Below are 288358 nucleotides of genomic sequence, written 5' to 3'. Positions count from 1 at the left end.
CATTAACTGAGCACTAAATGCCCCCTTCCTCACTTCTCAGCTACGCTCAGGTACAGTCTTGTCACCAGCCACCACAATCTAAACTAACCAAACGGGCAAGACAGAAGCCAAGATATGAACCAGCTCTCTACTTTCCCAGAGAAATCAAAAGGTTTAAGGCAGAGCTGTTGTTTTATTTAGGGAAACAATGCTATGTACAAAAATAGTACAAACTGTTACAAAGAATAAATAACAAACTCCAGCGTACTCGACATTAGTATGTGTTAACATTTCATCTTATCTGTGAACTGAGGAGCTTGGAAAAGTAAAAGTGGCCACTCTCACTCTCGTTAGGTAAATGAATTAAAGTTATTTCAGCTTATTTCCATTTTATAGAAAAATTGACATAAATTTCTAAAAATATGTATTTAGAAGCTCCATTTAAATTTCAAAAAATTAAAACTGCTTCTACTGCATGGGATTTCAAACTATCTTATAAACAAGTAGATGTAGATTTATGTTGTTGAGGATAAATAGAAGAAACTGATTTTAAAGAAAAGTCAGTTATCAAAAAAAGAAAGAAAAAAGAAAAAGAAAAGGGAAGGGAAGAAAAGAAAATGTAGTAAACAGCTTCCCCACTGCTAGTGTTTTCTAATATTTAGGAGGCATTTTGAGATGCCAAAATTTGCATCCAGTATCTGGAACCCTTTGAGGAAACATTGGTCAACTTTAGGTAAGATAGAAAAGGAATTTAAAACAAGTAAATTCTATTAAAGTAAAGAAACCAGAAAGTTAAATAGGGATATGGCCTCAATGTGCCAAAAGAATCATGTCATAGCTTTAAAAAGTTACTATGATTAACTGGAGTCTAAATGAAGTTTGGGAAGTAAAGAAAGAGAAGATACTAAGAGTTCATGCATTTAGTAGCAAATGACTTAGGAGAAGAAGGCTGAAAAAATTGAAGGCTAGAATTCTTTTTTCAAAGAGTAAAACTGGCATAGCACTGCGAAATCATTAGGATTATTTTTATATCAATCAGGGACAGATATCATATGCCACTTCCATCACATTCTGGTGTCCTGTTGGGGACAGAGGGGTTCTGGAATATCCCAGTCTATTACCACTGTCTATATGCCAGAGAAACAACTGGATAAAAAACAGCCTCCATCTAGGTCTTTTGAACTCCCAAAGCTGTAAAGTTTCCCTAAAAGCTTGCTGAGTTCCCTGGGGTATTTCACAAGTAGGGTAAAATCTGGGGAGATGTTCTGTAATTATTGGATCTTTCTGTATGCTGTGTTTGTGTAAAGAGAGTATTTCTCTAACCAGCTTTCCTTACATTTCCAAACTGAACTCTTGTCTGCATTGTAACAGTGAATTTGCTCCCTATTACAATACAGCATGACTGCCAGAAAGCTGTGGGAAGTTTCGCCATGTATTGGTGGAAAACTGATTACTTCTTTGTCCTGTGACCAACATAAAAGGTAATTAACTGTGACTGCTATTTATTGAGATTCTATTATTCCAGGCTCTGTGCTAGTTGTTTCTCTTCTTTTATGCTGTTTAAAGGAAGGAGAAATCTTTTATTACAATGTCTGAAATTTCTATAATTCTTTTCTATACTTAGTTTACATAGGATATTATTCACATTACTAAACAAACAAAAAAATACCAAATATTTTTTGTCTAGAAAAGATGGCCAAACACTGATTCAGGTTACATTTGGTCCAAAGGACTAGCAATTTCTGAGCATCTAACCTGCGAAAATAGCTGCACAAGGCTCCGTATTTCATGCTAACCTATAATATTAAAGCAGGTTTTCAGTTACACAACAAAGAAGGCCAAGGGTGGTCCAAGAGTCAACCCATATTTCTGCGCGCCTCTGGTTTAAGGATGATTCAAAGTTATTTACACTGACCTGAGTTCAGACCATTATTTAAGTTGGTTTTTTTTTCTTTTTTGGAAGATATCAAAATATTTACTTACCCTTTGCCATACTACATTCAAATCAATATTAGGTGACCAAATAAGAAAACTATTAGAAAGTAAATGTAGGCATTAGAATGCATGTGAGTAAAGATAAAATAAAGAAAGCCTCATGGTAACTGTAAGAAAGAACAATAAAATCTAGTAGATACAGGTAGAAAGATCTTAAAACTGTGTTCATAAGGCTGAAATAAGATAAACCCAGTATTCATAATCAAGTCCATTTAAAATTGAAACTCACCTTCAGCCATATCATAGTAAAGAGACCTAAAAGTAAATGCAATGACCAGAATTTCAGGTCACAATAAAATACACATTTTATTTTAATATAGGACATATGAACTTCTATGACATTATCAAAAATCTCTGTGACTGTCTCAGCATGCTTTTTCTAATTGTCCCCAAAAGTTACTCTTCTACTTTATTTTTCCTTTTAGTAATAAAACCCCACCCCCACCACAGTTTTGAAAGGACTCGTGGATACCCAGAGAGAAAATATAATCCCCAGCCTCCATTGCAGTTAAGTGTGGTTTTGTGACTATATCCTGACGAAAGAGATGTGGGCAGAAGTGACACATTGAACTTCCCGGTCACATTCTTCAGAGGAAGTTGCTTGTCTTCCACTTATTTTGTCTTTTTTGTGAGCAGAAATAACAGTGTGAGCAGCTTTGACATCATGGACAGGAACACATCCCGGGAATAAAGTAACAAGACAAAAGACACCCGTGACCTTGGCCAGAGCCACCAACTTACCCTGGACTGCCCACCGACCTCTGCACCGTCAGATGACAGAGAAAGAAACTTTTTTTTTGGAGCCATTGTGTTTTTGTGCGATTTTGTTATAGCAGCTTATCCTCTTACTATCTATGGACTGGTTTGGTATTAATTACAAAACACTTATATTTGGGTTGTTTACTTATTTAAAAAAGGGATTGAAAAACACCAGTACATCCCATCAACCTATGGCTTTAATTAGTCTGACACTCTTCCTTTCCCTTCCCTGGAGCAGCTGCTTGTCTCGTAGCTGCCCCTTTCCAACCACCCGCCACCACTGCAAAAACCCACTGTCAGACCTCACTTCCCTTGTCTCCTCTGCCCTGCGCCCTGCCCGTCAGATGAAACCCATGACAGTCTACAGCTGTGACCATGACAATGAAGCCTTAATCATTAAAGGGGAAGAAAGACAGAAGGAAAGGCGATTGGCAGAAAGAGTTGGTCAGAAAGAGAAAAAGACCAATGTGTAAGGCCTCAGTGTCTACATTTACCTTGTAAACATTTTCTGAAAAGATGGTGCCTTTTGTTTTTTGCACACTTATTTCTTCTCTATTGTTGGTGTTAATTATCATTTTTGTCCCAGCTGACTAGCTCAGTTGGTTAGAGCATCATCCTCATACACTAAGGTTGCAGGTTCAGTCCTTGGTCAGGGCACATACAAGAATCAACCAATGAATGTATAAATAACTGGAGCAACAAGTCAGTGTTTCCCTCTCTCTCTCTCTTTCCTCTCTCTCCCCTCAATAAATAAAAAAACAATTAGTTTAAAAAATACAAATAATAAAACAATTATTATCACTATTTAAAGAATAATTCTGCTACTCCTTAGTACCATTTCCTTCCTCTCTCCCTGTTCCTACATTGACTCATGGCATAGAAAACCTCTGCTCCTCTCTCCTGGAGGCAACAGTCTGGAAAGGTAACTCCAGTCCTCCTTTCTGCCCCCTCCCAGCTTCTCAATGAAGAAGGAGTGACTTGAGTGGCCCTGCCCCTTCTTTTCTCTGTCTCTCTGGATCTGCCTGCCTACAAAAAAGTTTTCAGACTCCTCTGCTTCGGTTCTGCTCTGCAAAAAGGGTCAGCCCTGGCCAGTGTGGCTCAGTTGGTTGGAATGTCATTCCATACACTGAAAGGTCCTGGGTTTGATTCCTGGTCAGGGCACATACCTAGGTTGTGGGTTTGGTCCCCAGTTGGGGCGTGACCCAGAGGCAGCAGATCAATGTTTCTCTCTCTCTCCCCCACTCTCTCTCTAAAAGTCAGTGACCATGTCCTCAGGTGGGGATTGAAAAAAGAAAAAGAAAGCATTGGGTCAGCCTTGACGTGTACAGTCTATCATCTAGAAACAGGTCTGGAGACCAGTCTTTCTCTGAACTCATTATGGGGGTTCGTAACAGACGTCATCAGTGCCTCACGGATACCCTTTTCATCCTGCCTTGCCAGTGTGCTCTCCCTGGCATCCAGCTGCCAGTATCTCCATCTCTGAACCTGAGGGGTTTTTGTCCAAACCACAGAAGGCCCCTCTGTCCAGGCACTCACAGAAAAGCCTGGGAATGACCACTCCCTTGGCTCCCTTACCCTGTGGGAGGGGCAGTGATGAGGCACGTGTTTTACATCTTTTCCCAGATTTTCCTTGTGGGATAAGACCGTCTCCCAACAGAAGACCTGGTTTATCAACACACTGTGTGCCCTCTCCCCTTCCCTATATCCATTCCCCACTCATCTCCTATATTCTCTCCCAAATAAACTACTTATACTAGAACCTTTATCTTCCATGGAAACTCAGACCGAGACAGGGTTGAAGATGAAAGGCAGGGGTTCTGGGTAAAGGTGGGTGCTCTCCAGATTCAAACTGTGCCTTGAGTGATTATTGTAATTTCCAGATGTGGGGGAAGTATTTAGGGAGACTAATTCATGTCCACAGGTCAAATTTCATTCCCTAAAACAACCTTATTAGTAATAAAACTAATATTCCTATTATTTCCATCTTTCTAACTCATGCAGTCATATTTCTTAATTAAATCACTCGAAAGTAGTGAGGAAAGAAGAGGCAGAATTAATTGTCGCGTCTTAAGACCCCAAATACTGGAAAATAATGTAAGAAAAAAAAACCTCTTTGTTCCTATTATGTCCAGCAAGTATAGTAATAAAACAGAGAGGAACCTGCCAAGAGAGACAGGCAAAAATAGGTGAATTCCCTTGAGGCCTCAGAAATATGAGCTTCTCTTGACAAAGTGCCACAAGCCTTCCTTTCACACCTAAAGGAACTTTATCTCAGCCTATATAGATATGCCTGACAGTAAAGCCCCAGCTCCCTGTACAGCTCCAGTAAGAGTCCAGAGGACCTTAATTTGCATCCTCTCAGGCAGGCGTGAGTTAACCTTAAACACGTAGAATTGGCTGTAAACAATTTGAGGACTTAATGCCATGTGACCCATTTTATCGATGTTTCTAGACCTTGGTAATGCATGTCTCCTATTAATAAACATTTTAAACCTTCTTTAATGTGACTTAAATTTTAATGTGAATTAAATATATTGGCTAAAACCAAATCAAAGCAACAGTAACTTTTAATGGATGACTTCAAACCACACTCTCCTTTCTCCCTACTCACTGAAGATTTTGTTATGCTAATTCTAGGGAAGTATGTCCCCAGTTGAAAGACACTGTTGTCCATGATTTGAAGTGAATAGAATTCTGTTCCTTAGTCTCTCTTGGACAGCTTTGGATTTTTAAACTCATCACCCTAATTTACAGTGGGGAAATTTGTCCATTGAACTTTTTCAATATGGGGAGAGGTTCATATATTCCAAAATTTAGAATTTTATTTACCCTGGACAACTTCACTTTCTAAAATTTGGATAACCGAAGAATAAGAATAACATTATTGAATATGTGCCTAAATAGAGGAGGCACATCCCTCTGCAAAATAAAGTGAGTCAAATCAGCACCACCAATACCCTGCTCCAAGCTGCCTGAAGAAGCCAGGAATACGTGTCCCCAGGTACCCTTTCTATGTGGTCCCAGGTTAGCGCTCCCCAATGAGAGGCCCTCAAATAGATCTGGAATGAGAAGAGGTGAAAAGGTCCATTCTCTGAAGGCAACTGCATGTCCCTTTGAGATTCACAGTGGACTCCCGGTGCATCTTTGAGAACCGTAGCTCTCCTAAAAATCACAGCAGCATTCCCGTTTGCTCTTGAGAGCACCCACTCTCAGTGCTTCAGGCTGAGCTCATGGAGAGCAGATGACCTGACTTTCATTCCCACCTTTTCAAACAGTTCTAAGTCCCCAATTCCCATATTAAAACGTTTTGAAACCAGAATACATCCAATGGCTTCAGTATTCCTGACTTTTCCCACATAAATACACTGTATTTTCTCTGCCTAGGTTCCAAGCCACTACAGGTTACCTGGTGCCTCATTGATAAACATTTCTCTCTGAGTTTGATACCTAAACATCTGCCATGACGATGAAGCCTGCAATCCAGTATCCACAGGTTTTATCACACACTATTAAATGTATAAACAGAGATTATTTCCTCCTTATAAGTATTTCCTGATTATCCTACCCAACGTCGTCTCCTAACAGGCCTCTTTTTAGAGAAACTCAAATTGAATCTGCAGTGCTTTTCACTTTGAATTGAATGAAAATGACTTGGCTGAGCTATTTCTTATGTTTCCTCAAAAAAGAGGTTTATAAAACCAAATTCAATTCTCACATAAGAAAATGTATGCAATTATTTTCCTTGCAAACCAAAGTTCCTGTCATTAAGTTAAAATGTGTCACTCATAAAGCAATTTATCAAAATTAATATAAAAATTACAATAAAAGTGCACCTTATTTCTAACATTTAAGTTACAAAGTAAATAAAGAAAAATGCCAACTCAGAGAGAATTTACATTCCAAAAATTAATGGCACAAGTCTGTTGGACCATAAATTTCTAGAGGTCAAAAATTAAAGCTATGTAACTTGCTTAATACATCACCCTAATAATCTCAGATGTGTACATGTTGAATTATTTAGTCTTGAATTGTAATTTCCACATAAATTGAGATTCTGAAGATTACATTGTGAGGGGGGAAAATCCCATTTATTTGCTCAGGTCAACAAACATCCCCATGAGCATTTATAATATTGTAGATTTAAGTGCACATAATTGAATTGCTGTCCATGCAGGTGTAAAAAATGTCTAAAATGTTGTGTTTGAACATTGATTTGGTGTAATGTATTATTGGCATGTGGACAATAATGCACTTTCACTTTATTACTTGCCTGAATGAGGTAAACAATAGAATACACACATATGTATGGCTCAAGATAATTATTACTTAGCATTAATTTTTGTTTTTTAAAAGTAAACATGCCAATAAATGCATAATTAGTCAAGCACATCCAGGCCAATATTTTGAGTTATTTTTAAGAACTTCATAATTTGGGTATAATTAAAATAAAAATATACAAAAAAATTATATTTTAACTTCCAGATCAACCACTTTCCTTTGATCAAAAGCCATTATTCAAAGTCTGATACACATTAGGATATATTTTTTATTTATTTTTACTTAAACTTTTTAAATAAGCACATGCTTTATATAGGTATTCCCAAGTTTGGGGATGTGTTCATTTTAAAGCTCCATCAGTAAACTGAGTCAGATGTTATTCCATTAAGGAATATATTAAAGTGATATTTTCAAAGATGTTCAGGTGGTGGAAGGCGGGAAGTCATGGTGTTCATGGTACACAGCCACATGAAATATTCTTATAGTAAACTTAAAGTTATAAACATACTTTTCTGATAATACTTCTACCATCTTCATTAGATTACAAGATGAACATTAGCAGCAGGCACCAAAATCTCAAGTCAATTTTGGGAGAAAAACTAAAATTGAAAAAACACACATATCAATGTCTCAATTTCCTACAATATGGAGAAGAAAGGACCACTATTTTGCACCAAAACACGATCATTTAATTCCTGAACACTGAAACTTCAAATGCAGCTAACCAATGGGGTCTGAGTCAGGACAAAAATACAAGCTGTGTTCCATTAAGCCAGTGCACTAGGCCTTAGCCTAGACTAGGAAGGGCATCTTCTTCTAAATGGTTCACCCTGAAACTGCCTTTTTCTCACTGGTTGTTCAGAGGTATTGCCTTTTTCTGCTTGTTCAGCCCAGAGAAGACATTGTTTTCTGATCTGAATACAGCACTGGGTGCATGGTCTTCCTGCATATGTGCCTCGGACCGAGGAGACCCATGCGAAATACCCGTGAGACCAAGGAGGTTTGTCTCAAGAAAAGACAGTGTTCAGGCACATAAGATTGATCAAAGAATATAGCCTCAAGTTCAGAAGGAATAGTAAATGTTGAATACAATACAAAGTTTGAAATTTAGACTGTGGCTCATTTTCAATCTTTTTCTAATTGGTCAGCCCAGAGAATAATGTGCCTGATGATATTCGAAATAAATTATTTGTCATTCCTTCCCGGAGTGCTAATCACAGAACAAATTAAAATTATTTGTACCATAGTCTATTCTCAAGCACCACATCTCTCCAACCTACTGTTTTCTGCACATGAAGAATATTTATCTCAAACATACAAAAGTCAGCAATGAATAGCATTCAACCAAAAGCAAAATGGACTGCTGGTCTGTATCTAATGTATTTGAGGATTAATAGCTCTATTTATTTTATAAATATTTGCAAATCTGTATCATGTATGCCTGCTGATTTTATCTCCATCATTTAGGCAGCCAGTTCATTAGAAATTTGGCCAGCCTTTAGGATTGTTATAATAGTTGTTAGAGTCTCTAGGTTTCAGCTCTTTCTATGTGAGACCAACCAATGAAAGTTTAAAAATTCAGGTCATCTTTGTTAATTCTCTCTCTCCCCTTCTCTCTACCCTAATTCCTCTCATCCTCTCTCTCTCTCTCTAACATGTAACTTGCATGGACACACACATACACACAGCTATTTGAACTTAATTTTTCTTAAATTAACCACTGATTTTTGTCACATTTAAAAAAGAACTGAGAGACATGGTGCTGCCTGCAGAAAGGGCTTTTGTGGGTGTTTCTTTTAAAGCTCTCGCTTTAGGGACAAAGGGATGTGGCACGTGTTTGAACCATTTTCATGAAACAACTGGGTAAAATCTTAAAAGGTTCTCTTTTTAAAAGTTTTTCCAAGGCCAAGGCATCATTTCTGTTACCTCCTCTCCACCACCTCCATCCACGCTGGAATTACTGGAAATGAGCAAGTTAACCAACAAGTCATGAGCAAAATGCCTCATTAATACTTTGCACTTTCCAATGTTATATTTGTATATCTAAAATTAGACTAATTTGTAGAAAACATCATAAAGTGTATTTTCCTTTTAAGCTGGTCTTCACAATAAATTAGAAGCTTTATCTTTTAATTATCTACCTACTATGATTTCTATCTTTTTATTATCTTTCTTTGATTCCTATATTATTTCCTTTTTATTATTGTTCTCAATTGAAATTGTTGTGCTCTGAGAACATGGTGTGTTCCAGCAGGCCTGGAACATGGTTAATTTCTACTTCCTGGTAACTCTTAAGACTTTTCTCTTTCTCTTTGATGATCTGCAATTTCTCAATGATGTGCTTATTGATGGATTTATCTTGTATACTCTCCTTCAATTCCAGAATTTTCAGTTATTATCTTTCAAGATATTTATTCTTTGCCATTCTCTCCATTCTCTCTTCCTGGAAATTCTAATACAGAAATATCGATCCCTTCTTACTTTCTGTCTTCAGTTCATGATTTCTTGATCATACTTGATGTAAGTTGTGTTTTTATTTCTCTATTGAAGCATCTTAAATAATATTCACTTTAAAGTCTCTGTCATATTGTTCTTTGAAGTAAATGTAACATGGATTGAATTCACATTCTGATTGTTGACCCTGTTAGTGGTCTTTCTTAGCATACAATTCAAAAGCTTGTTGGAATTTTGGCTTTTTAGAAGGTGGGCAGGAAGATTTTTGTTTAGATTTTTCTTTTTCTCTCCTCCCTATTCTCCCTCGCTCTGCCTAATGGTTGCCTCCATCCAGCACTTCCTAGCCCCAGCCAGACAGAACTGATGGCATTGCTGGGACTCACAAGCTTCAGTGATACTCAGGACATTACATTTAAATCCCCAAGACAGTACTTGACCATGAGTACTTGTCTTTACCCTTCCTCACTCCTGAGCTCATAACTGCCCAAGTCTCAGTTAATAGCAATAACAATTGTGTTTCAGAGCCCACTGAAAAGACAGGGAGTCCTGTCCCGGCCCCTGGCCTCCAGATCCCAATACCCCTCAAGAACCAAACTCCCAGCTACTTCTGCCCCATCTGAGGCTCAATGTGGCGTCAGCCTCCACCTCTGCTGGGAGTTTCTATTTAATTGCTGGTAAATGAAAATACCAATCTTGCCCCGGCTGGTATGGCTCAGTTGGTTGGGCGTCATCCCATGCATCAAAGGTTACTGGTTTTGTTCCCAGTCAGGGCACATGCCAGGGTTGCAGACTCAATTCCAGGTAGGGACAGTATGCAGGAGGCACCAATTGATGTCTAGCTTTCACATTGATGGTTCTCTCTCTCTCACCCTAAAAAAAAAAAAAAAAAAAATCAATTAAAAAATATTTTTTTATAAAAATATTTTTTTTAGACATCCCAGATGGCAGCAGACTGAGTGGAAGCTACACTGACACTCTCCCAGGACCAATCTGGATTTACAGCTAAAACATAGAAAAAAATCCTGAAAACCAACTGAAGAAGAACTGGAGAGAACCTTCATAACCAAGGACAAAAGTGGAGACCACATAGACACTGGTAGGAAGCGCAGACAAGAGAGCACTGGCTGGGCTCCCACAGGCAGCAGCTAAAGGCCCAGAGGGATGTCTCAGCTGTGGGGGGTTCCCACTGAGGACTCTGGGGCCTAAACCCCAGGCTGGGCTCCCAAGCCCAAAGCACCAGAACTGAGAAAGGTGCCCACATATAACATCTGGCTGTTAAAAGCAGCCGGGTTTCTGTCTGCCAGGGAGAGGCAGCTGGAACTGCAGGCACCCTCTTAACGAGCCAAGGCACAAAATTTCATGAGCAGCCACTCACCTTGGGCTCCAGCGGAGGGAGAGTGGAGTGGAATGAGCTGTGTGGAGAGAGTCTGGGGTTGTGGGCCCTGGAGAGTGACATCAGGGGACTCCTGTCTGGATGCCTGTGCCGAGTCATCCCCCCAGACTGGGGGGGGGACATCTTTTTCGAGAGGCAAATTTTTGACTTTTGCCTGAGGGGGGAAGCAATTGCCCCACCCTGCTGGAAAGCCTCTCACCCTGCCCAGAGGAGTTTCTACAGCCTGAGACTTGTTAAGAGATGATAACAACCAGCCGCCCCACCCTGTGGAGCTTCTACAGCCTGAGGCTCCTTAAGAGAATCAGATCAATCAGTCTGCAGGCAGAGGCAGACCTCAGGGTGCTTTGAGTCTTTGCCTGATCTGCTTTAGGAACCAGGCCTTAGAAAAGCAGACTTTGGTGTGCATCTTGGTCCTGTCCAAATGCATCCAGCCCCAGCAGTGGAGGCCTCAAGCCTAGGGTTGTTGATAGCTCCAAACAGGGTACTCAGGGCCAGTCACAAACTGCGTCTGATATTGGTCTGTACAAGAGACCCTCCAAAAAGACTGAGAGTCCTAACAGATCTACCTAATACTTAAAAACAAATCCAAAATGTAGCCAAAATAGGGAGACCAAAAAACAACCCCCAAATGAAAGAACAAGAGAAGTCTCCAGAAAAAGAGCTAAATAAAATGGAGATAAGCAGTCTCTCAGATATAGAGTTCAAAATACTGATTGTAAGGATGCTCAACAGCATGAAAAAACATATGAAAACTATGAAAAGTGACCAGTCAGAAATGAAGAATGACATGGCAGAAATAAAAAATACATTGGAAGGAATAAACAGCATATTAGAGAAAGTTGAGGATCAGATCAGTGAATTAGAAGAAAAAACACTCAATCAGAGACCCAAACACAAAAAAACAATTAAAAAACAGGAGGACAGTCTAAGGGAGCTGTGGAACAGCATGAAATGTAACAATACTCGTATTATAGGCATGCCAGAGGAGGTTGAAAATAAGTAGGGGTTAGAGAACCTGTTTGATGAAATAATGGCAGAAAACTTCCCTAACCTGGTGAAGGAAAAAGTCACACAAGTTCAGGAGACACAGAGAGTCCCAAGCAAGAAGAACCCAAAGAGGCCCACTCCCAGACACATCATAATTAAAATGCCAAGAATTCAACACAAAGAGAGAATCTTAAAGGAAAGTAGAGAAAAGCAAGCTGTTACCTACAAAGGAGCCCCCATAAGGCTATCATCTGACTTCTCATCAGAAACTCTACAGGCCAGAAGGGAATGGCATGAAGTATTGAAGGTAATGCAAAACAAGGATCTGAAACCATGAATACTCTATCCAGCAAGATTATCAATCAAGATTGATGGTGAAATAAACAGCTTCCCAGACAAAAAGAAGGCTAAAAGACTTTATCACTGTAAAACTAGGATTACAGGAAATGTTAAAGGAACTGTTATAATTAGAAGTAGAAATAAAGAGAATGAGAAACATAGGCATAAGGAGACAAAATGGCAGTAGATAAGTATCTTTCAATAATAACCTTAAATGTAAATGGATTTAATGCCCCAATAAAAAGATATAGGGTGGCTGAATGGATAAGAAAACATGAGTCAAATATATGCTGTCTACAAGAAACCCACCTCAGAACAAAAGACTCACACAGGATGAGAGTGAAGGGATGGAAAAAAATTTCCATGCAAATGGAAATGAAAAAAAAATCTGAGGCAGCAATACTCATATCAGACAAAATAGACTTCAAAATGAAGACTGTAAGGAGAAACAAGAAAGGTCATTACATAATACTAAAAGGATCAATACAACAAGAGGATATAACCCTGATAAACATATATGCACCAAATATAGAAGCACCTAAATTTATAAAAAAAATTTCTAGAGGAATTTAAGGGAGAGATAGACAGCAATACAGTCATACTAGGGAACTTTAACACCCCACTGACTTTACTGGTTAGGACTTCCAGACAAAAAATCAACAAGGAAACAGTGACCCTAAATGACACACTAGATCAGATGGATTTAATTGACATTTACAGAACATTCTACTCCAAAGCTGCAGAATATACATTCTCCTCAAGTGCACACGGGACATTCTCAAAGATAGACCACAGGTTAGGACACAAAACAAGTCTCTACAAGTTCAAGAAGATTGAAATCATATCAAGCGTCTTCTCAGACCACAGTGGCATGAAATTAAAAATCAACTATAATAAAAACACTAAGAAACATTTAAACACATGGAGAAAGAAAAGCATGTTTTTAAATAATGAATGGGTTACCAAAGAAATCAAGAAAGAAATAACTTCCTGGAAACAAATGAAAATGAACACACAACAATTCCAAATCTATGGGACACAATGAAAGCAGTCCTGAGAGGGAAGTTCATAGCACTACAAGCTTACCTCAAAAAATAAGAAAAACATCTAATAGACTCTCTAACCCTACAACTTAAAAACTTAGAAAGAGAACAACAAGAAAATCCCAGAGTAAACAGGAGGAAAGAAATAATAAAGATCAAAGCAGAAATAAATGACATAGAGACTAAAAAAAAATACAAAAGATCAATGAAACCAAGAGTTGGTTCTTTGAAAAGATAAACAAGATTGATGAACCTTTAGTCAGACTCATCAAGAAACAAAGAGAGAGGACCCAAATAAACAAAATCAGAAATGAAAGAGGTGAAATAACAACTGACATACAAATAACAGAAATACAAAGGATTGTAAGAAAATACTATGAACAACTATATGCCACCAAGCTGGACAACCTGGATGAAATGGATAAATTCCTAGAAAAATACAACCTTTCAAAACTCAACCAGGAAGAGTCAGAAAGCCTAAATAGGCCGATAACTGCTGATGAAGTTGAAGCGGTAATCCAAAGGCTCCCAGCACACAAAAGCCCTGGCCCGGATGGCTTCACAGGGGAGTTTTACCAAACATTCAAAGAAGAATTAGCACCTATCCTCCTCAAACTATTTCAAAAAATCCAAGAGGAAGGAACACTTTCAAACTCTTTTTACGAGGCCAGCACTAGCCTAATTCCAAAACCAGATAAAGACACTACAAAGAAAGAGAATTACAAGCCAATATCCCTGATGAACACAGGTGCTAAAATCCTCAACAAAATATTAGCAAATCATATCCAGCAATATATTAAAAAGATCATACACCATGACCAAGTGGGATTTATTCCAGGGATGCAAGGCTGGTACAATATTCACAAATCAACAAATGTGATACATCACATAAACAAATGGAAAGACAAAAATCACATGATCATATCTGTAGATGCAGAAAAAGCATTTGATAAAACCCAACACCCATTTTTGATAAAAGCTCTCAGCAAAGTGGGAATAGAAGGATCATACCTCAACATAATAAAGGCCATATATGACGAACCTATAGCCAACATCATGCTCGATGAGCAAAAACTAAAACCATTTCCCCTAAGAACAGGAACAAGACAGGAGTGTCCACTTTCACCACTCTTATTCAACATAGTACTGGAAGTCCTAGCCACAGTGATCAGACAAGAAGAAAACATAAAAGACATCCAAATTGGAAAGGAGGAAGCAAAACTGTCATTATTTGCAGATGACATGATATTGTATATAGAGAATCCTAAAGACTCCACCAAAAAACTACTAGATTTAATAAATGAATTCAGCAAGGTAGCAGGATACAAAATTAACACCCAGAAATTGATGGCCTTTTTATACATCAATAATGAACTCTCAGAAAGAGAAGCTAAAAAAAATCCCATTTACCATTGCAACTAAAAAAATAAGATACCTAGGCATAAACTTAACCAAAGATGTAAAAGACCTTTACTTGGAAAACTATAGGACACTGAAAAAAGAAATAGAGGGAGATATAAACAAATGGAAAAATATACCATGTTCATGGATTGGAAGAATTAACATCATTAAAATGTCCATGCTACCCAAAGCAATCTATAAATTCAATGCAATCCCTATTAAAATACCAACAGCATACTTCACAGATCTAGAACACTTCAAAAATTTATATGGAACCAAAAAATACCCCGAATAGCCACTGCAATCCTGAGAAAGGAGAACAAAGTTGGAGGGATCACAATACAAGATATCAAGTTATACAACAAAGCCACTGTAATCAAAACAGCCTGGTACTGGCACAAGAACAGAGGAAGATCAATGGAACAGAACAGAGAGCCCAGAAATTGACCCACACCATTATGGTCAATTAATATTTGACAAAGGAGGCAAGAGCATACAATGGAGTAAAGACAGTCTCTTCAATAAATGGTGTTGGGAAAATTGGACAGGTACATGCAAAAAAATGAAACTAGACCACCAACTTACACCATACACAAAAGTAAATTCAAAATGGATGAAAGACTTAAATGTAAGACATGAAACCATAAAAATTCTAGAGGAAAACACAGTCAGCAAAATCTCAGACATCTCTCATAGCAATATGTTTGCTGATACATCTCCTAGGGCAAGAGAAACTAAGGAGAAAATAAACAAATGGGACTGCATCAAAATAAAAAGCTTCTGCACAGCAAAAGAAATCGTCAAGAAAACAAAAAGGGAGCCCACTGTATGGGAGAACATATTTGCCAACAACACATTGGATAAAGGTTAATATCCAAAATATATAAGGCACTCATACAACTTAACAAAAGGAAGACAAACAACCCAATTAAAAAATGGGCAAAGGACCTAAATAGACACTTCTCCAAAGAGGACATACAAATGGCTAAGAGACATATGAAAAAATGCTCAAAGTCACTAATCATCAGAGAGATGAAAATTAAAACCACAATGAAGCATCACTTCACACCTGTCAGAATGGCTGCCATCAACAAATCAACAAATGACAAGTGCTGGCGAGGGTGTGGAGAAAGGGACACCCTAGTACACTGCTGGTGGGAATGCAGACTGGTGCAGCCACTATAGAAAGCAGTATGGAGTTTCCTCAAAAGATTAAAAATTGACCTGCCATTTGACCCAGTGATCCCACTTCTAGGAATATATCTTAAGGAACCCAAACACCAATCACAAAGAACTTATGCTCCCTATGTTCATAGCAGCACAATTTACAATAGCCAAGATCTGGAAACAGCCCAAGTGCCCATCAGTAGATGAGTGGATAAAAAGGCTGTGGCACATTTATACCATGGAATACTATGCGGCTGTAAAAAAGAAGGATCTTTTATCCTTTGGCACAGCGTGGAGGGAACTAGAAAGTATTATGCTAAGTGAAATAAGACAGTTAGAGAAAGACAAATACCACATGATCTCACTTATATGTAGAATATAATAAACAAAATAAACTGGTGAACAAAATGGATCCAGAGGCATAGAAGCATGGAACAGACTGAGGATCTCAGAGGGAAGGTGAGGAGGGGGGAGTGGGAGGGGAGAGATTAACCAAAGAACTTATATATTTATAAGCATAACCCATGGACACAGACATTGGTATGGGGAAAGCTGGGGGTGGGATAGATGCGGGGTGGGAGTGTATATATATATATATACATATATATATATATATATATATATATATTTTAAATGCCAATCTTGATTTTTTACCTTAGCTGTATAATTTTAGTTTCTGGTTTTTACATTATATCCATTGCTGCCATGTGACTGGAGTAGAACAGGCAACTTAAGATGTAAATTTAATGTGCCATGCATATTAACTGTCTAAATATCACCAGCTTTAATCATGTTGTTTATTAACAAAGATTAAATGGAAGGATCAGCAAGGGATGTGCATCTACTTTTTTTCTGATTAATATGGGAGATATCAGACCTTACTTTTCTACCGCCCACTTCTTTTAGTAACCTCTCTGACTTTACGAACTTCTTTTCCTAAGGCCATCTGTACGGCCAACTGCAGACTGGCGATTGCCAGGGAGTGGTTTCACTTGGTCAGAAATATTTTTTTAGTATTCAAGATTTTCTTGGTTGCAAGTGACAGAAACACAACTCTAACTATTCACTCTACTAAGTATGAGAAAAGCAAAACTTTTATTGATCCTCAAGGCTGAAAGGAAAACAGGCTTTCTGTCTAGTGTCTCTATTCCTCTCAGTGTGTCAGCTTTATTCTACCAGAGCAGCTTGCCCCTAAAGTTTGGAGAAAATTACTCCTGGAAGCACCTTGGTCTTACATCTCTCAACTTCAGCACCAGAGAAGGTTTGAGACTTGTTCTTCAGACCCAAGTTTAGAAATTCCAGGGAAATGTTCTGATTGATTCCGCTTAGGTCAGTTTACCATCTGCGCACCAATTAAAGTGGTCATGAGTGTAGAGTATATAACCACATAGATAAAATGGGAGGGTACTGATCTTGTCAGGCAAGAGGAAGGATTTCCATTGTGGCTTTTATTTACTTTTTAAATTAATTTTTATTAAATTTATTGGGATGACATTGGTTAATAAGATTATATAGGTAAAGGGGGCCAAATATATGGTGATGGAAGATAATTTGACTTTGGGTGGTGGGCACACAATGCAATATAATGATAATTTATCATAGAAATGTACACTTGAAATCATCATGGCTTTTAAATAGGCATAAAAGTAAAGATTATATTCGAACTCAGAGGAAACAAAGATTGTATCAGTCAGTGTTTGATTCAGGAAAGAAAAATCACTCAGTCATTCAAATCACCCAAAGCTCAATCTGATCAATGTGCTTAAGCTTCAAATTTGAATTACATTAAGAATGTAATGTAGGCAATTAACTGCTTAAAAAGTCATTGGAACCAATGGAGGAACTGACATCAACGGGACTGGTACTGAATTATTGACTCAGGGACAAAATAGGACAATGAATTATAGAAAGTGTCAGGCTATCTAGACTAAAATGTCGGCAATAATTATATAGCCAGTGAGTCATTTTTTTACTTTATGGGAAGATTAATAAAGTATATCAGGAACTCCCTTATATTGCTTTATATTTCAAAAAGTTAAGAAGAAATACAGATAGGGAATTATTCAGATAATTCCATTGAGTAAGGTCTGGAATGTGATTAGTGACCTAAGAAATTTTCAGAGCTATATTCTACACACTCAACTAATTTGTGTGATTTAGAATCTTGCTCCTTCATGATAAAAGACATGTTTTTGTGTGTGCTTTGTGTTTTATGTGAATTATTTGTGCCTGTCTCTTTCCACATTGTATGTAACAAAATTAGCCTATTAAAAGATACTTGCAAGAATATAGCGTAATGAATTAAGTAGAAAATCAACACAGGCTCAATCTAATCTTGTGTTGAAGCTTCAAATTTGAATTCTCGGGCAGTCAGGACAAAAAGAAAAACATGATGTATTAGAAATGTTTCATTATAGTAAATAATGAAGCATATCAAATTATCAAGGAGACAAAATGTAGTCAGTACCTGAAAAACACAGTGAGTGCCTCCATGAGAACCTGGAAATACAGGGAATAAAAATTTACTATAGCTAATGGTAATGAAAGACTATTCATTCTAAAACTCCAGCTTAAGATATATTCTTCTTTGAAATAATATAACATATATACTGTAACATCATATTATATCATATCATTGATATGGAATTGCTATGCCAAGATCTTGGATGAAAAAAGAATTAAGAGACTTTAGCTCTGTCTATAGCACTGCTTCTATCCCAGGGGCATTTATCAATTAGGAACTAACTACTAAAAGACTGAATTATACTTAGGACAATATTCCAGAGCTATGGGAGCAGCAGACAGAGAGTCTAGAACCAACCATGGGCTGGATCCTAATGGTCTCTACCTCAGGGAAAAAGGTGACTTCAAGGAGACTTTATGACAGAAGTTCAGCTTTAGGTCAACTGGGGAGACAGATAATCTCAAATTTTGGAACTGTATTAAAGAAATTCTTATTGTTAGTGCCCCAGAAGGAAAAAAAAAAAAAAAATAGATATATTCTCTATAGAGGAGGATAACATTACCCTATCTTTCAAAATATTTTTACAAATAATTTCATCACTGTGTCTTCACTCAGAAGCCTTGTATGACAAGGTAGCTGCTGTCTGGACTATTCCCAGTAACTGTGGCAGTGCAAGAGAAAGTGTGAAAAGGCATGCACTCACTTTAGAACCTTCTTTGAAGAGACACACCTCAGTTCTGCTCATATTTCAGCACTTATTGCAATTCATATGACTTCACTTGGGTTTGATAGAGTTGGGAATTATCAAATAGGATGAGAGACCAGAAATTGGTAATTAGGCTACAAAATTATTAGGTATATAATTTGCCTTCTAAGTTACCACAGGTGACAGTTTTACTAAGCAATTTGCCACTGCATAACATGGTTAGCATTCTTCTAGGCTCCGTTATCAATTTCCTTGAAAACTATTGCCTAGCCCATAAACCAAAGCCACATATTTTAGGTTGTTTGTTACAATAGCACTCCAATCCTGATTTCAATATCTATTTCAATCAGATAGATCTAATTATACTGCAGTAATAAACAACCCAAGAATTTCAATGGCTTAAAACAACGAATGTTGTGGGGGGTTTTTCTCATGTTTTGTGGCCATCACAAGTAGAATGCTGGCACTCTGAGCTGCAGGCTACAGAAGAGTCACTCTCTAAAACATTACCAATAACCACAGCAAAAGGAAAGAAGAGCATGGTGAAGCATGTACTGACTCTAAAACTTCTAAGGATGACACATCTTGCTTCTGCTCACACACACTTGAGTTCAACATAGTAGGTATGTAAAATCCTAAGGCAAGAAGCAAAGCTAGATATTGGTGGAAGATGTTAGAATCTATCATTAAAATATGTGAGGTAGAAAGGATATGCTTGTTATTACTAAAAGAGAGAAAACCCAAGCTTGAAAAATTTATTAGCAAATGGGAAAATATGAAAAGTCACACAGGAAATACAAATAGAAGTAGATGTGCAGGATTCCAAGGATTAAAAGTGCAAATGAAATTAAGAATTAGAGGGATGGGTCTACGAGCACATCAAGCCAGGTTTAAGACAGAATATATGTGAACTGAAAAAAAATCTATGCAACATGCTATGTAGAAAGACAAAGCTATGGCTAAGAATTATAGAGGATGTTGTGAAGTCTCCATTCACAAAACTATATCAAAGGAAGCAGTAAATAGTATTCGCCAGGAAGAAATAAAATTATTCCATAATGGAAGATTGGAGATGCAGGAAGAAATGAAGAGCAAATGAAGTAAAAAGTAAAAAAGTTAATCTAAAAAAATGTTGACTCTGAAACAGTAACAATAATGTCTTGTGGGTTTTATTTTCTATAAAAAGAGAAATAAAATACATAGTAGCCACAGTATTTGAGCGAGTAAGAGATAAATGGAGACATCTTTTTAGATCCTTACATTTCCTGGGAGGAGAGGAAACATCTCAATTAACATTAGACTTTGATAAGTTAAGAACGCATGTTCCAGAGTAACAAATAATAAAAATAGTATATAACTTCCAAAATAATGGGAAAGTATGACCATAAAAATTATCAATCCAAAAGAAGGTAAGAAAGAAGAAAATGAACAAAAAAAGAAAAGAAAATAGGTTCAAAGAATAGAATACAAATCAAGATAGAGATTTTTTAACCCAAATATATTGCTTATTATATAAGTTGGGGCAAAAGTGGATTTACAGTTGTTCTCATGGAAGATAATAAAATAATTAATAAATAATAATACAAGAATAAGCTCTGTGTTTCACATACTCACAACTATAAACTTACTTTTGCCCCTCCCTGTGTTAAGTGTAAGTGTATAAAAATTCAGATAAGAACAAATACTTTCAGATCCGGTAAAAAACAATAACAATTACATGTTGTTTATGAGACACACTTACAACATAAGGAATCATGAGTAAAGTTTTATTTCATGATAATAAACAATACAGTTTATCAAAAACATAGAGCAAATTTTACATTTGTGTATACATACTAATGTGGTTCCAAAAAGTATTAAAAATATACAGGTATTCAAGTAAAAGTAGAGAAATGGGCAATTATAATGAAAGATGTCAATATTCTCAATAAAACAAGCAGACAAAAAGATCAATAAGCATAGAAAATATTTAAACAGCATAATTAACATTAACTAATAGATATATAACTATATAACCCTGAATCCAGAAATGGAAAATACATCTTCTTTTCAAGCAAGTAGGAAACATTTATAAAATTTGGCTTTATGTTGGGGCACAAAGAAAGCCTTAGTATATTTCAAATATACAAAATACTACAAAGTATGTTCTCTAATCACACTGTAGTCAATCTAGTCATCAATTAAAAAACATGAGTATTATCTCCATATATTAGAATTAATAAATACACATTTAAATGACCCATAATAAAAGAAGAAATCACAGTGGAAATAAAATATATTCAACAAATGATAATAAAACAAACTATACATTAAAATATATGGGATAGAGCTAAAGCAGTAGATACACGGAAATTTTCAATCAAAATGTTTATATTGGAAACGAAGGGAGCCTAAAATTTTAATGAGCTGAGTCAATCACCAAAAAAATGAGTAAAAGAATAGCAAATTGCCCAAATAATTTGGGAGGGAAGAAAAGAGAATAATTCAATAAAACTGAATAGACAAATAAACTAAAGAAGATCGACAAGCTTTGAAAAACTAACAGAACAAACTAACTCTACCTCCCCACAAAAATAAATAAGTAAATGGAGGAAGCTCACACTCACACACACACACACACATTTACGCTCGCACACAGTAGTAGGAATGAAGAAGGGGCTATCGTCACAGATCCTGCAGATATTAAGCAGATAAAAAGAAAAAATGATTATCCACCTCGTATGAATAAGTCTTTGAAGCCATTTGCTTGCTTGCCATAGCTTTGTGGGTTGTTGCTGAATGCACACTCCTGTACCCACTCCCAGGCCAAGGAAAGGACCCTATCGCCCCCCCCCCCAAAAGGCCCCAGCGTGTCCACTACCAAGCACAGCTCTGTCTCTCCAAGGAGCCGCGCCCCGGGCTTACAGCCCTCACTCCTTGCAGGGGGTCTCAGGAAAGGAGCCCGAGGAAGACCTTCCAGTAAGGGAGGGGGAAGTGATGGAGCGGAAGGGACAGCCGCAGGACGGGTAGAGTGACCCAAGGCCCGTCAGACGGAGGCTGCCAGAGGTCGCTAATGCTTGCGCGGGAGCGGTCCACTTGAAGGAGAAACAGGTAGAGCTAGAGGTGCGGGACCCTCAGAGAGCCCGAGGAGGCCGAAGGGGGGGGGGTGCAGAGCTCAGATGAAGGACACGGAGGGTCTGAAAGGCAGAACATTGAACCAAAGAGGATTCTGCTTGAGCTTTAAGATCTGATGATGTTTACTTCCTTGGGACCCGTCACCTTTTCCTGCTTTCTTATTTCTCCCTGATGGATTGGAATATCTATCCCATGTCTGCCCTACCATTGTATTTTTGGAGGTATTTGACTTATCTGGTTTTACATGTTCACAACTGGAGATGAATTTTGCTTCAGGATGAATCATACCTTGAGTCTTATCCTTTCTCATTCAGATAATCTTTAGACTTTGGACTTTAAGCTTTAGGGTTGATGCTGAAAAGAGTTAAGACTTTGGGGGCTATTGGGAAAATTAATGTATTTTCCTGGGAGGATATGATTTGGGGGACCCAGGAACAAAATGTATGGGCTGGGGTGGGAGGGGTCACTGGGGAGAAAAGGGGAAAACTGTAATATTTTGAATAAAAAAAATAATAATAAATTTTTACAAATGTATGGGCTAAATGTTTGAATCACCCCCAAATTCATGTTGAAGTCCTAATGCCCCATCTGATGGTATCTGGAGGTGCAGCCTTTGGGAGGTAATTAGGTTTAGGTGAGGCTTGGAAGGTGGAGGCCCATGATGGGATTAGTGTTCTTATAAGAGGAGGCGACTGGAGCTCATTCTCTCTTCTATGTGAGGACACAGTGAGAAGGCAGCTGTCCACAGTCAGGAACAGAATCTTCCAGAACCTTGATCTTGGACTTTCCTGTGTCCAGAACTGTAAGAAATAAATGTTTGTTATTTATGCCACGCAGTGTATGATGTCTTGTTGTAACATCCTGCGCTGACTATGACAGAGGAGAGGTGGCCAGTCACAGAGCAGGAATTCCAGAGGGCAGTGACATGAACAGAGGAGAAGGGTGCAGATGGGGACTGATTAGTGGTCCACAGAGAAGAACATAAAGGAGATTTCAGGAGGCAGAAAATGTTTGCAACAGTTTGGATTTCTGGGAGTAACTGAAGCAAACAGGGAACCAAGACGCATAAGTTTAGAAACAAATGGGTTTGGGGTTCTAGCATTGCATTAGGGCCCCAGATATTTCAATTGTTGATACTGCAATTGGCCACCAAGGTCATAAGCAGTTTTACTGGCAGGAAAGCTTATTCTTGTAAGCTTTGGTCAGTGGTCCAGCATCAGATGAAGGACACTATTCTCAGAATGCAAAGATTTGACAAGTTGATAGCTTTTTTAAGATGGAAGAAACTGTAATGTGTTTAAAAACTGATGAAACAGAGATCAAGACAAAGCAAGGGGCTGAAGACCCAGAAGAGAGAGGGTTATAAATGAAAAGAAGTCTCGGAAGCCACTGGATCCTGAGAGTGGGTGTTGGGACTGGTACCTTTCATTCTGACAGGAAGGAGTTATTTTGCAGAAATGCCACGAAGACCTGTTGAGAATGGCATGTAATTTACCATGCATACTAATTACTCACAATGAATTAATAATGACACACTCAAGTAACAAGCGTGTATCCTTTGTGTATTACTTGTTCCCAGTTTGACCTGTCCTGGGATGTCTGCTTCTTTCTTTTTATGAACATTACCATTTGTTCTTACCTGTGAGCAGAGCTGTGCAAGGTTGCATGTCTTTCATGGACATAAACACTCAAGGTGAAAAATAAGGCTCAACATTTTTTTGGCTGAAAGAGGAAAAAGATGGATAGAACTGTCTCTACCAGATCCCCCCCACCACATGTCTCCACTCAAGGAACTGCATTACCAATGAGTAGAGTTGAACCTAGATCATTAATATGCGTGGGCCAAGAGTCTGTGAGCTATGTTTGCACACCTGAGGCAGGTAATTCAAGTGCCTGTGTGTCATGTATGTATGGATAATGAATGACGGTGACTCAGCTCATGGGAAAGAAATGTCTGAGCGGAGGAGCAAAACCAGACAGCAGCCAGGATCACACCAGACTTCTAGGTAAGCAGGTTGTTCAGGGAGGAGATGGCGAGGTTGGGAAGCTCAAGCCCAGTTTTGGAAACAAAGGAGACAGCATTGGGCAGCTGGGCAGCCTGTGTTTCAACAGTGACACCAAGTGGCAGCAACAGCTACAGGGCCAGCGGAAGACCATTAGACTCCAGGTTTTCTCTCTGACACTATTTAGTATTGACTAAGACAACTGACACTTCAACTGAGAAAGCCCCTCATATTCTCACGCCTATCACATGTGTGTGTTCCCATGCAAGCGCTGGGCAGGGGAGCTGGTAGGAGTAAAATGCCAGGGGCAAGGAAGGAATAAATTTATTCCTCATTTAATTTGAGGAATAAAAGAGACATAATTGGTTTTAACACTGGTGAAACAGGTTACTGTGGCTGTAAGAGAGGTCTTATTTTGTAATATCCATGAGACTCAGGAGCCCCTCTGGAGTTACACAGTAAAATCACATTAAGTCAGAACAAGTACAGACACCATAGAGAAAAAAGTGTGGATTTTGGTGAGGCCGACTTGGGTTCAAATCACAGTTCTTCCTTTGATTAGCGGTGTGACCTTGGACATGATTCTTAGACCATCTGCACTTCAGTTTCCATATCTACCCGACGCAGGTGAGGCACAGGGTCAGTGTGACGGCTTATTCCCCATACTGTAAATTTCACGTCCTTTCTCTCCTTCTCAGGACATCTTGATTCGATGCTTTGGTTGCCAGCATAAGAATAAAAACCCAAGATTAAAATTGGCCACAGCTCTGAATTATCTGTAACAATGACAAGTTTGGATTAAACCGGGTGAGAGGAAAATGATTAAGTAAATACAAATTCATATTAGGAAATATTAGGCAGTCATTAAAAATGAAGCCTTCAGTGAATTTCAGTGACATTAGAGATCGATGACAGAATAACATCAAGTGAAAAAGAGAGTACATAAAGCCTCATGTTATATGTAATTTAACCAGGATTATATTTTATATATTGTATTCACATATGCACATATGCATCAACACAGAATGCATGTAGGCATTGAAAAGATGCAAAAATCTTAAAAATACATCCTGCATGTTTTTTTTAAGTTGTTTTTTAGGGGGCATATTTGATTTTATCTTCATTAAATATGAAATTGCCTGGCCGGGCGTGGCTCAGCCGTTGAGCATCGACCTAGGATCCAGGCGATGAGGGTTCGATTCCCGGTCAGGGCACATGCCCGGGTTGCGGGCTCGATCCCCAGTCGGGGGCTTGCAGGAGGCAGCCGATCAATGACTCTCATCATTGATGTTCCTATCTCTCTCTCTCCCTCTCCTTTCCTCTTTCTGAAATCAATAAAGATACATTTTTTAAAAAACCAGTAAAAAATAACCATGAAATTAAGTAATGGCACTACTCTATGGCTTTCTCAGTGTAAGTTCAGTCACCACCCTATGAGGTTAGGACTTCATCTTCTCTTTCGTACGCCCTTATTTTAGATAAATGTATGGAGGAGGAGAGTGAACCTATGAAACAAAGAAGGAAGGCAGGAGGCGGAGGCGGCAGGCCTTTCAGTCCTCCTGGCCACATTTTGGCTTTTCTTGGCTTATTTTGGGGTGGCATATTCTGCTCCCCTTCAATGTAAAAAATACTCTCCTACAACTGTACGTTTTTGCTTGGATAAGCCTGAACAGCTGCTGGAGAAAAAAAAAAGAAAAGAAAAAATATTCTGAGAAACCATAATCTTTTATAAAGATATGGTAATAAGTGCTTTCAATGTAAACAATTTATGCTAAATATAAAGAGACACTGTATTAATACTGACATATCCATAATAACAGGAAAGACTATAAGTGAAATAAAGCATTTACTATACCATAAAATATTTCAAGGTCAAAATAGGAGTCTGCAAGCTATGGTCCAAGAACCAAATTTGGCGACAGTCTGTTTTGTAGAGCCTGCAAGCTAAGAATTATCTTCTACATTTTTAACAGGTTTTAAGAAAAGGAGAAGAAGACTATGAGACCATGTGAATCCCTCAAAGCCTAAAATATTCACTACATGACCCTCTAAACAAAAAGTTTGCTGACCACTCATGTAAAGGGAATGTTACTGAGCAGCAATTATCTACTAACGCAAATGTTACATATTTCAGAAACGTGGCGTGAAAGCTTAAATTCAGCTTGTTCAGAGTGGTTGCACTGGTAATGATCTTGCATCTGGATGCTTAAATTTTTATTTCATGCTGTGAAAATCAAATAGTGAAACTATTATATTAGTTCTTAAGGGATAAGACATGATTTCTGAGAGAGACATATGTACTCTAATTAAAAGAAATGTTAGCTCAAGTCAGGAAAATATCTACAGTAATATCTAAAATTAAGGTAACATATTATGCTCTGGTGGATTGTCTGAACAGTTTGGTGGGTTAATACTCAGATATTTGGAACTTAACTATCTCCCAAAATATGTTGATATATGGCAACAACTTGCACAGCTCGGCTTGCATGCTGACATCAGCAAGCCTGTGTCCCGCAAGCTGCTCAGACGTTGCTGTCTCCCCAAACAGCTCTTCTCACCACCTCACTTGACCTCTCTGCAGTAGTCCACAGTGCTGATCCCTTCCTCCTTCCCAAAATACTCTCTTGCCCTGTCATCACGACTCCACACAACGCTAGCTCTCCTGCTACTTGTCAGTCTCCTCAGACCCTGTAGCCGTGTTCCGTTCCTGTCCTTAGCCTGCAGGCATTGGACTCTGTCCTCTGCTCTCTGCTGCTCTTCTTCCTTGGCCTGGTGAACCTTACCCAGCATGTGCGGATGCCTCCCAGCTCTGTCCTGGTCCAATCCACTCTGCAGCTTGTGAATCTACTAACTCTGCTAACTCTCATATCTAGGTCAAATATGAGTCCGTTTGGTGTTTATTTTTCTTTTTCTTAACAAGAAAAACAATCTTTTGCTTTTGTTTAATCTCATATAATCCTGTCTTTCTTCATACCTAGTATTTTTTTTTATTATATGTCCAACATTGTGTATAAATAAGTTCAGCGTCTCCGGATGGTGTTATATTCTACCAGAGAAGGTCTTCCTTTCCTATGTTAGGTATATGATAGGGTAAAACATTTATCACCTCAGTCCCATCAAGAACTGGGGTGGATTGGAGCTGAATTGCAGTTTTGGTAAGAATCAACCTAGATTTGGCTTCACCCCAATTTTAGATTGTGGTCCTCCTGACTATGTTGAGAGCCAGTTCTGCACTTTGGAAGTTTTTAGCTCAGCTCTGTAGTCTCCCATTCCACAGACTTCAAAAGCTGGTAAATACATTTAATAGGATAGCAGCTCTCTGTTGCCTCTAAAAAGCCTCTCACATGGCCCAGACTCAAGAAATGTCCTATAATGCATATGTTTGAGGCTCCCTACCATGTTTCTAATTTGTCAGTCCCAACTGGTATTACTCCTAAAAGCTTTACTGAGTTTCTTCTCCCAGCAGAGGTCTCTACCTGTACCAAACCCAATCCTCAGCCCATATCCCGAAGCAACAAATATCTCCAGAGAGAAAAAATCTCTGGCATGTATTGGCTAAAGTTGCAATGGTTCTCCATATCTGATGCATTTAACAAGTCATACTCTTGAAAACTTGGTTAAAAAACTAGTTGGCATTAAAAAAAACCTGTCATTTCATGTTATTTTAGGAAAACCATATTCCATATTTTGTGGAAAAATATAAAAATCATAGAAATATACATAAATAAATCAACAAACAACATGTTAGTGGGGATGTGCACTGTTGGTGAAGATGCAGATTGGTGCAGCCACTCTGGAAAACAATATGGAGGGTCTTCAAAAAATTAAAAATAGAATTGCCTTATGACCCAGCAATTCCATTTCTGGCTATATATTTGAGGAAACCCCAAATGCTAATTTGAAATGATATATGTGCCCCTATGTTCATTGCAGCATTTACAATAATAGCCAACCTATGGAAACAGCCCAAGTGCCAGTAGACGAGTGGATAAAAAGGTTGTGGTACATAGATACAATGGAATATTACTCAGTCATAAAAAGAAAGAAATCTTAGCATTTGCAACACCATGGATGGACTCAAGAGTATTATGCCAAGTGAAATAATACAGAAAAGTACAATATGATTTCAATTCTATGTGGAATCTAAGAAACAAAATAAATGAACAAACAAAATTGAAACAGACTCATAGATGCAGACAACAGACTGATGGTTGCCAGAGAGGAGTGGGGAGAGGGTGTTGGGTGACAAAGATGAAGGGATTAAGAGGTACAAAATGGCAGTTACAAAATAGTCATAGGGATGTAAAGCAAAGCATAGGGAATATAATTAATAATATTGTAATAGCTGTGTATGGTGCCAGGTCGGCACTTGAAATATTGGGGGGAATCACTTTGTAAAATAAGTGATTGTCTAATCACTATGCTATACATCTGAAACTAATACAAATTAAGAGTGAATATAAACTTTAATTGAAAGATAAAATTTTAAAATATAATAGAGATATATACATTTCTATGCATCAACTCAAGATTAAACATGGGAAAGAAATATCAGGAAAGATTAGAATTATTGTTTATCTTTTTATAGTAAAAGACAAATGTTTTGAGTAATACAGTCTGCCTTCACTATCATTCCATAAAATATTATTTAAAAATAAGAATTTCAAGCCTTGACCAGTGTGGCTTAGTGGGTTGGGCATCGCCCAGTGCACCAAAAGGTTGCCAGTTCAATTATTGATCAGGGCACATGCTCGGGTTGCTGGCTCAATATGGGGGCATGCAGGAGGTGGCCAATGCATGTTCACATAGATGGTTCTCTCTCTTTCTCTCTCTCTCTCTCTCTCTCTCTCATCCCCTCTCTCTAAAAATCAATTTAAAATATTTTTTAAATAAATAAATAATTTCAAGGCAAGTAAAGAAAAAGCCACATGTGTCTAAGTGTCCACTTGAGATGTGATCAATGCAAACTGAGATGTGCTATAAGTGTGACATACCCACTAGGCTTCAAAAATGCTGTCTGAAAAGAGAATATAAAATATCTCAGTAATCATATTTTATATTGATTATAAGTTGAAAAATATCTTTTAATATATGGGGTTAAATAAAATATGTTAAAATTATTTTCACCTATTCATTTCATTTCTGTTAATGTGGCTGCTAGATCATTTAAAGTAATTTATTGGTTTGCATTATATTTGTTGGATAGTACTGCTTGAAGAATGCCAAGAGAAACATTTTAAACATTATTAAAAATAGGAGACTGCTGGCCCACGTGGGCACAGCTGGTGGGCACGGTCGGTGGGCTGCATGGAGGAGGCAGCAGGCGCAGCCCAGGCACGGTGGAACGGCAGCACCCATGGGCCCTTTCTGCCTCTGTTGCTCATGGAGAGGGCCTGTCTGCCAGATTATATCTGCCCAAACTGGAGATCTGGCTTTATACAAGACCTTACAGAAGGGACCAGGAGCGCACTGATTCCACAGCTGCCCAGCCCCCTGGGACCAGAGCAGGCAACCCCTTGAGAACATGGGTCAGCCCCTGCTCAGGCTGCTTTTGGATCTTTGGTGATGCCTCAAGATGCCCACATCCACGCCTGAAGTGCAGCCCCAAGATGACAGGGACCCCAAGGACCCAGAGAACCGGTCTGAGAGGGAGCCCCAGTCCCAACTTCTACCACCTCCTCCAAACTCAGGCTCTGCAATAGCTTTCAAAGGATTTCTGTGTCCACAGCTGTCCTTTTATTTCTTTTCTATCCTCTATACCTTCAATAGGATTATTTTCTTAATCTTAACAAGTCTGCCCCAAAATCTTTATTACGTCTCCCTTGGAGTACATGATATATGACGCACAATAACACAGAAGCCCTATACTAAATATTGCTTGTTGAGACATTTTCTGTATGGGTAGAAAGGCTAAGACTTCAGACTTTGAATAGGAAATGCTGAAGAAAGGACAGACTCTACGGTAGTTTAAAGTTGATGTTAGCCATGATCACCCGGAAACAGTAAATTGTAGTTTGGGTCATCACCAGAAGATTTACCAACGTTCCCCTTCTGTCTATTGTGATAAAATCTGTGGGTGGGGGTAAATTAGTTATCTTTTGTCTGCCCTGTACACTGTGACATTTCAGAGAGTTGTAGCCCATATTTTATCTATCTTTGTACCTCCAGAGTTTAGCATGTCGGTGCCAAAGTACTTAAAAAATGTCCCTAAAGCAAACTGATGTGTGAGTGAATAAATGAATGAATTGATTAATGTTGTTCTCTTAGTATTTACTTAGGTATCACTTGGAAGAGAGGCAGTAAACTATAATGGAGCAGGGCTCCTAGGAAAGCATCAATTGCCACCTGCAAGTATGGTTATTATTGGCAGAGTGATAGATGGGAATGGCCAAAGGACAAAACCCAGAAACCCATTTCATTTTGCAGGCCAGAGCTGGCCTGAGTTTAATAATAATTCAGTTTAACCTTATCTCACTAAGTGCATCCTCATAATCCACTAGAAAAATCCTGCTTAAATTTTCACCAACTGTATCAGAAAGATGCATTCTTGTAAGGTTAAAATTTTCCCTTTTTTCCACCAGTAGTTTACTCTTGAAAAATTGGATCTAGGCACCTGTGAAGGTCAGCAGTTCACAACTATTTCCAGTTCTTCCCCTTTTCTGGGCACCGAACTTGATCGTGTGTCTTGTTTTAGACAATGATGGTGTTGCTTGCAGTCAGAACCTTTAAGTGCTACTGTGCCATTGCCACAACTCACTTCCCCACAGTAATGTTCCATATAGTGACCAGGACCTGGAATGGGGACCATGAAGAGCAGAGCTCTCAACCAGCCTATGGTGGACATATAAGTGAGAAATAATTTTTTTTTTTTTTTTTTTGAGCTGTTGAGATTTTGCAGTTGTTTGATGGTGGCATAGCTTAGACTCTCTTGATTAATGCCATACTAAAGAAATAGATTTTTTAAAAAAAAAAAAAGGAAAAAAATAGATTTTCTTCTAGATAGATCAACACTATTGAGTCCAAAAGCCCTTACTAGAATCAAATCCAAGTTTCACTATTTACTAGCTGGCTGACCTAGGATAAGTTACTTAAACACTCTGCTTCTTTCCACAATAATAGCAGCTAACTTCAAGAATTATCATGAAAATTAAATGAGTTCAATATCTAGAAGTCTTAGAGCAATGCCTTATGCAGCATGTGTGATATATGTGAAAGCAATTCTTATCATTTTTAGAATTATTAGACTCAATAAGTATTCACTTCAAGTTCCATCATCTCAATTCACTTCACAGCCACCTAGTCGAAGACCACACCTCAGAATATAGCCCTGTGAATGACTTGACAGTTAGGAGCTACAGAACACGGAGGTATAAAATTAAACTAACAAACAAGCAACAATAACAACAGAACAAAAACAAAAACTTTTCGGAGTCACAGGGAGATGGCATGAGAATTCAAGAAGTAACTAAGCATACGGCTTATGGTATATTAGAATCACACAACTTCAACACTGAACAAAATATCTTAAGGACTCTTTATATACTGAATCTACCACTTTCTACCCACTTGGCAGCCTGGCCTTTATAGCTAAGGCATTAATTAATACCCCTTTGGAGGGGAAGAGATTGACTTTCTCATAAACGGTCCTATGATAGCTCCCGGGTGAGCCTGAAAGTTACAGAACCATGTGTCCAAACTGGGATATTGCGGGGAGCTCCAGGCTTTTCCACAGCACTAGAGCCTGTACAAGAAATTCCCAAACTCCTGAATTTCATATTCGTTTTATGTGGGGGATACCCTAACAATAAGGAAGCTGGAGGGACAGGAAGGGAAAGAGTACACTCAACTTAACTCTTGAAGATGGACGATTAAGCTCATAGGTGGAAAAGAATTAATAAACTCATAATTATTTCTTTTAAGCATCCTTTTATTACTTGGAAATAAAAGTACACTTAGGAAATGAAGTAGCCTTATAAGTTTAGTCTGCCAACAGCTAGTATAGGAAAAAATTATTGTCAAATTGTTATCGCCAACAACTGTAATTGGGATTATCAATTCTTTTCAGTATTCCAGAAATCCTAATGTCATCATGCATATGCCAGGACAGGATTCCTGTCTGAGCAAGACAAGTCACTCCTTTGCTCTGAGATGGGCTTGTATACTGATATGTATGTGGTAATAGAGTAGCCCAAGACTTTGGTACAAGAAAGATCTGGGTCCAGGACTCAGTTTCACAATTTCTGTGTGATCTTAGACAAGTTATATCATTTTTTTCAACTGTAAAATGGGTACATTTGTATTCACATAACAAAATGTTTGCAAAGATTAAAGGAGATAACATGTAGAGTGTCTAGTATAGGTAATTCACATTTGATCACATAGTAGGAAATTTTAGAATCTGTGGAGAAAATAATAATAATAAAGAATTCTGAGTGGCAAAAGTACTGGGAACCATTCAGTTAGTTAAGTGCAGCCCTGGAGTACTTGGAACTGCCTCAGGAGCTTCTAGAGTCTTGACGTTGAGAATGTAGGCCACACAAAGCCAGAGCAATGCAACTAGGGAAGCTCTGCTTTCATCTATTTTATATACTCATACAGTGCATGTGGTTATAGGATTTTACTGAATATCAACGAAAGGGTTCCGCTGCTATTGAAAAAAAGGTTTGATGGCCATTGATTTGGAGGGTAAAATATGTACTTGATGTTACCCAAAACTAGTTTTTTCATTTAATGATGTCACCTTGCCTGGCATCATTTCACCCCTTTCTTAACCTCCGGGTGGAACTATTTCTTTGGCGATTTTGGAATCTTGCATTAAAAAGTGAAAAAACAAATGTTTGTACCATCAGAAAAAGGCACTTTTGTTAATTCAGTATTGCATTTGCATTTTCTCAAGGTTTTGTTACCATGAATTACTGAGCTCCCAATGTATTCCACCAAAGATAATCTAATAACAATTATTGCAAGGGAATCCTGACAGAACATGGTGATGGGAAAGCAAAGAGAAAACCTTGTCACTGGCTGACCATGCTGTAACAAAGAAGAATTATCACCACGCATATGAGGAACTTGATTTACTCTCAGCAAATTATTTTATAGATCAATATTGAGGTGAGCAGAAACCACATACTGTTTATTCTCGTTGCTCACCCTCCCAAGCCACACATCGGTCTTCACCGAGGATGAGACCAGATATGCCCTAAGAGGGTAGCAAAGAGCTACATACATTGGCCGTGGTTTCTAGGACTGGGGTTTTACCAAGGGCTCTACACAAGACTACCCAAGAATCAGTATTTATTCTCTATCATTCTTTATGTTCTGCTTTGTTTTTTGCTGCTCTGGCTTACATTCAAGTGAGAAGTTCCCAAGCTCAATAATAATTATAATACCTAACAACACTTGTTGTTTTAAATGACAGAATTCAAACCCAAGCAGTCTTGGCTTCAGCATCCATAAACCTAACCATTCCTCCTCACTGACTCAAGTGTCACTTTATAGAGAAAAGGGGGAAAAATAAGAAATTCAGTTATAATTCACAGGACCATAACTGGCCTAAACAAAAGGGATTGTCATACATAGGGACTTTGGGTCCAATCTCAGAGTAACAGAAATGCCCCTTTCCTGGGCAAGTTTCTCTGCATGTATCTCATTCAGGAACCTCAAAGGAAAGAGTAACTCATCTAGGACAGACATGTATTCCTTTTCCTCCCAGCCTAATGCCATCTTGAACTCATTCTCTAAATAGACCCTGAGATACAGAATATGAAAGGGTTTAGGCCAGGATCTGTCCACCTCGCTGCCTAGTCCGGGAGACAGCAGCGTGGAAGCAAAAGAAACACAGGCAAAGCAGAGCCGGCTTAAAAACAATAGGACACAAAGACTGGGACTTGTTTCTGAAGTCTGAGAGGAAGACCCTTTCTGTGGGAGGAGTTTCAGAAAACAGGACAGAACGTGCATGAGTCCAGTCACCAACATATTGAAATCCGGTCTCCAAAACTAACAGATGGCCTCAGCCAAAAGGCCTCAAGTGTGTGTCTGAAGCGCACATTGTGAGGAGTTCTGGCAAATAAAATGTTTCCTCAGCACTGACGACTTTATATGTGGCAACCTGCACTTTGAACATGACTTGCTAAAAAGAAAGTTAAGGAAAGTAGCGAAACACTGCCTAACCATCTGAGAGTTTCATGATGGAAAGTGGAAGACAAGCTAAAGGAACTGGCTAGATCCAAATAAAGGAGGTGCTCAAGTTGTGGAAAACAAATAATCAGATACATATTGATACATACAAATACCCAAATTTTAAAGGTAGGTCCCAAAGAAACTTTATGTTTCTAACTATTCTCTTACTTCCAGGAAAGAATGGTGTTTCTGATTTTGTTTTATTTAGGCTTGAAACGTTTCAAAGAAGACTCTTCTGGTTTCTTTGTAAATGTGTCATAGCTCCTCTCAATCTCTAACAGCCACCTGAGGGCTCAGAGGTTTTATCCCTGTTTGAATATGTGGTTTCACAAATTGCTACATTAAGAGATATTTTTGGTTTTGCCCAAAGTAAAACTCAGCTACCGAAGTACACTCAGAGATCACTGTATATGTAAATCAGAATTGTTGATAATATAAACAATAATTCAAGCTTTAAAAAATCTTAGTTGAAATAGCACAGTTTTGAAAATATGTTTTTATTGATTTCAGAGAGAGGAACGGAGACGGAGAGGGGAGAGGGAGAGATAGAAACATCAATGATGAGAGTCATTGATTGGCTGCCTCCTGCACGCCGCCTGCTGGGGATCGAGCCCGCAACCCGGGCATGTGCCCTGACCCGGAATCGAACCTCCACCTCCTGGATCTTAGGTTGATGCTCAACCGCTGAGCCACATCAGCTGGGCAAAATAGCACACGTTTGATACAAACTTCTTCCCCGTGAACTAGACACAGAATTCCTTCACTCTAAAAGGTGGAAAGGCATTGAGCTAACACATCTTCCGCCCCATCCCTTATGCAGTTTACATGTCCGTGGAGGTCACCGGGCTCTTTGAGGTTTTGATTACTCCCTGCCCCAGAGGCGCCCGGGAGCCCATTCTCACAACCACCTTTGCTATTACTGAAGTTCATCCTACCTGAACTTGCCTCTTGCGGCTATTCTCTTAGCCCTGTGTTGACCCACGTATAAAACACAATCTCTTTACTTTTACTTTCCAGCGAACAATCTACGCCATGCTTTGTGGATGGAGTAGTTTGCTAAAGATGGGAGGGCAAAAGGACTTAGGGTGCAGGAGTGCAGTCAACTGGAAAATGGAAATTAAACATTCCTGTTGTCAAAGTTACCTTCCTGTTCCTCACATTAGGCATGGACTGTTTCTGGGCAGGCCAGGCCTCCGGCCCCCGCGCTCCCTGCCCTTCTCTGACACTTCCATCCCTGTGCCTCTCCCCCCCTCTTTCTGTCTCCTGCGCTCCCTGACTTTTGGACTCTCTGCTTCTCTTCCCTGGAAATGTAAATGAAGTCACTCTTCACCTACTGTGAAACTCTGGGTCTGCTTTTGCATATCCTAAATCTTAATATTTCTACTGAGGGAAAAAAAAAAAGGCTTTCTAACCTGGATCTCACCCAACAGCAATATAGATGGCTACTATCAAAAACACAGGAAGGAAAAGTATTGGAGAGGATGGCAAGAAATCAGAACTCTTGTGCGCTGTGTGTAGGGATGTAAAACGATGCAAACACTGGAAAACAAGATGGTCCAGCAATCTCACTTCTCGGTATACACCCAAAAAAGTGTTAGAACTAATAAATAACTTCAGTAAACTTGCAGGCTACAAAATGAACATACAGAAACCTGTTGCATTTCTGTACACTCACAACGACCTGTGTGAAAAAAATAGTAAAGAAAACAATCTCACTTACAATAAAATAAAAAACAATAAAATACTTTGGAATAAATTTCACCAAAGAGGTAAGTCGATTAAAGGGAGGGGGAACACAAGTGACAGGGAAACTGTTAAAAAGCCAATGAGTGCCCAGCCGGCCGGCTCAGCGGCTGGGCGTCAACCTGTGACACAGGAGGTCGCAGGCCAATCCCCCGTCAGGGCACACGCCCGGGCTGCGGGCTCCATCCCCAGCGACTCTCCCTCATCGATGATATTTCTCTCTCCCTCTCCCTTCCTTGCTCTCTGAAAATCAATTAAAAAAAATTTTTTTCAAAAAGCCAATAAAATAAGGAAAACATTAGAAAAGGATGAACTTAAACAAGGACATGAGAAAAATAGAAGGAAAGACAGATTTAGAGATAATTACAAAGTAGAATCAATGGTGTTAACTGGCAAATCGACATGAAAAAGAAAAAGAAATAAACTGCTGTAAGTGGATTCTCCTCTGGTGGTTTTTTTTTTTATTTCTTAAGTTGGACCTTATTAATTTTCACTCCTTCTTCATTATATAAGAATTTAAGGGTATAAATTTCCTATTAAGTAGTGTTCTAGCTGCATCACATAAATTTTTATGTGTGGTATATTTATTATCAGTTTTAAGTGATTTCTAATTTCCATTAAAATGTCATTTTTGAATGTGTTATTTAAAACCGCACATTTATATTTTCAAATGCTGAGAAAACTGCACAGGTTCTCTAGTACAAAAAGTAATATAATGTACCTCATTAATATGCCTATGCTGATTACATATTAAACAATAACATTTTTATGTGTTCATTAAATAAATTATTAAAATTAAATTCATCTGTTTCTTTTTACTTTTTTAATGTGGCTATTAGAAATATTAAAATAATAAATGTGTACTACATTTGTAACTCATACTATTTTTCTGTTGGGTGGCATTTGTTCCAGACATTCCTGACAGCCAGCTGCATTCTTGCCCTTGACTTCTAGAGGATAACTTTGTTATTATTGTAATAAATTACTTCTTTTTTCTTTAATATAGCTGAAGTTGATTTTTGATAATTGCCATCAAGAGTCTTAACTAATATGATCACTAAAGACTTTCAGCACATTGCTTGCTAGAGACTGAATCAAGTTTTCCTAAAAGTCATATGTTGAAGCCCTAAAGCCCAATCTGATGGTATTTGGAGGTGGGAGCTTTAGGAGGCAACATGGTCATGATAGTGGAGCCCTTAAGAGAGGATTAGCGCTGTTATAAGGAGAAACATAAGAGAGTGAAAAAAAGGAACAGAGAGAGAAATCTCCACCATGTGGGAACTCAGCAAGACAGCCAACCAACCATTACAAACCAGGACCAGGGCTTGCACCAGGAAAGAAATCAGCCAGCACCTTGGTCTTGGACTTCCAAGCCTGTTAGAACTCTGAGAAATGAGTTTCTGTTGTTTAAGCCACCAGTCTGTGGTATTTGCTATAGCATTCCAGCTGAGCTAATACATCACTTCACCCTGTACTAATGTCAGATTTCTTACTATACTGATCCTGAAATAGGAGTTTTCAAGAAACAATTGTATCAAATCAAAATAGCTGAACAACATTTTTGCCAGAACATGGGGACAACTGTTTTTTAAGTAGAATCATTTGTGAATGATTACTAACTTAAATTCCTCCCCTCATAAGTGGTCCAAAGAAAGGGGGTTGAGAAATATACTCTGTGATTCTGGGAACTGATACTTAACAAATTCTAACCCAAAATCACTTTCCTGGAGATTCACAATGGGCATTATCACAATACAGATTTTGAAGTAAAGAAATCAGACTACCTTTCCTTAAATGGGGCACAGAAAACATTGCCAAAATGGAAAAGACCGATCATCTGGACTTCATTAAAATAAAGAAAATGTCAATCAAAAGATAATATTAAAACAGTGCAAATACAAGGAACAAAGAGGGAAAAGATATATGGTACACAAGACTAATAAAGGTTTCATTTCCAGAATCTATAAAGAACTCCTTCAAATTAATTAAAAAAAAAATCCAACAGAAAACTCATGAAGAATCTTGAACAGGCATTTCACCAAAGAGGATATTCTAACTGTCAATAAACATATGAAAAGGTATTCAACCTCAATAATAATTATGGGAATGCAAATTAAAATCATAATAACATAGCATACCGTGCTAAAAATAAAAGATCTGACAATCCCATGTGTAGGCAAGGTTGTGGAAATATTCAATAGGTGTGAGGAGTGTAACTTGATACAAGAAAGCTCTTTGGAAAACTTACAAAGTCTACTACTAAAGCTGCCATATACATACCCTTATGATTCAGCAATGGCACGCCTAGGTGTATATCCAACAGGAACACAAGCAAATGTACTATACACAATGTTTACTGTAGCATCATTGGTATTAGTCTCCAGACTGGAAGCAATCCAAATATCCAACAGTAGGAAGTATAGGTAAGTACCTGTAAATTCACATGATGGAAATTTTTGCATCAGTGAAAAATAATGGAATCCTGCTAAATGCAACAACAGGATAGGTACTAAAATCATAATGTTGAATGAAATAAGCCAGACATAAAAGAACACATCCTGTGTGTTTCCACTTATATACATTTCAACACCAGGCAAATATGGGACTAGTGGGCAGGAGGAAATTGGTAATGAAAGGGGTGGCAGGGTGGTGATACGCGGGGTGCTCCCCAAGTGTTGGTAATGTTCTATTGTCTGACCTTGCTCATGGTTATATGGGTGTGGCAACTCCTTAAAGTATATTTTATGATCCCTGTATCCTCTGTGTGTGTAATATTTCAATTAAAAGGTTAAAAAAGTGAGTTTTAAAAGACAAAATAAAACTCTGTGCATGAATGCTAACCATGGCGCTGTGTATAAATTCCTTCCCTCTTCCTGATAAGTTGCTCACGTCCCATCACATTCCAGCATTCGCCAGCTCTTACTCTTTCATTTAACCTCCCGTCCTGAGATCTGCTCTCACCCTTTGATTGCAGTCATTTTCACTCAACCTATAGCCTTTCTCCTGTCCACTTCCAGCAGCCTCAACAGGCTCAGATCCCCTCAAAAGTGTGAGACACCGTGGCTGGCCCCTTCTTCTAGGTGGAAGCAGACACACTTCTGAGGTCTGTCTTACACACCTTGTACATGTCTGTCCCCTTCAGGAGATCATAAACTCCCCATCAAGATTATTTTACTCATGTTTGTATTCAGTAGAATGCCTGGCACAGGGCCTAACAAGCAGTAGACATGCAATAAATGAGGGATGATGTTGCCTTGACAATGATTTGGCAGAAGGTATGCCAGTGTGAAACCAGACCAGGCTGGGGGAGAAAGGGATACTTTTATGCTTCTCCTTCTAAACAAACAGATTATGTTACATACATGTATCTGGGAGGTTTAATGTTTTATTTTGCTTCATTTGATTTTGCCCTATATTTGAATTCAAACATCCCTCTGCTCATTTCTAACTAAGGAACACTTTGCTATAATTACCTGATTATCAGAGAGACTAATAAACCTTTTCAGCTTGGCTCATAAATCATAAATTTCTACAAATGGGAGATTTTCAAATAAGAGGCAAAATCCATTGCTTGGTCACCCTATTGTCTACTTGAATCAGTTTTACAATCTAACAGCACTTCATGTTCACAGGCATATAAGAGTATTGACTTTCTTTGAGATAAACATTATGTTCTAATGACCAAAAGTGATAAATATTGTATTGAATGAAAGTAAGACAAGTCCAGTATTTCAAAAGACTATAAATCTTTATGTTCTTCCAAAAGAAAATTCATTCCTGTTTTATTACAAGAGGACGATTTGAAAGATTTAAACTACAAAAGAGACTAAATAATATTATGTCTGGTAAAAGAACTTCGATATTATTGTACCCACCAGGGTTTATGGCTTGGAGAAGTTGGTATTAAAGAACCACTGGGTGGATGCCAGATTCGGGTCATGAACCAAAAGCAGAAACTATCCGGGTACACCAGTGAAGCACCAGGTTGGGAAATTCTAGGAAGTCTTCTAAGGACAGTAAACAAGGAACTTTCACTGAAAAAGGAGGAGTGTTGGAAACACTGGAAGCAGTGGCTGTTATTATTCAATTTTCCATTGTGTGGATTTTTTTTCAACCATCCAAGATGAATGACATCCTATTACCTCCTACCTGACCACTTAGAAAGTTAAATTTAGCTAGTTCATCCCACGGTTTCCTTCCCTACTCTTATACACCTTTGGCATTATTAAAGAAAATTCCGTAAGAATATGCATTGGGGCCTTTTGAACCAATTATTTCTCATTTCAGTTGGCGTCAATACAGGGCCAGTAGAGTGCTTAGTGATCTCCCTCTATCATTTCCTTCAGAGGCCTTTTCAAAGCACATCACTAACTTTGCAGAAAGATGGCCATATCGCTAACTTAAACTTTTGTGAAAAAGAGGTAAAATATAAACTAGATCAGAATGACAGCAGAGAAGAGAAGGCTGGTGTCACTGGGACTTTCCTTAGTCCCAATTTAAAAAAAAAAATCTGTGGGAAGAACTCTGGCTTGGCTCACACATCCATCTTTGAGGACAGAAAGACTAAATACTATATGACTAGCAGATTCCACTAGAGCAAAAATTTTCCAGTAGAGATGAGAAATAGTTTCTCTCCCCCAAAAAGCATTTTATTCTCAGAAAAGACCAAAAATAGACTTGTTCCATAAGCGCATGCTGCAGGGTATGGGGGATATAATTAATATACCTCTTAAACTGTCTTTGAGTTTGGAACTGATTGAGAGATAAATGCAAGCATCTCATGAAAAGGAATTAGATTACCTGTGTTATTGGCAAAGCCAAATTGGAGGGAACAGTGCAGATCTACAGCCAGTATCTCGACACCTTATACTTGACCCTATGTCTCTAAATCTTGTGATTGCACACCCGATGGAGAGCAGCTATTACCAAAATAGCTGCTTCCCACCAACAAACCCCACAGTAAGGACAGAGATAAATGTTTTATGTAATGATGTAATTATTGTGTGAGCAATGTGCAGATGTAAAGAGGCATATTTACGAAGAAATATAATTCATTCAATAAACATCTAATGAGTATCTCCTATGTGCCAGGTACTGTACTTGGCGCTTGGCAAGCATCAGTGAACCGATCGAAGACCCTTGCTCCTGTGGAACTTACATTCTAGAAGTAAAACAGGAACTGATGGATGTGAGAGAGAGAGAGAGAGAGAGAGAGAATATTAGAGCCAAGGATTACTAGGTAGCAAAGAATAAAGAAATAGAGTAAAATGAACTTGTTAAAAATCAAGTCATGAATTTATGAGTTAACAGGATAGAATAACTAATAAATCCTGGGTAAAGAAAAGAAAAAGAGAATTTGACATCTATCAAACCACTAGGAAAGAGAAAATTTCAATAAAGGGAACCAATAACAAAAAGAAGTATACGAATCTTTGTGCTGGATATTGTATTAGTCAGAGTTCAACCAGAGAGGCAGAATCAATAGGAGATAAATATTTATTGAAAGCTGCCCTAGCTGGTTTGGCTCAGTGGTTAGAGCATCGTCCTGTGGACTGAAGGGTCCGGGTTCGATTCCGGCCAAGGGCATGTACCGCCTTTCAGGCTCAATCCCGGCCCGGGTTGGAGCTCCCGGGAGGCAACCAATCCATGTGTCTCTCTCACATCGATGTTTCTCTCTCTCTGCCTTCCAGTCTCTCTGAAAAGCAATGGAAAAATATCCTCAAGTGAGGATAAAAAACATATATATATTTATTGAAAGGGATTGGCTTCTGCACCTGTGGGAGCTGGGTAGGCAAGTCCAAAACCCATGGGCCCGGCTGCCATGAGGGCACAGGCTGAACCTCCTAGGGAAGCCTCAGCCCACCCAGATTACTATCTAGGATAATGTCCCTGACTCACAGTCAACTAGTTATGCACTTTCCATCTAGAACAAGCCTTCACAGCGACACCTAGAATCATCTTTGAGTGAGTAACTGGGATGATGGCCTAGCCAAGAAGACATGGAAAACTGACTGTGACAGGTGTGAGGATCAGGAAAGAGGGCCCTGCTCCATCAGTGACTGTGAGAGTGAGATGGCTTTATGGATGAAACGGATAAAGCCCACTCCGCAGCAAAGTGAAATGGCTGCCTTTAGTGTCTGTCTGCTGGGTCATGCAGAAGTTTATCTGACACCTGCAATGAATTTGATGTTATTATGGAACAGGAACCATAAAGCCCACAAACCTATCATTCACTTTACATAAACCACAGTGATTAACGGCCAACAGCAGTCAATTTTCTTCATGAGTAGCCTCCACTCGCTGTTCACACCACACCTTGGGTCCTTGCCTTCTTTCTTTTGCCGTGCTCTCCCTTCCCCTAGGAATGAACTTACCCTCTCTGTCCCCAGAACACGTGCTAGACCACCACTTCACCTGTCTTAACACTTGCTGGACTTAGCACTTGCTCATATTTTATAGTATTCCTCATGTGCATCTTACTTCCTCTACTAGACTGTAACCTCTCTGAAGACAAGCACCAATTCTTGATCGCCAAGGAATATATTGCACATAGCAGAGACCCAAATAAGTGTGATGAATAAATGAGTGACTGTAAGAATTATTATAAGTGATACACTTTAAACAATGATGAAGACTTCAATTCAAAAGCTCAAAAAGCCTCCAAATAATCAATGGTAAGTATCCTGCCAGCTCAAGAGTTACATTTAAACTATCTTTAGGTTTGCAAAATGCCTTGCCTTCTTATGCAATATGAATGTTAAAATTGAATGATACAATTAAAGTTTGACCAACTTAAAGAGAAAGAAGACTATGAAATAAAAGTGATGTGAAATTAATTCAAAATAGTGACCCGTTTATATATTTAGAAACAAATACAACATACCTTGTGAAGAAAATTGGGTAGCTTTTCACTACATTATTGATACAGTAACAATATCTATAATAAATAACATAATTTCTCATTAAAGTTATCATTAAATCTAAATTGAATTTACTTTGTCATTGTCAATCATGCTCTTAATATTGAAATTATTGTTCATGGAATAAGTTAGATTAATTTTTCAAAAGCAAAAAAATGCTTGTATATCTAGTATACTTAGAGAAGATAGAAAATTTTGAAAAAAGAGTGGCAGGTGCCCTTTCAGAATTGCTTCTCTGTGGGACTCCATATGACTTGATCACTATTTCATTCATTATTGGGACATATATCTATCCAGTCGCTGTATATTTTTATTATTATGTTCTCGACTATAAAAGTAATACATACACATTGCAAAATATTTAGAAAACATAACAAAGGATCAGTTTACCTCTATGACCAACTTTCCTTTCTGTTTCACCCCTAATTTTGCCCTCCATCAAGGTTAAAAAGCTCTTTTTGCCCAAACACAGTTCCATCCCTTAACTAATCAAAATGAGTCTAAATTCTAACCATGAAGTTTAAAGCAACTCTTTTCTGAAGGCTTGAGTGATGACAGGAATAACATACTTCTATTGGCAGCTACACTTGACAGAACCAGGGCCCTGTGGCCAACCTAGTGTTTCTCCGTCTTTCTTCTGCAGGCTGTCTCACCAGGTAGGAAGCCTCTCAATCCCACACTAGAGTTATTTCTAGATTTAAATCTAGTTTACTTCATTCAGTTTATATTAAACTCAATTTCTCTTCCCAGGCAAGTCTTTTTTTGTATATATGCTTTTATTGATTTTAGAGAGAGAGGAAGGGAGAGGGAGAGAGATACAAACATCTGTGAGAGAGAAGCACCAATTGGCTGCCTCCTGCACACGCCCTCCTGGGGATCGAGCCACAACCCAGTGCCTCCATCCGGAACTGAACCAACAGCCTCCTGGTGCACGAGACAACACTCAGCCTACTGAGGCACACTGGCCGGGCCTCATGGGCAAGTCTTGATTAAGAAAAGAAACCCAGAGGATTCAAAAAAATACAATCAGTGGCAAGCACTGGCTGCTAATGAGGGTGGGCTGCCCGAGTTGGGCCCTTGGCTGGGAGAAGTGGCAGCCAGGGAAGCCTCGCAGGAGGGAGGGGGGTAGGAAAATGCCAAAATTGTGTTGTTGGAAAAGGGAAGGAAGCTGCATGACACGATGGAGACTCCCCATTATTTCGCCTGCCTGGAAATGGTCCGAAATGCCCTCATTCCCACACCTGACATCCCTATATTTTAGAACACAGAAATGGAAACCTTTATGAAAAGAGAAAAAAAAGGAGCAACCTGGCAGATGGCCTTTTATAACATGTCCCTGGGGGGGACTCTTACTCACTGGGTCAGCAACCTGAATCAGCCCTGAAGAAAACATGGCCATCTGAAGTGAACACCAGATTGAGAATAATTGCTCCCCTGGGGCCTCACAGAATTTCAAAATGACTAGACGTCTACAGACCTCTAATTTGGGGAAACAAGAAGAGCAGACAAAAAACTGAACGCTGGAATTTCCCATTAAGAACACTGAGAAGGATTGGCTTCATTAAAAAAGCAAACAAACTGGTTTTAATTTTATAACAATCTCACACTTAAAGAAAAATTCCAAGTGCAATCTTTTCCCCTGCAGTATTTGAGAGTCTATTGCTGACCTTACTGCCATCGTATATTTAAGGTATATTTTTTTATAAATAAGGATGTTTTCTTACAAATCCACAATGCAATTGGGAAATTAACATTGATACATTACTGCTTTGTTTTTTAGGCAGTTTCAGGTTCACAGCAAAAGTGGAAGAAGGTACAGAGTTCTCATATACCCTGCTCCCACACACAGACGACATCGCCCTCCAAAGTGGCACATTTGTGACAATCCACAAACCTACACTGACACATCATTATCCCTTTGAGTCCATAGTTTATATTAGGTTTTGCTTTTAGTGTTGTACATCCTACGGGTTTTGACAAATGTATAATGACATGTTCCCACCATTACAGTGTTGCACAAGATAGTTTCACTGCACTGAAAATCCTTGGTGCTTGGCCTATTTATCTTTCCTCTCTAACCCTTAAAGACAACTGATTTTTCACTGTTTTCACTGTTTTGCCTTTTCTGAAACTATCATATAGTTGGAATCACTCAGTATGTATTCTTTTCAAATTGGTTCCTTTCACTTATGCATCTAGGTTTCCTTCATGTCTTTTTATAACTTGATAGCTCATTCCTTTTTAGGGCTGAATAATATTCCCTTGTCTGGATATACCACAGTTTATTTATCCACTCACCTACTGAAGGACATCTTGGTTGCTTCCAAGTTTGGGCAATTATAAATAAAACTGCTGTAAACATCTGTGTACCGGTGTTTGTATAGACAAGCTTTCAACTTACTAGGGGGTGTGACTGCCAGATCATATGGGAAGAGTATGTGTAGTTTTGTTAAGAAACCGCCAAGCTGTCTTCCAAAGTGGCTGCACCACTTTGTATTCCACCAGCGATGAATGACAGTTCCTGCTGCTCCCCATTCTCGCCAGTGTTTGGTTTATATATTTTCAAACATACATAAAAGTAGACAGAACAGTATAGTGAACCTTCATTTCCCCACCACTCAGTTAAAAATTTATCGATATTTTTTTATCATGCTTAATATAAGCTTTTTGGAGTTTTGTTTGTTTTCTGTTGTTTGAAATGGGATTTTTTTAAGCTAAAGAATTTTAAAGAAAAGCATAGATGTGATGTCATTCAATAATAAATATTTCAGTATCTATTACTAATAATAAGGACATTATCATATACATATACAGAGAGATAGAGACTGATCGCTTTGGATAATCTCTTATTGTTCTTTTTAAATGTTACCCTTCATTTTGTTAAACATTTTATATATTGGTATTTTACATTCTGTATCTGATGATGCCAATATCTGAAATACTGGAGTCCTAATTCATTTTTTGTTGTTTCTGTTGAATTTCATTCATGGTGATTTACTTCCTTGTGTGTTTGATGATCTTTTTATTATGAGCTCACATTTGGTTGATCTTAATCTGTAGGGAAATTAGAGGCCATAATTGAAGATTATTTCCCTCAGGAAGCATTTGCCTTTGTTTCTTCTAGGAGCCAGGGGTACTGCCTGCCTGGGGCTCTTTTAGCTCCTTCTAGTGTCCCTAAAATAATTTTGGACTCAATTCAGTTTCCCCAAATAGTACTTATTTTACATCTTGGTCTCCTAATTAGAAGAAGATTATCTATAGGAAGAACAGCTGGAGTAGCTCAGTGGTTGGGCATTGACTCATGAACCAGGAGATCAAGGTTCCATCCCTGGTGGGGGGCATGTGGGAGGCGGCCCATCAATGACTCATCATTGATGTTCCTATTTCTCTCCCTCTCCCTTCTTCTCTCTGAAATCAATTAAAAAAAAAAAAAAAGAAGGAAGAAGATATCAGTTGGGTAAAGGTAAGCAGGAGGAATGAAACAGCAAGAGTGGAACAAAGTCCTGAGTGGCTTGGGACTGTGGTATGGCACTGACAAAAGAGGCCCAGATGGGGTCCCCCAAAATGAGCACTGAACTCTGCGTAGCAGAGGCCGAATAAGGAAATAAGTATGAGGGTTGACCATGGAAAGCGTTGTGTAAGACCCAGCTTGGGGATGCAAGAAAAGTTCCAGAGGCAAACTAAATACCTTCTTTTAAATTTTACCTGGAAAAAGTCCTTTCTGTCAGCTTCCAGACATTTCAAAGACTCAGTTCCAACCTTGTTAATATTGAAAATATATCAATAACAAGATCTTGCTTTGCTAGAATCCCAGCCAGTCTACACTGAGTCATGTCAGCTAAAGAGTGACTGGGCTACTTTAAGCAAGAGAAGGTTTAAGTAATATTCCCTAAGACTAACAGGAACTAGAACATTCTCCATTTATGACGTTTGTAGCCCAACTTTCCCATGAGGTCACAGCTGCTGATACTGATCTATGAGATCTCCATGTGCATCTAGTTAGCCAAACCTGGGTACTATAATAGGTGGCCTATTTCCACGTCTATAACAATCCTTTTTGTTACATAAGTTATACTGAAGCATAGGTGTAGAATGTAAATGCTTGGTGATATGTCCCTCAGCCAGGACAAGAGGCAGGTTGGTAATTCTTAGATTCTACCAATGTTTAAATATTTATATTTTGAATATTTTCAAGCATAAGTAAAAGTAGAGAGAACAGTATAGTAAACCCCGATATACCCACCACTCAGTTAAGAATTTATACATATCTTTATCATATTTAATTTAACATTTTTGAGGTTTTCTTGTTTGTTTTCTGTTGTTGTTTGAAATGGGATGTTGTTTTTTTTAAGGCTAAGCTAAAGAATTTTAAAGAAAACATAGATGTGATATCATTCAACAATAAATACTTCAATATCTATTACTAATAGTAAGGACATTATCTCACATAAGCACAATATCATTATCACACCTAAAAAATTTAACACAAGTCAGGCTGCCCAGTAAGGATTTTTCAGTTTTTTTCAACCAGTCTTCCACTGAGGATCGTTTGGGTTATTTCCAGTCTTTTGCTTTTATAAGGAATTATCAGGCCTTCCAAAACTAAATAATTTCTAAAAGAATATAAATTTTTTTAAAATTTTGTTGAATTTATTGGGGTGATATTAATAAGATTATACAACGGTCAATGTACAATTACATAATACATCGTCTGTATATCGCATCGTGCGTTCATCACCCAGAATCGAGTCTCCTTCTGTCACCATATATTTGACTTTTACCTACTTCTACAGCGCCCACCCCCCTTCCCCTCTGGTAACCACCATACTGTTTTCGGTATCTACAATATTCTTTGTTTGTTCATTTGTTGCTTTCTAGAAGTTTGATTTTGGTTTTGGGTGTCCCCTGCCAATATATGCATGTTTTAGATATGCAAGTCCCCCTGTACATAAGCTGCTATGGGTGTTGGCAGGAGGAGTAGAGAATATGTTTACTGAGAGTGTTTCATGAAATGTGCTAATGCATTTTGGTTTCATTAGGTGTAGATGACTGAAGTCAATGGCAAACAGACATATGTGGCATAAAACATGCAATTTATAAATAGAAAGCAAAGCCAGCCTCTGGTCACCCTAAAAGAAAATGTAATTTGAATTGCTTCCTGTTGATTTTAAAAAGAACAAATCTTGGAATTTTTCTCAATTTTCTTATAATCTAACAGTTATTGGCCTCTACTTCCATGAGTTCTTTTTAATCAAGTGAGGCTTTTGAATATATGAGTCAGTGTTAGGTCAAGTGGCAGATTTTTATATTCACCATTTGTTCGGTGAAATGGAACTTTTAAAGACAGTCAATAAATCACTCTGTCATTTGAAAAGTGAGCTAGAAAAAAGATAATGGGAGTGGTAAGAAAAATCATACAATGCCAAATATATTCACTGCAATCCATTCATAAAACAGAAGAGAACTGATTTCAATCTTTGAAGCATAATTCTGATATAACCTTTCTTTTCTTTCAGTCAAGGAGCTCAGAGAACCAACCTCAGCTCCAATGTCTCTAAATATAGAAAATCAGTTTAACTGAGGAATATGGGCCAGTAAATTGTTAGTAGAATTTTGTTTAGCTGCTGCAGTCCCAGTTTTCAAATGTACACTCTGTTTCTAATATAAAAGATGAAAAACAAAGCTGTATCATCAACTCCCATTTACCGAGGGCAAGGTCTCCTTCCTCTCCCTGCCCTGCTCTCCAACAGATTCCATCAGAGCAGCAAATTAGCTCGTGGAAAAGCACAGGCCCGGAGTCAGGCACAGAAGCATCTCAGTCCTTGCTCTGACACTTATTGGTTGCATGACTTTGGATAATTGATTTAACTTCTGAATCTTACTTGTGCCACTATTAAAACATGGACTATTAATTACGCCTACTCTGTAAGGTCATGGGGAGAATTAAATTGAGGGGGTCTCAAACTTTACTGCACATTACCATCACCTGGGAAGCTCTTTAAAATCCAGATACTCAAGCCAGTGATTTTCAATATTTTTCATCTCATGGCACACATAAACTAATTATTAAAATTCTGCAGCACACGAAAATATATATTTTTTGCTGATCTGACACACACACAAAAGAGTATAATTTGGTTCATTCACACTAGACAGCCATTGTTATGTTGGCTGTTGTCATTTTTTTTATTTGACAATCTGAGGGAAAAGAGGTCAGTGCCCCTGACTAAACAGTTAGTATTGCATGTTTTCAAAATTCTCATGGCACTGGTTGAAAATCACTGCCCTAAACAGATAAAACCAGTCTCTGGGAAAGGACCCAGGTATCAGGATTCTTGGTAAGCTCTCCGGGTGATGCACAGCAGAGTTTAACCCTATTGTGTTAGTCCATATAAACATCTAGCACCCTGCCTGTCTCTCAGCAGACTTTCAGTCAGTAGTAGCTGAAACTATTATCTCCTTTAGAATTCTTTGCTCCGTTTCATTCTTTGCTTAGAGTGTCTCCAGGCTGTGAAAGTAAGATGTGCACTTAGAGCCTCCCTGCCCTCACCATCGCCCTTTTTTTTTTTTTTTGAGCTCCACCTTTCCTTTCTTATCTCCCCATCTACCCTCTTAATAAAATAGCAATCTAATACCCTCAAATTAAAAATACTAGGAGAAGGCAGAAAGTTACTCTTTCTAAGTAGAATTTCATACCTCATGGGTTCAAAGAGTAAGACACACAGGAGATGAAGGGTCCTCCGGGTATCTCTCAATAATAAGCTTTACTACCATTACTGTACTAGGATAGCAATGGGTTAAAAAGTATGATTCACCATTTCCAACTCTGTTCAGTGGTATGATATGGCTGTTTTGGTTACTTTTTTATACAATCACATAATGATATATTTTTATTCCATTGTCTCTTGGCCCAATTAAATGAAATTGTCCTGATTAACTTCAGATCACCGTTCTCATGGATGCCATGGCACATGGCCAAACAAACACGCAAGCACCTGATTCAAGGAGCATCCATCTTCAGGGTTGCCAGACTATGGTTTGTTTCACATTTCTCTCTCTCTCTCTCAACCTCTCTCTCTCTCTCCCTCCCTCCTCCTCTCTCTGTAAAAATCAATAAAAAATCTTTTTAAAAAAGATTATATAAGTAATGACTCTGTCGTTAGGGAATTATTGCTTCAGAAAGACAAGTGGTAGTATTGCTACATGCATGAGCCACCTCGTTTTTATACTGAAATGCATAATAGGTGTGTGTCAGCCCTTCTTAGTAGATTTCTCACTGGAAGATGAATAATTTTCTGCAAGGCTTGTTAAATCAAGGTTAGGATTGAAAACTGACAGGTGAAAAATTGAACCTCCCAAGTAAGTCAAACATTTGAACAAAAAGAAATTTCAATTTTTAAAGAGGCACGCCTCTTTAAAGTCTCTAAATTCTTCTCGAATTTAATAAAACTAATTGACAAAAAAAGTTTTATTATTTTGGAGCCATTTCTGAGTTCATGAAAATAAGGTTTTGAGAAACGATGTACAGCAACATTAAGTTTTCATCATTTTATGCTTGGTGCTCAATGGCTTCAAAGAGTGGTCTATATTCATATCAACCATTTCTGAATTCCCGTTCACTTCTCAACTCCCTGCAACAGTGGATATAATAAGAAACTGAAGTTTAACCCAATGCCTAAAGCATTTTTGTTGTGATATCGTCCTCCAAACTTCACCGGAGGCAGGAATTCTCACCCCAGTCTCACCCCAAACACACAACACTCAACCCTGGACAGATGCGATTGACAGCAGTTTATTAGTCACATAAACTCGAAGCCAGGAAGAAAGAACACAGTGCCACATAGGGCCACATGAGGGTTGTGCTCGGGAACAGAGTAAACAACCAGAGGCTGTGGGAGGCAGGCTTTGTAGTTACAAGGGAGTGAGATGACCCCTGGCTCCTGGGGAACAATGCCATTAGCTGGTTTGGATAATTCAGTGGGGTGCCCGGGAACCAAAGCCCACTACTCAGGGATTAACAGGCACTGTACTCAGTCCCCATGATAGGAAAGCTGTTTGGCTCGGGGACTGACCCTATCCTTGGGAGCAGAGTTAGGAGAGCTTGCAGGGAGGCCACTCAAGGCTCTCCCAGTCTTCACCAAATGTCAATGCACATATTATTTTGGCTCTTAATTTTAGGCCTTAAACCACAACACTATACATTGAGAGTTGTCTGGCCACTGGGTGGGGTATGAGAAGGTTGGATGGCCATGGGTAAGGCACGCTAAACAGGCACTTTCTTGTTTAACTGTGCGTCTTTCCCGTTCAGTTGTAACCTTCATGTGGAAAAACGCCGTGCCTCTCTTGTTTTCCACACCAAGCAAGGTACATTTATTGGTTAATTAAGTAATTAATTACCTTCATCAGCTCTCTAAGATCCATGCCATTTAAATCTTTAAATCTGTGATTCTAGGGTGTTAGTTCAGCTTCATGTTGACAGAGAAAAAACATGGTACTCACTTCACCACTTCGTCATCTTCAATTCTGTGATCCAGTCTAATCCTACCCTACTTTCTAGAGCCTTCAGGAAAACAAATACCAACAATGAATCTCTGAATATTGTTCCCTGCATGATTATTGCGTGTTCGTGGGCTACAAAAGTATAACCTTGGCAGAAATTAAGAGCAAAGAGAGCCAATCTCTAGCCAGTGAAAAAATGAAAGTGATCATCGTGGCCAATTGCACCATAATTCCTTTCCTTCAGCGTTCACTGGAAATGTCAGGAGCACCACACTCGACTGTGCTACTCTCGTCAACATGTATAATTCTGAAAAATGAGTCAGCCTTTTCTCCTCCCTTTTACTCCTCAAAGCCATAGTCCACTCTCCAATCGTGTTTTTAAATGTTGACTCAAGAACAAAATATACTGAGAGACAATTGTTTAAAGTCAATTTAGCAGTATCCGCCCAAGGAAGAAATAAAATAATGAGCACTAATGTCCAGATGGCTTTTATGATTAATAAATTAGACTAAATCATGTCTAAAAATCTATGAGCTTCCTTCTTACATACTGCAGCTTTTAATTACTTTGGCTGGTTATAATTTTAATTAATAAAGTAAACATGACACAGCAGCCACTTAAAAGTGATTTCAGTGAGAAGAAAACTATCTGCAACTAACTCTTTCAACTGAGATTAGACAATATTTCAATCTTCACAGTTTTCTAATAATCCTTAGTAGAAAGAAGTCAGAAGACTAGAATCCCCATTTCATAAGCTATTTGGCGTTGGAGATCACTTAATGTCTCCCAAGCTTCAATTTCCTCGTCTGTGTAAAATAGGGGTAATAATACTTGTCCTGCCAAGTCATTTTGCAAAATAAATGCAATGATACTCATGAAAACACTTTGAAAGATACAAAACGTTATGTACAAATATAAGTTACTGTTAGATGAAAAGTTCTCTGATATTTTCATTCCACGCTTTCCCCCTGGATCCTCCAGCTATTTTCCCGTCAATAAGTGACATAAGAGCTAAAATGCTCCGCTTATTTACTAACTGCTCTCTGTCATTTCACCACTCACACAAAAGGAGCTCAGAATTTAACGCGAAACTGCAACCCCAGATTCCAAGCACATTCACCTATGGAGTAATGACTAGGAGCATGGCCACTAGGCCGCTGCCTCGACTGGAGTCCTGGCCAGCCCCTCCTCACTGTGTCGCCTCGGGGACATCGTTTCACCTCCCTGAGCCCCAGCTTCCTCTACCATGAAATCAGAAGAATAAAAATAATAATGATGACACGGCCCTCACAGGGTTCCTTTGAGCGTTAAATGGCTTCATGCATGTGATGTATCTAGTGCCGGGCACGTACTAAGCCCTCAGTGATCCGGTTGTTAGTGGTCCTGTTACCTTCCAGCCTGCTTCTCCAGGGGCGCCCTCCCAGCCAGCAGGTTACCTGCTTCTGCGGGGACCTGAGGGCTAGAAGCTCCAGTTCTGCCATCTTGCTGACATCATTTCTTCATTCCTCAATTTCCAATAGCTTTGTACTTCCTTCTCTGTCTTTTCCTTTGTCTCCTCGTTCCTAATTAAGGTCACATGGTCCCATGTATTTTTCAATTTAACAATGCTTTGTAAAGATATCAGATACTCTGGGCTCACAAAAATATTGCTAGTCAAGGTCAAGGAGTACTTACAATTGATATGAAGTGAAAGCAGTCAAACTTAAAAAGAATTTCTCAACTCTTCCAGTGTAGTCTCTTAATATTAGGAATTAATATCTAGCCAAAGAGCATGTTACTCAATGCTTAGCGAGACATTAAGTATTTATTGGAACCATAATTGTTAATACTCTTAGTTTCTTAATGGTTTAATGTCTCTGTGTAACCAGAATATTCAGTAAATATTACATTAATAATGACACTAAAACCAGGGCTAGCTATATCCTTGGCCAGGTCCAGTGCACAATGAAAACTCAGAGTCCCAACTGGTTTGGGGAATTAATCTCCCCTTCCCACCAGAATATTTGGCCCGACCCATAGTGGATCACCTAGTCTCAGGGAGTGCAACCTCCTCCCAGGACCTGTATTGGGGATGGGAAGAGATGGGCCAGAGCACCGGGTGCTGCTGGATGCACCCTGTAACCCCCAGCATGTGCCTGATATCACCCATCCAGGCCCCCACCCAGGCAGAGGGTGATGGCAGAATGGGGGCTTCCTTCCAACCATAAAACCCAGTCAGCTGTTACCTAGACTAAGAGTGGCAGGCCAGGGAGCCTTGGGCACCAGATAGGCAAAAACTCATCCCAGAAAGAGGGAAGGAGGTGAGGGGAGGCAGAACCACATGGGAGCCAGGATAGCCCCTGGCACATGCTCCTTTGTCCCATTGCACTTCACTTATAAAACACAAATTCAAAGATAAAATTATCAAGAATTCCAAGGCAGCAATTACAGAGCATTATACCCCAAGCACAGGGCTTTTCTGAGTGCAAGGTCTAGTGCACTGGCCACTTACCTGTGAGGTCGACCCTCAGACTTATTCCTGTGTTAGCTCAGCTGAGGCAGTGTACTTAAATGTCAATTGAAAAGGGAAATAGACATATTTTCAACCAAGATTAAGGTTCTATCTTTTTATTCTTATCAGTCATCAACTAGTGTTTACTCAGTACCCACTGGGCATTGTATTAGAACCAACTAAGGTTGCTGCATTTTAAAAAGATGGAATCTAGTACACATTTAATTGCATGAAATAGCCTGTCTTGAATAGGATACTAATGATGAAGAGAAGGCGGAACAGAAGAAGGCAGGGAAGAGGGGATAGGACAGAGGGAGAAACAGGAGGGGAAGTGGGGTGAAGAGGGGTGAAAACAGGGAAAGGAGAGGAAGAAGAGGAGCATGGCCGAATAACAAAACAGAGCTCGCATTTTTAGTAAATCCCAACAATTCCGACTTATTTTGTTTCACCGATAAAAACAACACCCATGAGTTTTTTTAGAAAAACTGATTTAAAACAGCAAGAAAATATGAGTTAGACATGATTAGACAAAATTCAGACAGAATAAGGTCAATTATTTATTATCAGTCACATAACTAGTTTAACTTGTTTGTTAGAAAACAAACATAACACAATTTAGTAAATGCTGACCGACAGCATTTTACTACGTTTTAGGGCACCGGAAGCTACCACCTTTGTTTTCCAGACATACGTTTATGCCATTTGCTTTCATAGTGTGTCTACGTGTGTTTTTTTAAAATATATCTACAGTGATATTTGCTGCAAACATTTTCATTTATTGGCTCATTTTGTTAACATCTCATTTTGTATAAAAGGTTCATTTTGTTTACATCTCACTAAATTTCAAAAGTTGTACAATGACATTTATATTCATTACCCCCGAAAAACATGATGAGTTTTTTGCCGCTATTATTATTTTTTAGTTCCAAGCAAGACAGAAAATCTAGGTTAACCTAAATAAGCTAGAAAGATATATTTTTTAACGATGTCCAGTCTATGATCTTCTTAAATATCACTAAAGTGTCAGTCTAGTACTTTGCTTTGCCTTTCCAGTTTTGATTCTGATTTATGACATAGAAGTGAGTTTTAAAGAAGCTTTTCATTATCCTGGGAAACACGGTGACCATCCGGATGTATGCAATGAGCTGTCATGACTATCCATTGGATGCCCACCATGAGCTATCCTACTTCTAAGTATCATGTAATAATTTGATACTCACAGGAGGCATTTGATATACGTACGACTCATCCACACAATTTCTTGTTTAACAAATGAACAATCTAAGGTTCAGGTAGGTTAAGCCATTTGAAAAAGAATAAACCAACCACTAACTAGACTAACTCCTCCTCTGAACAACTCCAAAGTTATTACCTTTTCCTACCTGAGAGGCTGCCTTCCTTCTCTGGGGGGTAACCCCACAGTCTATCTTACGAGACAGCTGTCTTAAGTTTTCAGTTTCAAAGGAGGTAGGTACAAATTTAATAAACCTAAATGTTCTCCAAAATAAGATTCCTAACATCTTTAACTGCATGTGCATGTGGAGCATAAATTTAGGGACTCTAATAATCAGTTCTCTCAACCCAGACAATGTTTTAAGGCTTTGAAATATCCTACTTCGGTTTTATTTGAGTCACAGTTGGGTGAGGTAGAGGGAGGTGTGGATCTTGGCCCAGCATAGCCATACTGTGGTGAAGGGCCCTAAAAAGGGGAAAACGAGAGTGCCCTGCTTTTACGACAAAGGACTAGAAAATATAGGATTGCGTAGGCAGTGCCACTTCCACTGTTATCCACCACACGGCACATTTGGATCTTGTTTTCCTTATTATATAAGTGCCTGGGCATGAGTCTTCCCATCTACTGGAGCATGAAAGTGGATTAAAGAAAACCAGAATAGGTTGTCTCTGATTCTTTAGGCTACTTAGGAGCCGTCTAGAATAGTCTCAGTTTCTTCATGTATAAAATGAGTAATTTGTACTATGGTACCTCAAAGTTTCACTAGTTTAGTATACAGTGCGCAGCTTACACTAAGAGCATGAATTTTGAACAACTAAATGTCTGAGTCTCTCAATATTTTGAAATGGAGAAATTTTACTTCCTTATGACCATTTTTAAATGTCACAATTGATCAGTCTCTTCTATAAATGTCTATTCTACTAAAAACAAAACAAAAACTACTACCTGGGAAAAAATGTTTTCATAAAAATAACTTACATAGCTTATATAAGGACAAAAATTTTTTGAGGGAAAAAATGGCCCCTCTTACATTCTTGGTAATATTAATGACAGAATCAGATAAATTGCATATACATCCTGACAAATTTTTCAGCAATCTATCACTAATATAGTTAAATAACAAGTAATCTACCAGGAAATTGTGGATTCAAAATTATGAAATGTATGGATGTAAACCCAGCCTGTTTTATATTAATAATTGAGCCATAAAACAAGTTCTGATCTTCAAAATGTCAGCACCCATCAGGAATACACAGAGGTATTAGAACTACAAGAAGACAAAGGATAAAAATATCCAACAGCCCGGCCGGGCATGGCTCAGCGGTTGAGCATCAACCTAGGATCCAGGCGATCGGGGTTCGATTCCCGGTCAGGGCACATGCCCCGGTTGTGGGTTCGATCAATGACTCTCTCATCATTGATCTCTCTCTCTCTCTCCCTCCCTCTCCTTTCCTCTCTCTGAAATCAATAAAGATATATTTAAAAATATATATATATCCAACAATATTTTTAATTGTATAAATTCATTACAACATAGGCTTTGGAGAAAGACACTTTTGTTTTATTAACAGGAAAACATGTTTCTTAATTAAGATAATTCCTGTAAGCATCATTTAGTAGCTCTCAAGGTATTTAAATACTATTTGCCAATACATAAACTGTATAAGTTATTGACTTAATATAGTGATTCACAATCTTTTCTGAATCACAGATCCTTTGAGGGAGATGATAAAAATTCTGGATCCAATTTTCAGAAAAATACATACACAGAATTGTGCAGATGGCTCAAGTTAACAATCTAGGAGTTTCGCCCAGCCTGGCGTGGCTCAGCAGTTGACCATTGACCTAGGATCCAAGAGACGGTGGTTCAATTCCCAGTCAGGGAACACACCAGGGCTGTGGGCTCCATCGCAGTCAGGGGTGTGCAGGAGGCAGCTGATCAATGACTCTCTAATCATTGATGTTTCTGTCTCTCTTGCCCTCTCCCTTCCCCTCTCTGAATCCAATAAAGATATATTTAAAATAAAATAAAAAACAATCTAGGAGTTTCTAGGAGCTACTCAGATCTTTAAATATATGTATGTTTATTATATATCATGTAATATATATCTTCTACAACAGCTTAAGACTAGTTAAGAAATCACATTCATGTGCTATTATTTATTATAAAATTAAACTTATACAAAATAAAATCTACTTAAATTTTATCATCCAACTAGTAGGGTTTCACTGATTTCTGCTGGATAATGCAATAATATAATTTAAAAACACTAAACGAAGAAAAGAACACTTCAGTAATCAGCAACTTCATTATATATATTAAGATTTGAGGAAAATTTTTCATTTAGCATAATACATCAAATAACTAAGAAACAAGAGAATATAAAAACTTAAAAGAAAAACTGTTTGCTTATTTAGCAACAATAATTTCAGGATACAAACTAGTTTTCAACCTTTTGCTTGACTGTGACATTTGAACCTGTCTAATCAGAGGGGCAAGGAACCATCTTTTTCATTCCATTCTTTCCCTCTGTCAGTAACATCCTCTTATCTCCCAGGAAAACACGGACTGTGCAGGCTCAAAAGCTCTCTTCAAAGCCCTACCTTGATGTTAGTGCCATGTGCTGCTGCAGAGTAGGGTGGATTCCTTCCAAGAAGGAAAAGCTTTGAGAAAGGAGAATCATCATAACGGGCATATTTGTGGGTGGAAATACAGGTTCTTAAAGGAGTTGGTTTATCTGATTCACTTTTCCATCTTTTCCCCATGACAACTCCACGGGTGAGTCATTCAGCAAGGAGGCCAACTGGAGAAACACACACACACACACACACACACACACAATAAATCAGAACTTCAGCCTTGAGTATGATGCACACCGCATACAATGGTCTACAGAAGTCAATGCTCTTAGGCGAGGAGCAGCTGCTCCATGTTTATGCAGGGAAATGAAATTCTTTTCCTGTTGCTTTTTCCTCCCTGTCAGTTAAAAGCAAACACTTGCCACCTGGACTCTTTCTGCTCTCCGGCTTCTGTTTGAATGCTAAAACGAGCCTGGTAGGATGAAAAGGATGCTTTTGAGATTAGACATAAAAGTGAGCTGTGGGCATGTTTTACTCGTGTTGCTGAAGCAGGGCCTTGACCAGGTCACGGCTTTACGATTTCAGTCCACACTGCGAACCGTCCTAATCAGTGAGGCCAGCCAAGCAAACTGCCTAATTCTACATGCGTATTTCCTTCTTCTGATTCCTCCACTAATATACATGTAGCACTATTAAGGTGCCCTGCACTATTTGTGTGTTTGTATTTGTGCGACTTAATTAACTGCATTGTAAAACACCTTTATGCTCACAAAATTATACACATCCTTCTTTCCTACCTCATACTAGGTCCTTAGGAATGTGCTGATGCCCTTGTTGAGATGTGTGACTTTCTTTTAAATGCGTTTACAAATAGAGTGCAGATCATAAACTGTTTAATTTCTCAAGCTAATTAAAAATATATAACTCTTTTCCGAAGGATAAATGAAAGTGCATGTAAAACACTTAGCACAGGGCGTGCAGGTACCTAGCAAGGCCTCGATCAATTTTCCTTGTTGTTTTCATCTCTGTATTGTCCTCAAGCTCAGTTCTTTGTAAACTGTAAGAATTCAATACATATTTGCACAGGCGACCCAATGGTTGAAAAGAGGGCTGTCTCAGCCTCGCAAATGGATTTTTTTAAAAAATAACTGCCTGCCATAAATTAATTAATTAATGGCAGTAAAGTTTGCCTGAGAGTTTTCTATACGAGTTAATATTACAACAGAAAAAGATTTCACGGGCTATATGCTTCACCTTAGCAAGGTTGAAATGTCCACTCTACTCCTGATGGCTACATATCTGCTGTAATACAAACACCTACCCTTTACAATCATTGATTAATATTAATAGGAGGCTCAGTAGGAAATATGATCAATGGAAACTTCACATAGTTCGGGGATTCTCAGGGCATCACAAAAAGTTCATTTAATAAAGGTAGAGTGGGCCCAAGATTCCAGCTTGCTATTTCCTTCAGCTGACAAAAACCTAATATTTAACATAAAAATACATAGTATGCCTATGTTTATATTCATTTAAATGCAAGAAAAAAGAAACATAGAACATGTTAAATATTCAAAGTAGGGAAATTTAAGTTTAAGATTATAATAAGGAATATATGAAGCCTGGGTTAATGTAGGCCATGACTAGAGACCAAGTAGTTGATTGGAAGGACATTCAATAGTTAATTGCTATTGCAAATAAATATTATTAGTTTTATACTTCATTTGAGAAAGGCAAACCTTTTACCTCAACTAAGACATTAAAACAATATTGAGTGGGCCATGCTGCCTGGAGTAAATTATGTTTGCTTTTCATTGCTGTGCAGAACTATAGGGTTTCCTTCATTCCCTGATGAGTTTATTCAACTCATATTTACTTAGTACCTACTTGTTGGTGGGAGTGTAGATTGTAACCAGCCCCTATATGTGTGGTTCTTGCTCTGGGCTGTGGTTACTGAATTGGCAAGATCTTGTTATAGTATGGGGGCTGTAATGTGGGCAGAAAGGTGACCTGTACATAAAAGGCAGGATTTCACAGAAAACAGAAAGTCATTCATTTTGTCATTGACATGAGAAAGGGATCTTTCTGAGCCCAGAAAACAAAACTAAACAGGTTTTGGTTGGACAGAATTCTGTATAAAATACTGTGCCCAGAGGACTGAAGGGTCGCATGGCTAAATTACACTACATGTCAATACAAAGGGAGAATCTACTTTCCTTGGGTACATCTGACGGTCCTGGTTCTAGATAAGAAAGATTTAAAGTAAGTGAGGGTCCAGTATTGCTTATATATCTGTGTGCTTTGAGGTCTGAACTTATCGTTAGCAGTTATTATCAGTCGGCTATGAGGGGAGACAGTATCTCTCATACAATTTGGTAATGTTTCAGAAACTCAGAGGAAAGGGTAAGTAATGAGTTTGGTTAGGGATTTGAAGACTGAATGGAAGAAAGGAAGGACATCCTAGGAAGCAGGAACAACATTAGCAAAGGTACAGATGTGTGAGAATACGTGTTTCATTCAGGGACTAGTAGTGAGCAGTCTGATGTGGCTAGAAGACAAGGAGTGGAGGTAACAGATTAGCGAAACAATTGTCAATGCCTTTAATGACCAAAAAAAGCCTTCCTTAAACGTGTGTAACTAGGCACTAATAAACAAAACCGCCAAAGGTTCTGCTCTGTGTTCAATCTGTGAAATGACAGGGAAATGCTGAGGAACATAGAAATGTCTGGGATTTAATTCCATCTCTGTCATTAATTAGATGTGGGGCCTGAGCAAGCACCCCAACCATTCTGTACCTCAGGTCCTCAACTACAACAAAAACAAGGAGAGGTAAATAATCTTCAATTCTTTTTGGTGTAAAACTAGTGATTTGAAGAGACATAGGTATAAAAATTGTACCTTAAAATATAGCAGATATTTGTTCAGCAAATGTGTGTTATGTCATCATCTACAGCAAGGGTGGGGAACATCTGGCCCTCCGGCCGTATCTGGCCTGCGAAGTCATTTGGTCTGACCCTGTCAAGACAACCACAGGCAGGACTCAAAATTCAATAAATCTAGGAGCCTTTTTCATAGCTAATTTTTAAGCTGATAATGTTGTATGGCTCGCGAATGATGTTATAATTATCTAAATAGCCCTTGGCCGAAAAAAAGATTCCCTACTCCTGATCTACACAGTATAGTGGAAACCCAAGACAGAAATCAACACAGAGGGGTTTTGAAGGCAGTGAAAATATTCTCTATGATACAGTAATAATGGATACATGGCATACATTTGTCCAAACCCGTAGAAGGTAAACACCAACAGTGGGCCCTAATGTACACATGGAACTTGGGGGATAATGTTGTGTTGATGCAGGTTCACTTGGAGGGAAGGTGATAGAAACTTCTATGCTGCTGTTTTGCTGTCACTCTGTCTGGAGCCCTGAAGGGCAGGTTCTCAGGGTCCCTCTAAAGCAACCAATATTGGAGCATCTTCACTTCTGGAGTGGGGCCTAGGAAACTTCATTTTAAGGAAATATCCTTATTTACTATGAGGCAAATAGTCCATAAGCCACACTGTGAAACACATTTCAAATACAAAGGCTTTAGGTCACACCTGTCTCTTCATTTTCATGTTTTTTTGCTTTTGAGATTGCACATTCATTCCTGGGTTAACAACAAACACTGGATAACAAAACTATTCTTTATCTAAAATACATTAGCACATCCCGTCTTTGTCTAGACCAAGTGTGCCTCCTCTATTATTAACTACAATTGCTAAAGTTGAGTGCCCTCAATTAACCAAGAACAAGCCAAAGCCATTATCAATATTAAATTGCTAAAATTGTTAACATCACTGAGAATAGGAAAGAGAAATAAATGGGCCTCTTCGGGCAAGGAATTAATAAGTGAAATGGTTTTACTTGCCAGGAAAATGAAAACTATTCCTTATGTCAAGAGTCTTGGCAAACAACCACTGCAGCCAAAGCTTGCCAGAGACAATTAGAAATGATCAGCTTGCAGCTCAGCGGTTGAGCATCTGCCTATGAGCCAGGAGATCACAGTTCGATTCCCGGTCAGGGCACATGCCCCGGTCAAGGGCTTGACCCCCAGTAGGGGACGTGCAGGAGGCAGCTGATCAATAACTCTCTCATCATTGATGTTTCTATCTCTCTCTCTCCCTCTCTCTGAAATCAATAAAGAGATATTTAAAAAAAAAGAAATGATCAGCTGTAACCACTCACTATCTTCTGTCCTTCAGTTAGTGATAGGATGTAGAGTAGTTCTTAAAAATGTGGTCCTCAGACCAACAGCATCAGCATCACCTGGGGCCTTGTTAGAAAAAAAACTTCTTGAACCCTTCCCAGGCCTATTTATTGAATGAGAAATTCTAGGTGATGGAGCCCAGCAATCTGCGCTTTAACAAGAATTTCCTGGTGAGCACAGGGAGTGTTGGTGGCATGTGGAGAAACTGGAACCCTCGGACACCGATGGTGGGGATGTAAATGACACAGCTGTTACCCAGCAAGGGGTCACTGCCTGACCCGGACAGAGGCCAATACTATAGCATCGGCTTTTGAGAAAAGGCTTTATAGCTAAGTCAACCAGCAAGGTTATGGGGGGCAAGGCTCAAAGCTGTCTCCCCCGGTGAGGGTTTGGGGTGGGATTTAAGGGCTTAGGGAAGGACATGTTGGTATATGGAAGCACTAGCCAGGCAGGTTTCCATTGGAGGGCTTTGGAATTTGACCACTTATGGCAAGATCTGGTCAGGGCCTTCAACACCAGATCTTCCTGGACAACGGACCCTTCACTTCTGAAAAGATTCTGGTGTTCAAGCTCTGGTCAAGTCCCTGATCCTTTGGTTCCATGGGTGTGTGTGTGGCAGGGGGGAGACCTTGGTTTCAGGCACAACTGAAGGTCAAAATCCTCTCCTCTCCCCTGCTTCAGCTATGCGACTTGCGGTTGTGGTCTGTTGTCTTTGAAAACCAACTCAGTATCTTGTTTGAAATAGTATAAGGCCACTTAGAAAAGGGACCGCTATGGGAAATAGTCTGGAGATCACTCAAACAACTAAAAGTACAACTACCATCTGATCCAGTAATCCCACTTCTGGGTATTTATGAGGAAAAAAAATTGAAATCAGCATCGAAAAAACATATCTGCTCTGCCATGTACATGGCAGTATTTTTCATAATAGCCATGATGTGGAAACAACCTAAATCTCCATGGACAGATTAATGGATAAAGACAATGTGGTATGTACATACGATGGAATACTATTTAGTCTTTTAAATGATGGCTGGGTCCCACTCCAGAGTTTCTGATTCAATACGTCTGGCTTCGTGGCGACCTGGGGGGTGGGGGTGGGTTTCTAAAGTCCTGGTTATGAACTTTTTTATAGATACTATTATTCAGAAGATAAATCCATTTCTGGGGTTAAAATATTCTATTTTATTGCTTTCTGGATTTTAAGGAACTATTAATATGTACAAGTTTATTTTTAAAGTGGATCTTTTAAATAGTTTTATAGCTCTGAGATTAATTTGTAGAATTTTGAAATTTAAAGTAAGGTTTTTTTAAAGGAAGATTGTTTTTCTTTGAAAGAATAAGTTGGCTTTTATTCAAAGATTTCAAAGTTTCTAGTGATAAGGGAACTGGCCACAGTAAATACCTTTAAAGCAGTAGGAAGGCCAGACAAGGGGAATTATGCCCTATAATGTGTATTTCATGGCGAGTCTACACAGGCCAACCTCAACTCTGCCCAGCAAGTTGGTTTTCAAGAAGTGCTGAGATTCCTGCAAATTTTAAAAGAAAACACTTCTCTGAGTGCTTGGTGCTGGTCCTGGGATCAGCAACACTGGCATTGCCTGGGAACTTGTTAGGACTACCAGTCTCAGGTCCCACCCAGACCTACTAGATGAGAATCTGCATCTTAACAAGATCCCTGGGGGTTCACATACACTAAAATCTGAGCATTGCCTAGATAAAGCTGGCAAATCTTCAAAACAGAGTTACTAAATAGAAGAAAGAAACTTGAAGAACAGAAAAGGTCATAATACCTCTTATAAACTGAAGAAAACAAAATCTATTTCAGAAACTGGGAAATGTTCAACTGTAAGTTGTATTAGAACGGGTTCATTGAAGATACATTGTATACACAAACTTTACGGAATTTTTATAAACTAAATAATTGATATAGAGGTGGGTGTCTGTAAATGAAAGAATATTACATTTTCTTTTCATATGTACTCTTTTAAAAAAAATCATCTTTATTGTTTAATGTATTACAATGTCCCTCTTCCCCCCATCGACTTTTTAAATAAAAAATATAAAGGTTATAGCTAAGATTCAAAGTAGAGAATATACTTTGTATATCATAAGTTAACAGAATTCTTATGATCTGATCTTATTTAGAACATTTGCTTTAGAATCTGAGTCTAGATGATTTTCTGGTTCAATTTTGTCTGAACAGAATAGTTAGCTGATTGATTAGATTCATTCAAATAGGCAAATTGGCAATCTAATTTTTATTTCCCTGTTAAAATATAGTTCCACAGGTTTTTTTGGTCCTCTATACTTTATTTTTTAAATGAAATTCAGTAGGTCAACCCCCTGTACATACATTTGGAAACATTTTGAAGTTTTTATGACGATAATTGATGAAGAATGTTGCATATTTCTTCCATGTTAATAGAGGGAAAGAGTGATGTGTGTATAATGTAACTAGATATTATTTTACTTTGATGGTGCTAATTGAAATACAACAAATACATTTCTTTTGTATAGATTCCTTTCTGGATCTATTTTAACATTTTAAAAACTAAGCATTTACATTTTACCAGTCAATAATCATGTAATTATAGTCTGTATATTTTTAAATGACTGAATGGCTAATGGCACAGGATAAATGTCTTATAATTAATTGAATGTTTAATATAGAAAAACAGCAAAGTGACTCAAGGCTAAAGGAAAATTAACAATTTTTTTTTCTTTTACATAAACTCACTGTACATTTCAGTTAACTAGGATATAAATGTGAAATGGGTAAATTCAATCAAGTGCTCTACGGCTCATTCACATGAGGAGAAGAGCTATATTTGCCATTCTAGGTAAAGAGCAGATTGTTCCCCAGGATTAAAACAAAACAAAACCAAAAAAAACCACATTTTCAGGCAAAATTTATTTTCAACACATATTTCACCCATTTTTCTTCTCATTCAGAGTGTCCATCTTTACATGCCCAGTAATTCCAAGTGGCCACATCAACCCTACCATCAACTACATGGCTCACCAGAGAGATCTGGTACCCTGATATGCACTGGAGGCTAGCTTTCCAAAGTAAGAAGCACTTTTTCACTGCAGTCTTTAATGGTCTGCACTAACAGAAGATCTTCAAGCCCCAGCTACCCGGGCTTTTCCATTGAGTAGTCCTTGTGCCATTGTGGATGCAGACCAGGGCCTCAAAGCACTTCGGAGGGCCAAAGAGACTCCTGAACTCCTGCTATTAGAGGCTTCCAATAGCATCATGAAGACCAGACCAGTCTCACAGTCGTTATTTCCACATAGATAGTCCTACTGCTTCTTTTTCTCCTGAAATGTGTCCTGTAGGGTTCTCCACTCATCCTCTCACCAACTGACCAGTTGGTTTGTTAACATTTAGTGAAAGAACGTGAATCTAATCCCCTGAAATTTATCAATCAGGAAAGGGAAACTGAAGACAATTTTCTGGCTGAAACAATTGCTTCAGTTGTGTCTGCCTAAGAGAAAAGAAACCAGACTTGGAGATTATTTGATAAGAAAATAAAGTAAGAAACCTGGGCATTTATTATATTACCCAACGTGGATTTTATTTTGAATTAGTCATTTGTGCTCTCTATTCAACCTAAACAAATAATGTTTTGTTTTGAATATGTTTTATTGATTTCAGAGAGAGGAAGGGAGAGGGAGAGATAGAAACATTAATGATGAGAGAGTGTTATTGATCAGCTGCCTCCTTCATGCCCCCTACTGGGGACTGAGCCCACAACCGGGGCGTGTGCACTGACTCAGAATCGAACCATGACATCCTAGTTCATAGGTCGACACTCAACCACTGACCCATGCTGGCTGGGCCTAAACAAATAATGTTTATTCTACGTCTCCCACAACAGCTTGAATATACTCAGACTCCACTGTCTCAATATCTGAGAAAAAATTTTTTCTGTCTTAAACCATCTACACAATTCCCTTGCTTGTCTGTTTCCCGCTGGGATTGCAGACTGCCTGAGAGAGGCCTTTTATCCCATCAGCCTCCTTTCCAACAGAGGAATTCAATGAGAAGAAGGAGCTAGTCACATCATTAGCCCTTCCTAAAGTGACATGGGAATCCTAGTACTACTTATGTAAACATTTCAAAGACAATCATGGACATTTTTAAAAGGAAAACTGAACTGGAAAAGGTAAGTTATGCCTTCCTTTATTTTGTTTCCTCGGTACACGTATTGAACGCCACGTGCACCCACTGTGCTCATGATGACGGACACAGATGTGAGTAGGGTACAGCCTTTGCCTTTAAGTACTTCATGCTCCAGTAAAAAAGACATACAAGCAAAACATCAGTCCTTGTTGATGTTGATTATGACTATACACAAAAATGCCCATAGCTATAAGAGCAGAGTTGGAGTTCCCTAAGGTGCTCTGGGCAGGGGATGGTTGAAGGGAGTTAGGTTTGAGTAGAAAAGAGGGGAAAAGATCTCAGAAGATCAATGGCATGCTACAGAAGCTGTGCAATTAGCCTTGAGGCTTTCATGGTTGTGATTATAGAGGGTTTTCCAGTTACGTATCAACATGGCTAATTCATATTTTAAGAAGTGAAAGAACTTAAAGACAGTCTTGAACCTGAGGGGTGTTTAAAAACGTTAATTTTACCCTTTTAATATTTAAAGCCCCAGTCAGCCTTGTAAAGTGTCAAGCTCCTGTGTTTATGAATCTCCCAAGGGTGTTTATATTAAACACCTTATTTTTGAAACAGCTGATATTCTCCTATGTCTAAGTTTCTCAGTCTCTAAAGAGCTTTTCCCCTTTATCAGTTTTCTACATTTCTTTGCTCCCTGAGGTTAATAATAATGAGTCAATGTGAAGCCTTCACAAAACACATTAAATTGCCCTAGAAATGAAAATCTCAATTACTGTGATTAAATAATCCCTCTACAGAAAAATGGAGGCTAATTTGGGCCTGCTAACAAATTTAAGCAAAACAGTATCCCAAAATACGGTTTTCTTTTACATCTCTTCAATTCCCATTAATATTTCTTGGCATTTTAACATTACTTTTCTGAGTGAAATATAGCCAGATCCTTTGTCTCTTTTTGTAATAAATAAACAAGAACCACATCAGCATTGAAATGTAGTCCAAAAGGAGCAAGCCATGGGATAGAGACAAATAGGATAAAAAAACAATAGGAGGGACAATTCCAGAAAAATCCACAAAGTGGAAACTGTATTGCCCATCATAGGAGAACTTTGTGAGAGAATAAATACTATTTTATCAACATGAGAACATAGAATTCTATGAACGTTCTGATGGGACTATAGTGATATACATACATATACCAATACATAACTCTATTTATATATAATTATATATGCATAAATATATACACGTATGTACATTTTGTGTGTATATACACATACACATATATGTAATGTGTATATAGATGTCTATATGTATAAAACATATATATGTTATACATTTTATATTACTTATCTATTATATATTCATATACACACATACATATATAATATACAATAACATGTGTACATATAATATGTATATACATATTGCTATTGTGTGTATGTGAATATATATGTATATAGTATTATATGTGTGTGTATATATATATGTATATCAGTATCATTCCACTTATTAGTTAGTTGTACAGAAAAAATTTTACAGATTTTTTAATTCAACAGTGGAGCTCCATTATGCAATGGCTACCAAAGCTTGGTGACTGTAGTAATAAAACATTGCCTCAATAAGCTTTTAGATATTTTTAAATCACTTCCTTTCATAAACCTTTCTATAGTATATCTCAGCCCAAAGAATTTATTTAAAATTTTGGGAAATATGGTTATCTTTTTTTCACTTAAAAGAAACCTTGAAGATTAAAATTTTGGCTTCAAAGGTTGTATGCTTAGCCATTTGTAAATATATACATAGAAATATTTCCTCTTTGACACATGGATGATGTCCTGAGAGAAACTTAAAGCAGTCTCCAGAAGCATTCAGTTTGGCCTGGGGGCGGGGGGTCAGCCCTGTAATGCTCCCTGTGCCTAGCCAGCCGTCAGCTCCCCCATTCTTCCTGCCTAACAGACGCCCACATAATTCCCCAGGCAGCCGGGGCCACAGGGCAGCTGACTCCACCCCATGCCAGTATGATCTCATTCTTCTTGCTGTGATTGGCCATCAGTCTGGCTAACACCAAGGATTCAAGAGCCACTCTGCCAAATCCTGAAAGCCACCATGTGGCTGGGCCCTCTGTTATGCTCAGATCATACATTTCCATGTGGTTTGAGGTAGGATTTCTGTTATTTGAAGCTGAAAGAGTCCTGAAAGAAAAAGAAATTATTATGATTTCATTTAAACTATGTCCACACTATTCTATTCTATTAAAGGCAGGGGTTTTTTTGTAAGTAAAACTACTATCTTAAGCCATTAATAAAGACATATTAAGGAGATGCCAAAGACTGAATGTGTCATCCCAAAATTCATATGTTGAGACCTAATCCCAATGTGGTGGTATTAGGAGGTGGAGCCTGTGGGAGGTGATTTGGTCATGGTGGTGGCGTCTTTATGAAAGAGACCTTAGAGAGATCCCTTCCTTGTCCCTTCTGCCATGTGAGGATACAGTGAAAAAAGATACCCATCTATGAATCAGGAAGAGAATCCTCACCAGACATCAAATCTGCTGGTGCCTTGACCTTGGACTTTCCAGGCTCCAGAAGTGTGAGAAAATAAATCTTTACTGTGTATAAGTTGTCCAGTCTACAGTATTTTGTTATAGCAGCCAAAACAGAGTGAGATAGGAAGATATAACTTCCCCAAAATAATTTGTAACTTTTCTATTGACCAAGAACTTAATATGTTTCATTTCCACAATTACTAGAAAGAGAATAAAAGAAAAGAGGAAGTGACAGTTAGAAAACATACCACAGCTACAGGTTATTTGAGTTCCTGAAAAGATAGATCTAAATGGAATGTTAATAAATTACACCCTATTTTGAATCATGGCAGGCAGGATGACTACTTAATATACTAAGTGGTGACTCCTCCAGTGCTTGTATTTGAACATTAATTGAAGGTCTACTCCTCACCAGACATCGGATTAAGTGCTTTTATTTTTACTTATTTCTTTTTTTTTAATCCTCACTGAGGATATTTTTTCCATAGCTTTTCAGAGAGAGTGGAAGGGAGAGAGAGAAACACCAATATGAAACAGATACATAAATTGGTTGCCTCCCACACGCACCCAGACAGGGGCTAGGGATCGAGCCTGCAACCGAGGTAGGCGCCCTGGACTGGAATTGAACCCAAGACCCTTCAGTCTGTGGGCGGACGCTCTAACCACCGAGCCAAATCGGCCAGGGCAGGTTAAGTGCTTTTACATGTGTCCTTGCAAAATCTTTACAAAACATCTGTAAGGCAAGAATAAATATGGCTATTTTGTAGGTGAGGACATGAAGCTTGGTGGGCTTTAACAACTTGGATAAGTCTACGCAGAGAGTAAATAATAGAGCCAGGAGCCTGACCCTCAAGCCCATGCTCTTGATCACCAGACTATACCTCCTGAGATGGATAATAAAATGTTCTAATCCTTATAGCTTCCTGTTGCTACTATAACAAATTAGCACAAGTGGAGGCTTAAAATAACACATTTTTTATCTAACATTCTAGAGGCCAGGAGCCTGAAGTCAGTTTCGCTAAGCTAAAGTCAAGGTGTTAGAAGGGCTGGGTCCTTCTGGAGACTTCCTGGATCCATTTCCTTGCCTTTTCTAGCTCCTAGAGGCTGCCTGCATTCCTTGGCTTGTGGCCCCTTCCCCACCAAAGTTCATCACTCCAACCTCTGCTTCCATGGTCACATCACCTTCTGTCTGACTCTTACTTTTCCTTCACCCAAAGCATAAATTACACTGCCCCATAGAGATCATCCAGGATAATCCCCCATCTCAAGATTCTTAATCACATGTGCAAGATCCCTTTTTTTGGGTAAAGCAGCATTCCCAGGTTCCAGGGATTAGGTGACTATCTTTGGGAGGCCATTATTCAGCATACCACAAAAAAAGACAATCAAAATAAAGGTAAAAGAGAGATCACAAACCATAGGGAATGAAAGAAGATAAATGTAAAGGGAACCTGGGTCAGAAGCTTATTACAAATAAACATGCATATATTGGTAAATTAGTGACAGTTCAGGGCTGAAGAAAAGACGAAATGCTGTATTATGTTAGCTGCAAAAACATGCCCAAAAGCCAAGCAATTACAGGAGCAGAATTAATTTGCTCATTTCTAGTTGCTACAGTCAACTGGGCCACCTAAATTAAAGACTAGGATAGGAACTGTGGACACACATCAAACGCCACACCCCATTCCTCCCAAAACCATGTGAGCCTCTTCCCTGACTGGCCCCAAACCAGCCACCCCTGGTGCTTCCGAGGCCTGTGCAACTGAAGGATAGAAGGGAGGAGACGCAGGCGGAGCATGAGAAGTTGAGCCTGTGGGCATCCCTATTTCCTGGAAAGCCTCAGTTTCCCCCAGGGTCACAGCCTGGCAGATCACGTGGGCCATTCTAACCAAATAGGTTTTCACTCAGAAAGCACTGGGAGGCCCTGGAGGGGGCTGAGCAGTGCTGTGATCTGCCTCATGGTTCCTCCTGGACCGGAGAGGGAGCTAGAACAGAGCGTGCAGAGCTAGAAGCCTCCGCAACCTGGATTCTGCCTTGTGTCCCTCCTTGGTGCTCCACCCTGTTCCTCCAACATCTCTCTCTGAACCACAGGAACGGTCTTCTAGTCCAGGCCACAAATCCCTCCCAACTCTGGTCAGCCTCCCATGTGCCCCAGCTGTGTCTCACACACAGGCCAAACGCTATCCTGTCCCTGCTCTCCTGCTAATAAACCGTTATTTGCTCCATGTGCTTTATACCATAAAATCCTAACCTTTTTCATTGTCATAGAAGTCTGTTCCCGTCTATGCTCCGGCCTCATTGCTCACCACTCTATGAGCCCCATACCTCTGCCACAGTGAATCTGAGTGTACAAGGCTTTTCCATGACTCTTTATGTTTCTTAATGTTTTCATTTGTTGCAAAGAAAGATAATCATAATCTCTTACATTGTTGATGGGACTCCAAAATGACATGGCTCCTAAGGGGGGGGGGGGATTTTGCAATATTTCCAAATTTACAAAGGTGTTTTCACTTTAACCCAGCAATCCCGTAGCTAGGAATTTAAATCCTGCACACATACAAAATAACACATGGGGCTCATAGACAGAGTGGTGAGCAATGAGGCCAGAGCATAGACTGGGAACAGACTTCTGTGACAACGAAGAAGGTTAGGATTTTGTGATGTAAAACATAGGGAGCAAGTACAAGGTTACTCATTACTTCATGCTTTGTGATTATCAAAGATTGAAAGCAACCCTAGTGGTTCTCATTAGAGAATTGTTTAGACCAGGGGTGCTCTACCAGGGTGATTTATTTTTGGTTGTCACACTGGGGAGGGGTGCTCTTGGCCAGGAATGCTGCTAAGCATTCTGCATTGCAAAGGACAACCTTAGTAACAACAAATTATCCAGCCCCCCCTGGCTGGTGTCTCAGTGGTTAGAGCGTCAGCATGTACATGGAAGGGTCACAGGTTCAATTCCCAGTCAAGAGCACACACCGGGGTTGTGGGTTCACTCCCTCTCACTGGTCAGGGCGCATGGGGGAGGCACCCAATTGATGTGTCTCTCTCACATTGATGTTTCTCTCTCTTCCTCTCTCTCTCTCTTCCTCTCTCTCTCTCTCTCTCTCTCGCTCCCTCCCTTCCACTCTCTCTCTGAAAAGCAATGGAAAAAATATCCTCAGGTGAGGATTAACAATAAAAAATTTAAAAAATATATCAGCCCAAACTTTCCATAGTGCCAATGGTGAAAAATCCTAGGTTAAACAATTATATAATGAATATTATGCATCCATTTTAAAAATGAGATAAAAACTATATACAGATATAAAAAGCTCTTTGGAGTACATTTAGTGTTTGGGTCAGAATGGTTTATATGCTAACTTTTGTATGGGAAAAGAAAGAAAATAAAATACGCGTATGTGTATATTTGCTTGTGTCTGTATGAGGAAACACTGAAAGGACACATGGAATTAATAAAGATGATCACTAACTGGGATGGATTGGACTTGGAGGGGAATGGGCAGAGATGGAAGTAGGAGCTACACTTCTCAATGTAAATATCAATAGGTTGTTTTAATTTGGAAATGTGTCTCCATTACCTATTCAAAACAATACTTAAAGACTTTGAATTCAAAGGTTTTTTTAAAAAGCACGTGAGATTATTGAGAATGAAGGGATTACATGTTATTTACCTTTGTATCCTAGTTATCTGGCATTATGCTTTCTCTAAAATAAACACTTAAATATTAATTATAAGAATTTAATTCAATTCAAGTCAATAGCTTTCACATTATTAAGTAGTTACATAAATACATCCATCAGTGCTGGACTAGTTAAAAAATAAATGAAAAGTGTAACTCATAGCCTTTGATCTTGTGGAGGTTACAGTCAGGTATGGAAATAAACCCATAAAACAGTTAAAGAACAACCCAATTCTTTGAGTAATGTAAAGATTTCCAGAAAAATGAAAGTGAACTAAATTAAGCTGTGAGTCAATTTATCAGCTGCTTCTTTCATTGAACATGCAAATTTGTCTTCTGTTAATTTCCAAAGACATCTGACTTTTATTCAATAGGTTTACTATTTTAGTTAATGGAATGACGCATAGAATTAAAATAGTGACATAATATACTCTAATAGAGAAGAAGAAACAACTAAGCCATTGCGGATTCACTTAAAATAATTGAACATGCCGTCTGGAACAATGTCATTGAGTACTGAGGGATTGCTGCCCCCAAGAGGTAAATCAATAAACTCCAATATAGAAAAAGATGGCAGTTCATTTCAAGAGCCAAGCAATTGAGAGGAGAAGCCGGGAGGAGCCTTGTTTCGTAAGGGAGTGAGACCCACACCCACTAGTTCTGGAAGAAAAAAGGAAAAGAAGATTGTCTGGAACTCTAGGAGTAGAGAGGGATTTGTCGGGAAGGAAAGATAAGAGAGAGTGAAGCCAACATACCGAGTAAAGCAGAATCAAGAACTGAAGAGGAAGAAAGGAAAAGGCCCCTGGTGGCACTGTGTCCCTGTTCCAGTTGGTCCCCAGGCTCTGCCGCATCTCTTCTCTTCCAGGGTCCTGTATGGCTGACACCTCCCTAGGCTCCTTTGGGCCTGCGGCTCTCGACTAACCAATAGAAAGCCAGCCGTTGCATCTTTAATCTAATAGATTCCTAAGGAACACAAAGTCCCGTTGTGCGCACCTCAGTAAATAGAGGCATGTCCACGGTGTCTCCCCATCAAAGTGACACCCCAGGGGAGCTGGGGAAATCAGGAGCGGTCCGAGGCACCACAGACTGCAAAGGCCCTCGGTGCTCTGACGCCTCTGCACCAGGCAGGTTAACGGTTTGTCCCCACAGACTCCGGCCCCGGCTCTCCTCCCTCGGCACACTCTCTCTGCCCTACAGATCACGTTCTGGCTCTGGCCCCGCACCCTTCTCTTACCGCTGCAAATGATCCCCTCACCTCAACTCTACCAAGGGCTGAGGGAACATAGCTGCCCAACGGCGAAAAATCATAACTGTCCCTAATCTGGCAGAAACCCCAAACATGAGTGAAATCGCCTATCACATTATGAAATGAAAGTCTGCCAGTATTTCCTCACGATAGCAAACAAACAAAACAGAGGACTACCATGCCGTCTTGGAGAGAGACCTTCCACTAGGAAGACACCATGATTCCCACACCGTGATTTCAGCCGCCACTTACACCTGTGACGTCACAGTGACTAGGTCGCACCCACCCACCTTGTCTGTCACCTAGAATAGCTCTCGCCTAGCACTAAACTTAGCATTACTCTTGCAGATACCAGTCAGGAGCAAACGCTCTCATATCCCCACAGCACTGCAAAGTGAGCTGGTAACGCTCCCCTATCTTAGCAGTGTTACAGATTCAAACTAAACAGGTGAATTAGCTACTTTATGAAGACATGAAGAGCTTGAATCATTTCCCATGGTTTAGAAGTAAATGTTCAGCTTATTGTCAAAGCCAGCTACGAAAATCCTCCTTTGGGGGTAAACTTTGTTAGATGGCATATTTTTGTCTTGGGATGGGAAGGGATTTTTCTGTTAAACTAATATATCCCTATATACTTGTGCTTTTTATCTCAGAAGCAAATTTTTTTAAATGTTGAGTTAAGAAAACTCTCCTCTCCGGTCACTTTACATTAGAATTAAAACAATTACTATATTTATCTAGCAAAACCATGTGCTCACCTTCACATTTAAGTTAAATGCAATGTGTAAATTTCCCTGGTTCCCCCAGAAGCAGATTATAAATCTGAAATACTCTCCTCAAGAAGAAAAGTAAGAAACGCCCCGTTTGGAGTGTACACTCCTCCCATAAGCTGATTCAGTGCCAAAGCGAAGACATTTTTAGCATGCTTTCCCAACTGAGACCAAGCAGATGCCTTCCATCTGAGGGGGTGTCACAGGGAGTCGTCTGAGCAGTCGTCACATATGTATGCTCAACCAAATTCAGCATAAACAATTGGAAAACTGCAGTCTGGTAGGGAATGCATGATCTCCGACTGTTTCCTTAGGTATATTCGTACTTAGAAATACAGGGCTGGCTTGCTGTCTCCCGCCAGGATGGTGGGCTGCAAGGATGGCATCTACACTGCAAGTCCTGGAAGCCATTAGTCAGAAATATTTATGAAGCACCTAGTGTGCTCAAGGCACTTAGCTCAAAAAAACCTGAGTCTGTTGCATCAACGACTTCTTTCAACACACCTTAGCTTTTACGCAGTACTCTGCTTTGCCTAACAGCAAAGGAGAGTCTTTACAGCGCAGGACATCTGCTGGGAAAGGCAAGCCTCCCAGTGTGGGCACCTTCCTCAGTTCTCAATAAGGGGGCTGTACATCCTGGGGAATTCGGCGAAATGGTCACATTTGAAGGACACAATGGATGACAGTCCACGAAAGAGCATGTGCAAAAGCTAGACCTGCAAATCTCACTGATGGGTGTCCTGTGGTCCAAGGACTGCTCGTGCCAGCTGTTCCGGACGCCGCCCGCCGCCCCCTCTCGGTGTGAGGGACAGCAAGGCCGCACTCTGCTGACGGCCTCGCGGCCAGGGCAACCCCTCCCCAGGCAGCATCATACTTGTTAAATACTGAAATGGAAAAAATAGAGTCGCTCTACATCCTGCTTCCATTACTTCTCCATCTGAGCCCCCAACTCCCACCTGTGTACCTGCTTTACAAGCGCCTGGGTGTCTTATTTTTAAAAAGAAAAGAATGTTCCTGAAAATAACACATTTTGGGCCTATTTACTGTATCAGAAGAAAGTATCTCCCCCACCCCCCACCCTCCACCCTGACACACTCAAAATTGAGCCTTGGAGCTAATTTCTTCAGAAATATTATCCATTCATTTTTCCCTGACAGTCTGCAAAAGAATCACTAAACACATACAATATATATTTTTTTCAATCAAAAGATATTGAAGTCTTCACAGTAGAGAACTCCCTAGAGACTGCACGGATGCCTCAGTTCCATGAGACCCTACCACTGGGTCTCGGGAGATAGTGTACTGAAAGCCCTTGCTGAAATTAAATTGCATTTGCAGGAGGCTTTGAGATGCCAGATTTGTGGAGTATCTGCTGATTGGCAGAATGAATGCAACTATAAGTAGTGACTTTTGAGAACATTCAAGCAGGTTAATATAGAAATTAAATTAAGGCAAAATCCATGGCTGGCTGCAAAGAGGAATTAGAGAGCAGGCATAGGTATGAACGTTGATATTCCTCTGTCTTTGGCTGGAGACAGACTTGGGGAAAGTCTGGGAGAAGACAAGGCGGCATTGCAATTGCAACCGCCAGAGCCAGAGACCAGAATCCAATTGCAGAGTGGAGGTGTAAACCAACCGACAGAAGCCACGATGCCCTGGGGGTCTGGGAGGACCTGGCAAAGAACCACAGGTGGGATGGTTCATTTAACTGGTCAAAAAATTGTGGATTAGCCCAGCCGGCATGGTTCAGCGGTTGAGCATTGACCTTGATCCCCAGTCGGGGGCGTGCAGGAGGCAGCCACTCAATGACTCTCTCATCATTGATGTTTCTATCTCTCCCTCTCCCTTCCTCTCTCTGAAATCAATAAAGTTTTTTCTAAAAAAACAAACAAACTGTGGATCATATGAACTGGCACCATTTGTTGGTGGGAAATAGTGAAGAAAATATTGACAGAGGTAATATTTGAGGATAATAATGCCAGGTGGGGAAATCAGATTTGCAGTGACAGAGAAGAAATCCAATTCAGTGGTGTGGGGCACTTGGAACAAGCCACAGTCACATGGAAGCCCAGAGTTAGCTTAATAATTGATTTTTAAGATAAAATGTATAGAAAGATTTCATTTCAAGGAGAAACACAATTATATTAAATATGGCTCTTTGTTTCATGGTAAATTAGAGTTTAGCACAAAATCTTTCCTTCTGTATAAATGATTATTTAGCTGAATGAATTAAATTTTAGTTCTGTTTAAAAATGTAGAGTTTCTGGATTTTCAAAAGGCCCAGGGAAGCCATATGAGTTTAAAAGCCTAAACCTGTTAGCACTTGCCCCTCACTCTTATTTTATTGGGCTATGCTAAGCTGTAGAAGCTCCAAGACACTTCCAAAGAAAATCTCTTTAGGCCTCTCTATTATTTATTTATTTATTAATATATTTTTTTTATTGATTTCAGAGAGAGGAAGAGAGAGAGAGAAAGAGATAGAAACATCATTGATGAGACAGTCACTGATCAGCTGCCTCCTGCACGCCCCCCACTGGGGACTGAGCCCGCAACCCGGGCATGTGCCCCGACCAGGAATTGAACTGAGATCTCCTGGATTATAGGTCGGGCTCTGTTATTTATTTTTAATAGTCATGTGAATTCATGTCATTGAAAATGGTTGAAGGAGGGCAAATAAGGAACTTGATTTTCTCTTTTTTTTTAATTGACACATAACACTGTGTAAGCCGAAGTTGTACAATATGTTGATTTGAAACACTTATATTTTGCAAAATGATTCCCACCCTAGGGTTGGTTAACACTTGCATCACGTCACATAATTTTTCATATTGAGATCATTCAAGTTCTACTCTCTTAGCAACCCTCAAGTATAAAATACAGTGTTATTAACTATAATCAAGGAGCTCATTCGTCTTAAAAGCAGTTTTCGCCAACTCAAGCATCTGGGAAGCTATAAACTGAGAGTAATAAAGATTGATCAAGCAGGAGGAAACTCCCACAGCCCTTAAAATACTTTTGTGTAGGAGATGAATAATGCAGCTGACTAATGATCTCACTAGTCCAAATACAGCAGGTGAATCTATAGGTGCTATAGGCATCTATAGGTGCTTCCTTGCTTGGAACACTGCTCAGGTCCTTTGTTCTTTGAGGAAAATCTGTATTTATGAGCCACCGTATCTGGTCTGTCGAGTCTACTTTCAATTTTGGTGAATGACTGATGTCCAGGCAACATGAACAGTTTTTGCAAGTAAACTTATAAATATATGTGTGTGATTTAAGAGCTTTGCTTGCCATCAGATTTAGAGAAGGGATGAAAGGAAACAATCATATCACTTTCTCAATATTCACATGAATCTATTCAGGACTACATTTTGGCTTGTGTGCCTCAAATGAGAACAGGCCCTTTAAGTCTGCTTTATTGTCTGTTGAGAAGTTTGACAACTTCAGAAACCAAATAACAACAACAATAATATTAATAATGCCAGTTAACTTTTAGGTGCCCATTTTTATCTTGGAAAATATCCCTGTATTAATTTCCATGACTGAGAATTAGTAGATATATTTTCGCTTGAAAGTGTCACAGTACAGCAAAGGATTTCATGCATCCATACATTACAGAGCTGTTAGTGACCTCAGCTTAGGAAGGTTTTACTTTACATACATTTTGAAAGGTTGAATAAGTGAGAATAAACACTGCACCTACAGTCACTGAATTTGGGGCATTTAGATGGGGAATTCTCAACCTGAGAGTCTCAATGTAGGTTGTGTTGATCATTTGTGAGGTTTATTTCAAGTAAGTTGTTGCTACTAATAAATGCCACTTTTTTGTTGTTAAGGAGAATTGAGAGGTGGGGATTTTCTTACTCTTATCATGAGACTGGATCCGAGAAGTGGTGTAACGGGAAGTCCTTGAGCTTTATACATCAAGGGGAATTTAAGGGTTTTCCTATAGCAAAGAGACTCTCATGCTTACAAGCTTCTCTGAGTGAGAAGGTTTACAGTGGAGATGGGGAATTGTACACAGTATGTACTCTAGGAGTACATAATTTTTACTATTGAATCTGAATAGTTCTGTTGAATACACATTGCTATAATGCATTATTCTTACCAAAATAAAAGTGGGAGGAGCTTTTATTAAAATCTGGGTGTGCTAAGGCAGTTGTCTCAAATTTTAACTTCATACTTAAAAGATAAAAAGGTGAGAGGGGCTGAGGTTTAAGGAGTATAGTTTTATATTAACTCAATTTTAATTTGGCAACATTCAAATGCTTATATGAAAGCTAAGCAGGTGTCTAGTGGACAAACAAAACCCATCTGGATGGTTCCCGTCTTACTTACACCCCAGCTTTTGAAGAGAGAGTGTCTCTTGGACACAATCATTTCATTTGACCTTTTATGTAACTCTTTCAGTTCAATTGTATCTTTCTAGAGGAGAATTGGTTAATCAGGAACAAAGAAGCATTCTGAGTTTTGACACATTGTTAGTTTGTTTATATGCTTGGCATAAGTTCTTGGTTCTCTTTTCCCTATGTTTCCTGCATTCTGTATGCTTTTTTGACCTCTAGCACCTATCTGGCCAGCATCTTTAGCAGGTAGTCTGCTGGGATTGATTTACCGCGGCTCACTCACAAAATATCCCTGGAACAAAATCACGATTTACCAAGCAGGGTGGGATGGGTCTGCACAGGCTGGCTTGTAAAGGCAAGCTCCAACCAGAAGGTGGCACTGCTGCAAAACCAATGCTGAGAGAAAATCCTAAAGTGCTTTTCATACACCAACATTTTCTAGGATTTACTCATGCACACACATATATATTCAATCAAAGTTTACATAGATAAAAGAATTTAGAAAGTTTCCCACCTGTTAAAGATAACTATAATGGGACTATAATTTAAAAACTGAACATTTTAAATTTGTGACCACACTGTTACAGGCAGTCATACAGACAAGAGCAGAGCAAAAATGGTGCACCAGGTGCAGAAACTCACCAGGGAAGAAAGCCCCAAATGCCTAGTAAGGGGGAAAACTGGGAAAACAAAGATGTCACCTCCAGGGTAACCTTTCCTCCCCTAGCATATGGCTGGTCATGAGGTATAGCCCCCCCCCCCTCCTGCAACCTTTTCTCTCTATAGATAATATCTAGGCCTCAGTTGTATTTCAGCTCCAGGCCCAAAAAAGCAGCAAAACCAGTCAAGTGAAGCTGTGGCTGCCTCAGGACCAGTGGCATTGACTAATGACCCCTTGCCTTGGCTCCAATCCATCAGTGGAGACCACAACCCTGGAAGAGCACAGCTGGAAAGCTGATGAATATTCTATTGAGACACTTTCCTGAGACCCTGCCTAAAATTTCCACCTTCAGGAGAGAGATAAATATGCTCAGGATGAAGGACCCATTACGCACTCTACCCCAAGGGAACATGCCCTGTGCCATTCCCCTCCTGCTTCTTTCCTCCAAGGGACCCCATGAGACGTGCAACCAGGGGAGCAATGGGCGGCAGCAGCTCATCCTGGCCTAACCTTCTAAACCTGTCTCCAAGACCCCCTTTTCTCTGACTTCTCAGTAAGCCAAAGCAGCCCAACTTAAGCTCTCCTGTTACTTCTGTGCCCTTTCTTGTTTCACTGTCCTAAGTATATTTTTCCTGCAACCAATAAATTCTTTCTTACTTTGCTACAATTCGTCTCTTGATTGAAATCTTCAAGAAAAGAACTGAGGTTTCCTCGTCTCAGTAACTACACCACCATGCTTTTTCCTGCAACACGTAGATTTGCACTTTACTTCCCACTGTAGCCAATTTTCATTTGCAAATATTACAACCATTTAAGCAAAACAGCAAACACTTTCCTGTCCCCCATCCTGTGTCAAGAATAGTTCTAAGTATTTTACACAAAGTCAATTCATTAGGATGGGCCACAGTTGAGAACACTTCTCTCAGAGGCCTTGAGAGAGAATCCTCTCTGGCTGTTTGCTACCAAGTGCTCCACTCTATATCTGCTGAGCTATATTCCATTATCTGAAAATGCCTTTGGTCCATTTGCCTTGAAATTCTCTCAAAAAAGCTGGCCAACAAGGTTCTTTTGAGAAAGTCACCTAATTAGAATCTGTTTGCTTACATATTTATTTCTTGTAGGTTCATGAACATTTATTTTCCACAAATTCAGATTTTCTAAGTTCAAATCTGAAATTTTTTTATACATTATAACTGAAAACCTTAAAAATGTTCATGTACTTTGAGAAATTCCAAAATCCTGGGAATTTTCCTAAGGTAATAAACAGATGCAATCAAGATTTTGGTTGAGTAAGGATGTTTGTTACAGCATTACTTATAAAAGCAAAACCTTAGCAACTATTTATTTATTTATTTAAATATGCCTTTATTGATTTCAGAGGGAGGAAGGGAGAGGGGGAGAGAGAGACAGAAACATCAATGATGAGAGGGTCATTGGTTGGCTGCCTCCTGCACACCCCCCACTGGTGATTGAGGCCACAACCCAGGGCATGTGCCCTGACTGGGAATCAAACCTGCAACCTCCATCTCCTGGATCACAGGTCGATGCTCAACCACTGAGCCACACCAGCCAGACAGAAAATTTAAATATTCAAAGATTGCAAATGGTTAAAACATTTTTTACATATCCACTAAACTATGTATAAATCATGTTTATAAATAAAATTTTAAATACTGAAAATGTGAACGATATAATGTTAAATGAAAAGTTTATATATGAAGTTGGTCATTGTTTTCTATTTCAGAGCAGTGGAATTAGGATGTTTTTCATTGTAATCAAGGTATCACCTTACACCTATTAGGATGGCTTTTTTTTTTTTTTTTTTTTAAGCGTTGCCAAGGATGTAGAGAAATAGGAATTCTTGTGTACTCTTGATGGGAATGTTAAATGGTGTAGCTGCTATGGAAAACAGTATGGGGAGGTCATTCAAAAAATTAAAAATAGAACTACTATATGCTCCAGCAATCCCACTTCTGGGTATATATCTAGAAGAAATGAAATCAGGATCTCTAAGAGATATCTGCACTCCCATGTACATTGCAGCATTATTCATAATTGCCAAGATATGGAAATGACCCAAATGTCCATCAACAGATAAATGAATAAGGAAATTTTCATATATACATACAATGGAATATTATTCAGCCTTAAAAAATAAGGAAATTCTACATTTTTGACAACACAGATGGACCTGGAAGATACTATGCTAAATAAGTCAGTCACAGAAGGACAAATACTACACAGAGGCTGGGGGGGAGAGGGAGACATGAGGAGTCGTTCAATGGGTATAAAGTTGCAATTATAAGAAATGAGTAAGTTCCAGAGATCCACTGTACAACACAGTGCCTATAGTTAACAATAAGTTTTTGTCTACTTGTAAATTTGTTAAGAGGGTCAATCTCATGTTAGTGTTCTTAACACCCACCCACACACAAAGGACACAAGGCAACTTTTTGAGGTAATAGGTATGTTTACTACCTGGATTGTGGTGATGGTAACATAAATGTATACATATTTCCAAACTCCCCAAATTGTATACGTTAATTATATGCAGTTTTTTGTACACCAATACTATATTTCCATATAGCTGGGGAGAAGATAGTTTAAGGTATTAGATACTTAATATAACTCATAAACTGGTGTGGTACCAGCCAAAGAGGAAATACAAAAATCTTCTCTGCTTTTTAAATTGAGGTATCATTGACATATAACATTTTATTAGTTTCAGGTGTACAATATAATGATGCAATATTTATATATGTTGCAAAATGATCACCACAGTAAGTCTAGTTAATATCTGTCACTATACGTGGTTACAAAATATTTTCCTTGTGATGAGAATTTTTAAGATCTACTCTCTTAGCAACTTTCAAATCTGTAGTACAGTATTATCAACTATAGTCACCATGCTGTAACATTGCATCCCCATGACTTAATTTATTTTATAATTGGAAGTTTATGCCACAAAAATCTACTCTTAATTGTTTGCTTAAGAGAATGTTGTTATTCTATAAGTATTTTTTATTGTGAGGATATCATTTCTATGCCTAGTAAAGTCCATTGAAAATGGAATAAAATATATTTTATTGAGGACTGGAACAAGGAAGAAATATATTTTACAACTTTTTCATTTGGTCATCTATCCCCAAATAACCAATTTTTGGAGGAATTTGTGTAATTTGTTAATGCTTAGTTTTTGGTAGGGATAATGGACATTCTAAAATAGTTGTCAAAAGGTCTGACCCTGTGAACAGCTCTAAATGGGAATGTTCAGGGTCCCCCACAAGGAAGTGATCATAGAGAAAACTAGGAGTCTAGGTTTCAATTCCAACTTTGTTGTTAGTAATAACTACCATTTGCTGAGCACTTACTACATACCAAGTATGCACTGTGCCCTATCTTTATGATCAGCACCTTAGTTAGGGTAAAGTATTTTCTGTGGGTGGCAGACTGCCCTGTTAGAGGAGAGTAACACTGGCTATAGTGACACAGTCTCTTCTCTATGAGCTCTAAGCATCAAATAAGTATGATACCTGCCCTAGCTTTGAAACCATTGCCATTACACAAGTCATCCCTTTGCCACGCAGTCTATGGTATTTTGGTATTTTGGTATAGCATTCTGAACAGAGTGAGATGGAAGGTCACTTTGATGACAACATCATCTAGCCTATCCTGATAGAGGAAACTACTGTGTAATCCACACAAAACATCCTGTTGGCTTGGGTGACTTAGCAGTGCAGATTACGAGAACTGATCGATTCTGGGTGTATTTTGAAGACAGAGCCAATAGGCTTTGCTAATCAATTGGATTCATGATAAAAGAGTGAGGAGACAGGAAGATTCCAAGATTTTTGGCTTAAGCAACTAGAAACAGGAAGTTTCTAGTAACTAAGAAGAGGATCACTGGAAGAACAGGTTTGGGGAAGATCGGCAATTAAGTTTTGGAGCATGTAAATTTGATATTCCTATTAGATAATCAAGTAGATATCAGATATTAGATATCAAACAGGCAGATAGAATTCAGGAAAGAGAGACAAGCTGGAGATTCAAATTTTGGAATCTTTAGGATGTGGACGATGCTAAAGGCCATGCACCAAGATTTCATCAACAAGGGAGTTAAGTGCAGATAGAAAAGAGAAGTCCAAGAACTGAGTCATAGGGCATGCCCCATTCACACGTCAGGAGAAGAGGGACCAGGGAAGGAGGCTGAAGCAGTGAAGCAGGAAGACAGGGAGGAGAAAACCAAAGGTTTTGGTTTGAAATTCAAAGAAAGCCTGCCAAGGAGGAAGCAGCATTCAGCTGTGTAAATACTGCCGATAATGGTCTAGTAAAAAGATGAGAATCAGCCTTCCAGGTTACCAGTGTGGAGGTCCTCGAACAAACAGTTTCAAACGAGGGAGAGAAAGACTAATCCTAGTGGATTCTTAAGAAAATGGGAGGAGTTAAATTGCAGACAACTGCAGAAAACTGGCAGCCTGGCCGGCATGGCCCAGTGGTGGAGTGTCGACCTGTGAACCAGAAGGTCACGGTTCAAGTCAGGGCACGTGCAGGGGTTTCGGGCTGGATATCCAGTGGGGGGCGTGCAGGAGGCAGCTGATCAGCGACCCTCATCATTGATGTTTCTCTTTCTCTCTCCCTCTCCCTCTCCCTCCCTTACTCTTTTTGAAATCAATAAAAACATATTTTTAAAAACACTGGCGGGGAGGAAACAAGATGGCGGCGTAGGTAACAACTGTACCCGCCGCCTCCCACAACTACATCAAAATTACAACTAAAATACAGAACCACCTGAGATCTGGCTGCACAGAAGCCCTACAACCAGGGAACTGAAGCAGCACCGAGACCAGTAGGAGGGGCGGAGACACAAGTGGATGGGGCTGATTCGGGAGACACGGCCGCGGGCCCACACCCGGTGCCGTGGGTTAAACCCGGGAGGGAATCTCAGCGAAGGAGGTTTCCCAGAGTAGTGAGGGGTCCCAGCCCCACAGCAGGCCCCCTGCCCAGGGCTCCAGGGCTGGGAAGAGACGTCCCCACAACTCCGGGCTGTGAAACCAGCGGGGACTGTCCCTGAGGGTCGCGGAGGCTGCGGGAGCCCCAGCAGCTCCTCTTACAGGGCCCTCGCTCAGACTCACTCGGACGCTCCCTCTGAGCCCAGCGCCGGGCAGCAGCCTGAACGGACCTGGGACACTCGGGGAGGAACTAACCTGCCTGAAATTGGAGAGAGAGCTGGAGGAGCAGCTTCCTCCCAGGCAGAAGGGCTGGCAGAGGCTATTGCTCCTTTGGCGAGTCCTCCCCACACACAGCCGGCAGGCAGGCGCCATGTTTGAGTCACCAGCACCTGACTCACCTTTGGCCCCGCCCCGTGATTCCCGGAGGCCCTGCCCCTCCCCACCTGCAGCTCATCCAGGCCATTTCCAGGGGCTTTTCTATGCAAGTGGCCTCTTGAGCCTCATGCTTAGGACTTTCCTGAAATCTCTCCAACAAGCAGCAGTGGGCCCCATACAGCTTGATAAGCGGCCCCAGGCCTGGCACTAGCAGCAGCTGCATTGGCTCATAGCTTGGCCTCTCCTGGACACCTCCAAGCCCAGCACAAGTAGCAGCCAACTACGGTTTGCTGTGTAGCTCCTGCTGGGTGGCCCTGGGCAAGGCACTGGCAGAGGCTGACTTTGCACCTCCTGGGAGGCCTCAGAGACACTGCACCCGGTGGTCAAACTCAACCACGCTAGATTACAACCCTACCACATCCACGAGTGACACACTTAAGGGGTGCACTTTGGTAAACACCAAAGCTCCACTGAAGTAAATCCTGCTCCATAGGGGTATCTCCAGCACAGCAGCTCTTTGGCTGTAGTTGCAGCTGGTCCTCACAGCTGATTGGCTGGTGAGTCAATTCCTCCCAGTGATGCAACAGCAACCAAGGCTCAACAACAACAGGACAGTGCACACAGCCCACACAGGGGAGCACCTAGAAGGCCCAGCTCAGGTGACTGAGGAGGCTGAGCCACTGGGCCCTACAGGACACCTACTACACAAAGCCACTTTACAAATTCCAGGAGACATAGCAGTTGGAAACAAACACCTGGAAGCAGCCAAAATGTGGAGGCAAAGAAACATGTCACAAAGGAAAGAACAGAAGAAATCGCTAGAAGAGGAACCAAATGAAATAGATCCAAGCAAGCTAACAGATACAGAGTTCAGAATTTTGTTTATAAGGATGCTCGACCATATTATTACAAAAATAACTGAGAAAGTCAATAACATAATAAAGTACCAATTTGAAATGAAGGCTACACGAGCTGAAACAAAGAATAATTTACAGGGAATCAACAGTAGAGTAGAAGACGCTGAGAACCAAATCAGCAATTTGGAACATGAGGAAACAAAAGACACCCAACCAGAAGAGCAAAAAGAAAAAAGAATCCAGAAATATGAAGATAGTATAAGGAGACTCTGGGACAACTTCAAGAGGCCCAACATTCGTATTATTGGGGTACCAGAAGGGGAAGAAAGAGACCAAGAAGTTGAAAACCTACTTGAAAAAATAATAACAGAAAACTTCCCCTACCTGGGGAAAGAAATAGACTTACAAGTCCAGGAAGCACAGAGGGTCCCAAACAACGGGAACCCAAAGAGACACAGAGCAAGACACATCATAATTGAAATGCCAAAGGTTAAAGACAAAGATAGAATCTTAAAAGCAGCAAGAGAAAAGCAGTTAATTACCTACTAGGGAGCCCCCATATGACTGTCAGCTGATTTCTCAACAGAAACTTTGCAGGCCAGAAGGGAGTGGCAAGAAATATTCAAAGTGATGAAAAACATGGAACACAACCAAGATTGCTCTACCCAGCAAAGCTATCATTTAGAATTGAAGGTCAGATAAAGAGCTTCACAGATAAGAAAAAGCTAAAGGAGTTCATCACCACCAGACCAGCACTACAGGAAATGTTGAAGGGTCTTCTTTAAGAAGAAGCTAATGAACAAAAGAATCTGATGAACTAAATAGATCCAGAGACATTGACACATGCAACAGACAATCATATTTCAGAGGAAAGAGGGAAGGGGGTGGAGGGTAGGAATATATTAGCCAAAGGAGTTATATGCATATAAGCATAACCCATGGACACAGTCAATAACGGGGTGAAGGCCCGGGGAGGGGGTGGGAGCGGAGTGGAGGGGGTCAATTGGAGGGGGGGGAATGGGACACCTGTAATACTCTCAACAATAAAGATAAATTTAAAAATTAATATTAAAAAACTGGCAAAGCTTAAATGTGCCATCTGGCAAGGTAGACATATTTACAAGGTCTAGCTCCAGTATCAAAGCAGGGCAGAGAGGAGGATTTGAACCTGGGGGGGCAATACATTGGTAACTGTCACCCTACCCAGTGGAATAAAAAATCTTGAAGAAATCTTTCAATTTTAATTCTCTGCACTGCAGAGCTATCTTAGAATGAGGTACAGAAAATCCGTTCAGTTGAGTAGTTTTCCAAATTTCCTGATAAGAATCACCTGAATCTTTGTTTAAAATACAGATTCTCGTGAATGTCCCCTGAAGATTCGGATTCAGTAGGTCAGAAGTAGATTCCCAGATAATCTTTATTTTCAACAAGAACACTGAGTGATTCAGATCACTGGGCTAGTTTGGAAACACTGGTTGGGGAAATATTTTCCTCAGTATTCAAGTGATAACTACTTCTTAATTCTCAATGTAGCGTGTGTGTTTGCTCGCACATGCATGTGTGTATTGTATACACACACACATAATTTTTGTTCAGCTGTTTTAAATTGACAAATATGTATTCAAAAGCTCAGCTAGTTAATAAACAAAGACTTTATTTTAATGAAGTCTTTTCTCTTTCCTCCCCACCTTCTCCTTAATGCAGTCTACATTCCTGAACCCACCCCAGAACACCCCAGAACAACTTTCTGAATTTATGGAATTTGGTTCTTTCTAAGCAAATGCTTAAAGTCAGTTTCAGAAGACTTCAGAATTCTGAGTTTGTCAGCCCAAATGCTACCACCGCAGTATGTGTGTTCACACGCACGCGCGCACACACACAGGTGATTTTTATAACCTGTCCGCCATTTGTCATTCTTTCATTCAAGGAAAAAAGAATAGTTCTGTGAGATTGGAGATGTATTTTATTTTTAAAAATCAAGTTCTACAAATAGTAAAAATTATCTGTCTATATTGTTTCACAAATTATGGAGTAAATTGTTTGATCTACTAACCTCAAGGAAACAGACTTATAAAATATCATTACAATATACCTAAACTGATTTTTAAAAATAATTTCTGGCAAACTAAGAGGATTGTGTTAAAAAATTTAATTGGTTTGCCTACTTTATCTAGGTCTGAACTTTAGGTAGCCCACTACCTTGAACCAAGCAATATTACCAGCCTCAGTGCATTGAATTCCTAGTACCTACCAGATGCCTTGTAGTAATACCAATTATTTATTGCCACTGTGAAAGGTACTGTTTCCCACTTAACTCTGATAAAACCCTCAGATTTGTAGTTGAGGACACTGAGGTCTTGTTAAAAGTCACAAAGCTAATTAGTGGCAGAACTAGCCCTGGAAGACAAGATCCCTTAACTTCTAAGTGCTTTTATTAGCATGTTCTCGGCTTCTTTGTTCAAGTCAAGGTATTCAGGATCGTCATTAGGATTAGCCTTTAATTGGAATCCTAAGCCTAACATGCTTTTCTGGCACTCCAAGTTCAGGCAGATGGATGGGACTTAGGAAATCCCAAGCAGGTGCTACAGATAACACCAGCCAGGCCCATCCAGGCCTGAACCTGTCCACAGACCCACGGCTCTAGTGCAGTGAATAGCATCAGGAACTACTGCCAGAACAATTTAATTCATGCTGTTGACCTAAGCGTGATTTACTGTCCTAGAATTCAGTGGGAGTTTGTTTTTGCCAGCTAATGTATGTAAGGAATTGGGGTGAAACAAAATAGTACGGTATGTGTGTTACATCCTTCCTGCCCACTTGGCAGGGACTGAGGGCTGAATTCCTCCAAAGACGGAAGGGAGGCTGATATAAGCTCTATACGGAAAGCTTTGTCAGAACTAAAGTAAACGAGGTGTTTACAGCCGGAAAGCTTCCCGATCAGGGCACATACCTGGTTGGGCGGTTCGGTCCCAGTTGGGGCACATATGAGAGGCAGCCGATCAATGTTTCTCTCTTTCTCTCTCTCTCCCTCCCTCTTTCTAAAATCAATAGCATATCCTTGGGTGACAATTAAAGAACAACAAGAGATTTTAAAACAAACTCACATGGTTAAGTAAATGACGACATCCCCAAACAAATAAATAGTATGCTGGTGTTAAAAGAAAGGGGAATAATTCTATGTACTAATAGTCATCAGGAAATACTGTAAAGTAAAACAAACAAATAAACTAGGTGCAGGACAGTGCAGTATGTTATCATTGCGTAAAAAGGGAGAGAGGAATTTTATATATGCAGGGTGTTCCCAAAAATGTATATATATACTTTGAATAATTATAAAGTCAGTGTTTATTAAAATACATTTCCTTTTCAAAACTGAGCTATCGGCTGTTAAAGTATGTATACCTTTTTTGGGACACCCTATATGTACATACAGAGCAGGACAGTGTATGTACACATATATACATATATGTCCTTTTTATGCATACATTTCTAGAAGGATGGACAATTCAAAGAAGTCTAGAGAATTTTACACTCTTCAAGTTGAGAGATGTTTCTTGGGCATTCCTATTTACCTATGGTACTAGAAAGCATAACATTACTCTACTTTTCTATTTTTTCCCTGGGTCCTAACACCAAAGAAATGGAGCTGGTGATACTATGCAATTGGTAATAACCAAATGGTGTGCAAACTTGAATGTTAACAAGTTAGTCCAATGCACAAATATTTCAGAATTTATTCTATTGCAAGGAGTGTGAGAAACAATTGGCAATTTTCAGAACACAGTTCTTTGCTCGGGAGGACATGTGTAGTTCAACTATTTATTGAGCACTTGTGTACTAAGTGGCATATAGTTGAGAAGACGGAACTGTCAGTTTAGCAGTCATAATCTACCCCTTCTATTCTAAACTACAAAGTGTATTTCTTGCTCCTCTCAGGCAACCTGGAGTATTTACCATACCATCTCTCCTCCCAGGTGGTCATCCAGGAGTAGATGCCCCTCACTGTTTGTCTGGCAGTCTATACAAGGATACTGACCACCAAGAGGGGAACACTTCTATTCTGGATATCACATTACTAATCTTTCACAAGAGTGAAAACATACTGAACATCAGTGAGGTGGTGGTAGTAATTAAGACTATTCAAATATCCTGGTTATTGTTTCTTCTGCACATGATAGAGCTGTTTCTCTGCCCCCTTGAGTGTTGGACTTGCTGTAGCTGATGAAGTGTGAGCAAAAGCAATGGAAGCTTTAAGAGCCAATGCATGCCTCCCTATGTTCTCATTTCCTGCCCTGGTGACCAGCAGCATTCCAGTCAGCGCTTGCTCCTTCAACCTGGATCCAAGAATGAGAAGAACTTGGAGCAGAGCCAAGCATAAGTTAAAAATCTCTTTTATATCACTGAAATTTGGGCTTACACGTTGCCACATAGCCTCGACTATGCCTGGACTATGCATAGCCTGGACTGTGCTGATTGACAATCAGCTTCTAATCAGTTCTTCACTGAAGATTCCAGTGAATGTTGCTGGAGAATGCTACAGAGATGGGCACAGAATTGGGCCTTGTGCTCAGGGCTGAACTCTCATCTGTTTTTGCTGTACATGGAGGGAGGCCTCTCTGCCCAAGCACTCCCCGTGTTTTTCCAAGGATATACCTACCATTCCACCCTACACACATAACCAAGCCCAGTCCACCAGGCACTTCTCATTTGTCTGTAAGTCTATAGGCTCCAATGTCCTCTGGAAGTCAATGCATTTACTGTTCTGCCCAGTTTTTACTGGTTCTGCAGAGGGAAGGGGTGGGACTCTGGTCCCAATGACAGCTGGTCAGAGCTGTCAGAAAGGGAGAAAGGGCAGCTCTGGTCCCACAGGTGAGAGGAAATTGGTAAGAGAATTTCACTGAGGTTTGTGGTTTGTTTACCTCCAAATTAAACACATTTAACCACTCCAAATATTAATTTCCTTCCAATGGCAGCTGTCTTTCTTGTGTAAAAAATTCACATTTCCAGTACTGATATAACATAAACTCTATTTTTTGTGAACTGACACCACTAGCCTTATTAAAATAGGAGCACGTGGCCCTTCTCTGCCCTGAGGGACATTTTAAAAACTTACAATAAAGTGTATTGTTTTGAAATTGATTCAAATCCCCCCCCCTTTCTAAATACAAAGAAAGGGGGCTCCATTAACTCTTTCCCCTGCAAATGAGGAAACTGAGAACCCAGGGAGATTCACTGTGTTCTGATCAGAAGCCAAGACAGAGCTAGGACAATACCTCAGGTCTCTTGATTCCTAAAGCCAGCTCTCATCACTTCCAATGTCAACCTCTACACAGAGTTAGACATGGATGGCCACCTCACATTGCGTCACCATTGGCCCATGGCCCCCACCATTCTAATTTTTCAGGAGTTTCTTCCTATTTCCCTTGTAATTTTGTATAGCTGTCTAGCCTCTCAGTAGGAAACTCTCTCATCACAAAGAATGCACCAGCGATGTTATAGCTAAACTCACATATACTAGCTTACAGATATTCTCAAGAGCATGGATTGGCTCAGATCCCACGGGGTTGATAAGTGAAAACTTCATCTGTGAAGAGAAAATAGACACACCCTAGAAGAAATATTTATGAGGCTAATGAGCTGAAAAAGAGATAGATTCTAGATAAATTTCTTAATGACAAAATTATATCTAGCCCAGCCGACATGGCTCAGTGGTTGAGTATTGACCTATGATCAGGAGATCAATGTTCAGCAGTTCGATTCCCAGGCAGTGCAAAAGCCCAGGTTTCAGGCTCTTTCGGAAGCAGGGGGCCTGCAGCAAGCAGCTGATCAATGACTCATCCTTTACTTTTTTTTTCTTTTTTTCTCTCCCTCTCCCTTCCTCTCTCTGAAATCAATAATTTTTTTTAAACTGTAATTATTTTTTCTATCTAAAGTGATTGTCACATAGGGAGGGGATGATAAAATATCATCCCCTGAACCATACTAAAGTACCAGTTTTCTTTTGTGTTCCCGAGAAGATAGATGCTATCAGGCTTATTATTTTTATCCCTTATATCAGAGTTTTGCAACTTTTAGACACCTATTGCACTAATAGAAAATGTGATTATTTGTATGACACATTGAAGTAAATGGGAGAGGCTGTTAACAGTCTGTGGCAACCAACCCTGAGGCTCCACAGCCAAATCCTGCCTATCTGCTCTGAGGCCTCAGAGAATCAATATGGTTGGGAAGCTTTATTCTGAGGTGTCTAGTGATTTCTTAAATATAATTTCAGATATATATACACACATATACATACATACATACACACAATTATCTTAGGTATCACGTATAGTATCATATCATATATATGATACCTAAGTAATAACATATGTGTATATATACATACAAAATATACATATACACATATTCATGTAGACTACTCATATACAATACATACTTACATTAGATATATGTGTATATATATATATACATGGGAATGGAAAAAAGTAAGTTTGCAGTTGTGTGTTTGGAAAATACTATAATAATTAATAAATAATACACGAATAAACTGTTTTCACCACTGTAAACATGTACTCACAACTGTAAAGCTACTTTTGCCCACCTCTGTTTGTAGTTTCACAGTATTAGGTATATGTATTCCTATGTAACATATATATCTCACATATATAGGTAGTATACATAATACTTAAGAATTATATATGTGTGTGTATATATATATTTGTTGTAATTAACAAATCTTTGAGTTAGCAGGCATCTTTGGAGAAGCCTTCCTGTGTTTACAGAATTTCCCACATTATCAGTCCTGCTTGTCCATTCAGGAAGTCGGAAGTCAGTCTCCCAGCCCCCTTTACACTTAAGCACAGGCATATATGTGACTTGCGCTTTGCTAAATCCTGCCTCCCGCCTGGCTCTGCCCGGGGGAAGCGGCTAGGAAACGGGCGCGTTCGGTAGCAGTGGTAATGACGGCTTTGGCCTTCAGGGGGCAGCAGGACGCATCGAACCTCAGTTTCTTCGGGGCGAGCTATTTCAGCCCGCGCCCTTTGAGCGCCAGATGTCAAGAGCAGCAAGGACTCCACTGGGGGCAACGTCTTCGCAAGGAAAAATAGTCACGGACCCACAAGAGGTGGGGAGAGCGGTGAGACCGCTACGCAAGCCTGACCCCAAGTGAAGAAGGCAGAGGCGGAGGTTGGGCGGAAGCGCCCTAGCCTAGCACGGGGCGCCCAGAAAGGCTTAGCGGCGCGGGCGGGGAGCCCTCCAGCGCGAATCGGCTGCCACGGGAGCTCCGCACCCACCGCGAACGGATCCGCCCCGGAGCTCCCGCCTCGCCCGGTCGCTGCTGGGAGCCGCCCACGCGGGAGGAGTGGCCTTGCTGCAAATGCTGCTCAGGATTTCACAGCCCAGCTGCTAGGGCATGGTGGAGGCTTTCACAGCCTTTACAAGGTTTGGGAGCTTGATTTAAAAATATTCTCTCAAAAATATGGTGCAGTCATAGTTAACAAAGAAGGGGAAAGCTTTTGCTCCCCGTAGCTGCATTGGCTTGCAGCCTGGAGCCCGGCAGGTGATGGATAGATGGGCGTCAGGAACCCTCGGCCCGCATTTCCTGCTTTGCGCAATACAACGCGGGAGGCTTCCGTGCGTCCCGCCTATTACTTTACCCCAGACAGGGTGACTGACCCTGTTGTGTCCTGTCCTGCCCCTCCTCCTCTCCTCCTCCCATCCCTAAACCCTTGCTTTATTTACCTATGTCTTCATTGTTTACTCCAAGTATCCTCTGCTTGTTTCCTTTCAATATCCGATGAACTGTCAGGCTGTTTGCCAATTTGCACAAACTGACAGCAGTGAAAGATTTCTCTTAGCTGAGCGTGTCATTACATCAAAGACGTAAGAGGTGTAAACTCTTAATGGGGAGAATACTGGGGCTTGAAGACAAAACATAGAGGACCGAGTATATAGATAAAGTGATTTCAGGGGTTATATAAAATGTGTCACGTGCCCTTGAGTCAGCTCAACTCCTGGCAACCCCGTGAATGACCGATGCCCACAATGTCCAGTCCTCAACAGCCCTGCTCAGCTCCAGTGGGCTCATGCCTAACACTTCTTTTATGGAGTCAGTGCAGAACTTGTCTAAAACATTTTTATGGGATCCATAAGCAAAAAAAAAAAAAAAAAAAAATCTTTTTGAGCAACACTGTTACAAGACTCTAATGAAAAAAGTCTGCCGCTTTGGTTTCATAATGAACAGTTCCTCATCAGCACAACTGGTGTAGTAGAAAACACTGGGGACAGATGTGAGAACAGAAATACAGCTTTTACATTAACTCATTTTGTAACCCATGGCAGTCACGTAACCTGTCTAGCTTTGTTTCCTTATCTGTAAAATGAAGTGATTGGATATGGTTATTTGAAATTGGGAGCTACTCTGTTCTGTCGCTGTAAGCTCTCTTTGGGTATCGTCCAAGTTTGTCTCTTTTCTTGCCTGTTAGTTTGAAGTTCTTTTCTAAAGGTAATACACACAGTTGGGAATAGGAAGGAAAACATTCGCTACTAAATTTCCCTTTTCCTCTCCACTAAAGAGAACATGCTTCTCTAAGACTTATGGAATGAATAAATGGTCAAGTAATAAATTTAAACTGTTGCACAGCCATTACAGTAATTTTTGAGACTTTATGGAGGATCTCCTAAATCCTGTGGATTGGAAGCAGGCGCACATAGGGCCGCCCTTTAAACCTAGGATCCGTGATAGAGTTCAAGGAGTTCAAAAACTTGTGTAGGGAAAACAAATTATTTTCACTAACCTCTTAATTAGTTTCCTTCAACTAGGAGTGTAGGCAATATTCCACGGTAGTATTAACACTTACTATTTGTTACTCTGTCACCAATAAAAATTGGCTTCTTATAGCACAGTTGTTACAGATGTCTCAAAATACAATTTATGCTCTTCACCATTTTCAAGTTATGGGAGTAAGGTTTGGTTCTAGGTCCTGTTATTTGAAGCATACATGTAACTATTTACACACATATAAAACAATTGCTATTTAACAAAGTTGGTTTTAATATTTTTGTTAACTATATTTCAACATAACTTCCTTTGTAATCATGTGTTTCATTTTATGTGTTTAAAAACAATGTTCTGAAAAGGAACCCATAAACCCCATTGGTTTCCAAAGAAGTCTTTGGCGCGCGCGCGCGCGCACACACACACACACACACACACACACACACACACACACACACACACACACACACAAACTAAGATTATCCTGGCATAAAGACAGACATAAGGATCACTAAAGGGAGCAATTGATACCTGCCACCGAAAATCTGAAAAACTGCAAAATTCTAGCTCTATAATTGAGCGGAGAATCTTAAGGAGCAATCAAGAACTGCAATTTAAAGAGGAAAACCCCCCACATTTTTCAGAAATCCCGGAAGCCAAGGGTAAACAATGATAGGAGGGGCCCACTTCAGTTTCATATTTCGCTGCTGGCGACGAGGACCGCACGGCCGGCGACTGACTTCCTGTTGACTGCCGCTGGCACCGATCCACCCGACTCCTCCCGCCCTGACCCAAGGGGCACGCGGCGGACGGGCAGGGGGATGCACACACCGCAGAATCAAAGAGCTTTCAAATACTTATGCCCGAAATTCTGCTGATACCGCACGACTACTAGTGGGCTAACGTGCGCGGGTTGGCTCCCTTTCCTCGGTGGGCTTGCGATTCTACAGCAGTTGACGGAAAAGTTTCGGCAGCAATTTCCAGTTCAGAGAGCTTCGCTTGCCAGCGGGGGGTTTCCCCTACTCCTGGACGTTGGCCCTTCCCCTAGCCGAGCACTAGAGGAGTGCTGCGGCCCGGGACATCGGAACCCTTGGCTTGGAGGCCGGCCCTCTCCCGAAAATTCCACGTGCGAACCCCTTTAAGGCCCAGGTTCCAGAACCGAATCCTCCAGCAAAGTCACAAACCCCGCCTCCTTCTGTGCGGCCCGGGCGACACTCCGCACCGCTCCAGAGAGCGTGCCGTTAGCTTACGTACGAGCTCGTGATTGGCCGCCTCACCCTGGCGGGCCGGGATTGGCGGCCGGCTGGCCCCGCCCCCGCCCCGCCCCCGCCGAGGCCCGCTGCCGCCCGGGTGTCCCCGCGCCGCTCGTCCACGCGCAGTCTGGCAGTTTGCCTCTTCCTCGTCCTCTAGCCTGCGCCCATGGCCGCCGCCGCCACCGAGGAGCCCTTCCCCTTCCACGGCCTCCTGCCCAAGAAAGAGACCGGGGCCGCCTCCTTCCTCTGTCGCTACCCGGAGTATGACGGGCGGGGTGTGCTCATCGCCGTCCTGGACACGGGGGTTGACCCCGGGGCTCCGGGCATGCAGGTGCGGTAGCCACCGAGGGCCCAGGCGTGGGGGCCCGGGGGCGCGGCCGGCCGGCGGGCAGGGGGCACGGAGGGGCGCAGCCTCCTCGGAGCCCGGAGGCCGAGCGGGAGCCGGGCATTGGAGGGAGGCAGAGGGCAGGGGGAGCGCGGCCGGGCGGGGGCCAGGGGCCCGGAGCCGGGGCGCCCCGGCTGGTCAGTGATCCCTGCCCAGACAAAAGCGGCGTGCCCGGCGTGGCTGGGGGGTGCCTGGGTCCGCCTTTCACCCCGGAGGCCCCTTCCTGCCCAGGTGCTGCCAGGCCCGGGCCCGCGGGCTCTTCCCATCACACTGCCTCTCTCCGCAGAGCCCTCGTGCCCGGGCACCGGCTAGTGCCTATTTTCAAACGAGGATTTTACATTTTTATTATATGTTGGGTGGTGTGGAGGAAGAAGAAAAGGGGCAAATGACCTATCAGAACTCATTTTTATGGCCGAGTTTGGGAGACTGGTTTCGGGAAGAATTGTTTATCTTAAACTTGAAAGCCGGGCTTCATGAAGATAACTCGGTCAACTTCCGGAATTGTTTCCTCTGGTAGTTTTATGTATCTATTTTTAAACCGACTTCTGCAATGTACCGGTTTAGAGTCTTTGAGACGAATGGCTTACTTAGTCTTTATTTGACATAAGAACCTAATTTAGTTTGGTTTTGGCGAACCTCAGACTTTATTAAAATGTACTTTTGTATATTTTTAGCCTCCAAATGTAAGACAACATATTTTAATTACAATTTAAAAAATTACTTAGTTTTGCCTTGGGCATCTTTTAATCACTAAATCAAGGTACCATAGTGAAAGGTAATTTAAAAGGATGTGTCTCTGGAATAAACGTATTCTGTTTAAAGTCTTCAAAGTTTGATTTCTGTAAATTTAGCCTTAGCCTGTTACTGAAATCCAGTAATAAACGGAATTCCACTGATCTTGTTCAAGATCCATCTCCCAAACATCTAACCTGGCTAATCCTACTGTGTGCTGATCTCTCCTTTTTTTCAGTCCTTGTGTTGAATCTCTAGATCACTTTGGGTAGTATGGACATTTTAATCATGTTAATAATTCTAATCCATGAGCACAGTATATGCTTCCACTATCTGTATCTTCCTCTGTTTCTTTTTTTAAAGTACTATAGTTTTCTGAGTACAGGTCCTTTATCTCCTTGGTTAAGTTTATTCCTAGGTATTTTATTTTTGTTGTTGTAGTGATAAATGGGATTGTTTCTTTAGTTTCTCTTTCTGAGAGTTCATTGTTGCTGATAAAAATGCCATTGATTTCTAGATGTTAATTTTGTATCCTGCTACTTTGCCTAATTCATTTATTAAATCTAGCAGTTTTTTGGTGGAGTCTTTAGGACTTTCTATGTACAATATCATGTCATCTGCGAATAATGACAGTTTTACTTCTGCCTTTCCAATTTGGATGCCTTTTATGTTTTCCTTCTTTTCTGATTTCTGTGGCTATGACTTCCAACACTATGTTGAATAAGAGTGGTGAGAGCGGACATCCCTGTCTTGTTCCTGATCTTAAGGGAAACACTTAGTTTTTCCCCATTGAGTATGATGTTGGCTGTAGGTTTGTCATATATGGCCTTTATTATGTTGAGGTATGATCCTTCTATTCCCACTTTGCAAGAGTCTTTATATTAAATGGGTGCTGGATTTTGTCGAATGGCTTTTCTATGTCTGTTGATACGATCATGTGATTTTTGTCCTTCATTTTGTTTATGTGATATATCACATGTATTAATTTGTGAATATTGTACCAGCCTTGCATCCCTGGAATAAATCCCACTTGGTCATGGGGTCTGATTTTTTTAATATATTGCTGGATTCAATTTGCTAATATTTTGTTGAGGATTTTAGCATCTATGTTCATCAAGGATATTGGCCTGTAATTTTCTTTGTGGTGTCTTTACCTGGTTTTGTAATTAGGATAATGCTGCCTCCAAAAGTGAGCTTGGAAGTCTTCCCTCCTCTTGAATTTTTTTAAATTGTTTGAGGATGATAGTTGTTAGTTCTTTGAATGTTTGGTAAAACTAACCTGTGAAGCCATCTGGTCCAGGACTTTGTTTGCTGGGAGTTTTTTGAGTCCTGCTTCCATTTCATTAGTTGTTGTTATCAGCCTATTCAGGTTTTCTGATTGATTCTTCCTGGTTGAATTTTGGAAGATTGTATGTTTCTAGGAATTTGTTCATTTAACCAAGGTTGTCTAATTTGTTGGCATATAGTTGTTTATGGTATATTCTTACAATCCTTTATATTTATGTGATGTCAGTTGTTCTCTTTCTGATTTTACTTATTTGGGTCCTCTTTCTTTTTTCTTTTTTAAATTTTTTGTTTAAAATATTACAAATGTCCCTTTTTCTCCCCAGTGACCCATTCCACCCCATCCCATCCCCCTCCCCAGTCCCTCTCCCCACCATTGTCCATGTCCTTGGGTTGTGCATATATGCATAGAAATTCTTTGGTTACTCTCTCCCCCTCTCCCCACCTGCCCTCCTCCATCCCTCTGACATTCTTCAGTCTCATCTATGCTTCCACGTCATTGAATCTATTCTGTTCATCAGTTTAAGTTCTTTAGATTCCACATATAAGCGAGATCATGTGATGTTTATCTTTCTCTGCCAGACTTATTTCACTTAGCATAATTTTCTCCAGGTCCATTCATACTGTCCCAAAGGGTACACGATCTTTCTTCTTTACAGCTGCGTAGTATTCCATGGTGTAAATGTCCCACAGCTTTTTTATCCACTCATCTACTGATGGGCACTTGGGCTGTTTCCAGATCTTAGCTATTGTAAATTGTGCTGCTATGAACATAGGGGTACATATATTCTTTCTGATTAGTGTTTCAGGATTCTTAGGATATATTCCTAGAAGTGGCATCACTGGGTCAAAAGGCAGTTCCATTTCTGATTTTTTGAGGAACCTCCATACAGTTTTCCATAGTGATTGCACCAGTCTGCATTCCCACCAGCAGTGCGCCAGGATCCCCTTTCTCCACACCCTTGCCAGCACAAGCCATTTGTTGATTTGTTGATGGTGGCCGTTCTGACAGGTGTGAAGTGATACCTCATTGTGGCTTTAATTTGCATCTCTCTGATGATTAGCGATGTTGAGCATTTTCTCATATGTCTCTTGGCCATCTGTATGTCCTCTTTGGAGAAGTGTCTATTCAGGTCCTTTGCCCATTTCTTAATTGGGTTGTTTGCCTTCCTCTTGCTGAGTAGTTCTCTTTGTTTCTTGATGAGCCTGGCAAAAGGTTCATCAGTCTCTTTTATCTTTTCAAAGAATCAGACTCTTGGTTTCATGGATCTTTTGTATTGTTTCTTTAGTCTCTATCTCATTTATTTCTGCTCTGATCTTTATTTATTTCCTTCTACTTACTCTGGGCTTTTCTTGTTCTCTTTCTAATTCTTACAGTTGTGGGGTTAGATTTTTTATTTGAGCTTTTTCTTGTTTCTTGAGGTAGGCTTATAATGCTATGAACTTCCCTCTCAAAACTGCTTTTACTGTTTCCCATAGATTTTGGGTTGTTGTGTATTCATTTCCATTTGTTTCCAGGCAGTTTCTGATTTCTTCCTTGATCTCCTTGGTAACCCATTTATTTTATTATTATTTTTTAAAAATTATTTATTTTTTAAAATTATTTTTATTGACTTTAGAGAGAGGACAGGAGAGAGAGAGAGATAGGAACATCAATGATGAGTCATTGATCGAGCCTGCAACCTGGATCGCCGGGATCCTAGGTAGATGCTCAACCGCTGAGCCACGCCCGGCTGGGCCCATTTATTGTTTAATAACATGCTATTTAGCCTCAATGTGTTGGAATGTGTTTGAGTTTTTTTATTGTAGTTGATTTCTAGTTTCATGCTATTGTGATTCGAGAAGATGCTAGATGTGATTTCAGTCTTTTTAAATTTGTTAATAGTTTTGTGTCCTAACACGTGGTCTGTCTTTGAGAATATTCCATGTGCACTTGAGAAGAATGTATATTCTGCAGCTTTGGGAGGAAATGTTCTGTAAGTATCAATTAAATTAATTTGATCTAGTGTATCCTTTAAGGCCACTGTTTCCTTGTTGATTTTTTTGTCTGGAAGGTCTGTCCAGTGATATCAGTGGAGTATTAAAGTCCCCTACTATCACTGGATTGCTATCAATCTGTCCCTTAAAGTCCTCCAATAGATTTAAAAAATATATATACTTAGGTACTCCTATATTGGGTGCATATATGTTTACAAGGGTTATATTTTCTTTTTGGATTGATCCCTTTAATACTACGCAGTGACCTTTTTTGTCTCTTGTTATAGCCTTTGTTTTGAAGTCTGTTTTGTCAGATAGGAGTATTGCTACCCCAGCTTTTTTTTTCCATTTTCATTTGCATGGAATATTTTCCATTCTTTCATTTTCAGCCTATGTGAATCTTTTGCTCTGAAGTGAGTCTCTTATAGACAGCATCTATATTGGTTATATTTTCTTATCCATTCAGCTACCCTATGTCTTTTGATTGAAGCATTTAATCCATTTACATTTAAGATCAGTACTTATATATTGCCATTTTTCCCTTTATACCTGTGTTCCTCACTCTTTCAATTTCTTTTTCTTAAAGCAGTCCTTTTAACATTTCTAGCAATGCTGGTTTGGTGGTAATATACTCCTTTAGCCTCTTTTTGTCTGGTAAGCTCCTTATTTCACCTTCAATTTTTAAATGATAGCCTTGTTGGATAGAGTAGTGTTGGGTTCAGGTTCTTGGCTTTTCATTACTTTGAATACTTCATGCCTGAAATGTTCCTGATGAGAATTCAGTTGGCAGTCTAATGGGAACTCCCTTGTAGGTAATTTTCTGTCTCTCTCGCTGTTATAAGATTCCTTCTTTGTCTTTAACGTTTGTCATTTTAATTAGGATATGTTTTTACATGAGTGTCTTTGTGTTCATCTTGATTGGATTCTGTGTTTTCTGAACTTGTGTGACTTTTTCCTTCACCAGGATAGGGAAGTTTTCTGTCATTATTTCTTTAAACTGTTTCTCTATTCCTTGCTCACTTTCTTCTCCTTCTGCCACCTTTATGATGTGGATATGGCATTACATGTCCCCGAGTTCCCTTAAACTACCCTCCTGCTTTTTAATTATTTTTTCTTGTTCTTGCTCTAATTGGGTGTTTTTTTCTACCTTGTCTTGAATTCCCTGATTCTATCCTCTGCTTCATTCAATCTACTTTTAATTTCTTCCTGTGTGTTTTTTTTTTTTAAATATATCTTTATTGATTTCAGAGAGAGGAAGAGAGAGAGAGAGAGAGAGATAGAAACATCAGTGATGAGCGAGTCATTGATCGGCTGCAGCCCACAACCCGGGCATGCGCCCTGACCGAGAATCGAACCCCGATCTCCTGGATCCTAGGTCGACGCTTAACCGCTGAGCCACGCCCGGCTGGGCCTTCCTGTGTATTCTTGATGTCAAATATGGTATTCTTCGTTTCCGACAGGTTCTTGTTAGTGCTTTCTATTCCTTTTTCATGCTGTTGTAGTTCTATTAAGTTTCTTGAGCATCCTTATAACCATTACTTTGAACTCTATATCTGATCAGTTGTTTGCCTCCATTTTACTTATCTCTTTTCCTGGAGATCATTCCTTTTCTTTCATTTGGGGTTGTCTCCCCATTTTAGCTCTCTCATTGTGTTTGTTTATGTATTAGGTAGAGCTGCTATGCCTCCCAGTCTTCGTGGGGTGGCTTTATGTAGTAAGTGTCATGTGGGACCCAGTGGTGCAGTCTCCTTCATCTTCTGAGTTGGATGCTGTATGAATGTCCCTTGTGTGGATTATGTGTGTGTTCCCTCCTGTTGTAATTGGGTCTTGATTGCTATTGGCCTCATGCTGGCTCACTGAGGCACAACTCCAATCACGTCATGCAGTTGTACAGGTGCTGTTTTCCACATCCCGACTGTGAATCTGGCCCTGGCCTGGCTTCAGGCCCTGGTGAGAGTCAGCTGCTTGTCCTGAACTTGGAGAGAGGGTCACAGGAGAGGGCAACAGGGAGGTTAACTACAGGGCTTTAAGGACACTGCTGTTGGTATTGGGGTGGTAGGCAGGTTACTCATAGAAACGGACACTAAACTTTTATCTAAAAGAGAGTGAATTCTCCAGGTGGAAAGGGAGTCCCAAGGCCTTGTGCTCTTGACACACTTCACATTATTTTATGTTCTGATTTCTTTCTTGAGGGTAGGGTTCTTCTTTTTTCAGTCCTCTTTGTGTCTGCACATGATTCCTACTGTAAACACAGTACATATATGCTGAGTGCTAGATTCCCTAGGCCGGTAAGATCTCAGAAATGATTTTTCACACAAAAGCAACATGAAAATACAGTACTACTTTTGCCTGTTGCAGTCAGCATGGCCCAAATGAAAGTTTGTGGGCTGGCAAGAAATCAGACCTTACGGAAATCAGTCCTAATGCTGAGTCATTATTTTCAGATCATTCAGTAGTTAAATATGAATTGAATACCTGAGAGGCATTGCTAGGTTTGGTAAATAAAATAGACATAGTCCTAGCCCTATGGAGCTTATCTTCGTATGGTGAAAATAGTGAGGGTGTCACCTAATTGTATAATTACATATTGAGTTAAGTTCTGTGAAGGAAACAAGGTACAGTGAGAAAGAGTAATCAGGTTTAGGATGGCAGCCACTTATAGCAAGTTACAGGGAGACCTTTCTGAAGCGGTGATATTTTAGTGGAAAACTAAGATAAGATTGAAATTCCTGTGGAAAGACTGAAAGGACAGAGAATTCTAGGCAGAAGGACCCTGTGCAAATAGTTGTGAGGCAGGATAAAGTTTGGAACATTCCAGGAATTGAAAGGAGGCCAGTGTGTTGAGCGTCATGAGTAATGGAGTGGCAGGGGTCAGATCTGGCAAAGACTTTTTATATTGAGTACTCAGTAAATCCATAGCAGGGTGTTAAGTGGAATATTGGCATAATATAGTTTGTTTTGTTACTGGTTTTTGTGGGAACTAAGAATGGACACTGGGAGATGCTGGCATTATAGCATGAAGGCAAGAGAGGATGGTTGATGGAGGGTACTGGTAGTGAAAATCAAGAGAAGAAGATGGATTTGAATTATATTTTAGAAGTAGAATTAAGAGGACTTCCTGACAGATTTGATGTGGGGATAAACTAGCATCAGAGAAGTAATGACTTGAGCAACTGTCTATGTATGTTGATTTCCTGCAATGGTAAAGCCTCGTGAGAAACAAGTTTCAGTGTTAAGTTTGAGTGCTTATTATGGCATCTAATGAGGAAATATTATTAAACATTTTTCCCCTGAAGTTTTGTACTTGTTCAGCTCCACGCTCACCTTCTTCAGATCTTAAGTATTACCTCTTGAGTGAGACCTTTTTTTGACCATCTTGATTAAAATCAAAAGCCTCATACCTCCTGTCTCCTTACCCTATTTAATTCTTCTCCATAGTAATTATTACCATCTGACACGTTATATTTTTTACTTATTTTCTTATTGACTATAATGTAAGATCTGTGAGGTCAGGGATTTTTGTGTATTGATCATTACTATATTACCATCACCTAAAACAGATTATGGATTATAGTAAATGATCAGTATATATTTATTAAATGAATATATAAAGCCACTTGAAGGATTCCATGGTGTTTTCCATGAGTAAATTTTCTTTTTAGGATTGTCAGGCTTTTGGCTTAAAACAATTCAGTTCTCTTTATAACAAATGCAGGTTTTATAGGATGTTACATGTATGTGTACATATGCACATACACACAGGGATTGGCATTGCTTTCTTTTAAGGATAAAAAATTAAGTCTATAACTCATATTTTAATTCTCTTTAATTTTTAGGTTACATCTGACGGAAAACCAAAAATTGTTGATATCATTGACACAACAGGAAGTGGTGATGTGAATACTTGTACGGTAGTAGAGCCAAAAGATGGTGAAATTATTGGCCTTTCGGGAAGAGTGCTTAAGGTTGGAGCTTTTATCTTTTCATTGAATTTTTTCCTTTTTCTCTTTCTTTTTTTGTATTGTCACCTCAAACTATCTAATTTTTAGCTTACATTTAATAGTATGGTGAGCATTAGCTGTTGCTGTATAACAAATTAAAACTTCATGGTTTAAAACAACAAACATTTGTTATCTCACAGTTTCTGTGAGTCAGGAATCTGGGTGTGACTTAGCTGGGTGCCTCTCATTCAGGATCTCTTCTGAGCTTGCTGTTGGCCAGGGCTGTGGTTTCATCTGAAGGCTCAACTTGGTTGGGGGAGGGGCATCTATTTCCAAGCTCACTCAAGTGGTTATTGGCAGATTTTAGTTCCTTGCTGCTAGCACCTCTCCACAGGGCTGCTTAACAACATGCAGTTGTCTTCACTCTGGGAAAGGAATCCAAGAGAGAGTTCCCAAGATAGAGGCCATGCTCTTTTTATAAATTAATCTTGGAAGTGACATCCTATCACTTTACCATGTTCTTTTAATTAGAAGTGAGTCATTAAATTTAGCACACACTTTAGGCGAGGACATTTTACAAAGGCATGAATACCAGGAGGTGGGAGTTGTTAGGGGTTATCTTAGAGGAAGTCATTGTTTTGTTGTTTGATAGCAGGCTTAGAATTGTGTGTGTCCCCCCCCCCCCCCCCAATGTGGTTGCCAAATGCTAAAACTTTTAAGTTTTGAATAGAAAAGTGGGAAAAGTGACCAGATAGATGATAGCTTGCCTTCGTCTTTTCCTGTCCCTTCTGGGAACTTGAACATGAAATATTTAGGCTTTAATAATTATAGACTTAAGAGATTAGCTTTGTCTTATTGCTTGTACTTGGTAGAAAGACTGGAGTAAGCTAACATGAAAAATAATTAGAAAACAAACATAGGCCAGTTCATGAGATATTAGCTAATGGGTTTGTTAGGTGGCAAGAATTTGATTGTGATTCAGTACTCATCTTTTAAACCAATAAGCAGAATTCGTTTGGGAAACAAATTTGTGGTTATTTGTGTAAAGAGCTGTATCTAACTCTTTCCTTCTTTTACTGTCTGTTTGAGTTATGTTTAGGCATTATCTCCTGGAAGGGATTGTGACAGTGAATTAGTTTTCTGTGCTACCTAACAAAGTAACAAAAACTTAGCAGCTTAAAGTCAAAACATTCCTGCATTTATTATCTTACTGTTTCTGTAGATCAGAAGTCCAGACATGGCTCTTGGCAGCTTTCTGCTTAGGGTCTGACAAGACTACAGTCAGGTGTTGTGGGACTGTGGTCTCATCTGAGGCTCCTCTTCTAAGTTCACATGATTGTTAGCACAATTTATTTTGTCCTGGCAGCTTGCTTATTGAAGGTCAGCAGAAGAAGCTCTCTGACCTCAGGAATGGCCTCAGTCTCTCTTTTAAAGAGCTTATTAGGTCACCTTATTAGGTCACATCCACAAGGCTAATCTCCCTTTTGATTAACACAGTCACCTGATTAGGGACTGAAATTGTTCCTGCAGCATCCTTCACCTTTGCCGTATTACTTACCATAACATAATCACAGGAGTGATATTCACAGATCCTGCCTTCACTAAACGGAGAAGAGAGGACTATACAACGGCATGGGTCATCTTAGTATCTGCCTATCACAGACGGACAGTAGGAATTAATATTTAGTTTCCGTTTTCATGTGTTATGGACTGAATGTTTGTGTGCCCCCCAAATTCATATGTTGAAGCCCTAATACCCAATCTGAGGATGTTTGGATGCAAAAAGACCTCTTTAACAGGATTTTACCACATGGAACATTAACACTAAGGATGACACTTGGCTTATTAAGAAAATGTTCAATTTGTTAGGCATCTTTAAAAGACTCAGGGAAAAGAGGTGTAATGAGTAATGAAAGAGATTCTGTTTCTCCTGTGACAATCATTCTTATTATGTTGTAGTGACCATGTAATTAAAGCCATTTTAAACATATCAGCTTAAAGGGTCAAAATATAAAGTTTTGGTTCTTAAAGTGACTGAAAACATCCTTATTTGTAAAGAATGCTAAATAGATAAAATGACATTTTCCGTAATTACCTCATAGAGAAAAGTTAGCTTTATTCTAACTTGGTTAACGTTAGCTAGAACCATGATTCAATTTGATGTTTTTGTTTGTTTAATTTTTGTAGCTAGTATTCTAGGAGGAAAATATATAGTAGTGATTTGAAAAGAAAAGTATTTGGTTGCTACCCTAGCCTAGTGGCTCAGTTGGTTGGAGCTTTGTCCCTTATACCAAAAGGTCGTGGGTTCAATTCCCGGTCAGGGCACCTACCTAGGTTGTGGGTTCAGTCCCAGTCGGGGTGTGTACCGGAGGCACTGATCAGTGTTTCTCTCTCTCTTCACCCCTTCCTTTCTCTAAAAATCAGTAAACATATGTTTTGATGAGGATTAAAAAAAAGAAACTTAAAAAAAAAAGTATCCGATTGCATGGTCCCTAGATTTTTATCTTATATATAATTAAATTAAGTTATGTTTATCAGATTACTTTTCTTGTATTACGTATGTTTTATTTTCTTAATTAAATTTTCTTAACCCTCATCCAAGGATGTGTTTACTGATTTTAGAGAGAGAGAGTCTGATGTCTGAGAGAAACATTGGTTAGTAGCCTCCCCTGTGCACCCCACTGGGGATCAAACCCGCGACCTAATTCTATGCCCTGACCAGGAATCAAACCTGCAGCCTTTCAGTGCACAGGATGAAGCTCCAACTAACTGAGCCACACTGGCTAGGGCTATATTACATATATTTTAAGTAATTGTGATAAAATATGTCTTATCAGCTGTTTATTTCGCAGTTCTCTTAATTAGTTATTCCATTAAATCCTTTGAGAGTTCACGGCTTTTTGTAATCTCTTAGTAAAAGAAGTTGCCACTAATCTAGGGTTAGTAAGCCACCTGTGTAGTGGCATGCCTGTGATGAAATATTCTTTGAATTTGCCAACCAGTGACTACTCAACTTTTGTTGTTGCACCACTTTATTACTTTATTTATTTATTATGTCATGTGCTATTGCAAGAATATTAGAGTTTAGAATCCCTACTGTCTAAAGTTTTGAATGAAAAGCACTAGTTTATATACCAACATAGTTGAAATTCCCCATACTCTAGATATCCAGTTCATTCAGAAAGAATTACTGATATTCAGGCTTTTTAAAAGTCAGTAGATCTTTGAACTTCTGTGAATGATTGTTTTCCTCTATTTTGTGAGAAAATTTCATCCCAAAGTTTCCTACCTGGGGATAATTTGATGAGGGACATGAGGGTGATTTGGTTAAAGATGTTACACAGATGAGACTTGATGAGTGAACCAACTGTGTGGTTGAGAGTTGGACCTCAAAACTTATGTACATTCAAAGCTGTTTTTAATGATCATTGGTCATATGATTACAAAGATTCTGAATCCTCTGCATTTTCCTTATTGACATTTCAAGTTGGTTGATGCTCAGTGCATTTTGTTATTAATGAGAATCATAAGGTAGGGTTTATTTCCTTTTTTCACATGAGGAGCTAGAAGCTGTGGGTCCCATGTAGTTAATAGTAGAGTTTGAATTCATATCGAGGTTATCTGACTTTAAATCACATACCTTTTACACTGAATTTTTGGTCTCCATGATAGAACCAAACTACAGTTTTCTTTTCCACCTTCCTGTTGTTTGGGCAAGCAATTTAATTTCTTTTTGCTTCTTTGCTTTTTCCATTTGTAAACTGGGCATACTGTTTGCATCATTTTGTTAATTAAAAGCTTTAAGTGTTATTTTTAGATACTCTGAGATAGTTGAAAAGTATTATAAAATTTCATATATAATTTAAATGATTTTATAGAACTTTTTTCTTACGAACTCAAAAAGCTCTTATTTAGCTTCTAGACATTATCCCTGTTGTATCTTAGAGCCCAGTGAAGCTCTTCTTATTAACAAGAAATCTAAGAGTAAGAGGTTCTGTAAATTGCTTCCCCTCCCAATTAGTTGATGGGCAATAGGGTAGTGAAGAGAGAAGTGAGGTGTCATTGATGCATGAGAACTAAAGATCTTAGTGGTTTAATAAGGTTTTGTATGTTGAAAGCACTTTATGAACTATGAAGCATTGTGTAAATGAAAGGTATTCTAGTTGAATCATCTTATTTATGGTTGAGATAAAAGGAGCCAGAGAGATATTAACTGGCACCTTAAAATATTAAAAATAGTGCTCTAATACATGAGCCTGATCATCCAAGTTGAGTCAGTAGGATAGAAGTGAAATACCTTTTCCTCCGGTAGTAAGCCATTGGAATTGGGAAGCATTTAGTGAATCAATAATTTACTTTTTTTCCTATAGATTCCTGCGAGCTGGACAAATCCCTCAGGCACATATCATATTGGCATAAAAAATGGATACGACTTCTATCCGAAGGCTCTCAAGGAAAGGATACAGGTGATGTTCAATCTAGTATCACTGACTTATCTTCTTTCTCAAATTTTATTCCTACTGAAAAAAATTATAAAATCTCACTAATTCTTAATTATTTTGGGTGATGGGAGTCTTTCAAGCAATGACTACTTAAAAGATTCTGTTCAATGGACTGTTACCTATTTAAAGTCATGGTTCTCAGTCTTGAATACATGCATAAGCTTAGGGAATCTGATTACAGTGAAATTATATTCAAATCTTTGGGTGTTTATTTTTTCCTGAGAAATGGCATGTAGCTTTTTTCATCAGATTTTTGAAGGACTTTTTTTTTTTAACCTCAAAACTGCTAGCGATAGTTGATTTAAAGTCCAGACTTTATAGCTTTTATGATAATTTGTCCCATTTTTCTATAGTTTAACTAGCCTTGACCCCAGTTCTCACTCAGTATTAAGGAAAGGGTTACTCAAACCCAAAGCAGCTGAAGTATGGGAAGCACAAATCTTCATTAGAGAAGTAGAGCTGTAAATTGAGGGACAAGGAGCCTGCTTTAAAGCAGCACTATTCAATAGACCTTTCAGAGATGATGAAAATGTTCAGAACGTTCGATATCTGTCCATTAAGCTAGTTACTAGCCACAGGTAGCTATTGCAAACTTGAAATGTGACTAGTATGACTAAGGACTTGAAATTTTAATTGATGTAATATTTTAGAATTTTGGTTTAAATGGCAACATGTGACTAGTGGCTCCTGTATTTGACAGTGCCATTTTAGAAGGTTGCTGTGACACTAGTTGCTGATGTAGACAGATTCAGGGCTTCAACTGTAAAATGAGATGTAAACCTTGAAAATGAACCTAAGGGGTAAGACCTGTGGGTCCTTTTATCTAATCATAATATTATTTTCTGCTTTTCTAGGGGTCTGTTAACCATAAGAAATTATATTACATATATAATATTCATTACTTTTTAGATCACAATCATTATTACAAGAAAATGTACATGAGTTTTATTGGGTACTATTTTAAAATTTCAGGCTGAAATACACACATGTAGCACAGTATTTTTATGCACTATTTAAATTTAATCATCTGTGCTGATAAGGTACAAATTAACATGGAAATATAGAGTGATAAAGTTAAAGCTGACTCTCTCCCCAACCTTAACTCAGTCAAGTTAATTATTTTACTGGAAAGGATTTTTCCATTGGGAGGCACTCTGGGTTAAAGACAGTGGAGATGAAGGTCAGACCAATTTCAGTAAAAAAGAGACCTATCAAGTCAAAGAGGATTAGAAAAAAATAAGCTAGAGAGGGGAGAAATTGAGGAAGCCTGCATGTCCATCATAATGTACCTGCAGTCTTATTTGTGTCCTCTGCTTGCACTTAATTTGAGACATTTCTCAGTTCTGTAAGGTCCCAGAATACAGTATTTTTTTTAAAATTTTTTTTTTTACTTTAAATGACTGGGAATTCAGGTGTCCAACATAGTGTAATATTTACTCTTCCAAGGATTTAAATTGGGACATACGATGTATAAAAATACATTTGGGTGTGTCTTGGTAAACTTGTTCATTTTTTAATAATTCATTGCTTTATCAATTTGATTATAAATGATTTGTTTTAGCCTCTGTATGAGAATCATGTAGCATCATAGCTTATAACAACTAGGTCCACATATGAATGACTGTCTAGGTTTACCTGAATATTTGTCAACCTCATTGTGAGGTAATTTTTCTGTCTTTGCAGAAAGAACGGAAGGAAAAAATTTGGGACCCTGTTCACAGAGTGGCTCTGGCAGAAGCTTGTAGAAAACAGGAAGAATTTGATGTTGCCAACAATTGCCCTTCTCAAGTTGGTGCTCGTCATTTTTATTTAAGCATTACCATAGGATCATGTGCCATAGAGTTCTTAGAGAATTATTAATAGATTGTTTTTCCCCCCACAAGTTTTGAGTTTAGTTTTACTCATTTTTCCTTTATTATCTGAAATCAATTTACACATGTACTAATTTTTTAAAACTTATTATTGAACATACAATAACATGTAAAAGTTAAATCATAAGTGTGTAGTCACGAATTATCACGAAGTGAACACTCTCATTTTAGCATCATCATCTCATGCCTCTTCCTAGCTCTTTCTCTCTGTTCCTCCCTAAAGGTGACCACCATCCTAACTTCTAAAACTATTGAATGATTTTGCCTATTTTGAATTTTGTAAAATGGAATCATGCAGTGTGCGTTCTTTTACGTGTGGCTGCTCTAACTCAGTGTTTGTGAGAGTCATCCATAGCTGGAGTATTGAAAGTTTGTTCATTTTCCATGCTATTTGATGGATGCACCACAATTTATATATATCCATTTTGCCCTTTGATATTTTCAGTTTTTGGCTATTATGTAAAATACTATTTTGAACATTGTTGTGCATGTTTTTTGTGGGAGGGGGGATCATAATGGTCACACCAATTCACATTCCCACAAGAAATTATGAGAGTTCCAATTGTTCTGTATCCTTAAATAGCTAGTAATTTTTTTGAATCAATTTATAAAATAAAAATAATGTCTTGATTTATTATTTAGAAAAGATTTGCTAGTTGCAGAAACTTTTGGACAACACAGGTCTATAAAGTAGCAAGTGAAAGCCTTCAAAATGCCACCCTCTGGGGATGGTAACAACTCCGTTTATCCTTCTGAATTTTTCTTTTAATGCATGTATGTACCTTTTCTTAATCAAAAATGGAATTGTGTTAGTGATTCTCAACCCTGGCTACATATTAGAATCATATGAAGAGCTTTAAAATTGCCAGTGCTAGTGCCCTAGAGAGGAATTAAAACCTTGCAGGGTGACAAACTTTTTAAAATTTTATTTCACATATATTAGAGAACTCAGCATTTATTAAAACATACAGCAAATCAACTTATTACAAGTAAGACAACACTATAAGTAATAGAGTCTCCATATCCTGAATCTAAGTCCTAGAAATGTTGTAGTTTCTTCATCTCCTCTTCGTTCTCTAGATACATCTAAGAATGGTGCTAATTACTCAGGGAGGGAGGTAAACATTTTTAAAAGCTCCCCATAAGCTTTAATTAATGTGCAGCTAGGGTTGAGGACCACTGGCCTCTATAGATCTATATACACATTTAATTTATATTTACTTACTCTCTATATAGCATCCTTTTCTTAATAGCTGTATAATTTTCTGTTACATCACTGTTTGTCCTAATTCAGCCTCTTTTTTTTTTTTTTAATATATTTTTAGTGATTTCAGAGAGAGGAAGGGAAAGGGAGAGAGAGAGAGAGAGAGAGAAAGAGAAACATCAATGATGAGTCATTAATAGGCTGCTTCCTGGGGATCAAGCCCACAACCTGGGCATGTGCCCTGACCGAGATTGAACCACGATCTCCTAGATCCTAGGTCGATGCTCAACCTTTCAGCCTCGCCCAGCCGAGCTAATTCAGCCTCTTATTAGACACATTAAATGTAGTATTTCAAGCACTACTTATATATGGCTAACTTTATAAAAGAGGAAACTGGATTTAACTTTCCATTTATTTTATTGTAAACCAAACATGTCTATATAATTGTCCTTTTCCTTTAAGGAGGAGTAAATGTTCCATGTTGAATAATTAAAATGTTGAATTATTAAAAGCAAAGCATAGCTTAAGATTTTTTGAACACGTAGAAATTAAATTTTTATTCACTAGGACCATTCAGATAAATGTAGAGCAGTTTAATGTAGCATGTTGTTAAAAAATACTTAGGTTGAAGCATATGAAATTCTCATTTTTGTATGTAGATCAAAATGGTTAAATAGCAGCTTATATGTATGTGGTGATGTATTTAGTATGTATTTAACTTAGCATATTCTAAAAGAGAGAAGGCAGTTCATGGTTTCTATTATTTATTTGGGTTCTTAAGAAACAGATTTTAAATGGAAATGGTACCGATATAAAAATCATATAAAAAACCTAAAAGTTGATAGATAACCTATTTTATAGTAATTTTAGAATTACTTTTGGAAATAAGTTACAGATTACAGATATGTGACCAACACATACTTGGCTGAATGATTTCACCGACATATAACATAATGTCTTTCTTAAAGCAGGTGGAGTGAGTGACTGAGTGAAAGAGGCATTATTTTTTAAATGTTTAATATATTAATTGATACCTGCATCATTAAATTTAACTACAAGTTGCATTTTTTCCAGGGTAAAATGACTTTACTGTTGGGTCACAGTGTGTCTTTGGTTAAAATGTTAATATAAGTTTTCAAGAGTACAAAATGTTCTAATATTAATGTATGTTCTAATTGATTAGGTAAATAAACTGATCAAGGAGGAGCTTCAGAGTCAAGTGGAATTGCTAAATTCTTTTGAGAAAAAGTATAGTGATCCTGGCCCTGTATATGACTGTTTGGTATGGCATGATGGTGAAGTCTGGAGGTAAACTTTATGTATTTTATAGCTTGTCACTGCAAAATATTTTTATTTACTCAGAAGGACATTAAACCCTCAGAACTGTCAGAAATTTGGTTTATTATGACAATATCACTAAGCAAAATGATTTGAAAGCCAAATTGGCTTTTCAGTAGTTTTGGACAAGCCTTTTGAACTTCTTAGTACTTTGGATACTAAACCTGACTCTTGTGTTTTAAAGAAGCATATTTCACTAACCAAATAGTTATCAGTAACCAGATTTTATTTGGTTAATCATTGATATATGTAGAAATGTTCTTGATTGAACCTGGGCAATTTGGAAAGTAACTGCAAGAGAATGGTGCAAAGCAAGGGAGAAACACTGAATGAAGATACCGCAATAGAGACAAGGTAGCTAAGTTGAAGTGAGGCGGCATAATATGGGCGGTATGGAACAGAACTCAGTCTCTCGGATGGAGTCCTCGCTGTGATCTTCAGCACTTTGTACCTCTCTAAGCCTGTTTCCTCATCTGTTAATTGAGAGAATACTATCTTCCTAGAGGATTTTGTAAAAATTAATTTTGGTGTTTCTAGACACAGTATGCACTCAATAATGTTAGCTCTTGCTGCTGCTAACTAGTAATAATAGTAATATTGGTGATTTATACCAAGTTACCAATCCTGTACATTATCTGTTTCTTTCTTAGTGAATTGTACACTGCAAATGTGTTTTTTGGAGTTGGGTAGTATGACTTCTTGAAAACTATCTGCATGGAAATAGGAATGTGTTCTTAATACAGATATTTGGGCATATGTGTGTTTTAGGGTATCTGTAGTAAACCAAGGACCTTTCCTCAAAACTTCTTTCTTTTGCTTTCGATATAATTATATTTCACTTTATTTTTTTTAAATCCCTAAAACTTGAAATTAAGTATAAGTTTAGTTTTTTTAGTTTGAGTCCCTGTTCATGTGCAGAGGATAGTTATCAGTAACTAGATTTTACTGATACAGAACAAGATATGATGGCTTGATTACTTTTCTCAGATTGTTTACGTTACAATGCACCCTTCATAAAGAATGGTTACCTGGCCAGGCGTGGCTCAGCAGTTGAGCATCGACCTAGGATCCAGGAGATCGAGGTTCGATTCCCACTCAGGGCACATGCCTGGGTTGTGGGCTCGATCCTCAGCATGGGGCGTGCAGGAGGCAGCCAATCAATGATTCTCTCTCATCACTGACATTTCTATCTCTCTCTCTTCCTCTCCGTGAAATCAATAAAGATATATTAAAAAAAAAAAGTGGCTTTTCTCCCATGGAGGTGGGTACTAACTCATCTCTGACAATGGGTATAAATTTTTAATTGAATGAGAATCCCTTTGGGACTGAAAGTGTTAAATAAGATATTTGCGTTTTTCATTCAGATGGTATTAAATATTAATGCAGTTTTTGCATGTATTCAGGTACATTGTATGGGTGTGTGTACATGTAATTGTACACAGATTTGTGAACAATTTTTTTCTAAAAGCTATGAAGAAAGCTTTGATCACAGTGATTGTAACATAAAAACTTCAAAGGTATGGTTTAGCAAATTTTGATACATCCACCACATGTAACATGATAAGTCATTCCTAGTGGTAAGGCTTAGGTGAATTTTAGTGTGGGAGAAGAGGCAAGGTTAACTATAAGGAAAATACTAGATACAAAGCTGAGTATCTATGGGGAAAATGTACCTCAAAAGGACTGAAAGAAATATTATTAGCAGCAGAAATTTGGTAGTGGGGCAATAGGTGGTTTCAATTACAGTGTTTTCCACACATCACTGAGAACTGCAGTCTACTTTTTCCTCAGGGAAAGGAATTTAGGATCAAGATGTCCTGGGTGCCAGTATATGTTTCCAGGAGGTTTACTTGGTTGTTAAGGCAGTTGACAGAGTAAGTGATACACTGTAACAGGTTGTCCACAGTATTATGAGACACCTTTAGAATTTTTCTTTTGGAAATGAAGTTTAATCAAACATGAAATGAAATATCTGAAATCACTAGAGTAACATTTCAGAATGCTATAATGGGTGAAAAGTACAGCAGAATTATGCTTCAGGTGCTACTAGAAATAACTTTTTTTAAAGCATCATAATATATCATGTATGGCTTTAATTTTCTCACCTCATCGCAGCGTTAGATCCAGAATATTTTTAGGAGAATCTTAAAAACTCCACATTAACTAAGGTGAATCTAGGTGCTGTCATTTCAGAAATACCAACCATTTCTGAGGGAGAGTAAAGTGACCTTAAGTATCATGTGTTTCTTTTGTTTTTGTTTCACAAAGAATGTCAAGTCTGTCCTCCCCCTGCCACATTTCCAGTAATTGTTAAACCCACATTTCCGTACTTAGTTGGTATCCTAATCTAACTATAAAGTATTTTTCAGGATGTGTGGTGTCCAACTCACTATCACTCCTTATGGAGCAAAAACTGTTTGAGATAAACAGTACGTATTTATAGATGATTACATAAAGGAAGGGGCATTAATTTGTTTCTTTTCAGTGTTTTTTGATTTTGTTGGGGTTTTTTTTTTTGGTTTTTTATTTTTTTTAGATTTGATGAAAGCTATGGATTTTTTTCATAGAAAATTGGAGGAAGAAATGTATTAAAAATGTTCAGAACTTTATAACCCCAAAACCCCTCTTCCTCTGTCCTGTCACACATGTACCTTCATTTTTTCCCATGAACCTCATTTTCATATTCCCTTTCTCTGTATTCTAACAGCTGTTCTTTGAATTAAGCCAACCAGAACTTCAGAAAGTTATAACCTCGTACCACATTCATGTTTGCCTTGTGTGGAGTTATTTAATAAAGTCAGTAAATTTTTTTTTTTTTAATCCTCACCTGAGGATATTTTTTCCATTGCTTTTCTGAAAGTGGAAAGGAGAGAGAAACACCAATATGAGAGAGAGACATGGATTTGTTGCCTCCCGCATTCGTCCCAGCCAGGGCTGGGGATCGAGCCTGCAACCCAGCTACCTACCCTTGGCAGGAATCAAACCCAAGACCCTTCAGTCAATGGGCGGACGCTCTAACCACTGAGCAAAACTGGGTAGTGTGTCACTAAATTTTATATTTATTTTTATAGCATGCTTGAATTGTTGAGTCACTTTATATCTATGGTAGTTATAGGAAACTGATCTGTGAAATCCATCACTGTATTTGCTGTGGACTTTTTAAAATCATTTTTTATTTTTCAATTACAGTTGACATACACTATTATATTAGTTTCAGGTGTATAACCCAGTCAAGATTGGACATTATATAACTTACTATGTGATCATCCTGGTAAATTTCATACCCATCTGACATTATACATAGTTATTAGAATATTATTGACTATATTCAGTATGCTATACTTTACATTCTTGTGACTGTTCTGTAACTACCAATTTGTACTTCTCAATCCCTTCACCTTTTTTACCCATCCCCACTGGCAACTGTCAAAATGGTCTCTGTATCTATGAGTCTATTTCTATTTTGTTTATTTTGTTTTTTTAGATTCAATTGTTGATAAATATGTATTTACTGCTATTTAATTGTTGATATTTTTTATCTTTTCTTTTTCTTCTTCTTAAAGAAGACCTAACATTTCATGTATTACTGGTTTGGTAGTGATGAGCTTCTCCTTTACCTTTTTCTTATCTGGGAAACTTTTACCTGCCCTTCGATTCTAAATGGTAGGTTTGCTGGGTAGAGTAATCTTGGTTATAGGCCCTGGCTTTTCATCACTCTGAATATTTCTTACCAATCCCTTCTGGTCTGCAAAGTTTCTGTTGAGAAATCAGCTGACAGTCTTATGGGAGCTCCCTTGTAGGTAACTAATTGCTTTTCTCTTGCTGCTTTTAAGATTCTCTCTTTGTCTTTAACCCTTTGCATTTTAATTATGATATGTCTTGGTGTGGGCCTCTTTGGGTTCCTCTTGTTTGGGACTCTGCACTTCCTGGACTTGTATGACTGTTTCCTTTACCAGGGTAGGGAAGTTTTCTGTCATTATTTTTTCAAATAGGTTTCTAGATTTCTTGCTTAATATCTCTCTTCTCCTTCTGGTACCCCCATGATTCAAAGTTGGTACAGTTGAAATCCCAGAGGCTCCTTATATTTTCATCATTTTTTTGGATGTTTAAAATTTTTGTTGTTTTGATTGGATGTTTTATACTTCATTATATTTCAAGTCACTGATTTGATTCTTGGCTTCATCTAGTCCACTCTTGATTCCCTGTAAATTATTCTTCATTTCAGTTAGTATATCCTTCATTTCTGACTGGTTCTTTTTATGGTTTCCATGTCCTTTTTTATGCTGTTGAAGTTCTCACTAAGTTCACCTCCTCTTTCCCTGAGTTCATTGAGCATCCTTATAACCAATGTTTTGAACTCTGCATCTAGTAAATTGCTTGTCTCCACTTTGTTTAGGGCTTTTTTTTTATGGAGTTTTGTTCCGTTCTTTCATTTGGGACATATTTCTGTGTCTCCTTATTTTGGCAGTCTCCCTGTGTTTGCTTCTATGTATTAGGTAGAGCTGCTGCATCTCCTAGGCTTGGTAAAGTTACCCAATGTGTAGTAGGTGTCCTGTAGGGTTCAGTGGCACATCCTTCCCATTCACCTGAGTTGGGCACTCCAGGTGCCCTCCCCCCCTTTGTGGGCTGTGTACATCCTCTGTTGTAGTTGAGTCTTGATTGCATTTGGCATGTCAGTGGGAGGGATTTACTCCCTGGTCAGTCAGCTGCAGGAACTGGCTTTGACCAGCATGGTGGATCAGCTGTGCTGTGCTCACCCAAGGCTCTGGTGTCCACTGAGTCCGTCCCTTCGGTGTGTTGCTTGTGGGGGGTGGTTGGGTGGTGCTTCTATGTGGTCTGAAGCTGTCTACTGGGTGCCCTGGCTCTGGGGCCTGCCAGGAGGCGAGGCCAAGGTCAGCCACCATCTGTGGTCTACCTGGGCCACCCAATATGAACTACAAAGCGATCTGCAGATGGATGCTACTTGTGTTGGGCTTGGAGGTGCCCAGGAGAGGCCAAGCTGCAAACCAAAGCCAGCTGCCACTAGTGCTGGGCCTGGGCCCATTTAATGAGCAGTATGTGGCACGCTGAGGCCAGATTCTGCTTGATTGAAAGATTTTAGGAAAGTCCGAAACATGAGCTAAGACAGGCCATTCTTGTGGAAAAGGCACTGGAAATAGCTTGGGTGGGCCTGCTAGTTGGGTGGGGCGGGGTCTCAGGGAATACCTAGGGTTGGGTGAATGGTTGCCATGTTGATGGAGACCCAGATACGGCACCCACCTGCCAGCTCTGTTGGAGGAGGGCTCATCAAAGGAACCATGGCCTCTACCAGAACTTCTGTCTGGGAGAAAGCTGCCCTCCCTGATGCCAGACAATTTAGTTCCTCCATGTATGTCCTTGGTGCCTTTTGAGTTGCTTCCCCAGTGCTGAAGCTCAGAATGAGTGAGTCTGAGTAAGTCTGTGTGGTGGCCCTTTAAAGGAACACCTGCGACTCCAGCCACCTGCCATCTCACTCAGCAACAATCCCCACTGGATTTTACAGCCAGAAGTAATGGGGACTTCTCTTCCTGGCACTGGAACCCTGGGCTGGGGGGCCTGGTGGAGGGTTGGGATCCCTTGCTCCTTAGGACATTCTCTGAAGCTTGTTTCATGTTTCTGCCCCTCCTACCAGTCTTGATATGGCTTCTTTATGTCTTTAGTTGTAGGACTTCAGATAGATTTTAGGTGGTTCTGAATGATGGTTGTTTTGTAGTTTAGTTGTAATTTTGATGTGATTGTGGGAGGATGCCAGTACCACATTTACCTACACTACCACCTTGACCACCCTTGTTGTTAAAAGGGTTGATTCATTCATTCTTTTAATCATTTGGCAAATATTTTAGTAGATTCTTTGTACCAGATAGACTTCGTGGAAGCTACTCCATGGCCTCTAGACCCTGTGGAAGCAAGTATTGGAGACATCTGAACCCATTTAGGAAGTATCAAGAAAGGTTTCATTGAAGGATCAGCAAAAGTAAACTAACAAAAGGGAGTAAAAGGGGGTTGAAGGTTAGAGGGGAAAGGTCCAGAGGACAACAGAGGAGCTGTTAGAAATTTAGAATGCATTATGGTCTGGGTGAAAGAAAGGGAGGGCTTCAGAAATGATTGCCAGGATGAATACTGGCCATCTGTTTTGGAACCAAATGTGCTGCTCTTTCTTGCAAATATGGAGGATTTGATGGCATACATTTTACCTTTTAACCTCAGTCCTACCCCCATTTGATATGTTACTTGTTTTCTTTTTGACTAATTTTTCTCATAAGTGGTATCTTCTATATCTGTATTGTATTTCTTTTTTTTTGTATGTTGTAAATCATTTTTGCTACACATTGATTGGGGTACATACATAAAAACAAACTGACAATTTTAGAGATCCTTCTTTCCAAATTACTGTAGTTCTGTTCATGGAATGTATGCCTTAGTATTTATAGTAAATGCCTTCTATACCATTAAAAAACTAAGATAGGGAAAGAGCAGACAGGAGGACAACCATAAAACTTTGTAGAAATGCTTTTTGTAAAAAATAAATGCTTTTTGTAAAAAAAAAATAAGGCTGTTAACACTGTGGGATAGAGGCTCAATAATAGTTTTTGCTTCAAGGAGCCTGCATACGCGGTTCTAGGAGAAGCAGGAAGTAAGACCTAGGTTATGTGTCAGAATCATCCTAACTATTCTAAAGCTCAAGGCTAAGCTTGGGTCTAATTTCTTAAGTGACTGCAAGGCTTTCTGCCTGGAATTTTGTGAAGCTATCTTAACTAATCTTTGCTGATGACTGTGAAACAGAGAAATCTAAACCAGGCAGTTAGTGTGTTTGCTATGGTGGAAATAGGTAGGGTGGTAAGAAGATACCTGAGAAACAATATAATGTGATTTTTAGGAAGGTAAGAAAATAGATTTCATTATCTATTCTGTTTTCTGAATTTACAGAGCCTGCATTGATTCTAATGAAGACGGGGACTTGAGTAAATCTACTGTATTGAGAAACTACAAAGAAGCCCAAGAATATAGCTCTTTTGGCACAGCTGAGATGTTGAATTACTCCGTTAATATATATGATGATGGAAACCTGCTCTCTATTGTGACCAGTGGAGGTATTCTGTTTCAGATTTGTAATTAGAGTTAAGTTTACTAAGTGCAAGATGATAAATTCCTATAGCCAAAAGCAGCCTCATAGAGAATTTAATCTAGAGATTCCAACTGAAGAATCTCTAGCTCTGGAATAATGAATGAGATTTGATTCCCTGGTGAGGTGTTGCTTTTCAAAGTCATAGTCATGTAGGATCTGCTCCAAGAGTAAAAGCATGGTCCGACCACAAAAAAATCCATCAGCATAATTCATCTAATGGACAATATTCCCTTCTAAATATTAACTCTTGAGAAATTACAACTTTTTAAAAATGGCACAGAATGCTGTAGTGAAGATATTTTTATGTGACTCTTTGTACTCTCAGGTGAAAATCTAAATACCCATCAAGAAAGTAATAGGTTTTTAAAAAATTGTGTTATTCATACTGTGGAATATTATACAACAGTCAAAACACAAATTTATATATACCTGTATTTATAAATCTCAAATGCATAAATTTTAATTTAAAATATATTGATGGTAAAACATTTGTGTAGTATTGTAAACCATGCCAGATAATAATACAGTGCTTTTGGGTAGGTGTGTTTGTGTTGTAACAATATGGATGGGAAGAGTATACACACCAGCTTCTGGGTTGTGGTTATTCCCAGTGAGGGAGCTCGGAGAATGAAGTAGGAAGGCCTTAACTCTTTATCACCCCCTCCCCAGCTTTACTAAGACATAGCTGAATGGCTGAAGTGCAATAATACCTACTGTGTGTGTATGTGTAATGCGATTTGATATGCTTTGATAGATGAGTACTCCCAGGAAACAATCCCCACAGTCACGATAATGAACATTTTATCACCCCCACAAGTTTGCTTGTCTTTCTTTGTAATCCAGCCCTGTCTCTACCCACACTCCCAGGTAGCCACAGAACTGCTTTCTGTCATACTAGATTAGTCTGCATTTTCTAGGATTTTATGTAAGTGGAATAAAAATACATTTTTTGCCTGCATTGTTTCAGAGTAATGGTTTGAAATTCGTTTATATTATGATTATAAAAAGCTTGTTCCTTATTGATGAGTAGTATTTCATGATGTGAATACATCATGGTTTGTTTATCCGTTCACCTGTTGATGGACATTTTGATTGTTCCAACACTTGTGTACGAGTCTCTTTGGAAATATGTTTTTGTGTAATTTGGAATGATATCTAGGAGAACTGTTTAGTTACAGTAGGCACATATTTAACTTGTTAAAAAACTCCTAGGCTATTTTCCATAGTGGCTGCACACTCCACATTCCACCAGCAGAGTCTGAGTGCTCCAGAAGTTCCACATTCTTGTCCATACACGGTGTGGTCAGTCTGCTTAATTTAGCCACTCTAACTGGAAAAAAATAAGAAAGGAAGAATTGGTAATACTGGGTCCATATTCTCACGTGACAACAGTTGTCTGGAGTGGAAGGAGTCTCAGCGTTGCTGCAGACCCAGTTGGAAGAGTCATACATGCTCTCATTTTTCCTAGAGCTCCAACTATTCCAGTGTCACCCAAACATTAAGGCCCAATGCCAGTTGTCATTTATCATGTTTGTGTTATTGTTTATCTGACAGTGGCGGGATATTTCTCTCTACATATCTTTTAAGAAACTTTTTCCCTTAAAATAGAAAAAGGCCTAATTTTTTGTTTGTTTACTTCATTGGTACATAACATATATAGAGAAAAGCACCCAAATCACAAATTGCACATGCATTGAATTATCATAAATCGACACTTCTGTGTAGCCATCACCCAAGTCAAGAAAGAAAACATTGGCAAAACCCCCATTATGTCTCTTCCTAACCAACTCACCCTCCCTCCTCCCAGAGTTAACTACTGTCCTTATTTCTGTTAGCACATTAGTTTGAACCATCTGGTATTGCTGTTTTTATGGGTCAGATATGATTAAATAGCGGTAATTGCACATGGTTCAACTTTATGGTGATATTTCCATTTATATAAATACATAATTAAATCTATATCCTTTTGTGTGACTTCTTTAAATCAGCCTTATTTTTGTGTGCTTCATCTCATAGTGTATAAAAGTAGTTCACATTTATTGCTGTATAATACTCAATTCTGTGAATACACTATGTATCCATGCAAGTTTTTGAATTTTATAAGCAATGCTGCCGTGAACATTTTTGCATTTGTCTTTTAATAATGTACATGTGCACACATTTCTGTTGGGTGCATAGCTAGAGGTGGAATTGCTAAATCATAGAGTATGCCTGTGTTCAGTGTTTCAAAATGCTAGTCTACTCTCCTACCAGCAGCGTGTGCGTGCACATCCCTACCATGGCTGCTGTTGTCAACCTTAAAGTTTCAGCCATTCTGAAAGGTACGCAGCTTTGATTTGCATTTTCCAGACAGACTAATGAAGTTGAACATCTTTTCATATATTTATGTACTATTTGGTTTTCCTCTTTTGTGAAATACTTTTCAAGTGTTTTTCCCATTTTTTTCTTTTGCATTCTTTTCCTTTGGATTTGAAAGGTTATATTCTGGATATAAGCTATTTGCCAACTGTATATATTGCAAATACATTCTCATCCTTGTGACTTGCATTTTTGCTTTCAGTGAACAGGTTAGAATCCAGGGTAGCAGAATAGTGTATGGAATTCAAAGAGTTTCATTTTTGTGAATTATTGATAAGAGAATTAAGGTAATAATATTAAATATTAAGATGAGAGTATATTTTTATTCAATTATTTTTATCATGATTAATGCTCGAATTGAATGGTTAAAACTTTGAATCTGTGAGTATTTTGTCATATTCCCCTCTTTTTGCCTCTAGGAGCTCATGGAACACATGTAGCTAGTATAGCTGCTGGGCATTTTCCAGAAGAACCTGAACGGAATGGTGTAGCTCCTGGTGCCCAAATTCTTTCAATCAAGATTGGTGATACAAGATTGAGCACAATGGAAACAGGCACAGGCCTTATAAGAGCTGTGAGTATTTGTGAGGTGTTGATTTAAAAGATTAGTGATTGATGATCTTGGATATTTTTACGTTTATAAAGTACTCTGGGCCTACCGAGAATAATTTTCAGTTTTATTAAAATTACTAGAATAAAATTTCTTGGAAAATAGAAAAATATTATTTATATTATACTTCTCATTTCTAGTAAATCTAGCAAGGTGTTGTGAGATACTTTAAAACAACAAGAAAGGTCTCTTAGCCAGCATGCTCCATCAGCCTAAGTAGAACTTAACTAATATTCTACATTTCATTTTAACATGAATTACATTTTACTGTAACTTTTGTGATTTTAGAATTAGGTAAGAACCATTCCATTTTCTCTTCCTGTCCCCTACTCCATTCTGCAAATGCCAGTTTTGTGTTTTATAGATTACTTACTGTACTCTGTCTCCCTCTACCTTTTAAAAAGTTTATTAACCATATACCAAGAAGTAACATATATTTGGATTTGAATTAGAATATGATTGGTTAAGAAACTGAGATTCTATGCCTTTATTTTACTGGTCAGTCTGTTTCTGTACATTGCTGCCTAAATTAGACTCTTCATCTTTTTAATAGATGATAGAAGTTATAAATCATAAGTGTGATCTTGTCAACTACAGCTATGGAGAAGCAACTCACTGGCCAAATTCTGGGTGAGTGTTCTTTGACACTTGTTAGCCATAGAAACTTAGCTGATGAAGAGCATGAAAAGCTTTTCATAACTGGGTTGCAAATCATAATTGAAAAAAAGCAGCCGCTGTGGTTAGATGATAACTATGTCTCCTAGATCTTTGGCCCTCATTCCTGTGGTCATATCCTTGATGTCCTTATTTCCTCCTACCCAGGGAGACCCCATGCCCCTTCTGTCACTAGAATTCCTCATCCACAAGCAGCCTGAACTCTTCCAGGTGTCATTACCTGACCAGACTCCACCTTGTGGAAACCTTGTCATCATTCCTTTCAGTGATCCCACACCTGATCTGCCAGCCTTTGCTGGAGACACACTGACTTCGCACTTCAAGTTTGAGACCACAGATGTCAGATCATTGTCTGAGCACACTGCATTTACTCTTTTCCTCCTGTGTGACCATTTTGCACCTCCTCTTCTCCTAAAAGACCTTCAGTGACCCCTCTTTTCTCAGTAAAATCCTCCCTCACCTCTTTTTCCCCAAAGAGAATAAAAGCACTCAGCAGGAGACTTAGTGCCCTTCCTGTGACCTCTGACCCTACCTTCTCTGCCTTCCCTGCTGTGTAATGGAAAAAGTGCCAGGATCAAAAGTCACTCAAGCCCTTGGCATCTGGTCCTTCTTTCCTCTCTCCTGGATTATTATTGCCACAAATAATTTTAAAGAGTCGTCAGCTTTAAAACACAAAACCTCTTCATTTCATACTGCTTCCACTGACTTTTCCAGGAACACTTAGTTTTATATATTTACTTTTTGAGTCTCCTCCTGACTACTCCCTGTGTCATCAGTGTCTTCCTGCTGCCAAATCCAGTGGCTTAGTCTTGACCTCATATTACCTCACCTTTTTTTCTTCATAGTAGTAACTTTAAAATTACCTTATTTAGAATATTTTCCTATTGACCAGTTCCCCCCTCCCACCACCAAGCCATTCATACATAGCTATCCAGTGTCTGAAACTCTTTAATAAAATCCTTCCGAAGTGCAAATTTTACCAAGCCCAGACCCTGTAGTTTCTTTTATCAGATAACTTAATTTTTTCAGATCACTAGAACTCCTGGGTTTCTAGTTGCACGTCCTTGCCTGCCCTTGTAGCGTGCACCCTGTCATCCTTGGTGGTTTTTCTCGTGAATGCAGTCTTAACCCTGCTTTGCTCCAGATGCTCCTCCTTTGATTTTCATCCATTTGAAGTCATTTCCCCTGATATCTCTTCTTTCTCATTTTGGAGTGTCGTTGGCCCTTTACCTTTGTTATATTGGCTCCATTTTCTTCATGGTCTAACTACGTCTCCTTTAATTAATACGAGTACATATTTCTTGTTTGTTATCAAGATCTAACCAGATTTCTCATATTTTAAATCTTACTCTTAAGTTCTCCCTAGTGCCTTCTTTCCCCTTCACCTCTGTCACTAATCACAAATATATATAGGAATCCCCAGAGGAGTCCTTTCTGAATATATTATTTTAGGTGGGGGATGGAAGTGAAACCACCTATTGCCCCCTCACTACCCAATCACTGCTCTTCATTCCGTATTTGCTCTCAGTCTTTTGTAGTTTCCCCATGTATATTCAATTTTGTATCTGGAATTTTCCCACATTTAACCTGGCCTCACAACTGCTTCCCAACACTAAAACCCAACTAGGCTATATTACCTGGAGTGGCTGTATCATGTTCCACCAATGGTGGGTGGTGCCAAAAGTTACTTAACCATACATTTGAACAATATTTTGGTATTATAAATACTTTTGGAATAGAGGCTAAGCATTTATAGTTTGAGAATGTCCCCTGAGTGATTCTAATGCATACTTCCTTATTTATACCCACTGTTTTATTTCTACTACTTGGAACCATATTTTAGTCTAGCTTTTTATATAAACCATATCTGTAGATATTTTCACATAGTAATAGAGATTTTGAAAAGTGGGACAGTTTTTTATGTTCAATGGAATTCTCTCTCTTTCAGGAGAATTTGTGAAGTAATTAATGAAGCAGTGTGGAAGCATAATATAATTTATGTTTCAAGTGCTGGAAATAATGGTCCATGCCTTTCTACAGTTGGTTGTCCAGGTGGAACTACATCAAGTGTAATAGGTTAGTTTCCTCTTTTAGAAATGGACTTGTTTAAAAATAAACAAAACAAAATAAACCCTCAGTTAACCCAGTGTTAATTGGATCTCTTGTATGCAAGACACCATAAACCTTAAACACACCCTCAGGAAACTGAAATCTAGTAGGGGCCTGCTGATCTGGAATTTACTCTGAAGTAGACTGGAATAAGTGGTTGAATGGAAGTACAGATACAGTGCTGTGGGACACAGAAGTGCAGCCACTTCTGATTTGAGAATTTAGGTAAGGCTATTTGGAAGAATTGTGGGAATGAGGATTTCAGTTGGTAGAAATGATCGAAGAAGGAGCTTTCCAGACTAAGTAAACAATGTAAATAAAGGCACTTGCTTTACTTTTTATTTATAGTGTGAGACTAGTTATTTATAGTATAGTTTTCTCCTTTAATTTCTCTTGGGACATGCAGAAATATCCAGATGTAGAGGAAGGGAGCTCTATTAATGAGAAATGCTGCTGAAACACATTTGTTCCATGAATGTGGCTTTTCTGCCACTCTTTGTTTTTTAGATATGCTTGTAGTGTTGTCTGTTTCACTGTAATCTAAGGGGAAAAATGCCCATCAACAAGAGTTATGGGAAATCAAAATTAGTTGCAGTCATTGTATGAAAATAATACAGTTAGCTTACATTATAGTTCAGTAGCTGCCAACTTATGTAGGAAAAACCCACAAAATATAAAACCCATCCCCTGTTTTAAAATGTGCAGCATGAATGAGAAGAATGAATTGAGAGAAACAAGTATGTAGTAAGATGCCTAAAATTTTTTGCTTATTTTTATTTGAGATCAAAATAAGGTTTCTACCTTTTGCTATTTGCGATTGGATACATAACTATAAAAACTATGGATCTCAAATAATTTTTCTGGCGTATATATCAATAATTGCATAGATACATGTACGTATTATAGATGTTGTTGGTATGTAGATACTAACATTTGGGTATTAAAGTTTCATATTTGGTCCCTTAAAGATTTTTTTGTTTTAAAATAAGTGATCTTACAAATATAAGATAAATATAAACGTAAGACATACTTTTATTCATAGCTTCTACATTTTAAGGTATAGCTTACTTTATGTAACTTAAAACCTCTTGCTTAAGTGGTTTGTTAAATCATGTGTTAAGACCACAGTGCCTACCAGTGGTACATTCATTGTGTATTTCAGTTATCTAGATATTGTAAGTACACGCGAAAATGAAACAAAAAATAGATCTGAAAGGTATCTAAAGATCAAGTTTACTGCTCTGCTCTAATACTCATTGTTTTGTTGTTTTCTTATCCTCAGTCACTGAAAATTTTAAACTAAATTTTACAGAATAATTGTAGTTTTATGTGGCAGCATTGTTAACCTAAGTCCTCTTAACTCACACATGTTTTATCCAGTCTTCTACTCTGAATATGTGTATGTTGTAAATTAGATGCTGTTAGACCTGAATTCTAAATCTTTTCTCTGCCAGCCATACATGTGTATTTTGTACATTTTTTCAACCTTTGTAGGCCATGTTTCCAAATTTCTAAAATGAAAGAGCCAAGTTTGATCCCTGTATTGTGTTTCAGACTCTAGTGAGACTTTATTTGCGTGTTTATCTAGAAGCCTGGCATGTTATGTCCTTGTGTTTTACTCATTATTATAGCCATTTTTGAGGAGAGGGATACTGCCAACTTTATCGGTAGAGTTTTGAATAGAATGGTCATTTAAAAATGACCAGTCAACTAATTCCTTTACTTTTCTAATGCTGTATTTTATAGTTTAAAACACATTCCTCTTTTCCTTTTACACCTGTATATACTTGCAGGTACATTATTATTTTTAATCAACATAATCATGCTGATAGATATTTTATATTAAAAAACAAGGCACCTAGTATGATGTCTGGTACACGGCAAACTTTCCTAGGTTGAGTTTTTTCTTTTCATTTCCCAGTGAGCGGTGGATTAGAATTAAGATTCGTGCTTTGTGTCCTTTCATTAATGATGGTGTTTGCCCACAGGTGTCGGTGCTTATGTTTCACCCGATATGATGGTTGCCGAGTATTCTCTGAGAGAAAAATTACCCGCCAATCAATATACGTGGTCTTCTAGAGGCCCCAGGTAGGTTGGGGGTTGGACATGGGTTATTACAAATCCGTGGTTGGGCTTTACATGGTGGGATGATTTTACCAATCCTATTAGTTGTTACTTGAGCACTTACATGCAGCACATCTCATTTCACACCAACTTCACAGGACCAGTCTAGTGGCTGCCGTCTTGGACAGCTAAAGTCAACAGGGCTGCCTCGTGTAGGGCTTTGGTAAGTGGGTATAATGAGTTGAAGTTGGTAGAGTTCACTGTATACACATATATACACAGATTTTGTCCATTCGGGAGGGAAAAATTGCTGCTTAATGGGGAAATAGTTGTGCTGGGTATTTTTCCCCACTGATTCCAGTGACTTCAAGTAGTCCATGGTATTGTACTGTAATTTATTAGATCAGTGGCCTTTTTAAGAACTCCCATGTTTATCCATTTTTCATCATTGTAAGCAAACTAATGGCTTTCCATTCAGTGCTGATGGGGCCCTTGGAGTAAGTATCAGTGCACCAGGAGGAGCCATTGCTTCTGTTCCTAACTGGACACTGAGAGGAACGCAGCTAATGAATGGGACATCCATGTCTTCTCCCAATGCATGTGGAGGCATTGCCCTGATACTATCAGGTAAGGATATTTCTTAGTGTACTATGTGGTACTATTTTTGAATTTCTAATAAAGTGATGGTGAATATTTGGCTATTGCAAATATATTTCAATCACAACTTAATTTTCTTAATGAGATAGAAATGGCTTTATAAAATGTATTATAAATGTATCATCTTATAATTTACCTTAGTCCTGATTCTAAAGTCTATAATTTATTGGTAATGTTAGATGTAGTTATTAAGTAGACAAATTTCTGTGTATAGCATAAAATAAAATTAGCAGCCTTAAAAATAATTGAATAAGTTTATTTTCTGAAGTTCTTACAGTGAGAAAATGTGGTAGAATTGGTAATGTTCTGGCTCAAAGTAAAGTTTGAGGTGGAGAATAATTTATGTGATAACAATGATTTAGATATGCTTTCCTTCATTCAACAAATACATTTACTTATTGGCTGTTAATGACTGTCAAGCATTATTTTAGCTCTGAGGCTAAATTAGGGAACAAAATTGCAAAAATACCTGGAGTTTATATTATAGTTGGGGGAGACAGACTATGAACAAAATAAGAAATAGTTCATATCACTTGTTAGAAGGTAATGAATGTTGCTCTGGGGCAAAATGAAGTGGAAAGGGAAGTAGGAATTCCACTGTGCAGGAGGCTTACAGTGTTGTGTAGGGTGGCATTGACATTGACTAGGACTTGAAGTTAGGGTGGCCAGGCTGTGGTGACGGTTCCACCTCAGAAGTGCCCCTCTAATCTAAGTCCCTGGACTTATTACCCTTATCAGTAGTCCTGTTCAACCTCACCAAATATTTCAAGGTTGCTCATGCCTCCTGTCTTTGGTTATACTGTTTTCTTTGCCTAGAATTCCTTTCTGCCATTTTTTGGCCTTGCAAACTCCTGTGCATTTTAAAGACCTGACTCATGTATCTGTTCCTCTGATAGAGCTTCACCTTATTTGCTCTTAAAGCAACGTGATATTTCCATGTTTATTTTGCTCATTTCTTACAGTATCACAAGTGCTTACAGGTTTGTTGAGCTCTGGAGCAAGCAGGAGCACTACCTTACTCATCTTTGATCTTTAACAACAGGCATTAATGCAGGGTTTACAGATTGGTGGCCTCCATGCCCTTCCCATAGAATAGTCATTCCCAGCCTGAGTGCTCCTTAGCCTTACCTGGGAAGCTTTTATTCTCTATCAGTGCCTGGAATCTAGTTCCAAAGATGCTAATTTGATTCGCCTGTGGTGAGGCCTCAGCATTTCTTTTGCTTAAGTTCTGTTGGTCTGGTGTTTATAAAACATGAAACCAGGATGAAAACTACTGCCTTGACTCTACAGGGTGGGGCAAAAGTAGGTTTACAGTTGTTCATAAGGAAAATAATATGATAATTAATAAATGATAATACAAGAATAAACTATGTTTCATGCAGTCACAAGTGAAAGCCTACTTTTGCACAGTCCTGTATTGTTTGACCAGCAGCTTTAAAGCAAATGTCTTTGGAATGCCTTTAGGTATCTGCTTCATACAACCACATTATCTCTGCCTAGCCTGCGTTCACACCCTTGCGTAATGGGCCCACAGTCATTTTCTTAAATTAGTCTTTGTGTGATGCCAGCAGTTTTGGTCAGACTATTTAGTTCAATTTTTGTTTGTGTGTGTGTGTTTCAAGATTTAAAAATGGATATTGTAGCATCAGACATGAAAGCCAGGGAATGTACATGTTATCTGTACTGGTGAGGGGGTAAAGGCTTCAAGTAGTGAGCTCACTAACATTTTCTTCTGGTTTTTGTTTTTAAATTTTAGGTCTGAAAGCTAATAATGTTAACTACACAGTTCATTCAGTGAGAAGAGCTCTAGAGAACACTGCAGTGAAGGCTGATAATATAGAAGTATTTGCGCAAGGGCATGGTATTATTCAGGTATTGTTTGTGTGAAAAATGAGTTGTAAGTCATTAAGATAATATCTTAGCTATTGCTGGATAATATTTCCTGTTATAATGATGACTGGGTATATATAATTCTAGATTATATCATAATAGTGGTCTCTGAACTATAAGCAAAGAGGATATGAACATAGATTTCTTAGTTAAGACAACTTTGTTGCAGTAAGAGAAATATAATTCACGTAGGACACACAGAGGGTAGAAATTCGAAGCAAAGAGGTAAAGGGCAAAAACTGGTACATCATACTGGCATATGAAAGAGTTCTTAACTTTGGTCACGTGGGAATAATAGTGTGAATGAAGAGATTGGAGGGGAAGGTGAGTCCAGTAGTTAGAATTGCCCTCTTAATTTTAGAGAGCTGAATATAGAAACTAACTTTTTGCTTGTACTTTGCCACAAGTGAAATCAAATTGGTAACTTGTAACAAAATATTTTCTTGACCTAACCATTTGTCTTACTCTCTGTGTTCGTATAATTAGGTTGATAAAGCGTATGACTACCTCGTTCAGAATACATCATTTGCTAATAAATTAGGTTTCACTGTTACCGTTGGAAATAACCGTGGCATCTACCTCCGAGATCCTGTTCAGGTGGCAGCACCTTCAGATCATGGTGTTGGTATTGAACCTGTATTTCCAGAAAATACTGGTAAGTAATAAGTGGATGGTAAGCTGAAGTGCTCACATTTATGGTTTGAGTGAATAGTATCATAATAGAGAAATGCTGTTTGGGCTAATATTCTAAAGAAAAAAACATGAATTTACAATATTATTATTTTAAAGCTTACAGATTTTAGGGAAAAGGTGGCACTTAGGGATTCTAATACTATGGCAATTCAGTTAGCATTCTGACTACTGAGGAAAATAACAGAATGGGCCTTCAGTGACCTATATTTTTATTCAATTGTGGATAATAAGACATCAAATTTCTTTTCTTTCCCACTTTCACTACTTGGGTATAAGATAGAGCTTTTGGTTGGAGAGTGGGAAGTAGAAGCAGCCAAGAGAACCTCCCTCAGCTCAATGGAGGTATAAATAAAACACTAATCACTCTGTATTTGTCAGTCTTCATGTTGGCCAAATGCTGTTTCCACATGCAGTAATGAAAAATATCCACAAAAACTCCTTATATTAATTTAAGGCTGTAGCAGTGTTGGGTGAAAGTGTGAATGTATCACAAGTGTACAAAAGCATAAGGAAGATTCTGTGATTTTTATTTAAGCTGTGTTTTAGAAGCTCATGCCTAGTGCTTTTTATAAATTTGCTGAATTTTCTTGAGAGAAGATAGAACTTTTTTAAATGAAAGGGAAAGTACTAATCTTTAATTTTTAATTTTTTTTTTTAATTCCAGAAAACGCCGAAAAAATATCCCTTCAGCTTCATTTAGCTTTAACTTCAAACTCATCTTGGGTGCAGTGTCCTAGCCATTTGGAACTCATGAATCAATGTAGACACATAAACATACGTGTGGACCCCAGGGGCTTAAGAGAAGGATTACATTACACAGAGGTATTGGTGTATCTTCATATTTTTACTTTCTTTACCTTTAAAATGCTTAAAAGTACTTTGTGTTGCAGTCCTTTTCCCCATTAGTCTGAATTAGTCAAGGGTTGTCCTACATGTATTCGTTTAGGCTATTTGCCATTAATTATGTGACCTGACATCAGAAAATTGATCAACTTGTGCTTAGGGCCTTTAAATTTTCATATCAGATTAATTTATTCTGTGAGTAGATCATACTTTTTTTTTTTCTTTTTTCTCTGTTTAAAGTTTATTTATAGATACTGAAACTTAATATTCTGTTTTTAAGGTATGTGGCTATGATACAGCATCCCCTAATGCAGGCCCTTTGTTCAGAGTTCCAGTCACCGCAGTTATAGCAGCAAAGTAAGTAACAAGTTACCAGCAAACAGCTCACTGTTACCTGTACAGTTTATAGCTGACCCTTGAACAGCATAGTTTTGAACTGTGCACATCCATTGACATGCAATTTTTTCAATAAATACCTGTACTGTTTTCGATCCACAGTTGGGAGTCCACAGATGCGGAGGGCCGACTGTGCCCTGATCTATACCATTTTATACAGGGGGCTTAAGCGTCTGTAGATTTTGGTATCCATGGGTGGTCTTAGAGCCAATCCCCTGTGGATACTGAGGGACAACTAAGTTTTGGGGGAGTAAAAAGTTATATATGGATTTTTTTACTGCTTGTAGGGTCAGTTCCCCTAAACCCAATGTTGTTCAAGGGTCAACTCATTTTTTAATGGCTTTTTATGAAAATAATGTGAACTTTTAAAGGATTAATGGGCAGGAACCAGATACTAGGCTTTGGTTCCCCTCCTTGCTCAAAGTCCAAGGTGGCACAGAGTCAGTCCTGTTATTCCTTGTTCGCTGTGGGGATGTGATGGTTCCTGTCCTCTGCCCTGACCCTGCACTGAACCTGCTTCCCCCAGATGCTGACGCACTTCTGACTGCCCGATTCAGAGGACCTCCTAGCCTTTCGTCTTGCCCGCTCTCTCTGCAACATGTGACATGCGACTTCTCCCTCTTCTGCCCCCACTCCATTTTAACCCCCTTGTCTCTGGGATTACTATTTTTCCTGGGTCTCCCACTTTTCCAGTCACCTGCTGTTTTCCACACTCTTCGCCTTCTATCTTGTTTTCCACCTGGAACCAAGGAACTCAAGGCTGATCATATTACTTCCTATTTAAATACATCAGTGGCCTGTTCAAGGACCAAGTTATGCTCCTTAAAATAGCAAATAAGGATCCGTTACAAGCCAGTGTTTCCTGTCATTTGTACACCAGATTACACATTTCCACAGGTCACAGACGCTGACACTCTGGGTTTCCTCAGGACTGCATGCATTTGCACAGCTCTTTGTATTGCTCTGGTTTCCTGTCTCTTACCAACCAGGTGTGTCCCTGGTCTTCCCCAGGTGAAGGGCGTCCTTTCTTGCTCCTTTCTAATGCATTTTGCATGCCTGCAGTACAGACTTGGAATATATTGTCACTTTTTATTTAATTTACCACATTTGACTGTGAGCCTACTGAAGAAGACACAGAGACTGTATCTTATATGTTTGTATATGGAGCCCATTATACAGTATTTACTAAACAATATGTTTAGTAGATGAAGGGTAAGATTGAGATTATGTGAGTATTGGAAATAACAGAATGTTCTAATTTAACAGTTTCTGTAGAGTTAGTTACACTGGTAAATATTAAATACCCAATAGTCTTAGCCCATAAGAAACACAGGATTAAATTGCGGAGGTAAAAAGTGACATACACATGAAAAATTGCATGACAGTTCTCACCTTATGTTTCCTAGAAGTCCAGTAGGAGCTTAGACAAGGTAAAGTATAAAGTTCAGGAATCAACTGAGACATTATCTCCTTCAGGAAGCTTTCCCTGGTCCGTTTGCATGAACCAAATCTCTTTTCTCCTAACACTTCCTGTCTAGCTAGAGCATGTCACGTTAAATGTCTCAGGTGGTTTTTTGTCCCCTCTGGATTGTCTGTGGCAAAGGAAAATATTTTATTCATTGTTGTATTTGTAACTCCTAATAACAGTGCCTTATGTATAGTAGGCTCTCATTAAATTTTTGTCACACTGACTAGAATTTGTTCTTAGCCTGCACTTTAGGTTTTCATAGTAGGTAATTATACATTAGACCTTTATGTTTCATTGGCTTCTTACAAAAATGCTATGAAAGTGGTTCCTTTCTTTACTGTTCCTTTCTTTATGGTCTGAAAATATTTTGAGCTACAAAAGAGGATTTATTTAATACCAGTCTCCAAGCTATAATCAGTACTAATGACATAAAACATTACCTTTGATGTTAATATTTAGAACTCACTATAGCCCAGATTCTGGTAATTGGAAAATCCTGTGAATGTAGCACAGTTTCCTTAAAAAAAAAGTGAGCTTTCTTATTTTGTGTGTGTGTGTGTGCGTGCGTGTGTGTGTGTGTGTGTGTGTCTGTGTCTTACAGGTTATAAAGCAGACAAGTAAAAGGTAGAAAAATCATCTTTACTGGGCTAGCCAGGGTTTATCTCTGCTAACATTGCAAAAATGAGATTGTAGTATGCGTACTGTTTTGTAAACAGCTTTTAAGTGTTTATTTCTAATGAACTATTAAAATCTAGAGTACCAGTGGGCTTATAATTAATTAAGGCCTTTTTTACGAGATTATCACATTTAATCATTAATTTGTATTACTTTTCAGAGTAAATGAATCATCACATTATGATCTAGCCTTTACAGATGTACATTTTAAACCTGGTCAAATTCGAAGGCATTTTATTGAAGTTCCTGAGGGTGCAACATGGGCTGGTAAGTAAAATTAAAGCCTGTATTGAGCACTTTATGTACATCATCCTACCTCTTTTATGATTATGCCTATGTAAAGTTCCTACATCTGTAATACATATTTTTCTAATAACAATACTATATCTGGCACTCTAGATTTGCTATTAGGTTCAGAACGTTTTGAAGATCTAGTAATATTTTGCATTTGCTTTTATATCCAATCATCTAAGCCATCTTAAGGTGTTTTAATATTCAAGATTTTAACTTAGTTTAGAATAGTGCCTTATCTGTTAGTGATTAGAATCAGAATTGCATTGTTGTACAACTCTGGGCTGCTGTGCATGCATATAGAGCCCCTTGTAGATATCTCACGTTAGGCTCTGATAAAATATACATTAATCATGTTAAAGAATAAAAATCTATGGTTAATATTGAATCTGGAATCATTTTAATGGTAAATATTAGTATTATAGTGCTGTAATTATGATTTGCTTAGACTGGTGTTGAAAATAGTTTTTTGTGTTTTTTTAAAAATAAGAATTTATCAGATGATCCAGAAGGGAAGGAGATTGGAGCACTTAACAGTCTCAGGTTAGAAATGCACTGCAGGGGGTGGAGGAAATGGGAAGATGTTGGTCAAAGAGTACAAACTCAGTATGAGTCAGTTCGAAGGAGTTAACATCCAGCATGGGGACTGTGGTTAACAGTACTGTACTGTACACTTGAAATTTGTTGAGAGAGAAGATTTTAAATGTTCTCACTACAGAAAGAATTGGTAACTGTGATATATGTGCTAACCCACCTTATTGTGTTAAACATTTCACAGTGCATGGGCATATCAAGTCATCACATTGTACACTTTAAACATATGCAATGTTCCTTGTCAATTTGATCTCAGTCAGGTGGAAGAAGTAGTCAAAGCAAAACAAACAAAAGTACAACAGATGATACCTATTTCAAATAATAAGAAATACTGTTATAACACCAGGTCTTGTATTATTAGCAATTGATCAGATTCACAGAGCTCTGTCCCAACTTGACCTTGTGAACCGGAGAATTAGGCCTTGCTTCGCTCCCTCTGTTAGAGTGGGAGGGTACTCAGTGGCTGAGCTGCTGACCTTGCTCAGGCGATTTGGGCCTGCCTCCACCTCTGCCTCGGGATAAAGCTCAGCGTACATAGTTCTGACGTCATCCCTTCTAGAGCCAGACTGGGCACAAGTGAACCAAGAGGGAGGGACTCAGAAGAGTTATCAGTGAAGTTGAATAGAAACTAATGGAATTTAAGTATGATGACAAGTAGAGGTTTCTAGAATTAAAATCCTCTATCAGGAATTGCTTGGCTTTCAACTAAAACAAGAGGAAAGGTTGAGCTTAGCAGAGGAGAGAGGGATTTTAAAAGGTACCTGATTTAGGATAATTGTGTGTCCACCTATGGAAAGCTTTCTGTTTCATGGTGTTTGCAGCACAGTGTTTATTTTAACACTGGTTTATTTATTTTCCATAGCTGAATCTTCTATACTTTCAGCTTTATGAATACTCTATTGATTCTTTGTTTTTAAGGAAATATGCATATTTATTTTGAATATATCATTTCATTATTGATATATTATTTCCTAATAAGTGGGCATTCTTAAAACCATTTTATGTCCATTTTAAATCTTACCAGTTTAAAATTTTGCTTCTTTTTTATTTTAGAAGTTACAGTGTGTTCTTGTTCTTCTGAGGTGTCTGCCAAGTTTGTTCTTCATGCAGTACAGCTTGTGAAGCAGAGAGCATACCGAAGCCATGAATTCTATAAGTTTTGTTCCCTTCCAGAAAAAGGAACACTGACTGAGGCTTTTCCTGTCTTAGTAAGTTTTAATAATTTGAAATTCTGAAATGATTTCTTTTCGTTTTTGGTGTGGACTAAGTATTTGAATTTGATTTTTATATTCAGAATTTCTGGGGGCTGCATATTTTGTTAATGCCAAATAAATGAAGTAGAAAGATAGGTAGTCTAGTTAGGATACTTAAGACCTAGTCCGAGGTAAATATTAATCTCTTTTTAACTCTTAAATATTTAGTCAAAGGAGAGTGTGGTCTGATAGACACTGGCCCCTTGCATTGGGGACCCTGATCGATACGGGCTCCTCATCCCACAGTAGATTATTTCCTTATTGAAGATGGTTCTACGGTCACTTAAGTTATTTTATTACTGCCCTGTTGTAAAGAATCTATGAGGTTAATTTGCTTTCTAGGTGAAACTACTACTGCTTCCTACAGAAATTACTTCAAATATGGCAGATCTCCATTCTTACCAGTAGTGTTAGAAATAATGACTAGACCTTTCTTCATAGAAGGTGAATGTACTGATACTTTCTTAAACTTGTAACATTGTGTTTTCGGTTGGTTATATGGCTTTTCCTGTATCTTTCTGATCACTTTCACTAGTGTTCATGTATGTATCAGTGTTGTGATTCATCTTTAAACTTTCTAATATACTGATTTCTAGAAAACTTAATTTAAAACTGAGCACTGGGAACAGTTTTTGTTTTTCATTATTTTAATAGGGAGAAAGATGTTAGTGACGATAATGTCATTTTGCTTTGGTTGCCATGCAGCTCTGAGCCTGAAACTCAGCTGTGGCTATTGAATATGCCTTATAAAGCTGTAATACCCTTTCTCCTGTCATATTTCCTTTGGTTCTAGATTTTTATTCCAGTTTGTTTTCACCATTATTTTATTGTATATGTTTTCAAAATCTGCCAAGATCTTTTATGACAAGCACTGTAGGATTATGTGTATTTAAATGTCTGCACTACATCCCTACAAGTGTAATTTGCATAACTCCAAGCTTAGTTAATAAAAGTTGTGTTTTCTTGCTTTGCTATAAAAATAGGAAAAGTTTGAAAGCATACACTTGCTTTGAAACACCTGTTGTTTATATTGTATAATATGAAAGAATTTGAGAACAAAGATTATTTACACATTTGTAATTTTCTTTCTCTTTGCAGAGTGGGAAAGCAATTGAATTTTGCATTGCTCGTTGGTGGGCAAGTCTTAGTGACGTCAATATTGATTACACCATTTCTTTCCATGGGATTGTGTGTACTGCTCCTCAGTTAAACATTGTGAGTTCTGCATTTTCATTATTTTTAATGTCAGTTATTTATGTTATTGAAAAATAATATCACTGGTTGGATTTAAACTTCAGTTGGGAAATTACCTGTAGTTCTGAAAATAACCACAGATAATTTAAAAGTATTGATGTTCTTGGATGCTTATAAACTTTGCATTAGATGTTTATTTTATGTCCAAATATTGCTTTAAAATACAGTTTATTTTCAATGAAGTTTTGAGAAACTAATTTGATAAATATTCTTCATAGCATGCATCAGAAGGAATCAACCGTTTTGATGTTCAGTCCTCCTTGAAATATGAAGATCTGGCTCCCTGCATAACTTTGAAGAGCTGGGTGCAAACACTACGGTATCATTAAATGTTTTAGGCTTACAGATGTTGAGTATTGATATGGGGGTGGGAGGATCTCTTACACTCTTTGAAGAGAGTCGTTTTCTTAAATCCATCTGAATGCTGGAGATAAAAATTCAGATTATGACACTCTAGCCTCAGAATTTTGGCAGGTCTCTTGAGAGGCAACCCCATCAGTGGCTTCCAGCATTAATGTGGATGTAAAATTTTCAATGCACCTGGCAGGACCTGTCCTGTGAGGACGATCACCATCTGCAGTCAAAACCTGTCCTTCAACACTGTTAGTGATTGTCACCCTAGCATTGGGATCTGATTATATTAAGGACTGTTTGTTGACATTTGAGAATGTTTTTAGCATGAAAAGATTACCTTTGTAATATTACAAATTTTAAACTATATTATCTTTTGCTGTGGTTCAGTCAGTAAAGAATTAGGTAAGGTAATGATTAAAATTTTATAAAATATACTGAAAATGACAGTGTTTAGGAATACTTGTCACTTGTGATATGTTATAGATTTTGTTAATTATAGTTTTGTCTCATTAAATGAATTTTTGAATCAAATCATATATGAATCACTTAATTATAGGCCACTCAGTGCGAAAACAAAACCTTTAGGATCAAGAGATGTTTTGCCAAATAATCGTCAACTTTATGAGATGATTCTTACCTATAACTTCCATCAAGTAAGTGTCTTTATAATAAAGTGTGCTTTTACAGTGAACTTTAGTGTTTTGTTTATGAATCATAAAATTTAAAAATGGAAGAGTGGTATATTCAGTGTGTGTGTGTGTGTATATATATATATACACATATATATATATATATATATATATGAAACAGAATCAGGTAATTAACAGTAGTTAATTTGGAATTCTTCTCTGAGAAATTATGATTTGTAGAGATCTAAGTACCATTCGAGTCTGAAGTCACAAATTCTAATTTGTGGTGGCCTGGCCTTTGAACCTTAGTTTTTGTAATCACTGAATCTGTTCAATGGTACCTGACCAGTATTACCTACCCAGTGGTTAGGTGTCTCATCTAACCCAGATGCCTTCTGAGTGTGGTGGTAGTTGGCCTGCTTGCTTTCTGTGAAACAGGCTTTGGAGCAGTGAGACATTAGAATAATTCTTTGGTTGAATGAATGGTAAAAGTAGTTGAGGCCAGTGTAAATGTTGGATCAAAGAGATTATATAGGATCCATAAGATTTCAATAAAACTCTTATTGAAACATAATATTTGGGAGATGATTTCTTTCAATGAATTATAAAATTTCAGTTTTATAAAGAAAATATATACTGCTTTATTAATGAATACAAATGGCTAGGTTTGTATTTTTAAATCTTTGTACAAGAGAAGTACCTTTTATTAGTGCCAAAATACTGGATGTTCTACATTTTTGAAATTGGCTACCATAAGAAAATATTTTAATACTTTTAATGTAAAAGTCTCATCAGTAACAATACTACAAATGTATATTAGAAATCATGTAAACCAGGTCAATTAATAATTCTGTGTGGTTTTTTTTATAGCCCAAGAGTGGGGAAGTAACTCCTAGCTGCCCACTACTTTGTGAATTATTATATGAATCAGAATTTGACAGCCAACTCTGGATCATATTTGACCAGAATAAAAGACAGATGGGTTCAGGAGATGCCTATCCACATCAGGTATGAAATTGGCAGTGATTTTTAGAGTTAACAGAGCTGTTTTTTGAACGAATGAATTACTGGTTTCTTGTTATGGAAATGTTTGTTTTTGTTTTTTAATGTCATAGTTATGCATCTAGTACTTTGAGACATCACTAGAAGCTCAGTTTCCGTTGTAGAACAGACTGGGACAACTTTTCAGCCATGTAGTTCAGCTGAATTAAGTTTCGAGGTAGACGGGGGCAAGGATGACATAGGCACTGGCAGCATAGCTTTTTATTTTTAGTATTTTTCCTTTCCACCCACTGCTTCCACCCATCTGAAGGTTGAAGGCAAATCATTTGATATATGTGAGCACCTAGAAATGATCCTAGGTCTTAACTGGATGAAGAGCACTACAGCAGTGCCTAGTGTTTTCAATTTATTAGAATTTTCAAATTTATTTTTTCATTGGACAACTGTGTATTGAGCACTTTCTGTATGCTAAGCACTGTGTTTGGCACTATTGTATTAAAGAAAAAGCATAGCCTTTTAATCATAATTTATGGAAATTTTATCCCATTGAAATATTGTTGTAAGGAAATAAGGTAAATCCTATAAAATTTATAATTTTATACTAAATAATGAAAATGATGTATGCAAAGTTTCTTTTTTAGTTAGTCATTCAAGGAATGATTTTCTTTTGTTCTCAAAGCAAGTACCAGTCACATCTTCCCAGTACAGACTGATTATTGCAGAGCCATTACTTTAGTCGGTTGCTTTTAAAATCTCGTCAGAAGAAACTGCTGATGCAGAATACAGCATCCCATCCTCTCAGGCAGGTTAACTAGGTGGAGCATAGTAGATCTGTATTCCTTCATCTCTTGGCTCCGATCAGCAATAAAGCGATGTGGCATTTTGATTATAATAGATTACCAGTAATGTGTATATGCACATGTGTGTATGTCTGTTTTAGATATTATACAGCACCTCAGTTTTGCTAATTTTGGATGTTTTATACATTCTTGAGTAACCATGAACTAGAAAATCATAGCTTTTCTCACCCTGGAACAGACTGATTTAGCCGAAAGTATGGGAATAGCCTGTAGTGGAAAGAATGAGGGCTTGAGAATAAGACCTGCTTCCAGCTCCCTTGTCCTTTCCTCTGTATGTGACCTTGGGTAGTTCACTGATGTCCTGGGTCTTGCTCGCTCACCTGCAAGGTTGGGATCTTGTGTGCATGTAAGTGTGTGGGGTAACTTGCACTGTACCTCATGTACTGTAAGCACGCGAGGTTGTAACTGTTTCTGCTTATCATCTTTCTGTAATTTTTGTTTACTTGGCTAAACTTGACTTTTCTAAATGTTTTCTTTTTTTAGTATTCTTTGAAACTGGAGAAAGGAGATTATACAATTCGACTACAGATTCGTCATGAGCAAATCAGTGATTTGGAACGTCTTAAAGATCTTCCATTTATTGTTTCTCATAGGTTGTCTAATACCTTGAGCTTAGATATTCATGAAAATCATAGCCTTGCACTTCTAGGAAAGAAGAAATCGAGTAATTTGACACTGCCACCCAAATATAACCAGCCATTCTTTGTTACTTCCCTACCTGATGACAAGTAAGTGATGACGTTGCTTACACTTAATGCCCATCTTACACACTGTAGTTTATTAATGCCAGTTCATTACATTAGGCTACATTTTTTTAAAAATACATCTTTATTGATTTCAGAGAGAGGAAGGGAGAGGGAGAGGGAGATAGAGACATCAATGATGAGAGAGTCATTGATCAGCTGCCTCCTGCACACCCCCTACTGGGGATTGAGGCCGAAACCTGGGCATGTGCCCTGACCAGGAATCAGATTGCCACCTCCTGGATCATAGGTCGATGCTCAACTCCTGAGCCATGCCTGGCCAAGCCCAGTAGGCAAAATTTATAGTATGCTGTCATACTATACATTTTATACTAAGGTTATTTCTCCCTTTGATTTTGAAATCTTAGCTCTGGAAATTGTTTCAGAATGCAATTGTTTTGTTTTTTCCCTCCCCCCTAATTACCTTTGTGAAATTCTCTCTCTCTCTCCCCCTCTCTCTCTTTCTCTCTTTTTTTTCTTTTTTGAATCTTTTTGTTAGAATACCTAAAGGGGCAGGACCTGGATGTTATCTTGCAGGATCCTTAACATTGTCAAAGACTGAACTTGGAAAGAAAGCTGTAAGTATTAGTTTTGTTCATGTTTTTAGCACCGAAATTACCTATTCTAAAATTTCCCTTTCTGTAAAGATGAGGATTAATTCCACATTTCAGAATGAGTAAAACAGAATATCTCTCTGCCAAGAAAATAAAAAAATTATAGTTTTTACTAATAGAGGTCAATTACTATTTGGTTGTATTTTAAAATATTTAGTATTCTTGTTCCCAAGCGTAAGTTACCCTGGCCCTGAACCTGTCCTCCCTTGCATGGCTAATATACTTGACTTTCCCGTGAAACATACATCTGAGTTAAATTTGGCTTAAATGAATGGGATGTTTAAAATGAGAGCATTTTTTAGAATTTTAACATAATAGTGGATCATTTGGGGTTACCTCAAAAACTAGTCAGGACAATTATTACTAATGAACAATATTTTTCACACTGTACAGACCTTTCTCTTGTTGGAATATTATGTAATTATGTTGATAATTACAAGGTATTTCTTTTGGCATTGCCTTTTATTTTGGAGTTTCAAAATTATGGTTTTTTTTGTTAAAAACATTTTTCTGGTGGTTATATTTTAGAGATAAGTACCTGTTTTTGCTTTTCTGTCTTTTCATTACAAATTTATTATGAGAATAGTGTTTATATAGCTCTGTCACCTTTTGTCATTATCACTTTAGCTCAGTGCTAGTAAAAGTTGTCATTCTTACAATTTTGTATTTCTCTTTAGCATTAGTTCCTACAAATTAAGCCTATCACCTAATGCTGGAATCTATAAATGCTGCTATCAAATGAATAGATCTCAAACATTTTAACAAGCCCACTTATTTCTTGTCATTGTTGAAACAGATATTTATTATGTCATAGAGGCATAATTTAGGAATTTTGTGCTTAGAAAAAGTTGTTTGCCCTGACATTTCCTGTCTCATTTCAGTCTATACTATTTATATATTCGTTAGTATGATTTGAAGTGAATGAGTAGTTAATTGTATTGGAATTCATGGATGCACTGATTTAAGGACTAGTAGTCTTTTCTTGTAGACTTCATTTCCTGGGTAGCATGGTTGCTTCCTCCATGAGCTTCATCAGGGGAGGCTTCTGTGATGAGGTTCATACCCATATGACTCTTCTAAAGTGTCCACTTCCTTGTGATGAGTATGACAGAAGAGCACTGGTATTAAAAGTATGGTTTTAGCAATTCCAAAAGAGTTACTACTTCTTGGCGACATTCTTTCAGAGGCACTTGTGACATTATAAACGTGGAATTAACTAGTTATTACTTACCAGGGTAGATTTTCTTGAGAGAGAGCAAGAACTTAAAACTATAGAGTTAATTTTAATTCCCAACACATTATTTACTCTTCCCTCAGTAGTTTTGCATTTCTTATGATTTTTGGTAGTTGCGAAGGTTCATTTTACCTTCTCTATGACTTGAATATTGCTTTTTGTAAGAGAGCATGGATATGTGTGATTGTTGTGATGTCCTTAAAAGTCAGACTCTGTAGACTCTTGTCAATTAAATTTCATATTTCCAAAACTGTTTTGATAACTAATGGATTTAACTCTAACAAGTTATTAAAATAGGAAGCTGAAAACCATTTGCCCTTAGGAATAACATTTCAGTGCATTTTTATTTAAAAAAAATGAAAGTGGCAATGTTGCTTTCTTTAAAGCCTGCCATCTTGGTCACAGACCTGACCCTTCTGAGTACTGTGACACATACAGGTGGAACATAAACTGGGAGAAAAGCAAACAGAGGTGGTGTCTCCATCCTGTGTAGATGATGCATGTTTTCTTACAGAATGTCGTTCTAACTCCCAGGGGCAGTCTGCAGCAAAACGACAAGGAAAATTTAAAAAGGTACTGATTGTCAGTTCTTTAAAAAGATGTCTTAAAGCCTTATTTGCATATTAGTTAAACTTTTTTCTGTCACTATTATAAATCTTTAAAAAAAATAATCTCTCCCTTAGTTTCCTTGCTTTAAGTTCTGCAGTATAGTGCTTTTAGCTTACCAGTGTTGACATACTGCTTTCCTAAAGTTACTTTTTCTGTCCTAAATTGCTGGAGGGCCCCTGTTTTATATGTATATAGAAAAAAATTAATGCTATTTATTTCTTACTATAGATAAATAATAATATTTGAAATTTTGCATATCTAAAATCCTATATAGAGAGAAATATGATTTTTTTTCAGCTATATAGACCAAACAATTATTTTTAAAGTCTGAAAACATTCTTAAATTGGATGATTTGATTAAAAAATATTATTAAGGTATTTCAAGTGAATCTTATTCCTTGCTCTTGCATCTTCTTAGTTCTTAAAGGGCAGAGACAAACAGAGCAATGGACAAAGCAGGAACAGAAATAAGGACTGTGACCCAAAATTAAAACTTACACTAAGAGCATAAGCAGATTTTCAGGCCATAACTAGTAAGTAATCTGATCAACTTTTCTGCAACTTATTTGACAGTCTCTTGATTGACTTCTAGAGCCAAAGTTAACTCAAACAAGAAAAATTCTACCTCAGGTTTACTTTAGAGAAAGGGATACATATTCGATGAGCTCTCTGGTGAAAACCTGCTGACATTACGTATCATTTAGTGATTTTTCACATTCAAGCAGGAAGCATTGCAGTGGGAGAATTAGTACTTTAAGGTATAAACAAAAGATACCTCTTTGTTTCTTAATTCATAGTGATATGAAATGGGCTCACCATTTTATAATAGGTGAAATTCCTTTATTAAAAAAGAGCTCTGAAATGTCCATATTATTATGTAATGATAAATACTTGGCTCAAACAGAATACACCACTGGTAATCACCTTTCCAGATAAAAAAAAAAAAATCTGCTTCTCTATAGGCCAGTATTTTTCAGCTGAGCTTCTTAACCCATTTGTTCACCATGTACATTCATTTAATGAAACGTAACCAGCATTAAAACAAAAACAATAAAGTAGGAGATATTAGTTCAGCAGACTCATAAAACTGTAATTTCATTTTATCTATAGATTGTTTGTGTTTGGGTCAGTGTGAAAATAGCTTGCAAGCCACTGCTTTAGAGAATGAGGAAAAGGTATTCTATGAGACCATTAAAAATAGAAGATGCATATCACAAAGATGCATATCATAGATTTTTTTTCTTCCTATTGTATATTTTGGTTGATCTTTGGGGAGTTTTGGTGGATTTTGTTTGGATTAGGTTGTATGAGATAGAAAACTATCAAATGAATAGAAGGATTATTATTACTTGATGGGTAGTAAAGCTTTGTATAAAGAACTTGGCAGCTAGACTTACCTCTTCCCATTTCTCTCTTAAGTGCAAGTGCACATGAAGCTCCTATTTTAAAAATAACTATTATAGGTTTTTGGTTTTTTTTAAGTATATCTTCATTGATTTCAGAGAGAGGTAGGGAGAGGGGGAGAGAGAGAAACATCAGTGATGAGAGAGGCATCATTGATTGGCTGCCTCCCGCACAGCCCCCACTGGGGATCGAGCCCGTAACCCAGGCATGAGCCATGACGGGGAATTCAGCTGTGATCTCCTGGATCATAGGTTGATGCTCAACCTCTGAGCCATGCTGTCTGGGCTATTATTGTAGTTTTATAGTCACATTACCAAAATATATTATTAATTTATTGCCTGAACAAAATACCAACTAGGTTTTTCTGTGGACTTGTTCTCTGGGTTTCAGTGACTTTTAATTTAAAAACGCATTACACTTTTTTAAGCTCATTGTGATATGAAAGAAATTATTTTTAACAGATCATAAATAGCATTCAAGTATGTTAATCTTTAAAATAGCTATTTTAGTTTGTGTGAAGGTATTACAATTTTGAATTTTGTTGTTAGTAATTTAAGAACTAAGGAAATTGTTTTTTTTTACCCCAAATTTCAATGATGGTATGTTATATAGCCCAAAGAATAGTTAGTTACTGATTATGTGGGTAAGTTTGATTTTCTAAATAATACCATTCAATTCAAACATTGTTGAAATACTTTGTGAGTAGTGAGAATAATATGTTAAAAAAAACCCAAAACTTACTGTTAAGTATTCACTATAGAGAACTTTAGCATTTCTGCTCTGAAGATTTTTCTTGACTATGTTTAATATCATAATCAATATTTCTTAAGATTTACTGGTACAAAATAATTTTTATTAAATTGACACTATGCTAGGTCCTTAGAAATGAGTTGAAAAAAAACTGTCAAAAAGAACAGATGACCATGATAAAGCAAATGAAAAATAACTTTATTTTTCTTTTGATTAGGAATTAAAAATATCATGTTCATAATTCTTAGTAATAAAAAATTCTTGTCCTGATAAACTTTATAGGATTATACTGACATAATTTCTAATTTGATATATTTAAAAATATAAAAGACTGATTACAAAACCTTGATCCCTGCCCCCTGCTAAGGTCATTCATCATAAACTTTCCCTTTTTTGTCCTCTTAGTGATGGTTTATGGTTGCTGTGATACAGGGTTTCTTCCTATGTATAGATCTTTGTTAAGAGTTTATTGTTAATCATAAAATAATTTTAATGGATTGCTCATTTTAAATTCAGTTCTATTTTCTCTCTTCTGTACTAAAACATAATAGCAAATAGCTTACCTCTGAGCTTCAGAGAAGGAATTGGCTTACAACAGAGGCTTCCCATCTGGAAGTTTGTGTCTCTCCCTAATCAGGCAAGGAGGAGGGAAAACTAAAGGAGCTCATGTTAGGTTAGAGTGAATGTGGACTGCCGAGTTTCCTCCTCCAGGCAAGTGTTATTCACATGTTAGCATCCTGGATAATAAAGAAGCGTGATCCCAAAGAGAGTAGGAGAATAATGGTTGGAGGCCATTTAATTCTTAGAATTCTTAGGTCTGTTGTCTGTGCCGTACAGATGACACTGGAGCAGTCCGTTTAGTTAAGAACTTGGTGGTAAATTATCAACTCAGATTTTGCAGACACTTTAACTTGGCTTTGCTTAGGGCAGTCCCCATCTAGGAGAATGAACCTCCAGAAAGGGTGGGTGGCAGGGTCCAGAAGGAGCTAGCCCCAGCAAAATACCTGTTTTCTTTTCCCTGTGTCACTTCACATAAGATCTTTGCATGCAGGCTCTGGGTCCTTGACCTCAGAGAGAGAGTGAGTGTGGCACCTAAATGGGTAAAAATGGATTTGTGTGGGTATTTTCCATCATTGGTTGTCTGTGCTTGAAATGAGTCATATTGAAGTAGTAATTATTTTATGGTGGAATACTATCAGGACAACTATTACAGTAGTAGTTCCTTATTATTATAATTATACCCCAAAATAAAGTTTAATTGTGAACATTTTTAAATGGCCATATTTATGTAGTGTTTACAAATAGCTAAAAATCCTATTTTGGGGAAGGTGGGGGCTTGCAATATTATTTTTTAACTCACTCTGTAAATATTTTTCTGAAATTACTGTGATTAGAGCAGTAAAGCCTTTTTGGTAACATAACTTGTTCTCATTTTAGAAATTTTAAAAATTAACACAAATATAAGAATTTAATTTAGCAGTATTTTTAATGTAAACCTGAGGATACAATTTGAGAAATTGACGTAATAATGATTTAATTAAGGAACTTAATTATTGTGTTAAAAACAACTATTAAGTATAACATATGATTTGATTTTCCAGATAATGCGTTACTTTTCATAAGACTTATGTGCTTTAATAAAATAGATGGAAATAGATGTAATTAGATATAATTGCACATTTCTCTGCTCTCTACAAAGCAGAACTCTTCAAAAGACCTATCATACTTGTTTACTTCATCTCTTTATCTTTCTTCATGAGCCTTTTCTGTGCACTGAAACTGGCCAGTCATGGTGATTAGCAGCTACTGCCGCCAGGTTTGCAGTTATTTCATTCCCCTCTCTCCCATCACCTCTCAGCTGTAGGCATCAGTTTACCTCCCCCTTTCTCCACACTGTCCTTCTCAGGGCTGCCGTGACCTCAGATTCTCTCTGGATTCTGTGTCTCCCTCACAGAGCATCTATTAGATAGTAGAATGCTTTGGACCAAGTCCTGGGCACACTCTTCCCCACCCCCCAACCCTACCCAGTCTTCCTCACCCCCTAGTTTTAAATAGAGTCAGCAGGCACTGCTAGTTCTACTTTCACAGAATATCTTAAAGCCACTCATTTCTTTTCTACAGCCTGTTTAGTTCAAGGTGGTTTGGGATGTCTACGTTTGCTTCCTAACTTGTTTTTCTTTTTTTCTGCTTTTGGTCTCTATCATCCATTCTCCAGATAGTGTCAAGAGTTATTAAAAAAACAAACCCAAACTTTTAATTCATACAGGATTCAGAGTCATTAAACAAAAAGCAAAAATCTTTAATCATGTCACCGCCTTGCGTAAAACTCTTCCGGTAGGTTTTCTGTTGTGCTTAGAGTAAAATCTGGATTTTCTTTTACCGTATTTTATCAACCCTACTTGATACAGTTGCTGCCCACTTGCTCAGTACATACAGCTTTGCGCCCCATGAACCGGGCTCAGGTTTTTGCACATGTTCATCTTCTACCTTCAGACACTCTTCCTCTCATTTATTCGAGGTTTCCTTTTAGGTCATTTAGGTTCATTTAGATCGGGTGATTCCGCTTTAGAGTGGCTTTCCATAAGCACTTGGCTACAGTGGCTCCCCCGCCTTACTGACCAGTCTTATTTTTTTCACCTCACGCGTCAGTGTCTGATGTTACGTATTTACTTACCTGTTTGTTGTGTCTTCCCCCACTAGAATATATGCTCCCTGGGGTAAGAAAGGGCCTTGTTTGCATTGTCCTTCAGTTTGCAGAGCATTACCTGGGACAGTAAGGTGCTCAATAGTCCTGCTGACTGAATGAAGAAACACATTTTTCTTTAAATTTTAGAGAGAAAAGAGGATCTTTGTTGTTCTAACTTATTTTCTCCCCTTCTCAGATAAAAAATCATGCAAAGCTCAATATACTTTTTTAAATTAGCCTATCAAGTAAGCCTAAGAATACCAAATATACTCATACAGAGAAAAATTTATTCTTACCTCTCTTATTTTAAAGGAGAGAGTAGAAGCATTGGTACTTTAAAGTTGGGGAGAAAATTACTTTGGTTGCAGATTGGAATTTGTTTTGTATTGTGATGCCTTAGACTACAGAGTCTGGAATACAATGTAGTACAACTCAGATACAAGACATGTTACATGATATTCAGCTATTAAAGGTGATTTTAAAATATGTAAACTTAAGCATGTTAATTTAAGACTCTCTCTCCACATTCATAGGATGTAATCCCTGTTCATTACTACCTAATACCTCCACCAACAAAGACTAAGAATGGCAGCAAAGATAAAGAAAAAGATTTAGAAAAAGAGAAAGATTTCAAAGAAGAATTTACTGAAGCATTACGAGACCTTAAAATTCAGTGGATGACAAAGTAAGTTTTTAAGGGATTTTAATCCTTCAAGAGTTTACTTTTATTTTCCTATTTCCAACAATATTGTGGTTATATGCACTGGCTATCTTATATTATACATCTCACAGTTTGTTTATCCATTCACCCATTGATGGACACTTAGGTTGTTTCCATAACTTGGCTATTGTAAATAATGCTGCAGTGAATATGGGGTGCCTATATCTTTTCAAGTTAGTGTTTCCATTTTCTTCAGATAAATACACAGAAATTGAATTGCTGGATCATATGGTAGTTCTATTTTTAATTTTTTGAGGAATCTCCATATTGTTTTCCATAGTGACTGCACCAGTTTACATTCCTACCAGCTGTGCACAAGGGTTCCATTTTCTTCACACCCTTGCCAACAATGTTTTTTCTTGTCTTTTTTATAATAGCCTTTCTCACAGGTGTGAGGTGATATCTCATTGTGGTTTTGATTTCATTTCCCTGATAATGAAGATGCTGAGCATCTTCTCATGTACCTATTGGCCATCCATATATCTTCTTCGCAAAAATGCCTATTCAGATCTTCTGCCCATTTTTTTATATTAAATTTTTTGGAGTGACATTGATTAATAGGATCATATAGGTTTCAAGTGTACATTTCTTTGAGACATGATCTGTATATTGCATTGTGCGCCCTCTACCCAAAGTCAAGTCATTTTTCATCACCATATATTTGGCCTCCTTTACCCTTTACTATTCCCCCACCTCCTTCCCTCTATAACCACCATACTGTTGGTCTGTGTCTATTTGTTTCAGTTTTATATTCCACATATGAGTGAAATCATTTGGTTCTTAGCTTTTTCTAACTGACTTATATTGCTTAACATAGTATTCTCAAGGTCCATCAAGAGTTTGAGAAGGACTGGTATGAGATCTTATATGAATGCTTGGTAGAATTCACTAGTGAAGCCATCTGGTCCTGGACTTTTATTTTTGGGGAGGTTTTTGATTGTTTCAGTTTCCTCACTGTTTATCGGTCTATTTAGATTTTCTAGTTCTTCATAATTTAGTCTAGGAAGGTTATATATTTCAAGGAACTTACACATTTGTTCTAGGTTATTGAATTTGGTGGCATATAGTCTTTTATAGTATTCTAGTGTGATCCTTTGTATATTTATGATTTTTGTGGTAACTTTTTCTTCATTTCTGATTTTGTTTATATTAGCCTTTTCCCTTTTTTCCTTAGTGAGGCTAGCCAGGGGGTTGTCAATTTTATTAATCTTTTCAAAGAATCAGTTCTTTGTTGTATTAATCTTTTGTATAGTCTTTTCTCTATTTCATTCAAGTGTGCTCTAATTTTTATTATTTCCTTTCTTTTGCTGACTTTGGGTTACCTTTGTTCTTTTCCTAGTTCTTTACGATGCATTTTTAGGTTGTTTACTTGAGATTTCTCTTGTTTCTTGAGATAGGCCTGTAATGACATAAACTTCCCCCTTATTACTGCTTTCACTACATCCCAGAAGTTTTGATATGCTGTATTGTGGTTCTCATTTGTCTCTGTATATCTTTTGATCTCACCTTTTAGTTCTTTGACTAAGTTATTTTTTAGTAGTATGTTTTTAAATCTCCACATATTTGTGGGTTGCAGTGGATTTCTAATTTCAAAGTATTGTGGTTAGAGAATATGCTCGCTATGATTTTAATCTTCTTGAATTTGTTGAGGGTAGTTTTGTGATCCAACATATGGTGTCTTTGAAAACGTTCCACATGCACTGCGGAAGAATGTATGATCTGATGTTCTGGGATGAAAGGCTTTGTAAATGTCAGTTATGCCCATTTTAATGTGTCATTTCTAGATTTTTATCATCGATATCATTAATCCTTTCTTCCACCTTTCAGCTATATTTCCTGTGCTTGCTAGTTCATTCTTGATATCTTTTATTGAGTTATTAATCTCCAGAATTTCTATTTGTTTCTTTATTAAACTGTCAGTCTCTTTGGTAAAATACTGTTTTGCTCATTGATTTGTTTTCTGAGATCATTTAACTGCCTATTTTCTTGCATCGTGTTGAATTTTTTCAGAAATGCAATCTTGAATTTTCTGTCATTTATATCACATATTTTCATGTCTTTTTTCTTCTGCAGTTTTTCATTTTCTTTCTGAGCTGCCTCTCTACTTTGGTTATTCATGATATTTGTTAGATTCCTTCTTTGTCTCACATCTGTGTATGAGTGGCACTTCTCTAGCAGTTAATATGAAGCAGTCTATCATTTTCCAGTAAGTCACACTGAATCACAGGTTTTTTAGCTCTCTGAAATCCCAGGGCTGTCTCCGAAGCCAGACGCTGCTATCAGTGTAGCCCCAATGCAAGGGGGTGGGGTGATCTTTTAGCCTTCCCGGTAGTGGTGACCTTGGACCTCCATGGGGTCCTGCCTGCATCCTGGCCCTGGGATCAGTCAGAGTGTGCCCTTTGCTCAAGGAAAAAAGTGATTCTGTAGTACCAGTTCTCAGATGTGTAGATAATGTGATCCATAACTAGACACTTAAGGGCGAAGCGAGGTGAGTTGTAGGCGGCTAGAGGCTACTGGGTCTGCAGTGCTCCCTGGCTTTGTTTCTCTGTCTGGAATGCCGACCGCCTGATTATAGGCAGCACCCTGTGCTGTGTCCTTGCCCAGGTCTCTGGGCTCAGCTGTAACTCATAGTGCTTAAAACTGCAGGAATTCCCACTGAATCTCTTTGCTCCTCCCTGCTGAAGGGAGCACCGGCCACAACCTGATTCCTCCTCTCTCTGGACTGAGCCCCACCATGAGCTTCCAGCTACAGGACTGAGTCCATGGCTTGTCTCAGCTTTTCTCCCTTCTCACCTCCCCCATTCACTCCCACTTGCCCACCTTTAGATTCTTCAATGTATGGCTCTCTCAAGCGTGTTTTTTGCGTTGAGCAGGAAATTCTTTGTTGAGTTATAGCTGTTCAAATCGTTGAAACTTCAAGGGATATCTCTCTCTCTCTCTCCCTCTCCTTTCCTCTCTCTGAAATCAATAAAGATATATTTAAAAAAAATAAAATACCATTTTTAATAACTATGTAGTATGTAGTCCTGTGGTTGAAATATAACCTATTTAAATTCTCTATTGTTTTTCTTTGCAATACTGTGTTGGATATTTATATACATAAAGATTTATTATTTAAAATATATTTTTAATTGATTTTAGAGAGAGAGGAAAGGAGAGGGAGAGAGAAATAGAAACATCAATGATGAGAGAGAGTCATTGATTGGCTGCCTACTGCATGCCCTCTACTGTGGACTGAGCCTGCAGCCTGGGCATGTGCTGTGACCAGAAATCCAACTTTGATCTCCTGGTTCATGGGTCCATGCTCAACCACTGAGCCACGCTAGCTGGGTAGATTTATTTTTAAATTTCCATCAGATAGCATCTTTAAAATATAATTGTTGAATCAGAAATTAATTTCTATAAATCATCTTATGTTTTGCCAAATTACTTTCTAGAGTGAATATAACAATATATACTTCATCCAGTAATGTATGATGGGACCTGTGTTGCTCCTTATACCTTTGCCAATGGCAAGCCATGTAATTTAAAATAAAGCCTTGCTACTATAGGGTGAAAAAGAAAATGCTATTATTGCATTTCTCCAGTTGTTCAGTTTGAGCTTTTTGAATGTTATTTTATTGTTTGCATAGCCTCTGTCAGATGAACCATGTTCTTTGCCCATTTTTCTTTTGGCACATCAGATTTTTCTTTTAACATAAGAGATGTTAATACTCTGTTGAACTTGTCACAGAATTTTTCCCCAGCTTATCATTTTTCTTTTATCTTACTTTTTACATAGAAATGTATTCTATGTAGTCAAATTGATGGCTTTTTCCATTTGTGTTACGTGGTATTTATTTTACCACTGATTTTCTATCTGAGTCCTCATAGCGGAGTAAGTATGCATCCCTGCCGTCATGAGGTCTTACAGAGAGCAGACATCATATTATGAAAATGATTCCTGTTATAATGTCAGTCCATATTCATACTTACCTTTCCACTTAAAACTGGGTTGTATCTCCACTAGAAGTGAAAGTCTTTAGGTCAGTCTCTGGCTGATTGTATGATATTATAAACAGTTGAAAATATGATGTAAATCATTCAAAAGTGAGATTGCAGATACTGACTTCTGGCATGATAGTGGTGCAGGAACTTTTGCCAGGCTGGTTCTCCTTCGCTCCCAGTAAGAGGACTTTCTTCATGGGAGGAGCAGAATTTCTGCATTTTTCATCCAGCCCCGCTGCTTGTTGCTGAGGCTGATTTCCTGGCAAATGTGATCAACAGTGGAGGCTCTTTTCTTCCTCTCAGCTCCCACTTGTCTGCCTTGGATGTGGCACTCCTGAGGCCCCAGTCACCCCGCCCCCTGCTCAGGATGCAGTGGTTCCATTTCAGGCAAGGCAAGCCAAGAAGACTCACTCCATGTTGTCAGGAAGAACTGACATAGTTTTATTCAGCTTCCCCACCTCAGAACATGGAAAGTCTCTTCATTTATTCAATATTTTAGGTTTTTCAGAAAAATTTTAATTTTTCTTCTAGATCTTAGACATTGCTAGATCTTTATGTTTTCTTTCTATTTGTGAATTTTTTTCCTCCTTTTAGGAAAGCTGTTGGTGTTCATTTTTATCTTCCATCCTATTGAACTCAATTGAAACAATTTTCATTTTTTATTTTATTGGTTTTCTAGGTAAGCATATTTGTACCACCTGCAAATAACGATAATCCTTGTTACTAGGTATACTTATATTTCAAATTGAAGCCTTATGTTATTGACTGGAACTTCAAAACAATGTTAAATTACAGGAAAGATGGAAATTTTCTTTCTAAAAGAAGTGAAATAACGTTTTTTCTTTCTTATATATATAGGCTGGATTCTAGTGACATTTATAATGAGTTGAAAGAAACATATCCTAATTATCTTCCTCTGTATGTTGCACGACTTCATCAGTTGGATGCTGAAAAGGTTGGACGTGTTCATTTTTAATATGAGTATCTTATTTTGTTTGTAATATTAGATAAGGTTTGCATTTTGAATTAAAAGACAAACTTATATTTGTCTTCTCTTCTTGCTGATTGAAAACTTGTTTCTTCAAATTGACTGTTCCATTAAGCTATTTTTATTTAAGCTAGTTAAGGAACCTGGCAGTTACTCTAAGTTTAGGAATCTTGCTCTTTGGTCACTGGGAGGAGTAGTAGTTAAAATACTCTAAGGATTGCTTCTCTGGTGTTAACCTACAGAGCAAGGAGCAGAAGGTAGTGGTCCTGGCCTGCTGCAAATCTAAACACCTTCAGCAAAAGAAGCACCCCTACTTTGCATTAACTTTGTTAACAATTCTTGGTTTTAAGCATTGGCCATAGTTCCAGACTTTCTTAACATGGACCAGCTCTCATTAGTACTCATGGTAGTAGGAATGTGCTAGCATAATCAGTTGAAAATTACTAAGGGTTTAGAGTGAACTAGAAAGTGTTGAAAGGAGACCTCTAAAGGACTTGAACAAGAGAGAAGCAAATTTCCGAGAATACCCCGAATACCATGATAATCCTGGGCTTTGTTAGTGATACTCTTGTTCACGCTCACTTTTGTGTTCTTAGTAACAATTAGAATTTGTTTCATCAGCTAGTGCTTTTTTTACTTCTGTTTTCATGTGGCATGGGACTGAAGTAACATAGCCCATCTCTGAAATATTTTAAGATACCCAGAAAAGGAGTTGCTTTATAGATAACACTACATTTTTATGAAATTTATCTTTTGCATACCAGCAGGGAGTGTAAATTGGGTATTGTCCTGTCTAAGCTCAGCTTTTGTAGAGATGCTGACAGTTACAAAGATCACCATTGGAGATAGCACAGCGTCCCCTGGGCTGCAAATGGACTACATAGTCCCCTCACACTGGAGTTGAGAGGACAGACGTGAAAATGCTTCAGTACCTGAGATTCGTCAGTCTGTTGCATGCTTCCATGTCTCTGGAAGGGGGGATGGTAGAGATTAACCAAATAACTTATATGCATAGTTCCTGGAAGGCCTGGGGAGAGGGCGGGAGCAGGGTGGAGGGGTTCAGTGGGGGAAAAATAGGGGATATCTGTGATACTTTCAACGATAAAGATATATTTAAAAATAAATAAATGCTTAAATATACGCATTGATACATCTATTTGTTTCTTTTTTTCCCTTTCTAGGAACGAATGAAAAGACTTAATGAAATTGTTGAAGCTGCAGATTCTGTTATTTCTCATATAGATCAAACGGCACTAGCAGTTTATATTGCTATGAAGACTGACCCCAGGCCCGATGCAGCTACTATAAAAAAGTACCTAACCAGTAAATACTCTTTCTTGCATCTCATTTCTTAGTTACCTTTTTAAAAGTAGGGATTGACATTATTGAGAATATTTTTGTTTCCTGGTATTTATATATTCTTATAATTAATGAGTTTTCAATATTTAAACACTCCCTCCTTAGATACTTTGTAATAGTGTTCTTTAATCATTTTAAGATGATGCAGAAGAAAAGTAGTTTGCTTTCTCTATCGTTAGGTGCTGTCCTGATGGAGATTTGAGTAGCTGTGATCAAGCAGTTCAGCCACTTGGGGATTTCTATGAGCTGGGTGTGTGGAGAGGGCAAACACATAACACCCTATAAAATTAATTTTTAAATGATTTATTGGCCAATAACATGAAAAACCCTGTATTTAGTTTGTGATGCCTAGTAAAGTAAATGGTGAAAGTTAAAATTAGTTTAAATCCATTATCTAATAACTTCAGTTTTTATGGAACTGGACTTACAGTGTTGCCTGGGGAGAAGGGAAAGGGAGAGTGTATAATTTTGTCTTTATGAACCCTAACGTGATAGGTAAAACAGAGCTGAGCTGGGTGTATAAGTGAGTAGTGTGGTTCCTTCCATGTGGTGGTGGGTTTCCATATGTCGGTCTAATGGTCCGATACTCTTTCAGTTTCATTCTTCCATGAACTCTTGCTGATTCTCCCAATATCATTTTTCTCTCTATCTCTTTGGTTTATTTTCAACCTGGGGATCATTGACTTAAAAGGGGAGATACCCTCATTCTCTTATAGTTGTTATAATTAATAAACTGAAACTGTTCAAGCTTCCTAATAGTACTATAATTTGCCTTAAAGAATCCATCAGCTTCCATGAGAATATATATATATTTTTATATAGAATACTGGAATTATAACTACTAGAACTCTTGGTATTACATTGTTTATACTGATACAGGATCTTATGAATCTCACAAGGGGTAGTTTTCAAGCTGAATAAAATTTGTTCAAAGCTGGTTGTTGGCAGTTGTCAGCACCCTTTCACACTTTCCAAAGAAACAATCTCAAAACATTGTCATCTTCTTGTTATTATTGACAATAATAGGGAAAAGTGTAGCCACTATTTATGAAGTGCCAGTTATGTATAAGGGATTACTTGGGGCATTTTTAAATACAATGTCTCACTTAAATTTAATCCTCTAAATGACATGCAAAGTAGGGACATTATTACCCTATTTTTATAGAACAGGAACTGATGCTCGGTGAGATTAAATGACTTGCCTATGGTGGCAGTACTAGGTACTGGGAAAGCCAGTACTTAAACCAGCATGTATTCTAAGCCTGTGTCCTTTGATTTCTTGATAAGCAACGTCTTATAGTGCTATCCTGGTCTTGAGAAGATTACTATGCTTCGTTCTTTTCTCACAGACTCATTGTCTTCACAAGCATCTGACATGAGTTGGACAAAATGCCTCAAATAAACAAGCACTCTAGAGAGAAAGAGTACCCCCCGGAGTGTAGGTTGTTACTATATTTCATTCAGCCCTGACTTGTCTGATCTGTGCCAGGCATTATTCTGGGCATTTGGAATACATCAGAGGAAAATATAAAGATACCTGCCTTGGAGCAAGGCAGTTTACTGTAGTGATTAAGAGCAGGGATTCCAGAAACAGACCAAGTAGCTTAGAATCCTGGATCTGCCACTTCCTAACTGTAGGACTTTGAACAAATAGCTTAATCTCTTTGTGCCTCAATTTCTTCCTTTGCAAAATGGGGGTAATTAATAGTATTTTACTCATAGAATTGTTTTGAGTATAAATGAGCTAATATTTTAAAATAGTAAAACAGTTCCTGGCACATTCAGAGTAAGCATTATATTTGTTTATACATGAAAATTCATGACCAGAAGAACCTCTGTACAGCTGTACATAGAGAAAAATATGTAATAATTGCTGTTTATAAGAAATCCAAACAATTATATTGCACTGATTTAAGAGTTATGTAGCTGACAAAATTTAGAACCACGTAATTGCTTACATGGGCATTTTGTTTCAACCAGGTCCAGCTCTTCTAACTTATTTAACCTGTGTAAAGTAGTGGCTCATTAGATGTTTATTAGAAATAAGGAGTTTTATTTGATGCACAGTACAAATGTATAAACATAGCTACATATGATCTCTGCATTGTAAATATTAAGCAAAGAACGCATGAATTTAGTTCCAGATAAGGCTGTACTTCTAAAGAGATGTTACTGACCTCTGCAATGTTTTTTGGTCTGGTGCGCAGTGACATGGACAAACAAAAGTCCACCCTCGTAGACGCCCTGTGTAGGAAAGGGTGTGCCCTGGCTGACCATCTTCTTCAAGCACGGGATCAGGACGGGGCCGTTGCAAGTGATGCAGAGGAAAGAGAAGAGGAAGGAGAAAGTACTTTGGATTGTCTGACGGAGACTTTTTGGGAAACTACAAAATGGACTGATCTTTTTGACAATAAGGTAACCTCTCTGCTTCTCGTTTTTGCAGTTTTTGGTTCCTTCACAAACTTCTCTTGTGCCCTGTTCCCCACTGTTTGCTGTTTCCCGTTTCCCGGTTACTGGCCAGAAGAGAATAAACGGAGTGAGGATAAACTTGGCTCTGAAGATGCATTTAGTGACACCTTGTATTTGTCATGTCTGCTTTAAAACCATTTGTTACTGTTATTTTATCTGTTGCAAAGTGGCTGTTTAGCCATACTAATTTGGAAAACGGTTTGAGAAGGTATGCAGTGTTCTTTTGGTTAAGCCAGCTAGTTACGTATGAAGCTAAAATTAAGAATATCTTCTAGAAATTGTCTTCATGCCTTTCCACATATATAGGGGGTCGCAAAAAATGTATACACACACTTTGCACAATTATAAAGGCAATGTTTATTAAAATACAGTTTATTTTCAAAGTTGATCTGTCAGCTGTTAAAGCGGGTATACATTTTTGGGGGACACCCTGTATTTATGTGCTAATTTGTCAGGGATTGGGAGGTGATACTGGTTAGTTTATATATATTTCTCAAAATTCTTAAGCTTCCAAATAATTATCATCTTGATTTATAACTCGTCAGTTTGAAAACCCAGTTTAGAAAAAATAACATTGACAAATGTTTGAAATTTGATTATAAAAACATTTTTAAATCCTTTTAGCTCTCTACTGTAACTCTTACAGTAGACATTATGTAACTACAAGTTTTTGTCAATCTTCCTTTCCTCTGGAGATAAAAAAATAAAATAAGTGAGATCAGTGGAATTCTCCTTGCCCAGCGCAAACAACTGTTTTGTTTTAGTAGACAGATGCGTGTTTTCAGGATGCACTATGGTAATTTCTCGGAAAGACCTCTGGAAGTAGGGGAGAAATTCTGCCTGTATGCTTTAGGTTTTCCTACACAGTACAGTAGCACATATGTAGGAGGAACTAAGTTATATTTAGGAAACTGCACCAGAGGTTATGAATTTGGATCCGAAATCACACTCCTGGAGTTTGAATCCTGCCTCTTCCACTTTATCTATGTGACCTTAACTCTGATGTCTCAATTTCCTTTTTTTTGTTGTTAATTCTCACCTGAGGGTATTTTTCCCATTGATTTTTAGAGAGAGTGGAAGGGAGGGAGGGGAAGAAAGAGAGAGAGAAGGAGAGAGAGAAACATCGATGTGAGAGAGATACATCACTTGGTTGCTTCCTGCACATGCCCCAACTGGGCTGAAATTGCAACCCAGGTATGTGCCTTTGATCGAACCTGTGACCCTTTGGCGCATGGGCCAACCTTCTAATCATTGAGACACACTGGCCAGGGCAGATGTCTCAGTTTCTTATCTGTTGAGAGAGGATAGTGAGTGACACTACCTGCCATAGGCTTTTATGAATGAGTATTAAGTACACGGGAGGACCCCAACAATGTTTGCTGTTCTTACTAACAAATAATTATTGCATGCCTACTTTATGCCCAACACTGAAAAAAGATTGCTGCTTGAAAAGACGAATAAGATAGTTGATGAACATCATATTAAAATTGTTATAACTTTTTTTCCATAATACTACTGTATTGAGGGATGCATTATATTACCTGTCTGTTTATGTACAGAACAACAGTTGTTTAACACTTTACTTGGCTCTTGAATACAAATATATGCCACAGGATTTCTTTCTTTGAGAATGTTCTCACATTCTAAAAGTGGAAACCAAAAATATAAATAAATGATTACAAGTATATTTGACAGATACAATAGTTAAAGGTACAGAACTTGTATAAAAGGAAGTAGTGGAAAGTTTATATAATCTAATACTTTTTTTTTTTAACTTCTATCCTCTTTTGTAATTTTGGTAATTTATGATGACTATAGTTTTGTACTTCTATCATAATATGCATTTTTGCAATCATTTAGGTTAGCCCTGCTTTCTTTTTCATGAAGAGGTATTTTGGTATGGATTTCAACAGCTAGTGATTTAATAATTTTCTTCCCTAAGAAAAATTATCTGTTCTGTGGAATACCCACCTCTTTGGAAGACATTAATTGTTCTTTTAAAAAAAATTCTAAATTTACTTGATATAACATGTTCATTTTAAAAGCTATGCTTCTGTAAAAGCTGTAATTCTTTCCTTATTAAAGATATATGCCTTAAAAATAGAAACATTTCATAGATAAACTTTATCTTATTTTACATTATAGGTTTTGACATTTGCATACAAGCATGCATTAGTAAATAAAATGTACGGGAGAGGCCTTAAATTTGCAACTAAACTTGTGGAAGAAAAACCAACAAAAGAAAACTGGAAAAATTGTATTCAAGTAAGTTATATTTCAGTTGTCAAAGGGTCACTTCAGTACTACATAGTGACAAGATAGCTAAAAAGCCTCATGGTAGTGATATAACAGTACTGACTTTATCATGACTAATATTTAATCAGTATAATTTGAACAATAAAATAAATACATGAAGAGATAGTCAAAAAGCTATTTAAATTTTTAAAACATTCTTTATTCCTATTCAGAAAAACCTGTATTTAGCTTCAGGTGTTTTCAACATCCGCACAATGCATTATGAGTTTTGTACAGGTAGAAGACAGTTTCCCTTTATGAAGGAAGTAAGTAATTTCTTTAAATGCATATTGGTTTAATTCTAAAATGGTTGAACTTTTAGAGTTTTAGATTTGATTTTATTATTCATTTGAAATGATAGGCCATTATGTTATTTATTATTTTTGTTGTTGTTAATCCTCACTCAAGGATATTTTTTTCCATTGATTTTTAGAGGGGGGAGGGGTGGCATCAGTGTGAGAGAGACATCGATCGGCTGTTCCCTGCACATGCCCTGACCGGGGCTGGAGATCGAAACTGTAGCCCAGGCACATACCCTTGACTGGGAGTTGACCCTGTGACCCTTTGGTGGGCTGGCTGACACTAACCACTGAGCCACCAGCCAGGGCTGCTTCTTGCTATTTTTTTATTCGCACCAGAGGATATGTTTTTATTGATTTTCGAGAGAGAGGGAGGGAGAGGGAGAGAAAAAAGCATCGATGTGAAAGAGAAACATCGATTGATTGCCTCCCATAAGCCCTTGAGCACGGTCAAACCCACAGCCTGGGCATGCACCCTGACCCGGATCGAACTGGCGACCTGAAGGTGTGTGGGATGACCCTTCAACCGAGCCACATCGGCCAGGGCTGCCATTATGTTATTTTACCACATATTGTGCTGTATGCGGAGAAATTCTGTAGTGGTCCTTTTTGCAGAAGTTAATTGTCAAGTAGAAAAACTTAGTGAATTTTACAGTAATTATTGTAGCCTCACCTTGTCTTCATAATGCATAATTTATGCCTAAAGGATATAGGGAGGTTGGGGAATGTTGGTTATTCCAAATATGGCCAAGAGCCTGCTCTTTATATTTAGGATGTTCTTTGGATGTAAAACCAGTAGATTCCTGTGGAAATTTTTGATTTAACTATAGATTATCTTTACTCTTAGACCCTTTTGTGTGTACCTTCACCAGTCAGTTTAAATTGTATGGTATTTTAAAATAACTCCGTCAGATCTTTGAATAAGTTAAGAGAACTCTTTCTGGAATTAGTTTTTAATAAGTCCACTCTCATCACGTAGGCTGTAATCTGTGAACGCTTACATTTGTGAAGGCAGTGATCCACCCAGATATTCACTTTGGGGATGTTTTGTAACTTGTCTCCCCTCCACTCTGCTTCCCTACTGTCTGTTTTCCAACTAGCAACCAGAAATGATGGCTTTAGACACCTACTGGTGAATCTCCATGACATTTAGAATAAAATCCAAACTCCTCACTGTGGCCCATAAGGCCTCATGTGATCTGGCTCCTGCCTTCCTTTCCAGCCGTATCTCGATCAGACTTCCCCTGTTCACTCTGCTTCTGCCACACTAGCCTCCTTTCTGCTTGGCTAAAATAGCCACGCCCTTTCCCACAGGAGGACCTAAGTATTCCAGCTATATGGAAAGCTCTTGCACAAATTTACAGAGTACGGTGCTGCTTATTCTTCAGGTTTCAACTTAAATGTTACCTCCTCAGAAATACCTGTCTTGACCATCTAATTTCCCAATCACTCTGTATTAAATAGTTTTATTTTTACTGTGTACCTGATATGTATCTTATTTAGTTATTTATTCATATATTAATTTGTTGTTTTATTATTTGGTGATCCTGAATGCAACATAAGTTTTCTAAAAGTGGCAAGTGAGTTTGTTCAGCGCTGTTTTCCTAATGCCTAGAATAGTGTTTGACTTACAGTGGCACTCAGAAAAAATGAAAGGAAACTAGATTGGTAGGAAGTACGTTAATTGGTAAGGAAAACGAAGGTTAGTAGGAAGAAGGGAAAGAAGGAAGGTTGGTGGGGATGGTAATAATCACCAGGATAGGCTGGCTGGTAGAAAAGTTTATAGTTGGTCATAAGGAACTTTGGTTGGTAAGAAGGAAGGTGGGTGGGTTGGATGGAAGGAGAGTTCTACATACTACCACATTATTACTATATATTTAATGTAGAATTTGCCTTAAACATTGAACTTGAAAATCTGTTCTTTAATAATATATCACTGTGTTTTGTTTTAGCTGATGAAGTTACTTGGATGGACCCATTGTGCATCTTTTACTGAAAACTGGCTCCCCATCATGTATCCTCCTGATTATTGTGTATTCTAAAATGGGAACCAAGACTTGAAATTTTAAAACAGAAAGTTTTATAGTGAATGAATATAAAAACAAATTTGTGGCATTTTTAGTCTAATGCATGTTTTCATCAACTATGAAATACTGATTATTAAAATGATGTGTATTTATCAGAGGCTTTGCTGGCGTGTGGCTTAATACATGTAAATCTAGACCTCTGACATCATGGTGTGTTCTTAATGCCTCACATTGCTGGCACTGGGCTGTGCCCTGACTGCCAGCACCAAGGACGTTCAGTTGGGTTGCAGCTACTACATGCATGATAGGTTTCGAACAGTAACTTTTAACTGCAAACCTGTAAAATTCTATTTTTTATTTTATAAATGAAAAGGGTTTTAACACGCTCGACTTTAATTTTTTTCAATTGTATGAAGGCCTTAAAAAAGCTACATTAAGGGTAGCTAAAATTATTTATTGGACTAAAAAGTAACAGAACTTCACTTTTAGATGTTGGGGTTTTTTGTTGGTTTTTTTTTTTTTTTTTTGCGCAAACGTTTACATTCAATTAAGGGGGGAAATTAAAGGGGCACAAATAAATGTGTGGCAATTGCTGGAACAGAACTGCTTCTATAAATCTTCATCTTGGAGTAATTTCAGGCCAATCATTTTTAACATCCTCTTGACGTGCAGAGCATCAGAATGAATTAATAATACATGTATAAGTGCCAGACAGCTAAATCTTTATCAGGTATTGTAAAGATACACTTATGGTATGTTTATTGAAGTTGAAATAATGTAAACTCATAAATAAATGTGCAAAACCAAGATTACAGTACACCATATACACTCTGATACCTTAATTTTTTAATAAATAATAAAAGTGAATATTGAAGCTTCTTAAAGTTGGTCTTAATTTTTTATAAGTAAAATTTGGGATTAGAGCAAAAATAATATTAAATCCATAGACAAAAAATTTAACGTGAGGTAATTTATTTTACAATGTTTCTTATAGGCTTGCAATTATTTGAATGTTTCCAATCTTTTTTTTTTTTTAATATATCTTTATTGATTTCAGAGAGAGGAAAGGAGAGGGAGAGAGAGAGATAGAAACATCAATGATGAGAGAGTCATTGATCGAGCCCACAATCCGGGCATGTGCCCTGACCGGGAATCGAACCCTGATCGCCTGGATCCCAGGTCGATGCTCAACTGCTGAGCCATGCCCGGCCGGGCGAATGTTTCTAATCTTATTGTGATTAACTTTTGTGTATCTTTAACTTATTTTTATCTTTCTGGCTATTATACTTGCTTCTCTCATCCTTTCTCCTTAAAATAAACAGACACACATAGATAGTATTAAAAGCCTCTACTAACTTACACCAGGTGTGTGTGTATGAGTGTGTACATGTGATTTTTAAATCTTATTCCCTTGGAATTTACCAGTAATAGAAGACATACCAGTAATCTTGCCTAGCTGTTCATAACTGGTTTTTGGTAATTAAATTCCTTTATTTGATTAAAACATTAGGGCCTGAAGGAAAAAAATACAAATATGCATGCAAACATTTTGCATACCATTTCTGAACCATCTGGAGCCTGAAATCCATCCATGAACATGCCTGTTCCCTCACAAACACTTTCACCTACACACATAAAGGTCCCCATATTCACAGGTTCAGTCCAATTAGAAAACTGAGGAGCTAAGAAAAGATAGGGTGACTTCCCAAGGTCATGCTGCTGATTATTAATTACAGAACCTGTTTTATAATCCAGGTTTTGCCATATCTAGTAAGTACTGCCTGCTTGCACAGCGCCTTGGGCCAACCAGAGGGGAGAGCTTGGGTCCTTCTCAGGTCTTCCTGAGGGTGTGCACAGCTACCCTGTGCATGCCGCCCCAGATGCTCAGGAATATCTGAGAGCTGTCAAAGCTCCCATGGACATATTCCCCAGCATTTCCTTTTACGCTTTTTGATTAGTCCCAACTGTTACCACCTCAGGCAGCCACAAAATTACACAACTGCCTGTAATTATCTGGACAACCACCACTAGGGAAAAGGCATCTGTGCCTAAGAGATCTGAGTCCAGTCTAATAAAGATGGCCTTGCACTTGGGAGTCTTCTAGGGAACAACCAGGTAAGTCAAATAAGGACAGTTCTCTGGGAATTGAGGTCTGGAGGAGCTCCCAACCCTGTCTGTCTCCCTCCAGTGACTGCCAGGCTGCTGCTTTTCAGGGCTACCATGGAGCTGGCGATGGAATGGGGACAGGGCGGTTTAAAACATCACAAAATACACTCACTGCTTTTACTGAGATTCAGCCATTTTAATTGCACGAACATGCCTCAGATTACTACCTGCCTTTGGTTAATTTCCAGAATTCTGAAAAAGTTGCTTTCAATAATTTTTGCCGGTTTCCCCATAACTTTAATGGGGAGAATTATCAGAGGTGCTTCTGCACTGATGAAATGGTTCACCATTTCAGTGACATTACACTTTTTACCACAAAAATTTAGTACCCAATTTTAATGGGATTTTAAGATTAGAAACTTTCTGATAATTTATTTTGAAATACTACTTTCTGAGTTATGTCAAGATACAATAAATTGACTTATTTTTACACAAAAACACCATTCCAGAGCTCCCAAATTTCTGGCTTTATTCTTCAGGTTTTGAATTTTTTTTGCTATATATTTTTTTAATGTGGAAGGAGAGATTAAAACTATGTTGAGTTTTGGATGTACTCTTCAAGAAAGGTATAGAGCTCCAGGTGCAATAAGTGGCTGGGCCCTTCTGACAGGCCGGGTCAACAGCAGCCTCACCATCTGTGATGAAAAATAGTCTGACTACTTACTGCAAGGCAGGGAACTGGCTGCACCCTTCTCTGCCAATGTATTTAGTATCATATCACCCCTACTTTTAGGAGAGGATTTCAAAGAATTAAGCATGTGTATAATTAAGCCCTATCCTCTCAAGGATCAAACATGAATAACCACAGTTCCAATATCGAGGCCAGATGTCACCATTTTCAGTTAGGTGACATCTAGTGACTTTTCAGATAGGACTGCATTTTCAGTCATGTAAACCAAATTCTAGAATCTATGAACTGTCATATCCAAAATGTGAAAAGAATACAAATCAACTAGAAATACCTTCTATAATTTTATTCTTATGTATGGTTTTAAAAGTTAACATATGTACCAAGCTATCTTAAAACTCAGTTTTTACCATGACTTTTCACTCATGAGTGTAATTAGGCTGGAGTTTAAGCTGGGCTTAGTTTGTATGGTTCCAAGCCCAAGTCATTAAAATGTATAATTTACACGAAGAACAGAAGATAAAGGGACATATTAAGAGGTACCTTGGTGACGCAGGAACAGACTACTCGGCTTCAACAAGTACGTGGCAAGAGGAAAAGGCAAGATGGAGAACCTGAAGATTTGACTTGGGGTGGTGAACACAAAGCAGTATACAGATTATGTATCATAGAATTGTACACTTTAAACCTATATAATTTTATTAACTGTCACCCCAATAAATTTAATTTTAAAAAATTAAAAGAATTAAAGAATGTGCCAATCAAGCAATTAATCAAAGATGTAGACCTTATTTGGGTCCTTACTCAAACACTAAAAATACATGTCATAATATTTATGAGACAATTGACAATTGAAACACTGATTAATTTTTTAATATATTCTAATAAAATTTTATATAAAATATTTTTAGATGTGATCATATGGTTATGTGTCTTATATAGATATGAACAGGACATGCAGAATGGATATGTGGTACTTCAAATTAACATAGGAGCAGAGAAGTGGGTGGAGATTTAGATGAGATTTGCCATGAGTTGAAAATTTTATGGGGGTGGATTTTCATAATACTTTTGTCTGTTTAAACAGCATTAGTGAGCTATAATTGCTATACAGTAAGTTACATATTTAAAGTATACAACTTTTTATATATTTAAATTTTTCTATGATAACTTTAAAGACAAAGATTCTATAAATTTCAATCAATCTAGCTTTAGTAAAAGGGTAGACTTCCATCCATTTAAAAAAGAACACTTAGGATCATTGTATAACTTTGTCCTGGGAATGTGAAAGGTAACCATTTGTAAGTCTGAGATTTAGGAGGCAGGCCCCATTGCTATAACTTTCTTAGATTTCTCTACATTGTGGGCTTCAAGAGAAGATTTGAAAGCAAATTTGCATATTTTTTATTGAATTTATTGGGGTGACATTGGTTAATAAAATTATATAGGTTTCAGGTGTACAATTCTACAATACATCACTGTGTGTGCACAACCCCAAGTCAATTCTTCCATCACCATTTATCTCCTTTGCCTTCTACTTCCCCTCATCCCCCTTTCTCTGGTAATCACCACACTGTTGCCTGTGTCTATGGGTTGTGTTTTTTTGTTTTGTGTTTTGCTTAATCCCTTCACTTTTTCACCCACCTCCCTCCAACACCCTCCTTTCTGACAGCTGTCAGTCTGTCCTCTATAAATTTGTTTCTATTTTGTTAGTTTATTTTGTTCATTAGATTCCACATACAAGTGAAATCATATGGTACTTGTCTTTCTCTGACTTATTTCACTTAGCATAATACTCTCCAGGTTCATCCATGCTGCAGTAAAGGGTAAGATTTCCTTTTTATATCCATCCCATTGCATAAATGTATCAGAGCTTTTTTATCCACTCATCTACTGATGGGTGCTTGACTGTTTCCAAATATTGGCTATTGTAAATAACACTGCAATGAACATAAGGATGCATATATTCTTTCAAATTAGTGTTTCAGGTTTCTTTGGATAGATTCCCGGAATTGGAATCTCTGGGTCAAAAGGCAGTTCTGTTTTTAATTTTTTTGGGTATCTCCATACTGCTTTCCACAGTGGCTACACCAATCTGCATGTGGGTTTTCTTTTCTCCACCATCCTTGCCAATACTTGTTAATTTATTGATAGCCATTCTGACAGATGTGTGGTTTTAATTTGCATTTTTCTGATTAGTGACGTTGAGGATCTTCTCATATGTCTATTTGCCATTTGTATGTCCTCTTTGTGTAACCGTCTATTCAGGTTCTTTGCCCATTTTTTAATTGGATTGTTTTTTTGGTGTTGAGTTGTATAATTTCACCCTGGCTGGTATGCCTCAGTTGGTTGAGTGTCATCCTGTGCACTTGAAAGGTAGCCAGTTCAACTCCAGGTCAGGGCACATACCCGGGTTGCAGGCTTGATACCTGGTAGAGGGCATGCAGGAGGCAGCCAATCGATGATTCGCTCTCACATCAATGTTTCTCTCTTTCCCTTCCTCTCTCTCAGAATCAATAAAAAAAATATTTTAAAGAGACACTAAAATTACAGGAGTAATCCCATTCAAAGTTCCATAGTTTTATGTTATTCATATGTGTGATATTGAAAAATAGGAGAGAAGGAAATCAACCATTTTTTTTCTTACCTTCTGGGCATCTGAACTACCCTTTTCTGGAAGTGCAAGTTTTTTCTGAAACCATGTCAAATCTTTATGAGCAAGACCTCAAAAATAACTCTTAGGAAAATTAAAATAAAGAAGATTGGCATCCAATCATTTTGACAAGTCCAGGATGCTAGAAGGTCCCATAAATTAAAAAATATTATTTTCCAATCCACTCATCACAGTTTTTGGTAAAAAAATTGCTTTGACATTTTTATATGTGAAATAAATTGATGTCTCACTCTGAAGTCCTTATCTCATAACCACATGCAGCAAGGGCTCTGCCAGAAAAAAATTTCCAGTGCTGCTCAGTGTTGGATCAAGGGCAGCAGTAATTAAAGTGAGGTACTTGTCACAGTGGGTATTTAACTGCGTTCATAGCAACTTACTTTAGCAATAACGAAAATTCATTTGTGAGAGGTGTGGTGCTATAAGTAGCTTTTTTACTTAAAATTTCAAAAATAATCCTCTATTTCACAAAAAGACAATTCTATAAAGAATCCCTTAGCATACCTGGGTTATCACTGCCTTGTAATTCAAATGTAGAAAACATTTGACTGGACATAACCATTTTCTTTTTTTAAAAAACACATATCTTTACTGATTTGAGAGAGAGGAAGGGAGAGGGGGAGAGAGAGTTGAAACATCAATGATGAGTCGTCATTGATCGGCTGCCTCCTGCCCACCCTGACTGGGGATCGAGCCTACAGCCCAGGCATGTGCCCCAACCGGGAATTGAACTGTGATCTCCTGGATCCTAGGTGAATGCTCAACCACTGAGCCAAGCTGGCCGGGCAACATAACTATTTTTTATTACCACCAGGAATATTCTATTTTGTGCTTCTTTATAATCCAGAAAATATAAATGTAAGATTGCCAGGTTTAGAAGAAAAACACAAACCAAAACTAGATGACCCAGTTTAATTTAAATCTCAGATTAATGTCAAATAATTTTTTAGTATAAGTATGTTACTATTGTTACTATTTAGGACATGAGAGCTTGCCTTTTATGGGCCTGCAGATTTTTTTTCTTAACTTTGAAATATAATACCTAATTTTGTATTTCTTTTTACCGGATGGGTGGATAGGTCTGCTGGCAATGTTCCTCTTCAACAATCTACTGTTATGCTGAAAACCAGTTAGACTTTACCATAGTCTCCTGGTGAATTTCCTTTCACCCTGTCTGGTGATTCTAAGGAGTAGCACTTGTGATGCTTCCAGATCTCAGAAATAGGGTTAGGCAGAGCCAGATTTAAGTCCTGCTCACTTTTCCCCAAGTTTAGTCACAAATAAGATAGATGAGAGTCTGGACTATTAATGAAAATGTTAACACTACCTTGGATTTACTTTCCCTTTGAAGATGTAGTTAATTTTTGTCTTCACTTATTCCAGGTAGATTGAGGAAAGATGTAACTCTTTAAATCAGTTAACTGTTCAGGCCTCTTTGGCCACATTAAGTTTAACTGAGTGCAAGGAAGATATATGAGTCTCTTACTTTCCCTGAGTATTAAAGACCGTAAGATCAAAGGCACATTCTAAGTGTCAGAGTTTACAGTCTTCTAGTCTACAGGACCATACCCTCCAGGTAGTTATGATCTTTATTTAGGTTTAACTGTTATCTTGTTTTTCTTTGCAAAGAATAGCCTTCCAGAATGCATGGTAGGCCTTCATTACTTCTAGAAGAAACTTTTGCAATTCCTCTGGATTTTTTCAGGGTCAAGTACACCCTGTACTCTGACTCCCTACCTACATGCATAGTCAGGGTGATTTTCTTCTGTGTGTTTCTTTTTTCCTCTATGAAATATAATGCAGTTGGCAAAACAGTCAATTTCTCTTGCCTTATGGCAGGCATTCTCTAATTCATTTAATATAAGTACCTTAAAGGGCATTCAATATATTAACACTTTACTCTGTTTCTTAGATTTTTCAGAGCTTTACGGCACTGAATCCCTCATTAGTATACCAATGAATAGCTCTTATATGAACTGAAAAGGAACTTCTGTGTAATGCTAATGCTGATGCTTAAGTTTTCAGAGGTAAAGAGTACCCCCCTCCAAAGCTTTGTCGTTTGTTACTTATGTGCTTGCCTACTAATAAAAGAACAATTACCTAGTTTTCAGCACAAATGAAACACTTCTGTCCTTTGCACTAGAAACCTCTTATGTCAATCTTAAGTGAGCAGTATTAAAAGTAAATGCTAAGCTCTGGCTGGTGTGGCTCAGTTGAAGTGCTGTTCCATACACCAAAAGGTGGCAAGTTCAACTGCTGGTCAGGGCACATACCCAGGTTGTGGGTTTGATCCCCAGTAGGGACACGGGCAGGAGGCAACCAACTAATGTTTCTCTCTCTCTCTCCCTTCCTCTCTCTAAAATCAATAATAAAAAATTTAGGTTATTTATTTTAAAAAAATAAAAAGTTAATGCTAAGCTAAATTTATTTTTAAAAATCATAGACAATAAAAAATAATGACCACCAGAGAAATCACATTACCAACAGTAATAGATCTACAGGAAAACACTCAGAAAAAAAATTCTTTGACATCGTGAACAAGGTTTTAAATCTTTATGTACCAGGAAAAAAGTCCCAATAATAAGTGTGTAAATAGCAATATAAAACCAGGATTGCTCATAATGGTTAGAAATTCTCCATCTGTGAATATCTTAGTTCACTACAAATATCTATTGAATAATGAAAGCAAAAGGCACTGAATAAGTAACTTAAGTGCTTTATGGATACAAAGATGAGTATTAAAACTATTCCCTGACTTGAAGAAGTATGTAATTTAAGTGGTATGGATTAAATATGTTAATAACCTCCTGAGAAGACCAAGTGTGATTAACAAAAAGCAAGATATTATGTGGGTTTGAAGGAGAGGTATTTGGTTAGGGTAATTCAAAGCTATAAAGATGGAAAGAGAATGAGTAGATTTTGGTAATAAGCAAAGATTAACAAAGAAAGTTTCAGAAAGAGGAGACAAACTTTGTGCAGTTCTGAAACTTTGTGTAGTCCGTTACCTGGAGTACTGTGTACAGGTTCAGAGTAATGGGGCAATAAGGCTAAAATAAGGCCTATTGTGCAGAGCCTTAAACTAAAGACTTCAATAATCGCCTTTGGAGATCTCCCATGTTTTTGAGTTGGAGGTGTCAAGTGGTCTACTGAAGCAAGAAGACAATAAAATAGGAAAATCAATTAGGCTACTGCAATTATACAGATGAGATTGTTGAGGGCCTGAATTAGTGACTAACTTTACTATAGTAAAATAAGTCTTGTTTTCCTTTTTTAAAGATGACACTCCTCTGCAAAATTACTTTCTCAATTGCACAGAAATAAGACAAAAGTTCCACTGTAACAAAATTCAAATGTTTAATTTTTTTCAAACTATATTAATAAAAATAAATTATATTTAGACCATCTTTAATATTTGTGCATCATCTTTATAGAACTATGGTTTCAAAAGACATTTTGTAAAAGACATCAATTTCACAATTAAAACATGTTTTATAAATGGGGGAACATTAAAGAACATTAAATTAGTTGAAAATATACCTCATAATGCTGAGAGTTACGCTGTTCTTTATCAAATTAACTGTATTTGTATTCAAAATAACATGGCTTTGAACTAAAGACAATTATTTTTTGTCCATTTCAGTGATTTCCTGGATCCAAAACAAAATTTGTGTATTTATTTCTTTGAAAACATCATTTGTTGACCTTCCTTTTACTGCCATGGAATGATTTGCCTTCTCAATCCAGTGGATTTTACTAGGAGCTTGCATTTTCTGTGCGACTTTCTCCAACAAGTTCTAAAGGAAAAAAGAAGAGGATACTAGACTAACGCTCCGGTTTGTGTCTAATAAGCATTCTCTCTCCTGCCCCACCTACCCAAGCACCCATTCACTAAATATTCGTTAAATGCCTACTCCTTGAACAACTTTTGAGGCAATGGAATGTGCAAGGAAATGTCTACCAAAGTGGCAGGCAGTCCCCCATCTCTCAGAAACAACACTACTACAGAACAGCTCAAGCATTTGATACTGATAAAAATTAAGTAAATTAGAGCAAAAAAAATCATCGAAAAATATTTTTCCCAAGGACATTATATGCTCTAGGAAACACAATGTTTACTAATATGTACAAGTTACTATCTTTTCCCTCGAGTCAATTTTATAAAAAAATGGAAGAATCTGCTTGAAAGGTGAAATGATAAACCAAAATGTAGCCTAGTAATTCCCAAACCACAAGATTCAGATTAATCCTTCATTTCCCAAGTAAAAGTTAATCCATTTACCAACTCTCTTTATAGGGAGATTAATTCTGTCATTATGCTTATTTTAGGTTCTTCAAAGCAACAAGGCAACTAAGGCACAAAACTAGCATTAGTCAAATCAGCATCTCTTTAAAGAGACTGAATGCCTCAGGTAATATATTGTTCCTAAGATATTTATCTTTCTTGCTCATTCACACAAATGTCAAGTTGTAATTCACCTTTTCACACATTTCATCTGCTGAGCCTGACACAAATAGTACAGGATCTTTTATACGAAAGAGATCTTCATCTCTAAGTTTATGCTGCTGCTTTGGATGGTGCAGTGGATAAGAAATACAAATGAGACCGCGAACAAAATCATTAGCATCAGCTGGCTCAATATGACACATTACAGAAGCAGCTGCTCTTGAGCCCATTGAACGACCTAAAATCAATTAAAATTAAGTTCAGTTTGAAGTATAAACATTCACATAAAGTAGTGAGGATAATGTGGCAAATTATATTTCATTTACTGTTTACCCATCATACTTGTATATAAACAAATTAACTCCAAAAGGTGACAATTAATAAGTAGCAATATCCATAATGGATACCTATAACCCATGAAGAGCTAAAAACTAATCCTAAGTCAAATTTTTTTAAAAAGGAATGATTTTTCTGAAGGATTGTGAGGATAATCCTCATGAAGGAGTCATCTGAAAGAAGGTGAACCAGATATATAAATAAAAGGAGAAATCTTTGGGTTATAATACATATATATGAAGTTCAAATTTGCTTTAAATATATAAAGTACTTTGATGTTACACAAGGAAGTGACTTCCCAAAACAAAAAATCCTTAAGTTAGCTTCCTGTAATCTATTTTAATTCTCAATGACCTAGTCCTATATTTTTAGTAGTATATTTAAAAACAAGTATTCAAAAATATTATAACTTACCTCCAAGGAAAACACCTGCAAGTTTGTATTCTCCTGAGGTCTTGAGGTAACTCTTAAAAAAAAAAAATCAATGAAAAATGATCAATTCTTCTCCTATAAAATATTCCACTGGAAAAATCAACATATTTTTCATCATTATTGGAATGCCTAAAATCTTTGCAAAGACAACCACAAAATATTAAGAGATTCTTCTTGAAAGAGGTAACCAGTTCTTTGCTCTTCCGGTGATGCCTCCACTGTCAAATCATATGTTGGGTAGCCCAGCTGGCATGGCTTAGTGGTTGAGCATTGACCCAGGATCCAGAAGATCGAGGTTCAATTCCCAGTCAAGGCACATGCCTGGGTTTCAGGCTCAATCCCCAGAAAGGGGCCTGCAGAGGCAGCCGATCAATGACTCTCATCATTGATGTTTCTATCTCTCTCTCTCCTCCTTCCTTCCTCTCTCTGAAATCAATAAAAGACATTAAAAAAAAATCACATGTTGGGTAATACAGGCAAATATAGTAAAGTGGAAAAACCACTTCACCAGTCTAAAAAAATCAAGTACTAAAATACATTTACAGAACAAGATATATATGTATATTACAACTAATACAAAATTTGATATACTAACATCTAATTTAAAGCTTTGAAAAACTTAGCAAGCTTAAAGTAATTTGGATTAAAAGAAATTTCAGCCCTGGCCTGGCAACACAGCTGATTAGAACATTGTCCCGATATGCCAAGGTTGAGGGTTTGATGCCCGGTAGGGCACATATGAGAATCAACCAATGAATACGTAAATAAGTGGAACAACAAATCCATGTCTCTCTCTCAAAAATCAATAAATTAAAAAAAAAAAAAGAAGAAAATTTCAGATTTATTTTATCCTGGGACTTTATAGTTTCCAAATAATGTACACAGAAAACTATGCTAAATTTGTACATTCATAGTATAGTAAGCAAAATATCCAGAACTGTATTCCAAAGTTATGTAATTCCAGTAAGAAAATTACATCATAAGTAGTTTCCTTGGCAGTATCATGGAGGACCATTTATGATGTAAGCACTCATCTCCACAGAACCTTCATATGCTGCTGAGTTTCTAAGAATACTCATTAAAAGATATTTAAATTAAATCAAATGTCTGCTAACAAAACTTGTCTTACATTTATTAAGAATTTTAAAACAGAATTCTGTTATAAGTAAATATAAAAAAAATTTCTTACCAAAACTGATTTATATGCCTTAATTCTATGTACAATATTAAGGCCTTTACACGTAAACCTCAGGCAAAAAAAACCATGAGATGCAAGATGGGATGCCAGTGACATCAAATGAGGAAGATTCATATCTCCTGAAGCTCCGTGTGTAAGAATTATTCCATATGTTAAGCTCTTGTTAGGTACCAAACAAACAGCATCTAGTAATTTATTTCCAAAAGGTATTTTTAATTTAACCTGGAATTCAAAAGAATAAAGGGATAAAAAATTACTTCCTTGCGTATTCAGACAACTGAATAGCTAAATGTTTGTTCTGTAAGACCCATGATTCAAGTAACAGCCTCTTTATAAAAAGCAATGATATTAAAAAGCTATTATTAAATAGTTAATGGTAAATAAGTCCTTATTGTGTGTCAGGTACTATTATAAGTTTTTTATAGGTTTTAACACATTTATCCTTCCTAATAATACTATGAGGCAAATACTATTATTACCTCTATTTTACAGATGAGGAAACTGAGGCACAGTAGGTTAAATAACATGCCCAAGATTATATAGCCACTAGCTGGATTCAAACTTAGGCAATCTGCTCTAAAGTCATTACTCTTAACCACTAATGCTATACTGTCTCTCACAGTACAAGCTGAAAATAAGAAAATTACTCTGGAACCATATGACTACAAACAAACAACACACACACACACACACACACCCCTGAAGATGCAGAACATATGAAAATATGTATTACCTCTGTATGATTCATTTTCACTGTTGAATAACAAACTTAAAGTGCATTACATCTGAGAAGCAAAGGACATCTCCCTGAAAAGAAGATTCTATTGTGAAAGGTGGGTTGGCAGACATGGATATGATACAAGAACTATGAATGAGCATTCAGTAGCTGAAATAAACACATTTAGAACTACTTCTCTAAGAACTGGTATCTTTACATATGCATTAATTATTTTCAAGGTTCCTATGAGCACTCAGAATAGATTATAGGGCCAAGTGTGGGGCTGGCAAATGTCATATAATATAAAACCAATGTGGTGCCTTAACACGGAAACCTGAAGAAAATTCATTTCAAAATAGGATGCTGTATGTTGACATATATATGTTCTAAGCATCTTTATTCTCAACTATCTTTAACTTAATTTCACAGCATCTATTAACCCATTTCTTTCATCATTATTGTTCTCAACTCTCCCTCTCACCATGCAATAGAAGTATATATCCACACCATTTGTTATGTGACTGCAGAGCCTCCCAACAGGAAGAGTATATATCAACCCCATCGACTTGGGTTTGGCTATGGGACTTGCTTTCATGGAATATACATAAATGTTTGAATGTGCCATTTATGAGAAGAGGAAGGACAAATTTCCAGAAGGCCTCTTAACTTTCACCCTCAGCCATGAGAAAAACACGCTCCAGGTATTTTTATTTTTTCAGCCTGGCCCCAGAATGAAGACACATGGAGCAGATCTGAACCCAAAACTAAAACGTAGAGTGCAGCCTAGTCCAGATCTAAACCACTGAATAGCCACGAAATGCTGACCTGAAGAACCACGAGCACGAAATGCAGTAAGCCACTGAGACTTTGGGGTTGTTGCACAGCATTCCTTCTTACCAGCAGAGATCTTTTATTTTTCAGGACATTATCAACATCAGACTTCATTATTCATCCATTTTCCCCCATTAACATTTGTTTTTTAATTCATGAGTAGATAATACAGTTCAAAGCTCAAAAGATTCCAAAAATATACAGTGAAGTTTCCCTCATCCCACCGTTGTCTTGCCACCAAGATCTCCTCTCCAAAGGAATTATCCATTTCTTACATATCTTTCCAGATACTTTACATGTACACACACCCCTTCTGTCTTTTTATAAACTGATGATGCCTTTCTTTGACCCCCACCACACATACTTAACATATCTTGATGATTACTCTTTTCTTTATATATAATAAGCATCTTTCATTGTACTTTATGGCTGCAGAATATTTCAAGGAAGGGTTAAACATAATTTATTTCACCAACCATTTATGAATAAAATTTGAGACTGTTTCCAATCTTTTCCTAAAATAGTACTGCAATGAATGGCATTGTACTTACATTATTTTCACACATGTGTAGACATATCTGTAATATAAATTCCTGGGAGAGGAACTGCTGTGTCAAAGGGTATACTTATTTACGATTTTTTAAAGAATACATTTCATTTTTGAATGGGTAATATATGCACATGTACAGAATTTTAAAAGAACAAAAATGTGTAAGTCTCCTCACATTCTTTCCCACCAGCCACCACGTTTCTTTCTCTTCCCATAAGCAACCACTGTGATCAACTTATTGTGTAGTTTCCCTTATATGTGTAGGTCTGTGTAGAATAATTCTCTTATTTGAGCTTGAAGGGTATTAATTTGATTGCAAAAATTCTGGGATTTGAGTGGGAGAAGGGTGAAGGACTCTGGCCTTCAGTGTCCATTTTCATAAATGTAGCCCCGTAATTAACTGTGCCTGGGGTCCTGTTTTACATTCTCAAGATAAGAGTCTACAGTCTTCTAATGGGAGAAAGGTGTGAAACGGGGAAGGCGATCTAGGTATCTAATTAGTTCTCAAATAGATTTCACCCAAGTCATCTTTACTTAAGCCCTCCACATTCATCCTCAGCACAAGTCCCTTCGCTGCCAGTTCCCAAGGTGTTCAGTGCTGCCAGTTTCTGCACATTGTGAAGATTCTCTGGTTTATATAGAAATGATCCACAGTACTCCCTGCTGCTGGTTTAGAATTAAGCTAAGATTTGCTAAGACATTTACTTTCTAGTGCTCAGTGTTATTGCTTTTGTTTCCTTTCCCATTCTCTCCATCCTTGCGGGTTTGTCTTTTTTTTTTTTTTTTTTTTAAATAAGAAAACCCTGACTGTAACTTTAGTGAGATTTCAGGAGGGAGTAAAATTAGATACATGTATTCAATCCGCTATCTTAACCAGAATGCTCTACCATTCCTCAAAAACTTGGGCTTTTGTTTGTTTTCAGGAAAACTCGACTCCCTTGCAGTAGAGGGACACACTGTTCTTCACAGCTGGTGTGCGCGTCCTGGACCACTCGGGAAACACCGAATTGCTCCAGGGTGTAATCTCACCACAACTGGTCTAGACAGTCTCGGTTATAATCTCTGCTGTTGGATCCCCATAGGGCAGGGTTTGAAACCTGGATCAGTATCTTCAACTGCAAGCGGAGAAAACACCGCAACCTCACAGAGAGGCTGCGATGATTAGGTGATAATCTCTGTACTGTATTTAGTAGTGTCCCGACCTCGTCAGCATTCAAGGGTGACTTTTATGACGACTAATACTCAGAACGCAAAAAGCCACCACATCTTATGCGCCAGGATCAAAGAATGCCACCAGCACTGTAACTTTCAATGGGTACAACGTGCCTTATCTATGCAGTCGACAGCAGTACGTGGGAAGTCGGGGGGCAAACAAAAACGTCAGGAGTTCGAGTCTCTGGGGGGAGGGGGGATGCCGATAACCTGGCCGGGTCTGCAACACACACCAAGCCGTACAAGAGGAGACGCTCGACGCGGGGTTTCAGGAGGCTGGGGTTCGAAGGCATCCGAGAACCGGCTTATTCCCTCAATGGTGCGGCGGCTCTTCCGAGGACCGGGGGCGACCCATCCAAGCTCGGAGGCGGCTTCAAGCCAGGCGCCGGTGACCGGCTCGAGGGACCCGGGTGGGACCCGTTCGGCTCTGCCCTCCAGCTCCGTCCCCACACTCCGGCCTCCTAACCCGCCAGGCAGGTGACGCCCCAGCGGCCGGTGCCCGCCGGCACCGAACTTAAACCGAACGCCTCACGGAGCCGACAAACAGCTCCGGAGAGGCGGCAGCCGCGAGTCCGAAATGCTTCAGGCGGGGCCGCCAGGCACTCTAGCACTCCCTCGAGAGGCCGTCCCCCGCCTAGTAGCGCCAACCGCCGCCGCCGCCGCACTTACCGGGGGAGGGAAAGTGGCCGAGAGCGCCGAAGCGCCCTTGCTCGCTTCAGGGAGCCAACTACCGCGCTCCGAGGAACCGTCTCGCTGCAACCGCCCGAGCGCTCCGCGGCGGCGCATGCGCGCGCAGGCCCCGCCCCGGAGCGCGCGGGCGGGCGCGCGGGGCACGCTGGGGGCGGGAGTTTTCCCGCCGCGGGCTGTGGCAGAGCCACGTCTGCACGCGGACACGCGGGTGGCTGGCGAGCAACCGGCTGCCGCTGCCCCACCGCCGGCTTGTCCACTGTGGGCCCTTCCCCATCGCGTGACAGATACGCAGGTCAAAAAAACGCGGGGTCAACGCCGACTCCTCCTCACACCCCACAATTAGCTCGTCCCGTTCGCCCTGTTTGCAAATAGACGGAATCCAACCGCTTCTCCTGCTTCTCCCGGCCCGGCCGAGCTCCACCATCACTTCCACCCGGATTATTGAAAGCGTCGGCCGGGTGGTTTCTTGTGCTCGTGCCTCCCCTCGCCGAGACCCAGTTGAAATGTAAACCTTTGGCGCAGAACCTTCCAAAGTCTTCTCATCTGGCTCATAATCCAAGGCCGAAGGCTTTATGCGATGAGCGCCAAGGTTTTACACGGCTGGCCCCTCGCCTCTTGTTTTTCTCCTCCGTACTGCTCTTTTCCTTGGCCCGAGGCTCCCGGGCCTCGGCTCTCCTCACGCTCCCCAGCCCCCGGACCTGCCGCCGCCGCGGGCTTTCCCCCGGCTGCCCCTCTCCTCGGAGCCCCCCGGCGGCGGTGCGCCGTCCCTCGCCCTTCGCTCCCCGGCCTGGCCTGAGCGTCCCAGGCCCGCCCCGCGCGCCGACCGCTGGGGGGCGTCTGTCTGCTCGCTGGACTGCAGACCCGTGAGGGCAGGGAGTTGTGTTCCCGTCCTTTCTCCTTGCATCTCCGGGGCTGACGCGTGGCAGGTCAGTGTTCCTTGAATGAGCGAACCTTCCCCAAGCCCAGTCCTCTTCTCTGCCACAGAACAGGTAAGGAAAGAAAGTCCAGAAAACCGCCTGGCATGGACCTCGTGCTCTCCTGGATTACAAATCTTAATGAACGTGTCTTGACTCCTGATTTCCCACCTATGCTTTTAAACACAACTTGATTTACATGCCATAAAATCCACCCTAAGAGTGCAACTCAAGGATTCTCAGTGAAGTTAAGACCACAGGCACTGAAGGATGGAGGATTCTTGCTAAAGGGAGTTGGCGGGGTTCTTGCGGAGACTGGATTTTATAAGGAGTCTGCCTAAGTTTGTCAAAGAAAGAATCTTTGTTAGTAGTTACCTGGGTGTTTTCTCATAATTATTTTGAAGCTTGCAGACATGTTATATATTTCCGTATATAAAACACAACACAATTTTAAAAACTTCTCACAGACTATTTAACGGTAAGATAGATGGAAGGGAAACTTAGGTGAAGGAATTTGTAAAACATTATGGTCCAGTGTTAGGATTTCAAGTTCCTTTTTAATTCTCTTAATCACATTTCGAAGTGATTTTCATTAATTCAGACAGTCATCCATTTAATATTTATTGAGCCTTTCTAGTTGAAGGTACATTATTAGATCGAATAGAAGAAGAGCATGATCTCTGTAGTCAAGTTGCTTAAAATCTGGTAAGGGAAAGAGACAACCAGCTAGATCACTACCACATAGCAGGGTAAAGGCAATGATGCAAGTATGCAGATGTGAAGATGCAGAGGGGTGATTCCTGAAATGAGCACTGAAGGCTATCTAAGCCCGAGGAAGAGGAGAGGGTCATGGCATTCCGGACCCAGGGGAAAGCATACACAAGCAAGGTAAGAAGCCACTGAAAGAACGGCAAGGGATTGATTTTGCTGGACTACAGAGCACACAATTAGGAAGTGGTGAGAGATTTGATTAGAGATGCAGGCAGAGACCAGATTATGAAAGGCCTTCTAAGATATGTTTGTTAGAATTAGGTTTGGCTGTGGGTGATGGAAATCCAAAATAACAGTGTAAACAAGACAGAGGTTTATTGCTTTGTCATGCAAACCATGTTTCTGGGTAGGTGGTAGCAGCTGTGATGTTCCACACTGAGTCCAGGACCCAGACTCCCTTCTCTTTTTATTGCTCCATGATTCAAATAGTTAATAACTAGCATAACACAGGCCTTTAAAATAAAAGTGGTTTTATTATAAAATTCTAAAAATGTGCTTTAAAAGACAGCACATTTTTTACCGAATAATAAGAAGAAATATATCTTCATAACCCAGATAATCACATAGCAGATTTCATATTGTCCATGGAATTAATATTAAAAAACAACATTCTTCTTTTCAGTTAAGAAGAGTCTTCAGAGCACCATTATTTGAAGGGAAGGTATTTTTCATATCAGAGTTCATCTTTGGTCTGAAATTAAGAAGCAAAATATTTAGAGCCATCAAGAAGTCCTATATGAGTTAGGAAGACTTACATTAGTCTATTAATTGTTTTCCCTTAAAGATAAAAGGAGGGGAAAAAAGCTGAGTTACTGCTATAGACTTGTAGGGTCTAGACCTGTTTTTGGAATCACCCACAGGTAGTTTTACAGGGCTACCATTGTGGAACGCAAACATCTAAGGGTATAATTGTAAAGGGCCTTATGTTACCAATGGTCAGTGACAGGGTAGGGAAGACAACAAAGAAGAAATAAACAAAGCTGTCATTCCAGCACCCCTAACTTCTACAAATCAGTGGAATCATTTGACAGCCCTAAAAACACTTACACAAAGTTAAAAACTAAAAAGAGGAGTGGCCCTAACTGGTTTGGCTCAGTGGTTAGAGCGTCGGCCTTCAGACTGAAGGGTCTCAGGTTTGATCCAGCCAGGGGCACATAGCTCAGTTGCAGGCTAGATTCCCAGCCCAGGTCAGGGAGCATTTGGGAGGCAACCAATCGATGTGTCTCTATCACACTGATGTGTTTTTTTTCTCTCTCTCCCTTCCACTGTCTCTGAAAACCAATGGAAAAAATATCCTCAGGTAAGGATTTAAAAAATAAATAAAGAGAGGAGTGGGGAGAGGAAGCTGCCCAGTTTCATTTGGAATCCATAGAAGTATTCTGATACCAAATCACTAACTTTGTGAAAGGGTACCTTTCAATTCTGGCAATTTGTATGGGCATTGGCTTTAACTGGTTTTATGGTTTTGTAGCGTTGACAGGAGTTAACATTGGTTGATGATGTACCATTTCGAAAGGCTATTTGGTGGCAAATCAGTTCTCAAAACAAAGCAAAACAACAAAAACAGTACAACCAAAACTCTGATTATTATGTCGCTTAAAAAATGTCAATATATATATTTTATATATATATGTATGTATAAATCACAATTTTATACAATATACATTCCTTCAAACAAAAAACAACTATAATCAAATCAACCCTCCCCTACTGCACTCTCTTTATACACAACCATGTACACAATTTGAAGATGAGAGAGTAGTTTTTGGTCCTTGCTTTGCTGTAATCCAGCTAGCTGATTCTGAACTAACTTCTTCTTTGGGATCAGTTTTGTTAACCGTAAAATGAAGGCATTTATTGGATGACCTCTAAGGTCCTTTTTAGTTTGACAAGTCCCTATGTGAATCTGCCTTTTATAAACAAAATCAGTATGTAATGGTGTCAGCAGAGATTGCTTTTCATAATAATCTGCTAACATGAATAATCATGGTTATATATTTTTTCGTTTCTCAATGGGATGATAAACTTTGCCAAACTTATCTCACAGGGAGATGAGGCTATTAGATGATACAAGTGAAAATACTTTAAAAAAAAAAAAATAGCTATTTAAATGCCATGTGATCTGAAATCTCACATTAAAAAAAACGACTTTTTGCTCCATCGGCGTGGCTCAGCGGTTGAGCACTGACCTATGATCCAGGAGATCGGGGTTCAATTCCCTGTTAGGGCACATGTCTGGATTTCGGGCTCGATCCCCAGTAGGGGGCATGCAGGAGGCAGCAGACCAATGACTCTCTCTCATCACTGATGTTTCTGTCTCTCTCTCCCTTCCTGAAATAAATAAAATATATTTAAAAACAAACAAACAAACAAACAAACAGAAAATGACTTTCCTCCACTTTCCCTGGAGCTCCTACATCTTCTCACTTAACTGCATCTCAGAGCCCTTTCTTTTGCCTTATTATCTATTATATCTATCTCTCTGGTAGAATGAATTACTTGGAGGCTCCAGGAGAAACTCAAATAGTTGTTGCGTGACTGAATAAGCACTTGGACCAAAGTTAGTTGTTACTCTGACATTGGCTAGTTCTGGTTACCTTTTTCCTATGGCATGTGCAAGGAAAGAGGTCATCCTCGGTCTGTGGTTCTACCCTCTTCATGCCCTCTCGAATTTGGGGCTCACTCACTTGTAAATTGGCATATTCCTGTATAGACAACAATACAAAAAGCATTCCTTACATAATGCTTAAAGTTTATTTACCAAATTAGATAGGCTGGAATTTGCTAGAACGCGGTTCAATCATTTAACTCACGTGTCAAGTTACAATAGACAAAGTCCACCGCACTTCCCTTAAATATTCAACAAGAGAGCTTTTGAGAGGCAACTGTCCTTTGGACACTGGCTGCTTATTTCTAGGGGATCTCTCCTTATTCATCCTTTATTTATATAACTTGATTTTTTAATTTAGTTTTTACTGCCTTTGCCTTGCTGTGAAAATAACTGTGCATGTGATCTTCCCTAGACTGAGAATTTGAGGACAGAGACTATTTCTGTCTTATCCACTGTCGCTTATACAGAATCAGTCACTATCTTCATTCATTATGTGCCCCCTCTGTGCAGGGCTCTGGGCTAGGTGCTTATACACTAGTATATGTGAGTTGAGTGAATGAATACTACCCTGTAGATCTTTAGGAATTTATACAGTAAATCCCCCCACTCCTTCAGTTTACACCTTCACCCTCTCTATACCTTCACTGTCCTCTAGGAAAGGTTATAAAGGGGAAGAGGCCAGTGCAGACCAGTAAAAGATCGACTTTGTCTTGTAGCAGAGGCTAAGATATGGGGCTCAAAATTTGCAATTCTGAGATTTAAAAAAAAGCTTAATTTATACCTAGTATAATTATTAGCAAATTACTTGCTTACTACTGCATTTTTATAATATAAAGAACCTTTCAAATTGTCAGATGTGCTTTCATTATGATCCTTAAATGTTTAGGTTCATGAAATGATTTCCAAGAGAAATCATGGCTCATGGAGTCAGCATAACAGTTCCAAACACACCTTGCACTATTAGACAAAGAAATGATAAGGCATCAGTAATATTGTACAAAGAGAAAATATGAACCCATGCACAGTAATTTTGCAGAATCAGATGCCAATTTCCTAACCACATACCACATAGTTCTAACATTAATACTTTTCCTTTAGTGTTGTAGCATTATACACTAGCTAATCTTTGGTTTTGTACTATTTTCATTATTATTTATTGTTTGTCCTTGATTTTCACCCACAGAGGTATACATTTATCTCCTTATATACTTTCAGACATTGTTAAGTGAAATATTATTTGCTACTAATATGATCAATTACAAGTTAGATGTCATTTTCTTAGAAAATACTGACCTGGAAAAGTTTAAAGTAATAACAGAATATGTCATCACCCATGAGATTATTTCTTGCAAATTCTTGTCCTGTTTTTGCTATCTTCTTTGCCTATGGGAACAACAACAAAAAATCCTTTCATGAGACATTTTCCCCATGCAAATATAAGAAAACTGATTTTCAGAGTACATTTTAGTGGGACAACAGTGGGAAAAATATCTTTGGGGTTAGTCTCTCATGGTACAGGGAACATTTAACAGAGTATATTTGTTCAAAAAAAGGGATGTTTCTAAGACTTGAAAGTTTGAGAAGTCATATTAAACCTTCTAGAATTAAACCTCTCTTGGAGAGAAAAGGTAAACATTAAATGAAGTAACAATGACTTCGTAAAGTAAATGCAGGATTAAACTTAAGGCATTGCTTTAAAAATTAGTTCGAAGTTTACTTCATACAATCCCTCATTTTAATCCATAGCAGTTAGATTTTCCTCCTGTCAGGCTGGCTATCTTAATTTTCATCTTTCTAGAAGAGGTGAGGGAATGCTGGGAGGCTCAGGTCAACTTGACTAAAAGCGAGAGCATAGTCAAGGCCAAGGTTTAGCTTTTTGTTTCATGTGCAGACTAGACAGTTAATCCAAGCCACAACGCCTGTGCTCACCCTGAACGGAACTGTGCTACCCATGGGGCTTCCTATTTATAGGTAAAGGTCTATATCTGAGCATACTGAGCAGATATTTTAAAATGAACCCATGATATTAGGATACAAGGAGACTGACCTTACCTCTTCATCGTGATCTTTTGCCCATTTAAGTTTTTCTAGAAGATCGCTCAGATTGCTTTTAATTGGAATGTAGTGTTTCCAGGGCTGCAGCTCATTGTAAAAGTGTTCATAGTAGATGGAGTCCTGCTTCAGCACAACACTGTCGCCGACTAGAAGATATGGCAGGCGATATGCTGCGACAGTGCCATCAACGTTTATTTGATACTTATGCTGTGAAACAGCAGTAAAATAAAAGAACCTCCATTAAATTTCCTTTATTCTACTCTCATTTAATTCTCCTCTTTCCACACAAAAACCCTCACAGTCCTCAGATACAAACTGGCCAGATTTTGCCCACTGCTTTCACCACTTAGGAAGTGCTATTATATAACATGCTGACCTAGAGCTGAAGACTTATTTTGATGCTCTCCTAAATTTCACAAAGAGACCACAAGTCTAATGTTGAAGCAGCCAATATAATAATACATAACTGTTGTCCCGAGGCTACAACCTAAGGAAAATAGATTTACAGTGACTTGTAATCTTTCTATTACTTTCTTGATCACATGTGAGCACCTGATGATGCCACATTCTATGCCATGCTAACCATAGCTTTTAAACGTCAGATGGCCACACACAAATCTTAAGGAAATTAACAAGCTCTGAGGCAAGTGCATCTATGAATAAAAATATCCATAGCATTGTGGTAATCAACAATCTTTCATTGTAGCAAATTCAACAGGTAGGAATGAAGCAAAGGCATGATTGAACACCCTGAGGAGGGATGGCTGGTATTAGCTTTCTTTGGTTTTAACGATATTTCAAAAAATCTCTACAATATGCATATAGAAATACAACTCAACTTATGGCTTTCTTTAGGTCTACCTGCTGGCATGTAACACACACACACACACACACACACACACACACACACCCCACACCCCCCCCACACCCACCCGGCCGTATACAGCATAGGCAGAGCTCGCTAATCGCTTGCCTTGCCCACCTTTCTCTCCACCACATGGGACTTCAAAAACTACTCAGTGGTCTAGAGAACAGGGCAGTTCTCTAGAGAACAGCATCCTTGGGTTCCCAGCCTCAGATGAAAATACTGCGTGAAAAGCGGAGTTGTCAGGAGAAGGATCCCCGGGAAACATGAGCAATTCACATTCTAGTTACAGAAAGTGCTCCCTAATCTCCAGAATTCCCAGGCAGATCATTTGGATGGATTTCAAGTCATTTCCCCACCAGAAGGCCTCATAAGAGACACCTGGTTTATATCTTCTTTAGTCTGTTGTCCAGCTGTGGCTCTGGGGAGAAGTATTTGTAAAATCACTTACATGTATTTATTAATAAAAAGAGGTTTGGAGCTGAAATGTATTTATCTTGAGGGTCAACTGGGGAAAACAATTATCGCTCTCCCCTTGCCCCAAGCTCCCTGATGTATATTTAATGTCAGGGCTGGGTAACTGAGTATAGACCCAGGTTGCCAAACCGCTTCCTGGGGCCCCGTGCCTTGATAGTCACTGAGCTTTATGCTTATCTCTCCCATCCCCTGTAAGTTACAGGCCTCAATTTCTCTCCCCTAAATGAAGATACAGTATACCCTTGAACAACATGGGGTTTAGGGACATTGACTCCCCTCCCAAACACTGTCAAAATCCTATGTATAACTTTTGACAACCTCCAAACAGTTATCCCTTGGTATCCATGGGGGATTGGACCCCCACAGATACCAAAATCCACAGATGATCAAGTTCCTTATATAAAATGGCAAAGATCAGTGCAGAGAGTCAGCCATCAGCATCCTTGGGTTCCCAGCCTCAGATGAAAATACTGTTTTTGATCTGCGGTTGGCTGAATCCATGGATGCAAAAACTGGGGAAATAGACGGCTGACTATATATTGAGAAAAACCAGCCTGTAAGTGGATCTGTGCAGTTCAATCCCATGTCATTCAAGGGTGAACTGTATTTGGAAAAACAAAAAGGACTGATCACAGATGATGCCATACCTTGAAGAAATCAAAAAATGAAATGTGCTTCACAATGGGACCATAGAGGCTTTCATCATGTTTAAAGAAGAAAAAGTTGGTGAAGGCAGCATCTATGAGTTCTGGGTGTTTTCTGCTGAGTTTAACCAGCTCGAGTCTCTCTTTGCGGCTGTCTCGCCCTCTCCAGACAGCTGTGGAGTTTTTGCTTTCCCAGGGAGGACCCGTGTTAGCTTGCACAGACATCATATCCAGACTTACTCTGGAAGACAGAAAGTACAACATATTTTCCTTCCAAACCATCACATCACAAAGGTTGTTGGGAAATAACTCCCCACAGAAAAAAACCCAAGGCTCTGGGTCGTCTGCGACCCATCTCTCACCGGCCCATGGTTTCTAGAACAGAGTCAGTCAGGTCGTAGGTGGGCATCACGATATCCTTGGAATCTGTGGAGCCACACCAGGAAAAGATGGGATGGATCTGTGAACTGGATTTCTTTTTTTCCAAAGGCCAATCTCCCAAATTAACAAAAAACTCCACATCAGGCATCCTTACCTAGGAAAAAGAAAATAACTTACATTTCTTGCATTGTGTAATGTCTTTTGTTGATCAATGTGTTGGAAAAGGTATCTCCTGCATGAAGTCTTTCTTGGCCAAAAAAAACAAAAAAAAACACCAATGTAGGGCCTGGTACACTTCCTTCCTAAGAGAGAAAGAACCCTCATAGTTTGGGATAGGATTATATCCTAGTGAGGATATACTATTTCTGTTCTGCTTAAATGCAGGGGTCAATGGCCCTCAGGCACACCTCCAGCTTTTTGTATTTTGGATTCCATGGGAAGGGGTCAGGGAGCTCCCACTGTAGCAAGAAGTGGGAGGTGGTTGGCAGTGGAGTGGACCCACTGGCCCTGGGGGAATGGCCACATTGAAAGGGGCTGAATCTTGTACACTCTCTCTCCTCTCCTCTAAGTAAATGCTGGACCACTTCACCCTGGTGGACCTGCTGTCATTAGTGACCTGAAGCCATGCACTGGTCTCTTTACTGGGTGGCACTTACCTGCCTTTTAACCTTGGCCACACTCATATTATATTCTATCCTGCAGTACAACTTTAACACACAGTGAGCAATGAAATACAATAAAAATTAGAAATTGTACCAAATGAAAGGCCAAGCTTCAAGTAATGATAATTACCTTGATTTGAAGAGTGGGAGCGACTTTTCAGAATATTGTCATACGTGTAAGCATACTAGATTTCCTTTCTAGGGTGCCCATATGGGCCAATAGACTTGCTTCAATAGGGATGAAATGATTAAGGTAATCTCTGTTCTAATACTGCCAAGAGACTCTAAGATGATCAGAAAGAGAATTGCTAGAAAATAACTACAACACATAGCACTTGGGACTCTGACTCTAATTCCTGGTTAATAAGCCAGATCCTTCTATTTTAAAATACACCCCAGGTAGGTGATGGGACCAGGATTTGAATTTAGGAAGCCCAACACTAAAGCCAATACTAGTAACTTGCAAGCTAGACTGCCTCTGCTGGCGCAAATGTGTTGAAAGAACCTAGCTATGGGGAAATATTTGGGGTATTTGTAAAACAAGATATATATGTTTTAGGCAGCAACTGCACTGGTCTGTTTGAGAAGCCTCTTGAGAAACTGAGGTACTGAAAAACATTCTTATTTCTCCATGGATTGACACAGATGAGCAAGAAATTCTTGCCAGCACTCTGATGACTTAGCCTAAAGGAGGCAGAACACTGATGCTATCTAACTACGCATGTTCAGAATTAATTCACTGTAAATGCTTTGCAATCTTAACACAGTTAGTATGATTTTCCATGAATAATTCAACCAAGATATGCACACAGGTTGTTCAATAAATAGCTAGTAAGCAACTGATAAAAATGATGGTATAGTTTTTCATATAAACCATTTTACTACAGATGTCAAGTACTCCACTAGAACCCTGTTAAAAGAACATTTTACCAAGGAAGAGAATGTAGAATACAGCAAGTCTTCTTTGGGTTAAAAGTATGTATAGAACCAAAATAATTTTACTCTAAGGCATTTCCCTCTCTAAGGTATTGTCATGGGATTGACTGTGTTCCCCTCAAAATATGCTAAAGTCCTAAACCCCAGTGTCTCAGAATGACATTATTTGGAAATATGGTTGCTGCAGAGGTAATTAAGATAAGATCATTTTGCAGTAGGGCAGGCCCTTAATCCAATGCGACTGGTGTCCTTGTGAGAAGAGGGGAAGACATAAAGACACACAGGGATAAAGTCATGTGAGGACAGACGGAGACTGGAGCGATGCAGCTGCAAACCAAGGAATACCAAGGATTGCTGGGCACCAACAGAAGTCAAGAAGTGCCAAGAAGGGTTCTTCTCTATAGGTTTCAGAGGAAGCACAGCTCTGCTGACACCCTGATTTTGGACTTCTAGCCTCTGGAACTGTGAAAGAATAAATTTCTGTTGTTTAAAGCCACCCAGTTTGTAGAACTTTGTTACAGCAGCCCTAGGAAATTAACACAGACATCCCACATGACATAAAACTTCAGAATAGTATTATAATAAGGCTCCAAAATAGAATACCCCTGATATTGTTATTACTTTTAGTTTGAAAGATATAAAACCTGGGCTTAAATTGCCTATTATACATAAGAGAAAAGAAATACTTACTTTTCTAGTCAAAGAAAGTAGTATGGCATCCATAAAAATTCTAAAACCTACATGTTCACCATGAGTCTTGATGTAAACCTAAAAGATAATTGAGTGTATATTACGTTAGTTTAAAGGTACTGGCAGGCTTCATTGAGGTAAAGCTTATCACAGTGATCCTCAGAATGATTTTTAGTAAAACTGTGTAGCCAGTTGTAGCCAAATGGTCAAAACAAAAAAATCACTAAGACAAACAAGCAAATGCCAATCACGAATTGTACCTTGTTATCCTTCAAGGTATAGTGACACAAGCTCTGCCTTTGTCCAAACCTCTTTGGGATTTCTGCTGCAATAGTTTCCGGATCAACAGTAGGGAAATGCGCCAGATCTCTCTGAATCTGAGCGATGGTTTCTGGGCAGTTCATCTCCTGTAGCCAGGCTGCACTATCTTCCAGAGGACAGTCACAATTCTCGTGGTAAACTGGCCCTAATTACACACAAGCAACAAACTATATGGTAATAATTTCACTCAGCATTTGAAACACGTAACAAATATCCATAATACGATTTCACAAATTTTGCCTGGGTTATTAGGAAGAATATTTTGATGGGGAAAAAAGGAAAAAGAAAACATTTTTATCACACTGGGCATCACTAGTAAGTCAGTGTTCTGTTTCTGATAGCTCTTCACAGTAAGATCGTGATATTTTCAGAGTTAGGCCTGCTTTGCACAAGTTCAAAAGAAAGCCAATGGGTACTCATTTGTGCTCACAGTGGCTATTATAGTCCATCGTTCTTTAAGTTTTGTGTACTTAAGAATAACCAAACATTGGTAAAAAGATATCAAAGGAATATACCTGTTTTGATGAAAGACAAAAGTGATATGAAATTAATATTTCAATGATCTCTTATACAGTTTCTTAGTGTCTAAGGTATTTTCCTCAATGGGTAAATCATCATCAATAACAATCTAAGTAGCCTGGCCCACTTGGCTCAGTGGTTGAACATTGACATATGATCCAGAAGATCTCAGTTTGATTCAAATCGTTGTTTTAAAGTTATGTTCCAAATTACCTTTTAAAATATATGGGGATTTGGCCACATGTTGACCTTGGAATTTAACTTCTACCTTCAGATTTTTGTAGCTTGCATACATTCTGTATCTGACTATGAAGGACCCATCCTTGCGGTCTAAAACCTGGACTCCAACTCTAGTGAATTGCTCCTCTGGTGCCGAGATTTTAATCTGGAACACCTTTTCACCTGGAGAAGATGTGAACCTGTGATGGGTAGAAGAATAATATGTAAAGATTATTTTAAGGAACAAATGCACAAAGATTATGCTCTCCAGTCTGTGTGAATCTTACTGTTCTCCATGTTCTCCCCCTAACATACACTTGTCTTGTCTCTTACACTTTTGGTACCAGAATGAATATGACGGATCAGAGATTTAAAAAAGAAGACAATGACAATGGCCAAGATAACATAAAACAGTTTCATTAGAAAATTGCAAAGGAATATGTTAATAAAACTAATCTATGTAAACATAGAACATATTTATGCATTTCATATATAAAAATATTCTTATCAACCTACTATTTATTTCACACCCATCACATCTGGAAATGTGTGATCAAATGGTGCCTCTAAAGATAATTTTGAAAGATATTCTCAATGATTATTTTAAAAATCAGTATTATTTGCCCAGCCGGGCGTGGCTCAGCGGTTGAGCATCGACCTAGGATCCAGGCCATCAGGGTTCGATTCCCTGTCAGGGCACATGCCTGGGTTGCAGGCTCGATCAATGACTCTCTCATCATTGATGTTTCTCTCTCTCTCTCCCTCTCCTTTCCTCTCCCTGAAATCAATAAAGATATATTTAAAAAAATAAAAAAATAAAAATAAAAATTAGTATTATAAATCATGTCCAGCATGAGTAAAAGCCAGTAGGTTGTGTATCATCTAAGTGACACTGTACGAAAGTTTTTTTGAGTGAGTACTCTTGCTGTTAAGATTATATTTAGTTTCTCCAATTATACTATTTATAAACTTTTTTTGCTTTGGAAAACTTATTCCCAAGGTTTTTTCCTTTCCTACAAAATATACATGGTCTGCAATAAAAAGACAATCATTTCAGAAGTATCTGAATTCTAGAAATAAGTTTTAAGTATAATTTCAATTGTTGAATTCAATGAACTGAAATAAACTTGCTGCAAACACAGAGGAGATTCATACTTCATGCTTTGATACTTTCCCTCTGAGCTCTAAAGTTTCAAACAGTGCTTGGTTTTTCTTTTTGAGTTGCAAAACACACTTACCTGCAGATGTCTATCTGGAAACAGAGGGCTGCACCAGAGAAAGATGAAACCAACCAAGTTTCTAACAACTGGATTTAAATTCCTTATAACAGCTTATGCAAAAGGAGTTAGAAATCCTATTTCTAGCAAGGTGCAGGGGCTTTGTCTCTCTAGTTAGGTGGGAGGCCCTATGAAAATAGCTAGGAGAAGAGCTAATACGTAATTATTTCTAAAACTCTGAGAAAGTGGTTGGAATGGAGACAGTTACAACCAGATGTGGATAGCACCCAAATATCCTGGAATTTAAGCTGCTGCGGAGAAACGAGTTCTTGGGCGGATAAAACTTGAAGGAACAGTAGCTTTAACTGCATTCCAAAATAGTTAGGCAGCCGCTTCTCAACTTACTTATTTCCTGATGTATCCACCGCCTGAATATAGAAGTAGCGCGCAGGCAGAACAACAGCTGCTTTTAGCCCTGGTCCCCATATTTCACTCTTCTCTGGGCTAAGTCGCCTCTCCCCGCCGGTCTCCGCCAATGCTGGAACTGTCCCCAGAAAGAAGTAGTAAAGCAGCAAAATGCTAAACATTTACAAGACGGGCTATCAAAATGATCCACGGATAAATGAAACGTAAGACGTGGGCGGAACGAGCCGTGGTTCGGGCAGGGGCACGCCGGCCGATCGCAGCAGCAAAAACGGCTCCAGGGGGTGTCGCTGGCTGTGCGGGGCAGGCGCGCGGGTCTCCACTCTCCGCAGGAGAATCACAACCCGAGCGCGGGCTTGCACAGGGGATGCCAGTCGCTCTGCTGAAACGGGCAAGCACCACACTGCTCCTCTTTCTCCCGACAATGATAAACTTGAGTTGCTCCTACAACTGGAGCATCACTGGGGGCGAATCTGCCTCCGGCTCCAGTCCAAGGTGCCAGGCGAGGGGATTGGACCCGCTGAGTAAGGCTTTCTGTAAGTGGATGGCGCAGTGGACACGCGTCCCGGCACCGCGGCTTCCTGGGACATGTAGTTCGCCGCAGGACTAGCGGAAATCCTGCCGGGTTTTACCATCGCTCGCTCATTTATTTACTTTGCGGTCTCGGCTTTCAGGGAACAGATAAATACTAGGTGTCCATTAGGAGGGCACGTGGGCCTGGAGGCACAGCTAAGCGTTTTTTTCTTTAACTTGTCACCATATCCTCCGCACGTGCAGAGGTCAGGCATAAAACACGATGAAAGGAAGGTGTCAGTGATATGACGACTGGACTCCGGGCACAGCCATCCAGGGCGCAGTCCCCGTACTTTCTGATGGGACGCGAGACACCAGCCTCAGGGAAACCCGGGGAGCGTCGCAGGCTGCGCGCTGGAAGCTGTGATCCGGGTCAGTAGCGGGGTTTCGCCGCGGCCGCAGCGACCCGACCCCACCGGACAGGCTAAAGGTACCGGGGGCTGTGGGCAGAACCGAAGGGGCGGTCGGCGGCTGTGCGCCCTGCGCGCCGGGTCTCGTGCCACGCGCCCGGGCGCCGCGGGCCGGGCCTGGCGAAGCCCGCCTTTTCTAGGCGCCGCCAGCGCCGCCGGGGCCCTCGGGGACCACCCACCCTCCCGAGCCCGCGGCCGTCCGGGTGGAGGTCACTGCGTCGGTGCGCGTTCTCCTGGGGAAAAGGGGTGACGAGCTGGGCAGTAGGGTGAAGGGAAGCGCGAGGGAGGCAAGGAACCAGTCCTCTCGGGAACAAAGCCAAATTTGGAGTTGCCCCCTCGTACGCCGGCGGCTAACTCCAGGAGCCCGCCTTCCTCCCAGCTACGCTGTGCAGGACCCCTGTCTGGAGTGCGCGGCGGCCACCCCCTCGCCCCTGCGCGCCCCCCGCGGCCAATGTGCTTTCCAGGAGTCACGGTCAGCTCTGGATTCGGACCCAGAGCCTCCTCCTCTTCCTCCCTCCTCTCGACCTTGCCTGCTGCCCCGAAAACTCAGACGGGCCTAGGGGCTCCGCGGGACAAAGCGGGCCTGTGCGGGGGTTTCCTTTTCTGTTTTCTTTTTTGCACTTCTCATTAGTAATGATATCAACTCGCGCATTCCAAAGCCCGAATCGGGGGGCTCTCTTCGCCTGGGGACAACTGCCCAGTCCCACCAGCCAAGGTGCCGAGAGCATCCGGAGCGTCCTGGGGCGGGTAAGAGGAGGTCACCCCGCAAGCCTCTGCCCACTCCCCCCGGCGGCAAACTCCGGCTTCCGGCGGGGACCGAGGGCGGGAGGAGGGGCCAGGAGGCCCGGCTGCGGCGACGCCAGCGGACTCGGGCCATTGGGAATGCGCGGGGGTCGGGGAGACTGCTGGAGTGGCCGGCGCCGGGGGCGCACCGCGCCTTTCCCTCTGGGCCGGCGCCGCCCACGCGCCAAGCCGCTGGGCGCCCGGCCCCGGCCTGCGCGAGCGCCTCCCCCACCCCGAGGCCTCCGAGCGCCGCGCGCCGCTAGCTGCGCAGAGGAGGTCGGTGGGGACGCCGCTCGCCTCCCCAGGGCCGGTGCGCGGGAAGACGCCGGGTTTCCATCGTAGGCTGGCACCTCCGCAGGCGAGTGGTTCAGGTCTGACTGAGGGAGCGAGGCCTGGGGGGCCCGGGGAGGGGTCGGGGTGGAGCGCGGCGGGGGCGGGGGCGGGGACCCAGACGAGACGCGGGGGCTGCGTGCGTCTGGTTTGGCCTCCGGCAGTGCGCCCTTTGTAAGTCACTCACCTGCCTCTGTGTCTCAGTGGCCTTGCTCACAGAATATAGATCATAAGAGTCGTCATGTGTGGAAAGCTTTTCTGAAGAGATTTAAGATGTTTAGTTCTCTAAGCAAACATGTTCCTTAAAAATGCCGATTTAAAATGTAACCGGAGAAGAATGTGACCTAGGCAGTGAGTATTCTCACAAATGGAAGGGTTAGTTTGCAAAACAGTTCAAGTCGTTACTCTAGCGGTGCGTTTAGAGCTGGCCATTTTACGAAATTTTTTTTGCGCACAAGTAAACAGTACTTTCGTTGCTTGTGCCATGATCTTATAAATAAATCATTAATTTGAGCATTACATCCTGCAGTCATTTTTATTAGTAAATCTTAATATAGCATCGTCTCAGTTACCTGCATTGGGGAACTTCAGTTTTCACAGCTGAGAAGTAGGGAGAAGAAGAGGAGGCCCTTTGGCTAATACCCCAGTTCTTGATTCCTAAGGCCACTCCTGGGTAAGCCCTCCTGGGCTTCTAGGCTCTTTAGCTGGGATTTACAATAATGCCTGACACTGGGATTTAAAAATAAGTATTTGTAGATGATACTTCGACAAATGCTGGGCCTTGGGAATACAATCGTCAGGAAAACCAGACTTGCAAGAGGCAGACACTCGTCACACAAACACACCGGGGTATAAATGTAAAATGGCACCCTGGTTCAAACCTATGAAAGAAAGGAGCTGAGCATGTAGCATATACAGGGTGACCTTGTCCATTTTGAGGAGCAAAGAAAGCACTCCCCACCCCCAAAGTGACATTTGAAGGTATCTGAAGGATATATGGAAATTAACTAAAGGAGGGTGAGTAGGAATAAACAGCACTTAGAGAACGGAAAGTTGGTCAGTGTGGAGGCAGCAGGGAGAGAAGCGGGAGAGGGTGGATGAGATGGGTCCAGATTAGGGGCTGGCTTTTGTTCCTAACAGCAGAAGGTTTTAGCCAAAGGAGTTAGATGCTACATGCTTTACTTTCTAATACCTGTGCACAGGTCATATTAGAAATACCAGCTCAGGGTGGGGGTGGGGGCTAGGAGTGGGAATGGAATTGAGAATGGTTTATAAAAATGACAAAAGCAGATACAAGGTATGAGAAAACTGAGAGCTGCGGGCTATGTATTGGAGGGACAAACTGCCTCTCTGTCCCTCACTACCTCCTGAGGCTATAATTACAATAGAATACAATTATTGGCATCTCTAATGTCTCTGTTACCAGTAATAATTTGTGCTTAGTTCACTTGTAAGAATGCCTGAGGACACAATAATACTAGCACCCTTGGCCTCATGGAGATCTCATTGAAGTGGGGAGAAAACACAGGATCAGATAGATAAGGGAAAAAAATAGCGCTATAGCAATGTTTGGGTCATGGGATTTGGATAATTTTTACTTTCTCTGTAATATCTTTTGGCACTTTGCAATATTTTTCTGTAATTTGTTTTACTATGTGGTAAAATTTATAAATATTACAGTCTTTCAAAGCAAATTTCCATACATTGTGTTTCAATGAGAAAGTTTGCAAACCACTCTAAATTTACTCTTGGCTTTTATTGACAATAAATATAAAATACTCTTTTATATTTGATTTTTGCTTTTTATTTTATTATGGTAAAAGTGCAACCAAAGGTGTCATTTTTTTTTTTTTTTTTTTAATCATTGACCATCATTTAAAAGCAATCAAACCCAAACAACAAAACCAGACTTAAATTTTTTATTAGTCAGTTGCTTTGTTCTTTCTTATCTTTAGCTTTGGAAGCTTGGCCCCTTTTGTGTGTGAATGCATTAATTTCCCTTTGCATTTGTTTTTGATAAGGACATTCTTATATATAGGTTCCAAATCAGCATCTTTCATAAAATCTCCACACAAGGAGCTGGTCCCACAGGTAAAATTCCATTCAGCCTAAGGAAGGAAGCTCTGGCAAAGTAGAAGCTAAGCTTGAGATGTAGAGATAGCAAGAGCAGCACCTAGAACACTTCTGTTTTCCCCACCAGACTAACTTCTGTACCCTTTGCTAATTGCCCTTTACCATGACCATTTGCTGTTTTCTTTCATGCCTCATCCTACAACAACCCACCCACACAACCCCAATGCTACAAATAATACCTCTCTGTGTCACCAACACCAGAGAGGTGTTACCAGATAGTGCCCTGAGTCAGTGGGAGAGGGTTGTCCCCAACCTCGACCCTTGTCTGCTCCTATAAATGAGTTTATATGAGAGACCTTGATTGCGTTGTGATTAAGTCAATTTTATTAAAGCAATTAAAGCATGCACCTTTATTAAAGAAGCAAGGCAAGCAAATCTATATATCTGGCTTATGAAGCAGCACAGATGGGCTCTCAGCTAATCTGAATAGCGAGTTGGGTGGGGTTCCAAGGTGTTATATATCCTCTGGTCTATAGGTCTCAAAATTCCTTTGCTGAATATTTTGGTACAGATTAATTCTCAAGCTTTCTTTTACTTTGTTGTGGCCTTCCCAGAGTTCATGAGAAGCACCTGGCAATTGTAGCTTGCCAAGCCTTGAGACTGCTGGCTTTTCTGCTTAGGGAGTAAAATTGCCCCTTTTTACCTTTCTGCTTCCCCACATCCATTCTTGCATTCTCTTGTTAGGGAGGTTTTTAGGTTTTTAACCATTTGCTCTCCAGTGCCCTTGGCTGGGGGGGAAAATAGCTTGTTATTTACAAGGTGGCTGCAAATTGCCCACACCCTTTGGCCTTGTTTTAACTTTCCTGTCTCAGTTTCCCTATTCCACTTGCCTTGGAATTTTCCTAGCTCCTTACTGCCCTATCCATACTATGGCTTTTAGAGAAAGACATAAGGATAACATAAAAAAATAGAAAAGGCTATTCTAGGACATCTGCTTAAAATCAGAGAAACCAACTCCTCAGAAAAGCAGTTAGGTTTCATGTACTCCACTTCTCTTGCATCTCCCTCCACTGTCACCATCATGTCAGGAAATGAGGAAGACGGAGAAGGCATAACAGATTCCTACCTTGGGATTCACTATACCTGCTCCTAGGATTTCTTAACTAAACAAACAAACAAACAAACACAAGGAAGTTTTGAAGCCACCAGAGGTTCCATCTTTGTTGGTGAAGCTCCTGCAAAACAGACCCCCCCTATAAATAACTATAAACTCTGGACAAGTTACATGAAAGTTTGAGTAGAGGGCATTTAAACATTCTTTAAAAATAAAGAAAATGGAATCTTTTATGGAGGTCTGTTTCCTTAAATTACATGAAGGACATGCAGTACCTTCATTATTTTCTCCCCACAGACTCAGGGTAATAATCTGTTATTTCTTATCATCTTAGTCATAGGTTTTGTTATTCAGTATTTGTATGATGGATTTTATATAGTTAGTTTCCTGTAATCTGTAAAAGTTATTCTCATTTCTAATTTTTTAAGTAAGCAGATGGGCAGAGATTTTTAACAAGTCAATGTCAAATTGGTCACCCAGGTGGGTTGAATCTCTTGAATGCTACTCCATTGCTAAAGCCCTGCAAAGCGGGCTTGCTCAGCTCTGGCACCTGCATCAAGTTGCCTCCTGCACCACCTGTAACGGTTTCATTCGTCCAGGTTTTCGTTTGATATAAATCTGCATCTTCCTCGATGCTCTCAGTTGCTTTTTAAATTTTTCTCTCTTTTTCCCCCTAAAGGAATCAGTTTAGAATTGGATTTTAGTTTTTGCTGAGATTGATCAGAAGTTGGTGACTACCTGGATTGGATCCTGTTTTTTTGTCAGATGACAGATACTTAAAAAATTTAAATTCTGGGGAGATCCAAGATAGTGCCAGAGTAGGTGGATGTTATGTTAACTTCCTCCCAGGACCAGACTGGAATTAAAACTGAAATATAAAGCAATCAACCTGAATAACCAACTGAAGACTAGCTGAAGAGAAGTTTTATAAACAAGGATTTACAGAAGCCAGAGATTCGTAGGAAGGACAGAGATGCAAAAAGGGCTGGCCCCACACCAGCGAGTGACAGCTGAGATTCTGGAGGAATATCTCAGCTGCAAAGGTTCCCCCTAAGGAGCATGGGTCTCAACCCCAAGCTGGGCTCCCTAGCCCAGAGCACCAGAGCTGGGAAGAGGCGCCCACATAACATCTGGCTGTGAAAATCAGCAGGGATTCTGTCTGCCAGGGAAAGATGGGAGTCTGCAAGAGACACAGGAGCCCTTGTCAAGGGCCAATGCACAATATCTCTTTTGCAGCCACTCGCCTGGGCTTCCACAGAGGGAGGGCTGAGCAAACTAGAGTTGCATGAGGAGAGACTGAGGTTTGTGGCTCTGGAGAGAGAGCTAAAAGGACAGCCACCAGGATACCTGTGTTGAATCACTCTCCCACATCACAGATACCATCTTTCTTCGGTGGAGTACTCCCTTGCGTACACCATCAGCTTGGGGGAAAGCAATTGTTCCACCCTCTGGACTCTGTGTAGCACCACTCTGCAGAGCTTTTCCCTGCTGAGGAGTCAGCTGCCAAGGCTGGAGTGTAGAGCTTTTATCAGACTCAGGGGGTATCAGTGACTGAGTTGTGTGGCTTTGTGGCAGGGGCCATTCCCTCTACTTTCCTGTGAACCTGACTAGTGCCTCCTCTTCACGGGAGACCTGCTAGCTACATCCTTTTGACTTCTGGCAGCCACATCCTGTTGAGATTGGGCTCTTAGCATAACCTGGAATAGACTGAGTTGTGTGGTTCTAGGACAGGGGTCATTTTCCCCTCATATACCTGAACAATGGAGAGCCTTCCCTTCATACAGTCAAATTGTGGTCTATTTGGGCCTGGTAAATTTTGCTGCCTCACCCTGACAGCTCCCGGAGACCCTGCCCCACCACAAAGGTGTGTGAGCACCCAGTGGGTGGCAGTTAGACTTGGTATGCTCTGGATCATTTACTAATGGCCTCAGACCCAGCACTGGCACTGAAACTGAACTTGTATCGATCAGGTGAACACCACTCCCCTTACCTGGTGACTCACTGAGAACCTACCTCACGCAACTCGAATATGGCCAGAGGCTCGTTCATTGACTGAGCTTAACAGGCAGCAGTAGGCGGAGGCAGGCAGAGGCATATCTTGGGGTGCCTTGGGACTTTTGCTGACCTGCCACTGGCCCCTGTGCTGGTAGAAGATGTCCTTGCAGTGCAGCTTGGTCATTCCTGCTCACACCCAGGACCAGAAGAATCAGCCACAAACTGTGCCTCACTTTCTAACTCCAAACAGGTTGCCAAGGGCTAGTCATAGGCAGCATCTGACATTGGCATGCACCACAGTCCTTCCGAAGAGGCCAAAGAAACGACATGCCTAGTGATCAGCTTTAGACAACGTCAGAGCAGGATACAGTTAGGTTCATAATTGGCATATCCAAAGGGAGATCTCAGTAGGCACCAGATCCTGCTCAGGGGAATTCCACTTTGCATGGTCAACACCTACAAAGCAGCTTGTACATTGAGGTATAGGTTAATTCTCACATTCAGCCAGCTTGAGGACTGACCCAACACATGAACAGGCCAATAGAAGCCAAGACCCAATTACAACAGGAGGGCCCACATAACACACATAAGGGATATGCATGGATCACCCAGCTCAAGTGATCAAGGATGTTATGCCCTTGGGTCCCAGAGGACAGCTATTACGTAAGGCCACCCTACCATAACTGAGAGTCGTAACAGATCTACCTAATACATGGAAACAAACACAAAGAGGCAACCAACATGGGGAGACAAACATTCCTCAAATGAAAGAATAGGAGAAATCTCCACAAAAATAGCTAAATAAAATGGAGACAAACAATTTATCAGATATAGAGGTAAAAAATGGTTATAAGGATGCTAAAGAAACAGAACTGCAGCAGCATGGAAAAGGGCATAAAAACCATAATGAACCAGTTGGGAATGAATAATAACATATCTGACATAAAAAATACACTGGAAGGAATAAAATGTAGGTTAGATGAACCAGAGGATCAAATCAGCGATTTGGAAGGCAAGGTGGAAAAAAACAACCAATCATAGCAACAAAAAGGAAAAAGAATTTGAAAAAATGAGGATAGTTTAAGGGACCTTTGAGACAACTAGAAGTGCAATAACATTCACATCATAGGGGTACCAGAATGAGAAGAGAGAGCAAGGAATTGAGAACCTATTTGAAAAATTTTGACCAAAAATTTTCCTGGCCTGGTGAAGGAAAAATACACACAAATACAGGAAGCTCACGGAGTCACAAACAAGATAAACCCAAAGAAGCTCACACCAAGACACATCATAATTAAAATGGCAAAGGTTAAAGACAAAGAGAATCTTAAAAGTATCAAGAGAAAGACAGTTACCTCTAAGAGAGCTCCTATAAGACTGAGAACTGATTTCTCAACAGAAACATTTCAGGCCAGAAGGGATTGGCATGAAATATTCAAAGTGATGAAAAGCAAGGATCTATAACCAAGACTACTTTACACAGCAAGGCTATCATATAAAATTGAAGGAGAAATAAAGAGCTTGTCAGACAACATAAAAGCTAAAGGAGCTTGTTACCACCAGCCAATATTACAATAAATATTAAAGAGCTTACTTAAAGAAGAAGAGGGAGAGGAGGAAGAAGAAAGAAGAAGAAGGAAAAAGAAGAAAGGAAAACGAGAAACAGAGCAACATAGGAGAACAAAATGGCATTAAATACTTACCTATCAATAATCACTTTAAATGTTAAAGGCTTAAATGCTCAATCAAAAGACATAGGGTAGCTGAATGGATAAGATAACAAGACCAATATATCATGCTGTGTACAAGGGACCCACCTCAGAACGAAATGTACATACAGACTTAAAGTGATGGACAAAGATATTTCATGCAAATGGAAAGGAAAAAAAAGCTGGGGTAGCAATACTTATTTCAGACAAAATAGACATTAAAACAAGGCTATAGTATGAGACAAAGAAGGACACTACTTAATAATAAGGGGAGCAATCCTACAAGAGGATGTAACCTTTATAAACATGTATGGACCCAACATAGGAGCACCTAAATATATAAAGCAAATCTTGATGGACATAAAGGGAGAGATCGACAGTAATATGGTCATAGTAGGGGATTTTTAACACTCCATTGACATCAGTGGATGGATCTTCCAGACAGAGAATATCAACAAGGAAACAGAAGCCTTAAATGACACAGTATGTCAGATGGATTTAATGAATATCTTCAGAGCAGTTCACCCCAAAGCAACAAAATATACATTGTTTTCAAGTGCACATGGGAATTTTCTAGGATAGACCACATATTAGGCCACAAAACAACGCAAATTGAAGAAGATTGAAATCATATCATGCATCTTCTCTAAACACAATGGTATGAAACTAGAAATCAATCACAAGAAAAAAATGGAAAAACATAAAAACGTGGAAGCTAAATAACATGTTAGTAAACAATGAATGAGTTACCAATGAGATCAAGGAAGAAATAAAAAGATATTTGAAACAAGTGAAAATGAGATCACAACCACCCCAAATATATGGGATGAAGCAAAAGCAGTCCCATGAGGGAAATTCTTAGCCTCAGGCCTACCTAAAGAAACAAGAAAAATCTCGAATAATCCATCTAACATTACACTTAAAGTTACTAAAAAAAGGATAACAAAACCTAAAGCAAGAAGAAAGGAAATAATAATGATTATGGCAGAAATAAAATAGAATCTAAAAAGACAATATAAAAGGTCAATAAAACCAAGAGATTTTTTTTTTGAAAAGATGAAACAAGATTGACAAACCTTTAACCAGATTCATCAAAAAAAAAAAAAAAAAAAGAACACAAATCAGAATTAAAGATGGAGAAATAACAACTGACACCACAGAAATACAGAGGATTGTAAAGAAATATTATGAACAACTATACGCCAAGAAGTTAGACAATCTGGATGAAATGGATAAATTCCTAGAAACACACAATCTTCCAAAACTAAATCGGAAAAACATAAAAATGGAAAAACATAAAAATCTAAATAGATTACAACTAACAAAAATAAGCAGTAATAAAGTAAACTCCCAACAAACAAAACTCCTGTACCGGATGGCTTTACAGGTGAATTTTACCAAAGCTTCAAAGACGAGCTAACTCCTATCGTCAAACTTTCCAGAAAATTTAAGAGGAGGGAAGACTCCCAAGCTATTTGTGAGACCAGCATTATGCTAATTTGAAACCCACATGAAGACACTATACAGAAAGAAAATTATAGACCAGTGTCTCTGATGAACAAAGATGCTAAAATCCTCAACAAAACATTATCAAAACAAATCCAACAATACACTAAAAAGATGATGTACCATGAAAAAGAGAGATTTATTCCAGAGATGCAAAGTTGGTACAATATCCAGAAATCAATAAATGTGATGTACCACATAAGCAAAATGAAGGTAAAAATTACATGATTAAATCAATAGATGCAGAAAAAGCATTTGATAAAATCCGTCACCCATTTATGATAAAAACTCTCAGCAAAGTGATAATAGAGGGAACATACCTCAACATAACAAAGGCCATATGTGACAAAGGCCATATATCACAAACCCACAGCTAACGTCATATGCAATGGGCAAAACCTGTGTTTCCGTTAAGATCAGGAACAAGACAGGGATGTCTACTTTTACCACTCTTATTCATCATAGTACTTGATACCCTAGCCACGGCAATCAGACAATGAGAAGAAATAAAAGGCATATAAATTGGAGAGGAAAAAGTACAACTGTCATTATTTGCTGATGACATGATACTGTATATAGACAACCGTAAAGATTCCCCTGCAAAAAATCTACTAAAACCCATAAATGAATTCATTAAAGTAGCAGGATACAAAAATAAATATCCAGGAATCAGCTGCATTTTTATATACCAATACTGAACTATAAGAAAGGGAAACTAATAAAACAGTCCCAGTTGCAACTGCATAAAAAACAACAATCTAGGAATCAATTTAACCAAGGATTTAGAAGACCTGTACTTGGAAAATTGTAAGACACTGAAATAGAAATTGAAGAAGATATAAATAATTGGAAGCATATACCATGTTTGTGGATAGGAAGAATTAACATCATTAAAATGCTCTTACTACTCAAAGCAATCTATAGATTCAATGCAATTCCTATCAAGATACTAATGCTATCTTGCACAGAAATAGAACAAAAATTTGTATGGAACCACAAAAGACCCCCGATGGCAACAGCAATCATGAGAAAGAACAAAGTTGGAAGAATCATGCTACCTGATATTAAACTATACTGCAAAGCCATAGTAGTCAAAACAGTATGTTACTGGCATAAAAACATACATATAGATCAATGAAATAGAATAGAGAGCCCAGAAATAAACCCACACCTTTATGACAATTAATATTTGACAACAGGGTAAAAGAAACAACCAATGAGGTAAAGATAGTCTATTTAATAAGTGGTGTTGGGAAAATTGGACAGATATGTGCAAAAAAGTGAAACTAGACCACCTTTCTTACACCATACACAAGAATAAAATAAAAATGGAATAAAGACTTAAATGTTAGACTTGAAACCATCAAAATCCTAGAAGACAACATAGGTAGGAAAATATTGCACATTTCTCATAGCAATATTTTTTCTGATACATCTTCTCGAGCAAGGGAAACAAAGGAAAAAATAAATAAATGGGAATATGTCAACGAAAGGTTTTGCACAGCAAAGGAAACTGTCAACGAAATGAAAAGACAACCCACTGAATGGGAGAACATATTTGCCAACGATACATCTGGTAAGGGCTTAATATCCAAAATTTGTAAAGAACTTATAAAACTCAACACCATTAAGACCAAACAACCCAATTAAAATGTAGGCAAAGGACCTGAATAGACACTTTTCCAAAGAGGACATACAGATGGCCAGTAGCATATGAAAAGATGCTCAATGTCATTAATCATCAGAGAAATGGAAATTAAAACCACAATGAGATATCACCTCACATCTGTCAGAATGGCTGTCCTCAACAAATCAATGAACAGCAAGTGTTGATGCAGAGCAAAGGAAACCCTCGTGCACTGTTGGTGGGATTGCGGATTGGTGCAGCCACTGTGGAAAACAGTATGGAGTTACCTCCAAAAATTAAAAATGGAACTGCCTTTTGACCCAGCAGTTCCACTTCTGGGAATATATGCGAAGAAACCCAAAACTCTTATTTGAAAGAATGTATGCACCCCTATGTTTACTGCAGTGTTATTCACAATGGCCAAGATCTGGAAGCAGCCCAAGTGCCCATCAGGAGATGAGTGGATGAAAAAGCTGTGGGACTTTTACACAATGGAATACTACTTGGTCTTAAAAAAGGAAAGGTTACCTTTTGTGACAGCATGGATGCCCCTGGAGAGTATTAAGTGAGAGAAGCCAATTAGAGAAGGACAAGTGCTATATGATTCCATTTATATGTGGAATCAAATGAACAAAATAAACTAAGAAAGAAACAGATTCATAGATACACCGAACAGACTGCCTGCCCTCACAGGGGGAGGGGGAAATGGGTGAAAAAGGTGAAGGAATTAAGCAAAAAATAAAACTCAGACACAGACAACAGTATGGTGATTACCAGAGGGAAAGTGGGGTGAGGGGAGGTAGAAGAGGGTAAAAGGGGGTAAATACTGTTGGAAGGAGACTTGGGATGGTGAACACACAATACAGTATACAGATGATGTATCATAGAATTGTACACCTAAAATCTATATAATTTTATTGACCCATGTTACCCTAATACATTCAATAAAAAAAATGCTAAAGGAAAGTAGTAGGAGCTAAAAAATGAAATAAAAAATCAAGACTGCTTAAACTTTTTATTCTGTAGTTTCTGTTGATTTACATCTGTGCTTATTAGCCTTCATGTATCCTTTGTGCCTATATGCTTTTTAAATAACGTTGCTAATATCTTGTTTTTCTATACAGCTTTATTGAGATACAATTCAGACAGCATCCAATTTAGCCTTTTTAAATTGTACAATTACATGACTTTTAGTATATTCACAGTGTTGTGCATTCATCACCACAGCCAATTATAGGATATTTTTATTACTTCAAAAAGAAACCCGTTACCCCCAACCTCCTTTTACCCTCCCGTCCTCAGTAACCACTACTCTACTTTCTGTCTCTATGGAATGGATTTGCATATTCTGGACACTTCATCTAAATGGAGTTATAACACTATCAAGTCCTTTGTGACTGGCTTTATTCACTTAGCACAACGCTTTCAAGGTGCATCCATGTTGTAGCACGGTTCAGTACCTCATTTAGTTTTATTGCCTAATATTCCATAGTATGGATAATACCACGTTATTTATTCATTCACTAGTTGATGAATGTCTGGATTGTTTCCACTTTTTGGCTATCATGAATAATGCTGCTATGAACATTTGTGTAGACATACGTTCTCACTTCTCTTGGATGTATACCTAGGAGTGACTTTGCTGGATCACTTGGTAACTCTAAATGTTTCAGAAACTGTTTTCCAAAGTGACTGACCATTTTGCACTTCCATTATCAGTGTATGTGAGTTCTAGTTTCTCCACATCCTTAACAATCTTTATTATTATCTTTTTTATTATAGTCATACTGGTGGGTGTCAGGTGGTATCTCATTGTGGTTTTGATTTGCATTTCTGTGATGGCTAATGATGTGCTTAATTTTCATGGGCTTATTGACCATTTCTGTATCATCTTTGGAGAAGTGAGTATTCAGATACTTTGCCTATTTTAATTGGGCTATTTGTCTTTTTTTACTCTAATGCATTGTTTTAAAATAATTTTTTATTAGGACAAATGGTCAGTGATCATAACTTTAAAAATAAATACTTATTGAATGAAGGCATATGACACTTGGTACAGTTTTTAGGGTTCTTTGTAGTGTCTGGTGGATTGTTGATCTCTCTCCTCCCTCTTTTCTTAGGGGCCCATTTTGCAGCTCTCAAGTTTTTGTAGAATGGTGTAAACAATTGTCACAATTTTTCAAGAAACAGAAAGAGTTGCACCTTCCTCCTCCTAATAGAACTTTTATAGTTGCATTCAATGCCTAACGTTGCAGAAGCAGAAAGGGCAAATGATTCTGGAAATGGTGAGCACAAATCCGAGAGAAGGTCTCCTGAAGAGAACCTACAAGATGCTGTACAGTCTTTTTGCACACATACCTCAGGAGCACCCTTGACTCCCAAAGGAGATGGTCATTATCCGTGGAGCTGTCCAGTGACCCATACTCGGGAGAAAATTTATGCCATCTGTTCAGACTATGCCTTTCTCAACCAGGCAACCTCAATCTATAAAACTTCAAATCCATCCCGCTCTTCTTGCCTCCCCGATAGTACCTCTTTATCTGCTGGAAATAAATCATCAAGATACATTGGCATCCCAGCTAGTACATCCGAAATCATCTACAATGAGGAAAATAGCTTAGAAAACTTATCCAGTAGCCTGGGCAAACTACCTCTCGCATGGGAAATTGATAAATCTGAATTTGATGGGGTGACCACAAATGTGAAACACAAATCAGGTAAGGAAGGAGCCATGACGTTCACATGTGAAAATAGTAAGAAAACAATGTATCATTTTAATTTAAAGATAACCTTGGACATGGAACATTTGGTTCATTAATGTGTTGCTATTGGAAACTTCAAACATTACCATTGCAGTTTGAGAGCGTAGAAAAATCTAGGATGCTGTAGAATACAGGTATTACAGATAGATACATGGTGACTTAGAAAATGGTTAATGAGGCGGTTAGAGCAACATACTACCATGTTATAGTTGTGCAGGGAAATGAATTTCTATTTCCCAATTAAATATCTGGTTTTCTTTTCTGCCACATAACATTGAGACTTTTGTTGTTGCTGCAATTTTTTGAGTACCCTGCAAGGTCTCTAGGGTAACACTGAGTAGGTTGTCAGACTGCCCAATTTGGGTGCTGATCACCGAGGGAGCTCACTTCGGGTGCAGTGCACAGCCCTCACAATTGCGATATGGTGGTCCTCTAGCAAATACCAATGCTTTCCCCTCTTTTTGTAATTTTAATTTTTGTTTTACTCACAGTAACACAGGAATTTTATGAGGTAGGTACTTTTATCCCCTTTTCATTGGTGAAGAAATTGAGGCATGGAGGGGGTAAGTCGCCTGCCCAAATTTGCATAGCTAGGAAGTCATAGTAGAAGTAGGGTTTGTATTTTACTTCTAAGCTTCTCTGATCATTTTGTAAACCCACCAACTCTACCCATTCTTTTGCAAAATCAACTTGTTTCATGGAATGTTCTGTAAATTTGTAATTTTCAGGGTGTCAGGGGATTTCACTTTGTCTATATTTCTGAGTGACTGGGCTACAATTTGTTTTTGTTTTTTAAGTAATTAAAAAAAAATCTTTATTGATCTCAGAGAGAAGAAAGGAGAGGGAGAGAGAGATAGAAACATCAATGATGAGAGAGTCATTGATCGAGCCCGCAACCCGGGCATGTGCCCTGACCAGGAATCGAACCCTGATCGCCTGGATCCTAGGTCGATGCTCACCGCTGAGCCACGTCCGGCTGGGCTGGGCTACAGTTTTTTTAATGTCTTTTTCAGGTGTTGGAATTAGGGCAGTGCAGGTTTCCTAAGTCAAGTTGGGAAGTGTTTTCTCCTTGGGAAGTGTTTGTTGAGGGGTATTCAAAATCTCTGACTTTGATTATGTTGTCTTAATTTCCATGCTGTCAAATTTTATTTTGTCCATTTTGTCTAAGTGGTTAAGACCGTTGGCATAAAGTTGTTTCTAATAGTCCCTTTATTCTTTTCAAATCTATATGGTCTTTTGTAATAACTGTTCTTTCGTTCCTGAACTTGTCTTTTATTTTTTTCTTGCTAGGGGTTTATAGGTTTTGTTTATCTTTTCAAGCAACCAGCTTTTAGCTTTGTTAATTTTCTCAACTGTTTGTTTTCTATTTCACTGATTTCTGCTCATTATTTTCCCCCTACTTTTCTTCCTTTCAGTTTACTTTGTTCTTCATTCTCTGACTTCTTGACTCAAGACATTTCTGCTATAAACACTTAATGTTCTAAATTGCTCTCTAAGTCCTGTTTTAGCTATAGTCCACAAATTTTGATGTACTTTATTTTTACTATCATTTAATTTGAAGTGTTTTCTAATTTTCCTTGTGATTTCTTCTTTCATACATGCACTATTTAGAAGTATGCTTTGTAATTTCTAGATAATTTGTTTTTTCCCCTAAATATTGATTTCTAATTCAGTTCCATTGTGGACAGAGGACATATGATCTCAGTCTTTTTAAATTTACCGAGACTTGTTTTATAACTCAGCATATGATCTATGTTAGTGAAAGCACATGTGCACTTGAAAAGAAGGTGCATTCTGTAGTTGTTGGGTGTAGTGTTCTACAAATATTTATTAGGTCAGTGCTTTTGAAAGTATTACTCACATGTTCCATGTCTCTACTTAATTTTAGCCTTGTTCTATCAATTGCTGAAAATGGAGTATTAAAAATCTCCAACTATGATTGTGGAGTTGCCTTTTCTCCATTTAATTCTGTTGATTTTTGTTATCATGTAATCTGAAGCTGTTATTAAGTAGATACTTACACATTTATGATTTTTATTTCTTCTTGATGAATTGACCTTTTTATCATTATGAAATATTCCTCATTATTCCTGGCAATATTTCTTGTTCTGAAAGTACTTTGTTTGATGTTTATATAGCTCAGTGATTTTCAGCCGGTGCTCCATGGCACACTGGTGTGCCACAAGAATTTTTAAAACATGCACACCTGACTATTTAGTCAGGGGCACTAACCTCTTTTCACTTAGGTTGATAAATTAAAAAATGATGACAGCCAACACAACAATAGCCATCTTGTGTGAATGAATAAAAATTAGGCCTTTTTTGGTCAGATCAGCAAAAATTTGTTTTTTGGTGTCCTGCAAAATTTTAGTAATTAGTTTATGTTTGCCATGAGATGAAAATGGTTGGAAATCAGTACTATGGCTAATCTAGCTTTCTTTTGACTAGTTTTCAATGGGTACATATTTTTCTGTTCATTTATTTTCACCTGTGTCTTTTTATATTTAAAGCACATATCTTAAGATAGTGAAGTATATTCAGTGAATTGTTTATTTCAGATATTGTTTATCTTGGTTCTAGAATTTACCTTTTTAAATAGTGTTTGTTTCTTATTTTGGATTTGATATCTTTTCATTCGTTACTAGAGCATTTTATCCATCTCATAAAGCACAATTATAATCCCCACTTTAAAGTCCTTATCTGCCAATTTTAAAGTCTGAGTCATCTCACAATTTGCCCTTTTTTCTTTAGAATGTGTCACATTTTTTTCCCCTGTTTCCTCACATGTTCAGTAATTTTGGATTGTATCCTAAATATTGGTAATGTTATCTTACTGTGACTTTGGATTCTGGTATATTCTTCCAAACAGTGCTTTAAAAAAAAAATAAATTATTTAGCACAGTTAATTTGATTGGACCCAATCAACTCTGTCTCTTGAGGACATCTCAAATTTCAGTTCAATTCTTTCAGCTTTAGCGGTGCTGTTTGGGGTTTGCTGTGTGCATGTGTGAGCCTAAGATTTGGGCCAAATTTATATACAGAATTTAGATCTCCCCTTATCTGGCTCTCTTCTTCCTGGGGTCCCGCCACCTCTCTTTTTAGTAACTGTGATTGTTTAGAACTCAGTCCCATGGTTCTAAAAGCCAGTGTGGTGAATAGAGGTGTGTATATAGTATGTATATATATTTGATGTTGGGGCTCTGTGAGTGTGTTGTGGGCAGGGTGAGGTGTAGAAGAAGGAATCTGCCAATGACTAGGGGCAATGGGCAAAGGTTACTGGAGTTGATGAGATGGGGAGTCTTCAGGTGTCACTCTTTTGTTTCCTTCTCAAACTTAGCTTCCAGTTTGACAGAGCTTTCTTCCTCCAATTGAATGGAGTTTTGTTTTGGGACCAGTTCTCTGTGTGGCAGTGTGAGATGTTATGAAGGATGTTCATTTGGAACATATATCCTTATGTATCTCCAGGGACTTACAGGAGTAAGCTCAGAACAGAGAAGAACAGAGAACAGGCTTAGCTAAGCATTAGAGGAAAGTGTGTGGGTACAGACCACTGCTGAGGTTAGATTGCCATGTTCATTAGCCTCTAAAATTCTTAGTGACTGGGAAAACTTCTTAGGGAAAACTTAGGGCATTATTGGGCAGTGAAGACATCTCAAGAAATGGTAGAAAGTAGGTTTTCCATTTTCTGGATCTCTATTTATTATTAATGGAAATTTGCCATAATGAGATTCTCATTTTTTCAAGTTATTGTTTGCCAGTGGTTGTTTAGCTCTGTGAGAAATTTCATGTTCTCTGAAGACTTAGAATAACTAGAAGGGGATGGGGTGGGACTTGTTTCTAGATATAATAGTGTTTGCTTTAATAATATTTTAGAGAAATTACAGAAATTTCAGTAAAACAACAGTTTCTAAGTTCCAGCTGGTTTTGGGTACCAAATGATTTCAGTGTACAGCATCTTAAATGAATAAAATGGACCCTTTTCCATGTTTGTTTTCTGGGAATATGTCTATATAATTTATGTTTCATAATTTATGAATAACTCATAAAAATAAAACATTAGCTTTTATTTAATTTTTATAACAGATTTGATTATTTCATTTAAAATATTATATGTGTGACATTATTAAAGTATTTGAGCATAGCTATCTAAAATGTTAATGGTATTAGTGAAATAAGACTTGGATGTTATTAATATTTTAATTTATATAATATTTTGACTAATCCATTAGCATGGCTCAGAAATCAAAAGCATAAAAATTATACACTACAAAGTCTAAATCTTACTTTTGTCTTCCTTTTGTCTAGCTCCGAGTTTCCCTCCTCCCCATAGGTGACCACTAGTATTTGTCTTATGTGTCTTTTGCGGGAGGGGGGGTGGGAGAGAGAGAGACAGATAGAGAAAGGGATTGGAGAGGAAGTGAGGGAGAGAGAGCGAGAGAACATGCACATACACAGAAAAGAAACTTTGTTTTCTATTCTAGGTCCTGATGCTAAAGTCGCTTTTAATAACATACATATGTGTGCATCATTTTTAAACCATTTTGTGGGCTCTGTAGGCCTGCAGATATTTTTAAACATCATGATTGCATTAGTGGATCTAATGTTTTTACTTTTTAACAGAGTTACAGTAATGTGGTTTTATTGTTTTATAGAAAGGATTCATTTTCTAGAAAGTGCTCTAGTTAAATATTTTACTGTTGGTAATTTGATTTTCTAAATTAAAGATTTTGTCATTGATTCTTGTACTAGCTTAGGAATTGGAATATACAGATCTGATAGGAAATAACATTCATGCTTGTTTAAATATGTTTTTGTTTTCTCCCTTTAAGGTAGGAGAGTATTTTTGAAGATACATTTATTTCTTTAATATGTTTACAAATATCATTTTTAGAACTAGTGGCAGTTACTTTTTAAATTTTGTTCCACAATTACTATAATTGTCCTGGCAGTTTACTTCATCTTAAGCATTTTGTTTTTTCTACTCTTATATTCTAGGCAATGTAAAGAAACAAATTTCCAAGAAAAAGCCTTCAGATAAAAAAGGAAGGCATCAAAGGGATTGGCCTCAACAGTCTCCTCTTGAAGATATCAAACAGCGGAAAGTATTAGACCTCAGACGATGGTAATCTCTAAAAATATTTGTAGATCATATCTCTGATAAGGGTTTAATATCCAGAATATATAAAAACCTCATAGAACTGAAGTTGCAAATAATCACGCATGCAGCTCAGCTAGGAATATGCACTGAAATTTTAGTAGCTGGTGTCTAAATTTATACGCCATTATTTTTTCCCATTGGTTTGGATAATATCCACTTTTATTAGTAGTCATACTTAGCTGTCTCTATTAAAATTAATGATTTATTGTTCTTATGCACTTATGATGAGTTTAATAAATATAAACTATTTTAAGGGAATAAAGATTTTATATTGGTTTAAATGATCAAAATTTTCATTATGTTAATACTCTTAGTTGCCATGAGTGTTATATATTTAATACCTATTTTGTATTAATTCAAGTGAAGAAAACTCTTTTGTTTTCCCAGGTACTGCATAAGCCGACCACAATATAAGACTTCTTGTGGTATCTCCTCATTAATTTCTTGTTGGAATTTCTTATATAGTACAATGGGAGCTGGAAAGTGAGTATGTTAATTTATTGGTATCTCTACACTCCAAGTTATTCAGTGTTGCTATTTCTGTAATGGAAGGTTTTTAAGGATAAAATTGTCATAAATTGAGAAAAAACTGCTGCATTTTGTTTTAAGCCTTTTAGCTAAAATATATGCACACATTGCTTTTGATAAAATAAAAATTAAAAATATTACTAAAACTGCAAATCAGACAGACATATTAATATTGAGACAGGTTATATTTGAATGTGGTTGGAATTTTAAAATGAAAGGCAATGTTTCTTTTGTAGTCTTCCACCTATTACCCAAGAAGAAGCATTACATATTTTGGGCTTTCAACCCCCATTTGAAGATATTAGGTTTGGCCCTTTCACTGGAAATACAACACTTATGAGGTATGAACCCCTCACTTAGAGACAATACCTTATTTCTAATTCTGTAAAATAATAATGTTGTAGATGTGTGTTGATAGTAAACCATGTATCTAGCTGCCAGGCCCCAACCTGTAGTAGGTATATCAATTTGGGCTCTGCCTGAATTTCTCTAGAATTGGAATAGTGCCATCTTTGTTATGGAACTGTTACCATGAGCAAATCTTCTTGTTATTTTCAGATGGTTTAGACAAATTAATGAACACTTCCATGTAAAAGGATGCTCGTATGTTCTATATAAGCCTCATGGAAAGAATAAAACAGCTGGAGAAACTGGTAGGTAAACATACAGAAGATTTATACACATGTACACGCACATGCACATATATGCCTTAGACCATTTCGAGGAACGATTAGCCGTTTTGATTATGTAAGCGCTAAACACAGTCTGTTACTTTTATATTTCTCTGTCCGAGGGGGAAATCGTAATAGTAATCTGTAGGGCACTTTTCAGTATACAGTTTAATATTTTTAGCTCTTCTCATCTTTTTCTATGTGTATTTTCTGAAGGATGATTGATCTGCCTGCCCACCTTGGAATTTTCTTGTCTTCCTTTTCAATAACCAGTGGTCTTGCACAAGCCCTGCTTTATCTCTGAAGCTTTCCCTGGCACTTTAGAAGCCAATTACTCTTCATTTCTACAGTACTGATTATTTGTGTTTGTCATGTGGCATTTGGCATATGCTACCTTGTGTTATGTTGTGTCTTTTTAGTGTGTTCTGTCCAGCTCCTAGATCACAGGGCCTGCCCTTAGTAGCCCTTTGATTCTATATGTGGTACCCTATGACCTCACACATGTTACCCTAGAACTTCTGAGTATATTTAGAGGAGGAGTGGCACATGTGTCAAGTAAGTCTTCTGCTCTCTCATTGTGGAAGAAAGAGTTGCAGAAATAGGCTTTTCTCATTTGTCTCTGGGACATGCAGTAGTGAAAACCATTGTCACTTGTTGCTGTTTGTTTAAAAAATGCTATGAAATATATCTTCTCTTTTTGTTTCAGTTTTTTTTTTAAGGATCATTAGGCCTGTTTTCCACAATAAGCTTTAAGTTTTCCTGGGGACTATGCTTCTTTGATCTTATAACTCCCCCATTCTTGCTGACATGTTCATTTCCTCAGCTTACTCATGGAATAAAAACAAAATCCAGGGGTTTTGACAAAATTCACAGATTTAACTGTTAATATGCACTGAAGTATGTTTTTCAGAAATGCAGTTATTTACAGTAAAAGTTTGTGCTACAAGTTGTCAACATTGGTTTCAAACTATTGGTTCACTTCTTATTTTTTACTTACTATTATTATATTATTATTTATTATTCACTTATTATTATTCAGGTAGCTTCAAACTATTGGTTCACTTAGCTACCAACATTTGTGCCAGAGCAGTCTAGATTCATTTTTTTAATCAGCTAGCTTGAAAATTATACTAATGTTGATGTATTCCATTTTTATTCTTCCAGTAGGTATTATAGCTCATTATTTTCGCTTAACAGAGAATAGCTACCTCTGCCCTGTCCTGACATAACTCATGTAAATCCTCACTGTGGCACTGCTACCAGCTCTTACTGCAGTGCATTAGTGTAACTCAGCTGGGCTTTGCATTAAGATTTCATTTTCCTCATCTCCTGTTTTTCTCCAATTCATAATAGACACAAGTCCAGATAAATCATTTTAATGTGCAGTGCTAATAGATCTCTTTCTTTTTAAAGAGCTCTCCAGTGCTTGCTTAAAGCATAAATTCTTTAGCATCATTCAAAGCCAATATAGATTGGCTTTCCACTGCTGTCCTACATCTACCAGTTGTATTTAAAATATTTCAGGGGAATAAGAGCCTTGCAGGATATTATGTTGCTGGATTACAGAATCTGGCTCTTGTCTTTTTGAAGGTGTAAAAATACATTCCAATAAATTGTTCTAAAGTTCTCTATAGTTCTTCTATAGATGATCAGGTTCTAAAGAACAAACTCATACGTAACTCAGCAAATATCAGAGTGTTGATATATTAACTTAGAGTGATAAATATAATATCAGAGATGCCACAGTTCTCTTGTTGGCTGCTCAGGATATATACTCCTCACAGTACAGTAGGCGAGCTAATTCTAGTAGTTTTTTCCTCCTTTCTTTACACCATACAGATTAGGGCTATGCATTTGATAGTGGCTGCTTTGTTGTTTAAATTTTGGATTTTTAAGATACACTCTGGTCGAGAGTGAACATCGTTCTGAATTTAGTTTCCATCTGTAGCACATTTATATGTCTTGTCCTAAATGGAATTACTTTCTTGAATGTATTAAATACTGTATTTACTGTCTTTTATTTCAGAGGGTGATCTTTTTATGACCTTGTCCTGAAATTCTGGGGATGCCTCTATACTATCATACCCTATATTCTAAATTAGACTACTTGATGTTCTCTAGTTATATCCCTCCCCTCCAGTTTTTTTGTTTTTGTTTTTGTCTTCATGTTCTTTCCTCTGTCTGGATTATTAAAATCCTCCCACTTCAATAAGTTCCATGTTGGATGCCACCCCTTCTTGATTTCTTAGACCTGATGTGCTCTTTCTTCCTTGAATTGTAAACCTTTATTGCGGCACTATCTTATTCTACCCTGTTTTAAAGTTACTTATTTTATTTTCCCTATGAGGACAGCTTGACATATTGGGTTATTAAATTTTTTTTTTGTTTCCTGTAGTTTCTGATACAGTTAGTAGATTCTCATAAATTGCTTCCTGAATTGAGTTAAATGAAATTTCCTCTTAACTCTAGACTGGTGGCTCTCAAATTGTGGTCCCTAGACTAACATTAGCATCACTGGTAACTTGTTAGACTTGCAAATTCTTGGTCCCTAATCCAGACCTACTGGGTCAGACACCAGTGATCTGTTGTTTAACAAGCCTTGCATGCTCAAGTTTGAGAACTACTGCTACAGTCTTTCTAAAGAGGTGTTATCTAACTTTATGAAGAGCTTGATCTTCCGTTGATAGGAAATCTGGAATATATTCCAGGACATTAGAGTAATTGCTAATCAAGTGCCTACCACAAGTGCCTACTTCATAAGACTGTAAGGGAGTGCAGAATGGGACAGTGTCTATGAAAGATACAGGATGCTTGCTGTTTACTTCTCCTGGATTGTTCTATCCCCTAGAATGCACTTCACCCACATCCTTCTCATCTTTCATGTTTCAGCTTAAATGCCACCACCTCCAAGTGGCATTGAATATTACTGAACATTAAAGTGGGATGCCTGAGCCATTCTTTTAACCCAGCACCTTATTTATTTCATTTCAAGCACACATTATGATTCGTGATGATTTTATTTGCTTGTTGTTGGTTTCCTGCACTGGACAGTAAGCTCCATGAGGCCAGGAACCCAGCCTGTCTGTCCTATTCCCCCTGTCTTACCAGTGCCTCACACACAGGAGGACTTGATAAATATGTGTTTAAAACAAAAAAAGCAGGCCTGGACGGTATGGCTTAATCGGTTGAGTGTCATCCAGTGCACTGAAAGGTCTCTGGTTCGATTCCTAGTCAGGGCACATGCCCAGGTTGTGGGTTTGATACCCAGTTGGGATGTGTGCAGGAGGCAACTGATCAATGTTTCTCTCTTGCATCAATGTTGCTTTCTCTTTCTCCCTCTCCCTTCCTTTCTCTCTAAAATAAATAAAAACATACTTAAAAAAACCCAAAAAACAAAGAAATTAATTGCTAATCATAGTCATAGTAAAGAAATCAGCTGTTTTGTTTTACATTTGACTTAAGAAAGGAGGAAAGTGTGAAATACGGATTTTCATTAAAAAGTTATATAAAAGTTCTTTCATTAACAATTTTAGTTATTTGGGAAAATGTTATATTTGGCATTTTCACAATTTAAAAAATATTTCTAGAGTTTTTTTCCTAAACCAATTACATGTATAAACATGTTTTTGCATTTAATTAATTTATGAGGAGTCTAGATCCATATATTTACATTTGCTTACTATCCTGTAACCTATCTACAATCAAATTCAGCTATGGAAATGAAATATTGAGTGTCTTCTGAATTTTAGTTCCTGCAATTTTTCATTTAGAGCTTACCTTGGGTGTCAATTTTTAAATTATCAAGGGAACTCAACCAGGAAGATTTATTTATCATTATAAAATAGAGATTTTAGCAGAAAAGACCACCTTGCCATGCATGTATATTCTGATGGTAGGCCATGAAGCAAAAAATCTATGGGAAAGGTCTAGATGAAACCTTAGAGAAAGAGTTTAAGACAAAAATGTTACTATCTCTGTGGAACTCAAAAATTGTGTGTATCTACAGGGGCGGAGGTGGGGTTCAGCCACTGACCTTGCTGTTCTTAGTGTTCTGCAGTTACTTCAGTGGCTAGAAAGTCATTAAGAAACCATGACTTGCAAGCCTTCATCTACTTAGCTATTTTTAGGACTTCCAGTTTTAGTAGGCTATTTGTTAGTGAATAATTTAGTTTCTTCTAGGAGATGCAGGTTACTGAAATCTCAGTTAATGGCTTTAAGTATTGAGTGCTGGTAAAAACTTGTTGCTTATTGTAATACTTTTGAAATTATCTCACAATTAATATAGCCATGGGAAAATAAGGAGGAGCACTTATAAAAGGATGCCCTGGTACTACCAGTCTGCCTCGAGAGATGTTCTTACCTTGTGAAAGCTGTTCCTCTAGTCTGTGAAACTTTTGGAGAAAGATGAAATTGTATGTTATTGGGGGGAAATTTCCATATTTGGAACTTTATCATCTGGAATTTATATTCATATACATCAGTGGTCTTCAAATTGGGATGTACACACTGTAGGAACTTTGCAAGAAGATCACTGTGATATGGGAAGGACATATTAGAATGTCTTTATTTTAATCTAATTTAAAATGCCTACTTTTTGTATATCTTTAAAAATATATATACATTAGTACATTAGTATATGCACATAATTTATAAACAAAAGTGCTTATAATGGGCATGTTTACTCAGAAATTTCTAGTGACAGATGTGTTCAGCCAGAAAAGTTGAGACCATTGATGTATGCAGTAGGTATTAGGTTATGGTAATTAAATTTCATGTGTGTTATTAGGACGATTTGGTAAGCACGGCATATTTCAGCTCTTTAGTTTGCTATTCTGTTTATCTGGGTTTCAGTGTGATGGGTAAAGCTGAAAATAAATCCATTAATACTTTTTTGTATCATCAGTAGCTTCTCATTTTTCCCCAGCAGTGTCAGTGTATTCCGAGTAATGTCTCTTGTTAACTAGTCCTTCGAGTAAAACGTGGATAGTGCTTTATATGGTCGTGTTTTTGTTTTTTGTAGCTTCAGGAGCCTTGTCGAAGTTAACTCGTGGATTGAAAGATGAATCCCTGGCTTATATCTATCATTGCCAAAATCATTACTTTTGTCCAATTGGCTTTGAAGCAACCCCTATTAAAGCCAATAAAGCATTCAGGTAAGCATTTCTGTATGTGGATACTTGACCATGAAATGTGTTGTAGAAAGCATTAAGAAATACTTAGTGCTTAGAAACTGCAAGACTTAGTGATTTGCTTTCCTTACATGAAGTGAGATGATTCTTAAAACATTTGAGCTAATTCTTTTGCAGAAGTGCATTTGATTGAATTTTATTTATTTCTTTAACAAAATTATATATTTATTTTAAAAATTAATTTATTAGGGTGACTGAATCCTAGCACTCTTTTCCCTCTATAGCAAGCTTTCTCCCTGCTGGGTTGAGATAATGCCAGGATAGTTAAAGGCAAAGGAAGAAGTGCCCTGAGAGTGGTGAAAACAGAAGCCACGAATACTTTGAGTAAAAGCATTGATAGGCAGAGTTCCTCACCCAGCTCAGGTTCTGTTTTTTTCACGCCTAGGTCAGTGGCCTTGGTAATTGAAGGTGAGGAAGAGGTAGCGCTGTTGTCTCAGAGAGTGCTGAGGGTCAGTCAGCCTGGGAGAGTAAGGCTTGGTCACCTGTGGGGTAGGACCGGTTCTTTGAGGCTGCTGGCCTTGCAACCTTTGTATCCCACCCGAGGCACTTGGCAGGGGTTGGGTGGGGGTGGAGGGTTGCTGTGTGGGGGCTGGGGGCCGGGATCCTGAGACAGGCAGGGTCTAGCTGGGAGACTCAGGAAGCTGGACATTGAATTTCTGTGAATGTGGGGTAAGAGGAGAACTACCTGATCTCTCCAAATCCTGAAATGTTTTATTCATCTCTCTGGCGGTGAGGTATGTTGTGTTTCTTATGTGGTTTCACCCTGCAGTGGCACCTTACTCCAGACATCTAGCACATGTAAAACGTGAAAAAGTAGGTACTTCTACTATGTACCCTTTGGAGGAGAGTTTGTTACCTCTGCCTACACCTAAGAATTACCAGAGATGCTTTTCAAACTGTGCAAATCCTTGCCTGTGCTAAACTCCAGACCTATTTGAATTAGAATTTTCCAGAGAGTGATTAGGGCATCAGTATGTTTAAAAGTTCTACAGGTGAATCACTGCCTTAGGGTTTTATTTTTAGGATGCCTTTTGAAACTTTTTGAATGCATAGTACGAAGAGAAGAGTAGCTGAAGAATTCTGGTAGCATGCTAGGATTGTTTTCCTCTTAAATGCTGAGAGGTAGTATATGTCAACTTTTTTAGCCCTAGATTTTGTAATAGGAGATCAATACCAAAATTTAATTTATGCTTTCTCTTTAATTGTGTTCAGACATTTGCTTAAGCCTAAACTCCAATATCTATTCTAGTGTTAATAAATGCCATCTTTCAATAAACTTTAATATATCTTTTATTAATATATAATTGAAGCATTATTTTCAAGGGAGCAAAAGACCTTTGTTAAACATACTGTATACTGTGAATGTATTTTAAATCTAGCAGGGGTACCCTCTCACCACAAGAAGTAGAATATTGGATCTTAATTGGAGAATCAAGTAGAAAACATCCTGCTATTCACTGTAAAAAGTATGTTAACTTCCTTTGTTTTTTGTTTTTCCCCCCAATTGCTGCTGAAAAATCTGTTGGAATTTTTATAAGAATACAATCCATAGAATCCATAGTTTAGTTTGCAGAGGATTGTATCATAACAATATGGAGTTTTCTAATCTGTGAACATGGACTATACCTCCACTTAATTAGAGCTTTAATTTCTCTCCAGCAATATTTTGTGGTATTTTTCAATATACAGTTTATATGTATTTTGTTAAAATTTTTCTGTAAGTATATTTTTTGATGCTATTGTAAATTGATTTTTTTATTCTCAGTTATTTTCTGGTTGTGTACAGAAAAACAATTGGTTTCCCTATATAGGCCTTAAATTGTGCATCTTTACCAAATGCACTTAGTAGTTCTATTAATAGTTTTGCAATCCAAAGCAATTTGTAATTGCTTTGGATTTTCCACACAATCATGTTGTCTGTAAATAAAAGCATGTTAATTTTTAAGTCTTTTGGAAATGTATTTGACTCTTATTAAGAAGCAAATATAGAATGTTTCTACTTCAGCCTGCAGGATGTCATCTAATAGGTTGATATATATATATAATGTTTTTTTTTTTCATAGGGAGACTAACCAGTTTTAAACTGAGGACCTTGGCAATAGTTGCATAAACAGAATTATCATTAAAAAAAAGAGTTTATTAGAGCTTAGTAGGTAGAACAATCCTGAGAAAAGTGACTTATTGCCACGGTAATATTGTAGAATATTGCTCGTGTGAAAAGTTCCATTACAATGGTGTTATGTACTAAAAAGAAAATTGTGCTTTATTCTTCATTCTTAACTATAGATGGGCAGATATTGTTACTGATCTAAATACTCAAAATCCAGAATTTCTAGATATCCGGCACTTGGAGAGGGGGCTACAGTATCGAAAAACCAAGAAGGTAAGAACACCATTGTATTTGAAGGTATTTTCCAGTTGGCCAAAATACAGTATTTTACTCAGCACTCTAGATTGTAAATAATAGAAACCCAGTTTAGACCATCTTAGACAGAAAAGTGAAAATTATTTTAAGGACACGGGTATGTTTAAAACAAAAGGGCAAGGTGTGTAGCCTAAATTCATAAGGGCCTGGTACCAGGTAAAAAAATGTTAACAGGGACCAAGTCACTAGTCTGTCTCATTTTTTTGGAAGTTATATGTTACCTTTTTTTTTTCTGATTATTTAATTCCTGAAGATCATCATTATTTTTATGTCTCTCTTTCAGATGAGCAGTCTAAATTGGGACTGACCTGCCTCAGGCCTAGTTCCATAGTCTTGGCCCAGCTTAGGTCAGGTGTTCACTCCTGAGCCATATTAACTGTGGCCTTGGGGCAAAGCCATGTGTACAAACATTACTGGGAGTATTTCTCAGAGAAATGTAGATTCTATGGATTGAGTAGACATCCCATTGATATAATCCTACTAACAAATGAAGAGTGTGTGGGAGAGGAAGAGGAATGATGGTGTTTGGATGAAGCAGAAGGGGAGGCTAGATTGTATGTGAGTGGCATATGGGGGAAATGTGTTTTGGTTCCTTTGTTTCCTCATTAACTTTCTGAGGATTCTCAATGAAGAGGCAAAAGAGAAAAGACTCAAGAAACTAATCCTTTCTATTGGTGCAAATGGGTGACTTAGTGCATTGATTCAGGATATGACTTTCTTGACTTAGTATGTTACTATCAAATATTGACAAAGGTGTGGGCATTGGTATTGTTTTGTAATGGCAGCTGGTCAGGGAAGATGCAGGATAATGTGATCTGATGATGTTTGAAAGGATGAGTACTGTTTTGAGGCAGGTGAAGGGGAAAAAAATAAGGGAATTCATAGGAACAGTTCGTTTCCCATCATTTTCTTCACCCAGCTTTTTTTCCTTCTCAGGTTGGGGGAAATTTGCATTGTATTATAGCATTCCAGAGACTTAGTTGGCAAAGGTTTGGCCTTTGGAACTTTCCATTTGGAACCATTAGACAAGAGTCACAACCTCTAACACATGGCCAGGGAATTGCCAAATCTGAGAGTGAAGACAATATCTCCAAGAAGCATCATGGGCGCCTGGGCCGGTCTTTCAGTGCAAGTTTCCATCAAGACTCAGCATGGAAAAAGATGTCCAGTATCCATGAGAGAAGAAACAGTGGCTACCAGGGTTACAGTGATTATGGTGGGAATGATTGACTATGCCTGGGTACTGAAAACTCATGTTGAGCACTGGTCTGTACAGGACTGCATTAAGACAGTAGAAGATTTTATTAAGTCTACATAAAATAGGAACAGATCTTGTGGTACAAAACATAACCCTGTAGTTCTCCAGTAAATAAGCTTGTATATGATTATGATGGGAGATTTCAGATATAGAAGCAGATAAGCACAGATTACTGTCTTTTTAAATTTAAGAGTATATAAACATTCTGGACAATTTAACAAAATCCAGTACAATTACATATAAACAAATACAAATTTACTTAATAACATTACAATTTGAAATAGTTAAGCATGACATGATTTCTTATGACTTGATCTCCAGATGTTTGTTGCAGATAGTTTTATTCCTAAGCTCATGATGTAAGGCACTGTCTGCCCTTAAAAAAAGAAAATGGGGCTGTTGATTCTAGTTTTCTCTCATGGTTAAAGCTCATTTAAAATTATTCGGAGTCTAGTAATTCTTTCACTGTAGCAGTGTCTTACCTGCCTCCTGTTTCCTGGTTAACTTTCTCAGGATTCTCAATAAAGAGGCAAAAGAGAAAACACTCAAGAAACTAATCCTTCCTATTGGTGCAAATGGCTGACCTAGTATATTGTTTCAGGATATTCTTGGCTTTCTTGACTTGGTATGCTAGTATCAAATATTGCCAAGAACTTTAGGCCTTGAAAGACTTCTGTAAGTCTACAGTATGTTTTAGGCAGAGTAAAAGAACAAGTGGCATCCATAGTTTCTATATCCAAGGTAATCTGTGAAATGAGATCTGATAATTGACTCAGATATGGAGTCACATACTGATAACAGCATTAAAGATGCATTCAGAATACCATGCCACTCAGAGGGCAACTATCTATATTCCAAACTTTGAGCTGTTTCCCTTTTTAAAAACATGTAGACAATTAGTTGTTTGAAGTGAGTGTTAAATAGTTCAGAAAGTGTGAATTTCATGTATTTGAGCTCCTCTGTACTTGCTGTCAATTTTTCTTGTGCCGTCACATGACTCACAAATGATTAGGATCCCTTGTTCTTTCATTTCAGAGGCTGTTCTAGAACTCAAATCAGTAACTTGATTATTACAAGGTGCTGAATATGTTGGTAACCATATTACAATATCATCTCAAGGAGAAGGTTCAGATTTTTATTTTAAAAATATTTTCATTTTCTCTTTTGAATTTTATATCCATTTATCCACTTAGACATGCCTAAGCCTACAAAAGGGGATATATATTATGAAATAGTAATTTTTCTGAAGGGACTATTTTGCTTAAAATGCAAAGGACTGAAAAAGATTTGTAGGTTGTTGATTTTGTTACTTCATACTGGAACTTTTGTGAAGTTTTCATCAAATAAAGTTTTGTTTTCTACTTTTAATCATGTGAATGTTTTGAACCTGTTTTAGGGAGTATTAAAATTTTGTTTGAAGTACATGATAATTTGTCAGTTCTAAGTAGTGTGTTATAAGAAACCATCTTGTATCTAACTTTTATAATGAATGGACTAGGACTTTTATAATTAATGTATTAGGACTATAATTTTAGATTTCTATAAGACTTTATAATAGGAAATAGGAAATTTAATTCTTATTAGCTTGAAACAATTGAAGTTGTCAGCTGTGTAGGTCAAACATGGTTCAATATCAGCAATTTCACATGGTTTGAATATTTCAGATATGAGAAGGAGCCAAGAGGAAATGAGACAAATGCAATATAAAATATAGAATACAGTGACACCTAAGAAAAGATGGTGAGTTTACATAGATTGCTTATTGGCCATAAACACGTTTTTATAAGTCTTGATATATACAATCACTTAACTTGGCTTAAAAGTTTTTCAGTTATTAAGAGCACACTGAGGTTTACAGAGATGTTTCCAGAAACAATAAGCAAGTTACAGCACACTTCTCTTTCAATATTAGTAACATTCCTGTCAAAAAGGAGGGTCACCTCCTTTTTGGAGTCTCCATAGAAGCACTAAGGTTCAAATACTGGCTCTGCACTTAATAGCTGTTTCGCCTTGGGCAAATTATTTTTTGTGTGCTTGTTTCCTCATTTGTAAAGCGGGATAATAGTACCTATAAATTGTTTTGAATAAGTAAGTCAGTACATGAAGAGTTTTCAGAACACTGCTTTGTAGATAGGAATTGCTATTTAAGTGCTTGCTGTTATTATTCCAGATGTGTATTTTACTGTTCTGAAACTTGAGAGCCCTTTAAACAGTATCTCAAGGAGCCAGTTCCTTGTAAATCAGATAGACACCCCTCAGTTTCTGTTCCTTCAAAAGAATATTTTGTATTTGCTCTGGTTTTAAAAACACTTATAGTATTCACATGTCCACATTGGCTACTTTTTTTTATACAGCTCTCAGATGGTAAAAAATGTTCAGTTACATAAAATCTGGAAACTGTTTGTTTTCTTACTACTATTCCCCATCATTAGGCCAAGTTGGTGCAGCACCTCTAACACTTCCCAACTTGCCTTCTCCGGAACACTGGAAGGGCTCCTGCAAGGTGCACTAGGATGCATCACGTTCTGTATCTCAATTTTACCCATAGCGTTTTTTTCCTCAGTCATTCACTCAACAAACTAGGCACTATTACCAAGTAGGTGTTTCATGTTATATCGCTTATCTCAGAACAAATCCAAGATGGTGGCATCTCCATTTTATTCACAGACTCTTATTGGCGAAGAAACTTGCTTAGGATCAAGTATCCTACGGTATCTTAGTTTGCTAGGGCTACCACAACAAAATACCATAGGCTGGGTAGCTTAAACAACAGACATTTATTTATTTTTAAATATAGCTTTATTGATTTCAGAGAGAGGAAGGGAGAGGAGAGAGAGAGACATCAATGATGAGAGAGTCATCATAGATGGGCTGCCTCCTGCACGCCCTGACTGGGGATCAAGCCCACAACCTGGAATGTGCCCCGACCAGGAACTGAACCGCCATCTCCTGGATCCTAGGTCGATGCTCAACTGCTGAGCCAAGCCCTGCCGGGCAAACAGCAGACATTTATTTTTTCACAGTTCTGGAAGCTAGGAGTCCAAGATCAAGGTTTTGACAGGTTTGGTTTCTCCTTGGCATGCAGATCATCGTGTTCTTGCTGTGTCCTCACATGGTGTTTTCTCTATGCACATGTCCTTGGTGTCTCTCTGTGTCCTAATTTCTCCTTCGGACCCCAGTGAGATTGAATTACACTCACCCTAATGGCCTTATTTTTACTTCTTCAACATTTAAAAGGCCCCATCTCCAAATACAATCACATTCTGAGTTACTGGGGGTTAGGGCTTCAACACAGTTTTGGAGGGAGACACAGTTCAGCCAGTTAACACAGGGCTATTATGTAGCTCAGGTGGGATCTGGGCTGATGTCTACCTGACTTGGGAGGAAACACATTCAGCAGGGTGCAAGGTGGCCTGAAGAGCGTCAGACTAGAGGCCGAAGAGGTCACATAGACAATTCAGTACTTACGGAATCTCTGCTAAGTGTCAAGACCGGGGGACACAACAGGCAACGAAATAGTTCTTGGTTTCGATAAATTTACAGTCTACTGTGGAGGGAGACAAAAATTGAGTCGGCAGTTATATTAGTCTCTGTAAAATACAACTAAGAACAATTTCTGGGAATTATCTTATGCTTGTAGAAATGCAAAAAAAAAACAGTTTGTCAGGATTATCCTTGATAGACTATTAGTTGTTACTTGGTCAACTAAACATGGCTATTGTGAACCATCCGTTTGGGGATAGCAATGGTTTTGCTAAAAGCTAATTTTTGATATATTTTCTTTTTATATCATAAAGCATTCGTTTAACGAATTTACCTGCTCATTTAAATCAGCCTTTTCATTGAGCCTGAATCTAGTTTCAATCGTTCAGATATGAACCAATATGTGTAAGATGATCATTTATTAGCTTAGTAGTAAGTTTGCATACAGTCAGCTCTGGTCCTAGCTAAAAGGGTCTGCAAGGCTGGTTTTATGCTCGCTCAGCGAACAGGGGACGACACAAAAGCTCTGAACAAATGTTGCTGGAACAGCGCTCCCGACGAACGCGGTGCGGTCGGGATCTGACCCGCCCCAGGGGTCCAGGGCCACCTCGTCTCCCATTTCTGACCTACAAGCGGTGGAATCCTACATTTTAGATGCCAGAGAAGAAGAAACTGTATTTCAACGATTAATGCTTTAAATCATCTTACTGCAAGTTATCTAGTTACTACAAGTTATCAAACAAATACTTAAAAACACCAACAAAACATCCACCTTTCTGTTCTTGCTTCACATGTAAAACAACACTTAGGATTAAGAGTTTTCACAAGGCCCCGGCCGGCGGCCGGTTAGGGCTTCCTCCCGACACGACGAGGTTCAATCCCAGGTCAGGGCACATAGGAGAAGAGACGAATAAATGCATAAATAAGTGGAACAAGTCGATGTTCCTCTGTTCCTCTCCCTTCCTCTCCCTCTAAAATCAACTTTTACAAAGAGTTTTCACAAGTGGCGGCCTGAGGGGAGCAACCGCGAGTACACACCGCGCATCACTTCAACGTCCAACAGCGACCGAAGCCAGGGAGGAGGGAGCACAGTCCTAGCGGGACGAGCATCCGCGCCAACCGACGCCTCACTTCCGGGCGCGGCGGCGCGTCCATACAACGTCAGCGCGACACTTCCGCTCTGCGCGCGCATCGCTGCCGACGGAATATGGGAAGCCCCATTTCGCGTGGGTTCCGCGCCCACTCGTGAAGCTAGGCGGTGCCGGAGGGGCGCCTTCAGGCTGTTCTGCTCGCCCGCGCTGTCCTCTCACGCAGGTCTTGCGATAAGAGTGCAAACATTTGGGACCACCCGCTGAGCGACACAGGACGTGCTCCTCCCCGCCCTGGCCGTTCTCTGGTTCCGTCTCTTCAGGCGGCTGTCAGCCGCTGGGAACCGCGCGTTCTTTTCCATCTTTCCTGAGCTGGAGCAGAGCCGCTTTCCCCGGGGTCGGGGCAGTGGCGCAGCCGGTTGCGGAGGAATTGGAATAGAAGGTCTCCCGCGATCCCACCGCGGTGCTGCGCTCTGAAGACGCGCCCGCCTCATGGGAGTCCAGGGCCTCTGGAAGCTGCTGGAGTGCTCGGGGCGGCAGGTCAGCCCGGAGACGCTGGAAGGGAAGATCCTGGCCGTGGGTATCCTTCCCGCGCGGCAGGCGAGGGGGCGGGTCGCCGGGGTTGTACTCCCCGTCGGCCGTTCCCTGCCCGCCCCAGCTCTGCGATCGTACCCCTTCGAATTGGAGTCCTGGTTTGGTCCCCTGGGGGCGGAGCTTCACGGAGCCTTCCGCGCTTCTGTTCTCTCGCCTGGAAGGTGCAGGTGATGGGATCTCCACACGGAAGGGCCGTAGGAGGGATGAAGCGATTACTTAAATGAAGGAAGCTTAGAATAGTGTCCGGCACTGTTAATATGGTAAAGTAGTATCCCAGCTGGGAAGTCAGCATGGAGAAAATGAAATGGGCTTCCTACCGGTAGTTTCGCCTACTGTTTTAGTGCTCCATCTAGGTTTGTTAGAGGAAGGGTAGTGTGGGCAGGTGTTTGACCTTTGTTTCGTTTTGTTTTGTTTTTTAAGAATAGGAAATTTATATGGTACTACAATGCACCGAAAAAAAAAAAAATTTCAAAAAATATATAGTGGATTATTTTGCTCCCAGGGCTTTTTAAGGACTGTTGTTTGTGTGCATGTTTGGCTGGTTGTGTTTGTGGCTTTGGAATAAAATGTTTTTCTTCATTATCAAAACATGAATGCTGTTTTTGAAATTTCAGTCTTTTTACTTGTTAAGCATTCCTTTTCCCTTTTTTTTTTTTTTTGGAGTGTCTGTTCTATAAGCGGGCGGTAACATGTTCCCTAAATGGGAACCTATAAATAATATAATAATTATTATATTTTTTGCAATGTGAATAATCTTGGAATACATCAGTAATGGGTTTGTGTTTACAAGGCTTATGCAGGATACCTTGGGGACACGGGGAAGTTTGGGTGGCGGTGTTTTTTTTAAAGCATGTGTCGTATTGCTGCCCTCTAGTGGTTCCTCAAATCACTGCTTTGAGAGCAGTTTTGTCAGGGGAGCCCTTAAAACTGCTACGAAGACTTAGGCCATTTTACATTGCAGCCCTTATGAAGAATTAATTATTTGTAAAGTCATTGAGATGACACATGAAGTTCTGCATTCCAGTTTTTTAGGAAGTTGTCCAAAGTAGGGAAAGGCAAAGCATTTAACTTAGATTATCTATTTTCAGAAGTCTCAGAAGCTCTTTTTGGACATGAAATCATGTCCATTGTTCTGGGACTCAGGGTAGAGCTCCGGAGCAGACTTACACATATTTTCATGGGGTTTTGGGACTTTTTTGAAAGAATCAGTCATTTAAAAGGACTGTCACAGAGACTCAAGTTATAATGATAACCTTATATATATGTATGTGTATGAGGTTATTATAACTTGAATATCTTTGATTGGTCCTATAATTGATTTTGCTTTGTTTATTTTCAGGGGAATTCAAATTCACATATCTGAAATACATTCAGATTTTTTTGTTGTTTTGTAAAATTACCCAAGACATACTAGGTTCATAGTTTACTCTTAGGTCCCTAAAATAAATTGGTCTTTTTCCATTCCATAGCCAAGCGTCTTGCTTATTTATACAATCTAAATGTTTGTGTCAAATAATAAAGAATAATTTAACTTGGCTCCTATGGGCCTTAACATTGGTAAAATGCAGAAAAGTATTAGCAAAATATTATTTTCTCTTTAGTTTGAAATGTCTGTGAGGCGTGAGATAGAGATGTTAACTAGGCCGTTGTTCTGGGACTCGGGGTAGAGCTCGCGAGCAGACTTACACATATGGAAAGTGTGTGGTGTGCCCCCCCCAGGTAGCCTGGGTGGAAAGGAGAGGAGGGCCTGAGAGAGATCATTACTGAAGTCAACACTTAAATGGTGAGTTAGAAGAGCTGGCAAAGAGATGAGAGCATGCCATGTCATGTCTGTCTGTCTTATAGACAAATAGAAAAATAATTAGTTGAAAAGTATATTTTAGAAAAGTTTAAAAACATAAGACTACTCCAGGAAGGAAATACGAATTACATGTAATCACAGCAGAGATAAGTCATCCTAGTATTTTGATGTCCAGACTTCTAGCTTTTTATATTTAACATACTGCATGTTATAAAATGGAATTATATTTTCCATATTTTTAGAACCTGTTTTATTTCTTTTAATAATATTTTATGACTATCTTACCACTGTATATGCTTCTGCAACTTACATCTTTAAGGCTTCCTTGGTATTCCAGCAAATCGGTATATCATAATTTAGTTTTTAAAAAAAGACCTGTTGGAAACTTAAATTTAAAATATTTTCATAATTATAAACAAAAAATCTTATAAGTAACTCTTATTGTAAACCGATGATAATTTCCCAAGGATAAATGTCTGGAAGTGAAATTTTTAGGTAAAATAGGGTACAGGCTAAATTTTTTGCTATGAATTGTCAAGTTGTTCTCCAGAAGAATTGTAATTTCCTACAAGTCTGTAGAGATGATGAGATTTTTTAATATAGCCTTTTTTTTTTTACAATTAGACTTCTTAAAATTTTAAAATTCAGTATGTGAATAGTAATAGTTCAAATAGAGTTAATTGGTTTTAGGTAGATTCCATTAGGGCTAAATATTTTTCAATTTCAAATGAATTGTGATGAGTCCTTAGTGTCAATGTTTGGATAATACCAGTTATTAGGAATTTGAAATTGGGAGGATGAGGAAAGAAATTCCAAAATGGTTTTCATTAACAGCTCTTCTAGATATTAGCATTTGGTTAAACCAGGCGCTTAAAGGAGTCCGAGATCGCCATGGGAACTCAATAGAAAATGCTCATCTTCTCACTTTGTTTCATCGGCTCTGCAAACTCTTATTTTTTCGAATTCGCCCTATTTTTGTGTTTGATGGGGATGCTCCACTATTGAAGAAACAGACTTTGGTAAGAGTTATCGACTTTTTTCTTTGCACATTCTTAGAAAGAAAGAAAAGTTCAGATAAAATTTTAATTTTCTCTCTACAGTATATATCCTGTTTAATTTAAATTATCTTGAACAAATAATCACTTTTTCTTTTAAAAAAGGTTTATATATGAGACTATAACATGGATGCAATTTAACTTTTAATAAAAATACTAAAATTGTTACAATTGAGAGTTTATCCTTTAGAGTATCTTCTTAGTTGTTCTACATTTGTTCCAGTTATGTTGCTATTGCTCAGAGCATTATAGAAAACATACAGGGGGAATGCCTCCCTGAATCTGAGATTGAGGATCCTCCATGATAGTGAGCATTCTTTTAAAGGCAAATTTTAGTAGTGAGCAATGTTATGTGTCGCCAAGTTTGACTAAATGGGTATAAAAGAATGAGAATGAGTTTCTTTATTCTGAAATTAGTTTTAAAAGTGTTTGAACAATATTGTGAATTTCAGAGTAATTGGATATATGATATTTATATGTTGAAAATGTCAGCTCATCACCTTGTAATTGTACCAGACAGATACTGTCTAAGTGAGGACATAGGGTGAAAGTAAGGATTTGCAAATGCTCAGTAAAAGATCTAGACTTAATGTTGTAGTTTTTAATTATTTAAGGCATACTCTGTATCAGGTAGTCTTTGGAAGGATTAGCAAGAAAAGGAGAACTCCAGAACTTACTTACCTACTGATTGTAAGTTTGTATGTACCCCTACACAACACACCCCCAATCCTCCCACTCCTGATAAAGGAGCTAGCTCTACCTTGCAATCATACTGCAGCATATAAATGTATCAAACCAACACACTGTATGCTGTAAACTATGTTACGTGTCACTTACATCTCTGTTTCAAAAAAGGAAAAGGGTGTTTCAGTATTTCTGTCTTACATTCAACCCTAAGCGTGGGAACCACTCCATTTTCCCTACTTAGACGTTTCTTACAAGGTATTCCAATACATTTTAGGATTTCTTATGACATAATCTTGAATATTGAAAGATGGTAACAGATATATAAGTAGTGTATTTTTATAAAAACCAATATCAGAAATGGATTTTGGCATAGCAGTGGCATTTTAAAGAAAAGTTAGTTAATATAATCCCTTTTGGGAAGCATTTACTTAATTATATATCATTAAGTTTTAGGCTTCCTGAGGATGCTTAAAAGAAATTGAAAGTTTAATAGTTTTCTAAATATATAATACCCAGGCCATTAAATAAGAACTAGATGAAGACTGGATTTCCTTTACATATGAGAAACCTGGAGATACTCAGTGATATGGCAATTATAAGACAGGCTAAAACAGCGATAGTCTGAAAACTCAGAAAACCAGATTCTATAGAAAAAAATCACAGATGTGTTTAATATACTAATACCTGCAGTAAAATCTTGTGTCTATTCTTTTCACAGGCTAAGAGAAGGCAGAAAAAGGACTTGGCAACCAGTGACTCCAAAAAAACTACAGAGAAGCTTTTGAAAACATTTTTGAAAAGACAGGCTATCAAAACTGCATTAAGAAGCAAAAGGCAAGAGGGAAATTACATTAATTTTAAAGATTAATTTAAGCCTTTTTAATTTTTGCATTGGATTCCTGTGACTGCCTTTTCCTAATTTTTATCTCTAAGCAGAAAATAGAGGGTGAAATGAGAGGAGTAAGTGGAATGTCCCTTTGACGTAGTTACTTGAAGCTGTGATAATTCTCTGTTCTGTGTGAATCAGGTTTGACAATGGGAAAGGGAAGCTGCAGTGTTGCCCTGCATGCACCTTTTACTTTTATAAGGCTCTTTTTCGTGCCTGCACTGGAGGTTGTGACCCAGGTGCTGAGCAGCTGCAGCAAGTTTCCTTTTTCTCTAGGCTGTACTTAGTTTTCACAGCAGAGGCCTGGGCAGCCAGTGCCCCTGTGTTCCCCCCTTTCTCACCTCCTCAGCATGGGTTATGTAGTCCATGGGGGAGTACTACCGATTCAGAGTACTATTTCCTATCGTCTCTGTTTAAGCCTGTGTGTACTTTTCAGAGATGAAGCACTGCCCAGTCTTACTCAAGTTCAAAGAGAAGATGACATCTATGCTTTGCCACCTTTACAACAGGAAGAAAAAAATAGGTAAATGTTTATTTATTTAAAAACATTTATTATCACTGTCTTCAGACAGACTTAAACCTTTATGGTTTATCTGCATGCTAAGGAATGTGGGAAGAATGCATCTAAAATATGCATTCTTGACACCATTTAGAATATTTTTCAAAACTAAATTTTTTATTAATAACTTGTCTTTGTGTTATGGTGGTTTGTGATTTTTTTTTTTTTCATTCTGTAGAGCCTGTGCTAGGACTGCTGATTTATAATTCACAAAGACATGAATTTAGTTTTTCCTATACTTTGATTACACCTGCTGTCTTTATCTCTTTTTCAGCCTAATGTCTTCTCCCTCACGTCGCCATGCTAAAAGACCGCATATGACAACTTCCTTGCTAAATCCAGTAGATGTTTTGCAGTTCTCAGTTTAACATGGTGCCTGCTGAGAACCCCTCTGGCCAGTCTTTCTCAGACTCCTTTGTGGATTCTTTCTGGTTGGCTGTTAATTGTCAGCAGCTTCTGTGGTTGAAGACCAGTTTGAGTGTGCCCTTCACCTGCCCCCTTTTCTTTCTGTGGGGGCTCCTGAGAGGTTAGGTCACTTCTGGATCAGCCCCGTTCTCTTTATCTTCACCACTGCCACTGTAATGTTGTCTTGAGGTTACTGTACTGGCTTCCAAATTTCTTTCTGTCTCTGATCTTACCCTTTTGTAGGAACCCCTATCGGCCAAGCCCAATCTCTGCTTTGTACTGTAGAATCTGTTAAATCCCAAATCTGATATTGTCATTTCCTTGCTTAAAATACTTTCTAGCTCTCTCTTTTTTTTCTTGTTAGGATAAAACTTCCACCCTTTAATCACATGCTTTTCTAAACATTGTAATTGCTGGAGATTCCAGACAGCTTTTATGACATCCCAAATTTGGGTGAAGTGACTCTTTATTGTACTTTTGGCAACCTGCTCTTCCCATGTGATGGAAGTTCTTAGATCATACAGTGATTGCTCACGTACTGTGTCCCCACCAGACCGTGAGACCAGTGATGGCACACATCTTGCCACCTTGTTCGCCATTGTATCCCCTATAAGTAGTAGCACCTTGAACTCAAGAAGTATTTTGTAGGTGGTCATTAAATCACAGATACTGTAAATGTATGTTTGACTTTCAGTTCAGAAGAGGAAGATGAAAAAGAATGGCAAGAAAGAATGAATCAAAAACAAGCATTGCAGGTACTTAAATAATTTTCAAATTCAGATTTATGCTGTTATTTGAAATGAATGGCATTAAAATGAATAATTTTAATGAGGCAGTATGAATTTATGAAAAGTTTCTGATGAAAATTAAGACAGGTGCCTTTTTTATTGTGTGTGTGTATGTGTGTGTTATATATGCATGTGTATATATGTGTGTGTAAAGTACACGCACATGCATACACATACATGGAATTATGCATACTAGATATCTAAAATAAGCCATTTTTCTTTTATAACCTACCAACCAATAAATAAATATAGTTATACATGCTTGTGTAAAATACAGAACACATACCGTCCACAAATAACTTCTAGTAACATTTTGGTATATATTAGGCCATCCCCCATCCCTCCTATGGTTGAGTGTGTGTGTATTTAGGTATGTGTACATGTATACATACGTATGTAAGTATATGTCTGTGTATGATATGCTATGTAACAGTAGGTTGAAAATGGTAATTTATTATCATCATCTCTTACTGTTCAGGGGTTGATGAAGTCAGTGAGGCAGCTGCCTCTCAGTGTCTCCTGTGTAGGTGCAGTCAGACTGTAGCTGGGACTAGGGTCTTCTCAAAGGCCTCCTTACTTGCATGTCCGCATGTCCAGCAATTGACGCTGGTTGTCAGCCAGAATACCTGCCCATGGCCTCTCCACATGGCCTGAGCTCTTTCACAGCATGGCACTGTTCCAGGGCCAGGCTTCCTTTTCTAGCCAGCTTTGGAGGTTGTGCAGCACCCCTTCCACCACATTCCGTTCCTTACAAGCTAGTTAAGACCAGCCCGTATTTAATGCAAGGAAAGTTAGACCAGATGAGGGATAGAGAACCTGAGGATATGCTTTAATATCTTTTAAAGAGTAACGTCTTTATTGTAGGGAAAGTGAAAACACTTAGGCTTTCTCACGACCTTTTCATGGCAGAAGGCTGCAGTTATGACCATGTTATAACATAGTCATAACAGATGCCCTGTTACCTGACTAGTCTGACCCATTGTTGGCTGAGAGCCACTATTGTCCTGGTTCCTATAAGACTGGCCCAGGGACTTTCAGAGGTATGGATTGTTCCCAGGGGTTTGCGGTTTGTCCCGCAGGGGTGTGGTTTGTCCCCTGTGTATACTCCGCTGGCTGCCACTGGGACGAAGAAAGTGGATTGTTCCCCCTGGGCAGTTTGTTCCCCCTGGGTGGGTTTGTCCCCCAGGGTGTAGTGTGTCTCCCATGTATGCCTGGCTGGCCGCCACCAGGAGAGAGTGTGGGTTTGTCTATCTTGTACATTTGGCCTGCCCGAGACGAATAAAGTAAATGTCTCATCCTCCTTCAGCTCCAGGTGAGGTGGCTGCCCTGACAGAAGATTGTGGCCATTACACTAGGCATTACATTTACAAATTGAGGTTATACTGTGTATACAAGTTTTTGAAAAATTTCTCAAGTTTCTCAAAATAGCAGATAATATTCTTTGGTTCCCAAGTTTCTTATATCTTTATATGATTTTGGTACATCTGATCAAAGACTTTTGAGGAAAAACTGTGTGATCCCTCAACTTATGGAGGTTCTGCATTATTAATATAGCAAATGATAGCTGTCTTGGTAAAGACCATGAACCTTGTGGTCAGAAAGATCTTCACTTAAGTCCAGGTTCTACTGTTAACTAGCTGTTGGATCATAGACAAATTAACTTCTCCAAGGCTTTATTTTCTTTTTTTGTAAACAAAAATAATATCAAAACCTTCCTCATAGGGGTGATGGGAGCACTAATGAGGTAAAGCGTGGGAAGCTCTGAGCAAAGTAACTGGTCTGTTCTAAGTGCTTACTGGTTTGCACAATGCCCACAACATATATACATACAGGAGAGCAAATTGTATTATTTTCTTTGCTGATGAAGAGTTCTAAAGTACTTTTCGTAAAGTACTTTTAGTTAAAATTTAGAAAAGTTTTAGACTTTTCCATGTCTATGAAATTTCTCACTTTTAATTTTAGGTTAAGAGCAAAATAAAATTAATGTAATTAAGGGAATTATAAATATTGTTTCAATTCATAAGGTTCATCCCTACCTCAGGGCCTTTGCACTTGCTGTTCCCTCTGGCTGGAATGCTCTGTCCTTGAGCAGGCTTTTTATTATCTTTCACATCACTGCTCAAGATCATTTTTTTAGTGAGGTCTTCTCTATCGAATTTTTTTCTCTTTCTATTCTTTTTTTTTTTAATCCTCACCCAAGGATATGTTTTTATTGATTTTAGAGAGAAGAAGGTGGGGGAGAGAGAGAGAAACATTGATGTGAGAAAGAAACATTGATCATTTGCCTTTCGTACGTGCCTGGAATGGAAATTGAACTCAAAACCTTTTGGTGTATAGGATGATGCTCCAACCGAGTTCTTCTAATCAACTCTCTTTTCAGAAAAGCCTGCTTTATTTTTTTCATCATTGTCTTGTTTATCACATGTCTTCCTTCACATGTCTTCCTTATCTGGCATGATCTCCATAGTACCCTAGCACCTAGAACAGTGCTTGGCACATTAGAGGTTCCTGTAGGTAATTTTTCTATTGAATGAATGAATGAGTGAATGAGTGGATAGGTACATTCTCTAATCTGCCATTCACTTTGATGCCTATTGCAGATTATGTACAACTATGTTTTGCCTTTTGTAGATTATGTAGAACTCTATTTATGATATAAGCACAAAAAATATCTGTCATGGTGAATAACGTTAAGTGTATGAAATGCTAATTTCGTGGTGTTATGTTTTACTCTTTACAGGAAGAGTTCTTTCAGAATCCTCATGCAATAGATATTGAGTCTGAAGACTTCAGCAGCTTGCCCCCTGAAATAAAGCATGAAATCTTGACTGATATGAAAGAATTTACCAAGCGAAGAAGAACATTATTTGAAGCAATGCCAGAGGTAAAATATATAACAGCACATTAATGTGTAGAATTGAGAACTGCAACAACATTTTTCATTAGAAAAAAGAAAATTGATAAGCTTTACTTATACAGTATGTTTCCAGTAGACCACATTTGTGTATCTCAGAGGTCCTATGAAGCATCATATATTTATAAGTTTGAACTTATAAATATTTACTCAAAGAAGGGTTTCTTGATTTTTCCACCCAAGATCAGATCTTGTCTCCTGCTTTGTGTTCTCATAATACCCTATAACTTCTCTTTATACTTTTTAGCACTCAAATGTACCTATCTTGCTCACCTCTGTATTTTCAGCACCTAGCTCAGTATCTTTCACATAGTAAGTGCCCATTATATGCTTCATGGTTCAGTTCTTAGGTTAGTTCATAAAAGTTATTTTAACCCATAATATTCATTGTAGAATACTAATAGTAATGTAGAACCTAATCACAATGGAAAAGTTTGTTCTAATTGGAAATTCCATGTATCTCTTCCTCTGCTATAAGGCTGGAATGCAGTTTTATCTCCATGTTCTCTCTTCCTGTTCCTGCACAATGGTAGTAGAGAATTTAGTGGTAAATTCTTCAAATTAGAGCATCTGATAGTGGCTTCACAACCACAGAAACCCTGAGCAGGGTGGTGTGCAGAGTTGGGTTTGGTTGAACATGTGTCCTGATCTGTATTTAGTCAGTGAATGAGTTTTGTTTTCCTTTCTATTACTACCACCTATTATTTTTAACATTGTTCTTCTTTAACTCACTGTAGGACAGAAAAGAAATTTTTGCAGCATTATTATTCCTAATGAATGGATTTGGTATTATTTTTTCTATAGACTTTTGAACATTTCTTAAATTGATAACAAAATATGAAAGAGGCCGGAGATACTTCTTTTTCTATCACTCCTTTCTGTTTTTCCATGAAGAATGGGAACACAGGAAATCGCTAAGATATACAGAAATTATATACAAAGGGCAGGAGTAAATTTATTTTTATTTCAGGGGAAAAATCCAGGCTCAGTCTATCAATCAAAGATTTTATTTCTTGAGTGTGAAAGGATCTTTGACTGGTCTTTGAGGAAATAGAATTTGGATTATGTAAACAACAGTGGAAGGAATGGGAGAAACAGAGACAGTCCCTAATGATTTGTCCCACTTGTTTCTCTTTCTGCTACCACAGAGCCTCACGGATTGGTAAACTAGGGTAGTACGGTGCAGCAGCTCAGTGGATCTGTAATTCTGATAGCTAAGGGAAGTTCTGAGTGACCCAGGCTGGGCCATTGTATCATCTGTACATTGGGCATATACAATATTGATAATACAGTGATGGTAAGAAGAGTAATAGTAATAATCATAATAGTAGTAGAAGCAATATAGTATAAGGGTTAATCAAAAGATCTACTTTTGATCCCAGGTCTACCACTAGCTCTGTGGTTGTAGGAAGGGTACTTAGCCTGTTTAAGTCTAAGTTTTTTCAATTTTAGATTGGAGATAATGATATTTTCTCATCAGTGGATGAAAATAAAATGGGATAGTATATATAAAAATACTTAGAAGAATGCCTTACACAGGAAATGCTTTGCAAATGTTAACTATTATTATTAATAACTGTGGTTGCTAAGATTTATTGTTTATCTTTTATGGGCCAGGGACTATGCTGCACACTTGACTTGCCTATTTACTTGCATTCTAGAAAGTTGTCTCATTTATTAAGCCATAATCAAAATGTCACAGTGCCTGACATACATCACATGCTCAATCCATGTTTTTTGAATGCAGGTTAAATCATGAACAATACTCATGCTTTCTTTTGTTTTGTCCAATTCTTTTTGTTTCAAAGACTATATTATAGTTTTCCTAAGTGTTCAAATTTTACTTTTATAATATGAAACTACCATCAATGAAAAAAGTCAATTGCTCTATTTCCACCTGTTGGTAAAGAGATGGATGTATGGTAATATTAGATGTATTTAATATAAAAATTTATTTTATTTATTTTGCTTTAGGAGTCCAATGACTTTTCACAATACCAGCTCAAAGGCTTACTTAAAAAAAACTATCTAAATCAACACATAGAAAATGTCCAAAAGGAAATGAATCAGCAACATTCAGGACAAATCCAAAGGCAATATGAAAGTGAAGGGGGCTTTTTGAAGGAGGTGGAGTCGAGAAGAGTGATCTCTGAAGACACTTCACATTACATCTTGATAAAAGGTATTAATTAGGCCCCATCATTTATTTGATAGTTAAAAGCCAAAAATATGTTGAGTCTCTGAATTCTATAAACTACCACCCCTGGATGATATTAATGAAGCCCTACTTACGTAATAATAATTGTGTAAAGTTATTAATGGATTACCTTCCTTAGTGGGTTGTACCAACCCACTTTAAAATTAATGAGTTAACACTTAATTGCTGATTAAATGAAAATGTGTAACTTCATTTATGAGAACCAGTATACTCTTATTCATATTACTAGAAGTATATTATTATACAGAAATCTACGTAGTGAGAATGTTTTACTTTTTCTTAAGGTATACAAGCTAAGAAAGTTGCAGATGTGGATACAGAGTCTTTTCCATCTTCCAGCAAAATGCACAGCTTGTCTTTTGACATAAAGTCATCTCCATGTGAAAACCTGAAGTCAGAGAAAGAGCCTGATGCTACCCCTCCTTCTCCAAGAACTGTACTGGCTATGCAAGCTGCCATGCTGGGAAGTAGTTCCGAAGAGGAGTTGGAGAGTGAGAATCAAAGGCAGTACAACAAGAGGAATGCATCTGCTACTGTAGATGAAGGCTCCGTATCACCACTGACTCTCTTGGCTATTCAGAAAGCTCTTGATGATGATGAAGACGTGAAAGTGCATGCTGGGAATGATGTGCAGACGGGAGGGTCAGTAGCAAAAAAAATGTCTATGAATAGTTCTGATGAAACTGATGAAGGACTTAAAATGAGAGATGGAAAAGGAATGCTGTTGACAACAGCGCCTCATTCAACCCCTGTGAACTTTGTAGAGGAGCCTGTGACCAGCATTAATGAAAAAGAGCTGGCAGACTCAGCTCCTTTGTCAAGTACTGTCTTTTGTCAAGGCAGTGAATCTAGCATTCCAAAAGAACAAACATCATTTGTTCACATGGTTAATGAAGCCTTTCAGACAAGTGATGAGCCTACCGTTAATGATAGGAAAGATCCAATTCCTTTAGAAAATACAGTGGTTATACACATGGGCGCACCAGAGCTCCACAGTGGAGGAGAACTGACAACACCTCCTGTAAGTTCAAGTTCTATATCAAGGAATGAAACATATACCAAAGTGCTTGAGCTACAACAAGATCTTTGTCCATCTGAGAATAAATATGACTCTTCTGTTCTTTCAAGTGATGATGAAACAGAATGTGAAAAAAATCCTGCTTCTGAAGTTATCGATACTGTCAGTTTGCAGGAAACGAGTAACACACTAAGTGTCCCTTCAGAAGCAATAAGTAACTTAAAAAATGTTAAAGAGCATGAGAATTTCTTGAACACCATTGAAGAACGTGAGATGATGGAATCTTCAGGCCAGGATTTAATTTCACCTCCAAAGTCCACAGAACCAACGGAAATTGACTCTGAAGAAAGTGAATCTGATGGTGGGTGCTTATTCCATTTTAGAGATAAGAATGGTGGGATTTCACATTTGTAGAAACTGAGAGATCCTTTAGTATGGGCCACTTCCCACTCTGTTCAGGTGATGACCTAGAGACCCGGAAAGGTGAAATGATTTTCCCAAGGAAACACAGCTAGTGATGGAATCTTGACCTTTCCTGTTTGCTGTTCTTTTTGTTATTATTTTTAAAGGGAAGGAATACCCTAGTTGGAGAAGATAAACATGAGTTTCCTTTTAGTGTTTTTACCTCTTTATTTTTAATTAATTACAAACTTAAGAAAGTCGAGCGTATTGTAAAGCATTCTAGTTCCTTCATCCAGTACCTCAGTGGCTAGCATTTTACCACATTGGCTTTATCATACCTTTCTGTCTGTCTCTCTCTATATGTGCACCTGTGCATTATATATCTATATCTGTATACAGTTCTATACAACCAATCATCATTAGTCATAGATTCTGTATTTGCAGAACTTGTTTGTAACCCCCAAATCAACACTCACTGCACTGTCTTTGTGATCATTTGTGGACATGCATAGAGCAGCTAAAAATTTGAGTTGCCACACCGTTTCCAGCTATGGTTGAGCAAGGTGACACTCTGCCTCCTTGTTTTAGCTCTCCTACAGAGAAGACCAGAGGGTGGAGATGAGAAAGAGCAATACAGTATAGATCAAGAAACTCTGGCTCTAGGGCCAATTGGACAGGGTTTGAATCCCAACTCTGGCAGCAGTTAGTAGGGTGGCTTCAGGCAATCTCTTAACACTCCTGATCCTCGTTTTCTTGTTAGAAAACAACCAAGTGGGTTGTTTTTAGGATTTTAGATTATAAATAGATTTCCTCTAGGTGCAAAGATTCAGTACTCATGTATTTAGTGTTCTCAATGACTTTATTTATAGAACATAACTGCTGCAAATAAGAAGAAACAACTATGCCCCCCTCTCCCCACAACACACAACACACGCACACGCACGGTAGTTTTTTTCCTGGTGTCTGCCAGGTTTCTCCACTTTAAAGTTGCTATTTTCACTTTGTAATTAGTAAGTATTTTATAGAAAGGAATATTAGGGGCTATATAAATGTGCTGTTACTGAACAAAACTTCACCCACTTGTTTTAGCATCCATTGATGGTTTTTACCTGAATAAATTATGCTATGATGTTTGCCAAATGATGGTTTTCTATATATTGTTTCTTATATATTGTTGGTGTCTTACTATAAGGAAGATCTTCCCTCCATTTATTATTTTTTTGTATCAGTCTAAACTCATGGACTCCTATTTTATTTAGTGAGTTATGGTACTACCATACTTTACTTTGTTGCTTGAATTGTAGCTTTGGCCAGTGGCTAGTTTGTCCCTTCAAGCTGGTTTCTGTGACTTTTGACAATTACCCATTATATTTTGAGCATTTTTTAGCTTTCTGGCTAAGATATTCCAGGTTTATCTTATACTTTCCCTGCCCTTCCCTGAAGCCAGCCATTTCTTCAGGGAGCCCTGGTTCCTTGTAATGTCATGGTGCTTAGAAACCAAGATCTGGGCACTGAGTGTGCTCGCTGTTATCTGGGGTATCATTGCTTCAGGCCTTCTCAGCAGCAGAGCCAGAACATATGTTTATATACACACATGTGCACACACTTGTCTACTTTCTTTCTATATATTAAAATCCATAAATTCATACTGATATTCTAGGTTTCATTCTAGCCTCCACTTTTTTTGTAATTTCCCTTTCTAACACATACCTTGCTCCCATTATCTTCAATATATGTACTTATTTGCTTATTCTCTCTCTATTTGTAACCATCTCCTGACACCATTGGCGCCCTCCTTGGCTTAGGCTGTCTGCTCACTCCAGGCTGCAGGCCCTAAGAGCCCCTGCCCCCTCCATCCTGATTGTGTCCTCAGACCCAGCCCACTCTGCCTGAAGGGGAGGAAGGGAATCAATACATTGCTTAAAGAAAAGACAAGAGCCCGGCCAGGTGTGGCTCAGCGGTTGAGCGTTGACCTGGGATCCAGGCGATCGGGGTTCGATTCCCGGTCAGGGCACATGCCCGGTTTGCGGGCTCGATCAATGACTCTCTCATCATTGATGTTACTCTCTCTCTCTCTCCCTCTCCTTTCCTCTCTCTGAAATCAATAAAGATATATTTAAAAAAAAAAAAAAAAGACAAGAGAGGAGGGAAAGAAAGTGGAAGAGAAAGAGCTCTTGAGTACTTATCCAGGATTTTTTCCCACTAAGTCACAGCTTTATTCTTTGTATGTTCATAGTGAAATTGCATAAGAACTTATTTAGCAACATCCATGATTGTTTATGTACCCCAGTAATTCTCCTTTTTGAATTTTACCACAGTAATAGTTAAAGAAGATATTTTATAAAGTTGATATGTAAATCTTTGAAAACTTGGTTCCTAATTTCAAAGACAGTGTCAGTTTATTTAATTGAAAATACTTATTTTGAAGTTATAGGCATCTATTATTAAATTTATTTAAAAGTGATATGCTACCCAGCCAGGCGTGGCTCAGCGGTTGAGCGTCGACCTGGGATCCAGGCGATCAGGGTTCGATTCCCAGTCAGGGCACATGCCCAGGTTGCGGGCTCGATCAGTGACACTCTCATCATTGATGTTTCTATCTCTCTCTCCCCCTCTCCTTTCCTCTCTCTGAAATCAATAAAGATTTAAAAATAAAATAAAATAAAATAAAATAAAAGTGATATGCTATTGTTGCATGTTTTCTATTACATTTAGGTCTTTTTAGGGTAAACAGTTTTTTAGAATACTTTGGAAAGCCATTGATGATTTCAGGATAATTTTAATGTTTCAGTTGTAGATAAAATGACCTCATTATTTTGGTACAGGAAGTTTCATTGAAGTACAGAGTGTAATTAGTGATGACGAACCTCAAATTGAGTTAGCGGAAGCTTCCAAACCTCCCTCTGGACGAGGTGAAGAGGAACTGACAGGAACTACGAAAGAAGAAGCAACTGGTGACTCTGAGGGCCCCCTAGGAGACAGCTCTGAAAGTGAGCCCTTGGGTATTGAGCAACATGAAGAAACTGAAAAGGATGCAGATGATTCGCTCAATGAATGGCAAGATATTAATTTGGTAATAATATTACATTAGGCTTTAACTTACTGCTGAGAAAGTCATGTTAAGTAGCTTTTGAGTTTTAAGGAGTTACTGGATGAATATTAGCTTTGGGCATGCATTTTTTTGTTCTTGCTGATGGTTCTTTAAGATTTTATGTAGATTATTGTCTGGGAAAGTCTGCACTTTCAATGTGATTTAAGGAGGGAACTCTAAAGATATTACAGACTTGCTCAGAAATCCAAGTGGAAAACTTCATAAGGGGAAAAACTTATTGGTAATTTCAGTCAGGTTAAATGTAGGCTTTTGTAACAAATGAATTTAATTGGATTATTAGTATAATTATCTACAGGTGAAATTATTTTGTAGGAGGAGCTGGAAGCTCTGGAGAGCAATCTTTTAACACAACAGAATTCATTGAAAGCTCAAAAACAGCAGCAAGAACGGATTGCTGCTACTGTCACAGGACAGATGTTTTTAGAAAGCCAGGTAGGTATACCAACTTGGACCTCTTTTAATAATACCTACTGATATTTTTACTCAATTAGATTCCCTGAGGGAATGCATTAAATAAACTGTTTAAGCACTCCTCCCATTTCTGGGTCAAGGCCAGCTACTGCATTTCAGTAGTGGTCATTGTTTACCTATAACGCTTTAGGAACTTCTTCGCCTGTTTGGAATTCCCTACATTGAGGCTCCCATGGAAGCAGAGGCTCAGTGCGCCATTCTGGATCTGACGGATCAAACTTCGGGAACAATCACTGATGATAGTGATATTTGGCTGTTTGGAGCACGGCATGTCTACAAAAACTTTTTTAATAAGAACAAGCTTGTAGAATATTACCAATATGTGGACTTTCACAATCAGTTAGGTAAGACTTCAAAATATGATTACTTTTCTGAAATTTACCTTCAGAATTTGTATTAGTAATTTTTTCATTCTAAGGAACTAATTTGATGCATTAATGGAACTGGTAGGTTTGTACAAATTTTCACATAAGTAATCTTTTGCTTGTTAGAGGAATAGGATTTTTAAATTAGAATTAAGAAATTAAAATCCCAGTATGTTTCTGTGTTTTCTGCAATTTAATCATCTGACCTGCTTAGACTTTGGTTCCCTGAGATCTTGGGAGTGAACCAAAGGTACTAGAGAGGGGAGGCAGGTGGGAGTCTCTCCTGCTGGAATCATGAACCTCATGGGCCTATACTGGTGTTACTGGCAGTCTTTCATTCTCCCATGTACCCAACAAGTATATATTGAGTGATTCCTGTGTGCCAGTTCTTGTGTTTGGCAAAGAGGAAACAGCAGAGAATAGGAGAAACAGATGATAAAAAAAAAATCATAATTGCTCAGTTAGTGGTACGTGCCATATAGAAAAATAAAGCAATGAAAGAGAGGAGAGAAGTGCACAGGAAGTGCATGTACTATTTTATGTAGAATTGTGGTTGTGAAAGGTTTTACTAATAGGTAACTTTTGGGCTGGGGTGTAAAGGAAAGCCAAGGCTAGTGTTATAGACATCTTGGGGATGAGTATGTCAGACAAGGAGACTAGCATGTGCAAAGTCCCTCGGGTAGAAGCTTGGTTGATGTGTTCTAGTGAAGCAAGAGGTTGTTATGTATTGAATTATGTCCCCTCAGAATTCTTATGTTGTAGTCTTAACCCCCAGTACCTCAGAATATGTCTGTATTTGGAGATACAGTGTTTAAAGAGGTAATTATTAGATGAGATCATTAGTGTGCACCCTACTACAGTCTGACTGGTGTCCTTATAAGAAGAGGAGATTGGGATATAGAGGAAAGAGGGAAGACAGCCATCTGCAAGTCAGAAGAAACTATCCTTGCCAACACCTTGATTTAAGACTTCTAACCTCCAAAACTGTGAGGTTAGAAATAAATTCCTATAGTTTAAACCACTCAGTCTGGGTACTTTGTAGAGAAAGCCTGAGCAAAAAAAAAGAAAGAGAAGCCAGTGTGAGTGAAAGAGGAGGAGAATGGCAAGAGTTAATATCGGAGAGAAAGGAGGAGACCAAAACCAAATAGTGTCTGCGGTGTATAGAAAGGATTTGTGAGTGGATTGGATGTGTAATTTGAGAACAGGAGGACAGTCAGGGGTGACTCCCCATCCTGAGCTGGTAGAATTGACTTGCCATTCCTGAGATGAGGGAAGGAGCAGTTGGAGCAGGAGAGATAGGAAGATCCAGGTTTGGATCTGTCACATCTGAGTTGCCCATTACATATCCAAATGGAGATGCTAAGGTGATAGTTGAATATGTGTGGCTGTGGTTCAGAGGATGAATCCAGGCTAGACAGCTACATTTGTGGGTCAGAGTAGAGATGGTATTTAACACATGGTATTAAAAACTGTGAGGATGGAGGTAACTTTAAAATTCTTAATAGAATGTCATTAAAAAAAGAATCTATTTTCAAATAGTAAATAAGAGATATCTTTGGCTGTTGGATAAGAATATATGTACATATATGTTGTTTATGTAATTGTCTATAAATGTTATGTAATATTTATAAAATAAAATTTAAAATAAAAAATAAGTAATAATTTTCATTCTTATAGGATTGGACCGGAACAAATTAATAAATTTGGCCTATTTGCTTGGAAGTGATTACACAGAAGGAATACCAACTGTAGGTTGTGTTACAGCTATGGAAATTCTCAATGAATTCCCTGGACATGGCTTGGAACCTCTCCTAAAATTCTCGTAAGTTCTTTTTTAATTTCTTTATTCCAGATATTCATATAAATACCCAGATTAACAAACAGAACTATTATTTACACCATGAACTGTTACAAATTATAGTTCATTAAGAAAACAGGAGGAGGTATTGGTTGGGGTTGCTAAAGTGTGTTTTCCTTTTTGTAGAATTCTAATGAAATTAGTGACATTTTTTTCTTAGTGTTGCCAGGCTTATCCTAATTCAAGGGTACAAAGCCAGTCCTATGGGATTTCCTAGGTGTGTAGAAGTTGCTTCTTCATTTGTTCAAATATTTATTGAATAGCTGCTTTGTGTCAGACACTGTTCAAAGCTGGGATAAGAAAGATGACTAAATTATAAGCCGTACCCTCAAGCAGCTGCCATGCTCTTGGGGGTGACAGAGAAGCAAACACATACTTTATTGCTGTTTATTGAGTGTTTTGAAAGAAGTCGCCAGAGAGGGACATGGAAATACAATGCCAGGAACTCTATATTAGGCACTGCTGTCCAATTTCTTACTGTATCAACAGATTTTAGTATCCACAGAGGATCCTGGAACCAGTCCCCCTTGTTTACTGAGGGACAACTATAGTTAAGTTTTTGGGGAGTCAAAAGTTATATGTGGATTTTTTATTGTGTGGGGGTCAGTGCCTCTAAACCCTGCATTGTTCAAGGGTCAACTGTATACTCACATACCTACACATGTATAATCATGTAAGTGTGTGTTATTATTTTCTTTTATAAGAGTGGGATGATGCTATATACTTTTTATGTTACCTGTAACTCATTTGGTAAAAGAACAAGGCGTATCATTAATGTATAGATTTCTATCAGTTTTTAATAATGACCCCATAATAGTCTTTTGAGGTAAAATGATTTATTTAATCAAATGCCTATTGTGATTTCTATTTTTTTAAAGTATAAACAAACATTGATTTGAATGTTCTTATCTTTGGGTTCTTATCTGATTATCGTTTTAGGATAAGTGAAAATATGTGTAACTTTTCAACTTGGTGCCCTAATTATTAGCGAGAGTGAATTTTTTGTTGTTGTTAATTCTCACCAGAGGATATTTTTTCCATTGATTTTTAGAGAGTGGAAGGGAGGGAGGGAGACAGAAAGAGAGAGGGAGAGAAAGAAACATTGATGTGAGAGAGACACATTGATTGGTTACCTCCGCACACACCCTAACCTGGGCAGGGGATCAAACCTGCAACCCAGGTATGTGCCCTTGACCGGAAATTGAATCCGTGACCCTTGGTGTGCAGGCTGATGCTCTAACCACTTAGCCCCATTGACTAGGGTGAGATTGATTTTTTTTTTTTATGTTTATTGACAATTTGCATTTCTGATTTAGTGCCTAGCCTATTTGTACCATTTTTCTTTTCTTTCAAGAGTTTTTGCTTTGTTTGTTGCCAGTTGAATGGTCTGCATTTTTAGAGTCAGCGTTAGCAGTTTCTGCCTTTGGTCTCCTAGCTCATCAATGAGAGATAGGGGCAGCCTATTCAGTGCATGGGTCACGAGGGTTAGGACCGATGCAGAGGGAAAGAGCAAAAGAAGCAGTAGAAAAATAGTAGAATTGAGAATGTTGCCTTGCTTTCTTCTCTGCTCTCCCCTTCTCCTAACCAGACTCTGGCCAGTGACTCCTCCATTAAAGTAGAACTGCTCGCCTGGCCAGGCGTGGCTCAGCGGTTGAGCGTTGACCTAGGATCCAGGAGATCGCCGTTTGATTTCTGGTCAGGGCACATGCCCGGGTTGCGGGCTTGATCCCTAGTTGGGGGCATGCAGGAGGCAGCCAATCAGTGACGACTCTCTCATCATTGATGCTTCAACTCTCTCTCCCTCTCCCTCTCCCCTCCTCTCTCTGAAATCAATGAAGATATATTTTTAAAAAAAAAAATAAATAAAAAACTAGAGCTCTGGGCCTGTGGGCTGAATTCAGACCAGGTGTGCTTGGTTTGGCCTACATAGCATGCTCTTCTTTAATTTTGAATTGGCTACCAACATTTAAGTTTGGGGAGATTTCGCAGAAAATTGTGGATTTGGGGGAGGAAAATAATATCTGAAAATGCCGACCTCAAATCCCAAATAAGCGCCAAAACAGCTCGGGTAGAGAATAGCAATTCTACCCTAACTTGGACAGGGCACAAGTTTTTCAATTTTATCACTTGTGCTACCACTCCCTATTGTGTTCCACATACCTCTGCCAATTGGCAGATGCCATATTTCATCTTTGTGTTAAGTGCCTCTTGCTTTAAAGAGGGGTGATCCTTTTGATTTGATAAGCTCACAACTTGTTCTGCTGATTCTTCAATTATGATGACTGTTTCAAAGACAAAATCCAAACAGAACAGGGGAGAAATACAGGTATCTTCTTTCTCAGTGCACTCTTGTAAACAATATTGTAAAACTGATGAAGAAAAGTCATTTTTCCCTTTTTGCATTTTGATCCCACATTGATGTCTGTAGTTAGCCTTTTTAGTGCTAGATGGCACTCCTGCATCAGTCAAGTGAAACTGGCTGAGCTAACAAATCCGAGCTGATTGCTAAGACTAGTAAGTATGTGAAGCAGGGGAACATGAGATGTAGGGTGTGGGGTTTTTGTGTTTTTGTTTTGGTTCTAGTGGATGCATAGATCAGTGAGGGTTATATTTAATGTTTTAATTTTTATGCCATTCATTTTTTAAAATTGTATAAATTCTTCTGGTTATCTGTTGCCACATTATAAAACACCTTCAGACAGCAACTGTCATTGATTTTGGTCATGAATCCGCAGTCTGGTCAGCCATGTCTGGATGTGTCATCTCTGTTCCATGTATGTTAGGGGACAGCTAACCTGAACTAGGGGATTCATTTGAGATGGCTCACACGTGGCTGGCAGTGGTGCTGTCACCTAGGAGCTCAGGCATAATTAGGCTGTTGGCCTTGGATCCTCTCTATCTGTACCTTTTTACAAGCTGGGCCTTCCTTACAGCATATTGGCTGCTTCCAAGGCAAATTATCCAAGAGACAGGATGTGGAAACTGTAATCTCTGAGAGCCTGGAACAGTGTCACTTCCTTAGTCACAGAGCCCACCAGGCTCAAGGGGAGGGTCTAAGAATGTGTGGCTATCTTTAATTTGCCATAATAATTGATATTCATATGGAAAAATTGAAAAATGAATAAAATATAAAGAAGAAAATGGACAGCTGTATTCCTGCTTAGAGCGTTGCCTAGCACACAGTGAAATAATGTTTCTTAAATATCTGTTTACTTTTTCTCCCTTTCTCCATTTTATACATTTTTTCCAAAATTGGGATTATAGTATATGTAGAATTATGTTCTGCATTTTTAAAATTTAACATGTTCTTGGCATTTTTATATTTTATTAAATTCTTGGGTTCATTATTTTAGTTAATTCAAGGTAAATAATACAGGTAGGTATATTACTTCCATTTTACCTCTGAGAAAGAGACCCAAAGAGTTGTGATTTTTTTTTTTTTTTTAATGAGGATGGGCTCTGGAGGGAGATTATCAGGATCTGACTGTACCAGCCCCAGCTGTGAAATCTTGAAGTGACTTCTGTTTGAGTTCACTTTTCTTGTCTGCGAGGTGAGGGCAATGATAGGTCTGTCTGTGCTCATGTGATAATTGGGCTTGTAGAACAGTTCATACAGTGCCTAACAGAGTGATCTTTTATCAGTGTTTACCATCATTATATATTGTGGTTAATAGCATTAAAAATAATAACATTTGTATTCTGTAGGTCATAGGATTTGTTTTGACATTCAAAATTGAGTTTTTGTCTGTAGTGCATCTACTATAATGTCTTACTGCTTTATAAAGATTTCTTCCTTTGCCTTATAGAGAGTGGTGGCATGAAGCTCAACAAAATAAGAAGATAAGACCTAATCCTTATGACACCAAGGTGAAAAAAAAGTTACGGAAATTGCAACTCACACCTGGCTTTCCTAACCCAGCCGTTGCAGATGCTTACCTCAAACCTGTGGTGGATGACTCCAGGGGATCGTTTCTGTGGGGGAAACCCGATCTTGACAAAATTAGAGAATATCCTTTTACTTAAAGCATAAAGAAACATTGAGCCAAATTCGTGTTTCGTTTAAAAGTTATGAAATATGAACTTGGATTTTCCAAATATTCCATTTGTCTAAGTCACCCCTTTTAGTTCCTTTCTCTTTTTTTAATGATAAAATGCACATAACATATTATTACCCATTTTATGTGTACAATTCAGTGATATTAAAACATTCACATTGTTGTACAACCATCAGTACCATCCATCCCCATAACTCTTTTCATCTTGTAGAACTGAAACTCTATATCCATTAAACCATAATTCCCCATACTCCCTGTCCCTAATCCCTGACCATTACCATTTTACATTCTCTCTCTATGATTTTGACTATTTTAAGTACCTCATATAAGAGTAATCATACAGGATTTGTCTTTTGTGACTGGCTTATTTCCCTGAGCACAATGTCCTCAAGGTTCATCCATGTCGTAGCATGTATCAGAATTTCCTTTCTTTTGCAGGCTGAATAATACTCTTTTGGACTCTTGGGTAGCATCCACATTTTAGCTATTGTGAATAATATCCTTAGTTTTAAAGAGGATCTTTTTTGAAATAAGTGATAGAATTCATAGATATAACAACATGAAAGAATGGAAAGATAATTTTTTTTATTACTGATGTTCCTTCGTATTCAAAAAGTCATTTGATTAGATGTTTTAAAGTTTGGAGTAGAGTTAATCTAACTACAGTTTTTTTCTTTCAAAGAAATATGTATGATATCTGCAAATTGTTTTTATTCCGTGTTGACCTTTTTTCATAGTCATGAGTGTCTGATGTCCAAATGAGAGTTGGATAATTTTTCTCTTAGAGGATATTGAAAAGAACATAGTGCCAGATGATTATGTTCAAGTAATTTGTTTTGTTACTCCTTTTCCCACTTCTAATCTTTATAAATATGAGAATCTTTGGAGATATGGGAAATGGAATCAAGGATGGATTTTTGGGCCTTTTTATTTATTACTTGTTTAAATATCTTTAGAAATGTGTATGTGTCTTAACTGCCTGCATATTTTGTCAGCGGTATTTTGGCTGGAACAGGACAAAGACAGATGAGTCTCTGTTTCCGGTATTAAAGCAACTGAACGCCCAGCAGGTAATCGTGATGGCTCTTTTCCCAAGTTCAGGATAAAGAGTTACTCTTTTATATTAGGGCTGTAACATACATTTTTTAAATGATTAAATGAAACAGGAGAAAACAAAAAAAGAAAAATTGGACTTTGTCTTCATTTTCTAATGTCACCTTTAGGGCCTGTATGCTCTTCATTCATTCTTTCTTTGAAAAAAAACAAAACAGTCTTATAATGGATTGTACACTGAGGTGTTTATAATTATTTTATCCTTTTAGAGCTATTTTTACTTTTAACAAGTCTAGGAAGTGTCCAGTCCAAAGTAATTCTGATCATTAATGGCTTAACCCTCTTTAATTCTACGGAGGAATCATCAAAAGTAGAAGTTCAGTCATTATAGTATATTGACAGGAGAGATGTGTGAGGACAGAAGAGGACTTTGTGTGGTCCTCAGTTCCCCTGTGTAGGTAACTGTGCCTTGTTTTATACATGAGGATGTTCCTACCCATACAGAAACCTTCTCCCTCCCCAGAAAAAACACACAAAACATACATCTAAGTAAACCATCGATGTAGAAATGAGGCCATATCCTGTAAGAAATACGTTTAAGTGAAATCCTTTTCCATTAGGTCAGTTAATTTTGAAAAAGCATAAAACTGATACATTTCCAGAAAGCAATTCCCATTTTTTGATTACTTTCTGTACTGGGAATATTGTACACCAGCAGACAAAGGAGCCTAGTTGGATTAGTGGCTGATTACTATTCCCTAGTTTAAGATAAATTTTGTTGTAATATGTTTTCCTCCTTTCATTGTAGAAGTTAATATAAGTTTATATCCCCAAAATTAGAAAGTAAAAATATATGAATTAAAATTACTTATATACTTCTAATATAGATGTTAACATTTAGTGTTTTTTAAAATTTTCCTCATCTTCCTACATATATTTATCATACATAAATGCAATTTAATATATCTAACCCCCACCTATTTATGTAAGATTTTTTTTCTGTGTATTGCATAATTTTCATAATTTCAAATCACCAGATTACATTTTATCAGGGATTTAACTTCACTGATTCTGTTCACTTAGTGGACCTTTAATTTTCAGGTTTTCATAAATAATGTTGTTATGCACATTAGGCATAAAACTTTCCCAAATGTAACTTTTTAAAGAGTGTCTTCCTAAAAGTGAACTTGATGAACAAAAGGCATGAATATGCTTATGACTCTTAATATATAATACTGTGAATTTGCCTCCTAAAAGTTTTGTATGGTGATAATATTTTTAAAAGAAGGAGATAGTGGAATTTAGGAACAGATACCATGAAATTTTGTTCCTCCAAAAGAAGATGATATATTTGGCTATTGTAAAATATTTAACTTTCTTTGAGTGCCTAGGAAGGGATTTCTTATTTGACATGTGGACAGGAGTTAGTTGACAGAGGTGATGCAAGTACTACATTAAATATGATCTGGAAAGTAAAATTTACTGTTAGTGATTCACTTGGGAGAGAACTGGCGTTTGAGAGACAATGAATTAGTGTTCTCTGAAGGGTCATTTAATGCTAGTGATCAAAGTGGGACTCTCAGATTTGCCTTAGAAACTTTACTTATCTGATTTATTATTATTTTATTTTATTTTTTAGACCCAGCTCCGAATTGATTCTTTCTTTAGATTAGCTCAACAGGAGAAACAAGATGCTAAGGGTATTAAGAGCCAGAGACTTAGCAGAGCTGTGACATGTATGCTGAGAAAAGAAAGAGAAGAAGCCAGTGAAATAGAAGCAGTTTCTGTTGCCATGGAGAAAGAATTTGAGTTCCCTGATAAGGCAAAAGGTAAGACCCAGAAGAGAAGCATAGCAAATAAATGGAAAGAGTCGTCAAGCCTGAAAAGAACGAGGCTTTCCGATTCTAAACCAGAGAGTAAATGTGGTGGGTTTTTGGAGGAAGCCTACCTCTCACAATCATCTGGTGCATCCTCAAGTGAGGATGCAGAGTGTTCATCTTTAATGAGCATGCAGCAGGGAAAAGCAGCTGGAGAGACAAAAATCAGGTCTTCAGATTTGCAGAACACAGTGAAACCTGATCCTGTAAGGGACGAAGGTGACACTACAAGCAGCTCTAGTGACGATGATAGAGGGAAAACAAAACCAGTCCTGGTGACTGCCAGATCTGTGTTTGGGAGCAAGAGGAAACTGAGAAGCACAAGAAGAAGGAAGAGAAAAACCTAGTTTAACATGTGTTCTCTGTAATTGGGCACAACTTACACTGTGTAAGAAATTTGTTGTGAGGAAATAATAAAATTAAATATATCTGCACAGTCTTTGTATTTAGTGTGTGGTTTTAAAAAATCTGAATGCTTACCTTGGCGTGTATTTCTTTTTCAATATGTTACATTTTTCTAGTGTTTTTTTACCTCATTGAATATTTCCGTGTATTCACAGGCTTTGTTCATGTTTCTGTTGTCACACAATGTCTGCTGCTTTCTGATGACATTAGAAAAAAGGAAAAAGGATTTATATTGATTAGCACTCACTCTCAATACACATCCCTCTGACTTTCCAACCTAGATGAGGGAAAAATATCCTTATTTCTCATTTCACAACAGGGCAGTTATACCAGCTACATAAAGTCTTGTCATTCACTGCTTCCCACTTCCCTCAGGGTCCACTTAAAAGGATAGCGGGAGGGCACCTCACTGCTGCAGCATACTTGACGAGTGTGTCTGCTGTGATCAGGAAATGTAAATGGGGTGCATGATTCTACCTGTGAGCATTAATTCTATGGGAACCTCTGTACCGTCATGTTCTGCTTGTAAAGTACTTTGGTTGTCCCAAGCTGACTTCTGTGTAATGTGTCTGGAGGAGTGGGGGGCTTGGGGACAGGGCTCAGCACTGTAGTTGAATCAGTGTAGGTGGGTTAACTTTATGAGTGGCTTCCAGAGGTTTATTATTAACAGAGCGGCCCAGTCAAGGTTAGTTTGTGATTCCTCCTGCTGAGACCTCTCACAATAAAAACTCCCAAAGTTCTGGATGCTTAGCATTAAGAACAATTTGAGGATAGTGTTACCAATTACTCTGAGCTTGGGTTCTTTGGCCATTGGCTTCTCTCTTCACAAGTCTGTGTCATTTCCGGCATTATGGCATTTCCATCTTTCCTGATTTCCTTCCCTCAGTCTTCAAATAGCTGAAAATCTTCACCAATGAAAACCAAATACAAATGAATCCCTTCCCTTTCAACAATCTTTGAGTGACTCCTGGTTGCATTCTATAGGCTCTCATTTGTATTTACTTTTGAGCCCCACTCCCCAAATATTCGGACTATAGCTGCTGTTTTTCTTTGCTCGTTATTTTCTCCTTTCTAATTTGAAATATGTCTTCTGCTTCTGTCAGTCTTCTCTAGGAGCCTTCTTCTAAAGTCAACAGTAACTTCCATGTAAGTAAACTCTCAAGTCTTTTCTTAATGTTTCTTTTCTCTAGAGGTATTTGAAGTAGAACACTTTTGGGGGTGAGGGGGAAATTAACTTTTTTATATTCTCATTTCTCAGAGCTACTTATAAATGGGGAGTTTTCCACATATGTTTGTAGGTAGGATAATAGTTTTTGGGTTTTTTAAAAATATGTCTGTTGATTTCAGAGAGGGAAAGGGAGAAGGAGGGAGAGAGAGAGAGAGATAGAAACATCAGTGCTGAGAGAGTCATTGATGGGCTGCCTCCTGCATACCCCCTACGGGGGATCTAGCTTTCAACGAGGGCATGCGCCCTGACCGGGAATCAAACTACTATCTCCTGGGTCATAGGTCGATGCTCAACTGCTGAGCAATGCTGGCCGGGCAGTAGAAGAATAGTTTTGCTAAAAAAAATAATTTTGTTTTCTTTGATCGATAATTTACATTTGTTTTGCACTGTAATAGCTGACATGAAGGATATACCGTGGCCTGAATAAGCAGAAACGTTATTTATCTCTGACTCAGTTGTCTGGCTCATCTGAGCTGGTAATGCAGTGTGGACTACGAGTCACTCAGGTCTCAGGTTCAGCCACTACCTAGACTACTGTCTTACTTGAGTGGTCTATACTGGGTCACTGTTAGATCTGCATGTCTACCTCCTGGAAGAGGAAAGAACCAGAGTCTAGGGCAAGCAGAATGTCTTATATTGAAGGTGGTAGAAAAATCGCTTTTACTCCCATTCACGAACTGATCATAATCAGAATATACTAGAAATACTAAAAAATGTCATTTCTACCTGGGCCATGTACCCGGGAAGGGGGCGGGGGAGCGATATGCAGGACTGTTAGTAGCTTATGCCATATGTACAGTAATTATAGAACAGTTTAATATTCTGTCTTTTTTTCTCTTAACCCTGTGACCAAGGCATATCCATTTACAAGGGAAGAACCCATTTTATAGATGTTAACCAGCTTTACCAAATTCACCATCTAGTATGAAAATGTTGTAGTCTGAACCCAAATCTTCTAACTTGAAATTCAAGGTGTTGTTTTACCTATAAAATAAATTGCCTGTTTAAAACAAACAGCAGTGTCGTTATTCAAATCAAGTTGGTATGCCTATAACTTACTTAGGATGATGCCCGTCGTATACAGTTTTTACAAAATTATCTTTTAGTTCATTAGTATTGTTACTAGTTTTCTCTACATTTGCTGTTAAAGAGCTCATCTATTGCGCACTTTATTTCATTTATTGTATTTTTCATTTCTATTTGACTCATAGATTCCAGTTTTCTGATGTAATTCTTTTTTCTTAATTGTTGAAAGTATTATAAATGTCCCCCTTTTTTATCCCCATTGATCCCCTCTACCTGGCATCCACCCCCACCCCACCCCCAGGTCTTCTCCACACTATTGTCTGTGTCCATAGGTCATGTATATATGCATTGAAGTTCTTCGACTAATCTCCCCCCACTCCCCACCCCCACCTTCCCTCTGAAATTTGTCCGACTGCTCTATGGTTCTATCTCTCTGTATCTCTGTATCTGTCTTCTTCATCAATTTATTTTGTTCATTAGATTCCATATATGAGTGAGATCATGTTCTGATGTAATTCTTGTCATCAAGTTTTGAACATTTTTTTTTAAATATATCTTTATTGATTTCAGAGAGAGGAAAGGAGAGGGAGAGAAAGAGATAGAAACATCAATGATGAGAGAGTCATTTATTGAGCCCACAACCCAGGCATGTGCCCTGACCAGGAATCCAACCCCGATCGCCTGGATCCTAGGTCGACGCTCAACCACTGAGCCACGCCCGGCCGGGCAATTTTTGAACATTTTAATCACCGTTACTTTGAAGTCTGTATCAAACAACTCCAATATCTGGGTTACCTCTGGGTTTCTACTGTCTCTTTCTTGGTATGGCTTGTAAATTTGGACTGAATGCTGGACATTGTATATTAAAACTTATAGATGATCTGGATCTTCCTCTAGAGAGGATTCCAGAAGGTATTCTGGCAGGCAGCAGAGGGTAAGAGCACCTCACTCTGATCTGAACTGAGTGAATTCAAGACTGGTTTGCAGTCCTTGTAAGGCTCCATCTTCTACTTCCCCACCCCCATTTCTTAAAAAGTCGTTTTTCAGGGGTACCAACTGACAGCTAGGTGTTTCTTTTGAGCTTTGCTTTGCTTTTACCCACTTTATGCTTAGGAAATTTGCCCCTTGCCCTAAACATCTTACTGAGCAAATATCTTGAATATCATGAGTGACATGTCAGGCTTAGTTCTCTATCCCTTTCTGGGATCATGGACCCCCAATTCCTGGCTGCCTTGCCAGCTCCAAACACTTCTTTTGTCTTCCCAGTTCTGTGTGATTGCCTTAAGTCTGCTGGCATCCTTCCATGTTGTCCTGTCTTTGGCGTCTCAGCCTCTTTACACCTATAATCAGCAAAAGTATGAAATTGTCTGTCTTAGTAGCTCTCTTATACCTTCTGCTGTGTGTGTGTGTGTGTGTGTGTGTGAGAGAGAGAGAGAGAGAGAGAGAGAGAGAGAGAATTTAAAATCTTTTCTAATTCTCAATATAAGCAGAGCTATAAGATCCATAAAGCTGGAGGCAGAAGTCTCTATGTAAAGTATACAAAGAATTCATACAACTCAACAAGAGGAAGACAAACAATCCAATTAAAAATGGGCAAAGGACCTGAATAGACACTTCTCCAAAGAGGACATATAGGTGGCCCAGACATGAAAAAAGGCTCAATGCCGCTAATCATCAGAGAGATGCAAATTAAAACCACAATGAGGTATCACTTCACACCTGTCAGAATGGCTACCATCAACAAATCAACAAATGACAGGTGCTGGCGAGGATGTGGAGAAAAGGGACCCCTGGTACACTGCTGGTGGGAATGCAGACTGGTGCAGCCACTATGGAAAACAGTATGGAAGTTCCTCAGAAAATTAAATATGGAGCTGCCTTTTGACCCAGTGATCCCACTCCTGGGAATATATCTTAACAATCCTGAAACACTAATCAATATATGCACCACTGTGTTCATAGCAGCGTAATTTACAGTAGCTAAGATCTGGAAGCAGCCCAAGTGCCCATCAGTAGATGAGTGGATAAAAAAGCTGTGGGACATTTACACCATGGAATACTATGCAGCTATAAAGAAGAAGGATCTTGTACCCTTTGGGACAGTATGGATGGACCTGGAGAAAATTATGCTAAGCAAAATAAACCAGGCAGAGAAAGACAAACATCACATGTTCTCATATGTGAAATCTAAACACAGTAACCTGATGAACAAAATAGATTCAATGACAAAGCAGCATCGAACAGACTGACAAATCTCAGAGGGATGGTGGGGGTGGGTGGGGAGAGATTAACCAAAGAACTTACATGCATATATGCATAACTCATGGACACAGACAATAATGTGGTGGAGGCCTGGGGTGGGGAGTGGGTGTGGGGTGAAAGGGGTCAATGGAGGAGAAAAGGGACATCTGTAATATTTTGAACAATAAAAAACAAAAAACAAAAAAAAACACGCACAAAACAAATCAAAGGAAACTTAAAAAACACACACCCAGTACAATATAATTAATCATTATCATGGCAGTTTAGATCACTGATTTTCAACTGGTGTGCCACAAGAATTTTTAAAACATGCTATACCTGACTAGTCTGGGGCACTGACCTCTTTTTTCTTAGATTGTCAAGTAAAAAAATGATGACAGCCAACATAATAGCCATCCAGTGTGAATGAATAAAAATTATACTTTTTTGTCAGATGGGTAAAAATATTTTTTGCTGTGCTGCAGAATTTTAGTAATTAGTTTATGTGTGCCATGAGATGAAAAAGGTTGAAAATAACTGGTTTAGATGATTGGTTTAGGGATTCTGCCTCCTAAGAAGTCCAGTAGTGAGGTTTCATAATCCTTTAAATATTTCCTTGAAAAAGGCAGGTAAGTGATTTTTATTCACCAAATGAGTCTTTATTCTTGTTTTAAAAAAGAGCCAGAGCCCAAGGACACGGACAATGGTGGGGAGAGGGACTGAGGAGGGGGATGGGACAGGGTGGAATGGGTCATTGGGGAGAAAAAGGGACATATGTAATATTTTAAACAAAAATAAAATTTAAAAAAAGCCAGAGAGTGTCCTCTGCCTAGAATTAACTAGGTATGAATAAATTTTATTTCTTTAGGATTTTACAGTTTGCAGAATGTTTTTTACCTGCCATATTCATCTCATAAATATATATTTTATTCCTTTTATAACCCTGTTTTATAGATGAGGAAGCCAAGAAGCACATTAAATAAATGTTTAAAACCACAAGTTGATTATTGACAGGAATAACTGAAATTGGACTCCCAGACCACTAGTCCTGTCCAATATAGTAATGTGACTGCAGCTCAAGTTTGTATACATTATGATATGCAAAATATTTTTTAGGAGTTGTAATCACACTCCTAGGTTTATTTAACTTTACAACATTGCTTGATTTTGTTACCTATAATAGCTTACTATGAAGGATAACTTCATTAAGACTAGAACTGCCATATGATGAAATAAGTCAGATGGAAGAGGGGAAAAAAGTATGATTTCACTCATGGAATATCAAACAAAAAGAGGCAAGTGCACTAACAAAATAAATAGAAACAAACTCAGAGACAACAGAATGGTGGTTGCCAGAGAGGAAAGGGGCTTGAGGTGCAGAGCAAAGGGGGTAAAGGAGGTGAAATGTATCGCAACAGGAGGAAGTGACTTCGGGTGGTGAGCATGCAGTGGAGGGCACAGATGTTGAATTACAATGTACACCTGAAAATTATATTATTAACCAATGTTACCCCAAAAATTTAATTTTAAAGAGATTTTCAGTGAACAGGGACATTTATATGTACTCTTAGATGCTACTCTGCATGTACATGTGCAGGTGCGCAGGTGGATAGAACCCTCAGCTTTCCTATTCTGAGCAGGAAGGAATCCTGGTAATTGGATTCCTGTGTCCAGAGCACAGCTGCACACATTCAAAAACATTCTGGTGTGGCTGTTTGATTCTAAAAATGATGCTTACACCCAGACAGGTGACATGAAAAATGAGTGGCCTCCGTCTCTCAGAATGTCACAACTGAAGAGGCTTAAATAACTCTTGGCATCAAAATTTAAAAATGGATCGTTTCACCCAAATAATCTTCAGTCACTTGCAGGAGTGGTTTACATTCACTCACCTATTAACTGTAGCTGTGTTCATGAGACACTCACATGGAATATTCCTACTATTCTTCAGGCCCCTTATTCACGGGTGTTCCAACCTCGTTGCTGTATAACCGGAGACTGAGCTGCAGCTGTCAGGATCCTAATTCCTTCTGCGAGGACTCAAGGACTTGCCAGTGCATACAGTAGCAAACTGCATGCTTTGGTGCTGGCTTTTCAGGCACCATCAGAGGTCTCATCAGCAAAACAAAAGTTGTGGATGATACTCTTTAACCTACCAGAAATTCAGCTAACTCGATTAGGTATGTCCAGACTTAACATTTAGTATATGTTGACCTTCAGACAGATACGTATAATAAAGACTGCTTTCTATAATGGAAGAGAAACTAAACTGGGAACAGAATGTGTGACCACTTTTACTATTGTTTAGCCATGTGACCTCAGGAATGTAATTTAACCTTTGGTTTTTCCTTATTTGTAAACTGTAGGGAAAATAATTTGTCTTCTAACTTACTGTAGAGAAAAATGTGGTGGCTGTGAAACATGTTTTGGGAGCCTTGACAGAAAGGAGTGCTGTTTAAATTCATGGTAGTACAGTGATTATTATATGACTCAAAATTGAGATATAAGACATCAAATTGTTGCTTTCCAAAGTTGAAATAATAGTTTGTTTAAGCTTATTCACATGATATGCTCTATTTGAGAGGCATGAAATACTTTACTTTCTTCAGTTTTACTTTGCTGAGATGGTATGGATTCTTTAAATTAGAAGCTACTCAAAAGACCATTTGGCAGTTGGGCTATTTGACGTTGGGTACGTGCCAATGACACATTGATGAGAACAAGGTGAACTTTGAATTTACTGCCATGTAGGAAGATTTATTTTAGATTAATACTATGGTTTTTACTACATTGAATGGAACCCATTTTCTCCCAGTGCTTTAATTACCTTTTAGGATTGCTATATAACTAGTCAATGTAAAGATGTTTTTCTTGTGATAGCTGAGCTAGTCTCTGGTGAGGAATGTGTTTTCTTTCTCCAGTAGCTTCTAAAATGTCTGACTCTGAAGCCTTTGTTCAAATTTTGTCTTGTATTAGATAGATTGTGTTTCCATGGTATTCCTTAAAGCATGATGTATTAATATATGATTTTAATATCATTTTCCTCTATATTTGAAGTTAAACTTCATTATGTAAACATAAAAGCACTAAACACATTTTGAATTAATTGCTACCATTTGCTATTTTAATGTATTATTTGCCTAGTTTTCAAGCAATGATCAAGAAAACATCAATATATAGTCATCCATTAGTTCATCACTTAATGGACCCAGAAGCTCAAAAAGGTAAATCATTTTATGTTCCTTTATGTAATTTGACTAATTGTAAGATGACAAACAATTAACAGAATATAGAACTTTACCTTTTTGGTGTTCATTAATGTTTTAAATGGAACTAGGACTTTTATCAATTGCATATTATTATCTAGGCTTGTGTTTCCTAACCTGTAAATATCTCTAAGAATGTTTAATGTTTCCTGCTATACCTATGGTCCTGATGATATGTTAGACATAATGTTGAAGACAATAAATTATAGACTTGCTAAATATTTTTTAATTTGCAAAAGTGGAATAATTCTTTTCCCAAGTGCTGTACACATAATTATGATCTCTGAGTTATTTCATTTCAGATAAGAAGATTGTAAGAGAGGTAAAAAGTCTTATGTAAAACTGCATGTTTTTACTAATGCTTTAATGAAAGATTATTTTAGACTATAAAAACATTTTCAGCCTTTGTTTATGGTTCCCCTGATGTATTAGGTAAAGGCAAATATATAATGTAATTGGCCTCTTGGTGAAAGGGTAATTTAAGTTTGAATTCTACTACCAGTGTAGTTATTTGAAATGGACCCACCATTTTTACATCATCTTAAATAATGTGACTTTGCCCAGATTATGTAATATAACTGTCCCCATTATTTTGAGATAAAAAGTGCAGACATACACTCTTGACATAGACTAGAAGAATTATTAACATGTTTTTGTAGTATAAATTTTATTATTTTGGCTTCTTTCTCTCTCTCCTTTATCTACACACTGTGGATGTTTTCTAAGAACTACAGTCCTATTTTTTCTTCTTTCAGGCATACCAGGTGGCCTTTACCTAGGTGAGCATATTTCTAGGCCACAAGAGCTGGGTGTATGCCCAGTGTTGGCAGCCCATGTGGCTTAAACACTAATGGTTTTACCGTAGTGGTTTTTGCAAACCTAAACATGTAAAGTTGTAATCACTTACATTTAGATGATTTGAATGAAGAAGCAATTTCTGTGCAGTTTACGAATACAATTACATCATCATCAACAACACTTGGTATCGACTGTGTGTACGATAATTTGGCAAATTACGAAGGAAACGAAGGAAGTTCAAGGTAAGGTTGAGACAGAACTAGTATTAAAATATTTTACAATATGAACAATCACACCCCATAATCATCTATATAGCCAAGTAAAACTTTAAAAACATGTTCACAGCACAGTCTAAGGGGATTAAGTGTCTGTTATTGGGGTAGAGTCAGAGGGCATTTTGTTGGAAAGACTTCCACTAACCAGAGGAACACTCAGTTCTCAAGTACTAACGGGTGTTGACTTGTCCTGTCCTAACTCTTTTATACTTAGTATCTTGTGCTTGGAAAGGATGGAGCAAACCCACAGCCCAGTTCTTCTATTTCAACATTGGCCTGAAGATCCTAGAATTACAAAATGTCACTTAGTTATAGCACACAGATTAAAGTTAGGGCTATGGTGGATGCTAAAAACTCCTCTGTCTATGGTTTCTAACACTAGATTATAATCTAAGCTGTTTAAAACATAATCCACATTCTTCCAAATATCTTATGTTGTCTACCTCTTGCCAAAAGCCACATCTCCAGTTAGCACTTGTAGCAATGTGTTATAAACTAGTGGTGTGTTCTTTAGGATCTGCACTCTTGGAGCAGGCTCATCCTAACCCAACGCTCAGTGGTTCCTGTGCACAATAACTCCTAAATTCTCCCCACCCACCCTGCCCCCAGCGCTTACTTGACATCCTACATACTGCCTTGTGTCAGTTTGGCTCCTTCAAGAAAACATGCAAAAATGGGATTAAATGTGCAAGGAATTTAATGGGGGAAATGTCTGTGGAGGGTAAAGAAGGAACCCAAGTAATCAGGGAGACCTTCAGGTCACGACTCGGGTCTGACACCTGTGAGGAGAGCGAGAACAGGCTGGGTAGGAAGAGCTCAGACTGCAACATAGTTCTGAGAAAGCCTCTGACAGGCGGATGGGAGTCCCTGAGCAAAAGTTGCTCACTAGAGGAGTGTCCTCTATGGAACAGCAATTGGCCGGCTTTAGTAGGCAGCCCTAGGGGGCAATATGGCCTCTGAGGAGCCAAAGGGGCAGCAGCTGGCACTATTGGGCAGTTATCCTCCCCATAGCAGGTTCTCTCTCTCTCTGTTGTTTCACTTATTTATGCATTCTTTGGTTGATTCTCATATGTGCCCTGACCACAGATCCAACCCACAACCTTGGTGTATTGGGACAATGCTCTTACCAACTATGCTACCTGGCCAGGGTGTGAGTAGGTTCTCTTAATCTGAGCTGTACACCTTTGTGGCTGGCACTTCATGCCACGTTTTTTAAAAATACGCATTAAAAATTATTTTTCTTTGCCAATTTGCCTCTCCACCTATATTTTCTGTCTCAGTTTATGGCAATGCCATTTCACTGGCTACCCAGAAACCTGGAATCATTCCAGTATTTCCCCTTTCCTCACGCCCTTCATTAAATCCCGTTGGTTTTACCTCATCATATGTTTTCCTACCCCTCACCACCTGTGTGCAGCCTCAGCTTTGATGCAGGTCTGTATTATTGCTGCTCTTGATGATTACAACTGCCTTCGAAAAGGCCGCCCCACCCTGGGCTAGCTCCCTTTCTTTATTCTCTCTAGTTCTTTCTCCATAGCTTACATGATCTTTTAAAAAATTTAAACCTTGCCACGTTCACCTTCTGTTTAAAATTATTCAGTGTTTCGATATTTCTTGTAGGATAAAGTCAAGACTTCTTAGCATGACATAAAGTGTTTTATCTCATGGTACTACCACAACTTATCCTACATTCTAGTTCTCAGAGTTTCACAAATTGGAAAATTGGCCAGGAGTCTGCTTACCAGTGGGCTTTTGTGCATGTTTCCTATGTATGGCAGATACTGCCCTCTCTTATATGACTCACAAAGTCATCATCTTCAAGGCTCTGGTCATTCTTTCTTGAGTCCTCTGAGACATGGAACTTTCTATTTTTGAATTAAGTTTCTGTTATAGCACTTATATGCTGCTCTATCTTTGTGTTCATAGTGCCAAAGTACTCAATACCTTGAATTAATGAATTAGTAAATTAGATAATAATGGAAGCCTATTGGCTGGACTTAAAATTTGCTCGTTAGTGATGATCTTGTCTTCTTGGTCACCAGTCAGTTTATTCCTTTCAGGACCAAGTATAATATATTACTTAGTGATATCACATGAAAATCTTTCACAAGGATCTTCATAAATCTTTAATAGAGCTGGATTAATGGGTAATATGGCTTTAGGAGCAATATTGCCTTAACATGCAAAGAAGAATGTTTACTTGAGTAATTTATTGCTATTTAAGAAACACAACAAACTATAATCTGAAGCAGTATGTTTAATATACTAGTTAAAGCACCATAACACATATAATTAGTAAAGTGAGAATCATTCATCAACACATTTTACATGTTTTAAAAGTAACCTGAATAAAGTATATGCTAAATAAAACTAATAAATTTTCCACATATTGAATAAAAATAACGTAAATATAACAATCTGTCTTGGATGTCTTCAAATGTAAGGTTTAAATGTCAAGTCTGGTAGGTCTACTGCTATTTTATTTTATTTATTTATTTTAAACATATCTTTATTGATTTCAGAGAGAGGAAAGGAGAGGGACAGAGAGAGACAGAAACATCAATGATGAGAGAGTCATTGATTGAGCCCACAACCCAGGCATGTGCCCTGACAGGGAATCGAACCCCAATCGCCTGGATCCTGGGTCGATGCTCAACCTCTGAGCCACGCTTCACCAGGTGGCCTACTGCTATTTTAAAAGCTTACAAATTCATACTTGGCTCCTAGACCCAGTGCTGCTGCTTCAGTTCAGACTCTTTCATATTTTGTCTATATTGTATCAGTCTTCTAATTAGCTTCTAACTTAGCCTTTAGCTGCTGCTCCCACACGTAAGTTTTTAAATATCAAATTTGATCATGTTATTTTTTGTTCTAATGATCTTTATTGATTCCTCCTAACCATATAAAACAAAGGTAAACATTGCCCATAGATATGATCTCAACCTGCTTCTTCAGGCTTATTTTCTACAACATCCCAACATGCACCAGTGCCCAGATGACTGATGGCTCTTTAAGCCTGTCTTCAGCCTTGGTGGATGTTTCATCTTCCTTGGCTTTGCTTCCTCCCTTCTCTGCCTAGCAGTCTTTCTCATCCCTCTAATTTAGTGCAAACATCTCTTGAGAATGCTTCTCCTAATCTGACTGACCAGTGATGCTTACCATAGCACTTTAGAAATAATTCTTTTATTGCACTTACCTGGCATTTGTTTATACCTCTTCCCACTATGATCCCAGCAGCAAACTCTGAGTTCAACTAATTTCCCCCCCCAATTTCATACTGAGGAGGCTCAGTAAAAGCTGAATTTTCTTTCTTCTTGAATGTAATATTATCTGATCCACTTGATTAAAATTTTAGCCTCTGTACATTCTTGAAATTAAGCAGATATCTATGCAAAAAAAGTTTATGAGATCTCAGGAATTCGTTTCAACATAAGAACTCAAGACCTTGACATACTGAGGCACTCAGAATTCTATCTTTCAGGTTAGCTCGTGACCATTTACTAATCTGAAAATACCTTTAGCATCTTTTTTCTTTTTAGTCTCTATCTAGATGTTTCTTAAGAAGTGATGACATTCAATTTTGAATAGAAGATTCAACTGAATGACAGTCTCTTTCATTTAGTTGAGGGGTTTTTACTTTAAATTTTGCTGACAGGTTTTCATGACAGTCCTCTAATGGAAGCTTAAATTCACTTGTCATAGCTATTAAGGATTTTTTTTTTTTTTGGTATATTTGTGTGATCTGACCCTTCCACTTATTATTGTTGTTACTGACCTTAAAAGGATAGAAGAGAAGAATACAGATGAGCCTGTATTTTCAAAGGCTTGCTGCAGTCCAGCCTTGGAAGTCAATTCCCTGTTGCATTTTCCTCTTAAGAAAATCACCATCATAATGTGGCAAAATCTTGCTAATCTTCACTTCATAATTAATTCTCAGGAGAACAAGAGCACCTGGTAGATTTTGTTCACTATCAGCAAGGATTTTGCAGCAGGAAATGGTGTTAAGATGTTCAAAAAGCATTAAAATAGATAAGCTCAAGATAGAAACATAGTTGTAATACTGTCTTGATTATTTTATTTACAATCTGTTTTAACATTTATGTTTTAATATTAAATTCATTAATAAAATAATACTCTAAGATTATAGTAGATAGCTTTTATCTAAAGGTACAGATATCAGGGTTTTTCTGCTTTTCGTATAAGAAAGCCAAGGTTCATCATTTTGTGTAGCATGAACTGATTTTAGTTACTTGTCCTGGGGCATGAGTGCTAGATAACAAAGAGAGAATGTGTGGAAAAATTATTTTTCAGAAATGTAAATTAAATTTCATCGCATGATAATGCTATTAACTTTTTGAGACAATTCATCTTCAAATCATAAGTAAGAACCAAAGAATATCTACTCATTTATTAATCTTATCAAGATCCAATCCCATATTTGACAAATAGCTATGCATACACTTTGAGGGACACATTCTTTGTATATAATGTTTGGGGCATAGATTTCTCCCTTTTACTACAACAAAGCTACATTAGGGACACCCTTATAACAGTGCAGCTCTTTTTATTAGATTCCAGTTGAGAGGTTCTTGTCCTCAAACTTGAAATGGGTGGTGATACTGTTAAAACTTAATATCAAACATGTCTTTCAGTTTAAACAAATGGCTATTATTAAAATTATCTCAAAATCTTTCAGTAGAAGTTAATGCTGAAAAAAGCAGTCACAGTTTTAAGGTGGAAATAATTGTATGTGTGTATTTGCTTTTAAAATCTCACATATCTAGACAAATTATTTTAAGCAGCCATGTTTGGTAAATTTTGGCTTCTTGGTAAAATTATGTTAATTTTTATGAGTGTTACTTCTTATGGGATGACTGTGGTATTCATATAGTATTTAAATACAAAGAGATTATAGATATAAAACATTTTCAATTAAATCTTATTCAACATGATAATGTTTTCTATATAATATGTGGTCATCATAGGTGTATAACTAATTTTGAATTACCATATCTAATGGGTAAAATAGAGCTCTTTTAGAATGAATATGCAGTTAATAGTGGTTATTGTTTCATGAAATCTCTTTGAGGATCCTTTATTTTGGGGTATAAGTAATTTTCATTTATAATAATATATCCACACATATACTTCAAATCTCATTTCCTTATAAAGGTAACGATATGGTCATTCTTAAAAAGAAATAACTAGCTCTTTATTTAGAAACACAGTAAAAAACCAGAAATTATTTGTTATTACACTGTAGTTTTTAGAACAAAAACACTAATCTCACAACTAACCTTTAAAAAAGAAAGTGCAAAATCAGTTTGTAGCAGTAAAGTTTTTATATCAAAGACTGGAACTTTAGGAGATGCTCCTGGGATTTAGTGTACTCAAACATCTATTAATCCCTGATATCTTAGGTGACTTGTCAAAGAAGTGCTGCATTTACAAGGAGTTTGTGAGGAGGCCCAAGAGGGCATATTCAGCTAAAGGCCAAGGAAGCAATTAATGTTCTTTGCTTTTCCCTAAAGAACTTCCACAGCAAGCATTGCACCCCTACCCCATCTTAGCAGGCAAGTGAATATAGTGAAATGAAAGTTAAAGTTCAAATAAAACATAATACTGATATCATTTGGTTCTTATAGCTCTTCCTGAATGTGAGTGCATGCCATTGTTTAAAGAGAAAGATCGGTAAATATATTACAAGAGGGGGACTCTTGCTGAAGAATATCAATTTTTCATTTCTTTGTTTTCTCTGCATCTCTGCCAAGGGTCAATCGATGTTTGTGGTGCTGGTAGAGTAGGGTACTAGATCGGGTCTTTCCTGTGGCGTGTAGTCAAGTTGGAATTCTTTTGGGGAATACTTGATTTTATATGGATCCTAAGCAGGACAGAATTTAGGACAGGAAATCATCTGTTAATTTCACAGGCTGACATGGGGTTCTTTTTCTGTGTTTCATTGTGCTTTCCTTTCACCTCGATTTTGAGAGTTGCCATATAGCATTGTATTGTCTATTTGCATGTCTCTCTCTACATATCTGTCAGCTTCACCAGCACAAGGACTGTATCCTTGAATTTTTTCATTCTCAGTCACCAGACAGTGTGCAGGATTTAGTAAGTACTCAGTGAATACTTGTTGAATGAATAAATAAATGAATTTCTTAGCCTGTTATTTAGAACACATCTCTTAGGCCTGCTGATGAATCTAACTCCCTGTTCATCCACTTCCCTTCCAAAGTCTGATCTCCCCCCTGCCCCGTCTTCCTCCACTACTGGCTTCCTTTCACCTACTTTTATTTTTTACTTTCCTACATTTCCTTAGCACATTGTATCTCTGTGATAGCACTTCTCCACATGATGGCATGTAGTTATTTTATTGAATCAGAAATTCCATGGCCCTTGTCCATCTGATATATCCCTAATACCTTGAAAGAATGGTCTTCTGGTTTCTGTTTGATAGCTTCTGGGGACTGATTACCTACTGCCTCTAAGATAAGTCATTTTATTTTTGAAAAGATGTGATTTTTAGAAAAATGTTAAAAATCTGCTTTATTGTAATTTTTCCCCCTTGGGTTCATATTCTGCTCTCTGGAAACACACACACACACACACACACACACACACACACACACACACACACACACTCCTATCTCTTTTATTTGCTGCTTCCTCAGATTTATGAAAACTCTTGTGTTCCCTCAGTTGTTTCTTCTTTATGATGACAATGCTGATTTTCCCAATCTGTCCTCATATGGCTGAGTGTCAAGATTTCTCACTTCACAATTGTTCCAGTTTCTCAGTGTCACTTTAAAATAGGGTTTTCCAAACTGAACATGGGGCTACAAATATGACCTGGCCACTTTCAAATAGAACAGATCCTTTACTGCCCTCATTTTAAAATAAGGCCTCGGTATATTAGCTTTTTTGATAGTTGTATTTTACTTTTGAGTAATATTGAGTTCTCAGCCACTTAAATTCATATATTTTTCCCCCTCCACAAATAGGTCAACCTGAATGTAGACTTTACATTTGTCTTTATCAAATTTCATATTAAGTTCAATCCACTGGTATAGCCAGCCCATCAAGATATTTTGTATCACATTCAGTTTTCTACTGTAATTCCCTATTACATTCAAATCATTTCAGTATGTGATCATACTCAATATCATCAGTCAAACCAGTAACAAAAATGTCAGTCAGAGCAAAGCTATAAACACCTATTTATTAGAAAGATCTATCTAGGTGGGCATCAAAGCCAAGTACTTAGGGAGTATTATGTAAAAACTAGCTTACATCCAATTCAGAATTTCTTCATGGGGATGTCATGAGGTACCACATGTATTACTGAAGTTCAGACAGTTGTGTCTGTGCATTTCTACTTATCCTGAGGCCAGGGACCATGTCTGTCTGGCTAACAGCTATCTCCCCATTATCTAGCCCAGGGCCTGGTACATAGTAGGCCTTCAATATATACAGTTTTGTTGAAAGAGTAAATGGAACAACCAAGGAACAAATGTTCTGGCTTAAGTTTTAAAAGTGAATTTTTTTCTACCTATCTCTTTTAAAGAATTACAAACTTTTTCCTTTTCTTGATTTCATAACACTATTTCCTTTTTGTGCTCAAAGTTCAGTCTTTATTTTCTACCTTCTCTTCTGAAGAGAATGAAGCATGGATTCATTAGTGTTGAGGTGGGGGAAGTGGCAGAGAACAAAGACAAGACTTGAAGGATCAGCGGGCTGTAAGGATTAGTGTAAGAAATAAGTAGTTTCTCTATTAATGGAAATCATAGGTTAAACCCAAGACACACGTCCTTTACGAAGCCATCCCTGAGTAACCTCCACCACAGTGATTTCCCCCTTCTTTATTTAACTATAAAATTTTCTCCCCACCAGGCATTATTGAGGTATAATGTTATATATTTAAGATGTATAATTTAAATATATAAAATATATAAAATATATAATATTGTATTTATATAAATGTGTGATGTTTCACACATTGTGAAATGAACACCATAATCAAGTTATCATTTTCTCATTCTATAGAGAGAATACTTAAGATCTACTCTCTTAGTAAATTTAAGTAAAATACATTATTATTAACTCTAGTTACTGTGCTGTACTTTAGATTTCCAGAACTTATTCATCTTGCATAACCAAAACTTTGTACTCTTTGACCAACATCTCATTTCCCCCACCTCTCAGCCCCTGGCTACCACCATTCTACTCTGTCTCTATGAGTGACTGGAATTTTCAATTGTAACAGTTCAATATCACATAATCCAGTATTTTTAATTATATGGTGATCTTGTTTTATCATTTAGTTTTATAACCAAAATATCATAAAAGCTATAATAATTTATTGATTCCTATGTAATTATAGACAAGGTGCTAAATACTTTACATGCATCATCTTATTTAAATCTTCCAACACGTTTTTTAAAATATGTTTTTATTGATTTCAGAGAGAGGAAGGGAGAGGGAGAGAGAGATAGAAACATCAATGATGAGAGAGAATCATTGATCTGCTGCCTCCCGCATGCCCCCCTACTGGGGATCAAGCCTGCAACCAGGGCATGTGCCCTGACAGGGAATTGAACCAGGTTCACAGGTTGAAGCTCACCCACTGAGCCATGCTGGCTCCCAACTTTTTGATGTATGTTTTTCTGTCTTTCCCATTTTACAAATAAGAAATTGGAGGCTTAGAGAGACATATATATCTTGCTCCATAAATAGTTTGTAAATTCTTTGGGACTATTAGGTTCTTTCAAAATTACATCTTTTTAATAATTTAGAGAGGAGGCTTTGGAAGAACCAAAAAAGGGAGCTCTTTCTTGGCTCCTTTATTTACAAGTTGTGTGAGTTTGGTCAATCAATAAAGCTCTCTGAGTCCTAGTTTTGTTATCTGTAAAAGTGCAAATAATAATGTATATCTTACAGGGTTTGTTGCAAAAAGTACATGAAATATATGCAATGTATTTAACATGGTCTGACATGTGAAGAAAGTGCTCAGTGATTGGTAGTTAATGTTGCTTATTAATTTATGCAATGTTGTGGATGTTATGGTGCCATGAGTTTCCCCAAAATAATAACATAAAAATAAGTAATAATACCATAATAGAAGAGTATATTGTTGGGTGGTGTTAAATATTTTTTATTGAATAAAGGCAGGTCATAAAGGATATACATTACTGAAATAACTAAAACTGCATAATGCTGCCAATGTGAACATTTGGGTTCTTATATTCCATCACCAGTATTTTTTTTGTTCTGGATGAATGTATTGGGCTGCCTTAAAATATATTGCTTTAAAAAACTATATTAATATTTGTTTCACATACCACTGGAGGAATGGACAGTGGTGATTTCAGCTTCAGTGCAATTGGAAAGATGTTGCCATCCTGATGTATGAAATGTTAGCTTACATCATGAGTCATTTTCAAATAGTTCATCTTACTAGTACATTGCACCTAAAGTCAATGAATATTCAAAAGTAACTTAGAATAAGTAGGAACATTGCATTTCTATCAGGTTCTCCTTTTTCCTGGTTTTACTAACACAACCGTTAACAATTGCCTTTTTCTTTTCCTTTCAGGGGACAGAGAAGACAATGATGACAAGAAAGTGGTTGCAGAGATCATGGCAAGATGTTTTATTCCAGCTCTAGTAACAACCACCCCCTGGGAGGGGTTTCGTTTTGTTGGTCATGAGATTCGAATTACTGAAGCCATGGATTGTTATGGTGCTGTCGTTTGGCCATCGGTATAACTTCATGCAAAATTTGCTACATTTCATTTATTTTCAGTCAGTTTTGTTCATTATCATATGCTATTTGGAAAAAGGAAATAGGTTTCATAGTTCTATTTTTTTTACCTCAAACAACAGTAAAATTTAGAAATCTTGAAATTGGGAAACTGCTTCCACCAATTAATTCTATTTTTGACATGTAGGATTAATAAAAAAATGTTTACAACTTGAGTTTTTTGTGGCCCTAAGAGTTTAGAATAGTGAACATTTTATTTCCCATTTAACTGTTCCATTCAAGTTAAACAGTTATAATGAAATGTTTACCAGTGTCAACATGGAGAATATTCTAAAATATTCTCCTTTACTAATTGTCTCATGAAGGGTGCAGACCCTTCACTACTGTTTGCTCCAATCCCACACACTTCTTTGAAATGATTATTATTAGAAATTACTTTTTTTAAAGATAATGAAACCTAAGCAACTGAAATCCATGTTTGTCGTTGTGTCTTTTCTCCTCAACAACCCTCAAAGACTTTTTCTAGCCTAAATGTTGAGCCTTTGGAGGATGTACTTCTGTAGTGATATCTGCGTATTCACACAAATACACACACGTACATGTCAGAGCACTAGTGGGATACTTATTTAATAGAGTTTAATTGTACGTTCTGTTATTACTGGCCAAGCATTATTTTTTCTTTTTTAAACTTTCATAGGCCCTTGTTTTATGCTATTTTCTGGAAACAAATGTAAAGCAGTATAATATGGTTGACAAAAATGTGATTGAAATTGGAGCTGGAACAGGGCTTGTCTCCATTGTGGCAAGTTTACTTGGTAAGTAGGTATTTTTGATTGAATTGGAGTTTGAATAATTTAATGATCAAATATCATTAGCTGCTTTTATTATCCAGTGTACTATGACCTGTACCTATTTTTAACTCCTTAATTGTTTGAATGGGCTTCATCAATTTTAAAGTCACCTTACTGGTTTCTTTCAGACTTTTCTGTGAAGTTGTATTAATTCTTCTCATGGAATGCTAAGTTACAAATGTATTCTAATTTGGAGGTGCACTTAAGCATCCTGGCTGCTAGAGGAGATGCATGACATACTAAGTATAGGCAGAATCTACTGCTGCTGACTCTGTTCTTTATCTAAATTTTAGCCCATTTTAACATTTCCATGTAGCCATTTATTCCTTTTGGGTTTTGAAGTCCTATGCTTTTATGAAAAAGCCCCTGTTAGAATAAAGAAGGAATATTAGAAATCATGTCTGCTTCTAATTTTATGTGTTTGCCCTTGAATTTTTCTCAGTTCATTTTCATTTCTCTTTTGCAATCTCTTGTTCTCTCACCAGAATCTTCTTTTCCAACTAAATGTGTGATGGTCTCTATATATGCCTCAGCCTGCTCCAGTTCAGTCTTTTTGTTGTTGTTTAGGTTTCATTGCCATAATTTAGCTGCCTTTTCTGATGTGTGCTACTCAAATCTGTCTTGATTTCCTTTATCTTCAGAAGTACACACCTGCCACTATAAAATCTTGAGAAAAATTCAAGGTTTAGCAGTTTATAACTTTCTAAACACTGGGGAAATATAGGACCCTTGAAGCCCTCCCCAAATATATATATGTATTTGATTTCTCTGTCCTGATATTGCTTTCCAAAGTCACCATTCCATTTTTGTATGGACAGAGTCTAAGGCACTATTGGATTTGTACCTGAAGGTTCCCTATCTAGGAGCAGAATTTGTGTTTGGGAATTTGTTTCATTAGAAAGAGTTTATCCTTTTGATATGCTTGTATGTCTGGACACAGATGTCAAAGATTGAAGCTTTCTTTAGTTAGTATTCAAAAAGTGGTGTTCACCTCTCTAGACATAAATATATTGTCAGATATTTTATACTTAATGTAATAGGGGTGTATTCCTTATCTTGGGATTTTAAAAAGATTTGTTGAAAATGATAAAGCCACCCACATTAGAGTTGAAGACTCATATTTCTGCAATTCTACCAATGATGTGCATATTTGTCCTCCCATTTTAATATTTTCCACAAAATACAACTAATGACCAGAGAAACTTGCCATTGGGGCTAAGGAATGGGTTCTAAATTGGTCTGGGCTGAACTAGACTTCTCTTCCAGTTCTGCTTTCTCATTGGTTACCCTAGTCTGTTCTTGTCTGATGATGTGGAGTTGACCAATCCTAGATTTATTTACACATTATTTTCAGGCTCTACTGCTGCTCAAAGTTTACTTTAAGGGCCAAATTTTATTGGTTCTTGGTTTCCACAATTTTGCCCCTTCTGATTTCCTCCTGAAAGTGATCACCACCACCACTATTCATTTTTAACTCAGAATTGGTTTATGTCTGCATCTGAGCATTCTGTTCCGCATCTCTGATCTTTGGCTGTATGAGCACTATATGCTGCTGTGGCTAGGTTTTAAACATCTTTTGATGGGAAGACTCACACTTAAAATGGGGTCAAGCTGAAAACTTGAGCATAAACGTAGATGTCATGATACTGTGAAGGTAATGCCATTTCCTTCCTCCACTTGAGCACTTCCTATTCAGCGATAGGATGCCCAGTGTTGTGTACACTTTTTTGGTCTCACAGGCTCAGAATTCCTTTAGGGAAGAACCTGGTCATTTTTCAACAATGATGTCTGGTAGTTTCAGTGAGGGTACCAAATATTTTTAATTTCCCTTTCTCTTGATTATTTTTTTCATAGCATGTAGTAGACAAGTAGAAAATAACAACAACAAAACAAAGAAGAAGCCAGGGAAACAGAAAAATGCAGTGGGGTGCAAAAGTACCATGGGAATCTAAAAATGTTTTTAAGGGGAGACGTAAAGCTGCCCTAGCATCCCCTTTGAAAGGGATTTTTCTGCTGTTTGTATTAACCAGTTTTTTTTCCTGGGACTAGCCGTTGTGCAGAATTGCAGAATGCATGTTGGCTTGATACCTGATTGTTTACTTTATCCCATGAGAGTTACTTTTCCTACTGCCCTTTGCTTCACAGGTGCACATGTGACTGCCACAGATTTACCTGAATTACTTGGAAACCTGCAATATAATATATCCCGAAACACCAAAATGAAATGTAAGCACTTGCCTCAGGTTAAAGAACTCTCCTGGGGCATAGCTTTAGACAAGAACTTCCCCAGGTCTTCTAACAATTTTGATTATATCCTTGCGGCTGATGTTGTCTATGCTCATCCTTTCCTGGAAGAACTCCTCATTACCTTTGACCATCTGTGCAAAGAAACTACCATCATCCTTTGGGTCATGAAATTCAGGTTAGAGAGAGAAAATAAATTTGTAGATAGATTTAAGGAGTTGTTTGACCTGGAAGAGATTTCTAGTTTCCCTAGCCTGAATATTAAGTTGTATAAAGCTATGAAGAAAAATCGAAGGAGTGCATGATATCCTCAAACAAGGACTTGGGAGGCAAAGGCAATTTCTAGTAGATTATGACTTTAAAGAAAACTCTGGATAATCTGATGTAACACTGACTTTCCCAAGGGGGAACACACACACACTTGCTATACCCCAGATAGGGATTTTCCCAGATGTAGCATGTGGGTCTGGAGGATGGCAAAGCCATATTATGTTTTTATTGGTTAGGACAATGTCTGTTTTTAATTATCCCTCCCTCCATAGCATCATTTGTTATTATTGTCATTTTAATAATAGTGCAATTATTGTTATTTTTAATGTATAACTGTAGAATGGTGGTTTTCAATAATGATATATCTAAAATAAACTTATATGATTCTCTCCTTAGAAATAAAGAAATGGACTATAGTGGGATCTGCAAATAATCTGAAAGGGCAGGTACATAATATAATGGCAAATGTTAGATTATTGTGGTTTTCATTAGTGCCAGCCTATAGGCAGTCCATCACCTCTGCTTGGCAGGGTGGGCCTTCAGCACAACCTCTGAAATCAATCAAGCTTGTGGATTTGAGGTTACAGGCAAGGACATTTCACTTTAGTAAATGAAAAATGAATGGAAGCAAACATAAAAAAGTTGGGATTTTGGAGGAATTATTGTCTTATTTTTAAGCCAAGTACAGTTATTTTTCTTTTATCACAGAAACAGAAATAAATATAAAAACTTTGGGTTGAAAATACACATAAAACAACATAGGCTCTAATCTCAAATAACCAGACAAATGGCTGTTTTTAAAGTTTAAAGTTCTGATGAACACATATAGATCTAAATATTTGAAATATTATGTGACTTTTTCCCCCACATGGGCCTTAAGAGATTAGAATAAGTCTGAAGTAATTAAAGTCAGTTCAAGGAGAGCAAAAATTTAGAATTTTGTACCATGTAACAAGAGAATATTGGTTGGTAACTACTCTGCAGTGTCCCTAGGAATGTTTGAGAGGCTATTACTGTGCCCTCAGGGTGATATTTGCTCTCCTAAACCCAGCCCTTTCTGCTTTGCTGGAATTTCTTAGTCCACTCAGGGTTGAGTAGAGCTAAAAATAATATTTCCTAGGACCCTGATCTGTAAGCCAGGATGCAGGTATGCTCCCAGTGGACTTTTTGGTATGTGCAGTTCATAGGGCCCTCTCTCAGTAATTCCCAATATTTACATGGCCCTTGATAGTTTTCATAGCCTAATCATTTAATCCTCACAACCATACTAAGAAGTATAAGTAATATCATTATCCCTACTTCACAGATAAAGAAACTGAGGCTGAGTGGTGAAGCCACTTGCCCCAGGCCACGCAGTTGCAGAGTGGCAGTGATGGGGTGCTCGGGCTCTGGCTTGTTTTGAGTCCAGAGCCTGTGTTCTTTACCATTGTATTTACTGCCTTTGTGTATTCAAAACAGTAATTTTTACTCTTTTTTTAAATGAGTAAAGTCATTTCTTCAAAATGAAATCAATATCCAGCAAGGTAAGTAAATATATTAGGAGATGATTAGAACTGCTCCTCAAGTCTTTTCCTCTTTTGTTGCCTTAAGTGGATGGTCAGAGTAGGCCCGTTTGGAAGGTGACATTTAAGCAAAGCTGGAAGTTGGTAAAAAAAAGTAGCAGCGCAGATATCTGGAGAAGTGTGTTCCAGGCAGAAGGATCAGCACGCAAGGACTGTAAGGCAGGAACATGCCAGTCCTCTAGAAGAAGCATCAAAGACACTGTGCTTGGAGCAGAGTGAGCCAGGGAGACTGGTAAGATGATGCCTCAGAGAAGCTGTAGGAGGGCTCAATTGTGTCGGATCTTTGTTGCAATCTGGGTTCTCTGGAAGCAGACCCAGAGGTAGAATTTGGAGTGCAGGTCATTTATTAGAGACTGCCTTTGGGATCAAGGCCTGTGGAAAAGAGCGGAACCAAGTAGGACAAAAGTAGAGGTCAAGCTGCAATTCAGGCCCAACTACAGCCACAGCTGACACCCACATGGAGTGCTGGACCTAGAGTGGCCTTCCAGAGGTGTCCCAGGTTGAGTTGAGCTGTCTGGGCCTTGATAGTCCTATGTCATTCAGCCATTGGCTGCCCTGAGATGGCTCTGTGACTTTGGGTGAGGTGACTCTCTTCAGTGGAGGCAACTGCTGAAGATGTTGACAGCTGCAGGCCATCTGCCAGCAGCACTTCTAGCAGTGAGTTAATAAGTCATTCTGCAGGGGACCTGGGCAGCACATCACAGTGTCCACCACAACCTTTAAAGTCATTGAAAGAACTTTGGCTTTTCCTCTGGTGCCAAAGGAATCACTGCATGCTTTAGAGATGAGGAGTGAAACCATGTCACTATATATGAGGACCACTCTGACTGATGTTTCAAGAATACTTATGAAAGGGCAAAGGGACCTGTTAGGAGGCTGTGGCAGCCTTCCAGGCAAAAGAGGATGACAGTCTGCAGCATGGAATGTGCCATGGAAGTGGTGAAAAGTGGTCGGTTTTAGATGCGTTTGGAAGCTAGAGCCAATAGAACTTCCCATCATATTGAATGTGAGTATAACGAGAGAGAGGAGCCAAGGCTGACTCTGAAGAGTTTGGTCCTGAGCTACTGGACATCAAGCTAGAGACATCAGCTTAGAGAGAGTTTGTAAAGCTCATTCAGGGAGCAAGAATGAATACAGGACAATACTTTGGTGAAGGCCAAGGGAGGGGGAGGAGAGGGAGATACAACAATAATGTCAACATTAAAATTTTTAATTTTTTTTTTTAAAGAGTGAATACACAGAAGTGAAAAGCCAGGACTGAGCCCAGAGATTGACCAGCATTCAGAAATCAGACATAGCTGTATTCGAGATTTTTTTTCAAGGTGCTACTCCAAGCCACCCCAAAAATGTTGTATTAGTATCTGTTAACTCTGAAATATGTATTTTCTACCACAGTGATTTTTGAACTGGTCAGCAGAGTTCCAAGATTCCTCAGAGCTGCCCCAAAGGCTTCCAGGAAGATTTTAGGTGTAGCAGCAGGAATCTTGGGATAGCAAGTGAAAAAAATGGCTCCTCCTAAAAATGTCTGAATATCACTACTAAGCTATTTTTAGATTGAATAAAATTATCCTTACTCCAAAGACTGTGTTAGGACCAAACTGACCTTATGGTTCATAATAGTTCCTCTTTCTCTAAGTGTCAGTCTTTCAAACACAGTGTTCAATATCCATTGTTTTATTCTGTTTATAGCATTCATTTGCAAATTTTAACAACCACGCACACACACATTGTGCCCCTCCTGTTTCACTTCATTCTGGGTGCTTGTCTACTTTTATCTTTTTGCTGTAGTTTCTCCACACTTTTCTATATTCAATTTTACAATAATTTAATTTTAAAAGATATAATTTGAGTAGGCTTTTTCCATCTTGTTGTTTTTCTTTTATGGCTATGAATTGATTTGTCAACTTTAATCCAAGAGAGTTAGTTATACGGTGAACTTTGCCTTTATCTGACTTTTTGGGGAGTAATTAAACTATGTTACTGAAAAACCTCAATTCAATTCTTACAGTAACTTTCTGGGTTTTTTAAAAGAATAAGTATACTGATTATCAAGGTTTAAATAGAGGTTATCACAGTATAATTATTGCTCTAGATAAGACATAGTATCTTGTTGGTGATACTCAGCAGCTTAAAATTTACATATCATGTACATGTAACATCCAGTTTTTGTACTTCAGATTGTATCAACTGACTTTAGGAAACTAAGTACTGCCTTAGAACTAAATTCTTCTTAGAATTTACTGACATATCCTCTATTTTATTGGTACCAATTTAAAAAAAATCTTTATTGATTTCAGAGTGAGGAAAGGAGAGGGAGAGAGAGAGAGAAACATCAATGATGAGAGAGAGTCATTGATCGGCTGCCTCCTGCACACCCCCGACTGGGGATCGAGTCCGCCACCCGGGCATGTGCCCTGACCGGGAATCAAACAGCGATCTCCTGGATCCTAGGCCGACACTCAACCGCTGAGCCACACCCGGCCGGCTATTGGTACCAACTTTGTCTACCAGAATTTTTAAAACTTGGTTTTCATTTTTATTTATATTTTATTCTCTTTTTTGGATAAAGAATTGTGGCATTGGGTAGCTTCCTGACAGATTTGGAGCCAATAATATAAACTTATTGTGAAAGAAAAAAATGAGGAAGCGTAATAGAATGGAAAGTTCCATTTTTTTCTTTAAATCCTTAGTTTCTAGGAGCTTGGTTTTCTCTGTGAATGCCTGGTCTTTATAGACAGAGACTATGTCCAACTTGTTTTAATCCTTTGGAAATAAAACATGTCCACTGAGTAGGATTTTGATATACTAATTTTGAAGACAAGCTGGGACCTTGGGTGCTAGAAATAAAAGATCTAGTCAACCTTAGGTAGATCACCTAAGTAATATAACTGATAAGCTTAGGAGAAAATTAATATACTGTACCTCTTTGTTCGACTCCATTTTAACTTAGTTTCCATGGAAATCTGCATGTGGAAAAAAGTAAAAATGGTCAAATATTGCATTTTCCCCACCAAATTGTATTATAAGGTAATAATAAAAAACAAAATTGGAAATGGAGCAGGAAAATACTTTTGCAAAATGTAGGGAGATTTGGCAAAGCAAAAAACCATAGACATTTGTGAGTGTGTTTGTGTGTGGAACTCATTCTTTTTTTAAATCCTCACCTGAGAATATTTTTTCCATTGCTTTTCAGAGAGAGTGAAAGAGAGAGAGAAGGAGAGAGAGAAAGAGAGGGAGGGAGGGAGAGAGAGAGACATCTCACATTAATTGGTTGCATGCATGCATGGTCAGGGATTGAGCCTGCAACCGAGGTATGTGTCCTTAGCCAGAATCAAACCAAGACATACTAGGGCTGGAACTCATTCTTTGTATCTTCTTTATGAAGCCAGGAAACAGTTCACAAATGATTTCCACATCCAGGTTTTGGCATTTTTGAGTTTCTCATGTGAAATTAAGTCTAGAATATTGACTTGCAAGCTCAATTTCAATATTTGCTCTGCTTCCAAGTTCCACACAAGATCGAAGGCAGTGTTCTGTATAATTATGTGGTCATATTAATGGGACAGTTCTGTCTTTGGTGGCTTAGTTAGCATCAATTAATTCTGTAGTCATATTAACTCCTTTTATTAAGAGTTCCTGAGCTGGATGTTAGTGTTTACTCAGATTGTGTATAGCTGTCCAGTATTTAGATTGCTGGGCACACACCACTGACTGCCTATTCTATTGAGCTAACCTTTGGCCTCTTTCATGAACAGTGCTTTTATTGGCAAAGCTCAAACACCAGAGTTTTTCCTTTCAATTTCTTTGTTTCTGAGGCAATTGTCTTTCCTTGAAATCGAATCAAGTTTTAGAATTGGCACTCAACCATCAAGGAATTTAAAAGTATCACTGAAAATGAAAACAGATGTTGAGGTTAATTTTGTTATAAATGAAATTAATACAAAAATATTGGATATCTGTTACTAACCACTAACACTTTACCATACCAAAAAATATTGTTTGGTTTTCCAAACAAAAGCACTAACCAAATACAGTTAAAACAAGGCATTTAAAATATATTGTAGTAGCCAGGCTTTATTTCATAATGCCACAAATACAGGACGCAAGACTTCTAGAAATTACTTACTTGGTAAATGCTAGATTTTGTAGTTTAGGTTTTGAAAATTTCTGTATTTTCATTGTCCACAGTCCATATATTTATACACTTCTTTGTTTTAATTTAAAATTATGAGTCAGCCCCTTACCTTCACTGGCTTTTTAAATTTATTTTTTGTGTTGTGATTTAATTTGGGTTTTCTTATCTAGTGCCATGATTTAATTTGGGGTTCTTATCTCTTTCTGTATTTCCTTTGTTGGAAGAGTATAAATCATAATGGCAAAGGTTGCCTTTTTGTCACAAACCGTCATAAATAAGCCCAAAGAACATGCCATAAAAATGTAAGAAATTCTTAGATTAAAAAACATGAGTAATGTTTTTACCCACCTGGTGTTCAGAGGTAAAAGTACACTTTGCAACTAGTAAATTATTAACACTTTTCTACCAAGGATTTCCTCCTTCCTTAGTATCTCTGTGATTAATACGTAGTCAATTTAAGAATTAGAAGGGTATCAAACATGATAGACAAATTTTATAATCATGTATTACAAAAGGAGTTGAGGAATAATTATAAGATTATAATTTATTACAATAATTATGCTACAATTCATTTATATATAACATATAACAAGAATGTGCAGCATTCTTGGGGTGAAGGAGCACACAAAATACTAGAGCTGTTGGCTACAGATTTCATATTTTTTGAAGGTAGTTCAAGGAGGCTTAAAGGCAATTATAAGAAGGCAAAGTAACTAACTGAAGTATCTTTTACTTTCCTTGGTTATATTTTTCTTCTCTAGGAAGTCATCTAATGGTTGTCATCCATCCATCCATCCATCCATCCATCCATCCATCCATCCATCCATCCATCCATCCATCCATCCAATATTTATTGAAATTCCACAATATGCCAAACATGGGCTGAGACATACAGTGAACAATGTAGATGGGCCAGTCCTCCTGGAGACTGAAAGCTCAGTGCAAATGGTCAGATACGGGGAAGTCAGTGCCTGGCAGGAGAAACAGATACTTTTACAGTGTTAGGTGTCCTGATAGGAGGGAACCTAATCCACAACCTGGGAGTTAGTGAGGGCTTCTGGAGAAGTAACCTGTAGCTGGGTGAAAGAGATAAAGAGAGGAGAGAGGGGACATATTCTGGGCAGAAGTGACCACATGTAAGAAACTTTAGAGACAGCCAAGAGTGACCTTTTTAAACTACTCACATAGCTTTTATTAAGCCTTCTGAAACAATAACTCCATTATGGAACACTCACCGCTTTCAGCTCTGTTTTAGACAGTTCACATATAGTATCTCTGAATCCTCTTGGCTATCCTAGAGGTATTAGCGTAACTTACACATGAAGTAACTGAGGCTCAGTGGGGGTAAGTGGTTTCACAAGTTTATACACCTGCGTAGGGTGGGATGGGAATCTCCGTCTCTATGGCACCAAAGTTGTGCTCCTTTCAGGGTACGGCCTCGTGTCCATTTTCCACTCTGAGCCCTGCAAAATATCCTAAATTTGATTTTTATTCTAGCTAATTTGGAGCAATCTAGTTTAGTGAAAATTGTCTTTATTTGCCTCCTGAGCACAAATTAGTGTAAGTGGGATACTGTTGAGATGAACCTGCATGAACTCCTTTTCAAAGTATATAACCATGAGTATGATTTTATGAATGTATGTATATGTCCAGCAAATACTTAAATATATTTTTCTTTGCAAGAAATATTGGGCAAATATTAGGTTAATTAATTTAAAGATATGTAGTGATCTTAAAATAGCCAATGTGGGGGTTAAAAAAAGGCCTTCTTATGTAAAGGGTGCTGAGGTGGGAGAAAAAGCTGATCTTTCTTTTAGGAGATGGCTCAGGCAGAATGAAGCAAAGGAAGTGTGGATGTCCTCATGTGACTTTTCAGCGAAAAAGGCCAAGGGGTGGGGTTGAACTTTAAAACATCATCCGATCTGTCAATGATGCTAGTGTTTATAGGCTTGTTACTAGGCGGTAAGCTCACTGCATCAGCACAAAGGTAAGCCCTGGGGTGAAGTGAGCACACCAGTTCCCGGAAGCCACCTTGCAGCAGTCTTTCAAGGAGAGGGCAGCATTGACTCAGGCAGAGTGCAGCCTCCTGAAGCCAAAGAAGAGCGTCAAGGATCTCTGACCAGGAGATTGGAAGTGCACTGGCATGTCTGCAGCAAAGTGCTTGGCTAAGCAGAAATGGCCTTCAGGCTCCGTTAGCCTGAGGTTCTTCAGATGACAGGCACCTCCATTCTTTGAAGCTGATATTGCTGATTAAGCCCTCAAACCTTGGCTGGAGCCTGGACAGGTGACAGGATGTAAGCCAATGCCGTGTGGGCGGCTCAGCCTGCTTCCATGATGTCAGATCAGGGAAGGGCAGGCTGTCAGAGGCTGTCATGTGAGGGCCAAGCTCAGAGGACTGACCATGCCAATTGCCACTGAGGAGCAATATGAGCCAGAGTAGCCACAAAATGTTCCAGAATCGAGAGGAGGGAAAAAATGATGTATCTAAAACTTCTGGTGGGACACGGCTACCCTGGGCAGTCACAAGTTCAAAGGCAGGAGAGGGTAGAAATGGAAATTCTAGGGAGAAAACCCTCAAGGTTATTGAGCAAAAGGAATCACAAGATAAGTTTCTCAGGAAGTCTTTTATTGTATGTGTTCCTGGTCCATGTTGCATTTGCCAGCAGAACCTGAAGCCTGCTGACTGATATCTCTGCTAAGCAAGTGACTGAATATGGAGTCTGATAAGTACAGAAGTCAAAGCCCACATCTGAGAAATTCAGCGTGGATGCCAATAGAATCTACCTCAGATAAAAAGCTTGCTTTGATTCTGTCATATACTTCTACCAACTAGGTGAAAATCCAAGGGTTTGCATACCCTTCCCCCAGAGCTCCTGGAATAAAATCTGAGTCTGAAATTACCCAAGATTGCCACTGGGAGGCCCCAGTGATCTGTAAAATGAACTTGTCCTCCTGAATGACTAAGTGAAAATAAATGATTTAAACAAATGGATTGAATTATGAAAGATTATATGCAAATGTATCAAAACCAGTAAGGGGGTAAATACACAGCAGTATAATGTGATAAATGGGTGGTGCTGTCCTCCTTAGTTAGAGATTGTTTAAATTCTACACCTGTCTCAGCACTGTGGACACTGAAAAAAACTCTCCAAGGAAAGGCAAAATGAGGGCTGGTTTCCAGCGTTTTGAATGCCATTGGCTGTGTGTGTGTGTGTGTGTGTGTGTGTGTGTGTGTGTGTGTGTGTGTGTGACGGGGTGGGGAGGAGAGGAGGAGCCAAAGAGACTACTGGGTGGGGTGGGAAGAGAAGTTTTTTTTGTTTTTTAAATATATCTTTATTGATCTCAGAGAGAGGAAGGGAGAGGGAGAGAGAGAGAGATAGAAACATCATTGATGAGAGAGTCATTGATTGGCTACAGCCTGCATCCCGGGCATGTGCCCTGACTGGGAATCGAACCCTGATCACCTGGATCCTAGGTCGATGCTCAACCGCTGAGCATGCCCGGCCGGGCAGGAAGAGAAGTTTTGATTCTTACAGTGTGAGAGAGAATATCTGGCCAGAACTGTCAGATTTCAATGGCTTGTAATTCAGTGGTCTGGGGACCACACTTTGGAGAACCACTGTTGTGTCACACATTACCCTTCAGTGTTAATCATTTGAGACGCAGGGAGATGCCTCCATCTAGTTCTGTCTCCTCTATTCATTTTCTCTATTGTATGTGATGATCCACGTCTTAAAATGTACCCTCTTCCTGGAATGAACACTTCCCCATGAGACCTGGTAAATTCCTGTAGGCCTCATCCTTTCTAAGTTGTTGGGAAGACAGCTTTATTCAACAATGCATAATACAGACTAATCTTTGGCTTGCACTTAATTTTTTTTATGTTTATGGACCATTTATGTCCATTTTGAGTTTAATACTTTAAGCACAGTTATAGTCTATGAAGTGAAGAGAGTGAGAAAAATTGTGTAGACATTATTTCACAAAGACTAAAGGGATGTTTCTTAAAATTCTAGCTTTAAGGCTCCGAATATAAAATGCTTGGAAGTTATTAAAGAATAGACAGTGACAATGTTTAATTTTATTGTTATAGTGTGTAATTGCTCCATATTTAGACAGGCTCTTAATTTAAAAATGTGTTGATGTTCTTAGTAGCAGAGATGACTCCAAGCCCTTACATTGTTTTTAGAGGCAAAGTTCTGATATACACAAATAGTGACAGCATGTGGGGTAGGAATTCTGGTGGTGCAAAGGAGTCTGTCAGGCCTGGGGTGGGAACAGAAGGTGCTTAGCTAAGGATAGTTCTTGATTTCATTAATGCTAGATAAGCTAGAAGATGCTGGCATTGGTGAGAATTTTTTTTTTTCTTCTTGCCACAAGTGAAGTATTCTGGCAGTGGGGTATAATATTTTTTTCTTTTCTATTTTTTAATTGATTTTTTTTGAGAGAAGAGAGGGAGAGAAACATCGATGTGTTGTTCCACTTTATTTATGCATTCATTGGTTTCTCCTTGTATGTGCCCTAACAGGGGATCTAACCTGCAACCTTGGCAATCGGGACAATGCTCTAACCAACTGAGCTACCTGGCCAGGGCTTCTTTTCAAATTTGAGATGAATTAGAGTCATATTCTTTCATGAAATTAAAATACTAATACCTCCAACTAGATAATCTCCATGAACTAATTTAAAAAACTGGAATTCATCATCATTGTAAAAAGTAATTTTAAGATAAAAGCAGTTAGAAAATTCTAGAACTAGGGGTGGAGGGAGGTGTTCATTTTCTCAATACACGCACACACTCATTTTGGTGAAATATGCTGGCTTAAAGCAGTACTCAGCCTTGGCTGTCAATCAGAACCCCTGTGAAGATTTAGAGAAATGCTATTTTCCTGGCCCTGCTTCAACCCAGTGAATTAGAACCCAGGGGTTGGGAGGGTGCATTCTGTTGCAGAAATCTGTTGTTTGTCATTTGGGGAGGAGTATTGGTTTGGCATATATGACTAATCATATTCAGATTGTCTCTCTTTGACCCGTTTTGCACTCTTCATGGCTTGTGACTTACTGAATCACTTATGAATTCCAAGTTTTCTCATTGCATGTAATTGCCAAACAGAGAATTTTCCACATGAAAGCCTCCAATTGTATTGAAACCAACCTCAGACATAGCTTAGGATACATTTCCCCTGGAGCTCAGTCAATACAGATTAATTGTTTTTGGAAGAAAGAAAACATACTACCTCACCTCAGCACTGGAATATTAATTGACCTAATCAATAGAAGTTGGAATGTTACCGTGTTAGACACAAACTATGTCCTTGGCTCAACAAGCCACCACACCATTTTTCAAGAACCCAAGGAGTTCAGCATCCCAGAAGGAGGGTTATGCTTTTCACAAAGCCGTGAGCAGGTGTGAGCTAGAAAGGAACACTCAGTAGGGAGTGAGATGTGTCAAGCTAATGGAAAAAACCAAGAGTGACTGCATCACATCAAATGTTTTTGGAGTAATTGGACTGCTTTTGAAGAAACTAATGGCTCCAGAAATGATTCAGGATTTTCATTCGAGAAATATTTTTTTAAGTATAATCTGTTATGAAATAACCAAAAGTATTGACTATTAGGAACCTGGAATTTAAAGCTACCTTACAGGGTTAGGAGTTTGACCACTTATTCAGTGCAAAATTACCTTCCAAGGTATTGCTAACAGGTGGAGAATGGGAATTCTTTCAGGGAGGTGACCCCTATCTCTGACAGGGCATATTCTAATTATGAGAATGTATGGCCTTATATGGAGCAGAAATCTACTTGCCTCTTATATCCAACAAAAAATAATTCTTTCCCACAGAAAGCAAACCTTTTCTTCACAATGGCAATGAGAGAAATCTGAGTTTGTCTTTTTCAGGCTAAATGTCTCCAGTTCTTTTTCAATCACTGCTTATATTCCACGGACATATTCTCGTTCCTCAGTATCTCCTCTTAAATTCTGGTCTCCAAAACTTGAAGCAGTGTGCAGAAGTGGTCTGATCAAGATGGAGAGAACTTTTTGTGAATTTACTTAATACTTTAGCAACAGAATACAGGCAGTGACTTTACTTCAGATATAGGGGAGGAATCAAGAAATGTTGCCTCTAGGACTCTGACATGAATTGGTGTGTAGGAAATAGTACCAGAATGCATTGGTGTACATGTCTGGATCCACCCAGGGAGACTATGATACATTGGATTTCTTATGGAAATTCCTACCCTCTATAAACTCAAAGAATTATTTGCTTTGCAAGATCAGAGTCCACTGTTTCCCTTTAGTAACTGATGAAATTACTCAAACCCATGCAAGGGTTGAGCAATAGGTAAGAGGGAGTGGTCATCCACCAGGAGCAGCTGGGAAACTGTAGGTACCTCTCTGAACTTGGCTCCCAGATTAAGGGTCAAGAAAGGGATATGATCTTTATATTTGGCATCAGGCATCTTTCCTATGTTTAGGGAATTCATTTAGGGAATGTGAAAGCCACGTTCAATATTTCTTAAAACCATTTCAGTTTTCTTTAGAAGGCTCAACTTAAGTCATAGTAATAAGCTTCCTTTTGTACTTTTCTTTTAAAAAGGAATTCTACTTACCATTTAACACAGTCTGATTATTTCAAAATAGTTTTGGAGACAAAGGCTATATTGACCACTCGAGGTGGCATATTTATGTCTGCTTTTTATTTGAGGTGGATTTTCAAAGGTCTATTTCTATTTTACTATTGCAGACATGAACCACAATATTGGTGTAAAAATATATATACTTCTCACTTTTAAAAAAAAGATTAAGAACACATTGGTATTCTCCAGTCTAGAGAGTTAGCAGAAGAATATTATATTAGTCTTATTGCGGCTCTACTCTTTGGTTTGTTCTAGAACTCCAGAGGCTAGCTTGGTCTTTAGAAAATGAGGGTTCTTAGTCCAGGGCAGTTGATATTATTACTATTAAGCAGGCAGTGCTCTTTCACCATCTGTATGACTCTGATTCTCCTGATGGACCACAGAAGTGACTGACTTTCCTAGGGGGTCATTGAGGCCTTTGATGGTGTTCCCAGGGGCCTGCATTTCATGTCAAGCTCCTTGCTCACAC

The 288358-nt window shown here is 38.4% G+C and overlaps 6 protein-coding genes and 1 long non-coding RNA gene across 21 annotated transcripts; 4 read left to right on the top strand and 3 right to left on the bottom strand.

Annotated features, from left to right (window-relative positions):
- Positions 1–95725: 95725 nt before the first annotated feature.
- TPP2 (tripeptidyl peptidase 2) lies at positions 95726–163689 on the top strand. 3 transcript variants are annotated; one of them, XM_087814248.1, is made up of 30 exons: positions 95726–95898; positions 103782–103910; positions 108257–108352; positions 110072–110176; positions 112647–112771; positions 119747–119910; positions 122723–122877; positions 123467–123543; positions 125537–125664; positions 127686–127785; positions 128240–128388; positions 130175–130290; positions 130795–130963; positions 131666–131823; positions 132125–132201; positions 134544–134650; positions 136322–136476; positions 137620–137736; positions 137994–138094; positions 138686–138782; positions 139629–139766; positions 141104–141348; positions 141863–141941; positions 143746–143784; positions 149194–149345; positions 154227–154323; positions 155538–155668; positions 157923–158130; positions 160330–160449; positions 162731–163689. In XM_087814248.1, exons 1-30 carry the CDS (start codon positions 95734–95736, stop codon positions 162818–162820), a joined length of 3789 nt encoding a protein of 1262 aa, XP_087670374.1. In that variant the 5' UTR covers positions 95726–95733; the 3' UTR covers positions 162821–163689. The 3 variants fall into 3 exon arrangements, with proteins under 3 accessions (XP_087670374.1, XP_087670375.1, XP_087670376.1); XM_087814249.1 differs by lacking the exon at positions 143746–143784; XM_087814250.1 differs by lacking the exons at positions 160330–160449; positions 162731–163689 and having other exon boundaries at positions 155538–155679; positions 157923–158041.
- Positions 163690–170650: 6961 nt separating this feature from the next.
- Positions 170651–175488, bottom strand: TEX30 (testis expressed 30). Its single transcript, XM_016203850.2, has 5 exons — positions 175414–175488; positions 174672–174902; positions 173465–173516; positions 172747–172952; positions 170651–172064 (listed from the first exon to the last, which is right to left on the bottom strand). Exons 1-5 carry the CDS (start codon positions 175426–175428, stop codon positions 171891–171893), a joined length of 678 nt encoding a protein of 225 aa, XP_016059336.1. The 5' UTR covers positions 175429–175488; the 3' UTR covers positions 170651–171890.
- On the bottom strand, positions 175431–192836 carry POGLUT2 (protein O-glucosyltransferase 2). Of its 3 annotated transcripts, none has more exons than XM_087814241.1 (10): positions 192369–192836; positions 190741–190946; positions 189948–190153; positions 189688–189765; positions 187381–187553; positions 187022–187259; positions 185030–185239; positions 184271–184360; positions 182964–183071; positions 175431–175487 (listed from the first exon to the last, which is right to left on the bottom strand). In XM_087814241.1, the coding sequence occupies exons 1-10, from the start codon at positions 192548–192550 to the stop codon at positions 175431–175433; spliced, it is 1548 nt and encodes a 515-aa protein (XP_087670367.1). In that variant the 5' UTR covers positions 192551–192836. The 3 variants fall into 3 exon arrangements, with proteins under 3 accessions (XP_087670367.1, XP_016059343.1, XP_087670366.1); XM_016203857.2 differs by lacking the exon at positions 175431–175487 and adding an exon at positions 180820–181057 and having other exon boundaries at positions 192369–192831; XM_087814240.1 differs by lacking the exon at positions 175431–175487 and having other exon boundaries at positions 182913–183071; positions 192369–192835.
- A 180-nt stretch (positions 192837–193016) lies between these two features.
- On the top strand, positions 193017–223865 carry BIVM (basic, immunoglobulin-like variable motif containing). 7 transcript variants are annotated; one of them, XM_087814242.1, is made up of 10 exons: positions 193270–193389; positions 206627–207223; positions 212264–212390; positions 212814–212909; positions 213191–213295; positions 213513–213607; positions 218646–218778; positions 220194–220280; positions 221101–221197; positions 222176–223865. In XM_087814242.1, exons 2-10 carry the CDS (start codon positions 206746–206748, stop codon positions 222467–222469), a joined length of 1512 nt encoding a protein of 503 aa, XP_087670368.1. In that variant the 5' UTR covers positions 193270–193389; positions 206627–206745; the 3' UTR covers positions 222470–223865. The 7 variants fall into 7 exon arrangements, with proteins under 7 accessions (XP_087670372.1, XP_087670368.1, XP_016059340.1 ...); XM_016203854.2 differs by having other exon boundaries at positions 193271–193331; XM_087814243.1 differs by lacking the exon at positions 193270–193389 and adding an exon at positions 194436–194523.
- A 1148-nt stretch (positions 223866–225013) lies between these two features.
- Positions 225014–227397, bottom strand: LOC107530190 (uncharacterized). The gene is made up of 3 exons (XR_001602505.2): positions 226753–227397; positions 225966–226044; positions 225014–225484 (listed from the first exon to the last, which is right to left on the bottom strand). It is a non-coding gene; the product is annotated as an uncharacterized LOC107530190 (long non-coding RNA).
- Positions 227201–261270, top strand: ERCC5 (ERCC excision repair 5, endonuclease). 5 transcript variants are annotated; one of them, XR_015714029.1, is made up of 17 exons: positions 227205–227648; positions 230307–230482; positions 231924–232039; positions 232528–232614; positions 233750–233810; positions 236584–236727; positions 238732–238939; positions 239260–240354; positions 243221–243468; positions 243820–243939; positions 244109–244322; positions 246021–246165; positions 250008–250210; positions 251244–251326; positions 252949–253138; positions 260038–260266; positions 261231–261270. XR_015714029.1 is itself a non-coding variant. In XM_087814237.1 (16 exons), exons 1-16 carry the CDS (start codon positions 227561–227563, stop codon positions 260151–260153), a joined length of 3294 nt encoding a protein of 1097 aa, XP_087670363.1. In that variant the 5' UTR covers positions 227205–227560; the 3' UTR covers positions 260154–261135. The 5 variants fall into 5 exon arrangements, 4 of the variants coding, with proteins under 4 accessions (XP_087670364.1, XP_087670362.1, XP_087670363.1 ...); XM_087814237.1 differs by lacking the exon at positions 261231–261270 and having other exon boundaries at positions 260038–261135; XM_087814236.1 differs by lacking the exons at positions 260038–260266; positions 261231–261270 and having other exon boundaries at positions 227204–227648; positions 252949–253620.
- Positions 261214–276037, top strand: METTL21C (methyltransferase 21C, AARS1 lysine). Its single transcript, XM_087814247.1, has 4 exons — positions 261214–261310; positions 272021–272187; positions 272886–273003; positions 275185–276037. Exons 1-4 carry the CDS (start codon positions 261214–261216, stop codon positions 275586–275588), a joined length of 786 nt encoding a protein of 261 aa, XP_087670373.1. The 3' UTR covers positions 275589–276037.
- Positions 276038–288358: the final 12321 nt, after the last annotated feature.

This window comes from Miniopterus natalensis, chromosome 2 (assembly GCF_054644295.1).
Source record: "Miniopterus natalensis isolate mMinNat1 chromosome 2, mMinNat1.hap1, whole genome shotgun sequence".
NCBI classification, from domain to species: Eukaryota; Metazoa; Chordata; class Mammalia; order Chiroptera; family Miniopteridae; genus Miniopterus; species Miniopterus natalensis.
The sequence above is the reverse complement of the archived record's forward strand: the minus strand, read 5'-3'. Positions and strand labels throughout refer to the sequence as shown.

What these genes read in the sequence shown, in the direction of transcription:
- POGLUT2 (XM_087814241.1), bottom strand. Translation starts at nt 192,550, where the DNA reads ATGTTTAGCATTTTGCTGCTTTACTACTTCTTTCTGGGGACAGTTCCA. An exon ending in ATCCCCATATATTTTAAAAG is followed by an intron (nt 190,154 to 190,740) that starts GTAATTTGGAAC and finishes GTGTGTAATTAG; the next exon opens with GGCCAGTTTACCACGAGAAT. An exon ending in ATACCTTGAAGGATAACAAG is followed by an intron (nt 189,766 to 189,947) that starts GTACAATTCGTG and finishes ATTATCTTTTAG; the next exon opens with GTTTACATCAAGACTCATGG.
- ERCC5 (XM_087814236.1), top strand. Translation starts at nt 227,561, where the DNA reads ATGGGAGTCCAGGGCCTCTGGAAGCTGCTGGAGTGCTCGGGGCGGCAG. An exon ending in ACTGCATTAAGAAGCAAAAG is followed by an intron (nt 232,040 to 232,527) that starts GCAAGAGGGAAA and finishes TGTACTTTTCAG; the next exon opens with AGATGAAGCACTGCCCAGTC. An exon ending in ATCAAAAACAAGCATTGCAG is followed by an intron (nt 233,811 to 236,583) that starts GTACTTAAATAA and finishes TACTCTTTACAG; the next exon opens with GAAGAGTTCTTTCAGAATCC.
- TPP2 (XM_087814248.1), top strand. Translation starts at nt 95,734, where the DNA reads ATGGCCGCCGCCGCCACCGAGGAGCCCTTCCCCTTCCACGGCCTCCTG. An exon ending in CTCTATTGTGACCAGTGGAG is followed by an intron (nt 119,911 to 122,722) that starts GTATTCTGTTTC and finishes TTTTGCCTCTAG; the next exon opens with GAGCTCATGGAACACATGTA. An exon ending in TGAGGGTGCAACATGGGCTG is followed by an intron (nt 134,651 to 136,321) that starts GTAAGTAAAATT and finishes TTTTTATTTTAG; the next exon opens with AAGTTACAGTGTGTTCTTGT.
- METTL21C (XM_087814247.1), top strand. Translation starts at nt 261,214, where the DNA reads ATGTATTATTTGCCTAGTTTTCAAGCAATGATCAAGAAAACATCAATA. An exon ending in GGACCCAGAAGCTCAAAAAG is followed by an intron (nt 261,311 to 272,020) that starts GTAAATCATTTT and finishes TTTTCCTTTCAG; the next exon opens with GGGACAGAGAAGACAATGAT. An exon ending in CATTGTGGCAAGTTTACTTG is followed by an intron (nt 273,004 to 275,184) that starts GTAAGTAGGTAT and finishes TTTGCTTCACAG; the next exon opens with GTGCACATGTGACTGCCACA.
- BIVM (XM_087814242.1), top strand. Translation starts at nt 206,746, where the DNA reads ATGCCTAACGTTGCAGAAGCAGAAAGGGCAAATGATTCTGGAAATGGT. An exon ending in GGAAATACAACACTTATGAG is followed by an intron (nt 213,296 to 213,512) that starts GTATGAACCCCT and finishes TGTTATTTTCAG; the next exon opens with ATGGTTTAGACAAATTAATG. An exon ending in TAAAACAGCTGGAGAAACTG is followed by an intron (nt 213,608 to 218,645) that starts GTAGGTAAACAT and finishes TGTTTTTTGTAG; the next exon opens with CTTCAGGAGCCTTGTCGAAG.
- TEX30 (XM_016203850.2), bottom strand. An exon ending in AGGCATATAAATCAGTTTTG is followed by an intron (nt 173,517 to 174,671) that starts GTAAGAAATTTT and finishes TTTTTTTTTAAG; the next exon opens with AGTTACCTCAAGACCTCAGG. An exon ending in TGCAGGTGTTTTCCTTGGAG is followed by an intron (nt 172,953 to 173,464) that starts GTAAGTTATAAT and finishes AATTGATTTTAG; the next exon opens with GTCGTTCAATGGGCTCAAGA.